The 221,193-nt window shown below is 33.1% G+C and overlaps 1 protein-coding gene across 6 annotated transcripts; it reads right to left on the bottom strand.

The window, feature by feature from the left end:
* Positions 1–7,245: 7,245 nt before the first annotated feature.
* Positions 7,246–191,267, bottom strand: LOC130444607 (zinc finger protein 208-like). Of its 6 annotated transcripts, none has more exons than XM_056779837.1 (5): positions 190,977–191,267; positions 88,583–89,493; positions 37,614–39,367; positions 21,769–22,084; positions 7,246–9,976 (listed from the first exon to the last, which is right to left on the bottom strand). In XM_056779837.1, exons 2-5 carry the CDS (start codon positions 89,471–89,473, stop codon positions 7,613–7,615), a joined length of 5,325 nt encoding a protein of 1,774 aa, XP_056635815.1. In that variant the 5' UTR covers positions 89,474–89,493; positions 190,977–191,267; the 3' UTR covers positions 7,246–7,612. The 6 variants fall into 6 exon arrangements, with proteins under 6 accessions (XP_056635815.1, XP_056635817.1, XP_056635814.1 ...); XM_056779839.1 differs by having other exon boundaries at positions 21,871–22,084; XM_056779836.1 differs by lacking the exon at positions 190,977–191,267 and adding an exon at positions 143,817–144,006.
* Positions 191,268–221,193: the final 29,926 nt, after the last annotated feature.

Raw genomic sequence — 221,193 nt, 5'->3', positions numbered from 1 at the left:
AGTTCAAAAAACCATAGACTGAAGAAATAACCTGTCAGCTAATCGCGTTTACCCACCGGTCTACCAGACAGAGAAGACCCTGTTAGTTTTGTTTTTGTTTGTACTACCGGGAAAAATACTAATAAATAATTTGCAGCCCTCCAAAAAAAGGAAGAACATAAGAAAAAAACGTGCTCTTGGAAAACGTATACTTCTGACAGAAAAATAAAAGCTTTTGATTAAATCAAGAACTGAATTACTTTGAATTTGTAAAAAATCATACATGATTCGTTTTGTTATCATTTGTATTACCTATTAATTATCATTAACTGATTTACACCCTCAGGTAAAGAGGAGAAAACAAAGTAACGAACTTCTATGCAATAATCCTTACAAAAAAATTATATTGTCTACCAGGATAAAAAGGATCATATCATATGACTACGAACAACAATGAACGTGATTTAGGTTAGTTTTCGACCATTTAGATCGATCATAGTTTCCGAAAAGTCCCAAATTAATCTATTAGATTAGATAGATTGTGACCTGACAATGAAAAGAGCTTTAAAAACCCTTTTCTAGGTCTTTTCAAATAATCAAGAACATGACTATATATACGAGGTACGATTAAAAATTGGCAAAAATCTCACGAAATGTTAAGATATGTCTACGGTGATATATAGTAAATTTGAAGACTGTTTATGAGTGATAAGAGGAATTTAAAGGTGGATAGTACGCAAAATCGATTTAAACAGAACAGGTACACTAAAAACAAGGACAACGCAACGCAGACGATATAGTAATCCTTTCAACATAAGAAAACGAGCTTAAGGAAATCTGCAGAGACTTCATAGAAATGGCAGAGAAAGTGAATTTAATGGCCAACGAAGATAAATCGAAGTTCATGATAACGATAACACCACAATGGAAAAGGGCAATGATAAAGCTTCTCAGTACAACGGAACGAAGAGAAAGCAATGAGCTTGGGACAAGTTCAAAGTTATGTATGTAACTTGGGGTGGTTATCAAGGACGACGGTGACGAGGGAGTCTGGAGCGAGGTTGATGAAGGGAGTGCTGAATGCGATAAGTTCCAAAAAACTCTCCAGAAAAGCGAAGCGAAAAAAAAAAAATAAATAAGAACAACAGTGAGCTACGGAGGCGAAACGTGGATTCTTAATAAAGCAGACGAAGAGACGTTAGATATATGGGAAATAAAAATACTCAGAAGGGTACTAGGAGGTAAAAAAGAGGGAGATTTATGGTTTTTATCTATTTGGAGAAGCAGAACTAAGCAAAATAATAGGATCCAAAAGAATAGAGTGGCTGGGTCACATACAGAAAATGCCAGATTTTAGAGAAATAAAAAAATTGATGGACATAGAACAAGTAGGAACAAATTAATACTACTAACTAGTACTTTGAAGGAAATTAATGCGGAATTGATGTTATCTTTTAACTTTGTTCTTAATAAAATAATTCACCATATCGTTTGATCACTCTTCTTAAATTATAGGCCAATTATATTTTGCAATAATGTGATTAAAATATCGAATAGCTAGTTGTTTCAATATAAGTCTTAAATTAATGCGTTTCAGACCAGAATCGGCCCCGTTTGTTTTCCACTCTCTCATTATATCGTTTCTTGCAAGCATCTATGATCTGCTTGCAGGTACAGGGTGCGGCAGCATAACTTCCTTTTTTAAAAAGTTCGCCATTTAGTCGGTAGATGTCGTAACGGAGTGCTAGTGGTCTCGTTCGAGAGGGGGGACTATAAAGTTTTGTCCCGGCACAGTTCACACAGTTCAGTCGCCATCATGCGTTGGAACAGTGAGGAGCGTGCGTTTGCCGTTGAGGTTTACTTTTCGAGCGGATGTTCTGTGATCGCAACCCAGCGCGCCTTTCGGAATCGCTTTAATTTAGCCCCCTTGGCCCCTGTCCCGGACCGGAAATCAATTGTTACGTGGGTCACTACGTTCAGACAAACTGCAAGTGTGACAAGACGAAGAACTGGAGTCCCTCGGCCCATTAGATCACCGGAGAACATTGAGTTAGTTAGAACTTCAGTGTTGCGATCACCACGGCGTTCTGCGCGCAAACATGCGTCTGCCCTTGGACTTTCCGATTGTTCTGTGAGGAGAATACTTCATGATGATCTTCATTTTTATCCATACAAGATGGCAATTGTGCAGGAACTTTCTGAACGTGACTTCAATTCTTGGAGGAACGCGTGTGAGGTTTTTCTGGAAGTCGTTCCTGAGGACGCTATTGCTTTTTTTAGCGATGAAGCCCATTTTCATTTGTGTGGATCCGTAAACAAACAAAACATGCGCTACTGGGCTGATACCAATCCTCGACAATTGCATCAACGCCCTTTGCATTCACCTAAAGTCACAGTGTGGTGTGCAATTTACTCACGTGGAATTATTGGTCCCTGGTTCTTTGAGGAAAATGAAGTCACAGTGACAGTGAATTCGCACCGGTATGTAAAAATGTTACAGGAATTTTTTTTCCCACGGCTAGATGAGTTGGACTTAGGGGACACTTGGTTCCAACAAGACGGAGCAACGGCACACACTTCAAGAACATCGATGGCTGTTTTGAGGGAACACTTCCCAGAGCGCCTTATCTCAATTAGGGGCGATTTGGAGTAGCCAGCCCGCTCTCCCGATTTGACCCCTTGTGATTATTTCCTATGGGGTTTTTTGAAATCCCGTGTGTATGTGAACCGTTCAAGGACCCTACAAGATTTGAAGACGAACATCCAGGAAGAAATTGCCAACATAACGCCTGCTATGCTGGCAAGAGTCATGACAAACGCCAGAAATCGGTTTACTCAGTGTATGGAGAATGGGGGACGTCACCTAACTGATTTGATCTTCAAAACTCAGTAAAACAAAACTTTATGTATGTACCTGTATTATAAAAAACGAATAAAAATTTTCTGATTCATACAATAAGTTTTATTAACTTTTGAAAAAAGGAAGTTATGCTGCCGCACCCTTTCTCGTAACAAAGTTTGTACGATTTTCGGTACTAGAATTGGAGCGCCATTTGGTATATGCAGCATTTCTGTTTTTGACTGCTCTAATGATGTTTTTTTGCTCTCTGCAAAGCTCTTTATGAAGTAAGGAATATAGGCTTACTTACCTGCAAAGATTACTTTCGAAATCTCGTCACCTTACCTAAATATAAAAATTCAAAATAATAAAAAAATATACGAAATATAACTACTTTAAATTTTGCCCAGTACGACTTCTTTAGGCCGTGTAGTTTACTCTTATACTTGAAATGTACAACTACAATTATCGCAAATCCTGTAATGTTGTACGTACAGTTCAAAAGCTGAAGCTTGAAGCAGCTGGACGTCGAAGAGACGAATAGTCCAACTGATTATAGTCGGAGAGCTGGTCGCCACTTCGACTAAGATACTTTTACAAGGCTGAAACTTTTTTTATATGTTATTTAATATATTTAAAGTAAAAAAATCAACTTCTGGCAAGGTTAATGCGGTTGCAACAATATCCAATGTTTTCTGAATATTGCAAATTTTTTATTTAAAAAAATGTATCTTCACAAATCTGGCTTTTGATTATATTTTTAATTAGACAAAAACTGCCAGATGATTTGCTCGGTTGCAAGTATCTGTAAGATGGTTCGAAAGTTGCTAAGACGGGTAGTACAATATTTTCACAAAACTCTACGGACCCTGTCGACCCTCCAGATAAAGAATTTCTACCTGAATAAAGCCAGATTGTGAAAGTACCTTAGCCGAAGTGGCGACCAGCTTTTTTAGACTATTATACATGGTTTTGCTTCTGTTAATCATCAGTTGTAGCTGATGTTAGGTAGTAGAATCAATAACAAATGAAACTGTATTTGTATAAGACCAATTTTTAATGCAACAATGTTGGATCTAAATTTTTAAATGATTGCGCATGTCGTTGAATAAATTTTGCATTTTACCGCTCTCATAATAGCGCTGATATAGATTTTTAAAAGCGTAATATTTTTACTCCGCCATCATTTATTCTTGTAACGCACCAATCGCTTGCTTACGTCACTAGCGCCGATCGAGTTTCGCCCGATAAGCTACAGCGGCATCCACATCCCGTTGTTTTGTTCTACTATCCTAGCGCGTCTTGTCGTATGTCCTACAAGTAATCGGTTTTGTCGTGAAGATTATTTCATTTTTTTAATAGCATTTTTAAAACTTACGATACAGAGTAGCTTGACCTAATTTTGTAACACTAATGTAGTAGTTGTGAGACGTTACTTGTGATTTGATTTTTTTTTTGTTTTTTTGGCGTGGGGTCCAGATGGGATCTAATCTGAATGTTTTACCGGTTTTTTCAGATCTGTTTTATTTTTATGGCGAAATTTTTAAATGCGGTACGGACATATTCTTTTTACATAAAACTATTAAGGTACGTGGTTAATTAAATAAATCACTCGTAATAAAAAAACTACTTTTTATATATAAGTTGGTTTGCTAAAACGTTTAGAAAACAATAGTATTTCCCTATTAATTATTTTGTGATGACAATCAGACACTTTTTTACTCAAACACCATAAGTGCAACAAAATCAAATTTGCTCCTAATTGAATATTATATATTTGTTTAAGTTTTAACACTTGGTATCTCGAAATTAAGAGATTCCATAAACATGAAATCTTCTTGTTTTGCTCCATAAATCTGTCAATCTTCTATCGATCTGTTTGGTCATCTGGTACATCCCGCGGATTTTACGTCATAAAATCGTTATTTGAGGTAAGTTGTCCACGAAAAAAACCCCTGTTCCATTTTTATCAATAAATTAACTTTTTGTCGTCAAAATAGCACTTTAGCTAGCAGCATTTTGTCAAACAGGCCGGGCGTTTTCCTACACAACGGCGCTGATGACGTAGAAACTATTTGAAACAGATCTTGGGAGATATAAAATATATCCAGATTTCTAAACTCCATTATTCCTATAACACACCTCCGATTTCCATGTAATTTTTGTTCTAGGGGTGAGTTCCACCCCAATTAGGGTAAAATTTTTTATGTGGAAAATAACCGCGGAAATCTATAGAGGACTAAATTTCTAGCAAAAATTGTTCTTGTCTTTTTTTAAAACAATAGTTTTTGATTTAAGCGCGATTGAAAATTTAATTTTTCTAGAAAAAAGCCACGTTTATTATCGATTTTTCATGAGTAACTCAAAAACTTTTGATTTTATCAGAAAAAGTGTAAGATTAATGCTTTTTAATTGGTGTAGGCCTAATACAAACCGAGTTATGATTTATTGAAGATTGAATATTTTTATCGAACGAAAATTTTTTAAAATTCAACGTTGAATAACGGAGCAACGATAATTTTTTCGAGCAAATTGGAGAAAATCTTTTTCAAAGTACTTGTGAAAAACTTTAAAACGAAAGTTAGTAGAAATCTCTAGCATAAAAACTAAGAAAGTTATGACCGAAATAAAATCGATTTGTATTTTTTTTCGTAGAAAAATCCTCAATTTCACCAAGCAATAGTACCCAAATTGTAATATAAATCTAATCCAGTAACTTACGTACTAATAATGATATCTGGAAGTTTGAACGATTTATAATTCATAATTTCGAAAAAAATTAGGTTTAAAATCGAAATTTTTTTTCTCCAAAATTTCTGGAAAACTATAGGATATAAATAAAAATTGATAGGGAAAAAAGTTGGTATTTTTATTAACAAATAACTTAAATTTTTTTGTAACTTCTAAAATAAATGAGATATGTCATTAGAAATCGTACCCTATCGTATAATTAATACCATTTTCGAACCCTTCAAACGTGGCCCTTTAAAAAATAAAGGACTAAAGAAATTTAAAACGCTTATAAACTTTTAGGTTATGAAATTCCCTATAAATCTACGTTTTGAACGACTAGTTTGATTGAAAATTAACCTAGACATGGGCAAAAAAATAAATACACTTTTTTTTTAATTTTAGAGTAGATTTTGGAATATAAGTGAAAGTATGGATCGGAGATATGAGACAAAAAATCGTGCAGAGGTTAAAAATTTCAAGTGCATAATATTGAAGTTAAAAGGGAATGAAAATGTCAATTTGAAATAAATAAAACAAAAAATTGTCTATAAATATTTTTTCATTCTTTTTTAGAAATATGGGATGATTTATAAATGTTGAAAATCATAAATACAAAATATTAAAGTCAAAACAGTTAGAGCGATGTCCATTTAAAATAAATAAATCATCAAAAAGAATAAATACGTCTATAAATATTTTTTTTCAATTTCTTTCGAAATAAGGGATGATTTATAAAGTGGAACATTTGGGATGCAAAATATTTGAGTTAAATACAAACAAAAGGAATCATTTTAATATAAGCTAGCTACCACAGGAGTAATTAAATATAAATATTAAATTAATATAAAAATTAAATTAATTAAATAAAAAATATTTTTTTTTTAATTTTATATTAACCAGGGCTGCTTTATAAGGGATTAAATACATAAAGCGGGGTTGAAAAATTATAAATACTATATTGAAGCATTGAAATACTTTTATTCAAACCTTAAAAGTATTTTTCTACTCATTGAATATTTTTACTTATATTTTTATTGATTTTTTGTAATAAGAGATAGTTTTCACCACTAAGAGTACTAAGAAAATATCGGCGTGAGGTAGATTTTCAAGATAAGGGTAAGTCAAGCTTAATTCCAAACTTTCATGCAAATCGATGCGGGTTCTTGGGAATCGGAGGTGATACCTCATTTTTATCTTGGTTGCCTGGACTATAAGTTGAGTATTTAATAAAATTTAAAAAGGAATATGCTTTTTCCAAGCCATGATGGACATAAATCATCGTAATAAACCTCTATTCTATTTTTGATTTGTGTTGGTTTTATTCCAACGTTAGTCAAAAATGTTGTAACAGCGCGAAACTCAATTTGAAACTATAATAAAATAGATCGAAGCACGAAATCGAAACTTTATGTAAAACTTGTCAAACGCACTCTATTTATTATAATACTATACGAGATCCAAAATTAATGCACGCAAATTTCGAATCCAATCCCGATAAGTGAACATGTATTCGTTCCAATCGTCTGAGTATTGCACCGATAACTGCGAATGTCGAGTCGTGTCGGCAGATTTTTGTAAGCTCGACGATAGTGATTCTTTTTGTCTTGTTAATATTCGGTGGTGAAAATTTGATTGGAAAATTCTGATATAAAGATATAAAGAAAGGAAATAGTGAAAAGGGAATTGAAAATCGGTTTACATTTCAATTAATATATTTCTCTCTCATCTTCTGTAAAACAAAAAACAACAATAAAGTTATGGCAAATTTTGGCATTGAATGCTTTGGCATTAAATCCCATGAACATAAAATTAATACTTTCTAACAGAACAAGTTATATACATATATAGAAATAAAATAAGTATGAAAATTGGTGATAATACTATAGTATTATTAAACTCCTTTTCTAACATCGTGTGAAAATACTTTTGTAAAAATACTCTATGACTAAAAGGCAATGTTAACACGATAAAAATGTATTAATCAGTATTAAGTAAGTTTTCCGATAGATTAATGTAATTATCACTAGAAGTCGGACTAATTTACTTCCATTTTGTAACCCTTTAAGACTGATTATCACTAAATTCCCTTCCTTCGACTAATTCACCAGTTTGTACATTGTAAAATTGTTTTTCACCTTCGTTATTATTAAACTTGTCGGCTACTTCGGTTTTTAACGGTGGCGAAAATTTCCGTTCCTCCGAGCCGTGTTCTTCGAAAACAATCCTATTTTCGGTACCGTCTTGTTCGGTGAGTTTCATATTATCACAACTCATGAATCCTTCGACTTGATGCCGTTTACTTGGTAAAAAATGTAATTTCGTATGCTCACGTAACGTATTAATTTGTGGCACGGTAAAATCACAATGTTCGCAAGTATAAGTACTCGAAGTACCAGAAACACAAGCGTGACAGTTTACATGATTGATAATTGTCTCTTTTTTAACATCGGAATACGGACAAAGAGAACAAAAAAAGGAATCTTTGTCTTCTATTATACGCTTTTGTAATTGTATAGTATCATCGATTTGTGTTTGTACTTTTTTGTCTTCTTCATCGTATTGTTTATCGTCGTCGTCGTCGTTATTAGCGGGTACTTCTTGATTGTTTGTTTCTTCGATACTTTCGTCGATTTCTAGATCGGCTTCGTCACTAGAACGCCTCGCCGCTTGAGCATCGGCGTTCATTTTGTGTTTTTTAATGTGTTGTACATAGTTAGCGTAATATTTGACGGAATAATCACAGTGTTCGCATTGGTAACGTTGATTCGATCCGTGGAGACCTAAATGTATTTTATACTGTTCCCTTTTTTCAAATGCCGTAGGGCACATATGGCACTTGTAACGTTTTTCTTTCAATCGTCCATTTTTCATAATTGGTTGGTATATAAATTCGGGGTTTCCCCTCATTAGTTCGGTAAGGTCGTAATCTGTTATTCTTGGAGGAGAAGAATCCTTCATCATTTGGGCGGCATGCATCTGTTCGGCTTCCGATTTTTGTAAGAATAGATCCGTTCCAGATAATGGCACATTTTGAGAAGATTTCACGGGTTTACTGAGAATACTACATAGAGTACTCATTTCTCTATTCGGTTTTTCCACCACTATCCAAACTTGTTCGCCGTTCTCGGTTTTTATCATCTTCGTATTTGGCCGAGGATAATTTGGACTGATGGCGTACATGCCTTGCAACACTTTGGTTCTATCTTGATATTCGCTAGTGTGGACTTTGGAATGAGACGTTAAGTGAGGTTTCTCTCTAGAAGTATAAGTGCAATGATCACATTTATAAAATAACCTGGATCCGTGGAATTTTTTATGTATTCCGAATTCGTTTTCCTTAAGGAATCTAGAAGGACATTCTTTGCAAAAATAAAGTGCCGTCCCCGTACCAGACGAACTATCTATTTCTTCTACGTCCATCAACTCCTCGAAATCGTCCTGAGAAAAGTTAGACGTTTCGTTTGTCGATGTTATTCCAATTGTTCGACTGAGTTCTCTGATTTGTTCTTCGTCGCTTCTCGATGGATCTACCAATCGATGAACCATACCGTACAACCCTTGATGTACTTTCGAATGTGATGATAAAACACCCGCATTGGCGCAAATGTAATTGCATTCCGTACACCTGTGTTCTACGTCACCACTTTTGGAGCTGTTGTGACTTTTTTCGCGGATACTATGCATCTTTTCGTGTTCTTGAATATTAACTTTTCTCAGATTAACGTGAGGACAATATCTGCATTTGAACATTTTGGAGAATTTTCCATTTTTCGATACCCAAACTAAAGGTATGTCGAGCAAATTTTGCAGATCCATTTTAAATGAATTGGATGATACTTCTTCGATATCGTCCGTTATATCATCCAAGTACATAGCTTCGCCGTTTTGCTTATGATTGGCTATATTGATACCGTGGACTTTGAGGTGTTGATGGAGTAGATGCCGTCTACTGACGTTGTAAGAACAGTGACTACAACTGTACTGTCCCCCTCTTGGTTTATGAAACTGTTTATGGTATTTATACTGCGATTTGGAGTTTGTAACGTAAGGGCATGTTACACATCTGAATTTTTTTCCCTCGCCTTCGATATTCGTTTTTTCGGTCATTTTAATTAAGAAATCGTCCGGTTCGGTTATACCGTGCAGTTGTAGATGATCATGCAAATCAGCCTTTCTATTAACGTAAAATTTGCAATAGAAACATTTGAAGATACTTTCTTCGGTGGGTTTGTGACCTAAAAGGTGTTGTTCAAACTCCATATTATCGTCATTGGAAAAGGGACACTCCGTACATTTGAAGAAACCGTTTTGAACAACGTCGACGTGATCGGGTTCGTCAGTTAATTCTTCCATTTCAATTTTTTCTTGTCCGTATTTGTTGCTTATGACTCGGATATCTCCATTGTGTTTTAATCTGCAATGTCTCTGTAAAGAAAAATAAAGTTAGAATTTTATCGGGTTCAAATCATTCGGACAAGCTTAATATTCAAGCGAACTAAAACAGAAGCAAGCTTTAAAGCTATTCCCAATTAACATGCGTCTTGCCTTTACATTTAATAAAACGGCATCTAACTTTCATCCCTTTATTTTCTTATCACGGTCGAAAGCTGGGAAGTATGAATTGAAGGGGACAAGCAATTGAACCCTATAAGAAAGCTTGGAGTATGGTCAACTTATGGTAAGATGTAACCGCGCTTATTAGTGTTCGTAGGGACCACATCTCGAAAATGAACATAAATTTAACGTTACATTTTCGGTTTAAAGAAGATATGTTAGAAAAACACATTTTTAAAATATAACATTGTCATCAATATACTGAGATAATTTGTATTCTAATGAAATCAATCTATTTTTTCATATCGATTGAGGATAATTTGATTAATCCCTCTGAAAGTGTTATTAAAATACCATTTGAATTCATGTGGATCTGAAATATCAAGGGACTCGTCAAATTCTATATCAGACTCTAAAAAAATTGGAGGTATTGATATTTTTTCTAGTATGCGATTTCAAAACACTGAAATTTGAGTTTATTTTTCTAAAACATTGAATATTATGAAACACATTTGAACCATTCTGAAAAATAAAACAATAAGTAAACAAAAAAATCGACTCAAGTCGCATGCTCGCGGTCACCTAACAAAATCCATTAGACTTAGGTTTATAATGAATGGTCTACGTTCTGAATACCATCACTACACCAACTCTCACAATGACACTGTTTGACGCGCGTTTTGATGACCAAGTTATCGTCTTCAGACGATTAAAACTTTTAGTTCAACTTCATTCTCTGGAGACGATAACTTGGTTATCGAAGCGCACGTCAGACAGTGTCGTTGTCAGCAGTAAACTTAAATGGTCCACGTTGTTGTTGACGTACGTTTTTCGTAAAGAAAAAATATCAAACGAAAACAATGAAAAAGCTTTATAATATAAACAGAACAGAAAATATAAGCGTAAATTCCAGTTATACTAAATACGCTACACAGATGAATGGAGGACATTCTAAAATGAGCCGAGTCGAGCTATTCGCTGTGATGGAATGTGGACGCGCGATACTTAATTGCAGGGTTCCCAAATTGGGGGTTTACCTCCAAAATTTAGGGGGAAAAGATGTGGGATGGGATGTTTTTAGAGATTTTTATAACTTCAGCTATCGATATATAACATTGTAAAGAATAAATTCCGTAAAGGTTGCTTAACATGACGCAAGACAACGTGCAATGCACTACAAGACGTAATATTTCTCGATGAAAAGTATATGTAGATGTGCGTGCAAATTGCAATACTCGGAAGAAATGAGTTTCTGATCTTCTGATATTACGTTTTTTGCCAAGGATTTTTTTAGTTATTTTATTTTTCTTGGGAGTGTGTTTCTTCATCCATTCTCAAATATAATTTTGTATGTATTTTCGACTAATTCTATTAGTTGAATTTATGTTTTCTCTTATTCTATCTGGCCAGAGCTTGGCCCATCATCGCCTAGTTGCTCTTTTTTACTCATCAGACTCCAAAAGCAAGGCATCAGCCTATAAACTGACCATAAAATATAAAATAAAATTTGAGGTTAGGAAATTGTTTAGTTTTTCTAATGGAATTTTCATTAACTGCAACCATGATGCAATGGGAAGAGACCTGCGTAATGTTAGCAGCGTGCAATATTCTTCTATGGAATATTTTGATCTTCCAAGAAATTACCTCATGCCTTGCCTCATGTCAAGCGGTCTTGACAGAATATCGATTGAAATGTTACAAAATATGATTATGGTTCGATCCACACTGCAACGGACTGGTGGATCATGCATCATTTCAACCAACCGCAAAAATGTTAGTTGACGATGGTTAAAATGTCATGGACTTCCTCAAGGTGGAAATAAGGCAGAATCAGGTTAAATAAGGTTAGAATCACAATTTTAATGACAAGTTGATGACAATTGTAATTTTTTTAGGATAAAGAACGCAATGCTCAACCGTGTCCCAGTAGATCCAAGTCTAGACAAAGGAAAGTGGTCGAAGCTAGAATAAGACAAGCAACGAAATCGTCAAGCAGTAAATAATAGTCCTTTGTTGAGTTTCCCAATTGTATGGCAAAAATTTCCATCTTGCATAGTAGAGAAAGAAAATTATAATTTTTGTGATGACGATGAAGAAAATGAGTCAAAAGTGTGAAAAATGAGTGAAAAGTCAAATAGCTACTTTGTCCAGGTTATGATAAATTCTGAAAGTCTTTATTTACATGATCAATCCTTTGGAACCGACCATCACCTCGACCACAACGCTTAACCCACAAATCACATTTACTACACTTGGAACAAGTGTTTAAATGATTTTTCACTGTTGTTTTAATACGTTTTTGACGGTATTCCAAACAATGTTTTGGGAAACTTACAAAAAAATATTGATTTTCTAAAAAGGATTTATTTCGTGTACAACAACAATGTTTTTTGCACCCTTTTTTATTGGTAACATTTTCTATTTCAATAAAAATACTTGTTAATTTTTTATTTATAAATATGCGTTCATTTTAATTTCGCTGTTTTAAACAGATAAGCAATTTTCTCTACTTTTTTTATTTTAAATTGTATATAAAACGTAGTGTGTATCGTATGTTTATTTGTAAAGTGCATGCGCAGAAAATATTTTTAACTATTAGAAAATCTTTGATATTTTGTTATTTCCATAACTTAATTATTTGTTTTATAAATAATTAATTTTTTAGGGGGGAATCCCTAGTAATTGTGAGGATTTCTTGGGGTTTTTGATTGGGGCTTTAGGAAGATAAAATATTGAAAGTTGGGAAAACAGTACTCTCAATCTACTCAAACAGTACAAGTCGCAACGGCTAAAACGATGTACTATAGGAGGCTTATACTGGATTGTAAGAAAGTTTAAAAGAGCGGTGAGTGATTGCTATAAGGTTTAGATCGTTTGGGTTCCCAGTCAAACGGATATCAAGGGAAACGACGGAGCGAATTCGCTCGCCAGATTGAGATCGGCAAATCTACCAATGGCCCCAGAATCCATCACCACACTATGGGTATCATCGTCAACGTCTGGAGTGCCGGTGGTGCATGGAGTCCCTAGCACTCCCAAAGGCATGTTTCAATTGATTGGCATTTTAATTATAATCAGAGGCTTAACGGTCCTTAGCCGTCACTATCCTACTTTTAAACTAATGAAAAGAGCTCGGTTTAAGTGGTTAAAATTTAAATTTGAATGAATATCCTTGTTTATATTTATACATATCGACATAAGTTCAATTATGAAGAATGAAACATTATTATTTTTTGATAAAATAAATTGTGAATTGCTTAGCAACAATTCGATTTATGTTCTGGGGTAATATAAAGACTCAATAATAGTCACGACTAGTGAAATTTTTTGTACTATTGTTATTGGTATTAATAAATTTATTACAGTATACGTCGTGTTATCTTTCTCTATAACCTTGTATGTTTTAAGTCCCATTAAAATTGAATGGCAGCATTGAATGGTACACTTGACAATTAAATCGCATTTTTTCGTTCTTATCGCCTCTTTTTGTTTCTTATCGTTCCTTTCCAGGTAATCCAATTTTGCAAGCAATCAAATTGAATTGAAAATTGTTATAGACAATGAATTTCGATAAGGTGACAGTGGCGTTCATCACTTCTTTTAGTTTTTGGGCTGCGACAATTTTCTTAAAATATTTCACATATACATATACATAATATTAAGTAATCAATCCTGTTTTATGGATTCTGTTTGCAACGGGTGATTCGTTTAGAAGTACATTTTGTGATGAATATTCAATTCAATTTTGTTTGAAATTTCATCATGTTAAGTCTACAAATAGTTCAGCTTTTCGAGGATTGCTACGTAAATTCTGAGATTTGGCAAAACTGATGTGAATATGCCATCATAAAGTTTGAAATTTCTAATGCTATTTGTGTTGTATACAGAAACGATTTTCCATGACTTTCGACGTGGATTAAACCAACAACAGTATGGCAACCAACTCGCTTTGACTTTTGGTGATAGAGCACTATCTTTGCCACCGTGTTTCGCTGGTTTTCCACCGTATAATTTGACAATCGCTCAAAAAAAGCTCGTACCGATTGGTTCTAAGAAATGCTGGAAAAAATCAAAATACGTCTATAAGATCTTGACAGGCGACTAATAAATGAATATGAACCCGAAACTAAACAAAAATCAACTGTATGAGACAAATCCAACAAAAGTTGTTCGCACACGAAGTACTTCGAAGCAAATGGTCACCTATCGCCATCTTTCCATTAGAGCATCGTAGAACTGTAAATTCTGGATGGTACACCAACATTTGTTTGCAGAAGAGTTTGAAGAAATCAGGGAAACCAATTGTAGAAGACGAACCTTTCTCTAACACGACAATGCGAGTTCTCACACATCAGTTTGAACAGACAAAATATCGAATTGATTGATCATCCGCCGTACAGTCCTTGTTTGCCACCCAATGGTTTCTTCTTTTATCCATAGATCCAAAATAAATTACGAGGTCAACGTTTTTTTACACCTGAAGCAGCGGTTGATGCGTTCAATCAAATGTTTTGGAGATACTTCAATCGGAATGGATAAAATGCTTCGACAATTGGTCTTAATGGAAAATATTTTGAAAAACAATAAAGCCATATACAATAATAATTTTTTTTTTCATTTATCTATCTCAAAACTTAAGTAGCATCCCTCATATATAACGATGAAGCCCATCTTTGGCTTAATGGATTCGTATTTAGGATAACGAACAACCTAAGGAAGTTCAAGAGCTACCATTAAATCCACCCATTTCTTCAAAACAGACGACTACCGGAATGTTACTATAGATGGTGATCATTATCGCACCATGATAACAGACTAATTGCCTAAATGCCTAAAATTAAAGCTCGTGGTTTCGACGAAATTTCGTTCCAAAGGGATGGCGTCACTTGCTACACAGCCAGTGAAACTGTGGATTTAGTGCCAGAGCAAATCGACGAACAAATCATTACACGCTTTGGACCAGTTTATTAACAGTTTTATTGGAGAGATATCTAGGTTTAATCAACCAAAAGCGGGTTCTCTTACAACAAGACATTAATAAACTTTATACTGCAAAAGTTACGCGGAATAAGATCAAAGAACTTGGTGGTATGAAGCTCCTATCATATCCACCATTTAGTCCGGACCTTGCATCGTCAGATTACTATTTATTAGTTTAATATAGAAGAGATGTTGGAAATGCAGAATGGTTGTACTTCGAATATTGAGACTTTCTTTTTGTACGATTCTTCAACAAACAAAGTTAACTTTAGAAACCGACACTGTTTATGTACGTCGAAATTTTTTCATTTTGTAATCGACTGAAATATCTAATGTGTTGATAAAATTTTGTATGACGACCTGTAGTTAAATTTTCTATATATGTACGATATTTCGAAGAACTTGTTTATAAATATTAGTAATTGTTCTAAAAAGACATGCACAGTCACATAAACACTTCATTAGTCTATATTTAACCGTAGGTTATATAAATGGACGTATTGTTATTGGTAGTACCAAGGACTTTTTGCATTAGTTTGTTAATTAAATTTTTTTTCCACCGCCAGCTCCGTTCTAAGAAATATATAAACAATTAAATAATGTCAATAATAAATAATGTTAATTTTTATTATTGTTTACACGGCAAGACCAAATTTTATTAGTTCGCCAAATATTTTGTATACTATATTTTCGAAAATTGACGAGTCCAAGTCCAAGAGAAAGACCAATTGAAGTAATCTAGTTCATTTCATAATGAGAATAGTATATACGAGATGTGGCTATTAAAAAACGAGACTAGCGCTGCTACAAAAAAACTACGCATGCGCCAAAGGTTAACGGCTGTTCAGTCTGAAGACAAACCAGTGTAGCCGTTGTCTTTGTTTGTATAGACTTAAAAACGGAGCAACGGATTGTTATTAAATTTAACATGAAAAAGTTAAACTGAAATTTATGATTTATTGAAACAAGGGTATGGTAAAGAACGTTTGTCGCGTCCATGGAGTTGTTGAGTTGTTTAAGTGGTTTCAAGATGGCCGAGAAGATGTTGAAGATGATTCACGTTCTGGTCGGGAAAAGTCTTGTTCGATCTGCCCGTCGGCTAAGTCTTACCGAACTACGTGAAAAAATGAGAAAAAAACGTCATGGGTTCTTCATCATCAATACAATGAGTCAGCTCATTCCACAATGTCCGTCAAGAGGTTTCTAATCAAGCCCAATATCTCAGTGCTAAACCTTTTTCGCCGGTACCTGCACCGTGCGACTTCTACCTCCTTCCTAGCTTCAAATCTGCTTTAAAATGATAATGATTTGAGTCTGCTGAAGTTGTGAAAGAAAAAGCGGCGCACATCATAAAGAAACTGACAGAAAAAGACTTCTTAACCTGTTTCGATCAATGGAAGATTCGCAGGAAACGGTGTAGAGATAGAGGAGGGGTATATATTGAAGGTGATAATAAAAAAAGAGACCTAATATCAGAATAAAATGTTTCATATCACCAGTTTCGTTATTTAATAGCCACACCTCGTATGTGATTACCACTACATTGAATCTACATGTCAATTAAGATTTATAATGAACGACAACTTTCATGTTGATTTTAGGAATTAGATGAATTAGAATCTCCACAGAATCTAGATTCGTCAGTGGCAGCTAGATGTGATTACATCCCTGAAATTTTTGAATTTATCGGAACCAAATTTTTAAAGGAACTTTTTGGAGTGATCTTTTCTGGAAGTATAGTCCTTCTAAATTACTTCTAGGAGTATTCCTCTATGGTGTGAAGCCAATAAATGATCGCGATCCTTTCCTTGTAAGTTTATTAGTCTCTCCATTTTCTTCGTGTGCCTTAAGATGATGATGTGGAGCTTTGTGTTTTGATACCAGGTTCATTCCGATGTGTATTACTTTATAAATATTTCTGCCAGAACTTGCATACCATTTAATATTATTTTTTCGAAGGCTATGATATTTTATGTCTCTCATCAAGACCGGTAGCTTTTCCTTTTTAGCTGTTTATCGTCTAAAACTTCTTATGAAAGATGGAAACATGAAGTCTTTAGTAAAACATCGATCGATAAAAGCTGGGTCTAATAAATTTATACGTTTTATACATCGATAGATCATAAGTAACGCAAAACTTTCCTAAGGTTTCTATGCCATTTTATAAATCGATTTCTCTTATGCTTCTGTTTCATTCATATTTTTTTCCTTGAAGCTTTTTATCTGGTTTGTAAATAATCAGTAGTCTCTGGGAACCAGATCTGAAGATTTGTTTCTTTGGCTCTTACAATCCGATATTGAATGAGGGTTGTCTGAAAAGTTTCCAACCTAACGAAGAATCAATACATTTCTTTCTATAATCATTATTTTTCCATATAAATTCCTTTTAAGTCTATACCACTTTTTCTAATCTCAAAATAGATGTTTCTCTTTTACAAGTGAAACTTTATGTTGCAACGCTCTGGTGAACGGCTGATAGTCAACTGATTTGAAGTGTATGGGAATCACCCAAGTATGAGAAGATGGAAAAGCACTTTATTTCATTTTATGGGCGATTGTTTGCAGTTTCTCGTTTAGTTTATATTCTCCTGTTACTGTAGTTGAACTTTCCCGGTCGATGAAACCGTTTTTTCTTTTTCGGGGCAGGTTTCCTTCCCCTCTGCAATCCATTATCATCGTTTCAGAACTGTAGTGGTGGATCCAGATTTCATCTGAAGTTATGAATTGACGCAAAATATTCAACCCGTTTTTCTTAAACCGTACCAATAAGGCCTGGGAAAGCGCTGTTGGTCCAAAATGAGCAAACCTAATGTGCATATTTTTTCATAATTTACCGATGGATTCTTCTATCTCTCTAACCTTAATCTAACGATCGTCCAGTACCATTTGGTGAACTTTTTCGATGATACCGCCGATTGCCACAGTTTTTGGCCATCTCCAACGCTCGTCGATAGTTAAACTGATAAGGTCAGATTTGAATTCATCTGTCCCAAAGTTTACGGTCGTAGATCATGGTGCAGAGTCTCCGTACACGTTGTATAACTCCTCTTTCATTTGAATTTCAAAAACGAATATTCAATGATAGTCGACATTTAATTTGTTCCATCTTCAAAGGAATCTTCACATCGATTTACATATACGATAGTCAAACAAATATTAAGCGTCGAAAATGGTTGATATCTTCAGGTTGAAGTCGGAAATTTTCGTATTTGTGAAATTATTAACTTATATTTGTTGATGTTTCAACAACTCGTCAATTAATTTTTGTCTTGGACTTTTCAATTATACACACAGTGGACTTTCTTCTCATTTTTCAAATAATAATTGTAGTGCAATTAAAATAAATTACTTTTTGTCATTAGCGTATGTTGCTATCTGTAATTTAAGGACGACTCCTTTTTTTTAACAAGAAATGCAGAAAATGTAAAATTTTTTTACGTCACGTAACTATTATAGATAATGGTTAGTAAATGCTATTTAACACGTTTTATAATTTGCAAAGTGTCCTTGTAAACTGAATTTAAAAAAAAAGACTAATGAAGTACCAAGATGATAACAAGCATTGGCGTAGCGAGGTTGGTCATATCGATGAAAATACTTTGGATGTTTCAAAAATTATCCTTGTCAGGATTCACTGTATCGCCTAAACACTCTCTTCAGGTGCAAGTCCTCAACATTCAAATTGGAATTAAATTTTTGGGTTAAAGTAAACTTCGGCTTTGTCAATATATTCTTTTATTTCCACACATTTTTCAGAATTAAAGCTTCTATGCCTCTACAAAAATATTATGCATCTAGAGTCTTGTACCCAAACCCGGCCTTTAGCTTTGGAACAAAAAATAGTCGGAGAGAGCCAGATCAGAGCTATATGGTGGGTGTTCGATCTCACCGCCTACAATGGCATTGGAAAGAGAAGCATTGTCATGAAGCAAGCGCCATACTTTGGTTAATTTGGTGCGCTTTTTTTGATAATTTCTTGACGTAATTGGCTTAGAGAAATATCCCACGTTCATGGTTGAATTTGATTCCTTAAAGTCAATCAAAAGGATAGCGATCACTTTTTTGTGCTTGTCGTGACCTTTGTTTTTATTGGCACGGGTTCTCTTTTCCCTTTTGAATGTCGGATCATAGAAAAGATTATATTTTCATCACCTTTTATAATTGATCGGATCACATTTTCTTGATCCTCGCGGCAAAGCTCTAAAAATGGCTCACAATATTCTAAACGACGCTGTTTTTGCATCCACCTTTCACTAGTTTTTGTAATATTTAAATGATCATGTGGGATTCTTGGTACACTTTTTGTTCTATAGAGGAATATTACTTTTTTCAATAATGTTTTCTGGAGTAGTCCCTCATGTCCCTCATCTCTAGCGAAACTTTTTTTAATTAACTTCCATTCTGTTTTTGATTTGTGTCGCTGTTAATCCTTCTTTAATAAAAAATTTTATAACAGCGCGAAAAGCATTTTGAGACTATGATAGAATGGATCGCAAGTTGAAGCTTCATGTAAAGCTTGTTGAGACTTTCACTGACGCGTGCATGTCTGCGAACGCATTCTATTTACTATACGAGACCAACAACTCATGGACCACACTACGTAGTTGATGGAATGTAGAACCAAAGCAACCTTGTAAATGAAGTACCACATGCCCTAACTTCCGATTTAAAGATGTAGCGGTCGCGGCTGAAGGGGCTGAATGTGTTTGGGATTTATATATATTTCTATTCAATATTAAAAACGAATTTATAATCCGATCAAATGAGGATTCGAATTGGTTAAGCATACGTTCTCATTAAACATTGATTTTAGCATGAAGGATTGATTTTGTGGTAGAGAATAATCAGAAACCACCCCATTAAAACCTGTTTGGAATATATCTATAAAACGTGAAAAGATTTAGGGATATTTTGACATATTTGTAGTAGAAACCGTAACATTTGTAATAAACTATAAAGATTTATCGTTCAAAAGCAGCAGAAAGCATGAAATATTTACAAAAAATTTAATCGAATTCATTTTTGTTACCTACGAAGTCTAATAAATGTTCTACGGGACGATTTTTTTCGGGGCAATCAAAAATTATAATTATTTCAAAGTTTTAAACGTTATTTTCTACTTATAACAAAAAAAAATAAACTATCAAGTTGTCGCACAATCGACACTCCATTTTCTCTATTTAGGGGTGTTTTAATTTAAAATAGAAAACCAAACCTCATTATACATAAACATAAACACGGTTTGAATATTTTTCATTCATTGAATTTCAAATTTGATAATTTCCAAATTACACACGTGAAAAATAAAAATAGTAAACAAGGTACGGGAATATAATGTGATAAAATAAATTAAAACTACATATGTGGCATGTATTTCTTTGAAGTATGCGTACCTACAAAGAGCAATTGACAAGGTGTAATTGCATGCAATTTCTTGCAAAATTGAAATATTGCACGTCGCTTGTCTCTTATTATCGCATCATGGCTGCCACTAATAAAAATTCAATAAGTGAATTAAACAAATACCTTGCGTAAAATTTGATTCATTATTTTGTGATCGGTTTAACAATGATGATAACAAAACTAAGTAAGTAACTAACGAAATGAAAAAGTGGTCAGTAGATCACTGGAAATAATTATATCTACTGCTGCCCTGGTTTTGGAGCCTAATGGACGGGTTGGTTGTTAAGCCAAAAGTAACTTGTATTGCAGGTTGCAAGTGCCAGATCTTGCATGAAACAATCAGCTGAACTTCATCTGCGTATGCTTTTTATCAAGAAATATTGCGCCTTGCATTGCATTGCACGGTGTATTGTATCACGTCAAGCGGCCTTTACTTAGTTTTGGTATCATTTTCAAAACGGTCACAAAATATATGCAATATTTTGATTTTGCAAAGAATTACGTGCAATTTCTTGCACGTTGTCTTGCACCATGTCAAGCGGATTTAAGATATCCAGCATTTTTTTTACAAATTTCTCCGTATAAGTTTTTCAAAAAAATGATTTTTAGATTAGTTTTTGATTATCCTCTTCCCCCCGAAAGAAACATTTTTTTAATCATGAACCTTCTAAATTCTGACGACAATAATAACATTTTGGAATCTTAGAAGATAATTTCAAATAACAATAAAAAAATCATAATTTTATGTTCTTAGTTCAACGTAAGAGCAAAATATAAGAAAATTCAACATAAAAAGATCAGAATTAAATTTTTATATAAACGTTTCCTTCAACTTCCTAACTTTCAGATATTAAATGAAACATTATTCCATATCGCTAATAAAAAGGGCTACAATTTGTATTCTCCTTCTACTCTAGAGAACTGACTTTACATGTCTCTAAAAATATATAAATGAGAAGGTCTTAGGTCTGTCTTAATGAAAATTGAGGTGCAGTTTCATCTCGAAAATTACTGGTACTATTTTGCAAACGAAAAGGATAAAAACCTTCATTTAAATTGGGAAGTAAAACATTTGGTCCAAGTTGTTGGTCTTGGTTTGAGTTAAATTTAAACATATAATAAACTGAACCACACTTTCAATGCATTCATCTAGTAGGTCAAGCGATTTAACCTAATGTGTATACGGTATTCTAGTATCTTAAGAACCTTCCTTACTACGCCAAAATGATGATCCACATAACAATGAAAAGTTATTGTTGTTAGTAAAAGTGTTAGTATACCTGGATGACATGCTTCCAGTTAGATACCTGGTTGCAATGACCGCAACGGAAGGGGGCAGTACCGCCGCTTCCCTTCCCACCAGTTATGTTATTTACACTTGCCTCATCTCTATCAGGACTCGTACCCCTTAAACTCAAATCCTGTGCTACGCTATTGAGGTCACCGGCGACTATACTGGTCGATGCCTGCTCCTGCGATGCCAAAGTCGACGTCGTTATTGAAGCTGACGACGCTCCTACTTGGTGTGAGGAAGACAAAGAGTGTTGCTGGTAGTGTCCTTTCACATGCTGCAGCAAAATATCCCTCGAAGCGTCCCTGCGAAAGTATTCAAAATTAGGACAAAATAAATCATATTAGGGTGTGGACAAAATGTTAATTGGTAGGCCAACCATAATGTTTGATGTTTATTGTGAGTCGCACTATATCATTAAGTTGTGATATTGAGATTAAATCAACCACGGAGAGGGGTAACGGTATTGAGTAGCGAATTATGATTGTCGCCTTAGATGAAATTATGTATAAATTGGAGCAAACTGGATCTGTAGGAGATGTGAAAACACCTCTGCATGCTGGCCTTCTGGCTTTGTTCTTTCTGCAAAAAAATTACTGTTGTTTGGGATTGACACACACTTACACAAGGTTAAATTAACTCAAGAGCTAAACACTACACATCATTTGAAGCAAATGGTTGGTTGAGCAGACCGACATTATCAGGACAAATTCAGTGGATTCGTTGATATGTAAAATTGGCCGCATTTGAGTTAATGAAAATCCACTAGTGAACTTTGAAAACTCGAGGCATTCACATAGAATGACTGTGGATGTAGTTTATGGATTGGCTACATCATCTTTATAATCGAAATCGTCCAAGCTATTACTGTTGTGTTGACTATCGCTAGAAGATAACAGACGTTTTGTAGCTAAAAATTATGGTTATGGAACTAGAAGAAATATGGTTCCAAGAGAACAGTTCCACTTGTTACAACACCAACTATACCTACGTCGGCGTTATATCAATTGGCCGTCATGATCGAGTGATTTGACACCTTTGGGTTCTATTTGATATTCTTTATTCAACAATAGGTCCTTCGCCTATCCCTTTTGCAGGATATTCCAATTGAAAATTTATCCCGTGCTGTTTGTTGATTTCTTACACATGATACTAATTCATTCTGTGGTCTCCGAGAGTTGTTTCGTTTTTGATATTCCTGGCTTTGTTTCTGTTATTTAGGCCATTACAGGTCTGATTGTTGTTTTGTAAATACGTACCTTTGATTCTTGTATTCTTGTTCTGAAGACATTTCGCGATCTTATTCGCTCTGACTACTTGTCTTTTTACCTTGTCTTCTATGTCTTCACAACTGACAATGTCAATTCAAAGGTACTTTTGATGTTTATTCAAGAACTGAAGGCTTTTGCTTTAGGAACAACGGATTGAGGTAAACCTCCAAAGCCGTGGCGGGTTTTAGTATATTTCTTTCCAAGTAATTGTAATAAATTTTCTTATCATAATAAACAAAAATCGAAATAGTATGTAGAAACTTGTTTTATTTACAATTAACATCGTGCATCATGGTTTGACCAGATTTTTGCAGTCTGCATTCCTTCTATTTACCAATATAACAGTCAGTAGATCACAATGAAGGGCAGATACTAGGGAGTAGCCCACCCTTAAACAACGGATGATCACAACTATACACGAATATCCTTCAAAAACGTCGTGTTAACTTATGCTTTGTGTCAATTTGTTCATCTGCATCGACCAATGGAAATTTTGACCCAAATATGGGAAAAGAGGTTTCGAGCTGCGAATACGTATTACAATTATTTTTATTTATAATAATGAGGACTATGCTTTCTAATGGAAACCTAAATTATCTTCAGATTGTTCCTCAATTACAGTATAAATGGTTCTCAAAATATTAAATCATCCAATAACGAAGCTGTGAAAGTATCTATATATTCTTATAAATGATCGAAGCAAGTTTAAGTAGACATGAAAACAACCTGACCCTGAATTATGTATTTATCTAGGGCACTGTCCCTTCAATGGACACCTGAAGACGTTAGAAGATAATGCAGCCAGCAGATTATATTGCGAAAAGGATGAAACCTCTATCCACATTCTCTCAAAGTGTGTGAGACACTAACAGCTCTATGCCTGGGAGCGTATGAAATAGAATACGAAGATATCTAGTAGCTACAACCATACCACATTCTAAGAGGAGTGATTCAGTAGATCCCCAATATCTCAGCAATAAAAGGGATTCCAATAGATTATTAAGACCAACTTTTGTTCCAGATTTGGAATATTTGACCAAAAGTCGAAAGGAATGTTGTTGTTTCCATTTACTTTCAGTACTGCTAATGAGCCAAAAGATGGCGTTGAATCGGGAACTTGAGTTGGCTATCTGAAGTATGTGGTTGATCTATGGAGAAGATAACATTCTCTGTCTTTAAGAAAACGCCCAAATCAATTTCGATTTTTTTGTAGAATAGATTGTCGTCGGAATGTAGCAATACTTAATATAATTTATTATCACAAGACTGGGAACCATATATACATACATAAAACGTTTATTGCAGATATTCTTATTGTTTGTTGACTATTCAAATATAATTACGCCTCATAATGTACAATCAAATTCGGATCTTTGTGTTTTAGCAGACGATTTCGTCAAATATTTTTGCGTTCTTTATCTGCGCTGTATAAATAAAATGTTGTCGAGACCGATTTTCTTCAAGTGTTTGAATTCACTGAAAAATATTCTCTTTCTATATATATCTAAATCTTTTTTTGTTAGATTAGAGTAAAAATTTTGTTCCGAACAAACAACTACAAATCTCATGATCTGATAGATACGGTCACAAGTTAAATATTATCAAGAAAAGATATTTTATTATCTGTTTGTGTATTGTATATTTTAAGTTGTTTATTACTAAATGTGTCTGCAGAAATAATCAAATTAACGGTTATGATGGTTTTTAAAATAACCAACAAGTCCAAATTATTGGACATTGTAGTTTAAAGGTCGGACCCCTTTATTTTTTAACTAGGAATCGATTTCTGATTTTTATTTTGATGTTCAACTTAATTGGAATCCTACTATTTGAGGTCGCAAAAAGGATTACGTGGTTTTTCGGCAAACCAAAACTCCTTCTTAACATATAAGAGAAGTAGTCAATTCACAATAAATTTTTCACGCATCCAGAACAAATTTTTCTTAGGAATATTTTCGAGTTCAAGATCGTGAATCCATTGTTCATATGCCCGGTTAGAATCTTTGAAACCCATATGGTTTGTTCTGAAAAAATTTAAAATGTCCCGATTTTTGTTCACATTGATATTAAGCTATCCCGATATAGAATTTTATTTCTTTATTTACTTTTTTATTGATGTTTTTACAATTAACGAGGAATAAAGATAATAATATTTGAAAAGAAAGCGGTAGAAAAAAAAATTTTTCACGTGAACCCGCACGAACCCGCAAGTAATTACTCGTATTATGGAAAGTAAACTATAAATCTTCTAGTTAATTTCTGTGGAGGTAGATTTCTGAGCGATTTTGAGCGATATTCTTTATGAATATTTTAAAATTTTCTTATGTTCTCATTAAAAAACTATGAAAGTTCCATCTACCTAAATTTAAATTATCGTGATAAAGATTATTCATTAATTTTGGGTCAACAAAATAGTTGTGGCACTTTTTTTGAAAAAAGGACTGTCGTTGAATGAGATATCTTAAATGTAAATTTTTAATCAACAAAAAGAGGCGATGGACTATGATAATAGGAACTAAGAACAGCTTAACCAAAAAAATATGGGGAAATTTCAGATATTGGTCCTATGTCCACTAAATGCATAGTGCGTTGTGTTAAACTAAATCTTATACAGTGGAAATGAAATTTGAAGATTATGTGACCATTGATGAAGGGCTAGCTACTGCTGGAACACTAACTAAGGCACATACAAGGATGTATTGATATCTTGTTCGATCAGTGCTCGATTTGAAAACGGTCTAGACTTCTTAAATCGAATTGTTACTATGGATAAGACTTGGATACATTTCTACCATCCAAAAACAAAGCAACATTAGATGGAATGGAGACACTCTGGTTCTCGAAGAGCTAAGAAATTTCGTGTCCAAAAATCTGCTGGAAAAGTTCTTGCTTCAGTTTTTTGGGATTGCCATTGAGTAATCATGATTGATTTTTTGGATAATGGATAACTGGAGATTACTATTCGACACTACTGACCACTGTACGGGAAAAATTAAAGAGAAAAGACGCGGAAAGCTATCCAAAGGTGTTTTGTTTTAGCAGGACAACGCCCCTGCACACAAATCTCATGTTGCCATGCAAAAAATTCGTGATTTAGGTTTAAATTATACACCCCCCTTATTAACCAGATTTGGCTTCGTCCGACTATCATCTCCTCAACTGAAAAAAAGTTTAAAAGGTCGTAAATTTTCCTCCAACGAGGAGGTAATAAAAGCTGTGGAAGTCTGGTTTGCAGATCAAGAAAAAACATTTTTTTTTTGAAGGGTTCGCTGTAATTAAATATATCCAATTAAGAGGAGAATATGTTGAGTATTAAAATATTTTGACATTGAATTTTTGTTTGGTTCTATAGTAGGCTAAGAATTTTTCAATATATACTCGTAATAATCAGAAAATGTCTTAGATCATACTGAACCACCAATGACAAATAAAGAAGCCAGAGCTGCAATTAACACACGGACTTTTGGGTTGAAAGACGAGATGATATCGAGGATCATGTATTCAGTTCTTTGTTTGAGCTTGAAAAAATGCAAATTGTTTCAATGAAAAGATATTAACGGATTTTTTACTTCACTAATATGTAATTTGTTTTAATATGTAAAAAATATATATACGAGTAAGCATATTATGACAATAACGTTGAACCCAATCTAACCTAACTAAACTTGACTCCACAAATCGAAAAATATACTTAGAAACCATTGTATGTCAAAATTTCAGCAGTTAAATCATAAATATTTCGTTAAGTCGAAAACTCGTTAACTCGTTTTTTTTTGCGTTTCCCTTGACATTCGAGTTTTAGAGATTCCACTGTATTATGAGTGGCCGTATTTCGATATCCATATAACACATAGAGAACAAAATTTTCATAATATACGTATGCCAAAAGACGCTCTATTAAACTTTATTTTCCGATTTTTTATAATTACATTGTTAGTGTCGAAATGACATGCTTTATTTTGAATACTATGATGAAAAAAAATTTATTTTAAAAGTTTTCTAAAATTAAATTGTTTGAAATTGGAAACTGGTTGTTCATACATGAATTTTCAGTTTCTTGTGCTCCTTCTCAAGTCTAACTTAGTGCAGTACATCAGTTCTCAACATAACAAAAACTGTGATCATTTTTTAATATATTCTCCCTTTATAAATCTTTTACCCCTCATCTCGGACATCAGCTTTGCGAACAAAAAATAGTCATATGGAGCTGAATCAGCCACATTCGTTAGAGTAGCCTTGGAAAACGTAGCACTGTGGATTGGAGCATTACTATGAGGCGAGCCCACACATCGGATGAATTTACCGCGCCTTTTTTGATTTTTTTAACTGTATTTCTTTCGTCGGTGTTTATGATTGTAATTTAGTCCCAATTAGCAAGAACGTACTGTGATTCATAATTATTGGACCAAGACATCTTCTTGTGAAGTTCGTATACGAATTGTTTTCGTTCTCGAAAATCCAAACTTGCAAGTTTTGAAATGTGTTAAACGAAGTAACTATCGGTTGAAACTTGTGCTTCAATTGCAGGTCTTCATAGTCTAGGCAAAAGTGACCGAATCAAAAATACCTCGTGTACTACATCCACCAGGAATAGACGACGTTCAGGGAGGACTCGAAAAACCACAAACGCTGAAGATAAACGTATTGTATTGATCAATAAACGTGATCGACGACTCACAGATCCAAAGATAGCAGCTAAGATCAATGAATCTAGGAATCTGCTTTTGATTACTTCTACAGTAAAAATGAGGAGAGGCTTATTTCGAAGGGCGGCATAGAAGAATCTCCTTTTAAGAGGTTACATTGGGCTACACGACATAAAAATGGTCGCACGAAGAGTGGGGGGGAGCTTTATGTAGTGACGGGTCAAAGTTTGAGGTTTTTGGGTCTAAGAGAAAAGTTTTTGCACGCAGGTCAAATGAAGGACGGATGCTAGATCCATGTGTAATCCCGAATGTTTGGGAGGAAAAGCAACTGGAGACCTGGTGAAAATTTTGGAGAGCGAAAGCAATAAAAATATTAAAGGAGGATGTAGTACGTTCTGATCAGCGTCTGATCGGTAGAAAATTTATCTTTCAGCATGACAACGATCACAAGCATTTGTCGAAGTTGTGCAAAGAGTATTTGAAAGAATTAGGAAGAAGGAATGAACTGAAAGTAATGATTGACTTGTTAGGGAAGTCGAAAAGCAGTGTCCTTTCAAAGAATATCCTACAAAGCAAATCTATATAAGTTTTTTAAAATATAAATAACAAAATTGATCGTATTGCTTTTATTTGTTGGAAATTATAGGGTGGGCAAAAACTTTTCATTGGCAGTGTATATCAGTCAGTATTTTAACCTGTCATGCTCTACTAATCCTAAAATCCCTGCTAGAGCCGTTCTATATTAAGGACACCGATACGCGGTCATTTAATTGATGAAAAAATTGATAGTAAGGATTAACGGAATAAATTTTTTACTGTTCAAACAAAAAATCGAATGATATGCGAGGTACTTTCGAAAAAATCGGAATTCTGCAAATTTTCAATAAGGGAGTGGTACGATTCGAGAAAGCGTATAAAGATAAATGTTTCCAAAAGATTAGATTCCATTGACGCTAAGTATTTCGTAAATTATAAGTACGACGATAACGTTATTCAAACAGTCTTTCATAAGTGATGAAGACTTTATCTAGGTATTAAGTCGCGCGTGATCGTAGCTCAGTACAACCAACCTTGGTTACATATTACCTACACACGCGATAAGAAACTCTTTGTTTCTAGAAAAAAACAGTCGTAAAAACGTATTTTACCTGGTAATAAAAAAAATTATCGACATTTGTATGTAATACCCGATCAATATTTAGCAACAATTCGTTGCAAAAACAAAACTTTGTCGTTATAATAAGCGATAAGATTTAAAAAAAGTAACCTTGAGAGAGCATGCATAATAAATGGAAACTGCATAGAAACACAAGAGGTATTTAATTAGGGAAATTTCAGTACGTGGTCTTTTGTCCGATAAGTTATTTATTAGTCGTATTTTACCAATAATTACTTCGAAAAATATGGTACATTATAAACAGAGTGTAGTAGAAATAGTTATAGAAAAAAATATATTATTGCTAAAACGAGGAACTTGAAAACATAAAAAAACAAAAACCAAATAACACTTGATGGGATCAGGAAGCAAGACTTAGATATAAACAAGACATTAAAGAAAGAAAAAGCAAAGATACTGTATAGAAAAAAAGGAGTAGGAGTAAGGGCTTAGGACGTCGCCAAAGCCACAATTTTGCAAATTTAGGACGATAAATAACAAATTTACAGCCTAGATCAAGGAAGAATTTAAACATAATTTTGTCAAAAAATTTCGACGTTACATAAATTTTAGATAGTCTTTAATAAACACCATATGATTCTGATAAGTAAATCATCTGTTAGTCCAGTCAATCATGAGTTTTTCCAAAGATTTTTGGTCCCAGCAACCAATTGGTATCAACGTGTAACATTAAGTCTATGGGGTTGAAGCCAACTCTTCTAGGAGGTGGAAAATATAATCTTAAAAATAAGTTCCGGAATGGATATAAAAAGGAATTCCATTGAAAAATGTTCTATGAAAATATTTATTTAAGCGATTATTTCTCAAGTTATGTGAAGCTGAAAATATTTAATTTTCATGTAAAAAAGAGCCTTCGTGGATGGTTTTTTCAAAATAACCTTGAAAATGTACAGCTTATAAAAAAATGTAAGTGATAAAGTTGGAGCCTGTCAAAAAAAAAAATAAAATTAAATTCATTATAGTTATCTAAGTACAAAAATAACTAAGATATGGCTTGTTAATGATAATTTTGTCCCAAAACTGTGAAAATAATAACTATTTACGATCTCAAAACTAATCGAATATCATGAAAAAATGTATTGAGCATTTTTTGAGGGAAATTAAAAAAAAATTCAATGAATAATAAGTTATCGCCAGACACCTAAAGCTATCTCGTCGCAACGTTTTTGGAGTATATAAATTAATAAAGCCCGGAGGTTGTATATGCGTATAGGTAGCTAACTAGCTTCTTCCGGGCGGTCGAAACGTTACGCAGGTAGGTATATCTGTCAGAATAAACATACTTTCTAATTGTAGTTGTCGAAAACTTGGTCTTCTTTTGCAATTCGACATGTGGAACATGCTCTGGTGACAGCTGTCCAAATTTCCCCCTATCACAGTTGAAGATGACGAAGAAGAGGAAGAAAAGAATAATGATGAAATAAAAAATTTATTATATACATTATTTTAATTTTTCCTTTCAATCATTGATAAATACAGAGTGAGTTTTATGTATGGAACGCCTCAATTATCTCGGAAACGGCTTGTACGATATTTCCGAAAACACAATGAACTTTGTTATTTCAAATGGATCACCCTTTATATTTTTTAGAAATTCTTAGGAAACACTGGTCATTTTTCATGTGATATTCTCTATACTTAAATGTTATAGCTACATTACACAAAATTTAAAAAAATCGTACAAGATTTCCGAGGCGTTCCATACATAACTCACTCTGTATAGTAAACAACAAAACAGGGGCTTACATTTTTTTCATGAATTTCATGATAAAAGGTTTGTTTTTAAGGGTGAATATATTATTATGAATTAATGTTTGGACCACTAAGTATTACAATGATTATTAATTATTATGTAGCATTGAAAAAACGTCTTAAAGCTGGAAAAAATATTTTTATTTATAATGTTACCACTAAGGGTAGTTTATACGAGTTGAAGTATGATAAATATTATAAGAATTATATTTCGCGATATGTAACAAAAGTTTTTTGTTCGATTTTGATTCATGCAAGGTAGTTTTTCAACTTTTTAATTATCCTTCATAAGGGGTGGTCTTCACTCATTCAGACTAAAAAATCCGGTGCTAAAAACTTTTTCAAAATGATCTACACGGTGAATTAAACTTAATTCCAAATTTTACATTACTGATGGTCCGCGAACTACATATAGTTACAACCAAGATTTTGAATCATTCTTAAACAATTCACAGCCACCTTTTATTTCATTATTTTTTTAGCTAACGGCCGGTTTCATAATCCCAATTTAACTAAAGGTTGCTTCAAATTAAAAGGCGTTTTAACTAACCGATTTGTGAAGTGAAGACTTCAACAGAAAGTTAGCAAGCCTGGTATTTTTTTTTGACAGGTACTACGGATGATAGTTTGTTCTTTTTAAATATGTGTCGTTAGAAAAAGAAGCAAAATGAAACGTGGAAGTCTGTGTTGATAATTGTTTTAGTTCTTCAGTAACAATACTTTAGGATTAATCTTTTGATTATACTATCTATGAAAGGGTTCATTAAGTAGTAACTGCCCAAACTGATGGCCTATGTGGTTATCGTTATCTTAGCCACGTTTTCGGCAATACTATCATCATTATACTCAATCCATTCCTCTGGTATGTCTCCGTTAATATCCGTTGCAATAATGTGCAGTACGGTAATAGCAAATATGACCGGTTAGGTTAAGCATTCAAATTTAAATGAATTCCTCTTAATAAAACGGGAAAACGCCTTTTTTCACGTTTCCTAATTTTGTCATGAATGCGTTTTCCACTAAAATACCTTCCTCAAATTTCCTTCTCAAACCATTGTTTTTGAATATTGTCTAGTCGTGAACGGAACTTGGCCAACAAGCTACATTGTTACGAATTCGAAGCCCAGCATCGGATACAATTTGTACGTTTAATGCCAAAAAGCCTTATCGGTTCCAAAAAATTTCTGCCTTTTCACCGCCTGGTGAAAAATTTTCAACGGAAAATTGGCTATTTGATAAAATACCAAAGACATTTCTTCCATTCCACGTATATGTTGAGGCATTTTGAAATACGTTGGGCTGAATCGTGCTACTTCTTGGGACACTATTCGACTTCGACGAAGATTTTGCGACACTTACAAAATCTCAAAACTTGCTGTCCTTGCTGTTAAAAATTGAACGAGTGATTGAATACAGCCTCCCCTAAAATTATATAGTGAAATAAGATAACAATTTATTAATTAATAGTTTTATCTATGTCGATATATTCTTCGTCTTCGTACAATAATATTTTCCTCTTCAGATAAGCTTAAGTTCGAATTTAATGTAGTACGATATCTGGTCATTGTGTCGTAAACCTTTCATTTTTTAAAAATTATTAAAAAGACACTTAGATTTCAAACATAACATATGTTTGCATATAACGGTTCCTGCTAAATTCTAATATGCTGGAAGGGTTGCTAATTAAATTTTGAGATAGACTATTAATTGTGGCTTTATTTTTTTTATTCTCCATTAATATCAATACATTTTTGCATACGTTTGAACCAATTGTCGAAGCATTTTTCCATTCCGATTGAAGTATCTCCACACATAATTTGAACGCATCAACCTCTTCTTCAGGTGTAGAAAAACGTTGACCTCGCAATTTATTTTTGATCTGCAGAAATAAGAGGAAATCATTGGGTGGCAAACAAGGACTGTACGGCGGATGATGAATCAATTCGATGTTTTGACTGTTCAAAAATGTTTTTGTTCGAACTGATGTGTGAGAGTTCGCATTGTGGATCGTCTCCTGGGATTGGTTTTCCTGATTTTTTCTTCTGGCAAACAAATGCTGGTGTACCATTCAGGCGACCATTTGCATCGAAGTGATTTTGTTGGATTTGGTCCAGTCTTGAAAGACCCATACAGCCGATTGTTTAAATTTGAGTTCATATGCATAGATGCATGATTCGTCGCCTATTATGACCTTATAGACGTTTTCTAAGCACCGCGATTTTATTCTTTCAGTATTTCTTTGCACCAAACGACAAGAGTTTTTTTGAGCGTTTGTCAAATTATTATTAGAACAATTATTTTTGACAGTCAAATGCTCATGTGATATTAAAGTTCACGGTATGTCACATGACAATCTTGCGTACAGCATCGATTTTTTCCGGCACAACAGCAGATTTTAAACGACCTTCAAGAAATTCATCCTGTAGCGAACTGCGGCCACGATTGAATTCGGAAAACCAGCGAAACACGGTAACTCGAGGTGGTGCTTCATCACCAAAAGTCGATATTGGTTTAATTTACGTAGAAAATCAAAGAAAATCATTGCATGAAAATGTTCGCGATTTTATTCAACATCAGTGTTGCTAAACTTTACCTAAACGTGAATTATGAAACGCGCGACTTAATTTAATGGGATTTTCAAATTTAAAGTTTCCTTTGAATTTATTAGGAAACCGGTATAAGAACAGTAAAGTAGAAGAAGGATCGAAGCAAACTATTGGACGATAGTATACACACGTGTATGTATGTACTAAAATATTTTATATTCGATTTTGTAACTGCTTTTTGTTGTATAATCTTAGTTTTATCAACTTTCGTCATCTTTAAAAATGATTATCTATCATCTATCCAATTGCTAAATGCAAACTTTCTAATTTTCCATATCTTAACGATTCTGTTTACACTAATTTATTTTCAAGATTACACGACGAAGACCTTGTATCACAAGAATATACTTAATGTGTATACGATTTTAAGCATAATTTCACAACATAAAATACTATGGGACTTATCATTCAAATCGAAACATGGATATGTTTGTTATAAATTAAAAAGTTTGTTCATTTCTACGAGATGTGATGGTATAAATTATATAAAAAAACACTATTAAGCAATAATTAAACTTAAAAGTAAAATACAAGTCTTGGGATAGGAATAAAATTGAGAAATTGGGTTTTGTAATCAATAGATCTAAATCTGATTCCGAGTCGGGATAATTTCATCCATACCTAAAATTGTCTTAGTAGAATACACCCCAAGTTTTTATAATAGTCATATTAATTTTCTAATCTGTAATTTTATTCTTTTGCCAACAATTACTTTACTACTTTTTGGTTTATTATTATTTATACTCCATTCGGAAAGTGTGTAGAGTAATAAATCAATCCCTATCCTGGCCGCCATAGTTTAAGAACAATTTATTATTTTATTTTATTAAACCTTAGCAAATAAATTCAACATTTATTTTCTAAGAAAATCATTGCATCAAGTTCAAATTCCCAACTATGTTTACTTATCGGCCAAAGCCTTTGGGGTATTTTAAGAAAGGAATGATGTTGACGGGAAAATATTTCACGCCCTTTATATTATATACTTATACCAGACAGGTTAATTGGAAAAAGATTTGTAAAATGTTTTCTGGGAAAAATGATAACTAGGTACATTTTGCAAGAGGGTAATAAAAATATGAAGTATACTTAAATGGTTATCGACAAATTTCAATTTAAGAAAAAGTCCTACAAAAGAAAATTCCCAATATACAACTGCATTTCTAGCGCAGTGTTTGTCACTGAAACGTTTACAAAATTTTAGTGAATATTCAATACGAAGAAAGCCATGGCTTTAAATGTACATGGTGCATTAAAATATCAGTACCCTTCAGTGAGTGTGGATGATCTAACAGGTATGTGTTCGGTGTTCGAAGATGACAGGTCTAGGAAAATCAACGGTCTACAAACGTCTTAAGGAAAGGAAAACAAATGGATGTTTAAGTGGTCCAAAGTACAGAGAAATAGTGAATGTAAATGAAGAAGAATCATGGAATTACTTGTAAAATATTATATTGCAAAATAAATATGTGGTAAAATCATCATCAGAGAAATAAAATAAAAAGAGTAAATAAAAAAATGGCATGGAAAAATTACATGCGAAATAGAAAAGAGAAACAATGTAATATATACAAAGAAAAAAATCGAAGAACTAATTGAAGCATCAAAGAATGAAGTAGAAGTAAAAAAATAGAAGACGATTTTAAAGAAAATCAAAAACTGTTCAACAAAACGAAACTCGTCGCATCTTCGATATGCCCTTCCCTTCTGGGGTACGTGTGGAGCAACTCAATTTAATCGAACCTTCAAACTACAAAAGAGAGCAGGGCTCACTGCAGGGACTTCTTTAAAAGATTAAAAATTCTGACTTTTCCTTACTTATTCATCTTTGAATTCGTTTGCTTAATTCGTAAGCACGGTTGTCCAATTTTGGAAAGATCTTTACACGGCTATCCACTTAGGAACGCGGAGCACGACCTTTACCTACCTACTCTACGTTCAGAATTAGTTGACGGCTCAATATTTTACAATGTAAAAAAATGCACAATCACTTGCCAATTTAAACTCTAATAATAATATTCAATTCCGGAAATGTATTGCATACTGGTTTAATTTTCCTATGGACTTATATACTAATTATTTTCTATAATTTTGTTACTCATTGTGGTTTTATTCCGTATATTTAAATTTTATTTTATTTGTATCTTTATTTGGTTATTTTTATGTTTGGTTTTTAGTTTCGACACGCTTTTGTCTACAAATTGTAACAATTTTTTGACAATAAAACATTTCTCTCTCATTAAAAAATATGAGTACAGAACAACCGCAAGACATATTTTGTTAAAAAACAAGAATGGGCGAATATTCGAGAAGAAAGAGGAAATCATACGAAGTTGAAAAGAATATTACCAGGAATTACTCAATACTGAATCGGAACATAAAGAAGAAGTTCTACAAATTGACATAACGGAAAAATTAAAAATAGACATTAGTAAAGAAGAGATAGAACATGCAATCACTGATACTAAATAATGGAGAAGCGCCTGGGTATGACAAATTAACTCTAGAAATTATGACAAATTTGGATGAAACAGGGAAAGGTATGTTGTTTTATATTTTCAATAAAGCTATAGAAGATGAGACATTCCCAACAGACTAGCAGTAGCCAATTTACAAAAAAGACTGCAACAATTACCGAGGAATAACATTAATTAGTACGGCGATGAAAATGATTAAAAAAGAATATAATCAGATTAACTGTAGAAGATAGATACACTTGAAGAATCCGAGTGGATTTCGAATGGGAAGGAACATCGAAAATCGTGTATTTACTATAAAACAGATGACAGAAAAAGAAAACAATACAAGGAAATTAGAAACTATGCGTGAACTTCTTACATTTATAAAAAACTTAGAGGGAAAATTGGAAGATACTAGGAAATTAACGTAAAAATATGATAATACTAAATATTTATGAAAACAGCCAAAAGAAATGACAAAATATCAGAAAGCTTCACTACAAATAAAGGATAAAGACAAAGAGGAAGCTTAAGTACATTACTATTCATAATAATCATCAAGAGATGGACTGTTTTATGTGTGGGGCATTCGCAACTATAAAAAATTACAATTAGTGTAGACGACGTTATACTAATAGCAGAAGACTTACAAGAAAACATTGAAATGTGGAACGAAGTAGTAATAGGTATGAGAATTTGTTATTAATCATTCAGGATGTTCGATAGCTCTATCATCAAAATAATAACCACTGATCCCTTTTGTGGCATGTGAATTCAAATACCTTGAACACCAAGTTGGTTTTGTAAAATATTTTGTTTTTATGTTATTGTCAATTTTATATAACGTGTCATCAACAAGTTTTTTTATGATAAGAAGTGAAAAGTTGAAGAAATTTACTTGTAGTAGCAATTTTTTTAATGTGAAATAATTGATTTTGAATTTTTTCAACTTTTTTCTTCTTAGACTTTTTATGTTTTTTTCATAGATCGCCTTGATTTTAGGTCTCTTTTGATAAAAAATTGGTTAAAATAAAATAGGTAAAAATCGACGTTTCGATCTATTTCCATCTTAATCAAAATATGACATTGATAATTTGTATATTTATAAATAGATCACCTACAACATAAACATCAAAATAAAAATCTGTTTTAACCACAGAAAATATATTTTGTTATCCATTTTAAGTGACGCTGTTTACATAGGACAGACATCCAAGTATTTAGAAAATCGATTAAAAGGCCATCGAAACGATAAAAAAAGCTGCATTAAAAAAACATACATTCAACTATAAGAATTTGAAAATTCTTGAAACGAAAGCAAATACAGAAAAATAATTTTTAGAAATGTTTCACATACACAGACACGAAAAATTGATGAAAAAAAAATTAAGTTTAAGTTACAATTCTATTCTCAACTACGATTAATTCAATTGATGGCTGTTACATATTTTTGGAATGTAACAAATAAGGAAAAATGTTTTACTTTATAGTTAAAACAGATTTTTATTTTGAAAGTCATGCGGTAAGTAATCTATTGATTGATATAATTACACAAATTGTCAATGTCAAGTATTATTGAAATAGAACGGAACGTCAGTGATTTTTTTTTAAAATTTTCTATCAAAAGATACCTCATATCAAGAAAAAAATTGATTTTATTTATCATTAATTACGTAAAGCGTCGGTATCGACGGTTCCAGTTTTCAAATTTTTCGATATTCACAAAATGAACAACTGATAAAGAAAATACCCCAAAAAATTATATCTAGACTCCTCGTAATCTACAACGGGATAAAAAAAGTTCTTGTTTGATTAGAGAACTGACCTTATCAACCGAATAAACAATGTATAGGTATAGGTATTTAATTTCAATTTTCGGCGTTTCCATTTTTTAAATCGAATAAAATGATGTTAAACACTTACTTGAAGTTGCACTTCTTGCACTTGAACAGGGTACGTTTTCCTTCACTGGTGCTCCTTTTCTTATCGACTATCTCGGTGAGAAACGATCCATCGGCAACTTTCAATGGAGGCGGAGGTCTCAAAGGTGAAGCAGTTTTCATTAAAGGACTGAAATCGTTGTTGTTCGGAGTTTTTTGTAATTTTGGTAGAATGTATTTATTTGCAGTAGGCGAAGAATTCCTATCGTGATGCTTTGGTCTTGTTCCACAGCCTCCGCTAGTGTCCATGCATTGTTCGCTAGTCACGGGAATCTCCGTCAGGTACTTATTGTATTTAGTGTAATTTCTTCTTCCAGTTTCGTCAGTCATCAGGACTTTAGCTTGTTCGTGAGCTTGATCCCTAACAGATTTCAATTTGATGTGTTTAGTTATATCCCATCGCCAATTGGATCGGTATGCGCATAAAGAACATTCGAAAGGTTTCTTGTTCAAATGACCCACGATATGTACGTGGAAGCGAGACGCCGTGGAAGCCCAAAAAGTACAATGTGGACATTTGAAGACACGTTTATGTTGCGCTACGGAGATGTCGTTACCGTGCGTCGGAATTTTTTCAGTACTAGGTGGAGGAGAATGGTGTACACTATTTGGAGTAATAGATTCATGACCTAACCCGCTATTTTCACTGTCCAACGGCGATTGTGTTCGAATCGATAGATCTAATGAAACATTGTCGTCAATTTTTTCTTCTGTATATTCATAATTTGAATCGTCAACCTCAATATCCATCGGTACAACGATGTCATTCCAGACAAACACTTTATTTTCCATCGGATGAGGTTTTATTTCTGTTTCATCTCGGCTTTCATCTATCCTCAATTCACCTTCAGTATCGGATTCCTCTTCTATTTTAGGTTCTAGTGAATCTTGAGCCTTCCTGGCTTCGGGACATTTTTGCATGTGATGGAATAAATCTGTGCTAGATTTGCATCGCTGTCTGCAAAATTGGCACCTCGATGAGCTGATATTATGAAGAGGAATAATGGCGTGATTTTTATTGATTTCTTTACCACAGCTTTGCTGATGTTTCACGTGTTCGGTAAGGCACTTACTTTCATGATTACAAATGCTACATACTAAATTACCGGTTCCCTGTGTGCCCAATTCCAATTTTTCTCTAAGGCTGTCAAAAAACGAGGCATTTTTCTGTTTAAATACATCGGTCATCTTATTTTTAGGTGAGGTATAATTGTTATTGTACACAGCAGTAGGTATGAGATCAGGTACTTTAGGAGTAGACGCTTTAAAGACGTCTTCGGACCCGAAAAGAGAGGCGAAGTCCTTAAGAACACTATTGGAACTCTTGGCGCATATATCGTTAATGTCCTTTTGACTCATGACCGGTTCTCCTGGATCTGAAAATTCGATTTTGGGTTTTTTCAGTAAATAATTTTGTGACGGTATCGGTATAAGATTGGGCACCGGTCTATATGGTTTCTTGATCATCGGTTTGCTGTCTTCTCTTCGGTCGATATTATGTACTTTCTTTTCGTGCTTGGCCATTTCACCGTCCCAAGCTGTTTTGAAATTGCAGTACTTACATTTATTTTTAAAGTAAATCTTGCCATTGGCGTGATGAATTATATCTTCTGGATTAATGAAATCTGATTTTTTGCTATCGGTGTTAGGTTCGAGTTTAATTTTCTTCGAAGGCGTTTTCGGTGGAATTTTTCTGTCTTCAATATCCTCTGTACGCTGCACTTTGTCACTGTTGACCTGTAACACAAAGAAAACGCGACGTTAATACTGCACAACACATTTCCTACTGACCGATCAGCAGAGTTCTTATAAAGAAAACAAAAATGTTCCGCCCAACGTTCGGTTTCGTATGCTATCGCATCGTGATAGAAGTACTGCACTAATGATAAGAGATATCAGCAGGTAAGGCGCACCTATGCCAAAGTTTTAACGATGGTGCTTACGTATTTGCTTGCAGGACCGAATTCAAAATATTGTTAAACAAACAATCGTCCCAGATTAGGGAAAATTTATGCAATTCTAATATTTACTCTTCAATTACTGTGAAAAAAATTCAACAATTTTTATTATTATATATTTAGTACGAGAACTTGTTAATACTTATGTCAATTGTATACAAACCCAAGACTCTTGTTACCATCAAGTGTTTGTTTTATTTTTGTTTTTAAGGTTTTTTAATTGGTTGCTTCCATAAAGTCGAAAACCAATCAATTATTTGAAAAAACAGGCATTTTTAAGATTTTATTTTGATTTTAATAGAAAAAAAAAAACGATAAGGTTTATACAGACTATAATAATTTTTTTATTTTTTTTAGTTTTTAACCGATTTTAATCTGATGATTTTAGTTTTAAACCTGATTCATATTGCGACGTGACAGGGCAGTTCCGCGATCAACACTTTTTGGGGTTATTTCTATTTATATGAATGACTTCTGTTTAAATTACAAAGTTTCTAAAGACGTCAAAATACAAAATAGCATTACGTCGATGATGATCATCGCTTTGAAGGTGGTACATTAAATAGAGCCAGTGGAATCACGTGCCACTACGGTACTGTCACATCACATGTTTAACCTTGAGAAAACAGTTTTAAATATAGTCTTCTCTTTCTGTTAAAAAGTTTATGAACATTGTTAGAATTATTTTGAAATTAAATTTGATTGGTAAATCTTTAGAAGCCTAAACTGACTCCAAAATTCTAAAAACCCTTCTGTAGGGTTCAATAAGATACTTTCAGGCAGGTGAAGTACTAATAATTAAATTCTTATATAGTATTTTTTTGTTTTTGTTTTATACATACAGCAGTTTAAATCAATGATGGAATCTAAAAAAAGGATATAATTTATAGTGAATGAAAAAAAAAATGTTGGCCCAACAAAAGGAGAACGCAAAAATTTTGGAAAAAAATATATTTATTTTTCAACGTAATCTCCTATTAGCTCCCAACAATGTTCATCAAATTCGATACTCTTTTTATTATAAGTATCGTCAAGCTCCTCAAAATAGACATTAACTGCCGACATCACCTCTTCATTCTCAGAAAATCTTTGAGCACCGTTGAGCCAGTTTTTCGAGTCAAGGAACAGAAAAGAATCCCAGGGAACAAAATCTAGTAAATAAGGTGTGTGAGGTAGCAATTCAAACTTCAATTCATTAATTTTGGCAACGGCAATAACGGATGTGTGAGTTGGTGCATTGTCTTGATGAAACGACAGCCAAATGCGGTCGTTTTTGCTTGATTTCCTCACTCAAACATTATAATAAGATCGTATAATACTCGACAGTTGATATTTTTTCCTTTTTTAAGATAGTAAATGAAAATTATACCACGCTTATCCCAAAAAAACCGACGCCATGACTTTTGTCTTCTTTAGAGCCGGTTCTCCCTTTTCATCCATCATTATTGTTTTTTCGTTTCGGATGTGAAACGATAAACTCCGATAAAATCCGATTTTATTTCTATGAAACATTGCAAACACTCGCGAAACATCTTCACGACGCTTTTTTCGGTTTCATTGTGAGCAAACGCGGTACCCATCTTGCGCAAAAAGTATTGTATCATATGAAAATGACCAATTTTTCTCATATTTACAACATATAGTTTATAGATTGTGTACTTTCTAAGACAGTGGTATTTTTCAAGCAGCTACCGCCATCTCTAGGTCAGGCCAGGTACTTACACGCCACATTCGCCCCACCAAATATTTACATAATTTTTTCTAGTATATAGTAGAACTTTTCAGAATCTACGATTGGGTTGACCAGATGACAATTTGATTGTTTCCAAACTAACCCGGATTACGTTCATTGTTGTTCAGAAACTGATCGAGTGAATCGGATCGTAGTCATATGATAGGATCCTTTCTACCCTGGTGAGTACCAATAGATAAATACGATCAGCTGATGGGTTGCTTCATTTAAATGGGGTTTTGAATATCATTAGAAGAGAGTTTCATAATATGACGTATTCTACAATGATTGGTCGGATTCCGCGGACGTAGAACTAAAAGTGATATCAGACGGTTCACTTTTTATTCATTTCAGTCTTTCATTCAGCATCTTTCATTAATAATGAAACGTCTAGGCATTAAATGAATAAAAAGTGATAGAATGGATTATTAGTGAACCAAATCAGCGATGTTGGATTCGCACTCCGAATGAACGAGAAATGAAACGTATGAACGTTCACTCGAGTTCGTCTGACGACATATTCGAGGAAATGAGCGGCTAAAGTTCATTTTTTTTTGTCATTTTGTGTGTGTCTTGTGAGCGTGGAATAAAAAAAAAACATTCACTTGAGTGATCATTCATCCGAATGAACCGATAAATTAACCGTGTGATATCACCTTAAGCGCTACTGCTACTTACCTGTAGCTGTCGTGATGGGCAAGCCGTTTTTGATTTCTGTCAATTGTTAAGTGTATATTCTTTGCATCGAGGCTGTTTTTAGTTTAGTTTATTCAAACGAAATTATTTTTATTAAAATTAACGAGTGTTTTATATTATGTGGTGGTAATTTGTCTAGTTTTTTACTTCTTGAATTACGATGTGTATCCAGCAATCACTCACTTTTATATAAATGTAAAAACGGATATTTTAATTCAAAATGAAATTAAGCGAATAATTCATGGAGCCCCAATTCATTTTCCTCATCCTCATGACCGAATTCAATTATTTTCTTCTCCTTACTAAGAAGGCTACAGCTTAACGTTTGATCACAGAACACAGTTGATTTAGCAAAATTTTGGACTGGTTATGCCTCAGTTTTTGTTCACTTTTCATATCCGCTACCAAGCACAAACTAAAAGCGCTCCGAAACAGGGCGTTCGCTCCAAAACGTGTTGATTTTGTCTTAGCTAACGATTCCGCTAGGGTTTTACAACAGTTACAGAACGGTTTCATTTGCTAAAGGTGACCATTTTTCATTATTTATAATGTTGTGATTCAGTAAGTGATATAAACGTATCTGTTTCCTTTTATTATAATGTAATTGTCAAAGTTGAATGAATTAAAAGTTCACCAAGCATTATAAAATAATTGATTGACTTCCAGAAGTTACAAATATAGCTAATTGCACAAATCAACGCTTGAAAAGTTTTGAAGCGTATACAAACAAACATAGACCAATTACGAAAGTTGATGGTACAAGTCTTTGCCTTTGAAAAACAATCAATAACGAAAAAGTTTTTTATTACTAGATGCTACAAAGATTGTAATATATTGTCATTACTTAATTGTCAGGTCTCTTAAGTGGAGCACACACAATTAAAAATTTAAAAATAAATAACTAGGACAATTTCGATGCCTCAAATTGTAATGATGGTAGTATTTGGGTTTCATCGTTAAACTTTGATGTTACAGGTTTTCTCAATGACACCGACGGGTGATTCCATTAGTGCTAACTGCCCTCCATAAACTGTTAGACGTTTTATGTGCATATAACAAATCAGTTGAAGATAGAACTATGTCAGGTTATATTAGTGGTACTTAAATGTTTTGATGTTAGAATGTTACAATATTTCTTAATTTTGAGGTTAGAGCTGAATTTGTTTTGTGGCGTTTGTATAAAAATGAAGAATATGGGTGATTATTTATACAATGATATCGTTTTAGTACCGAAGCTGTTGATTTAAAAAATTTATTTGAAATGTGTACCCGAACAGTAGTGTATGACCGCCTATAATTATGTATTAATCCGGTACATCTTTATACATGAAAGCCGAATTCACACGTGGCGGTATCAGCTTGACTAACGAAGAACGTTTGGCTCGGCCAAAAACAGCGACAATCAGCGATATTATAAAAAAATTTCACCAAAAGGTACTAGACGATGGTGTAAAGTTAAAGAGGCCATACATTTCTATATTTCTTTCATGAATAATCTAGATTTGTTTATATTGAGAAATAACATATTTTTTTGGGAAAAATATTAATGACGTTCGATTAAATAGGTCTTTATCAAAATTTACCATTAGACCATTGAAATTTTAATATACGAAAAAGAAACACATTGGAATTTATAAAATAAAATTTGTCTTTTATGTAAACTTTTTAATTTAATTAAATTTTTTAAATCAAATTTGGTTTTATTATACTATATTAGGTTTGTTAAAGGAAGATCAGAGTTGGTGGAATCATGGACGAAATTACGTTTTTTGAGATCCGTTTTCTAGGAATCTACAATTTTATAAGTTATGGTAGACAGTTTTTATTCATGAGATTATCTTTTGATTTTAGAGTATGGGAAAAGTTTTCAGAAATTTCGCATTTCCAGCTATTTTTTTTCCAGTAACTAATTAAAATTTTTCAAAAAGGTCTGCCATATATAATCGTATCGTTATAACCCATTATTTGAAAATATTTCATAATCGATTGTCGAGTATTTTTTCGTTATGTTATTATTGAATACAAATTTTTTTCAAAAGGTTTTATGTAAACATTCTACATCATAGTTTTGAATATTATTAATTATTATTATTTGCAAGCTAATATGGGGTCTAACAATTAAATAACGAGACTTCGCGCCTAGAGGGAGCCTTAGACAGTTGTGGTGAAAAACGAGTAGTGCATTGGGTATCTAGATATCTTTTTTATGCACGTCTCGAAACACGTTTCCGTCATTGTTATAATATTTGTGCAGTAGCGTTTTGAAACCGAGAGAGCACTGAAGATGACCAACACCCAGGTCACCCTGTAAAATCAACCAAATTGTGACCAAAATTTCTTGCGTCAACGAGTCTGCTCAGATTTCCTTGAAAGGTTAGAAAAAGATCTGCTTTGAAATGGACCCGATGGAAGCGGTAAAGCAAAAAACAGCAGAACTCCTAAAGGCACCCACCAAAGAAGACTTCCAGCTGCTTCGATCGTTGGACGAAACGTATGGAAAGGCGAGGGGATAGGTATATATTGAAGGGGAGCATTCGAATGCAGAATAGTTTTTATAATAAAACCGTTTTTCGTAATTAGTCTCGTTATTTAATAGCCAGACCTCGTATGCATCATGCTAAATCCACCATCAGTTTGGAAATGAATTTTAGAAGATTCAAAGAATTATTCCAACCAATAAAAAAATTTGATTGATTCAAAAAATTTCACTCGTTTTCCGTTAATGCAAATTTATTAATGATTCCTTAATATCTGTCTCTAACATCGCAATGTCTGTCCTATGTATACAACAACATCACAGTTATCACAGGGTAGCTCATGTATAAATGTTTTTCATTATTAAGATTGTTTGTTTGAGGGTAATAATAAATATTAATCAATTTTATTTATCTTTTTTTCTCTTAATGCAATGCGGAAGGCATGAATTTTAAATATATTGAGGACCACCAAGTTGGTTTTGCTGTTTGTTCAATCTCGATTGTGTGTGTAGTTAATCAGTCATACAGATAATGGGTCAAGAAGCTGATATTGAGGTTAAGGCATATTTTTATCACTAATTGTACTATAACATTAAATCTTAATGCCTTCATAGTACTCAGTCTAATGAAGTTAGATATTAAAAATAAAATCTATAATAAGGTCATTAGAAAACATCGAAATGGAAAGTATATTATGCTCCTCTTTCTCCTAATATTCGAATTTGAGGAAAATATATAGTACAGGTAATTAATTTAATTAAAATATTGTTTACCTGAGGCAAAGCATCTTGAATCTAGAAAAGTATATTCATTTCAATGTTACGTTTCAAATTACTACGCTACTCAGATAATGAAACCTTTAAAATACCTGAAAATACCTGAATTTATCAAGGAAAAGTTGATAATTAGATTTATACCGACGATCATTTTTCGGGGTCAGAAGAAACTCAATTTTAGTTGATCTAAAATCGTTTTCAAACACAATTCTTATTATGACAACTTTTGTCTTTGCATTACAACAGATTTTCTATTGTGAGGAAGCACAAACTTATTCAACAAAATTCAGCAAAAACAAGAAAAATTCTAGCAAAAGCGAATAATCTAAATGGACAAAGCATTAATAAAAAAATAGATACTGAGGGTGTGGACACAAAAAACTCGTACATTTTTAGAAATCTTAGCAAGTAAAGTGAGTGTTGACTGAGAATGTTTTGTTGGCATTTGTCAAATAAACAAAAAAAATACCAAAGCTTTAGTTAAAGCGGCCCACGGAAAACTTGGAGTTTGTAGTTTGCGAAAATTGTGTAGAAAATTGAAAATCGATAATAAATATGTGAGAAACATTTTAAAGGAACAGAATGTCAATGTCAAGAAATCGGATCCCAAATGTTGTGAGAACGGATGGAACAAAAATCAAAACTTCTCAATGGCAAGTTTTCGTTCACTAAAAGTTCTATCTCTGGCAAATGCCAGATTGAGTATTTCATGATTTAAAGTCACAATTAAAAACAAAAACTAGGAAAGCAAGCCGACTTGGTACTGATTTAGTTATATAAAATGTGTGTAATTATAGTGTAGTAACCATTGTGTCATAAAGTGCAAATAATTAAATTAAAACAAACAGTTTATACGGATTTTTTGCCCCCACACCCTACTCTAAAATATACAACGCAAAAAAATTGATTAATGTAATTACTAATTTATCTAGAGAATTATGAAACGACTCGTGATTAAATCATGTTCTCTTCAGATTTGACCTCCAATCTCTCCAAACCAAACAAGAGAGCATCCACCCAATGAAACGAAACACGTTCTGAAATTCCTTTCGATTCAAAAGCAAAAGTCGACAATAATATTGAAATCTTCAAAAGGTTCAATGCTTAAAGTCATGAGGATTATAGTTTTTCCTTAGAAAATAAGGTTTTAGAAATATTTATTTTTATATACAGAGGTTAACAGTGGAACATTGGAAATCATCAACGATATCTGATTCCAGAAGAAAGAAGTCCTAAATTCACATTAATTATTAATAAACAAATGCGTCTTGAGATAAAAAAATATGGTGAATTAAGCTAAGGACACATTTTTAACACGTGTCGTGTTAACACGCTTTAACAGGTTTTATATAAATATCTATTACGTTATTTTAAATAGATCTATGCATATTATTGTGATGTGTCGTCAGAGACCGACAACACGCTTTAACACGTCATAGCGCGTGTTTTCAATATCTACTTTGGTCAGATTTTCATAGTCACCATGAAAGGCATAACATGGTCTTCTAGCACCTCCGTAATGTACCTGTTAGAGGATAGGGAGCCGTTTTCTATGAAGACCAGCTCTGTATGAGCTTGTGCAGTGATTTCCGCCCAAACCATAACTGACCCACCGCCAATGGAAGACGCTCGTCAATGCAAACTTCAGCATATGTTTCCCTAGGTCTTCTCCACACTCGTCGCGGTTCATCTGACCCAGTGAAACAAAAACGCGACTCATCTGAGAACAATACCCAGCTTCAGTCATTATCATTCCAACGGACGTGATCTCTGGCAAATGACTATCTTGCAGTCCGATGCTGGCGTTGCAACGGGGGACCTGTAGCCATTCTTCTGCATGACAGTCCAGCAGTATGAATGACTTCTCTCCTAGCTTTGTCAGAAAGTTGATCAATTTTTTTTGTTAATATAATTTTTCAATATAATCTGTTGAAGAAAAGGTGGGGGCTCAAATCTCTTCGAAGACTGCTAATTGCATCAGGCAAAATCTTTCCGGAAAAGTCCTATGCAGAAATTGACGATCTATAAGTTTAATTTGAAACTTTTTTAAAACGTTTTTTCGAGATAAACGGGCGAAACGAAATATTTTAGTTTTCCATAACTTTCCCAAACCGTTCCAAGTTGATAAAACCGAAATACACTTAAAAGTACGATTGGCAGTCTTCGGTGTGATTTTTCGATTTCTATGCTATTGCTCTTTATGTTATTTATCAATCAATCAATACTTCCAGGTCTATGTAAAATAATTGGAACTAAAAATTTAAATAAAAACGAAGGCGCATACACTAGTGGGATAATATTCACATTTTAAGTTGGCAGCAAATTAGGTAAATCAGACTCTGTAATATTAACTTACTATTTTATACGTGTCCTTGTTAAATTAGAACAACACTAAACTTCCTAAGCTCGCGTTGGAGATTACTATAAACGATGATTGGATGTAGGAATACACAGAGTAGGTCGAAAATAGTCAGTAGGTAACGACAATAAATTATGGCAAAAATATTTACCTTTTACATTTATGTATTTTACATGGTGAATATATTTATTGCATCTAGATATACAGCGTGTTCCAAAGAAAGGTGATCCCGTCTCTAGGATAGATAGAAAACTGTTTTCCCTGATTCTGATCATAGAAGGCGCTAGTTACACGATTCGTACCAAGTATTTATCAAGTATATAAATCTAATATTTCTCAAGATTAGATTTATTGAGCAATATTTCTTCAAGTAAACTTGAACATCATTAAATTTCACACCAAGAAAGTACTAGTGATAAATCTCTATACTGTGTACCGTTTTCGGAATATTTTGATTTGAAAATTTATTCGTATAAAATTTCAATACAATGTTGCCAGTAGTTTCAGCAAAATCATGAAAAATGTGTATAATTTTTCTGTCTTCAACGCCCTTTATTTTGAATACGGCATTACGAAATTTTGTTACCGAGCAAAACCCGAAATATTTTTCAGTTTTCTATCTATCCTAAAGACGGGATCAACTTTTTTAAAACACCCTGTAAATATATTATAATAACCATTATTATAATACTAGTCATGTGCATTAGGCCTCAATGGAGTAATACAAAATATTAAATTGTCATGAAAATATCGGCATTTATTTCTTATAGCGTTCGAGTAAAAATAATCTCATCCAAAAATAGTATATGGATAAGGACAGAAACTTTCCAAACTTGGAATAGTTTACCAAAAGCACTATATCAGTTATGGAAGTTGATGTCACCAGAAAAATATTGAGGATCTATATACAAAAAAGTGATATTAGCTTGAACTCTATAGACAACAGGTCTAATACTGAACCAGCGATACATATTTTATACAACAACAAGTCATCTTCATGTATTACAGCATTCCTATGACCTCTTACTACCTTTCCCGCACCACGATGTGTTTTCCAAAATAGACTTCAACCTCGACAATTACTTCATCATTAAAGATAAATATGAGGGTTGCAACACAGATGTGAATATGTCCGACATCCCATCATAAAGTTTGACATTTTTAATAGTGAACGAGCTCAGAAAGTGTTGCCTCATAAGAATGCTATTTGACTTGTTTACAGATACTTGAAATTAAATCTTAAATTTTCTATGACTCGACGTGGTTTAAACCAACAGCAATGTACTGATGAACTCGCTTCGACTTTTTGTGATGTTTCGCTGCTTTTTCGAATTCAATCGTGGTCGCACAGGATGAATTTCGTTCAAAATCGGTTGTTGCGCCAGAAAACATCGATGCTGTGCGTAAACTGATATTGCAAGATCGTCATGTGACATACCGTGAGATTGAAGCATACTTGGGCATTAGTTCCATTAGCTGTAAAAGAGATTTCGCTCGCGTTAGATATCGCATAATTTGACAATCTCTCAATAACGCTCGTATCGATTGGTGGAGAGAAACAATTCAATTGAGGTGCTTCAAAATACGTCTATGAGATCGTGACAGGCGACAAATCATGGATATATCCATATGTACCCGAAACTATACAACAATCGACTGAATAGGTCTTTTAAGACGAGACATATCCAACAAAAGTTGCTCGCGCACGAAGCACTTTGATCGCCAGTTTTTTCGGAATAACTGTATGTGTTGCCACGGTTTCATTAGAACAAAGTAGAATAGTAAATTCTGATTGGTACACCGGTATTTGTTTGTCAAAAATTTGCGAAAAAAACCATGAAAACCAATCGCAAAAGACGAATCAGTCTTCACCACGACAATGCCAGCTCTCACAAATTAGTTCAAAGACATTTTTGAAGAGTTGAAACATCGAATTGCTGATTCATCCGCCGTACAGTACTTGTTTGGCATCAAATGATTGCAAATTAAAAATAAGTTGCAAAGTCAATGTTTTTCTTCACCTGAAGAAGAAAAAGTATCTGAAGTAGCTGCCCTCGCATAATAATAAGTGAAGCAGGTTTTATGTATGAGCAGGTCTTAATCAAATTACCAAAACTAGTGAGGAGTAAGTATTGTCAAAAATTTTAAAGCAAGTGGATTCAAATAAAAAAAGACAATTAAAGACCATTCGAAGAAAGTCCCTTTTGAAATTTTGTGAAAACTTAACGCGAAAGAAATAAATAGTCTTTTCTGGAATCAAACGTTGAATGTTTAGTTCTGTAAAGTTGTTCATATTATATGTGCGCTTTATCAAATTATTTTGATAAAATCTAAAAGTAGTCGAAACATGAAATTTTTATCTATCTTTGAAATATAATTAAAAAAAGTAATTTTATAACAGAAGAGACCTAAAATCAAGACGATTTAAAAACATATATATATATTTAGATCCCGTTTGCGTTATTTTTGTGCCGACACTGGCTGTTTAGTTTGAATTTGTTTGTTTTAAGTTACTAGGTCATGTAACGTCATAACAACCTTTAGTCGAATAGTATTAGTCTGAAATATTAAAGCGAAAATCAACGAACTCAAGCTGAGGTATCCGACAATTTCCCGGCTTATTAATGATAAAGTTTTGGTAACGTCGCGTCAGTTTGGGTTCGATACGATTTACAATTCATTTTGATGAGGTTAGTTGGGTCGTAATATAAACTGCCGCAACCTCTAAAAATATTCCGTAGGGATAAAAAATACAAAAAAAAAATGGTAATATACAAGGTGAAATGAATAAATAGAATATATTTTTTCGTGAGGATTTGTCCTGAAGATCGAAGTAGGTCGAAACGTCAAAATCAGCAAAAAAAACATATATAAAGATTTACACACCAAAGTGTACTCTTTCTAACATATTTTTCCGAGCTTTCGAATACTTATGAAATCATCGTCGGGGAATTAATTAGTTGAGAATTGTGGCGTGTTGAATTTTATTATCGTTAAACAAAATCATCAAATTGAAAAGTTACAAAAATCAATAGTGACATAAATATTACAACTGTTGAATAAATACGAGGATATAATGAAAAATTCTTAGCCTACTATAGAACCAAACAAAATTTCAATGTCAAAATATTTTATTACTCAACATATTCTCTTCTTGATTGGATACATTTATTACAGCGAACCTGCAACGTCCTTGACCTTAAAAAAAATGTGTTAAACTTTTTTTCAGTTGAGAAAGAGATAATAGTCGGACGGAGCCAAATCTGGTGAATAAGGGGGGTGTTCTAGTAATTGAAATGGGAACATGAGATTTGTGTACAGGGGCGTTGTCCTGTAAAAACAAAACACCTTTGGATAGCTTTCCAAGTCTTTTTTCTTTAATTTTTTCCCGTAAAATGGTCAGTAATGTCGAATAGTGTTGAATTTCTCTGAGCAAAATTGAATCCTATTTTACAAATTATTTTTTATTTTGGTATTTTAACATTATGCTTAGATTTTATGTTTAAGGAAACTTAACATTTAGTTGAAAGATATTTTAGAAAAGGAAAAGTAAGTCCTACCTCTGTTTTATGACCCCGGACACATGGGTCACACAAAGGACTCTTTTACTTTTCGAAGTAATGTATATATTTTAGTAAAACATCTGCAATTTTACGATACTTAAGGAGAGGCTTAGATCTCATTGTAAATATTTTATTATTAGTTTTTAGTTAGTACAAACCGACTCTTTCAAGCGTGAGGACGCTTCTCGAAAACGTAGTCTTATAAAATAAAGACTTAATATATGAATGTTAAACACTGTGTATTTCATTTATAAATAATAATCACGATTACCTATCCATAACTTTCAACAAATAGTAATCTTATGATTATTATGAATCATGATTACTCCATGACAATCATAAAAAACTGAAGCAAGAACTTTTCCAGCAGATTTTTGGACACGAAACTTCTTAGCTCTTGAAGTATCATCCATAGTAACAATTCGATTTAAAAAGTCCACATCGTTTTCAAATCGAGCACAGATCGAACGCGATGATTCTACCCTTGCACGCTTTTGGTCAACATTCAAATATTTGGGAATCCATTTTGCAGCAATTTTTGTCCAATTGTCCAAATTGACGTGAACTATATGATGAACGCGTTCGTATGAAATATTCAGTGCTTCAGATATCCGTTTTAGCCCAATTCGACGGTCTGATATAATCATGTAATGAACTGTATCGATATTTTCGGGGACTGACACAGAAACTGGCCTTCCCGATCTGTCATCATCTTCAATGGAAAATTTACCTCTTTTGAAGCTTGCAGTCCAATTTTTTACGGTCGCATACGAATGACATTGATCACCAAGGGTATTAAGCATATCTACGTAAATCTGCTTACCTCTTAACCCTTTCAAATGCAGGTACTTGATGATGACTCGATACTCCAATTTTTCAATGTTCATGATTTCGGTGGACATCTTTTTTCTTTTAATTTATTGCGTAACTCTGGTTTACTTTTTTGACGTCAAACTTTACACCAACACTTCTAATAAGTTATTGTTCGTTGATATGATACCGAAATATTTTGTTTATGCATGGAACTGGTCTAGGCTAACTAGATATCAATACATCCTCGTAGTTTCAAAGATAGGACAAGATTTTGTAGAGGGTTGCATACTAATGGCTGATCCATATGATACCCACAACTGCTCAGCAAAGTTTTTAAACTGTTCCAAGTTCTAACATGTTTTAGTTTCAATAAACATTTTTCCATAACTCCTTCTGAGAAGAGAACCAAATTGTTCGTGATTGCGAATAAACCTTGGAAGTGATATGTAGCTTTATGAAGTATGGGTTCAAATGCAAGGTGATGGTTGTAGAGTAGGGGGTATTTTTCTATAAATTTGACATCTATTTCGTAATCAGCGACCCCAAAAATCCCCGAGGACGGGGAATTTCAATAACTTGAATTCATTAGTTTTGGCTAGCTTTTTGAGAGTTATAAATTCAGTCATTCCGATTAGACTGAAATTGAAAGAAGTAGATTTAATTCAGAGGTTTCTTTATACAAAGTGCTAATATTTCTGAGGCTAAAACAATACGTTTCTTTAGTTATTGTTTTAAAAAAACCTATTATAATACTAACCAACAATGAATCATGTTGTTTGCGTAACCTAATCGAAGATCAAAGGGATTCGAAATATTATACATTTTTTTATATCTGTGTATATGTATTAAGATGTAAACGTAATCAAGCAGATTATGTTCTAACAAATCCGGCTCCACCAGCACCGAGATAAGAAGATTGAATATAAGGAGATAGCATACCAGGTAATACAATATTATCATAACAGAACTGGCTTGGAAAGATTGAGCGTTTTAATAAACATTTTCAATCAACGGGAAATGCGATTTAAAATTCAACAGGTGAATTGAATTTTTCGAGTTCCTAGTTCGAGAATTAAATTTTCCATCCAGAGAATATTCATTTTAAAGATAAATACATGTTATTAACATTGGAAAATGTCTGTGTTTTGATGAAGCGCATTCTCCATCTACAAATTTATTTATTCATTAATGCTAGTTAGTATGTTACAGAAACGAACAACGTTGATACTAGTTTATAAGGATAAACTAATTAATTTATAAAACCTTATAGGAAATAATCGAGAGGTATCAATCTTTAAGAGAAATTCTAGAATGGTCACAATTAGTTTACCTCACAACGAAAGATTCGTAGAGCTGACTTTCTTATCTTAGTCACTACTATATCAATTTCCGCTGGAAATTGTTAAGTTTGAATTTTGGGAATCGTTGGTGATATTCATACTGAACATACTGTTAATACTTCGACTATACCAACAATTACACGCGTTTCAATCACCAAGATATCGTCTTCAGAGACTGAACGTAAACTAGAACCTATTACCTTGATTCTGTTTTATTCTAAATTTTCCCACCAATGAATCTTCTCCCCTTTAAAATTAGTTCCAGCTGGAAAACCGATGAAGACTCGCCATCTTATGTTGGATACAACTTTATCCATTTCCTGGTACATCGTTTAATTCACTTTCCACTTAACATCGAGAGATATAATAAGGAAAAATTGTGAATAAGTAAATTAATCGTCATAGGTTTATGAAATCTCTATGTAAAACCAAGAAAAATAAAAAAAATTTGATCTAGTACCTTTCAATCCTGTTTATATAAAGAGATTGGAAGGAATTTTCCTTTTTAAATTGATTTACACATCGAACAATACATATTAAGACAATTTTTTGGTGAAGGTAAAGGATAAAATACCAAATTTGGAAAAAATATATTGGGCAGACTAAAAGATCCGTTATTGACAGGTTAAAAGAGCACATAGCTCATTTAAAATATGGGCGTACCGAAAAATCGAGTAATATTGCCAGTCATACTCATGACAAATATTAATAATGTAAAATTTATAAAAAATGTATCCAATAATAAATTGTTGGATGAATTTGAAAGTATTGAAATCGCTAAATGGAATAACATATTAAATAGGGACAAAGGCTCAATTCCTTACAGCCCACTTAATAGTGTAGTAATTAAAGAATAAATGTGAAGATTCCCGCCAAGTTTTCCCGCTGTAATTAATTTTAGCGGGAGAAGGTACATTGGTGAGAAAATTTTGTATTAAACAGGTAGGTCAAGTAAACAGGTTTTAGTTTACCTTAATTCTCTGTAGTCGAGTTATGGAAATGCGCGTCAGACATTGTATTGGTGAGTGTTGGTGTAGTAGTATTCTAAACTTTGTGGTCAGTACTGGAGATTGTGATAACTCTTAAAGTAGGCATATTGAACCAAATCAAAACACGTGAGCGTTAATCCATCAAATCCTAGTATATAGCTAAATTTGAATTGAATAAAACTGAATAAAAAAAATAAATAAAATTGTTTCAAATAACTAAAAGTTATAATAGTGCACTACACAGGGTCTGATTTTTTCCTTAGCTAACGTGCGGACAAGAGACGGTCTGCGCATGCACGATTGGAGTAGAAACATATTGGGAATGCAGTAAAAAATTAGCAACCAACTCGCTGCCGTTGAAAAGAGCAGATCGCTTATACTGTAAACCCTTTGTCGAATCGCCTTTCCACGGAGAATCATGTAGCATTTACTGGAGCATCGATAAGTGATTTTAAGTAAAGCAAAGGGATTCACGATATGGTTAAGAAGACCGACGGGGCTACTGCCATGGCTCAAGTGAGTGGTAAAGCCGTTTCGAGAAGGTAGAAAAAGATTGGAAGATGACCGCTTTGGAAGCCTTTCGACTTGCAAGATCAACGAAAATGTGTCAAAAATTTATTGGACGGAAATCGTAGAACTAGAATAATTGCTGATGAATGGGCCAAAGCCAAATTTTTGGAAAAACTAAGCCTCGAGAAAAGATTACGCGAAGTCGGTGTCGCGAATGTTGTCAAAGGAGCAAAAGGCCAACCGAAAAGCTATCTACCAGAATCTTCTTGACCCCATCAGACTTTTTTCTATTCCCGAGTATATAATCGATGCAGAAGGGGAAGCATCACGGCTCGGTAGAGGTTGGCCAACGTCCGTGACCCAGGAACTGAACACCGTTCCTTTCCATGAATTTCTGGAACGTACGATAACTGGAACACTCGTTGGAGCAGTGTGTAAATGCAAAATAGTGTTATTTTGAAAAATTCAAATCGTTTTTACTATTTTTATAAATAAATATTTTAAAAAAATGAGACTTACTAATTTCAGAACAGAACAGGAACAGGAAAGTTAGAGATAACAAAGACTATTATACATTCAAAGATGATACAAAAATTATCGTGGCCGGTACACAGCCGCACGGCATTTGTCGTCGCTGTTCATAACTTGCCGATCTAACTATAATGTGACAGGTAGACAGACTGACGGCGTCGGTCATAAAATAAAGTAGCGGAAACTAATGTTCTAGATGTTTCTGGAAGAGATTAACTGTAACTAGACAGAAGTTTCTGCTAAGGTCTATATTATATGCAAGACCAGTACCCAAAAAACATTACATTATTCAATCCATTTTCATCTTGATTCTATGTATGGGCTCATAGCTCTTTAATTTACAAATTGTATGTAATAGACGTACAAGAAATATTATTCATGAGGATGGTTTTTACACCTCACAAAATGGTAAGGAAGAAAAAGGAAAGGCAACAATTGGTACAAAATCTCTAGTTATTTGTGAGAATTCACAATTAAAAATAATGTTGGTACAACATCCGGTAAATATAATTCAAATTTCAAGATATCAATTAATCAACAGAATGACGATCTCGTGACTAGACAGATATATAAGAACAAATAAAATAAATCTGTGGAATTTTCTGCATCCTTTTAACGTTACGTAAATGGTTAATTGCCGTTAAAACGGGTTATTAAAACCATTGTTTTCGATGAAAAAATTAATTATAAACATTATTTGGTGCAGTCAGTCGTTTATTTGTTAATTTTCAAGATCCTTAGAGTAGAGTTATTAAAGATTAACCAGGTATAGTTAATAATATAATATGGTTTAGAGAGACCGTGTTTGTAGTGAATAATTTCAATATTTATCTTGGGTATTCAATGAAATAATTTATTTACGAAACGTTTCCACTTCAGTCATTTTACTTGGCTTGTCGGTTTTTTTGTGTGATTCAACTTCTGCCATTAGAAAATCGGTTCTGATTGGAATTTTATCTGTACTTTTTTCATTTTAACTCGTTTTGAAATCAGATTTTGTTTTCTCTTTTAAAAAAATCCTAATCATTCAAAAGATTATACCAATTCCTTCAAATGTGCAGACGATATTCACAGCTTGTTGTTTTTCTGTTCAGTTTGCAGTTGTCTTTCTTCGGGAAATTTGCTATTAGCCAGACTTTCTTCGTAAAAATTTTGGCAAAAAATTTACAACAAATAACTCAACTAATTTTCATTACTAATTCCATTTTTTCTACACATACATACAGGCTTGCGATGAATCGAATATTTTCCCAAAAGTGCTAGAATATAATTAAACATAAACAAGATAATATATGAGGGTTGTCTGAAAAGTTCCCAATCTACGAAAGAAACAAAACATTTTTTTTTCATTATCATTTTTATTTTCGAATATAATTTATACAATTAGTCAAGCGACATTTTTAGGCCTTCTGAATAATAGCGATAATTTCTATCCCCAAAATAGACGATTACGTATGTGATGACGTCCTCTTTATCACATACTCAAGGAATTATTTCTACGAACACTATTCCCAGCGCATTCGCCAGATTTTTTACCAAAGCACCGTGTTTCTCATCGTGAGGGCCCACGCTCCACAGAGGGGCAATTTGATTGTAAATGGGGGCCATTCGAAAATGATTCAACACGAGTTTAACCTTTATTCTTTGGGCTATTCAAATTCATTGCTAGATTTCGATGGCCAATTGGATGAAAAAAGCAAATTCGTAAATCATATATTCGTTTGACTTGGGGTTTTTATCGTCATCAAGTTAACCTCCCTGTAGCAAACGTCAGGTTCCGCGTGGGCCTTCCGACGCTACAAATTCTCGCTAAACAACGCAGTTGTTTGCATCTGAATCAAAGAACTTCAATTAATGAAGAAAATAAGCGACTAGTAAAGTATCTGAAGAAGCTCACAGGGGCACCACCCGAATCGAAATCAATTGAGTCAAACAAGTGGCACTGTAAGCCCTTCGGGGGGTCTGTAGTGTAGCATTTGATATTAAAATCAGATTCTAGGAATATAGGTTTTATAATAATAGGAATTATTCGTTTTTTTTTTATAAAAAATTAATATATTTTTTGGCTCAAGGGGGTCCAGTCACGCTCGCCAACTCGCCCCCCTCCGGCACGTCAATACGTATTAATTTAGACTTTTTTTAATTAATTTTTTGGGCAGTTAAAGCGGTAAAGGAAGATTTTTCTTCAATTTAAAATCTTTATTAAATATATTTCGAATTTGATTTTTAGTTTTTCATCATATTTACTGTTGTGTGATTAATAACGCCACTTAATGTGGTTTATAGTAGTTTATAATAAAGAATAATATAAAAACCAACAAAAGAAACCAGCCTACTTGCTCTTATTTTTCACATTATGTCTCAACATAGACAATCAAAAAATTAAATCCTCTTATTACGACATTTACTTACTGTGTTTCGTTAACAATTTCGTAGTGATTTGTTTCTAAAACCTATCACTTAAGTTTATCTATTGAAAAATTAAATATTTTAATATTAAAAATTATGTATATGTTACATAAGGGGGCATAAGAATTTTAGAAGGGGTTAGGCACAAAAAGGTGGGAAAACACAATTAATGTAATTATTTATGTAGCGTCTTCTTAAATTCGTCAATAGTCTTCATAATTTCACGTGTTTATCAAAGAAGTTTTGTCTTTTAATGTTTATATAAAAACATATGAATTATCCCATCAAATGGAAAAAATATGTAGACGAAAATAAACCACGACCATTACTATATTTATAGAGCGATATTTATTTTTAGATTAAAATTCAATTTGCGAGGAAGTAAACATTATATAATTATTCAAAAATTTCCTAATGCTGATTTGTGAAAAGCTTATTTTTCATTACACCCAAGTCGTAAGAAAACAATGGGCTGATGTATTCAATTTTGAGTTTTTTCGTTATCGTTTTTCATTTCTCTTCGAGCGAAGAAGGGTTAATAATAAATACTTTATTCACTAGTAAAATCAAACGAGAATTTCACTTTAACTAGGACCTTCGTCGTGTCTATTTTACTTATCTGTTAATGAAAGGAAAAATGATTAAATGATCAAAATCTGGGTCCCCCGACACAGGTCTGGAGGGTCATGGCTTATCAGCGCCCACTTCATGAAAGTTACTCAACAGAATACTCCAATGGTTAGACCAAAACTTCAAGATACAAAAAAAAATAATACAATTTCACAAAGCAATCAGTGAAATATAGATTTTGACATAGCACGGACTGAGTTGAAGTTATGCCGAAACGGAAAGAAAGTTTTATGTTGTTCAATGAGACAAGGTATCAAATAATTCTTTAACACGCGTGTAATCGTCAAAGACCGAAGATTAAACGAGTTTATTAAATAGAACTTATAAAACAACAGGTGCATGTGACGCGTAGGTATATTGAAAGTTATAAAGGGGCCGGATCCAATTGGCTAATAGAGAAGTATGAGGAAGATATTTGCTTGAACGCGAATATGACTTGAAATAAGATCGGTTGTTGTGGAGGTTTCTATTACGTACATGTATGAACGAAAATGTATCCATAATTAATGATATAAAATTTAAAATGATTCTTTGGTGTTTAAACATCATATATGTTTATTTTTTTGCTAAGTGAGTAGTGTATGATATTCACTTTCCATTTGTTTTCCTGGCACAAGGTTGCGAGAAATATAATACTTTTATTCGGCCTTAGCCCAACCAATATTAAAGCTAAACTAGATTCTACTCTGTGTGAAACTGCTCCTTCGTTATCAACAGTAAAATATTGGGTAGAGAAGTTTAATTGAAGACGTACGACCTGCAAAGAACAGCATCGCAGTGGTCGACCAAATGAGGTGACGACTCCAAAAATGTTGAAGAAAATCTACAAAGCGGTACTGGATGATCGTCCACTGAAAATGTTCGAGCTAGCAGACCTAGTAGGCATTTCAAAAAGTGCGATACATCGCATATCAACCAAAAATTCGGACTTGAGAAAGCTATGCGCAATATGGGTGTCGTGTTTGCTCACAATGGAAAAAAACAGTGTCTTGAAGATGTTTCCACCGAGTGTTTGGCAACGTGTCTTAGAAATGTTTTCGCCGTTTTATAACTATGGATTAAATGTGGGTCCATCTCTTCACACCCGAAACAAAAGAACAATGGACTGAAAAGGGAGAAGTGGATCCAAAGAAGGCAAAGACCGTTCCATCTGCAGGTAAGGTCATAGCGTCGGTTTTTACGGATGCGCGTGAGATAATTGCAACTATTGCAACGTTTGAGTTAAGGAATCAAGCAAAACGGCCGCATTTAGCTAAGAAGAAAGTGTATTTTCATCAAGACAATGCACCAGCTCACACATACGTTATTGCCATGGCCAAAATTAATGAATTGAAGTTTGAACTGATAACTCATACACCCAAATCGCCAGATTTAGCAGCCTTGGATTATTTTCTGTTCTCAGAGAAAAAAATGGATGGGTGGTTTAAGATTTTCCAACAATGAAGAGGTGATGTCGGCAGTTAATGTCTAAAGTGTATCGAACTTTGAACATCGCTGGGAAAAATGTATGGAGGTAAAAAGGGATTGAATTTAAAAATAGATATTTTTTTTTCTAGAATTTTTGTTTTTCGTATAATTTTACGGTCAATGCATACTGAAGGTTGGCAACACAGATTTATATTTATGTTATATATAAACGAATGGTACCATCTATGATAGTTTTAAACTAACTTTTATTTCGAAATGAAACTAGTAAAAAATTACAACGAGTGACTTCGAGTCTTTAATTTCGATATCACCATTTTGAGAGAATTAGTTGAATTTGAAAATTGAGAATAAAGAAAAAGGAAGACCTATTTAGTCAGAAAGTTCCCGGACTGGGAATCAAAATCAGATCTGTTAGTATCTGTTGGTTAAAAAACATCGTAGAAAGCATTTTTTCATCAGTCTTTTACTAAAAGCTTGTTATTAGTTTAACTATAATGGTGTAATAACAACATTTACTATGTCTTCAGTTGAAATTATACCTAAATTGCAAAGTGAAGTTTTGGTAATTCTCAATATCACTAAGAAGTAAATAAAATTCAGACAGAGATCAATTTGGAGAAGAAAAAATACAAGTACGAGATTGAGAAATAGAAAACAGAAACGGTAAAAATAGTAACAACATTTGTCCAATTACTACCGCAGTGCTAATATCACATTTTCATCATCACGCGAATTATATATTTGAAAATTCTGTATTTTTAGCACGCCCGATAAAAATAAAGTATTTTTAAAACTATAAATTACGTATAACATTTCAAAAACAAAACTCACCATTCAAAATATTTAAATTCTCCAATATATAATCCTTTAGAAAAGATGTCACATATATGCACTTTTCCACCATAATCGTTGCATAATATTTACTTCCTCGCGGATAAAATTTTTCCAGAAATACACTTTAAAATAACAGCACGCTATAAATACGCCCGCGATATATTTTCAAACACAGAACGCGCGATAGCGCTCGGTTAACGATTTTTACGTTCTGTGCCACTTTTAAATTTGATATAAGCGGTTTTGATCAGTAAAGCCCAGCGTATAATGCGTTACGATACGTATGTCGTAATGCAATTTTAGACCTTGACCGACGAGCAAAATGATTCATATTAATAATTCACTTGATGCCGTGTATAAATATCGTATAGGAAATACTGACATAGGATAATGAATAACATTATTATTTATTTGTGACAGAGGTATCTCGTGCGTGCTATGGTAGGGGGAATTTTAATGAGAATTATTATACAATCGCTTAAACAATAGACCGAGGCTACTACATTAAAAATTCCACTTGTTTAAATACTAAAAAATACGAAAATAATAAAATAATTTTACTTAAACAGTTAAAAAAACAAATGTTGAAGATGTAAATTTTTTTATATTCAACCGAAATTAAATTAATATACAGTCTATAGATACAATACACCCCCTTCTAAGTATATTTTCTAAATTATTCATTCCAACATTATGAATGTTTAATGGATGATTACGTATGTCGTGTGTTTGGCGGAATAAATTATTCTACAATACTATCTGAAAGACAGGGGCGGGTCTTGCTCCATGGTTATCAATACGTAACTCTTACAGGGACAACCTGTACAATCTAAAAATAGCAAAAATGAATTTTTCAAACGATTTGTGGTTTAGGAGATATGTAGATTTTTAGATCGTTGTACATTCCAAGGAAATCGTTCGAAATAAAGAGACATTCTGAAAAAAATTATCATAAATTGTACGCGTTAGTAAGATTGTTTACTGATGAAGCTGGTTTCACACGAGGCGGTCTTAATAATTCTCATAATTTATATTTATTAGCAGATGAAATTCCTTACGGTACAATTCAAATAAAGAATCAACATCGATTTTATGTTAATATGTGGATGAACAGTGGGTAATAATTTAGTGGATCCATATTTTTTTTTGATAATTATGTGATATTCTTCTAAACATTCGCAGAGTCATGTGGTCATACACGTTGGAGCCTCTTCCCATTTCCTAAGTAAAAAATCATCTCAACATTTTCGTAATAGGTGGAGGTCCATTTGCATGGCCACCACGCTCCCCTGGATTAAATAAAATCTATTCATTTTTTGGAGGATATTTTAAAAGCTTGGTATATGAAACAACAGTAAACACAAGAAACGAAATGATCGTAGAATAAACTTCCACTGTGAATCTCTAAGGCAGAATCTTGGAAAGGCTTTCCAAGTTCGAAGAAATATCCTCCGTAGACTCCGGAAGTGTGTAGAAGTGGAAGATGTCTACATCGTTAATTTATTATAGTTTTTTGTTTTTATTTGATAAGTTGTAGACTAACCAACAGAATTTTTTTTTCATTCCAATTATTTCCTTATGTAAGTAACACGATATTCATTGCAGTTCTATTAGAAATGTTTGTTTGTGTCTTAATAGTAAGTATTTTCAATAAATAATTACAATTTATGATAATTTGCTTCAGATTGTCTCTTTATGGCGGACGGTTTCCTTGGCATGTACAATGATCTAAAAATCTACATAACTCCATAACCATAAGTTTTACCGAGTACAATTTTGTTGAAAAATCGATTGAAAAATTCAATTTTGCTATCTTTAGATTGTACAGGTTGTCCCTGCAAAAGTTGCGGATTGATAAGCATAGAGTATGAGCCGCCCTTGGCCTTCAGATAGTAGTGTGGAATCATTTATTATTGGTATGCAGGGAACACCCTGCATTAAAGTATAAGTGGATATTAAAGTCTTTAAAACACGCGCGATTTTTAAAGATCAGTTATTCACGAATACTGAACAGAATTCTTTTGATTGGTAGAAATTGCAATGAAATAAATACTAATTCAAAAATATCAAAAATAGCGAATATAAAGTAATGATTTAGTTCGTGACGTTATAATTCTATCTTTCTCTTGTCTGAGAAAAATAAAAGGACGATTGAGGCAAGGAAAGGAAATCAACAAAATTACTGAGAACAAAGAGAGAAAATTACACGAGGTATTTCCATAAATAAGGATTAAAAGAGTAAAAGAATGAATAAATTCTGAATATATTCTGACATTTTCAAATTCGTACGCCTTGTTAAGAATATGTTCTGAGCAAGCTTCCATCCAAGAACGATTTTTAATTTTCCAGTCTGGCTAAAAGCACATAGTATTTTTGACATAGAAGTTTATCGGAAAATTCAATGCTACAGGCGTGACATGGTACTATCGGTACTATGGAGGATGAAGTGGACGTCTTTAAGTAGAATCACACAAATACATTGATTTGTACCAACAATTTCGGAAGCAGGTTGATTCTTTCATAATAATAAATTTAAAGAAAATGTTTCAGCTGATAGAATAAGAATTTAGAAAATGATTAATAGAACTCTATCAAATTGAGAGAATCTTTGAAAGCATTTGAAGATAATGTACATTAATAAAAAAATATGGCATATGAAAAATAGATTTAGAGTACGAATTAAAAAACATTTTAGACAACAATTTTTGAATTATTTCATCTTCATCTAATTCTGCTTTAATAAATTTACGCCAAATTCTGAGTGAACAAAACTTGTAACGGTTTTTATCCAATTTTCTGATCAGTTGTATACAAAAATAGTCATTAAAGAGTTTGAACTATATGAGAAATCACTCAAATCAAATTATCAAGTTTTGCTCTCATAAAGTTTTTTACAGATTCGCCTTTTGTATTTCACATTTTTTTTAGTTTCAAAAGTGTAGTGGTCGATCCAAATTCCATCTACAGTTATGAATCGAATCATTTTGCTCAAACCGAGTCTATAATACCTGAAAAACGTTCATTTGAATGCGATTTTGGTCCAAAATAGGCAAACGCAGTACCCAACGCGCTGGTAGCCAATGCCTGCATAATTCTTCAGTTAGTATGTAGCAAATGCGTTCTTTGACATTCTGATACCCTCTCCTGTCTCTCTAGCCTTAATTTTGCGGTCGACCAGTACCATTTGGTGAACTTTTCGATGATATTGCTGGTTGTCGCAGTTTTTGGCCATTCCGAACGCTCTTCGTCTGTCAGACACGTTCGAATTTAGCTGACCAAAATTTTAAAATCGCGAATTATGATGTGCAGCTTCTCTTTTATTTGTGTAAGCGTATTGATTTTAATGATATTTCGATACTCAGTTTTTTCCATTTTCGATTGTCAGGCGTCTAAAATGGCTAAAATTTCAATGAAAACCTCTCAACGCACGCTTAAATATATTTCCCAACTATTGTCAAATTCTGACATCTTCAGGTTGAGGTCGCTAACTTTTTAGACAACTTTCGTATTTGAAAAAATTAAATGAAATTTTCATTATTTTTAGTGGGTTGTTGAAAATACAAGCTCATGAATAAAATTTTTATTGATTCGTGTCAATACGAATCCATTTAAAAAAATTTACAATGTAGAACAATGTCTCGTTACAATAAAAATATTCAACATGAAGAGTTTTGACTGATTCAATAAAGTATTATGTGTAATTAGGTATTGAGCTTTATGTATATAACATTATAAATAGTATGTATAAAATTTTTTTCTTCAAATTTCAATGTAAAGTTTCATAAAAATCGCTCTAATCTACCAGTGTGAATTTCAATAGAAAGTCACGATAAATTGGGATGAATACTAATTGAAAACGAAATCTATGAGTATCAAAACAAGAGAGGACGGGTTAAAATATTTCGAAACGCAATGTTATCGTTGTTTTAAAAATTTTTGGGTATAATATATTATGTGACAACTTGAGACGGAAACAAAAAAAATTTGGCCCTTGGAAAATATACATGTAAACCTCTTGTAAGGACTCAATATCTGGAAAAATTCATTGTTTGGATGGAAATTCAAAGGGACTCCTCCAATTGTTTTCGAAAATAATTGTTTTAAAGTGCCGTGAACTTGACTTTTTGATCTACCTCATTCCGAAAATGTACGGTCCAGCGATTCTATAAAAAGGCGGGAAAAAAGAAGATTGTAGTTGCACGATCAATGTTGCCAATTCTGATCGCCGAAGCAATTGACTACACGAACTGTATCCCATGCGGCAGTGTCTTGTTGAAATCATATCAATATCATCATTTGTTTTGGAAATTATTGTTTTAACGTGTCGTGAGGTCGAGTTTCTGACCCATTTCATTTCAAAAAATGTAGTGTCCAACGATTCTCCAAATATTGGGTGATGAACGAAACCTTGAAGATGAAAATGTAATTTAAAACATCATGCACTGTTCAAATCTCGTTGTGGTGCATGGCTATTTGGCTTCAGTGCGAATTGAATTTTTAAGCATACATTTGAGCATATTTTTTATGGGAAAACTTCTTGAAATTTGTTATTCTTGTTTACGACAACGAAACCATTGACATCTTCACAAAGTACGAATCATCGGTTGTCGGCAAAATTTAATTTAATAACAACCATATATCAAAAATTCATTAAATAGTTAACGCATATTTTACACGTTGTTAAGATTAGTTGGACCATATATAGTCAGTCAATCGTCGATATGAATAATATTTTTTTGATCAATAAAGACTTACTAAACTGACTTAAAGTCATTCACCAAATATGTTATCTCCGAATGTCTGAAAGATGAGTGTACTAGATGCATAAATGAATATATTTACAATGTGAATCATTCGTTATCGATGAATTCGTTGATAACGATCTCACCGTAGGTGTTTTGCAACTCGATCAATCCGTGGTGGATCAAACCACATTTTGCTTTTGTCCTCTTCCACACATGCCTTCCATTCGGGATTTTGAGTTTCTCTATCTCTATTATTCGCAAAATTAACAAGGGGGTTAGTTATTGTTCATAGGGCGTGATCGGAACTGATGTACAAGTATTTCAAAATTCATTCATATTTTTAGACGTGCTCAAGTATGAAAATACGAGTCGTGTCTATAAAATAACGATATTGGCGGTATAAAATATTTTCCATTTTTCGAAACATTGGAATCTTTTTCCTTCAGGACGCGCATCTTCAAGACAGCTTCAATAAACTTATATATTGTCCTTTTAATGCAGATTTGATTCGTCACACGTTATTATCTTTCCTAATGAGTTTGAGTCACTTTCAATTGCATTCAAGTGTCAATACAAATATTTTTGCGAGCTATTTGTTGCTCTTTACCTATAACTCAATAAAAAATATATATTCTGTCAAAAAAGTATCGGTTTTGTCAATTTCCACGTCCATTATTTGTTTTCTTAGAGTTTGACGGTTACTTTATACAGATTTTAGGTTATAATATCGATAAAAGTCTTGGAAAAAGTTAAAAAATCGTTCTATAGGTATTGTATCGTACCGGAATGTGAAAAGAAAGCCGATACGAGATCAAAGACATGTGAAAATTTTTTGTGTTGTTGCAAAGATTATTTCAATGTTTTCACTTTAACCTCAACCAATGTAAAATCTTGATTAAATACAAAATGTGCAGTCATCATGAATGACAGAATGCTAGAAGAATAATCAGAATGTAAAAACGATTCAGGAGCACAATAATAAACAGGATTTTTTTCCAAAACACAATCAACACCCTGTTTGGACCTCAATAAATCCAGGACTTCTCATTTGACGTCATGACCAATGATTAGGCGGTTATTAAATTTGAATTTCTTAGCTAAAAATCATTTTATGATAATATTAGGACTATAATCAAGTGAATTTAAATTACATCTACTTTAATCTCTAGTTTTGCACATATTTTTTGCATATTGAAATTTTCATCTAAAATTTGCCGTACACATAAAAAACTAATAGTAGGATAAAACCCGCTGGAAAAGTAGGAGTATATAATGAAAATGAATAGAAAAATAATTTTCCTACAACCATTTATGCAAATCATAGATTGCACACTCATTTTTACCTGAGAAAGTAGCTTATTTCATACATGTACTAAAAAATAACAAAACATACATGTATTGAAATACATTTATCAACACATGTGTGATATTGTTTAATTGACTTTCTTATTTAAAAAATACGTTTTTTGAAGAATTTTTTAAGTGGGCGCACGAAAAATAGTGTACACAACTCGTTGGACAGTGTATTTTGCACTCGTTACGTTTCAGCACTCGCCGCTACGCGGCTCGTGTAAAACAGTAACTATTGCCAGATGTATCACTTTCCAAATTCGTTACGTAATACACTATTACGGGTAATCTGATGTGGAAAAGGGGAAGGGGGTGAGTTTTCAAGGGTAAAAAAACGATTTATTTCGATTTCTAGCAAAACTCCAAGTTCTATAGCAAAGTTATAGATAATGAAAAGATCTACCACTTTTGTCTTTACACTTTCACATAACCTCAAAATTTATGGAAAATATTTTAAAAAACAGGTTTTTGGTTATTTATTTTTATCTTTTACAAAAAAACATTCTCTTTCACGAAATTTGGTGAAAAATTACTTTTTTACGTCTGAAATACACTGAACTTATTTGATTTGAAATATTTTTGACTTAGTATCGAAAAAGCATCCTAATTTTCAATAATAAAATTCTCCCGTCAAAACTTTTTTTGAAAAAAGAACGTTGAGATTTATTCGTTGAAATTTCCGTATAAAAAAATAGTATCATTATCATGGTAAATATTTAGGCAGAAAAAAAAACAGAAAAAAGTCGTATCCTAAACTTTTTTAAACAAAAAAATTTCGTATGCAACTTTTTTTTATCTTATTTGAGAAAATTTACCATGGTGATGGTTTTTAACACTATAAGAAAGTGGAGATTTCAACGAACAAAAGTCTCACCATTTTCCTAAAAAAACTGAGATTTTGACGGGAGAATTTTCGATTGAAAATTGGTAACTTTCACGATATCAAAATACCGTCAAAAAATAAAGATTTCAAATTAAATAAATTACAGTGTATTTGGGACATAAAAAGGTAAGTTTTCACCAAAATTTTATGAAAAAAACATGTTTTTTGTGAAAGATGAAAATAAAAAACCAAAAACTTATATTTAACAGTCACACCTCGTACATGTAAGATAGATAGTACATATAGATCCTTTGTGTGTATTATGTTTCACCCTCACTCATTATTATATTTCGAGTCTGTTTTTTGACTTTCAATTTTGATTATATAACGTTGCACGTCACATAATAACCAAGGTTCATTTCTATGCGTAATTATCAACAATTTCATGTAAAAATGTTACCAATTGTTGAAAGGATAACGTGCACACATATAAAAAGATATATGTACAGATAAACTATAATATCCATTACTATTACGTTCATTGAATTGTTAATAAAAGAGATGTGATCAAGAAATAAGGTGATTCCATTTTTATTATGGCAATTACTTAATCGTAATAGCTGTGTCTGTCGTGAAACATAAACAATTAAGAAAAAGTACCGAAGAAGTGATTTAAAAATTAATCAGTTGGAGAAAACGAATGGCCGGGACGTCCTTTAACCTCAAAAACAGATAAAAATGCATATATGAGGATAACTTTGTTAGTCCAAAAAGACAATCAAGGTACTAAACCATGGTTCATTATCTAGTTCACTACATCAGACTATAAAGTACAGAAAATCATTAATAATGTATTAACAGAGACAAAAACATATTTTACATACATATTATTGGTATAGAAATTGAACCTCTCATTGTTCTGACTCCAAAGACTATTTATCTGGAGATTTCCGTCTCACTTCCCAAGGTTTTACCCTCCTTCGAGGATAGCGTAAAAGTCTTGGGACAGATTTTTGCAATTTTTTAGCTGTGTAATTTACTTGACTTTTGTTGCATGTTCACCAATATTAAGTTATCGTGTAAGTATTTACAAAACCATCGCTTCCTCACTCCGTCTACGGTACTCGCATTAAGACTTAAATTAATTGCCAGTCTTCAAATAGACCAGCCATCTTCCAATTTGAAAATAATGGCAGCTTTCTTAATTTTAGTTAACTAGGGAGTTACTGCCAAAGACAATGACATTGGGAAAGAGCCTAATTTACGCAGGCAAAATGTGAATGTATGAAATTCGCAAAATAGATCGTCTGTTGTCTCGCATTAGGCTGCAGTGTGCCTTTGATCCAAAACACGGAGTCCATTCCCTTTTTTCGGTAAAGTTTTCTGCTTACTTATTGTCTGGTATACCTTGGAGGCCACATTATGGTTACTTCGGGACCTATACAAGAATAAACAAGATTGAAAAGACATGGTGGACATAAATTTACAACGACAGATGAATCCCTCAAAATTGCATCTTCCCGCAATTATCATCATGTATTGATGTGGATATGGAGTCAATTTTTAATATAAATCCAGCGAACTGTATCAATCCTATCGCAATTAATATTTGAAAAATATTACCTAGGCAATGCTTAGAAAAGAAGTCTTCAGAGATAGGCGGATTCTTCCCTCAGAAAGTGATTAAAAATGGGGCATGTCTCAAGACGATGTACCGAAAACCTTGAGCTTTTAGAAAAATTTACCTCTTAACGAACAAATTGTAAATCAACAGACATGGCATGAAATGGCTCTAAAACTATAAGCAGAATTGAAATGGGAGTGTATGAACCCAAAACGAACTCCCTAAAAGTTTGTGTGATACAAAAAGTATTTTTTTAAGCAAAAATATTTGCAGTTTGTAGACATATTTTGAACCAGACAATTTTAAAAAGAAAGTAAAACTATGATCCAGTGTTTAACAATAAAAAATTAACATTTTCTCAGCAACTACGATGTATTCTAAGTCAAAATCATACCTTACTGAACAAAAACCAACAAAATGATGACAGATTTGTGAAACTAATCAAAAATACAAGGTGTCCAAAGAGAGTATCTGGTATTTGTTTTCGCGCCATATTCGAAACGGAGCGACGAAAGGAAGCGGCGAGGGGTTCGTGGCGTCCGCCATTTTGTGGAGTTTTATTCACGATGGAACAGTACTCGGAGACGCATCGCGCATTTTGCGTATTATCGTAACGATGATTCAATAGTGACTGCTCAACGTCTGTATCGTGCGGAATATCGTACACGCCACGCCACGCCAAATGACGATAGCATTAGGAAATAGATCAAGATATTCGAGAAAACAGTTGCGACAGTTAAAATTCAAAACTCTGGTGGCCCTCGTTCAGTTCGCGATGAAGAAACAATTGAAGAAGTTGAAGCGTCGGTTCGTCGAAATCAATCTTTATCCATCCGAAAGCGAAGACAAGCCTTAAACATCAAAAAATCGTCCTTACATTTGATTTTAAACGAAGATTTGCATTTAAAAGTCTATAAAATTCAATTGGTTCAAGAATTGAAGGATACGGACTATGCTAATCGGCTGAATTTTGCGAACGAAATGATGCTGCGATTTAACAACTTTGAAAACATACTGTTCAGCGACGAAGGCAGTCGAGAATCCGAGACGAAAGCATGAACGATCCTTCACAGTCCAAGGGTCGTTGTTTGGGCCTCTATGTCTGCTAAAGGAATTATTGGTCCTTATTTTCATGAAGATCAACGAGGCCGAGCAATCAATGTGAATAGTGACCGTTACTGCGATATGTTGCGAAATTTTTTGGTCCCAGAGTTGCAGGTTTCAACTCAAGAACGTGGTTCCAGCAAGATGGGGCCACTTGCCATACCTCGAATGACTTGATGGCCATATTTTGGAATAAAGTAAGACTATGATCCAGTGTTTAACAGTAAAAAACTAACATTTTCTTAGCAGCATGATGTATAGTAAGTCAAAATCACATCTTACTGGTCGAAAACCAACAAAATGATGACAGGTTTTTGAAAATAATCAAAAATACCTTTCTAGGATCACATTTTGAAACGGAAAATTCTAATATAAAGTATAATTCAATATTTAACAGCAAAAAATATGAAATAATGTCAGCAAATATGATCTATAGTAAGTAAGAATTACATTTTAGTGTCCAGAATCCAATAGAATGGTAACAGATTTATCTAAATTGTGACACTTTTGTAGTAATATATTGAAACAGACAATCTTAAAAATGAAGTGAGACTATGGTGCAGTGTTTAACAGTGAAAAAATTAACATTTTTTCAGCAACTATGAGGTGTACTATAAAGGTTAAAGTACATTTTACCTACGGCTGGTGCTGTAAATTTTATCTGTGAGATTCATGACCTACATTACCCCTCATTGAATAATATTCTACCCGTATTAATAACTCAAAATAATAAAAATCAAATTTTTTTATTATAAAATTGGGTATCATCAGGATTCATTTATTTCTTTCCTGTCAAGGAAACACCCGTTTTTTTTTTGTTGTAGCTTCCGTTCATTTTTTCCTTGGTGACGTACTTAATAATACGTTTCAAGGTTACTATCAAGTAAAATATTTGTATAAAATTACATAAGAAATAATTAAATACCAAGCCGTTTCATAATTTATCACCACAATTTAAGAAAAATGTTTTTATCGACTGGAAATGTAGAAATAGTCAATATATGTCACTAAAAATGAAATTAGTAAGCTACATTTATAGGTTCATAAAAACATTCGTATCAAACGTCCAGTCCATGATGTAGGTATTTGAATTATTTATAATATAGATAATAGAATAGTCACTATCGTTGATTATAACATGAATAATGGGTGATTTAACAGAGAATCTAATTACCACGTGGGGTTTTCCGATTTTAATTTCCGATTATCTATGCTAACTTCATCTATTGCATTATATGGTGAAAGCTCTACGTTACGTTTAGACTTGAAAAATTTGATACAGTTTGATAACTGTCATCAAATCTGCATTGATTCAAGTATCATTATATTTGATTGATCCCTTTCTAAACATACAATACTATTAAAATGACTTGGACAAAGCGAAGTGACTATTATTAATATTTTTTCCCATTTTTAATCACGTAAACGATTTATTGAAATTATTTCTTTGCTTTATACTATTTTTTGTATGGAATGTCTTCCCTTGACATCCATAACATAGTTGTGTTCTATTTTTTCATACAAAAATATCTGGAAAGAAGTTTATTTAGTAATTTAATTATATACGAGAGTTTTCTGAACAGGTTCAAACCTCATCCTGAAGATGAGTATTTTCCCACTAAAATTTATTTGAACCATTTCGGATGCTTCAAGAATTGCACTTTTAATTAATTGATCACTATAACCTCAAAATTCCACTTATCGGAGAGAGATTTTCATCAAACGTGGACGTTATACACTACAAGTCAAAAGTTTTTGTCCATCCCATAATCCATACATTGATTTAAAAATAATACACTTTAATAAATTTCTCTTTTATGTAAGCGAGCGAAGATCGAAACTTTGTGTCTAAACTAAAAATAATAATGTCCCTTATTTGTTTACCTTATACGAAGGCATGTTTATGATTGTAGTTTAGTCCCACTTTGCGTTATGAGACACAAAAGAATGTTAGGATTTATACTTTTTGGGACTAGGCATCTTTTTGTTTACGAAATGTTGTCGTTCTCGCAAATTCAGACTTGAAAGTTTTGGAATGGGTAAAACCTACGAACTATCGGTGGAAAATATCTTACAGAGAATGTCAAAATTGTGTACTGAAATAATGAAAACAAAAGGGGGTCACATCCACGAATAAAAAAAATAAATATTTAATAATTACAGACTTTGGTTATAACTGTATTCTTATGAATATAAATTTCAAAATCGATCGTGTTGTTTTTTCACGTGTATCACGCAAACTATTAGTGTGGGCAGAAGCTTTTGACCGGTAGTATAAGTCATACGTAGACGCTTAGAGGAAAAAACATTATTTACAAGGGTTAAAAAGGTTAAAACATCGATGTACTGAGAGTATATTGAAAAATTGAAATAATTATAGAAAAAATTAGTTGTTTGTTCTTTTTAAACGCATTTGTATATCCATACAAAGTCCCAGTAAGAAAAAAACGAAAATAGAGTAGAGTAACCCAATTAAGGAAAGTCCAAAATCGAACTATAAACCCTTATACGATTCAAATCGAAATTAATTATTGATGGAAACAAGATTAACGAGAATAAATAATTTTGCAGACGTTATGTAACTTAATAAGCGACCCACGAATAAATTAAAATATGAAACTATGTTATTAAAAAAATTTCCCGGCATTAATTATGAACTTTTCGCAATTAATTGATAGAAGAATGATAAGTCAGATTTAAAAATGCATAAATAAATCAGTGGCGCGTTGTAACTCTTAATGGACCACTCACTCGTTAATTTCTTGTCTAAATTGTAATTATTTTTGTACTGCAAATAGAAAAAAATTAAAGGAATTGAAAAAAAGGTAGTAAAAAACATTTCCCCACGACTATATATTATGTAATAATATATCCAATTCACTCCACTCTATTTTTGATATTGAAAGGAGTGATGTCACTTAAAATTTTCGAATTTAGCTAATACGTAATTATATCACGAGGGTTTCTACTAAGTTTTGAGATAAGACAACACTGTTTAATAGAGAACGTACTCAGAACATTCATCTTTGTCAAAAAATTAAATTATATCGCGGACATATTCGTGAGAAGACTTTCGACATAGTTTAATCCCTCAGCAGTGTGTCGATCAAGTCCCTTCGACTTTTGGCGGGCCACCATGTTTCGCTGGTTTTTCGTCAATCGTGGTCGCACTTCGTTACAGAATGAATTTCATGTGACTGTTTTGTCAGAAAACATCGCATACATCTAATATTGCACGAAAATTTGACTGACAAAAAGAATTTTTCGCGTTGGATACCCTCAAATACGCTCTTGTTGATTGGCGCAAAGAAAAAATTCAATCGAGGTGCTTCAAAATACGTCCATGACACTGCATGGGTCTTTCAAGGCGAGTCAAATTCTATAAAAGTTGTTCGCGCACGAAGCACTCCGAAGCAAATGGTCTAAATGGTATACCGATTGCATTCTCCACCTCGGCAATGCGAGCTCCCACACATCAGTTTAAACAAAAACATTTGTTTAACAACCAATGATTTCTTCTTATTTCCGTAGATCAAAAATAATCTAAAGATGCGATTGATGCGTTCAAATTATATGTTTTGATGGTACCTCAGTCGGAATGGACAAAATGCTTCGAAAATTGGATGCAAGAGTGTATTGATCTTAATGGAGAATATTTACAAAAATAATAATGAATGAATCCAATTATATTTGTCTAAACTTATTAGGTAACTTAATTATTTACATCTCATAAAATAAGACAAGTAGATACAGAATTATCACTTACAGAAAATGTAGTTTCGTCTCCATCCAATTTGAAAAAATTCTAGAGAAGTATGCGGTGTAAGTTTTGTTTATATTGCTGATTTATATTTGGAACAAATTAGAAATGTCATTAGTTCTTACTAAACTAAATAGAAATTCGTCAAATTCTTCAAGTTATAATATCAACATCTAATGTTTCATAATATCACAAATAGCTGGAAAAAAAAAATAATTAAGTTTATTTTCCCCCTTCCAGTATGATAGAAGCTGAAACGTGTTCTAGCAGGATCTGGAAATGTAGTTTAGATGGACTTACTTGGATTCGGTTCACTGAATTGGTCGGAAATCTTTGCTTTCTTTTATCTGACGGAAAAAGAAAATACGGGCTTACGTATCGCGTAGCTCCTTATAAAATTTTCAGAGCAGTGCTTCTAGAATTGTCTACTTTTCAGACTGTTACCCTTAACAACCATTTTTACTCTAATTTGTATATGTATATTAATGGTTTAAAAAAATTACGAGTTTTCGAATGAAGTATTAGTTCAAAATTTAAGATATAAAAGCATTCCAGGAAATCTATTTCAATAAAAACAAGTGTGGACAAGTTACCAAAGAATAATAAGATATGATAAACCAAAGGAATAGGTTTTATAGACCACGGTAGTTCAGACAGTGTTGTTAAAGATGACTTTTGAATCTTCTCATACGGTAATGATGATGTCTTAAAAAATGGTTCCAGCAACGAATAAATCTTCTTTCGCAGATCCGTAAAATAGTAATGGATAATGAAAGTTATCACGTAGAGGTGTGTGGTTCAAAATAGGGCTGCAAGAAAGTCATTTGTCAATGCCACCCGTATTCAAACGTTGAACTTTAAACAGAAGAAGATACCAACTTCAACAATCAAACATATGATGCTACAATAATTTACATCTGTTCGAGGATATAGAGGAAAAACATAATTATGGAAGAAAAAATGAAGAAGAAGTTCAATAAGATTTGATTTACAACTAAAATAAAATCGATCATGAAGTATGCCTTTTGCGAAAAACAAGCCTCGTAAACTACCTCTAACATGGCGTTGAAAAGTGTGCCTTTTATGGAGAATACAGCTCCAGCTAGAGGATATAGAGGAAAAACATAATCATGGAAGAAAAAATGAGGAAGAGGTTCAATAAAATCTGATTTACCACTAAAACCGATCATGAAGTATGCCTTCTGGAAAAACACGAAAAACACGCCTCGGAAACTACTTCTAACATGGGGAGAAAAGTGTGCTTTTTATGGAGAATACAGCTCCAGCTAGAGGATATAGAGGAAAAACATAATTATGAAAGAAAAAATGAGGAAGATGTTCAATAAAATCTGATTTACCACTAAAACCGATCATGAAGTATGCCTTCTGGGAAAAACACGAAAAACACGCCTCGGAAACTACCTCTAACATGGCGTAGAAAAGTGTGCCTTTTATGGAGAATACAGCTCCAGCTAGAGGATATAGAGGAAAAACATAATTATGGGAGAAAAAATCGGGAAGAGGTTCAATAAAATCTGATTTACCACTAAAACCGATCATGAAGTATGCCTTCTGGAAAAACACGAAAAACACGCCTCGGAAACTACTTCTAACATGGGGAGAAAAGTGTGCTTTTTATGGAGAATACAGCTCCAGCTAGAGGATATAGAGGAAAAACATAATTATGAAAGAAAAAATGAGGAAGATGTTCAATAAAATCTGATTTACCACTAAAACCGATCATGAAGTATGCCTTCTGGGAAAAACACGAAAAACACGCCTAGAAACTACCTCTAACATGGCGTGGGAAAGTGTGCTTTTTATGGAGAATACAGCTCCAGCTAGAGGATATAGAGGAAAAACATAATTATAGAAGAAAAAATAAGGAAGAGGTTCAATAAAATCTGATTTACCACTAAAACCGATCATGAAATATGCCTTCTGGAAAAACACGAAAAACACGCCTCGGAAACTACTTCTAACATGGGGAGAAAAGTGTGCTTTTTATGGAGAATACAGCTCCAGCTAGAGGATATAGAGGAAAAACATAATTATGGAAGAAAAAATGAGGAAGAGGTTCAATAAAATCTGATTTACCACTAAAACCGATCATGAAGTATGCCTTCTGGAAAAACACGAAAAACACGCCTCGGAAACTACCTCTAACATGGCGTGGAAAAGTGTGCTTTTTATGGAGAATACAGCTCCAGCTAGAGGATATAGAGGAAAAATATAATTATGGAAGAAATAATCAAGAAGTTCAATAAGATTTGATTTACAACTAAAATAAAATCGATCATGAAGTATGCCTTTTGCGACAAACCAGCCTCGTAAACTACTTCTAACATGGGGAGAAAAGTGTGCTGTTTATGGAGAATACAGCTCCAGCTAGAGGATATAGAGGAAAAACATAATTATGGGAGAAAAAATCGGGAAGAGGTTCAATAAAATCTGATTTACCACTAAAACCGATCATGAAGTATGCCTTCTGGGAAAAACACGAAAAACACGCCTCGGAAACTACCTCTAACATGGCGTGGGAAAGTGTGCTTTTTATGGAGAATACAGCTCCAGCTAGAGGATATAGAGGAAAAACATAATTATGGAAGAAATAATCAAGAAGTTCAATAAGATTTGATTTACAACTAAAATAAAATCGATCATGAAGTATGCCTTTTGCGAAAAACACGCCACGTAAACTACCTGTTACATGGCGTGGAAATGTTTGCATTTGATAGAGAATACAACTCCAGCTAACTTTTGAATGACTTTTTCTCAGAAATGATAAATCTTAGTGGAAAAGGTATAAGAAATTATTTACTTGATCTACAGTTTTCGTCTGAGCTATTTTTATCACAAAGCTAATCGTTTGGCAAGAATATCCAAAAATCCCAATTTACAAACTTTTCACCTTGAATGAAAATTTTAACACACACGGGATCCATAGGGACTTACCATTATAATGGTATCCTTTACGTGCTTATGAATTTACCAGTAAGCAAGGATAGTCCTATTTTTTGGGTTAATTTGACCTGGCTAATAAGAATGTTGACAAATATAATGTAAAACTGGTAACGATTATGAATGACTTTGCGATAAACGTTATTTCCTGAATTATCTTTGAACATATGTTCTACATTAATACCCCGATGTCTGCTTCTCAAATCCCACAATATTCTTATGTAAATTCTAAAAATAAGGATTATACCATTGTTCTATCATGTGGTTTGCACATTTTTTAGATTGTTCATATATTTTGTTAAAGTATTAACATATCCAAAGAACAACAAAATATAAGCCGATTTGAATCTGTGGGACGCAACATTAAACAGTATTCACAATACGATTTAATACTGACTGTCTAAAGACTGTTTAAAATTAGAATAAATTACCTTGATGTAATAGAAATCCAGAGGTGTGAATTGAGAAAAAATAAAAATAAAAACATAAGAAGATAATTTTTTCATTAAAATGCGCTTACAAAGAAAGTTTTGTATAACCTACATGAGACTTGTAAACTTTAGGCTTCTTCTGCATACTTTCTGTCACAAAATATTGATCTTATTGGTGTCCTTATCTCTAAAAAGCAAACTAATTCTTTGCGGCGATCTCAATATTGATTATTCCAGTGTGTGTGCTGGTCAAGAATGTCTTCAGTCAATTTTTTATTCTTTTGGTATGGTCCTGCATGTAACGGCACCAGAACCAGAATAACTAAGATCTAATACTATAGACTCTGGCATGTCATCATATTATCCAGACAACATCGACTGTACAGTCTGTACTTTACTCTAAACTAGAGGGCTTATTGCCGGCATTTCTTTAAAAGATTCAAAATTCTGACTCTTCCTGCCTTATTCATCTTTGAATCCGTTCCTATTCCACGTTCAGAATTAATTAAGGGCTCAATATTTTACAATGCAAAAAAATGCACAATCACTTGCCAATTTAAACTCTTTAAACGGCTTCTATTCTAATAATAATATTCAATTCCGGGTATGCTGCATACTGGTTTAATTTTACTTTGGATGTATATACTAATTACTTATTACTTCTACGTATAATTTTGTTACTCATTGTGATTTTCTTCTGTATATTGAAATTTTTTTACAAGCTTTTGTCTACAAATTGTAACAATTTTTTGACAATAAAGCATTTCTCTATCTCTTCTTTCACTGCCTTATCCGTTGCGGCTATTAACAAAGTTATTCTTATCTGGTTTATTGCGTTTCTAAACAGATCAACAGATGAAACTCCAAATTACTGGAGTAGGTTGTGAAATCATGATTACTGTCTACTCTCCGGTCTCCTCGTACTATCCACTTTGCCTTGGACAATCAACTACAACGGAGCGTCGATTGTAGTCCAAGCTTCTACATCATAGAAAAAAAAAAAGAGAAAATATGTAGCATCTGACTAGTCTTAATTTTAATTGGAAAGAAATATCTTTGCTGGTATATAGTATCTTCATGTTAAATGCATCTCGAGGTCTTTCTATCCGTGATCTTATTTCTTATACCTGGTCCTATTTCGCGTTTACTGTGATTCCGAGATATGTGTACGTTTCTCCCCGATCTATGTCTTTACCGTTTATTGTAAGACCTGGTTATGTGCTACAGGTTCACCAGCCAAATTGTCAACCATAGGGAATAATGCAGCCGCAGCTGTACCCGCCCGTCCCCCATTTAAATTAAAAATAAATAGACAATTTAAAAAAAAAATAGATATACAAAAAAAACCTAAACTAAAGGGAACCGTTTTTTACTTAGACTACTCTTTTCGTCTTTTTCTGGCCATTTCAGAACTCCAGCTCTGCAGAGGAGCAGCTCCTATATCAGGGCCAACTCCAACAAACCTTCCTATATAAAAAATGTCCCTTATCCCGCTTAAAAATTTATTTTGATTTATTTATTTTGACGTTTCAAATATTTAATATTTGAAAATTTCACGATCTGGTTGTAATGTTGACGAAAATATTGATGAAATTATTGAAAAATGTGTGTGGAAAGCATTTATGAGTTTTCGCAATGGTAGAAAGTATGAATTAAATGGAAATCGGATGCCGGAAGACTTGGTGTTGTTATTAAATAATTGAACTGTGAACATGAGAAAAAAAGATGGTAGTTTAAAGAAACTAATGTTAAAACCTAGCAAGCTGTTACTAGAAAAATATAATAAAGAAATGAAAGTTACTATTGTTGTATTTCAACAAAGTGTCCGTGATTCTATACGACGAAAACTGCAATCATATCCATACAAAAGGAAACAAAATTCGACAGTATTAAGTTCCGTAGAAATGATAAATTTATAATATAAAACCACCCCTGAAGGGCTGCAATATTAATTCCATCACATAGACGCGGTAGAATTAGCTTGGCGAGGTGGGGAAGCTGTTGCTTGCTTGAGAGACTTTTTTTGTATAGAATGGAAAAAAAGGTTCTGTAACAAATCGAGTTGAAGTAACCTTGTATTCAGCAAGACTTACCAAAGTGGTTAAAGAATGTGTACCGAAACCAAATTTTTAATATAAAACAACGGCAGCATTATTATTTAAAAGCTTGATATCAAAAAGTGGCCCAAATATTAAAATCAACAGATTATTTCATCACTAGCAATCCGAAAATGATCACTGTATGGATTTTGGGGTATCGTGTACATTGCGACTAAAAGGATCTATTGTATTCGAAAAATGACCAATGGTATGATAATATACCCATCTTATATATTAAAAACATTCTCTCCATTCAGAGTCCGTTCAGGCGTTCTACTCAACCGATTTGCTTAATTTTTTTTTTTCAATGAAAGGTATTGATGCACAGATCAGCCATCAACCATCGGATTTCATCTAATTTTCACCATTCTCAAGTTATACTCAAATGCGATTTCCCACTGTACATTACTTATGGGAGTTTTTCACATACACACGATCTATCCTCAATATATCAGGTTCTATTCAAGATAGAGACTTCGTTTTGGTTTAAGAACACTCGCTGAAACGCCTTCTTTCTTTTGAGTTTTTGTATACTTAAATCGGTTGAGTTGGAGAGGAGCTAGGCGCGGACATTCAATGTGGAGTTATGGATTTTTGTAAGTTTTTGGCAATTTTTCTACATTCAAAGATCTATATCTCAGGTTCTAATATAGCTACAGAGTTGTATGTAGCCCTATCACGTGGGAAATCATTCAAAAATGTCAAGGTAGAGATTAAACCAAAGGGTCGACGCACAGCCAATGTTGTTTGGAAGGAAGTATTGTGAAATTACATAGTCTATTGTATTATGAACAATGTAGAAATGATGGTTGATTTTTTGACCGTGCCCCGATACTTTTTGTATACCTTTGATAACATAAGTATTGATTGATTTTATGACGAAGCTATAATTATCCATTGTTGGATGCTGCGGAGCAGCACGGGTCTGGACTAGTTGGATTTAAAATTGGACAAATTCGTCTGCCGAACGATTGGCTTGTATACCAAGAAAAAAAATTCTAACCACTCCAAAAGAGCGACAGCGGTTAGTCGATTGGCCAAAAGTGATGTACAAAAGCAAGAGCTTATAAAAATTTCGGGGCACATCAATGCCCACTCAATAAAACCCTACTTGAATATTGACATCATAATCAAATTAACAACAGCATACGTATTGGAAATACATCTTCGACAGTTATAGAAACTAATACGTCTGGATCTAATTGATCTTTTGTTAATTGCGTCTTCAAATAAATTGTTTTTGCTCCGTATTTTCCCAATAATTAGCAAAAAATTCTCTAATAACCCTCGAACTTGATGCTCAAAAATTTTATAACAACTTTTTCAAGCCTATTGCTTATAGCGATAGTTATTACTACTGAAAATAATCGTGCATAATTAAAAATTGTTTTCGACCTAGTTCTTACGAGAGGTGGCTGTGTTATTGAACTTAAGTTTATAAACTAAAATCTAAATGTAACTATAATAAAATTTTGAACTGTACAATATATTAAAGAACCCAAAGGCGTCATGCTATTCTTAAATTAGCGAAATAGATACCCGACAGCAGACAATTTTTCTTAGGTTCATTGTTTAGAGGAAGCGTTTTAGAAAAATAAATTGAAGTCTGTAGGTACGTGGGAAGGCCAGTATTTGTAAATTAGGCATTGCTCCAAAAACAAGATCAAATGTTAAGGAAAAACAGAGATGTTTTAAAATTTAGAACACGAAAGTTGGAAGTTTGTTTTTTATTCTTTTTTTAACGGTGGATAATTAATGCAAAAATAAAATAAAAAATCTACGAATTTATACCAGGTATTCACAGATAATGATATTATTTGACAAAATTAAGACAAATAATATATAAAAGCAGTGACGGATCTATGAAGAGGGCTAATGGGACTATAGCCCCACCTATTGGGTCTAAACTTTAATTTAATAGAACAGGAAAATTTCTAGAATTGTCAAAAATGTATCATAAAATTTATAGGAAATTTGAATAATTTAACAGTATGTAGATAAACAGAAGATTATATAAAATAAAATGGTTTTATTTTCAATTTATTGTAGTTCCAAAAACTCCGTTATTTAATAAAATCCGTGCCTTTGTACTGGAGCATTGTTACATTTTAAATATTCGAGAAATTCTATAAAACCTCGGAATTTATTCGAAATCTTCCTCTACCCATCTCAAGTTTAGAAGAAAGTAAATTTTAGTAAATTTGTAGTGATATTTTTCTTTTAATTCGCTATTAAGTTTTTCTTTGCTTTATTTATCGCGCTCACAAAACGTCCGGTTATAACTTTGCTTTAAGCAAATTTTATATGATAGTTTCCATATAAATTCAGTTTTTGTATATGTTAAAGTACTTTTTATTCAAATCTTTTCTTTCTACTCGTTCCTTCTTCAGTAATTTCCATCTATATTCCCGTTTCCTTCCTCGTTTTATCTTTTTATCGAAAGTTTTGCGGCAGGTTGGAGTTTAAACCATCACAAGTAACAAAAAATACAACTCGAACATCTGGGAATCCAGTTGAGGGTTATCCAGAATTTCCATAGATAAATCCCAGTCTTATCTTTAATATATAATATATGATATATATGATTCGTTTTCAATTTATAACTGCTTTTTATTCGTTGTGCTCTTTGGAATATGCAGTTAGTGCGAATTAAGTATTTTTTTCAATAAATTTATTTGTTGCTAAAACTTTTTATATTTTTCACAACAATAAATATTAATATGGATAATCGTGTCCAGGGATAGTTTTAGTTTGATCATTTTCATTATTAATTCATAAGGTATTTCCAGTTTTTCCACCTTTTTTATTAATTTTTAACGTAGTTCGTTAAAAAGCTGGTGGCGTCTTATACAAAATTAAGAAATGAAAAATAATGTTTACTCGCCGTATAAAATTCTACAAATCGTGAGTCCACGTGGACTCATCATCTCCATTATTTACCAATGAAAACATCGAATCGTAAACATAAATGCATTTCTATTGGCCAAAGACGTATATACACAATTTCTTCGAAAGCAGCAGACCGCCATGAGCTTTGGAAAAACTGTGTTGACCATGTTATCAAAAGACAAGATGAGTATGTGGTATTACCCTCTTCTGAACCCTTCATAATTCAATCAAATAATGACTCTACTTCAGACGATTCTAAAGAATTATTTATAAAGATACTTTGGTCTTGAAATGTTTTTTTCTTTTGTTTTATTTGCAAAAAAATTATTTTCCTTCGTGGCTTTTGGTTTGAAATTTTGTTTACCAGAAAAAAACGAATAGGGTACAAAAAGGGCTCGGTTCACGTCTTGTACCCTGTTTAAACTAAACTCCCTTACAGGCAGGTACATTTTACTTGGCTACTTATGTTTTATAATTTAATATTCAGTTGTAGCAAGTTAACGAGGTATAACAATTATTTTTTTTTCAAATTCCAAGTAGGAGCATCTACCTAAATTATGGGGCGTATAATGCCGTCCAATTTATAATGATTCGATTGCCTTTTAATGAATACTTTCTCGCATTAGATATACATAATTTTAAAAGTATTTATAAAATGAGATATCTACACCTATGATAGATCAAACAAAATTGTCGACAAGGGTTTTTATCTAGTTTTTATAATCTGCAATTGATATTGTAAGAACTATAACGCTATAGTACTTAATAATCATTGAAAAATTGCTATAAATATATGGTTGAAAACATCTTAGGAGGGCACTTTTGATTTTGATATCGGGCAGCTTCAGCTATAGTCGTTACAGGGGAATGTGATAAATTTACTACTATAAAGTAACAACTAATGACTTGAAATATTACAATTCCGCCCATATAATACAATTATTAAATACTGAAACCCCAAAGTACAATGTACGCTCGGGAGAAATATACAATTTTTCTCACTTGTATAATTATGTACAATTACTGGCTAGAAATAACAATTATTATCTATAAACTAAAAGTATTCAACCTCAATACTAAAAGTTTAACTGATTGAAGATGTCTATATTAATACTAACATTTTTAAAAGTAGATATATAAACAACAAACATTTATCGGCTATCCGAACCCAGATTTTAAGCAAAATATATTTTGAAATGAAACGGTAACAGCACGAAATGGAATATACATTTCTCAATAGGTAAAAGTTATCCAAGAGATATATTTATATGCCCACCTATTTTGCGAGATTCTTTCGCTTTCGTCATTACGTGGGCGATCACTCAAGATATTTCGGGTTAAGAATGAATTTTTCAAAGATAGAATCGCCAAGGCGTAGACGGGTTACTATCTAACTTATTTCTATTAAATTTTCCGTACAAATCGAATGATTTAGAAAAATAGTTTCGCTCTTGTGTATCTTTAATATGTCTCCGGATGAGTGGAACAGCTCTTGTTAAAGATAAAAAAAGTTCAACCATATTTCGTTAAAGATAGTATTGATCAATTAAGCATTTGGAAATTATCACAAAACTTTTTTTTCTCTATAGTAAAGTGCCTTTCATATTATGTCAAATTCAACTAATAGTTATGCCAAACTTTTAAGTCATCGGTCAACTAAAATTTTCCCATTATCTCACAAATCAAAGACTAATGGTTTATAATAAAGACTATCATGACAATATTAATCTGTTGGAATGATCTTTATTAAACTTTTCTGTTTTTAAATATAATGTTAACATTACAAGAAACCTTTATTTAATTGTCAAAAAATCGATACACAAGGTCATTGATTTTTTCAGGTAAATGTATCCAAAGTGTACGATTAGCAAATGTGCTAATTGGCATTTAATCAAGAAATTTATTACAACAACAGGAAGTATTCATTATAAGATATAAAATTTCATTATGAAACTGATGCAAGAGCTTTAGATGCAAATTTCAAAATATCACTTAGAAATTACAAAGATAGGTAAAAGTTAAATTTTATTTATCACATTTCATAAGAAGATAACGTAGCAAGGCTTGTCTTTAGGGAAGCTAATTTTAGAAGACAGAAATTTTCATAATAATTTTTTCTTCTACATCTAGTACTTCTACCAAAAGTGATGTTTCGTCTCCCAAAACTATCGATATTGGAGCCAAGACAATCCCCTTTCTAGGAGCCCCCAGACTTGAACGACGGAGCTTGCTTGGGCCAAAGCTGAAAAACCCGGCCTTGGCCAACCAATAATGGCCCTAACCTGGGTAACCCGACCTTTGCCATCCTATAGTCAGTTCTTAGTGATACTATAAAACTATATTTTATTAACAATATAAAAAAAATCTATTTTTACAAGCAACCAGGCCTGGTTCAAGCTTGTAAACCACGCGAGGGGCATTGTTATCATCCCAGAGTCCCATCAAGACTGGGTCAATAACGGCTTCTAAGCTAGGGTCAGAGTTGTACATACTTAGCCCAAATCTGTACTTATACTGGGCTCATCGTAAAGTCCTATATAGGTTTACGGAATTGAAGCAAAAGGTATTATTTCAAAAGAGTCAATGTTTGGTGTGAATCGAAAAGTTGTAGATCTTCTTTTATGTTTCGTACAGTTGGGCCAAGAGGAGCAGGTAGTTTCAAATTAATAACAAACATATAATTGGACCCTTGCGGCAATTAAATATGATAATTACCGCAATCCCATGAAACATTGGCTTTAGTCGCAAATCACGTAACCCCAATTTTTTCCTATATCAACATTTCGATACGATTAGATAGATAATTTATGAACGCTTCTATCAGAAAAACTCGCGAAGACTCAAAAAATCCGATACAATTTAAAAGTCTAAACAGACAACCTCCCCATTTTGTTTAAAGCTAACCTCACTTTATGTTAATTTACTTGAGCTGTTTTTCTTCAATTATCTCTCAACATTTGATATCTGGCCAATATTTCACTCTTTTATTGAAAAAACAAAAGGTTTTGTGTCCACTAAAATTTGGTGCTATGGAGTTTTCTAACTTTGCTGGAAACAGTTCATATGGATAGGACGTTTAATTTTAGTTCAATAAATAACAGATAATTTTGGTTTAAGTATTGCCCGATTAATAGACTTTATTATTATTATTCTCTCCTCTAGTATCCTAGCAGTTCGGCCCAATTATGCGCTGCCCCTTTTTTTTGCCTACAACTTTTTCCACGGGACTTGCAGTTTTGCAAGATAAAGCATTTTTTCAGCCTTAAAAACTCGCTCACTTCGACTTACCGCTCTCAGCTCGACCGTAAATTATTTTTCATTCCATTTTGGTTATCTTTTCTACCTTTCCCAATGATATTATTTTTTGGTTTCAAATATCGACCTTGGTCAGGGGACACCATATATTTTTAATGTTGTAACCAAAATATGCAAATAGAAAACCCAAAAAATGCGCATAAATCATGCAAGTCATTCAGTCAAAACATGAACAAAAATGTTATAAATATGCAACAAAATTCTCATACATCAATTAATTGATCTAGAAACAAAGCTTTAATTGGTTTCTATAAACGAAAGTTGTCGGTTTACGAATGAGTAAGGAATTTGGTTAGATTCGTCAGACAATTCTGAAATAAAAAAAAGCGGCTTCCAAACAAATACCCCGTTTTGGAAGAGGAGTTTTCGGTAATTTTGTTCCATAGAATTGAACACTTATAGGGGCTTTAAAATATTTTTCTTATCCGCAATTAAATTACATTCTTCAACAACTCTATTTAAAGTATGGACAAGACACGTTACATGTTTGAAGTTGGGGTGTAAGATTTCCAAATTTTTCATAGTTCTTTTCATGTACGGTGCTGCATCTGACAAAATGACCTCCAGGAACAGGTGCAGGAAGAGAAAATGTTGAAAGTCTCTCGTGCAAATGTGGCCAATGTCAGTGATTTTTTTATTTCAACACTTTAGCAGCAATGAGTTAAGATTTTGGAAAAATATCGTCGGTAATTATAATTAATGGTTTCGTTAATACAATCGCCGTTCCGGCGAAACAAAGACACAAATATATTTTTTTTAGAATTTAACTTTATTGTAGAAAACTACTTGTAAACACATATTATTTTCGAAGGAACAACGACGTAAATGTATCTCGAAAGTTAGCCGCTAGATAGCAGTTGCGAATGTTCAACCGCCAGCTCGAAGAAATCTGTAGAATACCGACGCAACGTTTGTCCTGTACTGAATTTTTATATACTATGTATTTTCTCAATTACCTCCGACTATAAGGAAGTAAGGTATTTTTACGGTAGTGTTGATTCAACTGGTACATTGAAGTTTTCATTACGCAGCTTTGAAATACTTGGTGTCATCATGGGTTTCGGTTTAATATGTCTTGTACGTTTAGATTTTTGAACATTGGTTGGAAACATTGCGTTAATGTGGGTTGTGACACGTTCCCAGATTTTATCTTACTTAATTTAGTAATATAAGGAAAAGTTTTCACGCGTCGGTCTTCTTATAGCTTAATCAGTACTGACGCTAAACTAACTTTAAGACATTTTACTAAGAATTAGCGCTTATTGTGGACAATTCCTTGAAATGGGAGTTACATATTGTCTCCTCATCTAAAAAATTAAGTTCCTCCTGTTTTGCGCTGAGATCAGTTTCCAAAGAACTGAACTTAACAGTTTATTATGCACTTATTGAGTCGCATCTCCGATATGCCCTTCCCTTCTGGGATACGTGTGGTGTGACTCAATTTGAGCGAATATTTAAACTACAAAAGAGAGCTGTTAGATATTTACTCGTACTACATGGCAGGGCTAGCTGTAGGGACTTCTTTAAAAGATTAAAAATTCTGACTTTTCCTTCCTTATTCATCTTTGAATCCATTTGCTTAAGGCTATCCACTTGGGAACGCTGAACACGACCTTTACCTATTTGCTCTACGTTCAGAATTAGTTAGGGGGAGCTCAATATTTTACAATGCAAAAAAATGCACAATCACTTGCCAATTGAAATCAAATCGATATCATCTTTTCTCACATTTCGCAATATTTACTGGAAAGTGCCTTCTACTCTGTAAACGACTTCTGTTCTAATAATGATAATTAATTCCGGACTTATTTATTACTATTATTTACTGATTATTACCTATTACTACTACTTATTAACCATTGTGGTTTTATTCTGTATATTGAAATTTTATTTTATTTGTATCTTTATTTATTTATTTATTTTTTGTTTGTTTTTTAGTTTTTACAAGCTTTTGTCTACAAATTATAACAATTTTTTGACAATAAAGCATTTCTCTCTCTGTTTGATATTGCTTTAATATTAGTTTCTTAAGAACTACAATAAAAGTAATTGCTTCGGAATAAGAGATTTATAAAACCGTTAAGTTTTGAAACGCCTGCCAGAGCTTTGCATCTTTCAAAATTTGTTCAATTACGAACAATATGTTAATTGGTAAAAATATAAGTAAATATTTGAAAAAATTCATATAATATGTGGAATATGCGCTTTAAATATTTGAGTTTCCTCAGTTATGACTCAAAATTTTCGATTTGCGAGTAGAATAATGCTTTTATTATTTTTTAAGCTTTAGATTCTTGTTCCAGTCACCGCAAATGAAACGTTTAAGAAAAGCTGCCAAGAAACTAAATACATGCCAAAAATTTAATAAACAGAAAATTGGAAACGACGGTTAGCTTCTTTAAAATAATATTTTTATTCGCTCATTGTTTTCAAGTATTTTTCCAAAAATAATATCAGTTCATGTACCGCGGTTAATTCAATATATATATAAGAAGATTAGAAATTTCTAACCTCACTTATTCTATTACGAATTATATATATAGACGAGTCCTTAGAACTGATACAAAATACGCGAAGAAAACTTTATTTAGGAGATGACGTTACTTTTCAGTTTGTCACGCGACAAATGTTTTAAGAAGTTGACTAAGACGCAAAAATCTTCTTTCAAAAGTTGTTTATGAAATTTCAGTTTGTTAAAAATAGAATCTCGTTATAAAAATATATATTTATACTTTATATTGGAATTTATAAAAAAATATTTCAAGCGTACAACGTCGCGTCGAAAATGATTAAATTATGGACTCACCTGAGTTTGCGCTTGCCGTTCTTGTCCGATTTCTTCGGCGAGGGTAGTATCGCTGGCACCGACTTTATTGCGCCGTCTCCCAACTCCTAAGCCCGCCGCTTGACCCACGGGCGGCACGTGGTGATTCATCTCGTGCACTGTCAAACTCTGTTTGATATCGGCTGTAAAATTGCACGCCGAACACTTGAAGGCACCGTGTCCGTTGTGGTTCTTGCAATGCCTGTCCAGGTTCCATTTGTACGGCGTTCTGAAATCGCACATCTCGCACTTAATCATCGGCATGGAATGGTACTTGACGTGTTTCGTGTAACGCGCTTTGATGTGGGTTACATAAGTGCATTTCGAGCAACGGAAAAATTTCGTTTTGATATGTTCTTCACGCTCGTGTTTGGCGAGCATCGCGGGAGTTTTTCCGGTAAACGTGCACACCGAACACTTAAACACAGCCGCATGCGGCTCCTCTTCCGCGGGTCCTTCGCTGGAGATTTTTTTAGAGGGGGCATCATCGTGCACCATCTTCGTGTGACGTAGCAATTTCTGGAAATGCTTAGAGGCGTACAAACAATTCGGGCACTCGTAAATTTTTACTTTTTCATTATGAACGTCGCGTAAATGATAGAGATATACGCGCGGATTTTGAGTGAAAAAGTCACAGCCGACGCACAAATAGTTTCTTTTCACTTTACAATCAGGCAATTCTTTGTTGAGATGTTCGCCGCCGGCGTCGGGGGAATCTTCGTGATTTCCCGGTGTTGAGTCGTCGGCTTCGACGTCGTCTCCGTCGTCGAGGATGTTTTCTACGTCGTCACGATTGTAGAGAGCGTCTCCGCTTACTATGCTGCGCACTATCAGCGAACCCCCTGATCGATGTACCATCGAAGGCACTGACATACTAATTGTACCACGGCGAGCTGCAACAAATAACGTTTTATAATAAAAGAAATAATTCTTCAATATCAAATATATCTATTTCATCAAAGAAAAAATTAAAGCATTTTTATCAATAATTTTCACCAACTCAAAAAGATAAGGAAATAGAAACATTTTCTATGCGTTATAAACTCAAATAAAAATTAAATTTGAACGATTTTTTTCTTTCAATAAGTCAATTAAATAAATTAAATTCACATAAAAGTTTTAACCTTTATAATTAATTAACGACTGTATCAAGTTTCCTTGGAGTTTTATTCACAGGAGAGACGAGGATGTTATCACATACCTAAACGCCTATTTTGAGGAGATCGGGGCTCTCGAGATAACCTCGTATTTAAGTGTTAAATGTCGTAAACTCAATATAAAGCTCCAAGTGATTATTTTAATAATTTATTCTGACAAGAGTGAACTTTTAAAATCACAATAAAACACTAAAAATACTTCCATTTTGAGTAAATGTTTTGAGTTTGAAAAAGATTTATGGTATTGCAATACTTCAAAATTCAAAATAAAACAGTGGCGGGAGATTGCGGATTCAATCACGAACAAACAACGAAGCAAAGTAAAGAAAAGAATGTAAGAAGTGTCAAAATTGACTCATAATTCTTGTTGTTCATGAAAAATTTTTGGTTTCTTGTGCTTCACTATTATAATTAAAAATTTGAACAAGAGGAATATCAATTCTCATCTTCCTCCATACAACATTTCTTGTCCTCAAAAATATCTAATTGTGAAATTACTACTGCGAGGAAGAATATGAAGGATGCGCAAGAAAAACTTTTTTTTATTGAAATATATTTGTTTAGTAATTTGCAACTTTTGTTAACAGAAGAGAAGAAGAAATAACTGTTTGGTATAGGATTGAAAAGCACCAATAGCTTACGAACTTTTACTGCAGGACCTCTCAACATCACTTAGGAGTGTAGCAGCCGCACGAATCAAGCAGGAAAGCTCATCATTTGGAAAATTGAGCACGTTCAAAATGAAAATTCTTAATCTTAAGTGTTACATGTAAAAATATCAATCAAAACTATGTACGGGAATATATTGAAAAATTGTTAGCCTGCTATAGAACCAAACAAAAATTCAATGTCAAAATATTTTATTACTCAACATATTCTCCTCTTAATTGGATACATTGGATACGTCTCTAGACCTTTAAAAAAATTGTTTCTTCTCTTCTTGCTCTGCAAACCAGACATCCACAGCTTTTATTATCTCCTTGTTGGAAGAAAATTTACGACCTTTAAAAATTTTTTCAGTTGAAAAAAGAGATGATAGTCGGACGGAGCCAAATCTGGTGAATAAGGGGGGTGTTCTAGTAATTCAAACCCTAATTAATAAATTTTTTTGCCGTAGAGGGGTCGGTGATGTCGAATAGTAATCTCCAGTTATTGTTCTACCCTTATCCAAAAAATCAATCATGATTACTCCATGGCAATCCCAAAAAACTGGAGCAAGAACTTTTCCAGCAGATTTTTGGACCCGAAATTTCTTAGGTCTTGGAGAACCAGAGTGTCTCCTCCATTCTACCCAATGTTGCTTTGTTTTTAGTTAGTAGAAATGTACCCAAGTCTTATCCATAGTAACAATTCGGTTTAAGAAGTCTTCATCGTTTTCAAATCGAGCACAAATCGAGAGCTTCTACCCTTACACGCTTTTGGTTAACATTCAAACATTTGGGGATCCATTTTGCAGCAATTTTTCTCATGTCCAAATTGACGTGAACTATATGATGAACGCATTAGGCAGATCCGTTTTAGCCCAATTCGACGGTCTGATAAAATCATGTCACAGAAACTGGTCTTCCCGTTCGGTCATCATCTTCAATCTCTTTTGAAGCTTGCAGTCCAATTTTTTACGGTTGCATACGAAGGACATTGATCACCAAGGATATTAAGCATATCTTCGTAAATCTGTTTACGACCTCTTAACCCTTTTAAATACAGGTACTTGATGATGGCTCGATACTCCAATTTTTCGGTTTTCACAATTTCTTTTAATTTATTGCGTAACTCTGGTTTACTTTTTTGACGTCAAACTTTACACTGACACTTCTAATAAGTTATTGTTCGTTTCTATGGTAACGCAATATTTTGTTTATGCATGGAACTGGTCTAGGCTAACTAGATATCAATACATCCTCGTATTTTTGCAAAAAATATCCCCAAAATTGCGGATTTACTTACGATTAAACAACGAAGCAAAATTAAAAAAGAATACCACTAAACCAATACTCACAATTACACTGTTTACCTACAGTCTCTGAAGACGATAGCTTGGTTATTGAAACGCGCGTCGGACAGTGTAACAGTGAATGTTTTGGTAGTAGTAAATAGTGCGTTCAATATAAATATCTAACATATACAGAAGAAAAGAATGTAAAAAATATTTAATGTATTGATCATTTCCTGAAAATATAACAAATGATTCGTCTTACAAAAATTTTCATCAAAACACGTTTCTTGGTCACTCGAAAGAAAATGTTATAAACAATGATAAGATATTTTAGAATATTGCTCAATATGATGATGAGCCACTCGAGTAAAGATCCGTAGTTAATGCTTTCGGTATGTTTTAGATATTAGTCAATATAAAATATTTTTAATATTAATAATTAGTTTGTAGAAAATAGGTACATTTCACTGACATATAACGATGTATCAGGATAAATAGTTTTATTAATATGAAAAATAACAATCTGCGGAAAAAAGGAGACTTAGAAACAATTATTTACGTACAAAAAAACTTAAAGCTCTCCAATATTTGCCAGTATAACTGCATATAACTGTGTATAGAGAGTTAAACAAGCTATTGAGAAATGGTATGATGAAATAAAAAGTTATTAACAAATATTTCAGGTAGCGAAAATATGACGATTTTCATATGCTTGTGTGAAAAAACAAACAACCGTTTTTTTACAAGTATAATGCAACACACTGTATATTTCCTGATATAGGGTATTTAAACACATATGGCTCTTCTTGAATCGAAATTACTAAGAAAATTACTCTGTATAATTTAAAGAAGCGTCCATAAATTACGTGAGGTATTCAAGAGGGTGAGGGGGTCAAGTTGAATCTTTCCAAATCTCACTTGGGGGAGAGGGGGTTTTTAATAAATATTACGTAATTTTTTTCAATAGAAAACCATGTAAAATTGTGTGAAAGTAAAGTTGAATTAAAGTAAGAAATTTTTCTGGAATAAAAATATGTACTTGGCCCAACAAAGAACACACAAAAATTATGGAAAAAAAATGTATATATTATTATTAAACTCAATTTATATTTATACACCTTTCCCAGCGATGTTCAATAAGTTCGATACCATTTTCATAATAAGAATCGTCGAGCTCCTAAAAAAATCTTTGACCAACGAGTCATTTTTTCAAGTCTGAGAACAAAAAATAATCCGAAGAGACTAAATCTGGCGAACAGAGTGTATGAGGTAGCAATTCAAACTTTATTTCAGTAATTTTGGTCATTACAATAACGGATGTGTAAGCTGATGAAACAACACTTTCTTATTAACCCAATGCGGCCATTTTGCTCGATATCTTCGCTGAAACGTTGCAAAAAGTTCACATAATACTCGACAGTTGATAGTTTTATCCTTCTTCAAGATAGTCAATGAGAATTATCCCACGCGCATCCTAAAAATCCCACGCCATGCCCTTATCTGCAGATGGAACAGTCTTTGCCTTCTTTGGAGCCGTTTCTCTCTTTTCAGACCATTGTTTTGATTGTTATTTTGTTTCTCATGTGAACTAATAGAACCAGGTTTCATCCATCTATTCTGAAACATTGCCAAGCACTCGACGGAAACATCTTGACGATTCTGTTTTTGTTCTATCGTGAGCAAACGCGGCACCCAACTTGCACACAGCTTTCTCGTGTCCAAATTCTCAGTTGATATGCGATGCTCCGCACTTTTGTACATACCTAGTATGTCTGCAAGTTCGCGCACTCTCAGTCGACGATCATCTAGTACCACTTTGTGGATTTTCCTCAACATTTCTGGAGTCGTCACCTCATTTGATCGACCACTGCGATGCTGGTCTTCGCAGGTCGTACGGCCACGTTTAAACTCTGCTACTCAATATTAAATTGTAAATTCATTAAAGACGTTCACTATTTATGGCTGACAAACTCTCCAAACTTCAAAAATATGCTGCATAGATTGTGTACTTTCTAATACAGTGGTATTTTTCAAGCAATTGCCGCCAGCTGTAGTTCAGACCATGTACTTCTTGAACCATCCTCGTATGGAAGATAACTGCGTACCCAACTTTTTTCACGCTATTCTTTGTGTTGTATGAAATTCCTGAATCTACATACAGCTTTCTTGTTTTAGAGAAAATAAGTTTGTCCACCATTATGTAATATTTCTAAAGTTTCCTACGCTGTTATAACTCGTTCTGCTCTTTGGAATAAAGCGTTTTGGTATTCCAGCGTACATCCTGAATTAGACATTGTTAAAATCTATCGATTCACCTACAACTTCCATCGAAAGTTTACAAATTCTTTTTTCCGTTCTACTTATAAGGAAAAGAAGAATTTATATTCCAGCTATTGCATAAAATCGATGTGCTTTCAGTAGGTTGGTACACAAAGGTCTAGTCTGAAAAAAATGGATCGAACATTTCTTGTCTTTTATAACATCCAGCGGCAAATTATTACAAACTTGAATTATTTATCGGAGCGCAGTTGTGTGCAGGACCGTCTTATTGACAAATATCGAGATTTTTCGCAGATATAGTGTAAACTTAAAATAGTCTCAACCATTAAATTTAAACACTAATAATGATAACAGTAGACAACAAAAAAATTATTAATTTCCATCGTGATTATGAGAATCAAGGTGAAACAAAAATTAAGTCACGTCATTTTTGTTAGAAATAAACTCATTGTTTTGAAAAATCTCAAGTTTTATTATCACCACTAAAAAACATGTTTTCTTAGACCGTTTCACATGTATCCCATATTCGGAATACGGATTGTGGAGTATGTAATCTTGGCGAAAACTTCAGAGGAAGAGCAAAGGTGTCATCAACCTTTGTAAGTACGCTTATAAAATTTTATCAATTGAATCGATGGATTTATGAATAAACTTATGAAAAGCGTATAAAACAAATTTGAATATTGTAACAAAGTGAAATACTAAAAGATTCTAGAATATTCATGAGATATCTACCATATTATGTTTGACCATTGACCCCCTTCTATTGTGACATCGACTTTCTAAACTGTGAGTAGATTCTTGTAATTTAAATATATATATTTTCAAAAATTGAACAATTATTCGATAAATCGCATATTAATGTTTGGAATTGTTTGGGGAAATGGAGTGTCCATTGTCTAGTTTAATAATTCAATACAGATCATGAAATGTAAATATAGGACAAAAAGAAAATGGGATTCAATAAAGTACTTATTATAATAATCTTATATTCTTTATTGATGAATAATATAAAGATTATATCACCGATCGATGGTCTCAATCACGCAATATGGATAACCATTCAAGAATAATGTCTATAGATACTCAGTTGTTTCAGATTTTATGTTCCGCTATTAATTATGGGTTTCATTAGCTATAAAATATTTTTTGTGTAGCCGTCTAGAAGATAAAGTTTTTTTTATGTATTTATTAAAAAAAGTACATCTTTACAGAATGGGAATAATTTGGACACGGAGACATGGAGAAAGTTAAATAGTTTGCCTACAGTAGCAGGCAATTTGAACAGCCTTGGGATCCCCAACTGAAGTCCTACTTTCAGAGGTATCAGAAAAAAGATTATTTCATAGAATAGTGTGTCTGAATGCAATATTCTTTCTAAATTATGATCATTAAAAAATGATCAGATAGGAAGATCGTTTTATCAACGAGGAACCGACTTTTTGGAGACAATTGTTTCCTCCTCCTTTAGTCAAATATCTAACACGAAATGACTTAAGACTTTAAGTAGAAAGTAAGCGTTTAAATTCGACTTTAAGATGCATTGCTTAGCTTACAACAATTGTAGAAAGTATTTTAATTTTCATATGATTCAGTTTCTAAGCTTGCCTTTTTTTCTTCCAGGAAAAAAAAATTCTTTCGTTGTCCTATGCACCACGCTTTGTAGTCACAGAATAGTACTCTTAAAGGGCATGAAGCTGGTCTTCAGACGTACCTCACGGCACACTCTTAAAGCAAACACAGATCTTGGCTGTCTGATGTTGACAAAAGGCCAATCGAACAAAAATAAAGCCAATAAAATTACATGTGAAGGAATAAGTAGTTCGATTCATGAGTTCTTGACCTTAAATAGATGACCTTCCAGGTCAATTTTGCATACTCCCTGAGGATGTATAATCGGTTTGGGGCGATTCGGAACATCACCAGCAGCAAACATAACCTAGACAAAATGAAAAAATATGTCGATCCCGATTAATTTGGTAGTAGTAGTAGTAGCCCCAAAATTAATACTTATGTACCTCCAAAATAATCTAGTAAATGGAGTGTGTTCGCAAAAATCTAAATGCACGCGTCAGTGACAAGTCTCATTAAGTTTTACACACAGTTTCGTCCATTTTATTACAGTCGAGTTCGAAGGACCAATCAGTCATTTTGATAAACGTCTTGAATTGGATTTCGCGTTGTTATACAATTTTTGACTGAAGATCGATTGCCTCCAACACAAATCAGAAGCAGAATGGAAGCTGTTTACGTTGACTTGTGTTTATCAATTTTAACAAATTATTAAAAATTGGTTTTAGTAATTTCATAGGGGACAAAAATCATTAAAAGATGGCCCATGTGCAGAAGGTCTAGTGACAAAAAAAATTTCCAAAGCAAATGTTCTAAGGATCCTACAATATGACAAAAATGAGCGCAATATAGATGCTTTCAACTCTCAGCGCAGTGAAAAACAGCATCTGAAAGTAGAATCTGTGCTAAAAAAGGCAAAGGTCACGAGAAGCACCAAAAAAGTGACAGCTACAACATTTTGCGACTGAGATCTTTTTGAATCAATTTAAAAAGTAAATACTGCCGTGGACGTGACATTTTACGTTGACTTACTAAGGCCGTTTGGTAAAAAAATGATCGAAAAAAGACGCTGTAAAAACAGCAGTGGTGTATGCTTGCTTCATGACAATTTTTTCGGTCTACACTGCATCGCTTTCCAAGACTAGTGTACACCATATAGCCTTGATCTGGTCTCGCGTTTTGTTTTCAAATCTAAAGGCCTGATTAATGAGCAAAAGATTTAACAGCGACGTTCAAATTTACGTGGTGGTTTACCAACATATATTTATAATGGCATAGAAGTTTTAGACAAACGTCTGAAAAATTCGTGCTAATAAAGGAATAATATATAAAAAAATCATCTCAAATTTTTATTTACGACCTTTTCTTCTATGCTAAGAGCTCATACAACCGCACTACCTATATAAGTCACTGAATAAGTGAAACGACGAGAAAGTTTGACAAAAATCTATTTCCTTAAAAATTTATATAAATAGAGTAATGGAAAATAAAAGAGGAAGAACTACTTACTGAAAAAGGATTCGAATGACTGGGAAGAAGAATCGTACCCAGATCGCGGTAGAAACTTCACCAGTTAAGTTAATCTAGAGGCCTGTACGACATTTATATTTCAGTCACCTGCACAAGAGACTCACTGAATAAAATCCCCAGACTGGGAACCAAATTCAGATCTATTGATTACAAAAATATCATAGAAAGCACCCCACAGTAATTTTATGGCAATAATGTTCTGAATTATTCCGAAATTTGGTGAATGTACACAGAGAAAGCGACCTGAATTTATTTGACTCTATTCCGTTTTGTTGTGACGTTCTTCCATTTTAAGTTATAGTAGATTTATAGAAGTTATAGTCTTTTCTTGAACGATTAGTCAACACAATCAAACAAGATGATATTTTAATTTTATTATAGAAACCTCTTACTGAGTACGTACGTCAAATTTTGTTAATAAACAAGGGCATTTGACATTATTCACACAACATCTGTAAAGTAACAATGTTAGTAATAAACATTATTTTGTATCAAGACTATGAATATAATCGACAAATTTCAGTTCTACTGCTTATTCGGATCAACAATTGTATGTTAATTCCAATGATTGACTCTTGGCCCCCGGCCATTTCCTTGACCCCTTTTTTTATTTTAGAATTATTAATGCACAAGAACAAACGATGTCGATAATGTTATGGTATATTGAGACAAATTGATAACAATTTTTATTTCGACAATTAATAATTGTTAAATCTTCATGTTTGTAAGGTAAGAATTGCGTTCAAAGGTTCTTTCTATTTACCAAGAAACATGTATTACCAGTTAATATTACACGACTAATGACAGTGACCCTGTACCACGGCGACACTATTAAATGAGTATTTAGTATTCAAATCCATTATAATTAAGTTTTTATCATTAATTTTTTCAATAATAATATTTTCATTGTTAACAATATTGCTTACAAGAAAAAACACTAGAATTAATTGACTCCGTATAAAAAAATATACAAAAATTTTGTCACTTCTATAATTCAATGACTATTTAAGGTTAACTGTATAAATCAGTAATCAGTAAAATTTTTTCAGGGGGGAGGTTTGATTAGATTTTAGCGTTTAAACTGCACGCGTCAATCGAATCGTATACATTTTTTTCTCCTCCGTATTTTGACATTTACATGGCGTAAGTAACAATTACGAAAAAAGTATCGATTGCTCTTGATGACGGATTGCATGTTAATATACCACCCTCGGGTGCAAATAATTTATGCCATTATATCTTATTTATTTCTTGGACCTTTTGATATATTGATGCATCTAAATGTACTTAATTTTAGGTCTCTTCTGTTTTAAAATTTGCCGTTTCGACTTTTTTTAAGTCTTTTCAAAATATGATATTGACACTGACAATTTGCGTATTTATATTTATCAATAAATAGATTACCTACATCACGAACATCAAAATAAGAATATTATCAAAATAGAAAATGTTCTAATAAGAATAGGAATAAAGTCCTTACATTTAGGTCTTATTTATCATTCATCATAGATTTTTCGTTTTTATGATTGTGAACCATTTCTAAAAATTTTCTGTTTCATATACTAGATTCCGACCCAATTGAATTCATATTTTTTTGATATTTCATTATTTCTTTAACGCAATTTTATTTTTTTTTTATCACATTGATGACTTTTTAGTCTATTTTCTAAATATCGAGAAATCTGCCCCATGTAAACTGCGTCACCATTAGTACAAGTCACTTGATATATAATATTACTTCTTTTGTTTTTTGGTGTTTTAGATTTCAATTTAGTGAAATATTTGGATAACGTATTATGCCCTTTATGACTTATACTAAAAAAAGCCGTGAGCAACAGAGCTCCATCGCGAAAGTCGAATTTTTCGTCCAATGAAGACGGGCGTTTGGTGCTAGAAGAACTGAAGAAGAAAACTTTGAACTTGAGAAAGACAATTCTTCAACATCACCCCTACTTGCATGCGAAGTTCGAACCTTCTAGTTAAACTTTTTGTGACCAAAAAATAAGAAAATCTAACAAAAATGATCATAAAATGGAGAGGGATGGAGATGGAAATCATCTCGCAACTAATTGAACCTACATGTGAAATTTCATTTTTCAGTAGCTTTTCGTTTGACCTGCAGAGGTGAGCAAAGGTCAAAAACCACTTTTTTTGCACTGCGACCCCTCGAAGTATTCATTTGTTTTCAACCAAACTCTAATAACGTCAATCCGCCGCCAAAAAAGTCATGTATGCTAATTTTGAACCAAATCGGACCCATAGCAATTGCTCGAGAGACGAAAATAAGAATTGTAGCTTAAACAGATATATATATATATAAACTACAGACATTCGAAAAACCATCATAATCATGTTCAGGAGGTCTCAAAACATGGGAAAAATGATGTGCCCCCCATTTTTCTTCTAGTCATGCCTACCCTACCGTAATGGTCTAATTTTTTCTTGAAAAATTCGACTAATAACAAAGTTATTGAAATAATTTGATAGTCGTTGGGAAATTCCTTTTAAAACAAAAGAGACCTAAAATCAAGAACATTTAGAAGCATTAATTTCTTATTTATTAGGTGAGTTGAAAAGTTCATAGGCTGACGAATAGATGGCGCTACTGGTATAAAATCCTTATGAGCTTCAAAGTACACGTGTATAAATTTGACATATGTGCCACTATAAGGTAGGCTGGAATTTTTTTTTTCTTCTTCGAGCCACGTTTAGTCGTCCGTATTGTTTCTTTCTTTTTTCCAACCTGAACCAGCGCAATCACAAACCTACCACCACAACTCCAACCATGCAGAGGAGCAAATCTTACATGAGGGACAATTCCAATGAACCTTCCTCTGTAAAAAAAATTTGCTCATCCCACCCAAAATATACTCAACGAATCTTTTTTTTTAATATTAGATTGCGAGTTATACCATTTTGAGTGAGCAAATTTTTTAGTCTAAAAAAATGGATAACAAAGAATTTCATGCGTTAATAAAGCATCGCTTTTTGGCCAAAAAATACTATTGAAGCCAAGACTTGTTAACATTATTATTGTCCCAGGAAAATCAAACGTCGAGAAATTGTTTGCTGAGTTTAAACGAGGCGAAATGAGGAGCAGAGGCTATCATTGATAAAAACACCAAGAAAATCCACAAAATAATTTCATATAATTGTAAAGTGGAGCAGAATGAAATATATAAGACCCAATAAAACACTTTGTTTCGAACTTGTTTCACTTTCTGTAACACGTCGTATTCGGCTTCTTCGGCTTGTAAAATTTACAGCGATTGACTCACAAGATTTTAAAAGTGAAAGTAGGCACGTATCAGAGAGAACGAAGAGTTTCAACAAGTTTTTAATCAAATAAGGTCTAAAGACTTTGACAAAAATAACATATTTGCGGTGCTTGTAAAAATTTTTTTCAAATAATATAGTTTTAAGTCTAATTTTGTAACTAGTGCCCGATTCGCATTATTTTTAAGAACGTATGGAGTAAATGACATAGACGAACCATTCAAGAAACAAAATAAGAGAGTTTTGATGCTTTCACTTTATCAGCTAGGCTGAATTGTGAACAACGAACAAAGAATTGTGTATGGCTAATATCCATAGACAAATATAAATTCAGCTGAAGTTATTGGAGATTGAATAGTTTATCATAAAATATATAAAATTCCTTTTTATTCCAATGTGTGGAAATCCTACTATATTTCAAACGATGATCCGAGAAAGATCCGATATATGAAAGCGAAAATGATTTTCCACATGAGTCAAATACTGTCAGCGAAATTGAGAAGCTTGTGTTATAACGTATTGGATTAATGAGGATATAATTTCAAATATATATAACATTGAGTGCAATGTGGGTGCTTTGAACTCTCAACGTAGTGCAAAAAGTAGTATCGGAAAGTAGAGTCCGTGCCAAAAAAGGCAAAGGTCACGAAATGCACCCAAAAAGTGATAGCTACAATATTTTGCGTACTCATATTAATTAATACATTACCTACATCAAAATGAGAATAAAATGATAAACAACATGTTCAAGAAAAGGATAAAAAAATACTGCAATCAATTAAAAAACAAAACAGAAACATTTTTCCTTACCAACAATTATCAAATTATTTTAATAACTTTGTTATTAGTATAAGATATAAAGGGCATAATACGTTATCCAAATATTTCACTAAATTGAAATCTAATACACCAAAAAACAAAAGAAGTAATATATTATATATCAAGTGCCTTGTGCTAATTGTAACGCCTACATAGGGCAGACATCTCGATATTTAGAAAACAGACTAAAAGGTCATCAATACGAAAAAAAACAAAACTGTATTAACCAACCATGAAACCATGAAAAATTCTTGGTTCACATTTATATAAATGATTTAAATGATAAAAAAGACCTAAATAATTTAAATAAAATTCATAGCTCTATTTTGAAAATTCTAATAAAACTACAAATAATTTAATGATCAAGTACTGCTACATATTTGAGATGTAAGGACTGAGGAAAAAACTGATATTTCTTATTAGAACAAAGTTCTAAGTTAATTTTATCCTTATTTTGATATTCATAATGAAGGTAATCTATTTATTGAAGAATATAAATACGCAAATTGTCAGTGTCAATATCATATTTTGAAAAGACTTAAAAAAAGTCGAAACGGCAAATTTTATCTTCCAAAAATTATTAAAAAACTAATTTTAAAACAGAAAAGACCTAAAATCAATAACATTTAGAAGCATTGTTCTTTTAATGTTTACATAATAAAATAAAACAGTTTTTGTTAACTTTTACACCCCTTTGGCGCGATCTGGTGGCACTTTAGTAACTAGCAACCTGTTGTTCTAGTTCCTTTAATACAAACATAAGCTTTTTTCGTAATTAGATTATGTGTTTAATAGAAATGAATCGGTGTATCAAATACAAGTCTTTTTATGCAGCAAATGGTTCTCGACTAGTAAATGTTACTTATATCCCAACACGAGGATTTCTATTTGGATTTGAGATACTAGATAGATAGATACTAGATAGATTGAGATAGATACTAGAAACATTCATCTTGGTCAAAAAATGGTATTAAATCATGAACAACTTCGTGCGATCATTTTTTACGACTTTCGACGCAGATAAAACCAACAGCATTGCGCCGATTAACTCGCTTCGACTTTTGATGATAACGCGCCATGTTTCGCTGGATTTCCGAATTCCATCGTGGTCGCACTCTACAGGATGCTTTGTGTAAACTGATATTGCAAGATCGTCTTGTGTGAGACTGAGGCATTCTTGGGCATTAGTTCCACTCGCCTACATTCAATATTGCATGAACAGTTGGCTGTCAAAAAGATTTGTCGCCTTGAAAATCGCATAATTCAATCACGGTGCTTCAAAAGAATTCTATCGTAACAGACAGCGATTCGGGGATCTATGCATATGAATCCGAAGCTAAACAACTGTATGAACCTTTCAAGAAGAAATCCAACCAGCATTTGTTTGCCAGAAGTGTTCGCATGAGACGAATCATTCTACACCACGACAATGCGAGTTCTCGCACATCAGTTCAAGCAAAGACATTTGTTTGGCATCCATTGATTTCTTTTTATGCCCGCGGATCAAAAATAAATTGCGAGGTCAATCTAAAGCGGTTGATGCGTTCAAATTACATGTTTTGATGGTACTTCAGTCGGAATGGAAAAAATGCTTCGACAATTGGTTCAAACGCATGCAAAAATGTATTGATCGTGAGGGAGAATATTTTGAAAAACAATAAAAACAATTCCGATCACTAATATTTTTTTCAAAACTTAAGTATCAACTCTCGTATATAATAAGTATTTTTCCTAAATACCAACTTATTTATGATAATGTTCCTTTATGAAAAATTAAACTTTATAAGCAAATTTTCATGTAAATTATGTTATTTTACATGAAATTAGGAATTTTATTGGTCATCGTTTAAATCTAATTTATGTCTTCAATATGGCTTCTGCCATGTTACGCTTTAACTAAACAATGTGCTGTTAATTTGAAGCTCTAAGTGTGTAGTTGTCGGAATTAAAATAAAGATGAACAATTTATTGAACTTCTTTTCGATAGCAGCCCACACACTATCACGATGATTAAACATTAGTTCAGTTTACAAAAGATATTTCAATAATTCTACGTAATAATGGGTGTCGCTACAACACAGTTCGCTTCTATAATAAGAAATGATCGTATTTTGTTTAATATTTTTCAAATATATACAAAGTAGGACAAAAAAATTTTATCATAAGTTACACGTTGTAAGAGAATTGAATAATAACACTACCACAACACTACACTATCGAAAAAAATTATCAATTTCTTCAATTTCTTATTTCTTAGATCTTTTGGTGTATTAATGCACCTTCATTTTCTTGATTTTAGGTCTGTTCTGTTTTAAAATTAGTTTTTTTAATAATTTTTGGAAGATGAAATTTGAAGATGCGACTTTAAGTCTTAAGTCAAAATATTTTGATGAAGAAAAATCGAAACGTTAAATTTTATCTTCTAAAATTTATTAAAAAACTTACTTTAAAACAGAAGAGACCTAAAATCACGAACATTGAGATGCATTAAAAAATTATCACAAAACTGACGTTTGGATTTAAAGAAAAATGTAATGAAATGCATTTTGGTAAATTTGCAATATAACTCGAAATAAAAGAATTATATTGCCAAACAGATTTCAAATAACAGCGAAGATAATTATGAAGAAGGACATAAAGAAGATAGATAGGAGCTCAATGATCTATTCAGTGATGTAAAGATAAATACGGAATATTAAATTCAAGATTGAAAATATGGAAAGTCCTTTAATCGAATTTTAACCATCGTTCATATATTATCGATAGGCGACAAAATAATTTCGGTTTTTTAGTATAAAACACTTTTTTTAACAAAGAATAATTTTTAATCAATTATATTTTTCTCAAATACAACGTCATTTGTGAAAGTTTGACCAATCAAAGAATTCTGCAAACTTCGAAATAAATGGTAATCAGATGGTGCCAGATGAGGGCTGTATGAGGGATGTGGTCCAAGCTCCAATAGTTTCCCAAGAGTTGCCAAAGATTTTTGTGGCCTTGCATTATCATGGTGGAACCTAAACCATTCCGATTTGACAATTCTGGCCGTTTTCCTTTGATTGATTCATCCAGTTTAAACGTTGACAATAAACATCAAAATTTATCATTTTGGTTCTTTGAAAGCAGCTCAAAAAACACAATATTTCTGTAATCCCACCAAACTGACAGCATGAGATTTTTATGTTGTTTTCCAGCTTTCGATGTGGTTTGTGCTAGTTCATCGTGTTTGCTCCATGATCCTTTTCGAACTATGTTACTGTACAGGGCATCCCCAGTAACGATTCTCATTTCGTTTAAAGTGCATATCGCAAATGTTAATTCTTGGTGTTAAATGAATTTCTTTAAATTCGTGGGGTATTCAAATATCAAGCTTCTTAACTAGTCCACGCACGACATTTTAAGTGCTTTGAAATGACGATCTTCAATTATGACTTTGATTTGGTTCAACATTAGTAGGCCGACCAAAACGATGCTCATCTTTAAGGAAAATATCTCCAGAAAGGAATCTTTGATACCAATTTTGTCACGTGCGCTCTGTTGAGCAATCAGTACCATAAGCTTCACATATTTCTATGTGAGGAGCCGCAGTAACTTTCTTTGCTTTATGGAAATAAAAAAGTAAAATATGTCGAAAATGTTCCATTTAAAATTAACCCACCACTAATAGCTTTAGTAAAAATGCTTGCTTCTAAAGTTGCGTCAATGTGATCAGTATCACGTGTCAAATGATAAAGTACAGCACAAGCATGAGTTATTCAAAAAATAGAGAAAGGCTCTCTTTGATTAAGAAGCGAAAGTACTTATATTTTCATTCAACTAAAATGACAAGTCAAGAGCATTATTTTTAGACTAAATTAGAAAGCTGTTTTTTTGAACATTAAAATAAATTTCCATTATTTCTAATAACTTATGGTGTCAATTTTAGAGAAATCTACCATGTACTAAAACATATCTTGTAGTAAAGCAAAAGGAATACACAAAAGGGTTAATTTGTGATTATTTAAAAGTAGACAGTCTGCTTTTGGAGCTATAGATTAGCTACGATTGGTATTTTTTATGCAAATGAGACATGTGTGCAAACAATCAGCATTATATTCGAAAAATGTGGCCTAAAACGTCCAGGTATAAAAGAATGCGAAATTCAATACTATAATTTTGTGAAAACTAAAGGTGTGGAGAAAAAAATCCGTACATTTTAAGACAGCTTAGCAAGTAAAGCAGGCGTTGACTGAGGATGTTATTGTTTTATGTAATTTGGCAGTTGCCAATGTATAAACACCACGTCTCTGTAAGAAGTTTCAAGTATAAAAAATCTGGAAAGAGAACGACATAAAATAATTGCCAATTTTATGAACAAAATCATGACCTGAAGAAACCTGAAGATTGGAATTAGCCAGACAAATAATTTATCATATCTGATGGCGTGTTAAGACAGGCATTTCCATTGAAAAAAAGAAAAGAGAAGCCTTGGTTAAAACGGCTCATGGAACACTGAGAGTCACTTTGCAAAAGTTAAGCAGAAAATTCAAAATTGATAAGAAATATGTGAACAACCTAAACGAATAAAATGTAGTTAAAAAATCAAGTAAATCGACACGCATATAAAACAAAAAACCAAACTTGGAAGTCGTTATTTACGAAGAGTCATATTTTACTTTTGACTGGAGTGAAACTGCGAATAATAAGATTTATTATTTCTAGTGGAAGTACCTAAATTGAGAGGTGTTTTTCAAAAGACTCAAAAGTGTTGGTATGGTTGGCGATATCTTTCGTGGCCGTTCTTCGGCATACTTTTGTCCTTCTGGAAATTATGTAATTACCAAAGCAATATGAAAAAGAGTTTGTTAGATCTAAATTAACGCTTTTCATAAAGATAAAGCATCCTGAAGGAAATTTTGTATTTTGACCAGATTGGGCAACTGCTCATTATGCAAAGACGTTTAGAAAGCTTTTGCAGAGTTGGATGTTCCGTTTATTAAAAGTCTAGGAATGTTCCTGATTCTACTAAAACCAATTGAACGTTTTTGGCGACTTTTGAAACGAAACGTATATTCTGAAGGTTGGGAAGCAAATACTTGATTAAAAAAAATTGAGCAAACTTCGGAAAACGGCAGATTCAGTATTTCACAATTTAATGCAACATTAAAAAACAAAAATTAGTTAAGCGAGCCGACTGGGCGCTGATTTAGATGTGTGTAATTATAGTGTAGCAACCATTTTTCCATAGAGTAAAGTGCAAATAATTAAATTAAAACAACTAATTTTGTATGGAGTTTTGACCCCGCACCCTTATGAATAAAGATGGTACAGTTTTTGGATTTAAAGTTTCCAAATTTAGAGCTAAGTAAATTTGAAAAAAAACTAATTGAATATCATAATTTAAGCAATTTTTAAAGACCAATAAAAGATTTTTAGGTTAGGTTAGGTTAGGTTAGAATCTTCATTCTCCATTTCAAAGAGATTGAAGAAAAACCCATTTTTCACGATTTTACTGCAACTACTGGCAATTTTGTATCGAAATTTTATACAAATATGTTTTTGAAGCTGATACATCCAATGAATTTGTTTTTATGTCTCACCCTTATAGAAGGCGATAGTTACAGGGTTCCTACCAAGTAGTATTGCACAAAAATTTTTTAATATTAGATTTATTAGGCAAAATTTCAAGTAAACTTAAACATTATTTAATTTTACACCAAAAAGATGATATTGATAAAACTCGATATTGTGTACCATTTTCGGAATATTTGGTATAAACTATTGGTAAAGTTATTAATCATCATTATTATTAATTAGTAAGCATTATGTGAATAGAAAATTTTTTGTCGCGTAAATGAAACCCCATCTATAAAACGGATACTTGTAAAAACATTGGGACCGAGTTCTTTCGTTTTACAAAAATCCAGTCTAATCAGTTAAGGTTAAATACATATGAGCACCTATTTGAGGCCTTAGTATGAAACAAACAAGAATTTGATGATTGTGTATTGCGGTTCTGGGACTCAAATCATACTAAGGTCCCCGATAGCTGAGTACCCATAATAATTATTTAAATTTGAATTTTACACGGTAATTGCATCTTCTCTGAGTTTGCCATGGAAAATTGTCATTCATTGATAGTTATCACGTTCAATACTTCTTGGTACGAACCGTGTAACTAGCGCCCTCTATGAGAGTCAGATATAAAAACAAATTCATTGGATGTATCAGCTTCTTGAATACGTATGAGGTTTTTACTGAGCAAAACCCAAATATTTTTCAGTTTTCTATCTATCCTAGAGTCTGGATCACCTTTTTTTTTAAACACCCTATATAAACATTAATTTTATAAACTGCTCTTTCCGTATAGAGTATTTAACAGTCGAAATGTAGAATTACGTAACTAAAAGTTTTATCACAATAGCCTTGAGTGACTGTTAAATACGTGTGTGGTTACTATACATTATTGACTTCTTTCAGTGACACACGATTCTGCAGCGTTAGAAACAAGCGTCATCAAGAAGTAAAATACACATCATTGTACAGTTCGTGTCATGCCAACGCTTAATTAGAACGAGGACACAGCTCAGTAAACCGTAAAAATGAATAGTATTGCTGGGAAATATAGAAAGACGTTTTTATTCTAAGGCTTCTTAAATTAGTGTTTTGGAAGCCAATTTGAAATATTTACCTAATGAAAAAATATCGATTCCATCCTAGTTGAATTATAAACTTTATGTAGCGGAAATGTCAATATTCTAGGTAATATTATTCACAATTTTCTTTCGACTTACAGCAGGAGCGGATCCAGGTCGAATTTTGGGAGGAAAACTTTTAAATCTTTAAAAGATATTTTAGGAAATGGAGAATAGAGTATTTATTTATAGATATTCAACATAACGATAAGCTTACGAGGTCTGGCGATTAAATAACCACCACACACCTTTCCATACGTTTTTTCTAGTGATCAAAGCAGTGCTGGAAGTCTTCTTTGGTGAGTGCCTTTAGGAGCTCTGCCGTTTTTTACTTTATCCCTTCCATCGACTCAAATCGGGCCCCTTTCAAAGCAGATTTTATCTTCGGAAACAAAAAAAAGTCGTACGGTGCCAAATCTGGTGAATACGGCGGGTGTTCGAGCACTTAGCGCTTAATGGCCAAATACTGCTTCACAGATAGCGCGTTATGGGCAGGTACGTTGTCCTGGTGCAAAATCCATGAGTTATTCTTCCGCAACTCGGGCCGTTGTGTTGCCAAAACTGACAAATAGTAAGTCTGGTTGACAACCTGAACCTCTGGAACCCATTCAGTCATCACGATACCGTTAATGTCGAAAAAAAAAATGATCAAAATTGCCTCAAATTTCGATTTGCTCTCTCATAGGACTCTTGAAACAATTTATAGTACTCAGTCGGAGTTTTTTTCAATTTAACGAGAACTTTGAGATTGATACGTTGCTCCTTGTTATCGTCACCCGTCAAGGGCCACCCTCTAGGTGCGCAGTCTTGTTGTTTAATAGCCAGAACTCGTACATAGCTTTAGTTTGACTTCTGATTTTAAAAACATGAAATATGAATTACCAAATTTGATAAAAGAACGAGAACTTTCTAAATAAGGAAATGTCGTAACGTAACTTGAATTGTCAAGCCAAGTCGAGCAAAAAAAAAACGGCCGTCCCATCCTTTTCTCGAAGCAGTTCAGGCTATTTTCGACCCCCTATAACTTTCGTTGAGGATTAAACTAGAAGCGTGTATTTCAAGCGATGGCCAAGTCAATTTATTTTGTTTAAACATAAAAGATTTTTAATATTAATGTGGTCACTATAAGATTTTGTTAGTTTAGCTAATTACGTAATAACTTAAGACAGAAGGTCCTTTAAGTAGGGACTGAATAAATCAACCGACTTGGTATTCCATAGATTTCACAACAGTAGAACCGAGTTGCGAGACTTGGTTTCATTTTTGACGTTAAGAATCTTCACGATGTAAATTAGAAAACAAAGTTTTTTGTGGTTCTCTTTATGAAATAGTCGAAGCAGAATAGGTGAACAAAATAGTCAATAAATCAAAGTTAACCAATAAAAAAATGATATTTGAAAGTTTCCTACCATATTTGAACAAGTAATATTAGAGGCATAGACGATAGGTTTTGATTTTGCAAAACGATTAACAATATTTATGGGGTCAACTATGTTTCCACACAGCTTTAAGGCTACAGACAGTTCAAATATTTTTGTAGCTATACATCGTGTATTTTCGTATGAAATAACATTTGCAAATATAATATATATATCGGATGTATACTTATATTTTCACCTAATTAATCTGCTTATAACTTTCAAACAGCTGAAGGTAAAAAAGTTTTTCATTTCTCCAGATATGAAGAACATTATGACATACTAATCGTATAGATATAAGGGTTCAAACTTTGATTTTTAAACATCCTCATGTTCATAAATTCTAGCCAGTATAATTAGAGCTTCTTCTCACAAATCAAAATCAAAATCGGACTCAGAAGTTGAACTGTTGCAACAATGAGTGGCTCGTCTGACTTTTTTTTCTTCTTTAATCGTATGATCAATTGTATTTTCCCAATTTTCAGGCTTCGCATTATTCGCAGCCTCCAAAAGCATCACTCATTTCAGAAGAATTATGTTTTCTTGAAACGTCTGCCTTTCCCTGTACCCATACCAGATCAAACAGGTTTAGTTCGCGATCATATGGTGGAGATCTAACCTCTGTAGATCCACGATTTTCTGCAATTTCATATTTCTCTTCTTCTTAACCACTTGTTTGACTTATTTATAGTGAGTTTTTAGTACGTTGCCCAATAGAAAGATCCACACCCCACTTGATTATGATAATATATCTTTTAAATTTTAATTGTAGGTTTTAATTATGATGCAGCTGATAGAAGACATTGGAAACAACTCGATGTTAGTAAAAGTTAGCCAATTTCGAATACATAGTGACAAAAGTGAATTCCATAAATGGTACTACATTATTAAAACCAAGCAGAACATTTTTCAATATAATATAAATAATAGCAAATCATACAAACCGCTGATAATTAAAATTTTCTAAACCACATTTAATAAACACACTCACTACTTTGTACTATTACTGTGATGAACAGAATCGATTTCTTCTTATTTGTTTTCAAATTCTTCCACGTTTCCAAAATTTAAATTAAATTATATCAAGTTAAATTTTATGGTAAACACCAACAAAAAATTTTCGAAAGGATTTTTGAACAGGAAACATAAAACTATAATACAAAAGGTTTCTTCCTGTTCACCTCACAACCCATTTAAAATAAAAGTCAAGAAACATTTGAACGGGAAATGACAAAGACGGAAGTGGTCTGCAGACCAACTGTAATGTCTTATTTGATAACAAATACGAGTTAAGATTATACCTAGATTTGGAGATTGAAAACGAAATTTTTAGTGATATTTGAACGGTCAATGCAATAACTGCAAATCGAAATATATCATGATAAACTGGATACTGTATTATAAATTAGAGAAACAATTTTTTTTTAAATGGTACGAGGATATATTGAAAAATTCTTAGTCTACTATAGAATCAAACAAAATTTCAATGTCAAAATACTTTATCACTCAACATATTCTCCTCTTAATTGGATACATTTATTACAGCGAACCTGCGTTTAAAAAAATGTTTTAAAGTTTTTTTCAGTTGAGGAAAGAGATAATAGTCGGACGGAGCCAAATCTGGTGAATAAGGGAAATGTTCTAGTAATTCAAACCCTAAATCACGAATTTTTTGCATGGCAACATGAGATTTATGTGCAGGGGCGTTGTCCTTCAAAAACAAAACAACTTTGGATAGCTTTCCGCGTCTTGGAGAACCAGAGTTCTGGGTCGTTCGACGGTCTGATAAAATCTTGTCCTGAACTGCGTCGGGGACTGACCCAGAAACTGGTCTTCCCGATCGGTCATTATCTTCAATCTCTTTTGAAGCTTGCAGTCCAATTTTTCACGGTCGCATACGAAGGACATTGATCACCAAGGTTATTAAGCATATCTTCGTAAATCTGCTTACTTCTTAACCCTTTTAAATTCAGGTTCTTAATGATGGCTCGATACTCCAATTTTTCGATTTTCACATTTTTTTCTTTTAATTTATTGGGTAGCTCTGGTTTATTTTTTTGACGTCAAATTTTACACTGACACTTCTAATAAGTTATTGTTAGTTGCTATGGTAACACAACTAACTAAATATCAATGCATCCTCGTAAAACTTAATATTCAAATTGTAATACTTGATAAATTGATATCAATATTTTATTTAAGCACAGGAAAAAAAATTTTTTCGGAAAGAACCAGCCTACAGTGTAAAATTTATTTGAAAAATTGCTTTTCAGGAGAAAACCCGTCGAAAGATTTCTCTATATACGATTAACAAGGTTATGGTCACGAAATACACTGGCTAATTAGCAGAAACTCTCTACTAAGCATTTATAATAAACTGCTCCTCCATAAGGTGATTTTAAAACCCATATGGACCTATAATATTCAACTCTGGGGTACTGGAAATAACTCCAACATTAAAATTTTTTCAAGGTTTCAGAACAAAGCTCTTAGAACTATGGTGGACACCCAATTCTATCAGCGAAAGACACCTTCTGGTGCCTTCGGTTAGAGATGACGCCAAGAACAAAAACTTGAGTTACAGTGCAAAAATAAGCGTCCACCCTAAGGTACTCGTAAGAAAACTAACCGAAGAATACGTAGAGGTACGTCGCCTTGAAAGATTCAAACCAAACGAACTTGTACATAGATATAACTTATTTAATTAGCGTGAAAAGAAGATCCTTATTGGAGGATACTTCTCCATTGTCATCTTTAATTAATATAGCGAGTACTTAGTATCCTATCCAGACAGATAGAAAAAAAAGAAGTAATAAATGAGAAGATTTTGGATTTTATTAAGTTCAACTTATTACTTGGATAATGAACATAAATCAAGTATTTTGAATACTCTTTTTTGGCCCGGTATTTTGGTGCATAGGTTGCACTCTTCGCCCCACACGTATCCCAGAAGGAAAGGGCATAATAAACTGTTAAGGAGATGAATAAGTTCAGTTCTTTGTAAGCTGATCTCAGCGCAAAACAGGAGGAACTTAATTTTTTAGATATGTAACTCATTTCAAAGAATTGTCCACAACAAGCCCTAAAACTTTTATAGATTCAACGACGTCAATTGTGGTGTTAATTAAAATAAAATGCAGCAATGCATTTTTATATGATAAAACTTTGGTTTTAGAAACGTCGAGACAGATATGATCCTCCAAGATAAACTAGTGTCGTCTACAAATAGACATATTTTACCACTGATGTCTAGACAGGCGATGTCTTAAACAGAAAAAGCAAAATAGGGCCTAATACTGAGCCTTGGGGCACTCCACATTCTATTGGCTTGCAAGAAGACTTCGTTGTAACAACCGTTACAAGCTGACTTCTGTTGGTAAGGTATGACTTAAACCATGCTAGAGGTGTTCCCCCGAAACCGTAGTACTGCAATTTGTTGATTAAAATATTATGATTAACACAATCGAGAGCCTTAGAAAAATCACAAAAAGTTGTTGCAGTGGAGTGATGGCTGTTTAGGCTAGAGTAGACATTATTTAGGAGGGCGATAATTCGTGCTTGATTTTTATTTCCTCCTTTGTGCAGAGGTATAATTATAGCCATCTTAAGGCAATTGGAGGAAGTAGCATTTTGAAAAGAAGCGTGAATTAAAGTAACAAGGTGATTTAATGTGCAATCGGGCGGCATTCATTATATAATTTTCACATCTCATATCTTTTTTATTGTGGACAGAAATTTTAATAGAATGTTACAATATTTGATGGAACAAAGTTCCAGCTTTAAATTAGAAGATGTTTTACATCGTACATTAGACTACAATCAGTGGACCATCAAAGTGAAATGTGTTAATAGATTGATTGTTGGCTCTTCAACCGAAAAAATAAATAAATAAAAAAGCAAGTTGGAAAACTTTTTTTACTTATTTTTTGGAGAATGTTCAATCTTAATTGCTCTCATGATGATTCTTTTCATACTAAAATATGACCATTATTCAGTAGCAGTTCCATTCATATCCATGTAGCATATTAAAATAACGTCTTGGCTGTCAATCGACTGGGTACTTCAAGACGAGCAAAATCCAATAAAAGTTGTTCGCACATAAAGCACTTCGAAGCAAATGGTCGACTCTTTTTTCAGAATAACTGGACATGTCGGGACCGTTCCATTAGAGCAACGTAGAACGATCAATTATGAATAGTACACCAGTACTTTTTGCCACAATGCGAGTTCTCAAACATCAGTTCAAACAAAAAAGTTTTTGAACAGTCAAAATATCGAATTGATCGATCATCCGCCGTACAGTCTTTGTTTAGCACCCAATGATTTTTTATTATTTCGCAGATCAAAAATAAATTGCGAGTTCAACGTTTTTCTACACCTGAGGAAGTGAATAATGTGTAGAAATCACTTGTTTTGGAGGTACCTCAAATAGTAAAGTAGAATTTGCAAAGCCTTATGAATTTATAAATATCTGTTTGTATTTGTCTCTCAAGAAGTTTGAGTAGCAATCCTGGTAGTTAATTTTTTGATCGGTTATCATGAACGTAACTCGAGGCGTGTGTCACTTTATGTATATATATATAAATAAGCATCTATAACATGGTAATGAAACCGTAGAAGAAGAACACACACACATGCAATTTTCAGGGACGAATTCCATTCGCAATTATCTTTAGCAATAAACAGATGCTCTAACAATTTATAAGCCGAATATATACACACATAAATGCTATTTTAGTGCTTTGTGTAGTTACATAAGTCGCACACACTGACTATGTATTATATACACACTCACACACAAGCAGGCGGTATATATCGAAAGAAATAGGCCACAAACGAAATAGTTGCGCTAATAGACCTCTAGCCGATGAGTTACAGAAACTAGAATTAGAAATTACGACTTCAAACGAAGGATAAAAAATATATTAAGAACTCTTCGACCTTGATATATAACGCTGCGTAGAGCGTCTATTCGCCGGTTTTACATATTTAAATGATTGAATTTTATCTAACTGCAAATAGTTTTCCTCGTGTTTTCTTTTTAAATTTCAAATGGTTCAGTAAATACATTTATATAAATATCTTCTACCTCAGCATATGACGATAACGAAATAATTATTAAAATTTGATCTTAACAAATTTCTTAACTAATTTGTAGTTGATGTGAAATAAATTATAGTTTGAAAAAAAACTAAAACACGCTTTTAGCAATAAAACTAAAAAGTAATAAATAATTGTCATATACGAGGTTTCGCTATTAAGTAACGGGTCCGCGCGTCTAGAGGGCGCCCTAGACGCATTGGGTAAAAAACGAGTAGTGCGTTGGGTATCTTGTCTATGCACGTCCCAAAACACGTTTCCGTCACTTTATAGTATTTGTGCAGTAGCGGTTTGAAACGAGCGTGTTTTTCTCGTGTGACGAAAAACAGAAGCAACGTATTAATTTCAAATTTCCCGTTAAATTAAAAAAAAAACCGACTGAGTGCTATGCATTGATGCAAGAGGCCTTTGGGGACTATTACCTATCTCGTGCGCGTGTTTTTGAGTGGTGTAAGCGCTTTAGTGAAGGCCGAGAGAGCATTAAAGATGACCAGCACCCAGGTCGCCCTGTGACTGTTGCAACTCTGGAAACAGTGACCAAAATCAACCAAATTGTGCGTGGCAGATCGTCGATTGAGCATATGGATGAATGCCCAAGCTGTAAACGCCGATAAAGAAACAGTTAGAAAAATTTTACACATCACAAAAGTCTGTGCCAATTTGGTGTCGAAAAATCTGACTCTTGGCCAAAAGTTCCTGCGCCAACGGATCTGCTCAGATTTTCTTGAAAGGTTAGAAAGATTAGAAAAAGATCTGCTTTTAAAGGGATCCGATTTGAGTCGATGGAAGCGGTAAAGCAAAAACGACAGAGCTCGTAAGGGCGTATGGACGTATGGAAAGATGTGTGACGTGGGGAGGGGAGTATATTGAAAGGGGGCATTCGAATGTAGAATATTTTTTATAATAAAACTGTTTTTCGTAACCAGTCTTGTTATTTAATAGCCAGACCTCGTACATGAAATTACTGATGAAAAAATTAATGTCACTGTTATAAAAGCGTGGGGTGCTTTGTATATTTTCAAACTAACTTTTTTATTTCACTATTTTCTCAATAAGTTTGAAATGGTGGTAATTCTAACAAAATTTACAGCTCGGTGTTATTCAGTACCTGTTACTAGTTTCATTCCGAAATACTGTGAGTAAAAATGCCATGTCAGTAATTTTATTCTTATGCCAATAAAAAAAAACTTTTCCTAATTTAATTTGCTATTTTACTTTAATAAGTACAGATGTGTTGATGGTTGGATTTCGATTTTGGGACTGCGCGCTTACATACGAGTATGGTCTCGGAAGTACCTGGTCTGACCTAGAGATGGAGATAGCTTGAAAAATTTCACTGTATACAAGAAGGTATACAATCTATAAACACGATTGAAGACGTTACGTTGTTTAGTATGTGTTTGGAAGTCATCAATAGTGAACGTTTTCAGTGAATTTGACATTTTCAGTGAATTTGTAAATATGGAAAAAATTAGTTATCGCAATTCGATACAAAAGTTTTATTTGAAAGGCATTAGCCAAACCAATATCAAAGCTGAACTAGATTCTACTCTAAGTGAGATTGCTCCATCGTTATCAACCGTAAAAGTTTTGGTAGCTGAGTTTAAACGAGGCAGTACGACCTGCGAAGACCATCATCGCAGTGGTCGACCAAATGAGGTGACGACTCCAGAAATGTTAAAGACAATGCATTTCAAAAAGTACGGTATATCGCATATTAACTGAAAATTTGGACATGAGAAAGTTATGCACTGGATGGGTGTAGCGCGTTCTAATAATGGAACAAAAACAGCGTCGTGAAGATGTTTCCATCGAGTGTTTGGCAATATTTCACAAAAATGAACTATGGATGGAACGTTGGTTCATCAGTTCACACCCGAAACAAGAGAAGAATCAAAACAATGGATTGAAAAGGAAGAACCTGCTCCAAAGAAAGCAAAGTTGGGATGCGAGTGGGATAATTTTCATTTATTATCTTGAAAAAGGAAAAACTATCAACGGCGAGTATTATACGAATTTATTGCAATGTTTGAGCGAAGAAATCCAGCAAAACTGCCGCATTTGGTTAAGAAGAAAGTGTTGTTTTAACAAGACAATGCACCGGCTAACACATCCGTTATTGCAATGGTCAAAATCAGTTAATTAAAGTTTGAATTGCTACCTCATGCACTCTATTCACCAGACTTAGCCTCCTCGGATTATTTTCTGTTTTCGGACTGTTCTATTTTGAGGAGCTGACGATTCTTATTATAAAAAGAGTATCGAACTTATTGAACATAAAAAGAATTTACGTTGAAAAATATATATAATTATGACATTATCACATTATCATCAGTTTTTGTCATGTGTGCAAATTTTAAATTAAATGTGATCGCTCAAAATAGGACAAAATCGAGTCTAAAAAGTCCGTTACAAACATACAGGAAAAACTAATTAAAGGGTGTTAAAAAATTGAGGTTAGGCTAGAAGAATTTGAACAAAATCAAAGCAATCGTCGTTAAAAAAATTAGTGAGGTTGCTAATGAAGTAAATATTTCAACCGAAAGCGTATGCAGTTTTGCATGAAAAAGCCATCTGCAAAGTAGGTTCCGCGATTATTTAATGCTAATCAAAAAATCGATTGCAGCAGAAAATCGAATAAATGTATCAATATTTCACAGTAGATGAAAGTTGGGGTAACCATTATACGACAATAACACAAATACAGTTAAAACAATTGACTTCATCCCAGAACGTACTTGTAAGGGAGCAAAAACCGTTATATCGTCCAATAAAGCCATTTAAAAAGGGGACAAAGATAACTGGACTATATTATGCTAACTTGCCAATACATTCTGATGACGAACTCAATGCGCTTTGTTTCAGAAAAACTCTATATTCACTTGATCTGTTTCCCTCTAGAGTCTATTTTTATGTAATAAAAGAGTAATAAAACCTACTTACTAATCCACAAATTAGTATAGTCGTATTAAATATTATTAGAGAATAATCTAAATATTTCCTAAAATTTTCGGTCTTCTATAATCATAAGCTGTACAGAACAATATATAAAGGTTTCGAATGGTCAAAATCGCTGTGTATTACATACCATATCATTAGTCTATAACAGCCGGTTTCATGATACATTTAAAGGAAGTTTTAAATTTAAAGTTCCCATTAAATTCAGTCGTGCGTTTCATAATTGTCATTTAGCCTAAATTTTCTTTGAATTCGAACTTGGAGGTAAAGTCAGAAATGTTTCACTTTAGCACATTAAAGTCTCCTTTAGCGACAAACGTCAAATGCAAACTATGCTTGAATTGTAAGCTAGCCCAGTCTACCCCTAGTCTTTTTGATAAGTTTAAAAAAAGAAAAAAGATTCATGGCATAATGGCTAGATATCATGCTACATAAAGTTCGAGTTCAACTCATCCGAAGACAAAAAATATATCTACTATTTGGGAATATATAACAACTTGTATTTTTCCGAACGATTTCGAATTACTAAGCCCACATTTACGACATTATTGTATCAAAATCGGAATGAATCCAATAGGCAATTTCCTGTTAACAATAGGTGCAATCGATTGCATTTTAATTTTGATGTAATAACCTAGCGGCGAAGACGCAGAAATTTTTAGAAGCAGAAAAGGCTTTCTTGTATTAAACGTACAAATTGTATGCGATGCTGGGCTTCGGATTCTTAACATTAGCTAGGCTCCGTTCACGACCAATATTCAATAAGTGCTTTTAAAAGGCAGTTGGAGGAAGGATATTTAAGAAGATATCTTCTAGTGATTGACAGCAGGTATCGCATACAAAAATAATTATTGAATTGAATCATTGGAATGAAAAATATAAAACAAACAGCACGCCACCATAGATGAAGTCTGAAAAAATGTTAAGGGCGCTTGACATGATGCAAGATAACGTGCAATGCAAGACGCAATATTTCTTGATCAAAAGCTTGCGAAAATGAGTTTCTAATATGGTGATATCACGTTTTATTTTCCTCGGGAGTTTTTTAAATGTTTCTTCATCCATTCTCAACCAATTTTTCTATGTTTTCTCGACTAATTCTCTAGCTAATCTGTCCATCAGACTCCAAAAGCAAGGCAGAGGCAGATATAGAGTAAGATCCCAGGGCGATCAGCAAGAGGGTTTTTGTAATGGATGAAACCTTAGGTTCTTAGTAGTGTCTCATGTACTTAAAATACCTGTGTATTTATGGAGTTTGCCGAGTGACACATGGGCAGGTACAAGGTGGGAAAGGTAACTAAAAATTAGAGTTATTTGACGTAAATTTTAATGGCTGATATTTATAAATATTTTGTAGAATATTATTCTGAACTAATATCATGAAGTCCGAGACACTTTTCATGGACCAGAACTTTTGTCAGACGCTTCAAAGCTCCACAAAAAATAAATGAACTTTATTTTTTAATGTCTGACTTTTATGTATGTTACTAAAGTAACTACTACAAAGTTATATTTCATCAGTCAGACAAATTTAAATGACCAAAAATATTATTCAACCGGGAGTTGAAAATATAATTATGATGCACTGGTCACTGTTTCTTGTTTACTTTAATTAGCTTTGTTATTTTCAATTTTAAACTGCTCACAAAATATTAAACAAAGTTTGAGGTTAGGAATTGTTTATTTTTCTTTTGGAATTTTGATTAGTGGCAACCATGATGCAGTGGTAAGAGATTGATATAATATCAAACGAGATGAAATATTAATCTATGAAATATTTTGATCTTGCAAGGAATTGCATGCAACATCTTGCATGTTGTCTTGCATCATGTCAAGCGGCCTTTAGCCAAAAAGTAGCACTACGTTTTATTTTGTTTTTAATTCTTTTAAAGTCTTAAAGGAGCCCCCACTTCACTTTAACAACTAAGTTAAAGGACCTTTTAATCTAAAGGAACCTTAACTTAAAGTGTCAGTTAGGGTGGGATTACGAAACTGGCCTAAAGACATATTTTCCAATAAAAGTAAATAATTTTGTTTTATTTTAATTTCATATCTCTTCCCGAAAAATTACAGCGGAAATACGATTGCTAATATTTTTAGAAAATTATTTGCACAAATGTATAATAGTAATGGAGAATGTAAGTTATCACACGAGACTTTTAGAAAAATTGCCCACAACCAAGTGGCTGAAAAAAGTTTTTCAGAATTGGCCAAATTCAAAGAATATCAAGTCCCATCCCGGTTCTGTGAGAAAAGAACTGTGTTTTTCTGTGTTCCTTTCAAAAAATATGAAATTGAAGAAAATCGTGGAGTGGCGATGATTAGATCTCCACCATATCATTGGGAACTAAACCCGATTGAAATGGTGATGATGAACAGTTGTTTTTGGAGGTTGTAAATAATCTGAAGGTTGAAACTGGTAAAAGGCAGTTAATCATTACGATTGAAGGAGAAAAAAACGTGGAAGATGGACAATATTACTGATGAAATGATCGAGACACTCATTGCAAATATTAGTTGCAACAAATTTAGATTTGTAAGTAGTAGTTCTACTTATACTGGTAAGTTTTTATATTAAAATGAGTCTTTGTGAATGTAATCAAAGTTCAAACCCTTATATCTATACCCAGGCTGCTCAACCCCGGGCCACAGTGTGGCCCGCGTAGGAATTTCAAGTGGCCCGCGCAAATGTGGTTTAAAAATACGCACCAAATTCAAAAATCCCGCGGCGCACATTATGGATCCAGTAGTACGCTGCATAAATTACATACGTACGAAAGCTCTTAACAGACGTCAATTCGGGCTTTTATTTGAAGAAGAAATCAGAGAATATCGAGAGATACAATTGTATTGTGGCTGTGCAATGGCTTTAAAGAGGCAGCATGTTGAAACATTTCTTCAAATTGTGAGAACAGGTGTCACAATTTTAGAGCAGAAAGGGGTTTTACCATTCGAAGTTGATTTACTGAAGAATACATCTTGCATTTCTTGTTGACATTACGAATTACCTCAATATTTTGAATCTCAAATTATAGGGTAAAGATTGTTCACTTCCGACTATATTTAATTTGATAACCGGATTAAAAGCAAAATTGAATCTCTTTTCAATTAGCTCTCTTCCCCACACTTAAACATTACAAAGAGGAGCTCAATATTGTTTTTGTTAATTACTCTAAATACCAATCTAAAATTAAATGCTTATCACAGTCATTTGAGAGGAGGTTTCAAGATTTCGAGAGTAAAAAACAATATGTAAAATTTTTTATAAATCCTTTCGTAATAAGTTTGGCTGAAATAGTTACTTCTCCTGCCAATATTCAATTAGAACTTTTTGAACTGCAAAATCATGATATATTGAAAAAAACCTTTTTGCTAATAAATTGTCTTCGAAAGCACAAAATTCTTCAGAAGATTTTGCAGATTTTTGGAAATTGGTACCAAAAGGAGAATTTCCAGCAATAACTGACCTGGCGTTACAGTTTTTAAGTAGTTTTGGGTCAACATATATATGCAAAAAGGTTTTTTCAGATCTTAATTATGTAAAAAATAAATACCTTAACTGAGCAACATATTTCTGACTTGTTGTTACTGTCAACGTCGGATTTGTCGCAAAACATAAGTAAATTATAAAAAGACAAACAATGGCAGAAATCACATTGATTGTATAAACAAATTACCCTAGATTTCAATTTTCAATTTTGTTTCTTTACTTAGATTTTAGAATAAGATACAATTTGTTCCTAATAAACAATAATTCAACTTTATTTTTTTAATAATTAAGTTCAGCCTATACAACCAGCATGAGATACGACTATGGGCTACGAATGCTTCATAATTTTATTATTCTCTCATTCATAAACATAGACTATAAGTACTTTCTCTTCCCAAACGTAAAAAAATGGCTAGGAGGAAACTGATTTAGAAAAATGAAGAGGTTGGAGCAGAGTTAAATGCATATTCTATTGAATGTCTAAGATTATTTTGAACAGATTACGTTGAAAGAAACATCATAAACCAAAATAAACAATGATATTACTCCCTCTAGTGAAAAGCTTGTGTATCATAATAAAAACTTAATTTGTTCAAAGTACAAATGTTTAATGTTCAATAAGTTCTAAGGTAAAGCAAAGCTCAAATCCTGCTCTTGTAATCTGAGTTCTTTTTTTGTTTGGATTACTTAGAATGAAATTATACAATAAGAACTCAATTTATAAGGTAAGAAATTGATCAAATCAACAGATAGATGTTATGCTAGAAAATTATAATTTGTGAATGAATATTTCTACATTTTATAACATCTTCAAGTATTTTACGAATTACAACTATAAATAAAATTAAAATCAAAATTATTGTGATAAATACCAAAATAGATCGAAACGTGAATGTTTTAACATTTTCAAAAACTAATTGTCAATCATAAAAGTCTTAAAGCCATTTTCTTATTCACCAATGTCCAAAAATCAACCAAACGTCATTTAACTCACGTCCGACTTATTTTAAGCTTAGAGCTTGAAGAGATAATTAGGTATGAAAGAATTTAAACATTACTTTAGGTCTTTACTGTATAACAAAATATTCGAATTCTAAAAGAAGAGTACGAAAAAATAGTCCAACCAGGAAACAGGTGCATGCCTACGAAGAACTTCCAAAAAACAAGCTGTCAGAGAGACGAAATTAGAAAGCACAATAAAATTAAAGAATTAGGAAAAGCAACAAGTATTCAGAAAAGCATCGATGACAATATGGCCCTTTTCAGTAGTTTACTTCCTTACTATTACGTCAGCGATTTTTCTAGGTGCTGACTAGAACCACCGACAGCGCCCTCTACCTTTAATGTTCTCAATATGTTCTCTGGTTTGATAGAAAATATTTTCTTAACATGTTTTTGTAGTTTTTTTTATTCTTCTTGTTATTTTTATCAAAATATTACCGAAAAACGTTGAACAGTGAAAAATAATGATTTTATCAACGTTTTCGGCTCAGCTTGATGAACGATTATAGCGAGGCAAATCTTACCCCAATTTGAACAAAGTATTCAAAAGGAAAATGAAATCGATGTTCTTGGACAATGGTTTTTGTCAAGTTATTACAGAAAATAGTAACAAGCAATGGGAAACTAGCAACGTGGACTAGTTTATTTTAATCACAGTACTAGAACCTAGTAGCATAAGAAAAGGCACAAGAACGAATAAGTTTTTGAAATAGTGAGAGAATGTATAATTTCAAACGAAATAAAGTTATAAGAGAAAACAGGCAAGAATCAATATACTGATCGTGAGTTTATTATTTTAATGTCAGACTTCGTAGTATTGAAAAACGATAAATAAAATAGGAGTTTGAGAAAACTGATAACAAAAATCTCATCCCACACCTAAAGCTGTGTCAACACTAACACATCACTCAATAAATCGTGTGACTAAATAAGACAAATCCATTTTTTGCCAAAAATCGATTTTATTCGTTAATGCAATCTGCTTCAACAGCGACATAATCATTTCAACGCTTCTGTAACTTCTGGATGCCGTGCTTGTAGAAGAATTTGTGTTTTTCCTCAAAATAGGCTTTAATTTTAGCAATTGCTTCTTCATTTGAGCTGAAATTTTTTGATTTTTTGAAATCAGCGAATGCCAGTAGTCACTGGGGGTCAAATCTAAACCGTACGTAGGGTAATTCGTTCAATTTAACCATCGTTGCCATCGACTTGTCAGTTGGTGCATTGTTTTGTTGGAACAGTGGTTTTTTATTCAACATTTGAGGCCGTTTCACTTGATTTTTGGATTCAAACGATTCAAAAATTCTATGTAGTATTTGCCATTGATTATCTCTCCCTTTTGGAGATAGTCGATGAACGATATACCATGCGCATCCCAAAATACTGTAGACATAACCTTCCCAACTGCCGTCCACTTAGATGATGATCGTTTTGATTCCGGAGTGAAGTGATGGATCCATGTTTCATCTATTGTCACATATCGATACAAAAAATCTGATTTATTACGTGTGAATCATCAACAAGTTGTTGTTTTTGATGAACTGTGAGTAAACGGTTAGATATAACCAATTTGTGAACTTTTTTGATGTTTTCTGGAGTAATCACCTCATTTGGACAATTACAACGTTCACCATCCTCGGTGTCTGTACAAACCCGTTTAAATTCAGCCAACCAATAACAAATGGTTTCTTTCTATGGAGCAGAGTCCGGATAACACTTTTAAATCCATTGCTGAGCTTGTACAATATTTATTCTCATGAAGAAGCAATGATAAATTAACACACGAAATTGTTTTGAAAATAACAGTAACAGTTGTTTCACTTAAATGGCTTAAATTGTACACATAGTAATTTGGTGCTTCATAAACGTCATATGCATTTGAAAATGGTAGTGCCATCTGTGTGTCAGTCACACAACTTATGGAGTGATGTTATAGATCGATCGACACCATTCGATTTTGTCGAACAATTGTGAACGTGTCGCCCGACTTTGTCGAACCATGTCGTGTCGAGTCGAACCGAACCCGAATCAGGTCGGTCGAATCGGAAGCAGCAGTATGGACCTCAGTTCCTGACCCAAAATAAATTTTAATGACGAAGAAGTTCATTCATATATATCGTGATCGGAGTTACCTATAAAACGACAGTGATCCGAATTATAAAAATAAACGATATGACCAATTGTAGCGATGATTGTTTCAGTAGCAGCCGCCAATGTATTTCCTTCATCACTAATTTTTTTAATTATAAATCACTTAAAAGCACTTCACTAAAGTATGAAATGAATATCGGTCAACACGTCCACATATACTGGCCAAAGTTGACAGGACGAAAGTCGAACGTGTCGATCAACATAGTGTGAACACAGCTTAAGGATGCAGAAAATTAAATAAATGCTACAATTAATTGAAAACATATCATTTTATCATTAAAGATTCAACAAATTTGACATAAAAACCGGACTATTAATTAGTATTCTAGATTCGCAAATAAAGATATTAGAACAATAATAAAACACAAAACGTTCGAGTGATTTTAGCAAGAATTAAACACGCATCATTAACGAAATCATTTCAAATAAAATATTGATTTTTTATCCAGTAAGAATATGCAAATTATCCTTCGCTTTTTAATATTTATAACACCTTCAAATATTGTTGCAATTGTATCAATTTTGGAATGTACCGGAAATTGTTAGCACGTGATATTAAGATTAAAAGACACGATTCACAACAATGTCATTGTTTTTGATCAGTAATAATGATGCCGTCTATCTTAATATTATAATGATTCTTAAAATTTAGTTTTAAAAATAAAAATTATACAAGGTGTTTCAAAAATAGGTGACACCGTAGAAAACTGAAAATAATTGGGTTGGTTTACTGGTTTATTGGTTTGTTGGTTTATTTTTCGATATCTCGCTTCATTTTCGAGATATCGATACTTGAAGTTGGAAAAATAAATTTTTATTTAATATTTGTATGCATCAACCTAACCTAACCTAACCTTCTCGTGGTGAACTTTGTGTGTAAAAAGTCCAAAAATCGTGAATTTTTTACAGCTAAAATTGTCTAAAAAAATTTTTTCTTCGCGTGAGTTTAGTTTTATTTTTTTGCGTACCCCACCCACGGGGGCTACACCCTGGATCCTGGTCTGCCCAAAAGCCACAGGCCGCGAGGAACGGTTGAGATTGGAGAGGGAAAATTGGGGGCAGATAAATTCGAAGCGGGTAGATTTGGAACGATTTTTTATAGTCATTTTTCTTATTCGGTTGATTTTGTCGTTAAAAATAGGATAAACGATGCAAAAATAATTGCTAGAGAACTTTTCCAGGATAATTGTGAAATACTACAGTAGTCTGGCTTTTCAATTATAAAACAAACGAATATAAAAAACTTTTGAAAGCATTTAGAACGTACTTTTTGCTAGAAAGAGGATATGTTTACATTAAATTACTAATTAAATCTCCAAACTATCACCAAATATTTTTTTTATTTTATAAATAATGAAAAACAACCGACTTTATGAAAAACATCAAATTATTTATATATTTATCGTATGTTAATTTTGGCTCATTTTGCTATAAAAATCTGTTTTTTTTTTCAATATAATTTTGGAGTACCATGGTAAATAAGGTTAAAATTGAATAAAAAATCTTTTTATTAAATTACAAGCTTCATATTGAATTTGAAGTGATAAAATATTCATTTGAAACGATGTATCGATATCTCGAAAACGAAGCGAGACATCAAAAAATTTCATTCCTTATTTTCGATTTATTTTGGCCTAATTAAGCTATTAAATCGCCACGGAAATCAAAATCGCAAATAATGAGCAGCTTCAAGGCACTGTTGCATTTTTTTTATCGTTCAGTTGGCATAATTGATCTTTATACTCATACAAAATTTAATCGTCTTCCGCTCCCGGTGTCATATTTTGAATATTATTCACGTTGCAAATTTATTTGTCATTTACCAACAATCAACCATACAATTTTAAAGATTTTTTAGGCACCCAAATTTCTCAAAAACAAAATTTAGGCTTTACTTCCGAATTTGTCCGATTTAGAATCATAATAATGTCATGTTAGTTTAGTGTTTTCGAGGTCGTGTTGTCCTTTTATCGAAATTCCAGATATCCGAAATTAGTATTTCTAGTTTTATAAATAATTGGATTGCTTGACTTCCGGGTCGGCTTTCTGAACTACGAGAATATATTGAAAAATTCTTAGTCTACTATAGAACCAAAATATTTTATTACTCAACATATTCTCCTCTTAATTGGATACATTTATTACAGCGAACCTGCAGCGTTTAAAAAAATGTTTTAAACTTTTTTTCAGTTGAGGAAAGAAATGATAGTCGGACGGAACCAAATCTGGTGAATAAGGGGAATGTTCTAGTAATTCAAACCCCCAATCACGAATTTTTTGCATGGCAACTTGAGATTTGTGTGCAGGGGCGTTGTCCTTCAGAATCAGAGTTCTGGGTCTGATAAAATTTTGTCCTGAACTGCGTTGATATTTTCGGGGACTGACATAGTAACTGGCCTTCCCGATCGGTCATCATCTTCAATGGAAAATTTACCTCTTTTGAAACTTGCAGTCCAATTTTTCACGGTCGCATACGAAGGACATTGATCACCAAGGGTATTAAGCATATCTTCGTAAATCTGCTTACTTCTTAACCCTTTTAAATACAGGTTCTTAATGATGGCTCGATACTCCAATTTTTCTATTTTCACAATTTTTTCTTTTAATTTATTGCGTAACTCTGGTTTACTTTTTTGACGTCAAACTTTACACTTACACTTCTAATAAGTTATTATTCCTTGCTATGGTAACGCAAAATTTTGTTTATACATGGAACTAGGCAAACTAGGTATCAATTCATCCCCGTACATTTATGAATTGAACTAGTGGTTTTATTTCGGGGAGGCTTTATTAGGAAATAGGGGCTTGACTAAAGAAGAAAAAGACTTAAAGTTAGAAGAAAAAACTGGGAACTGTAGCTTGATGTTAAGCAGACCAAGGTACGGAACCATTTTTTAATCAGGTTAGTTTACTTTAGCTTCTAAACCAAGGTTAGTTTATCTTTATTAGTCCAGAAAATGAAACCAATCAATGAAATGTGACATGTTATTATAATCAAAAAGAACCGCAGTTCCGCGTTAATAATAAATCAATAGATCAATATAATTATTGACATTACTAATTTCCCGACATCTGAAAACTCGATAAATGGATGCTAAGACCTCGAAAACGTTAAATCAGCGTGTTTTTATCATGATTTTAAGCCGGGCAGATACTACTAAAACTTTTTCAAATATACTTTGTCACGATTGAAACTAAAATTTTGATGTCTCCATAATTTGGAGTCACTTATTTTCAGTCGATAGGGAGATATTAGTCGTTGTTTTGTTTATTGTATTCTTTGCCTTGAGTGAACTGAATGAAATACACATTTTAATGCGATTTATGTACAACTGATGGTCTTTGTAATTCAAGCTAATTATACAGAATGAATCAATTTTCTTTAAGCGAAAATAATAAAAATCAATTTTTAAAATTACGTAATTTCTCTAAATTTGTATTCTTAAAATTGTTTTTTTTATTGTCGACAATACCGAAGTAGTTAAAAATTAAAATAAATAAACAATACACAATTAATATTATGATTTCGACCTTCAAGAATAATGTGTACCCAATGTATTGTCTCCGTAACCGCATAAGCGTTGCTAAGGGCTATTTTTCAAGATATTGTTACAATTAGAGGGTCACACGATATGGGAAAAAAGTTGGAATCAAAACATATATAACAGGTGTTCAAAATGAGTATCGGGTATTTGTTATTTCAATAAAATAGCATCGATATTGCTGCCGTTATTAACATGATGTTTCCTCGGATTACTCTCCTGAACCTCACTTATAAGGTATCCCAAGGTCGAGGCTTCTGAGATGCGAGTTGATGTTGTTTCTACGTGAAATGGTTTTATAGGAAATAATTCCATGTATGACAAGTAGTCCTGTCGTGTTGAAACCACGTTGAATGGATAGAGGTAGATTTCGAAAAAACACGCTTTCAGTTCTTCCATTGTTTCCTAGTCGCGGACAGGAGCGTCGGTGTTTTGTATTTTTAGCATCTGTATTTTCGAAAATCCTGATGCTTTTTCTGATGCTATATTCATTTGGTTCATACGATAATACGCTCGTACGCAAAAAGCGTGATTACGACTAAAACTTCACAATATCACAAACTTCCACTTCTCCGAATCAAATCCAGTGTTAAAATATAGAGGTTGCCTCATGAATTATACAAAAAGAAAGTAATAATATCCAAAGTATTGATCATCGTATTGTATGGTTTTAACCAAACGTTCAGCAAACTTCGTAAAACCATTCTTTTGGATTAGATGCATTTTCAACGTCTTCTTTGCATTCAAAAGTTTTTCCACGAAAAAATTTCGCCATGGATCTGAATAAATAGTATTCTGATAGTGCAAGGACCTAATGCTGGAAGTGATTTGGTACCAATTCACATTTAAAAAATAATACACTAATACACACAAAATATCATCTCATTTCTCAACCTCAACATATTATCCGAGGAGGAGCCGCGATGTAGCGGCCGCTTCTAATTAAAATTTCAAGAAATAGAGCCTCTAGTTTCAACAAGTTAAGTTTAAATAGAGGTGTACGAATTTTCACATATAAAAACCGACACCCTCTGTAAATACCCGATACTTGTTTGGGACACATTGAACAAAAAGACGTTACACTATAGATTACTGCTAGGAGAGTAAAACAGAAAACAAAGTTAAAGGGCAGCAGCTGCAAGCCATTTTAAAACCTGAAAAAAATGATCCAATGATAGAAATATCATTAGAATGGAGAAATCATCGATGAAACAAAAGACTATTCGGATACCAGAGAGAAATCGTTGTGTAAACATGTTGAGAGGTTGGAAGGAAACATGATTTTAATGAATTAAATAACATTTGACCAAAAATATTGTTTTTATATTTATATTTAATTAAAAAAAACGTAAGTTTAAAGGGGTATGGGTATAGGGATAGGTTGAAGGTTTTATTCTTTTCAATAATATCTAATAACTTGGATTTTACTGGAACTAGGGAGATTGGTCTATACAATCATACTTCATTAGGTGATTTCCCTGATTTAGGAATCATAATTATTTCAGCTAGTTCCCATATCCTAGCAACGTACTTCAACCTGAATGAAGCATTAATAAGATATTGCTTTTTTCAGGAGTTGTTTTAGGACCTCTCCAATTATCAAATCATACCCTGGTGCTTTCTTGGAATCTATATTCTCTTTAATTTCAATAGCTATCTCTTTCGGAGTGGTGGCACTGATGTCGACGTCTTCTTGATTAATGTTTTCTCCTTCGTTTGGCTCAACCAAGCTCCCATCTGCGTTTTCTATTGGTGGTTTAGAAAAATTGGTCTTTTTAATCTCCCGGTAGCCTTCCAAAGTGAGTTGTTAAGGTGAAATAGTTTTATCCATCCATTATCACAACTTTGTTCTCTGTGAAGTGACATCTTCTTAATGCACAGCAGCATATCGGAATTCTTCGCTACTGGTTTTTAATATATTTTGGATATTTCTTCCTTTTTCGATGTTTCGGCACCCTTTCTTTTCAGTTCTCGACTAAATGTCGCGTGGGAAACCCGAACTCGGCGAGCCAACCTTCGAATTGATGTTCCTAGTTTGTTTTTTGCCGATTCTACCAATCTATATGAGAGGACAAATTTAGGCCGGTAATTTTTTGGAAGTTTAATAAATGGACGAAAGTGCAATATTCTGTTCTCGAAATATATTCACAATGTAGTTTTTGACGACTCAACTGTATGTACTTTTGCGGATATCTAATTGCCATATCAAATTTAAATTTTTTTTCCGAAAACTTTTGTTAATTACGTTTCTTTAAAATTTAACGCCACATTTGTACGACTACCAACAACAACAGCTGGAGTAGGGGAGAAAGAAGTGGATAAGTGGGAAATGGAAATAACGCGGATGATAAACTGAAAACAAATGACTATGGATGAGCAGAGAGAGAGAGGAGATGACAAACAAGCTGAAAGTGTAAGACGACAAGGGCTGAGTCTCTCACATTGCAAATTAATTAGTTTTAAAAACGGGTAAAACATTTTCGACCTTTCGACCTATTTTGGTCTTTATCAAAATATATTAAATTAGTACGTACACTGTATAACGTATATATTGAAAAAAGAATAGATAAACTTATGTATCAACTGAGAAATTGTTATCTTTACAAAATACACAAACTATAGGAATCGTACTAAAACTGAAGACCTTGGATTCTTCATCCGCGGTCTATTTTCTCTCGTGTTTGTTAGTAAAATATTACGCAAGCTCCCGAAATTACGTAACTAAATAGATCGGATGTTCCAATATCCATAAGCACATTAATGTACTTACTTACGTTACACATTTTTTTTTCTTCAACATATACATACATCGTTTATGAAGGAGACCTTACTAAAATTTTGTTGGCAAATATTTACTAAACCTATCGCAATCTTATGATCAGTAGCTCGTGAACGGGGTCTACCTCGATTTAATATTAATTTATTAATCAGTGGATAGTTTTTCGTCTTCCACAGGTGCGGATGAATTGTACGATGGCAGTACAACTTAACAATAAAATTACTAAATCTGAAATGATTTCTAACAAAAGGGAATGTGATGAAATTTTATATGGACTTTGTCTTAAACTAAAAATCCTTTAGAACATTGGTTAGCGAACCTTTTTGTTTCATAGACCACTTTCAAAATTTTTCTGGATCCGGTAGGCAGCTACATTACTACCAATTACCAAATCTCGAAAAAAAGTGATGATTAGATCTATCTATAAAAATTTGCGTTGAGGATGAGTTTAAACGACGAATTAACAGTTTTCAAAAAAAAACAAAGATTAGAATTGATTATAATTAGATTTGATTAGAATTGATTATAAACAAATTTTAAATTAAATTTTAAGTTGATTGTCCTATGAGTGAATATCGAGAAAGCAAAGTTGGCCATTCATACTTTTTTCAAATCTACAGTAACTCACAGCAAGAGAATCAATTTTCACAAATTTTATTAAGAAAGTTTTGTGGACCCCCATTTTTTGTTCCGAATGTGCCGAATTTCGCTATCTAAAAACTGGCAACCCCCATTTTTCTCTTCACCATTGGATTCTAAGCTTTGAATTAAAGGGACTTCGTTAGTAAATTCATATATTTCAAATTAACGGTTTTTGTAGAAACTTGAAAAAACTGAAATTTTCATGGTTTTTAATTGTCGGTTGTCTAAATAGAACAAAAAAAGGTAACATATCAACAAACAATGAAAACAGATTCATTAATAAATCCTCAACGGGACATGATGAACATTTTTGCAACGTTTTATCGTTAAGCTGTTTAAAACAACGAAGTTTGGGTCCACTTTTGGTATTACCGGAAGTTTCAGAAAACAGAAATTATTTTAGCTGAAACAAGCTGTTCGGAAAACCCATGCAAGCAGTTTTCCAAAATACTAGTCGCAATAATTTCCCATTTATATATCTCTATAACTCTAAAATTGAATTCATTCCATACGAATGGACCGCATTGTATACTGACATTAGAAGTGACACAACCAGAGAAAATAAATCCTTGACATTAATTTTTTATTATATGACCAGATCAGCATTATCAATATTTACAATGACATTTCGTTAATTAATACATATAGTGTTAGTCATTGCAAGTTCGTTCGGATAACGTTCTCTTCTTCCATGATATGTTTTATTCTAATTTATTCTAATAACTTTGATTTTACTGAAAGTAGGGAGTTTGGTCTATACAATCATACTTTATTCGGTGATTTCCCTGGTTTAGGAATCATAATTATTTCAGCTAGTTCCTATATCCTAGGTACGTACTTCAATCTGAATGAAGCATTTTTTCAGGAGTTGTTTTAGGACCTTTCCAGTTATCAAATCATACCCTGGTGCTTTCTTGGAATCTATATTCTCTTTAATTTCAATAGCTATCTCTTTCGGAGTAGTGACTCTGATGTCGACGTCTTCTTGGTTAATGTTTTCTCCTTCGTTTTGCTGAAAAACCATCTCGAGATGCTCAACCTAACGTCCATCTGCGTTTTATATTGGTGGTTTAGAAATATTGGTCTTTTTAATCTCCTGGTAGCCTTCCAAAGTGAGTTGTTAAGGTGAAATAGTTTTATCCATCCATTATCACAACTTTGTTCTCTGTGAAGTGACATCTTCTTAATGCATATCGGAATTCTTCGCAACTGATTTTTAGTATATTTTGGATATTTCTTCGTTTACTTGTGTTGAACATAACAAAAAACCCCAAATTAAAACGTGTCAAAACAATCCCATATAAGCAATTTTAACATGGGCAGAATAGTAGCCTATCGAGATATGTATCAATAGTAAACAAATACGAAGAAGATCAAGGCGTACAACTGAGCGTCGAGATAGGCGCTAGTCTATTGCTACTACACATAAATTCACTGAAATCTATTACCCAAACGAGACTTTGAATACTAGCTGCCAGTACTTTCTTTGACTGCGGATCATAACATTGAGCTAGTGCAGACAACTGCATTACTGATATACAGAATGGCCTGATGTCATATTTTGCGATAAATCGCGATTATGTAGAGCAAGCGACGTGGTATTGGATTTGCTGTTGAAAGGCATGTCCACGGAATAACTGGAGTAATGGATTAGGAGCTTTTCCTCGTAATAGCCGATCACCAAGTCTCTTCTAAGCATCCACATATTGCTATTAATATTTTTCCGAGGTCTTTTTCTCTCACCAGATTTAAATCCCATCGAATATGTGTGGGATGTGATGTGTATGAAATGGGAAATTTGTACAATCTGCACTACCCTTTCTGGTATAGTTAATCTGCGATATTAATTTTGATGCAACGTAGTATCAGAAGTAGACGTCGCATCGCCCAAAAGACTCAACATTTTAAATATTAATAAAAAGTTTGAAGTACGTTCTTAAAACTTAAGAACGAACTTCAACTTTATAAAGAAAACTCAAAGTTATAAGTGAGATCGTAATCAAATCATCTCTTGACCAAACTAGAATGTTTTATTGAGGGAACATACGAGGGTAATTCGAATATTAACCGGAATTTTGCTATAAAAAATTTTATTTTCAAGTTACAGTACCTACAGCATCCTACACAGTTTCTCCCTCTACCTGGAATCTTTTGGATGCCTTTGCCTTTTTCATAAAAATATCCTCACAAGCTTGTCAGGTAACTATTCGCAGAATTCTACCTCTTTAAGAGGACCACATAAATAATAGTCGCATAGCGACAAATCGGGACTATAAGGATGGTGTTCCACTGTTTCCTAACGCAACTCGCGGAGACGCCTACTTGAAATTTAGAAGACTTTGGTTGAAATTTTGCTAACCTAAGCAAGAGAAGAATACTTAGAGGAGTCCTATTAGTGCCTTGTCACCTCAATAAACACCTGCTAGGTTTAGCAGATAATGCAACGCGCGGAGGAAAAAACCTCTATCCACATTCGAAGTGTGCGACCATGGAGCTCCAGAGCACTACACCTGGGGACGTATGAAACACAAAACAAAGATCTCGAGTTGCTACATTCATCCAATATTCTGAATTTTCTAAGAATAGTGAGATTCATAAATGTAAACACAGGGAATCCCCAGAGTCACAACAATAGAGCTCAATAGATCCTTTAAGACTTGGTGTACATGGTACCCTAATCTGTACAAACAAACAAAAACCAGAAAGATTTGGGATAAAAAAGGTTTTTCGAGTATATTGTCGAATATTGGTGGATATTTACAATATGAGGAATCGGGAGATATGTAAAAGAAATTATTAAATTCTTATTGGTAACAATATGAATAAGATACTCTTCTAAATCAATATCGATTTAAATTTTTTCTTTAAACATCAAAAGACCGGAAAGAGGTTGAGAAAGATTGTTTTTCTATTCATTAATTCAAATAATTCATTTTAAGACGAACTTAAGCCAAATTTTGGCAACGGCGCCTTCCAAAATACAACCCTAGGCTCATTATTCTTCTAGGTTTTATGCCTCATTTGTTTTTCGTAGAGTAAATACGAAAACCAACAATTTGATTAAAAAAATCACTGAATATTATCTTTATATATAAAAATTCAGTTTCTACGAGTCAATTAATGGTCTCAATAATTAATAGTCATCAACGTTGATTGTTGTTATTAATCGTAGTTTCCATAAGTCTGGAACAGATGGCGACTTAAGCGAATTTCTTTACAGAAAATCTTGTCCTTTGCACATCCTAGATGGCTCCACACTTTAAAGTGATATATTTTCTTAGACTACACACTATACATGTCTTATTTTGCCTATACCACTTAACGTCGCTTCTTTCAAATCATTCTTCATTTTGTCTTCGTTGCGTTGTCAGACAACAGCGATATTCATTCACATTTAAAATTCAATTAGTATATTTAGTAAAATGCCAACCAAAAAAATCCAACCTTAATAACCATAGTAAGAAGACTCGATGTGCACGTGTTGAAAGACCCCATGAATCAGTCGAAAAGAGAGAAGAAAGAAATGCAGCTCATAGAATTGGCACAGCTGAAATTCGTGCACGAGAACAGCGTGATAATCAGAGAAAATGCATTGAAAAACAGGATGGCACGTCAAAAACACATAGATTCATATAGATCGTCGAACCAATTGCGCAGTAACGCGTGGATTATTTGTTCGTCTTGCATTTAATTATGAACCAGATATCAATTACTCGATACGTGTTGCGCATCAGGAAAATTTGCATTGTCACCACTCCCTACTCCACAGGAACCTTTGAAATCCCTTCTTTCTGGCATTTCGAATGAATCAAAATTATTTTTCCGTAAGACACGAAAATTTAATTCTTGCTTCCAAATGACGTCGTTTGGAGCATCCAGAGTTTGTGATTTGTCATCTGATGGTCGTAATTTTGAGACAACTTGCCAGGTATATCATAAAATTGGATCATTGACGCCAATGCCAAATGAAGATCCAAAATTTCTACAGATCTATTTTATGGGCAATTGTGAACAACGTGTAACAACTCGATGCCAAGATAATTTCATTGAACAAGCAGAAGAGAGAGCAATTGTATTGTCATTAGAATTATTTGAAATCAAATCACTCAGCTACAACAACGCGTGGCCGGGTCTGCTAGTAATTTAAACAATTTTTACAAGTTATCAAAAAATTTGAGAAAGTTAAAGTTTTTGTCGAATTTAGCATGAAGAATCCTAACCTAGCCTAAAAAAGCCGTGAGCAGCAGAGCTCCATCACGAAAGTCGAATTTTTCGTCGAATGAAGAATTTAACTAATACACAAACAAATCTTTCCATAAAGTGAATTTCTTGGAAATGATATCAATTCTCAATCTTATTTCTTTATATGGAAAATTTGCTATTCCTCAATAATTTTTCATTTCACAAGTTAACTCTCTCTCTCTCGAATGAAAATTCATAATTTCAATAGACCCGGTGGTCTCGAGCCCTCTTGTTCAATTCCAATTGACAACAAAGAAAAAATTGTCATAATGACAAGAAATTTCGGAAATTGGAAGTAAAAAAATCACCCTAGCAACGATCATACTCGTATTATTAATTAAATAGGAGGCGGTCCAGTTCAACAATTACAACGATCAAAATGATTTCAGGCGTTTTGTGCTAGAAGAACTGAAGAAGAAAACTTTGAACTTGAGAAAGACAATTCTTCAACATCACCCCTACTTGCATGCGAAGTTCGAACCCTCTAGTTAAACTTTTTCTGGCCAAAAAATAAGAAAATATAACAAAAATGTCCATAAAATGGAGAGAGGTGGAGATGGAAAGTTTCGACCTTAGACAGGAAATCATCTCGCAACTAATTGAACCTACATGTGAAATTTCATTTTTCAGTCGCTTTTCGTTTGACCTGCAGAGGTGAGCAAAGGTCAAAAACCACTTTTTTTGCACTGCGATCCCTCGAAGTATTCATTTGTTTTCAACCAAACTCTAATAACGTCAATCCGCCGCCAAAAAAGCCATGTATGCTAATTTTGAACCAAATCGGACCCATAGCAATTGCTCGAGAGACGCAAATAAGAATTGTAGCTTAAACAGATATATAGATGTATATATAAACTACAGACATTCGAAAAACCATCATAATCATGTACAGGAGGTCTCAAAACATGGGAAAAATGATGTACCCCCCATTTTTCTTCTAGCCATACCTACCGTAATAGTCTAATTTTTCTTTGGAAAATTCGACTAAAAATATCAATTTTTCTATTTTATATTATCAAAAATGGAATGTTGCCACTTCCAAATAATCACCAGATATTATTATAATCAACAATTCCCATTTAGCAGTTATGCAAAACCGATCATCGTTTCGTCGTCGTAATTTTCATAAAAGGATACGCCTGCCTTCCCAAGCTTATTTGTTCCGCTACTGGTTTACACCTAGTTTTACGACACGTATATTTTTTAATGATACGTTCTTATGACCTTCAAAGAACTCATGTATTTATATACAAATAAGAGAAATGCTAATCGATGTTAATCAATTCTTCCTTGTCTTTTTAATGTCAAATTATCGAGCCATTGATGCCCGTGTTTACTGGTGCAGGAGGCGAGAAGGACCTTGTTCATTTCTTCGAAATCGTATCGGAATTTGAAGACGATTCTAATGAGTTAATATGATGTTTGTCGATATGTTTATGTTACTCGTATTTTCGACGATTGATAAGTAAATAAATAATATTTTTTCGAGGATGCTAATCGGGTTTTCCAAACAAAGAAAATTGTGATGTACGTAAACTTGAGTTGACGATCTTATTGCAGACGAAATGGTAAAAGATCACAAGTGCAGAAGCGTTTTATTTTCCTTTTTCTTTATATTAGACAATCTTGTTTGTTTTTCTTTAATGAAATGAGTGTCTTGTACTTGGGAGGCCTACACTTCTTCAGCCTATTCTCACCCCTGCACCAATATATTAACAACACTAATCGAGACCGTTATGGGGGCATGTTAGCAAAGTCTGGAATCTGGGATCCGGATTCGTCGTACCGGTACTGATTCTAAATCTACAAACTCTCCTTTCTGGTATTTTCTTGGCGGTGTAAGGTCTTTTTACATTTTACTGTATTCCTAAATTGTTTTCATTGATTCCTAGACACTTAAAATGTGTTTCCTCCTAACATTGCCGTAAAACTTGAAATTATAGTCTATTTTTATGTGCGAGAGAGTAATTAAAACTAATTTATAATGCAATTCTTAGTACGGTCATTTTGTACATTATTACAAAATAATCTAAATATTTCCTCAAATTTTCTTAAATGTACCTAAGCTATTAAGTTTTTGGTCTTTTATAACGGTACAGGGTGTCAAACGAAAGGTGACAGGATATACTTTTCGCAACCTAACCTGTAACAGTTATCAAAATACTTTAATTACAAAAGTTCTTTGTATTTGAAGGAATTTTTAGATTATTGACTTTTTGATTATACAATATGTTACCTTGACCTTGACAGAACAATACTTGACACTCTGTACAGAACAATACAAAAAGGTTTGGTCAGGACAAAAGCTCTGTCCATTACATAACCGTATCATTTCAAAAGTATCTATTTGTCAATATTATTTTTATGCCAAGAAATTTCACCGAAAATACGATTTTAGGTGTTTTCATTTACTACTGAGACCCAATGTTGAGTATTCTTAACAGTTTATGTTAGTTGCAAGGTGCAGTGTGCATTCCAATGTCGTAATGGAAAATTTGGACGCGCAGCTGAACTAACAAGTCCGCTATGCAAACTCTTTTGGAAAGAAAAAGGAAAAAAGACAGTTAGCAGAAACTATCATCCGATTGATTTAGTCCCAGCCATTGCCAAAGTCATGAAAAAAGTCGTTAACCAACAAATCTGCTAACATCATCAACGACCATCAGTACGACTTCCGTAAACATAAATAGATAACATATATGGAATCCAGAGCAATCGCAGTGGACATATAGATGGCTTTTGACCGGGTTAGGCTTGTCAAACAAATTTCTAAATGAATTTAAATCGTACAATTTGTCGTCCTCACTTATCGACTGGCTTAGTAACTCAAAGACCGATCCATCCAAGTCGCTATCGATGGACACACCTCAGAAAGGTTTGAGGTCAACGCTGATGTTCCTCAGGGAAGTATCTTGGCACCTACTCTTTTTCTCCTGTACATTAACTGCCAATTGCAAATCCCGATCTATATCAATATAGCTTCAATCAACCGCCCCCCCCCCCCAATAAACTCACCTAACACCCAAATCCGTAGGCAACAACAGATCACGACTATCAATATCAATATGAAAAAATTCTGAATTGGGTGAAAGCAAGTGATTGAGTTTGAGGCAGCAAAGACTCAGGCTGCTATTTTTACAAAGAAGGCTGGTACTGCAGCTCAGGATTTGGTCCTGTCTGGACCGAAAATTAGCTTGTTGGATATTGAGGTTGGAAGCAATATGTCCTGGTCGATCTAACCAAGGCAGTTTCACAAAAACTTGCAATAACAGCTTCTAATCCTCTACAAGGCCCAGATTTGTCCATATTTGGATTATTGCTCGCAGATTTGGAACCCGGCATTAATAATATTCATTAGTTTTAAATAATTTACAAAAAAACATGGTAATTTTATACTTTCGCGGTCACCTCGTTTTTTGCCTCTAGAAAATCGAAAAATCATCCGATTTATTAAATCTTCGTTTTTACGGTGGATTTATTAAAAAAATTTGGGAAAGCATCCTTTTCATATATTTTATTTATCTACACAAAAAGATGAACATTTTGGAAAAAACAAATTGGAAAATGTTTGTTTATTCATTTTTTATCTCATTCTATTTCATATGGTTTTTTGACTTTAAATGTTATCATTAACGCTCTAGAAAATCGAAAAATCGTCCGATTTCGATTAATTTTTTTTAAAAATCTTCATTTTTACGGCGAATTTATGTGAAAAAATATAGGAAATATCTCACTTGAAGATTTTATATGATTTTACAGCTTTGATAAATAAATGCACTTTTTGAATATTTTGAAAAATGATAAATAAAAGGTGCAAACGATGATATGTGAGAAAAGGTCAATTTTAAGAGAAATTGTTATTATTTTCAATTGTAAAAACATGATAAATCAACACTTTTGTATATTTTTTTTTCAATTTGTTCGTTTTTTTTTATAGATTATGAAAAAAAAATATAACAACTTCATTTGATTATTTGGAAAAAAGTTTTCATGAACAATTTAATGCACTGAAACCAATATAAACTTTAATTTATTTTTATATCCATATTTTTTTCCGTAAATCCGCCGAAAAGACGAAGATTTTAAAAAAATTCATCGAGATGGGATGATTTTTCGATTTTCTAGAGCCAAAAAACGAGGGAATCGCCAAAGTATGAAATTACCAAAAACATTTATGTAAAAGTACAGTTATTAGTAAACTTGATATGTAACCAATGGATTCCGATTGCTTTATTATTTTAATTAATAAAAATTGATTAAATTATCAGCATTTCAAGTAAATTCACTCCATAAATCTCTAAATAATAATGTGAGATAGAGTTTCCAACGTATATATAAATTTATAAATCGAAACAACTTATACATTATAAAAGATTGGATTATTTCTGTCAAGAAATAATATCACGTAAAAAATTAAAAGTAGGACATCCCGTATATCGAATATAAAAACAGCATCCTGTATGGCGTATTCAAAAAACAAAATCTCACCATAAAATTTTGTAATAAGTAATTTTAACAAAAGTATTATGAAATGTTTCATACAAGAAGTATGTGAAGACGTTGAAATAAAATTTGTTTTCTCTGTTAATATCGTGACAAAAATAAGTCAGATTAGATTTTTAAACGGTGTACTAGGATAAGCAGCATGACCTACATAGATAACCGAGCACTTGTTCTTCTATGATGATATAATATCTAAAAAATGCCTTTATTTATATTCATCCCATATACACGATAACTCAACAAACACATTAACTAATAATCCAAAATAAATGAATGTATACAAATGAATCACTAGAGGACTAACCCAGAAATGATTAATAATTTATAAAAATTCCGTGAAATCTGCATCGGAAAATCGTGTATGATTTCCGCTGAATAAAATTGTCCCATTGAAAACGTGCAGAATGTATTTTGCAGTTGGAGTCAGATGATTTTCAAGGAAGCTATAAGCGCATTTGCCAGCCAACATTTACGTCGCTGTCGTTGATAATAATATAATCAACTTGGCTACGATCGCAACAGTGTTGTCACGTTGAGTAAATTATTAGTAAATCTGAATCAATCATATAAATCGAACTTTCAAATAAAGAAGACACGAAATAAACGCGAACGTTTATAGGTTTTAAAAAATATAAATGGAGCCACATAATCTTTATTCGAATACAGGTTCTCGCAAAAGAACGCAAGACTTTCAGTAGCCTAATATTAGAGGAGATGACCACTTAGCGATGACATTTTATTGAAAATTGAAAACAACACTCTTAAAAGTAACTTGACATGGTACAGGCCAACGTGCAAGAAATTGCATTGTTTTCAAAGTAAAAATATTTCATAGATTGCACGTCGTTTGACATTATGCAAGTCTCTTAACACCGCAACATGGCTATCCCCGTCAAAAATTAAACAATTTCCAAACGTCAAATTTTATTTTTGTAACCGGTTTAAAAATGAAAATAACGAAGTTAATTGAAATGAACAAGAAAAAAGTGATAATTGAATAAGTGGCAATAATATCTGCTGCTGCCTCGCTTTTGGAGACTGATGGACAGATTGCTATTGCGTCTTGCATTGCATTGCACTTTGTATTCAGGGCCGGATTAAGATTTATAAGGCCCGGGGCTAAAATAATGACGGGGCCCCCTTAAGGAATTCGAAAACCCGGAAAAATTCACAAAATAATATCAATACGTTAGATTTGTGGTATCAACACATCAAAAAATACAGAATGATTTCCAAATGATGGAGACCTCTTGGACCTGGGGCCCGGGGCTATAGCCCCCCCAAGCCCCTAGCTTAATCCGGCCCTGTTTGTATTGCATCATCAATGCGTCAAGCGGCCTTAAGGCAATGCAATTTCTTCGAAGGTCAAAATATTGCATAGATGAATATCGCACGTCGCGTGTCTATGGTTGCATCGTGGCTACCACTAATAAAAATTCAATTAATGAGTTATACAAATACCTTGCCTAAAATTTGAATCATTATTTTTTGATCGGTTTAACAATGATGATAACAAAACTAAGTAAGTAAGTAACGAAGTGAAAAAGTGGTCAGTGGACCACTGTCAATAATTGTATCTACTGCTGCCTTAGTTTTTGGAGCCTGATGGAAAGGTTGGTTGTTAAGCCTAAAGTAACTAGATTTCTCCCTAGAATTGCAACTTGCATGCAATAAAAATGGCACCGAACCGATGATGTTGCAAGTGCCAGATCTTGCATGGAACAGCTGAGCTTCATGCTTTTTTATCAAGAAATATTACTCCTTGCATTGCATTGCATGTTGTATTACATCACGTCTAGCGGCCTTTAAGCAACTAACAAGCCATAAAAATTGCAAGTTATGGTGTTCTATGTACACATTCTTAAAGCTTAGGGAATATACACGTTAAAAATAAGTAACCACAGTCCACAAAAGTAATGAAAGTTTAAAAATCGTTAGAGAAATGTTTCCTGATCACGTATTTTCACGATTTGGAAGTTTCCATTTAACAACACACCCGCTACATTTAGTTTATTGCCGCAAACTAAACGTTTTTTTAACGTAGAAGAATATCATTTATCAAAATTTGAATCAGGAATTTGAAAATTTTTGCGGTTGATACCCGATAGAATGAGTAGCATTTTGATGTCAGTCTAAATCTGTAATCTGTAGTGATGAACTTCATATGTTGAAAAACTTGATTATCAAGAAATTGGAGTAATTATTATGTACGTATATTGATAATATTGCATAAAAAACTTTTATCATATACAGTCATGTCTATTTTATGATGTGCAACTTAACTAAACCCAACTTTTTGTTTTATTAAAAACTTGGCGGGTTAATTATCAGCTTATTTGTGGTCCTCCAGGTAGTCTCTTGTAGATTTCCTTTCTCAAGCTAGAAACCTCTCACAAGCACCTTCAATTGTACTTCTTTTTGCCCACCCATACTTGTCCATCCCATGGTCTTATATCTCTATATCTCATTTTAGCGCTTCTGATTTTCTAATAACGTATATTCATGTGCAAAATAAACGATAATGAAAGAAATCAAGATTTCTCTCTCTCGGAAAAGCCTATCAGCTATTTTGTTTTCCTCCACTACAATGTGTCCCGAAATCAATTGCAGGGTAACTTTAGCTCGCACAGTTATTCCCAAACTAGTTTGCTGCTGTTTGCGATAATTCCTTTTTAGGAATTTTCTACTGCACATATTTCTGCTGGAAAAATGCTTGGTGCTGCTGTTTTAGAGCCATCTATGTACCATTTTATGGCTTTTCTGATCATTTCTCGTATGGTGTTTTGATCCGATTTGCTTTTACAACTTGTATTGAGGGTAATTTTTTCTCAAAACTAAACTTTTTTGTTAATGCGTCCTGAGGCATATACTAGGTTTGGTCATACGATTTCTGAGTGACGTCTTCTACACCATGACCACGCTTTTCAATACGATATGGAGAGGTGGGAGAGAATAATTTCTAGTACATGTGATTCAGCATGATATATCCCATGAATCAGTCAAGGAAACCAAACATCGGTTTAGTACGAAGTACAGTAACCGAATGATAATGTACCCTAAGATATTGCCCATCAATTGAAACAACTATTGCCATTGAACCTGTATAGAACTCACGACAATGGAAGGCTAAGTTCATTCAGACTGAGAAGCAGATTTAACATAACTAATAGGATATCAATCACGTGACTGATAGCCTACAAGTTTTCTATTTCAGTCATAACAAACGGTTATTATCAGCTAGGCAGAGTGCGGTTTTTACAAGGAGCTATAACAAAATATATATTCTTGCGAATCCAAAATATTTGTTTATGGACCCTTCTCGTCTCTCTATATTTGTGTTTTTTTTAAATCAAGTTTTACTTTTGATCTGTTGAGTTAAAGAGAATTTGGTTTAACTTCTTCCAAAGCTCATTTGTCATTTTTCGAATACAGGAATTGCGTGATTTCATGTTAATTTTCGACAATTTTTAATTCGGGGATCTTGTATTTTACTATATCAGGCCTCGCGTATTATTAAGTCGAATTAATAACTTGTTTACTGTCAATATGTATGAAAAATGTTTCCTTTCAAATTTTTACTTTAATGTAATAAGTAGCTTCGTAATAAAACACTATAATACGCATTCCATATGAAGTAAAACATCAACTACCTCTAACTTCCATAGTAATAATAAAATCAGGAAAAAAACTTAATTGAACATTATCATGGTATTCTATATATATAAATCTGGCAACAATGTATTATATTTAAATAGTAGAGTATGCTTCGTCACGTTCTAAACCAACTAAACACATATGTTCTCCTAATAGTGAGAGGAACATGTGTCCAGTCTTTTACGAACGTCTTCTTCAGAGAATGTGATCTATATATATATAAAGAAAGTACTACGACGAATTCAGTACGTCTATTTGTTGTTTTAAGTTACGAACGTAATATATACATGAATATAATATAGTTTATTTTTAGATTAGTACTTGAAGCATAAAGATCAAGAAAATGCGCAATTTTCACAAATATTTATCATAAATAGTCTTGCAAAGAGACGCGTCTGTCTATACTTGACACTAATGTCATTTCTACTTAAATATATTTTATAAAAGAAATGATTAAGTTTATATATAAAATTTAAAAAAAATATATTTACCTCCAGGCAAAGACATTTTCGTTTTTTTATCTATCGTATTTTCTCTTTCATTGGAAACTGTGTCACAGAAGAATGTCCTTCACGTTTGGCAGCTCATGTTTTTACACTGTTATGCAATCAATATGACATTCTTTGTTTTAGAGGTCATCAGGCTTGAAGTAACGTCTAGCTTGCTGCGATGAAACGTCACAGTTAAATTTATTAAAAGAAAATATTAACACATGACAGAGAGTTGATAGCAGAGGCGTGCTCAATGGAGTTATCTTAGGGCGGAACAAGAATGTCAGAAATAAACAGAAGTTGTCATAATTATGACATGGAACACATCTTTACGAATTTTATAATAAAATAGAAATTATTAATAGATAAATAATTCGAAAATTTTAAATATTCTTATACTCCTAAAAAGAATTTTAGTCTGAATTAAGTATTAATTAACTTAATTAATTAATTAATTAAATAATAATTTGCTGTCAAAAATAGTTTCTTTCTCTTTCTACCTTCCTTTGGTCTTGATAGTGATATTTATTTATTTCAGGTTACATTATAACCTTTTTATTCTATCGTCCCGTTTTATAACTATTATCTAAATTAATTGCAGACTTATTAGTTGTTATCAAAACGTAATATACCGGGTGCCCCAATGTAAATGGAACTGTTTATACCTATTTCATTATAACAAATGCTATTTATATAAAAATATGAATATTATTTTACAGTTTATATGCGTATCGCTAGAGGGCAGAATTGAATCAACAAATCTAAAATTCCTGTATTAGAAAGTCGAGCTAAGAAATTAATGGCGGCTCCAATAAGAGAAGCGCACATAACAGTGATCTGTATAACCGGATAATGTTATTGACTATTGGGTTATATATTCAAATTATAGAAGTTTTATGAATGAATTAAATAATAGACTCAAATAATGGAATTACAAAAAGAGATAAGTCTGATTTGTTTACATTCGCGAGACCACAAGACAAAAGATATCGATGCCGCGCGCAAGCGCGGGCGCCATTAATTACTTGAAAGGAGAAAATAGAAAAGGACACAGAGTTCTCTCTCTAACACATAAGCGTTATAGCTCGTGTCCAGACTTTTCCGTAGAGGAAAACAACCTAATTTAAAGAATTAGCAGAAAGAATCATGATATTTTTTAAAAAAATTTGCTTCTATTTATTCAGGTAGGGGAGAGTGGAACTTTGTTATCGTATAGTTCTCACAACTGCGCTTCTAAATGACCAATTTTTCTATACGTGGTCTTCTTAGAAACAGTTTTTTTTTTTCGTGTATATAATAGTGATAATTTCTCACAATTACACTGTCTGTTACGCGTTTCGATAATCTAGTTATCATCTTCAGAGACTAAAAAGGGAACTAAAACCTATAAACTTGACGTACCTATTTTATACAAAATTTCACATTGGCAGCATTTGGTAATCTTCTTATTTCGTCACATTCTAAAGGACAGATCTTGAATAACCTTGTACGGAAAGTTTGACGCTCAGCGATACGATCCGTAACCTGCCAATCAGAAGACGTACGGAGGTCACAGATCCCATAAAACGTATATCTAAGTTGAAATAGCATTGGGTAAGTCATGTTGGAAACCAAGACAAAAAAATGGACTATAATTACCACAACATGACGACCAAGAGAGACCAAAAGAAAATTAGGAAGACCCCAGAAACGCTGACTTGAGGATCATAACGCAGAAATAAGATTTCCATGATATTTATTCACTTGTACAATACATTCTAAATGTTTAATAATGGTTATTGAATAGTTATCAACGTTTTATCTACTACTTATGCTGATGTGCCGAAAAGTTTGAAAACCGCAAGTCTCAGTATTCTATCAATGACGCTGCTCGTGAAAAGTAATAGTAGACAGCTATTTAAGGGGAATAAGTAAGTTTTAAAGTTAAAAAAAAATCATAGACAAATGAAACAACCCGTCTACGAGCCGATTAACTCGATCAGCACCCGAACAACAATGAACGTGATCCGGGTTAGTTTCTGAACATTAAGATCGTAATCGGGTTAATTCGATCATAATTTCCGAAAAGTAGTTTGATGATATTAAGAGAGTAGCAGGCCGACACTGGATGCAAACGACATAAATCCTAATAATGTGTGAACCATTACGAAGAATAGCATTGGTAATTGATATATTCGATTAATGACTACCGATAAAAATTACAAGCTGTATATTAAAGCTCCACGTCACATATCAACTCATTTATTTAAACAACGCATGGTTAATGGATTATCTTTTATCTAACTAAATGATTTTCCACTGAAATTTTTACATTCAAATTATTACAAGGACGATATTAGAGATTACTTAAGGCATCTCAACGTAAATTAAGACAATATTTCTCATTTACGTACATTACTTTCCATAGCCAGTGACAATGTAAGTACATTGTCTATTTTTGATTAGAATTATTGTATTGTTTTTATGAGATGGTTTGAACGTTGCACCTGAAAGAAGTCTGTTGGACCATTAGGTAGAATCGTAATTAGCGAGTAATAGCAGCTACTTTTGTTGTATCAATTCTTCAATGTCAAATTAATTATTTTTAAAGCGTGCAAAGGTCACCTGATGAAGTTGCACAGCAGCGACAATAAATTATACAGGGACACTTCAAATAATACAAAACCAGATAACATTTTTTTAAAAGAATCTAACGTTATATAATAATTACATACAGAATACAAAAATCCAACGAATTCAATTTATTATTTGGGTTACTGTACATGTTCAAACCATTTTGATAAACATGTTCAACCTACGATTTCTGAATAGAACTACCAACTTTTGATTTATAGTTTAAAAAGTCTCTTTTGTTCAAAAATGTAATCGTTAACAAGTTTGGTACAGAAATTAATTGATAACCACTTATTGCATGTCATTAAAACTGAAAGTAAAAAGAAGGATTTCTCTATTAGCTTTACTTCAATCTTTGAAGCAGAATTCAGTTTCTCTTTAGAAGTGTGCTATAATATCACAGTAGATAAGAAGTTCAACTGGAGTAGTCATATTGATCAGCAGGTCTGACATTTTTTGAGCTTACAGAAGAATGGTTCCGTAAAAAATCGACGCATCATCCATGTGGTACTTGTCCAAAGTCCTTGATAAGTTCTATCGACTAGCTTGTTGATATTACGAATCTTTATGAAGAAAATCTAACGTTAAAACCTTCGAGGTAGCAATCATTAGCACTTTGGAGAGTAGAGGAGAATGTGCATAATCATAAGAACTTCGAAGAGGTTTCAACATTACGATGTGATCATCGTCCCAACTTCTACAACTTAACAACCAAATTTAAAGTCAAGGTTGCTACTTAAGTTTTGAGATAGGTCAATATGAATATGACAAATCTGATATTGCCATAAGAACGTGTGCTATTTGATTTGTTTACAGATACATAAACAATCATCTTGATAAAAAAATCGAATTAGATCGCGAACATATTCATGGGATGATTTTCTATGACATTCGGCGTAGATTAAACTAACAGCAGTGTGCCAGTAAACTCGCTTCGACTTCGGCACCATCTGGAGCCACCGTGTTTCCGAATTCACTTGAGGTCGCACTTCGCTACATGATGAGTTTCAGCACTTGTTCAAACAAAAACGTTTTTGAACAGCAAAAACATCGAATTGATGGATCATCCGTTCTTGTTTGGTACCCAATGGTTTCTTCTTATTTCCGCAGATGCTAGGTCAATATTTTTCTACAACTAAAGAAGCGGTACCTCAATCGGAATGGAGAAAATGCTAATGGAAGTATTTTGACAAACAACAAAGCCATACCCAATTGACAACCCTCATATATAGAGTAAAAGACCGAACTGAAAGTAGGACTTTATTATTTTAGCGACAACAAAGAAGACTCTAAAGCTCGTCCCGTTATCTACAATATTTCAAGCAGAGATATATGCAATTTGGGCCATATTATCAACCAAAATAAAATCAGCAAATACATATGTTATTGCTGTGACATACATAACAGTTACAGAAGCTTCAATAGTCAAGTTTACGTGTATCTCTGGACATTCTGGTGTACGAGGAAATGAGAAAGTAGACAGAATTCCGAAAGGTGCTGTCACAAATTCCTTACATCAAAAGTTTAACAAACAGAAGATATGAAAAGAGCTTTCTGAACAGGTGGAGGGAAGAGGTTAACCATCGTACTTACATGTTTCTTCCTAGTAGTTTATGAAGCCAAAATGTAATTAAATAACATTATCAAAGAAGATAATAAATATCAACAATCGCCAAATACAAGAATTGACAATTTAAGAAATATTATAGATGTTTAATAACCAAACAAAAGAATATTTAGTACAAATATACAATTTAATAATGATAAAAGAAAAGCTCCCATGGACAACCTCTATCATAATTCTCTCCCAGTAAAATCAGACCCAGAAACATATAGACCAATATCATTTACATGGGTAAAGTTCTTGCGAAGATAATCAACAACAAACTTGTATGGAATCAGAAAAATTAATAATACTCTGGCTTCCTTAAACACTTTATCTACGTTAGATAATCTTATAGATCTAGAATCGGACTTCCATGAGGCTTTTGCTATAAAATACGAGGCAACATATTGAAATATATCTCGAACTTTCTAGAACATCGCCAGTATCAAGTGCGAGTGGATGGAGTATACTCCCAGTTGAAGACTCAAGAAAATGGTATACCACAAGGGTCGAATTTCAATACAATCTTATTTCTCATAGCGATAAATTCGATTATTAATCACCAGCAAAATGCAGATTACACGAAAATGACTTTCTCAATAAGAACTCAACTCCAGCCCAAAACTTTATATCTATGGAAATTATAGTTGATCAAAAATTAGCATTCTGATATTGAAGAAAAAATGCCAACCTGTTCAGGACACTAGCTTTCAAAAACTGGGGTGCAGACTACTCAAATACAAATAATTGATAATATCTAAATTTGACTAAGGAACGATCGTCTACAACTCTGCTAGAAAAATTATTCTACAGTCACTGGAAGTTATTTAGAACACAGCATTACGCATCTGTTTGGTGCCCATCGTACAAAGAAATCCGTAACGTCGTATCGGAACGCTTTAAAAAGAAATTTTCAACCAACACAACTAATCATAGAGTCTATCCAGTATGAATCTGCAATTTCCAAATATCTATGATATATCATCAATAGATGCTATCCCCCAATGGACAATACCCCTCTCTACTATAGACCTAGAGCTTGCCCACCTCAATACACCAACAAACGTTGTAAAACAAGAATTCCTAAGAGCTTTAAGTAAAACGACAACTTTTATAAAGTATACACAGATGCTTCAAAAAATTAAGATGAAACTGGAGCTTCCTTCTACTCAGAAAACCTGTCGAAATCCTTTGTACTCCCTCCTATTACATCTATCCACTCTGATGAACTGTTTGCCATTCTAGAAGAAGAGGGAACTTCAGATTCAAGAATATCGGATTCCCAAAGATCACTAACGGCAATCTGCCAACAATATCCCAACCATCCCATTGCCATTCATATTAAGAAGGAAATACTCACTTGCAGAAACAACGTTTTCATTTGGGTTCCATCCCCCACTGGAATAGAGGGAAATGAAAGAGTAGATGGAATAGCAAAAATTCAAACAACAACGAGCAATCAGTAACTAGTACATACCGATTTCAAAACATTTTTTAAGAAGAAAATGTCAAGGAAAAGCAGAACCAACCAGAACCTCACTAAACTGTTAAAAATGACTACATGACTACCTATTAGCGGGAAATCATAAACCAACGTGCGGGATGTGCAATAGTGAATTAACAGTGAAATTGACTGTTTAAAATATGACAATGAACGAAAAATTAATCAATTACCACAATCGCTGGAGGAGCTATTTCAAGAAGACCCAAAGAAACTCATGAATTACCTGAAAGACTGCAAACTAAGTAGTAAAATCTAGATTTAACGATCGAATGTATCAAACCTTAACAACTCGCTAATAACCCTGCGTGGTTGATGCGTAAAAAAAATGAGAAAACAAGTCAATATAATGTGATTCTCCGCTCATAAATCAATAATACATTCATTTATGATGTACAAGGTTATATTATTATAAGGGTCATTGTCAAATGTTACATAGGTAAACTTGTCCCGCAACTGTTTCACTTAATTGTGAACAACTACTAAAAAATATTACATCAATAATTACCCCGAAAAGTGTAAGATACAAATTTCAAAATACATATTTAAAAACAGGCCGTTATACAAACGTATTTAAATGAAAATCAAAACATGTCACATATAATAGTCTGTTTTTCATCCTTTCGCCATTGAATTCGACCTCTAATTTCTTAATGACCACCATGGGTTTATCAGCTGGTGGCGTGAAATTGAGTCAAAAATCTCTAGTGTTACCGAGAGACTTTTGGTGGCCCGGAGCAAAGTTTGGACAAAATCAGGCATACAGGACTAAATGTTTAATAAAACTACTTATCTTAATTGCTTGGACACATCATTGTTTACGTAGCTATGTTCAAAATTTTGGTACATCAAAAAATTTAATCTAAACATTTTGGTGCGTGAAATTTTCAATTGAACTATTAATTTTTGGTTTCAATTGACTATTACTTATAGTACTTGTTTACAAAATATTCGAACTACTTTGAAACTAATTGATAAAAAATACGAAGCTGAGGGATAATTAATCATTTAAAATTTTTTTATTTGCGTTTTTCATTTTTTAACTTAAACACAACCATATTTTGTTTAGAAATAACATATTAGATTCCTGAAAGTTTCGTAAACAGTCATTCAAAAAATAAGATAAAATAATTCTTAGTAATTACGCAGTTTAACCCCCTAACCTCCGATCACTTTGAAAGTTTCTCACACTGTATCTATACTTCACGAATGTCTGATGCAAAGGGAAGTTGTGATAATGATTATTTGACTAGTTTTTTAACAGCCCACCCCATCCCTATTCGCAACTTCTTTCTGCATTTCTTGCACTGGAAAATAAAATAGAGGCATTGAGTTAATTATAAGTTGAGGTTAAGTTAGGTTAGGTTGTTTACCTTATAATTAACTCAATGTCTTTATTTTATTTTCCAATGCAAGAAATGCAGAAGGAGTAGGGGCGTAATATAAAGCTTTTCCATCAAAAGTTTCAAATTAAAATCGAGAATTTTTCTTTCTAGACTCCAATCTAGTAAAATCGTCAATAACGTTTTCAAATGATAATTTTTCAGCTGTTTCATGTTCGATGCTGAGTAATAACATGATTCATTCACCAGTAGTCGGACGTAACCTATTGTTAAACCGATTTTAGTCCTTTCTTATAAAGGTTAGGCATATCAAAGGCAGATAAAATATGCCAACTAACAAAAAGTTTTGATTGCTTACGAATCTTAAAAAAACTCCTATCTCTTCCATCAAATCCTCCTAGCTAAGATCTGACTGTTATGTGAATGCAGCTAGTTTATTGTTTGGTTCGTACGAGTAGACTCAGTTGGTGTGGACACTCTAAAACTGTCAAGACAGAAGCACCTGTACGTGGATTTGTGGAAGCTCGTACTGCAGTTTTGAATTTCTCATATCTGTGGAACTCAATATGATCTGAGGAAATGTATGAATAAAATAATGAGGTCGCCTCGTGATGCCCCTCTTACCAATCAGCTCTTAATTTACGAAAAAGATTCTAGCATATCCTTCTCCCCTCGTAAATCAATAATATCCATTATTGATGTCCAAGGTTACTTTACTATAAATTGCACTATCAGACAAGTTTAATATATGCATCTATCAAAGAAATCGAGTAACATTGTAGAAATAGTGAGATGAATCCGTCACATTCCAGATCAGATACAAAATCTGAGTCATGGAAGCGAAAATGACGTGTTAATATTTATTCTCTCTTACGCTAATTTTTATTGAGTTCGCAATAATGTTGTTTACAATGTAAACTTGAGAGATAAAAGCGTTCTGTTTTGTTAAATTGCATACATTTTATAATACTAATTAAATTTTAGCAGTTACAAGCAGTAATTGAAAATAAATTCATAGTTTTTACATTACTCTCTCAAAATATTTTCAAGTTTAACCCATTAACGCCTGGTTTCTTTTTTGCAAGAGTAATTTGTTTTTCTGTACTTTTCTGTATCCTGTTTAAACCAAACGCCCTTACAGGTAGGTTCATTTTACTCGTCTGTTTACCTTTCATAATTTAATATTCTGTTTTAGCAGGTGTAATAATCATTTTCCAAGTAAGACCACAACTAAGTGCATTTGTTTAAATAACGGCTCTCCATTTTATAATGATTCGATTGCCTTTTATTTAAAGTGTACTATCTCGCATAAGATATACATATTTTTAAAATAATAAATTTATAAAATGAGGTATCTACGCCTATGGTAGATGAAACAAAATTGTCGACAAGGGTTTTTATAATCTGCAATTGATTTTGGAAGAACTATAACGCTAAGAGATGATATTTTTCCAAACATACATATTAATAATTCTTGGATATTGTCCTCTGATTTTAGACCAGAAAATAAAAATAAATGCAGTTAAGTGAATGAACAAATCTTATTTTGTATGAAAAATAGAAAAACATTAATGTATTTGTATTCAATTGAAAAAAAAACGTAACTAACTCTGAAGACGATAGCTTGGTTATCGAAACGCGAAACTTATTTAATTGTGAAAAGAAAATCCTTATTGAAATATATTTCTCGGTTGAAGTCTTTAATTAATAAACCATTAATGTCCTATTAAAACAGATTGTATGTTACATCGCGTTAAAGAAAAAAAATCCTGGTCCAGAAAACAAATTCCAGTTAATTCAGAAAGATGGAGCTTCACCATATTACCAACGCAATGTCCGGCAGTATGTGTGCGAAGTTGGTGCCACTGACCAAAAGCTCTTGCGTCAACGGGTCTGCTCAGATTTCCTTGAAAGGTTAGAAAAAGATTTGCTTTGATAGGGACCCGATTTGATTCGATGGAAGCGGTAAAGCAAAATACGGCAGAGCTTCTAAATGCCATCACCAAAGAAGACTTCTAGCACTGCTTCGATCAATAGAAAAAACATATGGAAAGGTGGGAGCATTCGAATGTGGAATAGTCAGACCTTGTATGTTGAGGGAATTGTGTACAAAACTAAATCTTTGAATTGAAAGAACTAACAACGCTTGCCATTAGGTTTATCACGCCTGATACGTTGAATAAGTTTAGAAAGTTTGATTTTAGATTAAGATGTTGCAAGACATTTTATAGAAATTACTTCATTTTATTATTCAACATTTTATTTTAGTTTATAATTTATTGTATTTAGGGGAATTTCTGTTATCATATGATTTCATTTTAATCTATCTCATGATATTTATTCTATATAGTTTTTACATAGTACCTACCATATATATGCTTCAATGAGAGGGTTGCTAGTTAATGTGTGAGATTTGGCAACACTGATGTGAATATGTCAAATTGACATTGCTGTCATAAAGTTTGACATTTTTAATAGTGAACTAACTCAGAACGTGTTGTCATACGAGTGCTATTTGAATTGTTTACAGATACTCGTTTGAAACATTCATCTTGGACAAAAAATGAAATTGATTCGCAATGATTTTCTATAACAATCGACGTAGATTGAACCAACAGTAGAGTGTCGATCAATTCGATTCGACTTTCGGTGATAAAGCATCATCTCGAACCATTTTGTTTCGCTGGTTTCCCGATTGAACTTTGCTACAGAATGAATTTCGTGAAGGTCGTCCAAAATCGGCTGTTGTGCCAGAAAACATCGTTGCTGTGAGTAAACTGATAGTGCAAGATCGTCAGTGACATACCGTGAGATTGAGGCATACTTGAGGAAGAAATGGTGAAAAAATTCGTAGCCGACAATCGACTGTATGGATCTTTCAAGACAAGTCAAATGACTTCGCCTGTTTTTTCGGGATAACTGGACATGAAGCCACTTCATTAGAGCAACGTAGATCGGTCAATTCTGAATGGTACACCAGCATTTTTTTGCCAGAAGTGTACGAAAAAATCATTGAAACCAATCCCAGAAAACGAATCAATCTCCACCACGATAATGCGAGCCTTTACACATCAGTTCAAACAAAATCGTTTTAGATCAGTCAAAACATCGAATTGATGGTTCATTTGCCGTATTTGGCACCCAATTATTTCTTGTTATCCTCGCAGATCAAATTAAATTGCGAGATTAACGTCAATCTCAATCGAAATGGAAAAAATGCTTCGACAATAGGTTCAAACGCATTTTAAAGTGTATAGAACTTAATGTAGACTATTTTGAAAAACAAAGAAAACAACAAAGTCATATCAAATTATTAATATTAGTTTTTATTTGTCTCAAAACTTCAGTAACAACTCTAGTATAATTGTGATTAGTTATCCACACCTCCTGTATACGTGCAATGATGTAAAACAGTTTTTATGTTCAAATTCACTAAATATCACGTTTCAAAAGAATACAATAATGTTTAAGTAGTAAATTTCCTGCCTATTCTTTACCAAGAAATTATAAATAAAGACGAAATATAGCCTCAAGCACTAAAATTTCTAACTACAACACTGCTTTTCAAAGATCCGTATATTATAAACGTGGTTTTTCAATAATTTACAGCAATTCAATGAAGAACATGGAATATTTATCTAGCAATTTAAACACGGTCGACATATCACAAGAAAACGTTGATAGCAATGTGAAAAAATGAAAACTGATAAGTATTATCAGCTATTTACTATAATTATTATTTTAATAGGAAATAGTCTTACATAACCATTGAAATACTCTTTAGGAAAATGTGTTTAAAAACAAGAATTTATAAATTATAGAAGTAAGGGTGTGAGGACAAAAATTCGTATGTTCTTATACAGCTTAGCAAGCAAAGTAGACGTGGACTGTGAAAGTCATTGTTTCTAGTAATTTGACAGCTGTCAAATGTCCCATACTTCATCTGTCTAAACAAACAGATATAGAGTAGAATAGTAGCAGCAGCGATGAAACAACAGCAAGGTAAACGAGAATGGATAGGATAAGAGGTAATTATAGAAAAGATCAAACAAGGACCAATAGGAAACAGGATAATTAAACTGGTAAGAACACATCAAGAGAGGAACACAACAAAGCCTAATAAGAAAAGTGACAGAAACAAATAGATATAATAGAAGAAGGAAACGAAGAACTAGGAAAACTTGGCAACAACAAATAGTACAGGAAGGGGAAAGACAAGGGAAAAGAATACAGCAGATGAATGAAGTATCAGAAGATCGGAGAGAGTGGAAAAAATGGATGAAACGCGAATGACAGCTAAAATCCTAATACTTCGAGGCTCGAAAGGACATAGAGAGCTCTAGAGAAGAAATAGAAGAAGAAAAAGAAAGAGAAGAATAAACTTGTTTATAAATGTCTAAAATAAGCAAAAATTGTAGGAGTTTTTACCATTTTACATATCTTCACATAGCCAGATTCTCTTTCTGCATATCAATAGTTTAATTATACGTTATTTATACTGTTTGTTTAAAAATTTAAAAGTAAATTAATTTGGAAATCCAATGGTTTAATTTCCGAGTGTGTCTACAATAAATGAAACAGCACATTTACCTAACACTATTTCTAAAGAAAACGTGAAAAACCTCTCTGAAATCTCGTAATTGTTATCATTAGCTTTGTTCGCGGGTCTGATCCCGAAGCTCGGAATCAGACCTGCGAACAAAGCTATTATTTTGCATTATCCATAAAGGCCGCTTGACATGGTGCAACAAATTGCATGCAAGGTCAAAATATTGCATAGATGAATATTGCACGTCCAGTGCTTCATGTCTGCCACTAACAAAAATTCAATAAGTGAATTAAACAAATACCTTATCCAAAATTTGAATCAATATTTTGTGACCGGTTTGAAAATGATGAAAATAACTAGACTTGACACTAGAATTGCAGCTTGCATGCAATAAAAATGGCACCAAACCGATGATGTTGCAAATGCGAAGTCTTGCAAGAAATCTTTGTAAACTAATTCTAGTTTAAAGATTCAACAGTTAAAAAGTGATCTTTCGAACCTCGTATATTAAACATATTTTTCAAAACTAACCTTGCAATAAAAACCCAAAAAATTTAAATATTCAAGACAGTAAATAATATCTCCAAGGTCATAATGGTAATAGGATGAAGAAGTGTGGTCAATTATCTCCTTATGTAATACTTAATACCCATTCTTTGCCTTTGCATGTCCAAAGGAGGATTTATGACCGGAAATTAGAGATCTTCTGCTACGTTTCATTTTTTTAACAACTTGATTTATTAGTTATTGTTTTTTTTGTGATTCATTATGTGAAAATTAAATCACAATTTTATGTATTATGAACTTGATATTATATTAAACAAATATAGGGGTAACTCAGTCGAAATACAACTCATAGGTGATATTTTGGTTAGCAATGAATTTCGAATATTGAACGCCAATGTCCATCATTGTATCAAAATTCCCGCCTATTCACGAACAAGTGCACTGATTTCATGTGCACACGCATCAGTATAAACTGCGGCAATGCGAGAGGCAGCGAATTGACCAATAACCAATCAGATCTGATTGGCCTAATAAAGCTACTGGCTGTATTTTCGAGTTTTCGTTGATTATTAGAGTGTTTTTTTTTTAAGAAAATAATTATGAAAATTTTGATTTTATCTTTTTTGCTAGTGAAGAACTGAAACTATCAGTTTTTGGAAAATAATCAATGGGTGAAAAAGATGGAGATCATTTGCAGAAAATAACTATCAACCAATCAATCCTTCAACTAACGTATGTTGCAATGTTTTTGGCACAAACTTTAGTAGCTTAAAACAATTTTTTATTTTCTTGACATTAGTTACACATGTACTTTTTTATGTCAGTTGCATTAGAATGTCTTTAAGTTGGATATAAGAAAAGGTATTTATAATTTGGTTGGATAAACCCCTACACCTGACATTTTTCTAAACCTAAATATTCCACGCAAAAGCATTTACTATGCTATAGAAAGAAGGAATACAATGCCTTCTTTCAAAAAGAGAAAAACCTACAATTTTCACCTGAAAAAGAGCTGATAGAGTGGTACTAATAGCAGGTTTTTCGTATGAAAATTCACGCGTGTATAACATACTTCAAAGAGTACCGTATGGAATTGAGAAAAAAGATCAAAAATACGAAAGTGTCCTGAATATACCTCAAAGCAATTAGCAAGGATACCAAAATGCTGTCGTCAACTAAGAAGTAATATAGAAGAATGCCCTAACAATATAAAATATAGGAAAAGCAAAATCAGCTGATAGTTCTAGACTGGTAAGTGATTTCAACAGAAGAAAAAGGCAACTCAAAATTGGCTACATCAAAATAACATACCTTTTGTACCAAATCAAATAACACTCCCTAAATTACTTTGAGAATGTCGAATTCAAGACTTTTGGGCACTTTTATCTCGCAAAGTATATAATGGAGGATGGGACGACGTAGAATTTCTATAGAAATAGCACGGGAAATAGATTTTCAAGTCTTCCAATTTACAATTAAATTAAATGTTCAAAATGACCACCATTATTCACTTCTTGGCAATAACCGAGGCGATTTTGGAATTCTCGTACAACATATTGTATGATCTTAGGGGTTATTTTGTTAATTTCTTCCCTTATCATAACTTTTGAATCAACATTGTCTGGTCTATGAAAATATACTTAAGTACACCAACGCTGCAGACGCAGTTTCAGACATATAACTGGTGACAGAAGGCATTTAAAATTAATTCCTGGTGCAGTTTCAAATACTTTTTAAATCGATGATGCATAAAATTTCAATTTCAGGTAATAATTTTTTGTTCACTGAGATCAAGTATTTCTTCCTTTTCAATATACTCAGAAAAAGGATCTTCAACTCACATGTTATTAAAAGAAAAATGCGGAGAGCGGAAATTCAATTCATTGAATGTAGCAAATATGTGACAAATTATCTCGCCACTCCTGATGAGAACCATTAAGATCTGTTAACCATATATTAAGTTATAAAATATGTCTCTTATTTTATCCTCCATTAACGTATCAACTGGGATTACCTAATTTCTGTCTTATATTAATGTGAAGAATCATAAATCTACCTATTTAACTTCTACTTACTATTGTCTTCGCTAAGATTTAATGTAAACTGACCGTCCCCTGACGGAACCAACGTCTTACTTAAGCGATTCCATATGTCCCTTAGACACTTGAAGTTCCATTAACTTATCAAATTACTTACCCTTCATTTTTGTATTGATGTGACTCTAACGACTATAAATATAATTAATTATAGCTTTTGTATACAATAGGATTAGTATTTAAGAGAACATAAACACGCATATTGTGTTCTTATATATTATGCAGGATGTCCCAAAATTATCTTTACAGCTTCAAAAACACCACAACAGAAAGCTCAATGCGTGTCATAGTTCATAGAACGGAAATTCAGGACAAAATTCCAAAGAGACCCGCCATCCAGACTCTCCATCCGTGCATGACAACACAAGCTTCATGAGCACCGGATCAGTATTGCATAAACTTGGAGCCGGACGACCCAGCACAAGTCCAGAAAAGGTGGAGCGAATACTGCAAACATTCCAGCACAATCCGAACACTTCAATTCGTCAGGCTTCAAGGCAACTCCAAATGCCTACAACCACAATCCACAGGGTTCTTCATTAACAGTTAACATATTTTTAGAAAACGGTGTATTTCAGCGATGAGGCCACGTTCCATTTGATTGGTGCAATAAACCGCCACAACTTACGAATTTGGGGTTCTGAAACTCCACATACACTAGTCGAGCTTCAACGAGACAGCCCAAAGGTTAATATGTGGTATGGGTTTATTCATAACAATATCATTGGTCCTTTCTTCTTCATAGAAACCACAGTTAATGGCTGCGTGTACCTGGATATGCTTCAAAACTTCTGCTCTTGCTCAGTTGGAAGAATTACAGCCGATTGTTTACTTCTAACAGGATGGTGCACCAACACACTGGTTGACTTTTCCCAACCGATGGATTGGACGGGATGGCCTAATTCTATGGCCATTTAAAGGACATTGTTTAACGGACACTGGTTAATGACATTGATGACTAGAAACGCCGCTACACAAGCTTGTAATACAATCACAAGCGACATATTACAGCGTACCTAGCTTGAAATTGATTACAGACTGGAAAGTGCTTAGGGTCACCAATGGTGCACATGTTGAATTGTATTAAAAAAATTTATTAGTTACAGAAGACAGAATATAAATATTTTGTTTATTTTCGAGTTTATGAATTATTGAAGTTGTAAAGATAAATTTGGTTAGTGTTATAAGTATATTATAGTCTTAACAGTAGTCAAACTATTGAAACCACTTTATTTATTTATATTTTTTGTTAATAAATAGTTTTATCAAAGTTGAGTTATTTAACTGGCAGACTTTATCCATAAATGGAAATCTAGTTATTAGATGGCGGGTGTTCATTCAGAAATACCAGGCTCAATGTTTTAGTTTAAACAAATGTTTTTTTTGTGATTTTTCTGCGGCCTGGTGCCAAGTCGCGACCCATACTTTGAGGAAAACTTAAAATACACTAAATACCAACAACTTGTATACCACCGAACCACCGAACAGGTTTGCGTGGTACGGTAAAAAAAATCTTTTTTTTTTTAAATTTCCTAAAAAGTTGAAAATTTTTCATTTGATATTGATAAATAAACGATTTCTTTGAAATTTTAGTATGTTATACAGTTTTTTATGCTGAAAAAGAAGGTACATACGAGAGGGTAACCAAAAGTAACCAGAATAGCATTGCCATGGGTGGAGCTTTTGTAGTACTGATTTTTGTCGCCAGTTCAGTGCCGCGCGGGCCGTTGACCTACCACGTTTTGCTAGTGCTGTTTCACTGCTGCTTCGTTTTTTTATGATGGCAAATTTAAGTGACAACACGACGTTTTTTTTACAAAGATGATGCTATGGGGAAAACTCAAGTGTATAAGTGGTTTTCTCGATATTTAAAAATGGCGAAATGTCGATTGATGACAAACCTCGCTCTGTACGTCCATCAACTGCTCGAATCGATGAAAATGTTGAAAGAATTTGAGAGTTTCTGCGCACAGACCGTCGAAAGACAATTGATCAACTGTCTGAAATCAGTGGAATATCTTGGAGCTCAGTTCGGCAAACAGGTGATTGGTTCTTTCACCATGACAACGCACCTGCACACTCAGCCATCACTGTTAACCAGTTTTTGATTCCGCGGCCCCACGCACCTTACTCGCCTGACCTGGTTCCGTGCGACTCTTTCTTGTTTCCACGCATGAAAAGGGGCATGAAACGACGGCGATTTGAAAAGACATCAAAAAAAGAACGAGACAGGAGCTTGCAGCCGTCTCTAAAGATGAGTTTGTAATGGAAAGTATTTTGAAGGGGATAAGGTTGTTTTGTAAATATTTGTAAATATATAGCATTTAAAAAATAATTCCGGTTATTTTAGGATACCCCCTCGTATATGTTGGGCACGGAAAACATTCCTACTCATAGTTTTTATGGTTTGAACATTGGAAAATGTAAACTATCTTGAATAGTTGATATTTTGCAAATACTTGATGTTGGCGATGATTACGGGCGGGCGGGAGGAGTGGTTCTGTTAAAAATTTAGACTATCTTTCAACACCCCTTCCAACCCGCCCACAATCCTCTCAAACATTAAATATAATTAGTTACGACTAATGCAATGACACAAATCAATTTCTAACAATAATCATTTATTTACACGTACAAATAATCATCGATTTCTATTGGATACATTCGTGACATTTCTTCAATAAATGCTTAAATTCTATTTGAATATGAATAATTTATTTTAAATAGAAATTCCCCAAAATACTGACGATAATGAGATCTAGTTCTTCCATAACGAATATCTCGCTCAATATCTTGAGGATGAGCCTAACCTAACCTAACCTAACCTAACCTAACCTAATCTAAATTTTCAACTTCGGAAAAGTATGTGAAGGAATAATTTCCACGCCCAACATATATATACTGAATTCTAAAAAATGGGTGTAATGCGCGTAAAAATAATGCTGTGAAAATGTATAATATTTCACAGCAGACTCAAATCTTGTTCCTTTTAATGCAGATTTGAACCTAGGAAGGAGGTACAAGCTGCACGGTGCGATTCGATTGCATTATTTGTCAATACAAATATTTTTGCGAGCTTCTTGTTGTTCAAATCTGAATATTTTAGACACAAGTTTTGAATACATTTTCATACAAAATGTACTGCACTCATTCATTATTTATTCCTTTAGATTCAGCAATCGCACGAAAAAAATTCCCGACTTTTCCCATATTATCATCAGTTTTTGACGTGAAAGAGCCACCTGAACGTGAATCATCTTCAATATCTTCTAGGCCATCTTGAAAACGCTTAAACACGTGGACACCAGAAACATTCATTGCCACACACTTATTTCAATAAATTGTAAGTTTTAGATGCAGTTTTTCAAAGGCTCATGTGAAATTTCACAACAATCCGTTGCTCTAAATTTAGGTCGATTTTGATGGCAAACAAAAAAAACAGCAAATATAAAAACGAAGGCAACGGCTACACTGGTTTGTCTACAGATACGGTAGACGTCCCCATAAAGTGTAGAAATCGAATTTATCTCTTCAATCATAATGTAAAGACTACAAGGTGTGTGCTATAGCGCACCAGCTGGGAAGCAGCCAATGAGAATTCGCTCCCAAAACGACGCGCCAATTTGAGAGATGCGCAAAACGGGTCAAAATGACCCCTCGGGAAGAACACACCTTGTAGTCTTTACATCATGCTCTTCAATTACATTTTTTTTATATGAAAAGTTTATGCAGAACTTACCGGAGTCGATGTGTTAGGGTCTTATGATTCTAAAAAATAAATAACAGATTATGAACAAGTGCCTTTATGGATATGAGGGTTGTTTGAAAAGTTCCGACCTAATAAAGAAACAAAAATCTTCTTTTTGAAGATAGTCAATAAAAGCTCCCAAAATAAGTTCGTCATCACTTTTCCGAACGATGAAACTGTATTTTTCGTTTTCGGAACAGGTTCGCTCTTTATAATTCACTGTCTTCACTGTTTTTTCGTCTCGGGAGTCTAGTGGTGGATCAATATTTCACATAAAGTCATTAATTGACGTAATAAATCCGATTCAATTTGCTTAAAAGGTTTTATTAAGGTCTGATAAATGTTCATTTGAATGCGCTTTTGATCCAAAGTGAGCAAATGCGGCGCCCAATGCGGGAATATCCTATTCATGCATAATTCTTCAGTCAGTATATGACAAATACATTATTTAGACTTTCTAGCCTTGATCCGACGGTGATCCAGTAGCACTCGATGAACAATTTTTTACCATTCCGAACGTCTACATATTCAGATTGAGATATAAAACTTTTCAGACAGCCCTCGTATAAATATCATAAATTTTATATGTTTTTGTAGATGAATCGTCTCGATTTTAGGTCTCTTTCAATTGAAAATCAGTTTTAAAACAGATAAAAATCTATATATTTATGAAAAATTTATAAATTAATTTCTAGAATTACCAGAACTTTTATAGTGACTTTATAGTAAAAAGGAGTATTTTTTTTTATTTTTTACAGACAGATAAAAATTTGGCGTTGCGACCTGTTGCATCATTATCAAAATATTTTGACACAAAAGTGTACTAACTCTAATATATTACTCACATTAATTAGTTTTAGTCTCAGACGATGAATACGTAAGTATTCGAAAGCTAGGAAATATATTAAAGTTAGTATACTTTGCTATTTACTTTTGTCACAATCCCACTACGAAAACTTGTTTTAAATATCATAAAATTTGGCTTCTAAATTCGTTTATTTAATTACGTCTTCCAGTTTTACACGTACACAGTTGTACTATGAACAGATATTTATCCAAGAGATATTCTTATTCATATCACCATGAAAATGGAAATAATTACTCATCATTTTCTAGTCATTTCGAACTCAAAAACAGTGTATGAATCAATTTCTTTTGACGTTTGTCGATGAAGCACGGTCCAAGGTCACTATATCTTGCTGATACACTGAATTTAAACATGACTGTGGTTCGCTTGAGGACAAAATTATAGAAGGTCGTCAAAGCTAATATTATTTAAAAATTTTTTCAGTACATCCATCACAGAAGACGAAGAAATGAAAAAAAAAATGAAAAATATGAAAGAAACTATTGGAAAGAAGAAAAGATAAAGGAATAAAATTTGAAAATAATTATAAAAATACGAGGTATATCTGCAAAGTAAGTTCTGTTTGGTCCTATAAAACATGTACAGGTACAGAAAAAAATATTCAAACTAATTGTCTACTTAGCTTCGGAAATGTTGTCATAATATGATATAATTTTTTGTATGTCTTCTTAATAGAAGTTAAACACGTTATCATCGTTGAAGAGTTGACCACCAAGAAAAGATGTTAGGGGTAAGAGATAAAAGTTGCTAGGAGCGAGGTGCGAGCTGTACGGAGGATGATCAAACACGTCCCAGCCAAATTCCTGTTGCAGTTTTTTTTTTGTAATGTTTGTAGTATGAAGTCAGACATTATCGTGATAAAAAACAACACCCTTTGACACAAATCCTCTGGGTACATAAGTGTTCGAGGTGTTGAAGTTTGCTAAGACTAACTTGGGGACGAAATGTGCCTCAATTCCATTGATTTTCGTTTGGTTTCTGGAATTTCGTTACGTACCAAGTAACTATATGAGAAAAAAGATGATCACCGTCTCCATTGCAGCATGTCAAAACCTGTGCACTGCACATCTGTTATTTTTCCTTTTATTCAGTAAGAATTTTGGGTACCCAACATGGTAAAAGCTAAATTCCAGTTCGTGATATTTGCGGAAATTCCATAGTAAAAGCACTAATTGTAATAGAAGTGTCCTTCAGGGGTAGGTGATTGGCACTCTCCTTTTAACCTTTTACATAGAGATAAAATTATAATTTTTCACCTTCCTCTGTTGGGAAGTTACAAACAGATTAATTAGGTGAAAATATAAGTGTACAAAAATAATCGATGTATAACTTGATTAATTATATTTACTGTCTACTAAAAGTATTAGTACGCCAATGGATTACGAATGCTTCATCATTTTATTATTCTCTAACTCATAAAAATAAAGTATAGCAGATTACGACAAACCCAGTGCAACGTTTCTGTTTTTGGGAAGATGATTTATTCTTAGAAATAAATTTAAATTGAATCGAATGTCCAAAATATGATTTCTTTTCAATGATAAAAAACTGAATAGTTCACGAAAACTACATATATGTACAAATATTCTTATGGAGCGATGGTTCAGGAACAAAAATTTACCTGTAAGCAAATCAAAATTATATTCAGATACCACAACTTTTTGGCACAATTTTAATTAAAAATATAATTTTCTGTTTATAGAAGTCGTCAGTGAAATTGTTTTTCACACTGAGGCACTGGAGAAACAAAACTGTCATTCGCTTCATATTCGACAGAAAGAATAAGACTTTAAAAAATAGCACTGGTCGACAAAAAAACACAAGAATGAATAGCATATTGTGATAAAACACGTGATATTGTAACACGTAAGATTTTTAAGTTACATTTATAGAACCATATTCATTGGTAAAATATTTAATATACACCCCACAAAAATTCTCGCATCACTAGTATTTTAGGATATTTTGAATACTTAATTTCTAGTTTTTTGGGACAATCTGTATATGTATCAACTTAATAGATATTTCTGGTTTCTTATCATGGGCAAAAAAATATCACAATTTCTTAGAAATTTCTTTGGAAGCAAAAATGATCGAGTAAATCGTTTCTGTCTTGGAGAATGCATTGAGATCGAGAACTTTTTAAGCAAATTGTGTTATTGTATAGTGGAAATTTAATTTTTTTTTGTTAATAATGGATGTGCCTCAACGTTTAACAAGACATGTGACGAATGAAGAAGCCACTAGAATCATCGCGCTCATACAAGATGGCCGCAGTCAAAGATACGTCGCCGGGGTAATTGGAATTCAACAAAGCATCATATCCAGAGTTGTTATTCGCTACCAAGAAAAAGGACAGCTACTCAGAAGACGCGGACAAGTCCGCGGAAGGGTAAATTCGGTAGTAGATGATCGTTATTTGAGGTTAACGGCGTTAAGAATCAGGCATACCACCGCTCGAAGACTGCAAACAGATCTGTTGGCTGCTCGTCCGAATAAGTCTACAGACAGTTCGAAATAGTTTGAGAGAAGCAGATATAAGAGCCAGAGTGCCAGCAAGAGGTCCACGTCTTATCAGAGAACATCGAGTAGCAAGATTGGAATTTGCTCGAGAACACGCAAATTGGAATATCTGTATTCATCAGATAAGCGTGTACTAGTATATAGGCGACGTGGTGAACGGCACGATTAGGTTAATTTTTGTCAAACTGAAAGCTTTGGTGGTGGTTCTATCATGGTTTGGGGAGGAATTTCTTTAGAGGGTCGCACGGAGTTAGTACCAGTGAATGATGGGAGACTTAATGCTGTCAGGTACAAAACCAATATCCTAGAACCCCATGTACTGCCCTATTTGCCTCATATCGGTGACAAGTCTGTTATTGCACGATAATGCTCGTCCACACGCTACTAGAGTGGTTCGACAGTACTCAGAAGAGGTCGAGATACCCACCCTGAATTGGCCTGCACGTAGCCCGGACATTAACCCAATAGAGCATGTCTGGGACCATCTAGTATGGCAAATTCAGCAACAATCGGCACCAATAAGAACACTAGATGATCTTCAAAATGTTCTTTTTAACTTCTGGGAAAACATGCCGCAAAGGTACGTCCAGAACCTGTTTAGAAGCTTCCCAAGACAAATAGGAGCTATAATTAGAGCTAGGGGCTGCAGCACACACTATTAGAAATTAGCTGGTTTTAGTTCAAGCACTGTTATAGATGTTTTGTACAATTTTTTGGATATTTTTTATGTTTTGGTAAATCAAACTTTTTTCCTCTGTAGATTAAACTGATATAAAATAAATGTTGCAAAAGGCGTATCTATTGGTGTTTTAATTCGTAATAATAATAAAATTCGAAAAACAGGCAACACATTTATAATATTTAAAAAGTATTGAGTGATGCGATAATTTTTGTGGGGTGTATATTTATTAAAAAAATAGTTTACGTTTTTTAAATCATATATATTGACAATATTTATAGTTTACATCTAATAAACATGGCCCACATTTGTTAAAAATAAAAAAAATCACTTTAAATATCAATTAGCTCTACTTTTTCCTTTTATGAGGGGTTGTACTTTCTTTTTTTAAAAACCATCATGGCAGAATATAAATCAACAACATAAACAAAATAGTTATTTATGTAACAAGTGTGAAGTAGCCTTTTTTTTCGACGAATGTGAATATTGATGACAATCACAAAGTCGAGAAAAGGTCTTTACACACGAATTGCATGCAATATTTTTTTTATTTGCGAAAATTTCAGCAAAATACAGAAATCTCTACGCACTAGGGTATATTTCTCATTTCTCATCAAATATATTATATATTTATTGATATTTTTCATTAATTTATTGATATTTTGAACATTTTAATAAAAATAAGAACAAATTAAGAAAACAACAGACGAATTCAATCAGTAATAAAACTAATATTAAATGTGCACTTGGTGCAGCTATGGAATTTGTCAACTATTCTCTCCGGTATGCATAGATACCACCTAAAAATAATAATTACTACATATAAATCGGAATGAGGGTGACTTGAACCTGGGACCTCGCGCATATGAGCCTTGTACTCTAGCCGCTACGTCTCAGAGGTAATAATAATAATTTTCTTTACGCACTACTGCTTAAAATATGTTTTACGCACGGTAGTAGAAAAACAAACTTTTAATTTGTATCAATAATCTGCAGTGATGCTATAGTGTGAACACAGTTTAACATAAAACATAAACATTTTATTAAATCTATTTTAAGTTCAATAAACCATATCTAATGGTCACGTAGAAACCAGGTCTAACCAGATAACTAGGAAATATATTTCGAAATCAGATAATATGTACGTATATTTGGTGAACAAGTATGATAAGATAAAAAGTTATTTTGTACAAGTCAAACATATTTTGTGGCTGATAATATTTAATGAAAATAGTAGAGACAATGATGGAAGAATTGAATACATTTTTATCCTTTGCTTTAATAAATAAAAAATAAGTTATTTATATTCAAAATAATTTCAATCAAATATACACTCCACGAAAATTATAGCATCACTAGTGATTTTATAAATATTTTAAATGTGTTGCCTGTTTTCCGAATTTTATTATTATTACGAATTAAAACCCCTTTGACAACATTTATTTTATATCAGTCTAATCTACAATTGTACAAAACATCTATACAAAAAAATGAACAATGCTTAAACTGAAACCGGCCAATGAATTTCTAATAGCATGTGTTGCCGCCCCTCGCTCTAATTACAGCTTCCATTCGTCTTGGAAGGCTTCTAAACAGGTTGTAGACGTATCTTTTCGGCATGTTTTCCCAAGAGTGAAAAAGAACATTTTGATTATCATCCAGTGTTCTTATTGGTGCCAGATGTTGCTGAATTTGCCATCCTAGATGGTCCCAGACATGCTCTATTGGGTTAAGGTCAGGGCTACGTGCAGTCCAATTCAGGGTGGGTATCTCGACCTCTTCTAAGTACTGCCGAACCACTCTAGCAGCGTGTGGACGAGCATTTTCGTGCATTAGCACAGAGTTGTCACCGATATGAGGCATATAGGACACTACATGGGTTTCTAGGATATTGGTTATGTACCTGACAGCGTTTAGTCTTCCATCATTCACTCCCCAAACCAGTTTGACAAAAATTAACCTGATCGTGGCGTTCACCACGTCCCCTATATACTGGTACACGCCTATCTGATGAATACAAACAAAATCTTGATTCATCCGTATTGGACAAATCTTGAATATTCCAATTTGCGTGTTCTCTTGCAAATTCCAATCTTGCTACTCGATGTTCTCTGGTAAGATGTGGATTTCTAGCTGGCTAGCTAAAATACTAGTGATGCGATAATTTTTGTGGGGTGTATATTTAAAATGATAAAATTCGCTAAATTTGTCTGATGAGAGAAAGAAAGAAATGTTGAAAAAATTGTTTACAATTTGTAGACAAAAGCTTGTGAAAAACTAAGAAAAAAAATAACCTAACCTAAAAGTATACACAAGAAAACTACAATGAATAAGAAAATTATACGGCAATCCTAAAATATGTAAAAATTTGTATTACAAATTAATAACAACATTAAACCATTGCGTAGCATGCTCTGGATTAAATATTAGTTTATATAGTAGGAGGCACTTTCCAATAAATATGCCTTCAAATTATTGCAAAATTCGGAAAACGATGTTATAGATTTGATGTCAATTGGCAAATGATTGTGCATTTTTTTATTTGTAAAGTATTGAGTCATTAACTAGTTTTGAACGTGGAATAGGTGGATAAAGTTCGTGCTCAGCGATACTAAGTGGATAGCCGTGCAATGATATTTCTGAAATTGGAGAAGCGTGTTTACGAATTAGGCAAAGGGATTCAAAGATAAATAAGGAAGCAAGAGTCAGAATTTTTAATCTTTGAAAGAGGTCCTTGTAGTGAGCCCGTGTAAATATCATAAAATCAAAGAACTTTTTCATCTGTCACTTACAAAAAAGTCGAGAGTTGGTTATAAATTTATACTTCAAATTTAACAATTTGGAATTTAGTTTTTCTAGTAATTGAATTGTTATTAATAGTTTTTTTTTCGAAATTTTGGGCTCAAATTTGAAGCACTATATCTCCTCAGGTATAAAGATAAATTTTTCACAAACTCCATATTTTGAGCTCCTCTATATGCCGGGACAACCTGTATATCTACATGATAATCAGTTAAATTCTGTGTATTCTTTCAAATCTTTCTAATTGCTTAAAATTTGTAAATGCAATGATCTATCTGAAGCTGATTCAATTCAGTGATTCCCAAAGTGGCCAGGGGGCACTCCCAGGGGTCCACAGGAAGCTCTACAACAAGGGTGTACTTGAATTTCTATTGCTAGAACTGATTTTTTGACGTGCAGAAGTATTAACTAAAACTATCAATGAATATTTTGAAATTGGTATGAGAGGCAAAAAAGTTTGGGACTTCTGATTTAGTTAATGTGTTTCAAGAGACCAAAGAACCATTCCGATAAAGAATAATAACAAAAAGTTATAATTAATTCTCTCAATATCAATTGCAGAAGACAGTTAGGCGAGGAACAATCAATATTTCATAAATACCCAAGGCACTCATATCAAATTAAGAAATGAATTTACATCTAACAAACCGTCAGTCCAAGGGGACTCATCATCTCCACTGTTTACCAATGAAAACATCGAATTTTAATCATAAATGCATTTCTATTGGCCGAAGCTGTCGGAAGGCGTATGTATACGATATCTTCGAAATATTCCTGCCAAACAGTCTGTGATAAACAGTGGCGTGGTTTAAATAAGGAAAATATTGAGCAATCTCATAATACAATCATTATAAGAATTGCTGAGTTAAATAGAGTAAATAAATTTTCCATTTATCGAGTAGTCACGAATGGGGTTGCTGTGGATCATTCACAGAACCGAAAAACATGTAAAGAAAAACTGAAAGAAGTCAGTTGACAAAGCTACTCAAGATTTTATACGCAGGACAATTTATAGTTTATATAAGGAGAACAGATTATCCAGAATACAATTATACCAGTTTAGAAACATTGCGTCAGTTTTGGTAAAACTCAAAAAACTGAATAAACAGATGGCAATAACCGAATCGTCAAGGATAGTTCGATGGCGACAAGATTATTTACATCAGATAAAAGACTGCCGAAGTTCTAATTGACGAATGGGGTACAAAAAGGGCTCAGTTCACGTCTTGTACCCTGTTTAAACCAAACTCCCTTACAAGCAGGTACGTTTTACTCGTCTATTCACGTTTTATGATTCAATAGTCAGTTGTGGCAAGTTCCAAGTTGGACTACAACTAAGTGCATTTGTTTAAATAACGGCGTATAATGCTATCCATTTTATAATGATTCGGGTTTTTATAATCTGCAATTGATATTGGAAGAACTATACGTTCACTGCGAAAAGCATCGGCGTGGGGCTTGCGTTGAAAAAAAATTGGTTAATCATTTTCTACAACGAAAGAAAATATTTAAATAGATTTTAATAGATCAAATCATATAGTATCTGATTTAGAATTCTGTTGAAGTATCACATCAGCACAAATTGTTCTCGCACACGCCTTGTGTGTTTACATAATTCATCATGTCCGATCATCTAACGTAAAGTGTCGTTATGATTCAATTTCTAGCTTTAGTTTGTTGGCATTGACGCTTCCCTGATATGGTTTAAATTTCAGAATCTCAAAGATACACTCTGAAAAAGTGACTCTTGAATAGAGTTGCCACCTTTTTTGTTTGCAATTTTAAGTACAGTTTGTTATAAGAAATTTACATAGTATATAGTTTCACTTCCATCATTTTGCATAACTTTCTTTCAACACAAATATGAATCAATCAACAAATTCTATCGAAAACACAAACACATCTAAAAATTGTATCGAAATCGCCAACACATCTACAGAGATTCCATCAACATTTAATAGAGACTAGCTTTTACCCGCGGCTTCGCCCGCATCGAATACATTGAATAAATATCAGAAATCATTATAATAGAAAAAAACGAACTCTGTAGCTATATTAGAACCTGATCTTTGAATGTAGAAAAATTGCCAAAAACCTACAAAAATCCACAACTCCACATTGAATGTCCGCGCCTAGCTCCTCTCCAACTCAACCGATTTAAGTGTTCAAAAACTCAAAAGAAAAAGAATGTTTCAGCGAGTGTTCTTAAACCAAAACGAACTCTGTAGCTATATTAGAACCTGCTATATAGATCTTTAAATGTAGAAAAATTGCCAAAAACATTTACAAAAATCCATAACTCCACATTGAATGTCCGCGACTAGCTCCTCTCCAACTCAACCGATTTAAGTGTTCAAAAACTCAAAAGAAAAAGGATGTTTCAGCAAGTGTTCTTAAACCAAAACGAACTCTGTAGCTATATTAGAACCTGCTATATAGATCTTTGAATGTAGAAAAATTGCCAAAAACATTTACAAAAATCCATAACTCCACATTGAATGTCCGCGCCTAGCTCCTCTCCAACTCAACCGATTTAAGTGTTCAAAAACTCAAAAGAAAGAAGGTGTTTCAGCAAGTGTTCTTAAATCAAAACGAAGTCTCTATCTTGAATAAAACCTGAGATATTGAGGATAGAACGTGTGTATGTGAAAAACTCTCAAATCGGTTGGGTAGAACGCCTGAACGGACTCGGAATGGAAATTTTTTTAATATATGAGATATACATACTCCATCTGCATTCAATCCAATAAATATTAATAATTGTCCAGGAGGTACAATCAACATTTCTTTTTGCAAATAATTAATAAATTAATAATGACATTGCAAATATCATTAAGTACATTATATTGTTCGATAAATAAAATGTTTATAATTCTCTATTATTCATTTTCTTTCCTCAGGGTAATTGAAAATGTTTTGGATCTTATGCGTCGTCTAAAAAATGATGTGTACGCCTCGTCTGAACGACTTGTCTGTTGCTGTTTCAGACTCGTCCAACAAAGTAGCACTTTCAGTCCTTGGCATACAAATAACTATTTATGAATGTATAATGTAAATAGAACACTTCAATAAGCTTTACTAAAGTCTATTTATAGAAGAAAAATTGTAAATCAAAACATGTTCAGTCATAGTGCACGTGATTAGGGTTGATACAGGACCGCACTCCGCACTTAAGAGAAATAATTTGCGGTTTCTACAACAGATTAATAATATTAATTATGCACAATTATTATTACAAAAATATACAATGTACATACATTTTCTACCCCATTCTCTTATTCCCCATCAAATGACATTGAGCTCCCACTGACATTAACATTTATAATAAAGGGCACAACTTGTACATCAATGACAATTTCCATATTCCACGTTTTATTTTTTAACTATCAAGAGTAATTCTTCATTAGATCCATGAAAAACATTTTTAACGTCACTAAATTCAATTTCGGTAGACCCTTGAAGAAGAATTATTTGCTGTTTTGTAAATAACGTCATCAGTACGATAATACGATGCCGACCCTGCACTACACCTAATCTAGTGGCTTCTTGGTTCTTCTTTATTGGTGGTATATTATGATGCCACTGATTTGGAATAATAACGATGCCGCGCCGCGCTTCGCCCGGGATGTTCACGTGCTGATCACGCAATGATCATTGTTTTGATTTGCGGAAATAAACAAAAATATGCCAGTAAGTATGCCCTCAAATTATTGCGGATTACGGGAAAAGATAATATCGATTTGATTTCAATTGGCAAGTGATTGTGCATTTTTTGCATTGTAAATTTTTGAGCCCTTAACAAATTCTGAGCGTGGAGTAGGTGGGTACAGTTCGTGCAACGATATTTCTGAAATTGGAGAAGCGTGCTTACGAATTAGGCAAACGGATTCAAAGATGATTAAGGAAGCAAGTTTCAGAATTTTTAATCTTTTAACAATTTGGAATTTAGTTTTTCTAGTAATTGAATTGTTATATTATAATCTTTTTTTTTTTAAATTTTGGGGCTCAACTTTGAAACTCTATAACTCCTCAGGCATTCAAATTGGTATAAAGGTAAATTGCTCCCAATCTCCATATTTTGAGCTCCTCTATACGCCGGGACAACCTATATATCTACAGGATAATCAGTTAAAACTTTTTACGTTGACAAATGTACTTGTAAAATACTTTGCATTGTACAGTTAATTGCTTGTTGTTATCATCGATTTAACTTTCGGTAATATAGAATTTTTTGGAAACAACATAATACATTTTTGTAATTTGTTCCATTATTTATTGTTCGAAATAGAGTTTAACATTTTAAATATCTATTCAAAGTCCTTTATTTTCTAATTGTATACCATCTACTTGAATAAACGTTTATTCTTTTCAGTGTAGTTTTCTTTTACCAAAGCCTACGCCCTAATATATTACGCTACTATCCTATTTCCGCTTTGAAAGACAGGCCACGCCGTGCCAGAACTTGACGAAGTAACGAACACGTCATCCCGTGACTCACTGGTCTTGAATATCTGGTAATCTGGTTCAAATCGGGGGCCTCTCTCGAGGATGCTTCTTTTAAAAAGATGTTTCATGAACATTGACCACGCGATTGAATTCGAAAACATTGGTGACGGATGACATATTTAAAATGGGGCGTATGAACTGCTAATATCGCTTTATCTAAAAACTTTTCGAAAGAAGGAACCAAATGCAGTTTCTGTTGAGCGGAAATTTCACTATTCTTAAACTATAAAATAAATTAGAAATTAAAGTTTTGAATTATATTAAATTTGGATCTTTATTATAAAAAACACTAGTGGTAGGTATAATCTAACAAACAACACATGAAATTAATCAGCAAAATATTCAGTTGGTAATAAACTTCGAATTCCAGCACCCATAGCGAAGATTTGCATAATTCTTGGAAATCGAGCTCCAACGGTACCTTTTAGAGGATAAGAAGCTGTTGCGGAGTATATTGCTTTCAGGTATTCAAGTTTTTGTGATGCTATCTTAGCTAACTCGGTCATGGGACTATGCTAGGACATGTTGCGCCAAACCTCAACCCCCTACAAGCGGATTTGCGACGATGGTGATAGTTTATATCTAAACAAGACCGAATCCTGAGCTGCAACGCCATCCTTCTTTGTAAAACAGCAGCCAGGGTCTTTGCTGCATTCAACTCAATCAGATCACTTCCACCCTACTCCAGAATGTTTTTAAGATCGGTATTGATCGTTGCTGTACAGGAGAAAAAGGGTAGGTGACATGATACACCAGCGTTGACCCCATCCTCTCTAAGGTGTGTCCATCGATAGCTACCTGGATGGATCGGTCTTTGGGAAATGTTCTCAATTCATTTAGAAGGTTGACATACCAAACTCTGTCAAATGCTTTCGATATGCCCACTGCGATTGCTCTGGATTCCATATATGTCTCTATCTATGTTTACGAAAGCTGTATTGATCGTCGTTGATGATGTTGGTAGATATGTTGGTTACCGACTTTCTTCATGACATTGGCAATGGGTGGGACTTGAGCAATGATTGATGGGAACTGTCTTTTTTGTTTTTTTTTGTATGATGCTTTGCGGACAAGGACGAGCTGCAAGTCATTATGCGTGTAACTTGAGGCAATACTATTTGCTGTGGGGTTACTTAAAAAACATAGTTCTCAAAAGAGAAACTCCTAGAATAATTCAGTACTCTGGGATGTTACAAGATATATTTGAAAATTTTGAAAATATAGTTTCGATAAGTACTAACTTCCTTCTTAATCTGTTATTTCAATTTCGCATATCATGTAGCTTTGATTTCGAATTTATGGAATTTAGATAAATAATTTTGACATTTTTAATGATTTCAAAATCGAAAAAATACCTAAAACACGTGTGTATGTAGACAATTGAAGAAGGTCACAAGTTCAAGTCTACGATTTGGACTTTTCCATTATGAATTTCTAGGCCGTCTCTACGTAATTTATAAAATAGGTTATAAGAATGCGTAGTAAAATAAAAAAACCTCATTTTCATTAAAATCATTATAGACCTTATTGCGTTTCGAAACAGTAACAAATCACCATAGTCTTTAACAATCGACACATCTGAAATTCCAATTTTGACCTTATTCTGATTGACATGAGTGTGAGGCACAGGCGATGAAAGAACTGCTTTTGAAATGAACCAGACACACAATTTTAATGATAACGTTAATGGTCATTATATGAAAATGAAGAACACTGCTTTGTTGGAGTTCACAATAATGAATATTTAATAGCTACAAGGTGTTTAAAGAAAGATTTAATTCCTAAAATTATAAAAACTTTTGATCTACTTTCGGAAATCTGACATTGAAATATTATAGAAACGGATTTATTCCCATGAAGTTTATTTGTACAAATACGAATTTTAAATTAAATTGAACAAATATTTTGGAAAATAGTTCGATTATTATCGATAAATCCCATATATAATTATATACAGAAGTCGGCATAAGTCAATGCAACAAATTTGCATTAAGAGAAAAAAAGCAGCGTCAAAATTAATTTATTAAAAGAAATTACAGAAGGATTCGAAAAAGGGTTACTGTAATTGTTCAAATTGAAGCCCATCTTGATTAATGCATTTACGGCAAAGTTTCTCAACGGAGAGGCAAGTCGGGCAAAGCATATCCACGAAGAGTTTCAAATTCTTCTTCAATTGCAGTTCGGAGATCGGGAAAAGTATTCTTACGAAAACGCGGTCCTTGTGAAGGCCCCACGGAAAGAAATCAGAGGGTATCCAGGTCACATGACCGTGTGAGCCACTCAACGAATCCTCATCTAGCTATCCATTCTCCAAAATGAACATTAAGGTACTTCCGCCCACATAACGTGTAATGCGACGTTCATGAAATGACGGATGTTCGAGAATTTTGGAACGTTGTCCATTTGGCCACGTAAATCTTCGAGAATTTCCATATAACTTTGACCCGTCAAAAAAGTACGAAGCTACGAGACTTTCTGCATGGATACCTGTGAAGTGAGGATTCGGATTCTGGTTGTTCCAGTATGCCGATTGAAGCTGGAAGTTGCTTCATCCGACCACAAAATGGAATACTGGAACTGCGGATAATCCTGACTGCACCAGAGGTACAAAATTCCAATATGCAACCGAAGTCATCCTCGTGAAGTGCGTGGAGACGCCAACCATTAACTCGATTTGAAGTTCTCCCGATAGCCCCACTGCAGATTGTTTCGGCTGCTCAACTAACGCCAGTGCCACTGTTTTCATATATTCGTTAGTTGTTACAGATACCGGTCGTTCAGAGCTCTGCGCGTCGGCAACAGAGCCCGTTTTTAAGAATTTCTGAAACGTCTGTTAAACGATTTGGTAGCGGGGGGTTTTGAAATTGTTGTTGACATTCATAATCCGTGTTCAAAACTCTTTTTTGAAACTAAAACTGGTACCGGTTTTGAATTCTGAAAACGCGTCTACTCGACTTGTTGTCATGACACAGACACTGTCTGAGCCACGAACATGCATCTTTTTCGACAGTGGTGACAAACTTATGAGCGTTTCTGGACTTATGCCGACCTCTGTATAAGATACACCACCAAGGTGTTTATTTTTGAACTTGCTTGAACTTTCTGATCAAAAAGTTGAAATTATTATCAACAATGTCCACTAATGCTTCAAAGGGTGTGGTTTTTATGGCAAGTAATGGCTTATTAAAGGGGCCAACTTTCTTTAACTAAGGATGATTTGCTTAGAAAATTGAGCGACCACTTGTTGATGCTCAATAACCCATTCAACAAACTCCCTTAGCTGTGCATGGTCATTAAGCTTCAGTTGTTGGACGACCAGTGTGATGACGTCTCCAACGGGTCTTGTCTTCCGGAATGTTTTAATTAAACTGCTTACAATTAACGAATTTGCCGAATAGACAAATTTGAATCTTGCGTTTATTTTGGGACACCCTTTAAAAACATAATCCATATACCATTATAAACAAATTTGTTTTATATTTTTTTTTTGTATTTGAGAAGGTACTGCTTTTATTTTCAATGGATATGCAGTGAAATTAAATAAAATTTATTTGATTGAAGTTATTTTGGAGAAACTCGTTATCATTATCTCCCCGCAACTTGTTTTGCATCACGTGACGTCATTCGACATGTAATAATCTTGCTGAAAAAATACAAGTTCTTTCACAAATTGTTATTGTGTTAATTAATCAGTATGGCTTCAACAATATTTATCTTAACAGTCAATTTGTTTTTAGGACAAAATTAGTGTCTAGGATATCACGAAAAACTTTATATTTAACAAAATTGATAAGGGGCTTAGATCCTTTTACTTTCAAAATACATCTTCTGAAATTTCATAGCAAAATTCGAAATAATAATATAATAAATTGTACGAACGCGTTTTCGGTGCTCTACAAGCTGTTTGGAGCTCGCAAAATGGGTCCTTAGACCGGCCCTGTCCACGTACAATGGAATTTTAAAATTCGGCGAATTCGCGCGGCGCCTTTAATTTGTTTTATATAAATATCGGGAACGCTTTTGATGAACTTTTTATTATAGAAGGTTTATTGCAGTATTTCTTTTAAATAATTTCTAGGAAAGTCTATTTATTTATTTTTTGTGTTTCTTTTTGTTCTAGAGCTTTGTAGAATTTTATTTATGGTATATAAATAAGTTTATGTAGCGCAGTAAGTTCAGTTTTAAATAAATGGTCATAGCGAAAAGAACAAATTAGTAACAGTGATCGTAAAAAATGTTTAAGTGATATTTATAAGTAAATTATTATAAATTGGGGGAACGTAAGAGACAGTGTTTATTAATTCACCCCACGAATAGAAAGAGTGTAAATAAATACGAAAAACGTTACAAGAGCGATTAACAGCTACTCTTTAAACTTTAAATGAAATGTATTTTCTTCGAAATAGCATTTACCAGAAAATTGTGAAAAAATTGAAAAAAGGTGGTGGTGGTAAATTGTAATATAGGCTACCTTCGTCTTTAAGAACCTCATCGAATTTTTTGTTTTAGATTTACCAAATATCAGCACCGTGGGTTGATATCATTTTCGCAGTCTCAGCTTTGGCGCCCTCTATAAAATGATGTTGAAGAAAAAAATGTTTAATAAAAAAAATAAAACAAAAAGTTTTATATGGAATTATAATAAAGAAAACAAGGGAAAAATATTTAATTATGCGTCATTTTTAACCCTTATAACCGAAACTAGTCCCATAGAAACAGCGTTAAATGTCAAAGTGTTTTGTACCAAAATAAATGAATCCCAAGACCACGAAACGATCGCGTGTTCAGGATCTTCTTCATACAGTATATTGAAATTAATTTATAGATTTTTGTTGTTTTTTTGTCCCGAAAATGTTCCTTTAGTCAAGGTCATAGGAAGCAAGTAATTAATTTCTATGAAAATTTCGGTTGCTAGCTTGAACGTTCGCGTTTCTTGGGTTTTATCCAAAATTCTATGAAAAGAAGATTATTGCCAATAAATACACCGTAATTGCATAGTATATTAAGTATGTTTTATACTTACATTCAATACTCACTGGTAAAAATAGGCACAAGTTAAATTTAGTTTCAGCTAAGTAAATAAATACAAAAATTACATCGAGCTTCGCGGAACAAAAGAAACAAAACAGAAGGTTTTGTTATTTATTTACCGTTAAGCAATACAAGAAGAATTTTAGAGATAATCGACAAACGATTCGGAAAAATAGGGGTACTTTGACAAAAAATCCCTACATTTTCAAAAAACAGTTTTGGCAATTGTCAATCGTCACCAGTATTAACTTTTAATTTCAAATACTGAAATACTAAAAGAAAAAGATCGACGTAACGTATTGCCAAGTTTTATGAGCAATATCAAGATCTGAAAAAAATATTTGCGTTTAATCACACAAGAACGGGAATAGCCAGACAAACAATTTAAGATTTGTGTCAGCGTGTTTTTCGATTAAAAAAAGTCAGGATTAGACACAAAAGCAAAAAAAATGCCCGAAAAAGAAGAGAGAAACTTTGATTGGAACAACTCACGGAAAACTGGCTGTCAGTTTGCGAAAGTTGGGCTGAAAATTGAAAACCGATAAGAAACCTGTAAGCAACTTCTAAAGGAACAGAATGTAGTTCAAAAATCCAGAAAAAGGGTACCCAAATATTCTGAGAAGCAATAAATGGAACAAAAAACAAAACTCGGAGGTCTCGGTGACAATAATACTCATTAATGCCAAAAAGGCGAGGAAGTTAATTCAGAAGTGTTTTTCAAAAGACACAAAAAGTTCAACTCGAAAGTGTTGGTATGATTGACGATATCTTCCCATAGTCGATCTTTAAGCAAACATTTCGTATGCTTGGGGGTAAAAGTCACTAAGTGCATTTTTTCACAAATTCGAGAAAAAGTCATTGTGAGTTGATCATTTCCCATAAGTATAAAATCTTAATAAAAGAATATAACTGTTATAAATGCACATCAGAGAATGGTAAATTTCATTATTCAACTATTTGAGAAATTTCATCAAAGTTAAAATTTATCTTAGTCACTTGATGACAGCTTGATCAACTTTATGTTTATTCATTTATTATTTATTTATTCAGATGAGTTCAAGTATCTCCCATATCAAATGTTTCAAATATTTAACAAAACAGAACCAGTTAAAATATAAGTACCACCACAAAGACAATTACAACAGATATTAGAGATTCGTCCATTCAAGGAACAATGCTCGCACATTTGGAGCTCAGTTCTCAAGTATACTCTGAAGATGCTCGACTCAATACAGAAGAGAGCGACTCGATTCGATAAGCGATTCAGAATTGACCAGAAACTTGGACAGCTTAGAATATAGAAGAAAGTTCACTGACCTGATTCTGTTTTACCGGCAGATGCTTTATTCAACATAATCCCGCCTAGAGCAGTTTTTGTCTACTACCTACTCGTCATGCAGACGTCTGCAGACGCTCAGAACTTCAATTCATCGGGACTTATTTCTTTTGAGAAGTGCAGCTCTGTGGAATCAGGCACGTCTTTAACGAGCACTACAGCCTGGAGAAGTTCAAGATCAATATCCACAGGCATCTCCACACGGTAGGCACTCGAATTACTCGAGGGTAATAGGGTTTACCATCTTGTGCTAGCTTTTTACAAAAAAAGAGTGATAGCTCATCAAATCGTGGAAGATCTTCAAGCTAAGACAATTGTTACAATTACAGTTAAATAAAGAAAAAGACTTGATTCAACTACAGATGAAAGAGCTCCAAAGCCTTGTAGAGATTATACCAATTTTTTTCTTATTACAAAATTGTGTAAAACATTTTTCTCTTTTAATACAAGGATTATAATTTAAGTCCACTATGAGTAAAATGTCAATTACAGAAAAGGTAAGATGATACACAATTAGTTTAAAAGAAGGAATTGTGTGGAAAATCTTTTTTCTTATCCCGAAAAAAATTGATTTTGTTTCTTTATTACTTTCAACTACGAGCTGCCGATGTGTTTTTCTAGAAATTCTATAACCGCCAAAATATATCTATATTGATGCAGTTCATAAAGAAAAAGCATTCTGAAGGAAATTTTGTGTTTTTACCGGATATTTATTCAGACCAGTGCCTTGGAAAATTGTGAAAAATGAAAGAAAATAGAAGTAGAACGAAGCTCATTAGAAAAGGAAGAGGATTCAATAAAAATAGAAGAAGAAATGTTAAAACTTTTGTATTAAAAATTTTTTCACGTCACCTAAAAATGTAAGTCAAAGTTTTTGGTTTATGTTTATCTTGATAAATTCGATAAGAGCTTTTTGTGTTCCAAGCGCACAATTATTTTTCAGTCTTTTATTTATTGATTTTTTTCACCTATTATTGACTCAACATCGAAAAAACACTATAATTTTCAAATGAATATGCTCAGGTCAAAATATCGAGTTATTTAAAAAAAAGGCGGTGGGCTATTTGTTCATTGAAATCCCTACTTTGTGATGGTGTAAAAATATGTATTACTGAGGTGGATTTTCTCAAAAAATTTTTTTTCAATCATAGTATGTAGCTATTCATTAAAATTTTACACTTTAATCAATTGAAAAACGTGAGATTCCATGTTACATTTATAAACATAAGTAATCGAAGTGCAAAATTCTAATAAATAGTAAAAAATTATATATAGTGATTTAAGATTTTTTTGCATATTATGAGAAAACTTACCATGATAATTCATATTTTTCACGCCATTAGAAAGTAGATATATCAAAAACCCACTGACTTTGACGTGCGAATTTTCGATTGAAAGCTAGGTTGCTTCTCCGATCAAAATAAGGTGAAAAATATATATTTTAAGTCTAAAAAACAGCAGTTTTTTCCAAAATAATTTTTTATTAAGTTTAAATTTTGAGGTTATTTGGAAAAAGTGTGAACACAAACTTGATAGAATTTCTGTAGCTCTACAGCATGAATCGATATAAACCGTTTTTTACTCTTAAAAGCTCACCCCCTTTCACGTCCCGACCTCTTTTTATTTTTGAAATCATTTTCCCAAAAGCTTTTGTTCAATTAAATCTACACAAAATCTGATATTAATACTATGAAGTTGTGTTAATAGTTTTAATATAGGTAATAAAGAATACGAGAAATCTTTTAATTTAGAAAAGGAATCCTTTAATTTACCTACTGGAGATTCAATAAATAATTCTTTTAAGAGGATGGTCCCAGAAGTACCTGGCCCAATAAAGAAAACAAAAAAATTTCAGAAATCTTAGCTCCATACACTTTTCCCACCAATGTTAAATTAGTTTTTTCTAACGAAGTTCAATAAGTTAGAATAACCATTAACTGCCGACATCATCTCTTCATTGTTGAAAATCTTTGACCAACGAGCCATTTTTTCAGGGGATAAAAAATAATCCAAGGGAGTTAGATCTGACATTGAGGCAGCAAATCAAACTCTAAATCAATAATTTTAGTCATCGCAGTAACGGATATGTGAGCTGTTGCATTGTATTGATGAAACAACAATTTCTTCTTAGCCAAATGCAGCCATTTTTGCTTGATTACTTCACCCAAACACTACAATAAATTCGCATAATACTCGCCGTTGATAGTTCTTCCTTTCTCAAGATAGTAAATCCCAAAAAACCGATGCCATGACCTTGACTGCAGATGGAATGGCCTTTCCCTTTTTTGGAGCTGGTTCTCCCTTTTCAATCCAATGTTTTATTTGTTGTTTTGTTTTGGATGTGAAGTGATAGACTTATCATCATACATAGTTAAGAAACGCCGCAAAAAATCGGCTTCATTTATGTGAAACATTACCAAAGACTCGATGGAAACATCCTCAAGATGCTTGTCAACACACGGGCAGCTTCTCATGTCCAAATTTTCACTTTTTGAAATGTGTACTGTTTGCTAGCTCGCGCACTTTCAGTCGACAACCATCCAGTACCGCTTTGTGGATTTTCTTCATTATTTCTGGGGTCCTCACATCATTCGGTCGACCACTGCGATGATGGTCTTCATAGGTAGTACGGCTTCGTTTAAACTCTGCCATCCAATATTTTGCTGTTGATAAAGAAGGAACAGTATCACTCAGAGTAGAAAATAATTCAACTTTTATGTTGGTTGAGCTAGGGCCTTTCAAATAAAGTATTGTTTTACATAACGATTACCACATTCAATATTGATGGTTGCTAAACAAATACCAAACAACGTTGCGTCTTTAAACTTCAAACATATGCTGTATAGATTGTACTAAAACAGTACAGGTATTTTCCAAGCAACTACCGCTATCTCTAGGTCAAGCCAGGTACTTCTGGAACTATCCTCGTATATGGAATCCAAGTGATATAAGTAATTTGACAACAGCAATTTCGAAATTCAATACTAAACATCTAGCTATTAGTAGAAGATTCGATATGAATCCTTTAGAACTATCCTCATTAATAGATTGTTAATCTTGTTAATCTGCTAATCTTGTTAATTCTGCTAGTTTTAAAAATATGAGAATTTATTCGAAATTGGTAGGTCATGCAAAATATGTGTATGTATCGATAAAAGCTGGAAATCTGTTTACGAAGCATTAGTTGCACTTTCTGGTGTACAATGTAACGAAAATGGTTTACTTTTTGATTTTGATCAGTTGAGAGAAGGCAACCTGTACATTTTATACCAGGGTTATGTCAAATTTAAGTTCGTTTCGTTCGATTCACCCTACAACTATTCCTTTTTTTGTTTCAAAAATTATCGATCGTGATCTTTTCTATTCCTATTTTATTAATTTATTCATGAAATTTCGGATTTGTAACAATAGATATTTTTCATTTTGATAGGATTTTTTATTATTTTTCTATTCTTCTTAATGCTCTTTCAAATACTACGAATCCAATTTTTTTTATTTATTTATTTCAGACCTCAAATCAATTACAAATAACTGGCATCAAGGCCTTAAAAGGAGCAAACAAGAAAGTATTTAGGTACTGCATCATAAGCTTTTTTTGTTTAAGATCAACCCCTGTTTTTAATAAATTATTTTGTATTCTATATATTAGTTTTATTTTCTCCAAGTTTTTCATTTCAGTTAGTTTTAGAATTGGATGTGATATTTGGATAACTCAGTCAGCCAAACTATTGAAACTTATTTTTGTTAAAAGACAGTATAGTATGAAATGAGGTTTTCTTGAAAATAATGAAGGTAATTGCTTGACCATCTAGATGAAATGGAACTGGAAGGTGTAGAAAAAATATTCTCAATTCGATCCATACAAAGACGTGAGCATAAAAAAGAAGAATATTTTTCTTAATCTCCATGGCAAAGTAAATTTTGTTGGAGTAGCAGAATTGTAGTGGGATATTTATACTAAGTCTGCTCAAGAAAATTTCCACAATAAGTTCAACTATTCATTCTGCTATAAAAATTGATTTGGATACTCCAATAGCAACTAACATCATTTTATATAAAAAGGAAGACCGAAAACTAGTTTTTATTTTCAATTAATAAATCAACACCAACATAGATTTCAGCGGTAGTTTCCCTTAAGTGTCACTAAAGTCTTCTGGTTCATAGGTTGATATAAGGAAGCAAAAACGTTTATAGCCTGGCGGTGCCTTTACAGCTTTTGAATCTACTGTTTTGTAATTGAGATCAGACTCATCTCAATTAGAAATCTAATCATATGATAAGCTTATTATGAATCGTCTCACAAGTATTAGGTTGTAGAATTCTATACCTTGTTTGCCATATATCAAGCCAGCGTTCACTAGCTGTAGAATCCCCTTCATTCAGCTCATTTCTAACCTTCAAGGCTTTGACTTGCAGATGTGGTTCCGATATAGGTAGACCTTTATCTTTATGTTGAGTAAACCATAAGAGGAAAGCTTCAATTACTTTTTCATATACAAATTTTTCCGATCTTCGGAATGAGTTAATGTTATCGATCCTCTTGCAGTTCATTTAGCAAAGTTATAATCGTGTGCCACTTTCTGTACAGTTTTGAGCTTTAATAATAATAATGGAAGCATCCATATCAAGTTATCCTTTTCTGAGCAATAAAATAAATATATGTTTCTTTTTATATTGACCGATTTGTTTGATTATGATTTTTAAATTAAATATGAAGTAAATCCACCTATACGGAATCAAATAATTGATTTAATAGTTTTTTCCTTGTAAACTATATTATTATGAAATTTAATCAACTTCGATGTGTGTCTTCAATCTTGTCATATCATCATCTTGTGTTAATTTCCAATTAATTCACTATTACATTTGACATAATCGGAAAATCGTTAAGAAAATTATACATCACCAACCCATTGCTATATATTTACGAAAAAATTTTATAAACATCTAAAAATTATCAATTTCCTTTCATGTGTGTGCTATAAAAACCTTGACAATATCCTCCAAGAATAATGAAATGTTTCATGAATATACATACTTTGAGAATTCTGTAACAATGGGTTTAATGTAGAAAGTCAACAAAAACAACTCTTTATTAAAAGCATTTGAATAGAATTTTTACAAAAAAAAATAAGGCACTCAACAAACGAAGGTCTGAACGATGAACATGTTGGATTAAAATCAAGTGAATAATTTTGAAGATCAGGCAATTTTATTATTCAAACGATTTGCTATACAGAATTACAAAACTTTCGTTTTTTATTTTATAAAGTACAAAAAAAGCTCACTAGTAGTTTAGTTCTACCAATATCAACTGCAGAAGACAGTTATACGAGGAACAATCAATATTTCATAAATACGCACGGCACTCATACCAAATTAAGAAATTAAAAATAATGTTTACACCCGTATAACATTTGGTAAACATCTAACAAACCGTCAGTCCACGTGGACTCATCATCACCAGTTTAGAAACATTGCGTAAAGTTTTGTCAGCATGTGGTTTAAAAAACAAAAAAATTGAATAAACGGAAGGTAATAACCGAATCGTCAAGGATAGTTCGATGGCGACAAGATTATTTGCGTCAGATAAAAGACTACCCAAGTTCTAATAGACGAATGGGGTACAAAAAGGGCTCAGTTCACGTCTGGTACCCTGTTTAAACCAAACAACCTTACAAGCAGGTACATTTTACTCGTCTATTTGCTTTTTATAATTTAATATTCAGTTGTGGCAAGTTAACGGGGTATAATAATGATTTTTTGACAGTTCCAAGTAGGACTACAATTAAGTGCATCTGTTTAAATAACGCCGTATAATGCTATCCATTTTATAATGATTCGATTGCCTTTTAAAGTGTACTATCTCGAATAAGATATTTTTAAAAGTATTCATAAAAATAATAAATTTATAAAATGAGGTATTTACGCCTATAGTAGATCAAACAAAATTGTCGGCAAGGGTTTTTATATAAGTTTTGATAATCTGCAATTGATATTGGAAGAACTATAAAACAAACTGGATAAATGGACGAGAGCTGTTTCTTTTTAAAAACTTAAGAATAAGATTCGGTGCTTTATTTTTATGGAATAAATTCACTTTATTGAAATTGTGGTGGTTTTTAAGAAGGGTTTCTTTTGGTACGGTATAACTTCATTGCGTGCATGTAGCTTGAGGAATATAAAAATCTGAAAGTGCTGGAAGGAAAAAAGTTACTTAATGCATAAAACAGCTTTTTGGAGATAGTAATAGAAATTTTTCCATTCAACTAAATGCGGGTACAGCTGCAGCTGCATTGGTACCAGTCGTCAGCTATTTGGGTTCACCAGAATACAAGAAAACCGCAGAAAACCTACAACACCGAAGAGAACACGGTAAGAACTGAAGATCGCTGGTGCAAAAATTTGTTAGAAACATCTATAGTGGAAAATGGAAGTCGGTAAAAGTGTGAAATCAAAAAGTAGCTTGTCTTCGAAATTAAGTCGCTAAGGAGCGATTCTTGAGAGCGAATTGTGCGTTATACGCACGTGAGTTTTACAAAAAGCAAAAAAATTCTGTAATAATCGCAATGGTGGTCACTTCAATGATGTCTCATGCGCTCAAATGATTAAAAAATGGATCGAGAAATTTGAAGAGACCATATTAACATTAAATAAACCCATCCGGACGTCCAAGTTCTTCACACTTAGACGGTGTTACTCGGTTTGCTCCTTAAGAGCCTGATTTGTCAATCAATGTATCGAATTTTATACAAATAATTGGTGTTGCACTGAAAAAAATTTAATTGGTGCAAGAATTGAAGCCTCATGATGCTGGTCAGAGGCTTGACTTGACGTAAACCAGATAATTGAGTGTTTTCCAGTGTTTATCAACAATTTGTTTTCAGATGTAGCTCATTTTCATTTAATGGATAAGTCAACAAGCAAAACTGCAGCTTCTGGAGTTGGACCAGTAGCGGCGACTAGAATCCTCCACGGAAGAATTATAGACCAGTTCTTTTCTGACTTTGAAAGGGGATGCACAGTTACAGTGAATTCAGAACGTAGATGCTTAGACCGAAGAACATAATTCCTGCAGGACAGAAGAACTTCACACACGTCCAATAGATCTCTGCCACGAGTTCGTGTAATTTTTCCTGGTAAATTGATCTCCAGGAGAGGTGACATTAGTTGGCTCCAGGTAATCTCGATTTAACACCTAAAGACTATCATGTGAGGTTATGTTAAAGTTTACGCTAACAAACCGTCTCCACTGGCACAATTTTGAAAAAAAAATCGTTACGAAATGGTAGCCGTCTCGGAGAGAGCCTGCCGAGTCGTCAAAGTGTTAAATGTATGCCGTGAACACAACGATTTACATTTGGACGATGTTATTTTCAAAAAATAAATTCCCAAGTAATGAATTTTAATATGTAACAAACATTTTTCAATAAAGTCTTTACTTTTGTTTGTTTTTTGTTATTGTTTTTCAAATGTGAGCTTTCTTTTCAGACACTTTCACGAATACATCATAAGGAAAAATAAAAAATAAAACAAAGAAGATGAGAAGGAATAAAAAACTGGATAGTGTAGAAAAATAAAAGAACTCTAAACCTTTTAAAAATCATTCAAAAACGATAAGAGAGGGAATAGACTATGAAAATTATGAAAAAAAAAACAAATTGAAAACGATGAAAGATTAAAAGAACCTAAGAAAAACAATAGAGTAATACAACTAGATATATTGAAATATATCGGGTTACGATGACTTGATCTTAGGATCAGAAAATTCTCAATATTTTCTTTACAGCAAACGAGAACATAATGAAATCTTGTGAGGAGTTGAAGTAAATTATTTCTAACAATATTGCCAGAAATAACACCATATAAAAATGAATTCTTTTCTTTCGATACATCAGTTAAATAAATCACATTAACCTTTCATATTGATAATTCCGTATTATTAAAATTGCACAAATTTTCATTAATTTTCCCTACAATTACATTTAATTGTAGAGTAAGGTAATTAATAAAACTGAAAAATGGAAAAAGGTGAAAGTTGGACAATATTACTGATAAAATGATGACCAGAAGTGATACGCCCATGGATTACTAATATTTCATCTTTTTATTACTCTCTCATCCATATACAGAGATTTTCTTCATTCAATTGTTGATGTATGTATTTCGAAAAAACAACACTACATGCAGACATACCTCAGTACATCGTTTGACTCATATTCTGCTCAATATAAAAATATTCAACAAGGAAAATAGTTTGAGAGACTATCCGCTACCAAAATCGGGAGTACCTGATTATACCAAAAAAGGAATCAGATTTGTAATTTATTTAGAATTACAACAATACTACTAAACAACTGTAGACTGCCAATGCTAAAATAATGGATTTGGAAAAGAGTAAATTTAGGAAATTAGTTGTAACGATTAAGACGAGAGATATGTTGGACAAACTAGAAGATCTGTTAATTTCCGCTTTGAGGAGCACCTAGCTTATTTAATATATGTTCACGCAATGAATATAAATAATGTAAAAATGAATCCAATTGATTGTTAGATGAATTTGAAAGTAGTGAGATTATTCCATGTAAGAATACTTCAAATATAAGACCTATTCATTACAGTCCACTACAAATGATTTAAGTGTGTCTACTAAAAAGTGACTGTTTATAGATATGTGTTAAATTTGGAAATCACTAAAAAGAGTTTCGATTAGCTTTACTTTTCAATGATAAAAGTTTAATTCTATCATCTTTTGTGTTAGCTCACTTATTAAATTTTAAAATAAAAATAATTCCAGCTGTTTTAAAGATATTATACACGACACAATCAATTTCAAAGTATTTTTATTGTGATTGATATGGAATATCTAATTCTGAAGTGGTTTCATGATAAACTATATTATCAATATAACACGAAAATGTGTACAAAAATTTTGGTTTTTTTGCGGAGGAATGAAATTTGACCGTCCGTAGAAACTTCCTACCACTTTTAGGACCAGGACCAGGATAAGTAATTGGTTCTACTTACTTTGTAATATAAGATCTATAACTTTTGATGCCTATAAGAGAAAGATTAATAAAAAATAGTGAATTGGCCACATCTATATGCTACTCGACCGATTTCACATTCAGATATTTTACCAGTTGTGGCTAGACATCCGTACCAAGCCGGTGACGGGTCGTGCGTTTTGATATGTAAGATGGGGTGAGGGTGGAAACTCTAAATATTGATTAGGGAGTTAGAATTGCACAAAAAGACGAAGAAGAAGAACCCAATATGCTATCAATATCCACTGATCATTTTTTATAAAAAAGGAATGGTCTGTATTTGTCATATGAAACATCAGAGCTTCTAGTTCCAATAGAATCGTCTGCACATTATATTAGACTTTTCATGTACAGAAAACGTCGACGGAATCATCTTTTTTAAGGAGAAAACGATTTAGTTTTCTGTTGTAAAACCAATGATATAATCAAAATTCTCAATGGAGATTTCTCAATGTTTAGTTCAAAAGCTGTGTTGCAGCACGTCTAGTTCCCATTCCCTTGTGGCAGCACTACACAGGTAAGTTAATATTTAGGAGAAAAATTTACAATATCAACTAATGAAGAAAAGAAAAATCCCTTGGGAAATTCTTGGAAGTTTTGGGGAACATAAGACTTGAACTGGGATGTTACATGCCCCTTAAAATCCATTTTCTTTACATCAATATCAATTCTGTTTGAAGATTTTTTTGTATTCTTATAAATAAATGTACATTTATCGTATTGATGATGTTTTAATCTTTTCTCTAAGACTGAGATGTCTGTCCTATGTAAACAACATCACAATAAATACGGAGGATATAATATTATTTTTGATCATTTATTGTCTCATTAATACATGTCATTAATTATGATCTATGTTCTATGATTTTTTAGATGGAAAAACGTTTTTGGTGAAATGTTAATGAGGCAATACTATAATAATTAAATGAATACAGCCTGAAGGATTTAAAAGTAGAATTCTACCAAGTGAAACATCCAATGTATCTTCAATATTAGTCTTCCTTATACACATTTTTTATCTATCCAAATTCAGAAATTGCTCCGGCAAGTCCTTTCATTTAGTTTTAGTTTTTAAAGGTTGTCTATCTATGACATGACATGATGGCGTTACCTTGTGTCTTTTTCCTCCTCTTTTTCGTATACATAGTTTTATTACTGTATATACAAAATTGATAAACACCAACTGACTGTTTATTTTATCTTTACGTCAGATACTGATGTGTAATGAAAGAAGTTTGTGTAGAAATTCTCTCAATGGATATCTAAAAAAGATCTGTTTGTGGAAGGCTCCAAAATGCTTGCCGTGGTTTGTCAAAAACACGTGTATTCAAGTGCGTTGCAACTGAATTCAACATCGTTAAAGTTAAAAAATTATAACTGAAAATAGTCTAAGAATAAAAGAGATAAATGTCAAAATGTATCTCATCAAACAATTTTGAAATAATTGATCATATTTGTGCCTAAAACTAATGAAAACTTGATAACCTCATTTGTTTTCTTGTATATGACTCCGGATAAAGTTTTTTTTATTGCTAGAATTCAAATATTCACTTCGAAGCACACAATTCTTGTAGACACGTTATCACATCATATGGACATAGATTATTGAATTGTAGAGACCCAATAATCAACAATTAATATATAATTTTCATTATAAATTACCAATGAATTAATTGGCTTTAAAAAATTGTCTTAATAATTTGTTTTTTTATTTGAAAACATAAAAAACAAACAACCAAAAAAATTAAATCTTTATGAGAAAAACAATAAACAAAAAGTATAAAGCTGTTAAAAATGTTTATAAATGTTAATGTCTTCCTTTTCCTTAGCACTTTTCGAATATTTTGGACGTAGAACAATTTTCAACAAATAATTTGTAATTGTGGATTATTTTGAGGGTATATATATTTATATACTGTCAAGATTATTTGCTTAATTAATTAATCTATTAAGTTGAACAGTCAATTTTAACAATAGTTATAAGATACTTCTCGTACATTCTCTGTCTTCTAAAATTGTTTTCAAACAATAACATTTAATAAAAAAGAAGTTGTAATAATACCAATTCAATATAATTATTAATTAAATTAATATAAAAAGGTGATTAATTTGAAATAAACAAGTTTTTAATTTACATTTCAAAAACATTTTGTTATTACCCTCGTATATATTGCAACAGTCCACACGGTTGGTATGCGCCGCTGGAAAAATATCTTTTATCGTCTCAAACCGATCGTATTAACCGAAAAATGAAGAAAAACACATGACGAAGTGGTTCGTTTTTAAAATGGGCCATCTACAAGAAACATAACCTTTGTTTGACCTTATAATGTAACAAATTTAAAATAATATGTACCCGTGGGCGTTGAAGAAACCCAAACTTACAGAACTAGTGATAATAATACCTCGTGGTGTGTGAGTGTGTCTCGATGATGTCGCAACAAGCAAAAACCTCGTCGGCAGGGACGTCCAAGTATATCGCCGATGCGCGTCTGTGTCTTGGCGCAGACCAGGAGGAACTCGATGAGAGAAAACTAGTGAACACAACACACGTTTCACTGGCCCAAAGGCCTCGGGTATACTGCAGAGTGCAGAAATCGCTGGCTGGCTGGCTGGCTGCCTCCTCTGCCTCGCCAGTGGTGGCCGCCGCCTGTGGCTTATGCCATCTTCGGCTGCGTCAGCAGTCCTAGCCCCAAGTCGATCGGGACGGTATCGCGTTGCTAACGCGAACGGATCCAAAAAAAATACCAAGCGTGACTGTTAATCGATGGATGACAACGAGGGTAACTTCGGCGGATCAACAACGATTCTTACCATCGACAATAGTGCTTCGGAGGCGATTTATTCGTTTCTCTATCTGATCGATAGGCTTAAAACAACGTATTCATGATATATTGAAAACTAAAATACTATCACCATTTTTTTTAATTGTTAAAAACAAATTAATACAAGAAGTTGATAAACTACACTTATTTATATTTCGGAAAAATTCATTTATTGATGAGAAAAAATTTATTTAACGATGTTATAAACAGATGGATTTGTTATGCTTGTATTTGACGTTCATTTAGTATATACGAGAGGTTTCAAAAATGAAAGATTTGATGCTCATTTCGTAAAAACGATGGGTTTTCAAATTAAAAGATGATTTTATGAACATATTATCATTGTTGAGTACGTATTTTTTGAGAAATGGAAAGAAGTAAACCTGTTTACAACAAATATGTACAAAGAAATCATGAAAAATCTTTTGATTTTATCTCTGTACACACTATAAAGTCTGAGTAAAAAAATTTACGCAAACAAATTACGGTGGGTCCGCACGACACAGACTTTTGTTATACAATATATTACATTAAATACAATTAAAGTTAAGTTACAAGTAAGTAGTTACAAAGTAAAGTTACAATTACAGATAAATACAATTTAGCTACGATAAATACGCAGAATTACATGTATAATCCGACTTTTGGATCGTACCGATAATTGTCTGTACTGTCTAGTTTGCAAAGACAAAATTCTATGGAATAGAATAGTCGCACTCTGCGTATTTATTGTAATTAAAAAATTTAAATTGTATTTTCGAACGAAAATCCGCAATTCTTTGATACGATTTTTGCAACTGCAATATTTTTAAGACCCAGATAACTATTTGATAAATTAATATATTAATTAAATAAAAATATTTTATTTTACTATTGTCCAAGATTTTGTCACCAAATAGAGATCCATAACTCTATGATTTAATTAAATATACATATCCACATAGATCTATTGGAATTGGAGTAACTTTCTGCAACTGTGATTGTTATTAGACCCAAATAATTATTTAATAATCAATTAATTATTGGAAAATATTTTATGTGACTATTGTTTACCACAATTCTCTGATTTAATTTAATGAACATGTACACAGATATTTCTTGGAGTTGACGTATTTACGAAGAATAATTATGTAATAGCTGAATTTATTAATGCAGGCAAAATACGTTCTGTTTTAATAAAGTTCTCGATTTCTTTAGCGATTCTATATAAATGTTAATTTACAACTCGTCATGTTGACGAAAAATTATCAAATTTTTTTCATGATAATAAACTAGAACCAATATATATGTGAAGATGATTGTGATGTCAATTTTATTGGAAATATGCGAATACCTAGATCGCTGCAATAACTACTTGTTGCACCATACAGATCTAATTTTTTTCAATTCTTTTTCTTCTTCTTCAACAATAATGCAAGCTGCGGTTGCTAATAATAACTGACGTCTTCTTTGCAATAAAATGTTATCCATATTTAAGCACAACTGTTTCCACTGAAGTTCTCGACTCTTCCAATACTGGAAATTTTTAGAAGAGTGAAACTTTGGGAAAATGAAAGTCTGAAGTAATGAAAAGTGTGTACAGACATTCTATCCAAATGTTTGGGTAAATTTTTTTAATCCGACTTCATAGTCTGCACAGATATCTGTACGAACAAAAGTCTGTATCGTGTGGACCCACCATTAGAATATCTAACACATATTTTTCACAGTTCTCTAAGAATATATAGACTCGTGGTCAAAAATAACGCACCACCGCGATTTCTGAAAATATTTTTTTGTTTAATAAATTTAAATTAATATTGTTATTGTTTAACTTCTTTTCAATCATTTTTAATGAGTTAAAAAAATAAAAATATTGCAATAAAACCAAATTTTCTTAGAAATTAAACTTGAATTCTAAACAATAATTTTTTAATTGTTGCTAACATTCTCCTGGGCATGTTTTCAATTAGGTACTGTATCACTTCTTGAGGTATTTTCTCCCATTCCATTTGAATTGTTCGATAGGGTTCATATCTGGACTTCTTGGTGGCCAGTCTAGGGTATGAATTCCTACTTCGTTTAGGTAATTCAGAACATCTGCCACAACGTGTGGTCTAGCATTATCATGCAATTAACGAAAATCATCCCCAATAAATGGTCCAAACGGAACGGCGCGATTTACAAGAGCGTCAGTTATGTATCTTGCTACGTTGAGGGCGGGTAAAGGAAGAGACACTAATTCTGGGTGGTTATCAAAACAAATTCCTCCCCAAATCATGTTGGACTCTCCTTGGAACGACTCCCTGGAAATGAAACAAGACTACGCAAATCTTTCTCTTCGCCGCCTTCGAATTTGATTACGTCCATCTGGACCTCTTAGACTGATTCTTGTCTCATCAGTAAATAAAACTCTTCTACTGCGTAGACCAGCAGGTGTCGTCTTATTGATCTATCAGAGATATTTACATCTCGGACTTCTCGTAAAAGACTGTTGAGCTCGACACTTGTCATTGACCGATTTCTTAATGAATTTAATTGCAAAAAACGGTCATCTCGAGTTTACAGCAAATTTTGAAGTTGGATCTTAAGCTGCATCCTCATAAGCTTCAGTTAACACAGGATTAAAAGATACCGACTTTAGAGCAAGGCTGGAATTTGTTGAAAAAATGCTTAGTCTATTTTCCATTTTCATTTAAATGGGTTAGTAAACCGCCAAAACTATTTTTGGCAGCAATCTCAAGCAAAGGAATTATTGGCCCTTTCTTCTTTGAAGATTCACGAGGACGAAACATCACCAACACCGACCGCAATGTTGCGATGTTAGAGGGATATTTCACTCCAGATCTTGCGAAGTCAAGAATATCGAATACAAGAACTTGGTTCCAACAAGACACGTCACACATCAAATAACTCTATGATTCCTGAAAAAGGAAGTGATATCCCTTGGCCCCTACGTAGCCTTGACTTGACGAATCTTGTTTTTTTTTGTGGAGACACCTCAAACATAAAGTCTACACATGAATAATCCGAGAGACATCAGTCAGCAAAGAGGAAATATCCGCCAAGAAAGTGCAGCAATCACTCCAGATTTATTGACAAGAGTTTTCACAAAACTGCGTTCGCGTTTAGAGGAGTGCTGTCTTTGAGAGGGTCAGAGGTTATTTTTAAAAAATAAAATTCATTCAATTACCTAATAATCATATCTTTTAGTAAATATTTAGAAGTGGGGCTCCACTCCAAACTTACTCCAAAAATGCTGCACTTCAGATCCTTTTAGGAGATAAAATAATTTATGTTAAGGTGGGGGTAATATTATTTTCAACATAATTTCAGTTTACTGTTTCATGACTTGTTTATACAGTTCGCCTGCAGACGCACAGAACTTGAATTTATCAGAGCTCATTTCTTTGGATAAATGCAAGCCTGTGGAATCACGTTTTTCCCGAACACTACAGACTACAGAAGTTGAAGATCAATATTCACAAGAATCTCCACACGGTAGGCAACACGCCAAAGATTTAATTCTTCAGTATCGAAACCAAATAAACTTTCATGGACCCCACTTATGATTCGGGATATCCATTTTTTGACACGCCTAGCGTAACCGCCCGTCGAGTCGTCCGTGGACCCCTGGTTTTCCACTTGGACCACTTTGGGATTTACGAGGTTAGAACATTGAAGAAAAGTCTCTAACCTAACTTTGTTTTATCGATACTACCCAGGTAGATGTTCTTGTGAAGTGTCTGACATGATCCCACCTATAACAGTATTTGCAAGATCTACTCGACAGGCAGACGTGGCTCATAAATACCAAGTTCGCCTGCAGACGCACAGAACTTGAATTTATCAGGACTCATTTCTTTGGATAAGTGCAAGCCTGTGGAATCAGCTACCACGGCACGTCTTTCGAGAACACTACAGACTACAGAAGTTGAAGATCAATATTCACAGGAATCTCCACATGGTAGGCAACACGTCAACAATTTAGTTTTTCAGCATCGAAACCAAATAACTTACCATGGACCCCAGCTTGTGGACCACCATTTTTTGTCACGTCACGTGTAGACACCCGTGAACCCCTGGTGATGGTAAATCATAGAGTCGTGGATTTCTGTTTGAAAATGCAAATTAATATTCCAGCTCCGAAAAATCTTATTGGATGGCACTAATATATTTGTCTGCATTCTCTAATTGGCACTGACAAAATTTTATAGAAGTCTGTATCTTGCAGACTGACTAATACAGTAAAAATAAGCAAACGGTTGACTTTAGACATAAATAACAGTAAAAATAAGAAACAAAAGCTATAATTTAGAAGGATTTGAAGAAGTTGTAGAAGAAATAAGCAAATTTAAAAACAGGCAAAATAAACATTGAAATTTAATCGAATATGTACTAGATATTTTATAAAATAAAACCAAATAACATTAGATTAGTTTGAAACTACGAGTATTATAGATTTCGGTGATATGGACTCGTGACTATGAATCGAACAAATCTATAACTGCATTTCATTCAAAATATAAAGTGTACTTTTTCTTATAAAAAAATTAATTCAATAAAACACAGATTTACCATGGAGCAATCGGTAGAAAATGTTTTTAAAGAAGTCAGTAAATCGTCAAATTAGCAGAAAATTGAAATGATCTCAGCATGCATTCTTTAAAGTAGCAGATGTGCTCTGGAAAACAATTTGAGAGAAAGAAGCCCGTTGAGATTTTTTTGTGGGGGAGATTGGGATATATTTATGAGTGACATCTTTTTTAGGATATAAAAAAATTTCCCCTTCAGGGTTGAGATTTGGGTAATTTTTCTTGTCGAGAAAATTTCTTTTTTATGAAGGTCATGCAATTGAATTTTGGAAATTGGATAATATGAGGTGTGGCCATTAGATAACAAGACTGATGATATATTTTATTTTGTTATTATGTATATTTATTTATTATCACCTACAAAATATACCCTTTCTCTATCCCTATATCGCTTCATACGAATCTTTCTTTGATCTAAAGAGTGCAGGAAGTCTTTTTCTGTTAGTTCCTTTAGGACGCGCACCGTTTTTTCTCACAACTAAAACTGACTCAAATCTTGTTCTTTTTGACGCAGCTTTGATCTTAGGAAATAGGAAGAAGTCGCACGGTACAAGATCCTGAAAATAGGGTGGGATACTTGGTTAAAAACCTCTTGTCGGATAGTGCGAAAGGAGGTGTCAGTTTTTAAATTAACTCCTGTCCACTCAAAAACACGTGGACGCAAAAACATTCATTGCCATTCACTAATTTCAATAGATTATAAGTTTCAGTTGCAGGTTTTCCCAGTTTCAGTTTCAAATTTGACAACAATCCGTTGCTCTATTACAAAACAAAAAAAACAGCCCCTACAAAAACGAAGGCAACAGCTACTCTGGTTTGTCTACTGACACCGTTGACATCGAAGACCGTTTGTGGTGTGTATTGACGGAACGTGGAATGGCGGGAACAATAGTGACTGTATTCTTCGCTTTTGTGGGCTGTTTAACTGACGAACCCGTTCAACAGGTTACAAGAAAACCTAAAGCTCCAGGGAGTGTTAGAATTGCACTAACTGCTAAGAAATTTCGGATCTTAATTAATGTTTCTCAATTATTTCTTGGTTTTCTGGAAATTTATTTAGCAAATACACTATAAACTAATATGATAACACGAGGGTTGCTAATACAGAAACAAGATATTTTTTGCATAATCGTCTTTACTTTTCAGCATAGTCTCCTTAAAAGTCTATTAACTTAGAACTTTTTTGGCTCTTCCAAATGATAATTGACGTCTTTCTCTTACAAATAGCCATTTGCATATGCCATAATGTCCTTGTCTTATGAAAATGAAGCTTTGAGGCTAGGGAATAGGAAAGAGTCACTGGAGTTCGGATCTGGTGTATATGGGGAATGGTTAAACAATTCGAAGTGCAATTCGTGCACTGCAGTGTGAGGAAGCTCGTTGTAATCATAGAAAAGCATATTGTTTTTCTTCAAATTATGGTCTAGATTCTCTGTACAATGTCTAACTCCTCTTTCAACTGCCTAGGCGTCTTTCCAAAACAAGCCCGATACTCAATTTTTTCCATTTTCAGAAAAATCTTCACGACTCATTTATAGGATTATCAAATATAAACTAAGTGTCGAAAATAGTGACAATATCTCAACGCATGCGCATATATATTTCTACTTATAATCATTCATGAAGATTCAAATTTTTTGAACAAAAAATAATCTTTATAAAATGAAGCATGTACTCCAAAACGAATAGGTCCTGAAATTTTAAAAGAAATAAAGATTTATCACTGCTAAGGGATTAGAATAGAAAGACCCAAGACCCAAGAAGCGTTTACTTGTTGGGATAACCCCTGTAATTCAGAAACAAAACACCGTTAATCAAAAAGAATACATTCCTCCACGAATGAATTATGTATATGTATAATTAACTGGTCGAATGTTTATTCTTGATATTTCTTCTTCTTCTTCTTTTACTTGTTCTTCTTCTTCTGTGTATTAGTCGAGTCACCTGTTTTATCTTCGACATGTCTGCCTCCTATCCTGCTTGTGCTTGTCCTGCTCATGCTTGTGGCTCCATCTTTTTCTGGGTCGGCCGGTACTCCTTCGGCCCAATGGGGATTTATCGCGCGCTATTTTGACCAGTCCGTTGTTATCCATATGACTTATGTGCTCATCCTTGTGCCTGCATGCCCATTCGGTGGATTGAGTAGCTGCAAAGAGCATTTTGCCGGTCCTAAGCCCGGATAAAGAAGGAGGGTTCTTGGGTTAGGTTAGCTCCCTGCCTAAGGTAAAAGCAGACATTGCTCAAAGAACCGATACTTTGCCTTGGAACAGGACGGATTCTTGACATTAGTTAGTATAAAGTCAATTACCCCGTTATTTAAATAAAATTACGTAGAAAAAACCATAGGTTAGAGGTTATTTCGTGGTAAATACCATAAAAAGGATGAATACACATGCACCAGATTAAAAGTCCTTGCTTATATCCGAGGATACATTGGACGTATTCAGAACACGTTGGGAAATTAAATATCTGTGCTCCACAAATACAGGATTTAAAATCCTGAATATGTTTTATTAGCCCCGCGAACGCTCAAGTTCAAACTGCGAATGAATCTGGTGACAAAACATGTTCAAGATATATACAACGAACAAACATAATATTGTTTTTTACAAGGTTTCTTCAAAGTATCCGGTATCAGACAATTGATGTCTAGTTTTCTAGATTCATATACCTCAAGGAAATTTAGTAAAATACAAACAACCCTTCACAATTTTTTACAACGATAAGTCAATCTTCGAGTAAGAACTAGTGAATAACTGGTAAGAAGCCGGGTAAGCAAAATTCGTTAGGGCTCATTTGTTTTGAATTAATTCTTACCTCAACCTCCAAATTTTAAGTTTTTCGAAAAAATTTCAAATAAATGATGACACGACGGCGGCTACTCAAGTTTTAAGATAATGGCAGCACTGACATTTCCATCTAAAAGTTTGACATTCAAACGAGTGCTATTTGAGTTGTTTGCAGTTATTTGAAACATTCATCTTGGTCAAAAAATTGACTTAAATCGCAAACATTGTCCTACGATAATTTTCTACAACTTTCGACGTGGATTAAACCAACAGCTGTGCGCCGACCAGCTCGCTTCGACTTTTGGTGATGAAGCACCATTTCGAGTCACAATGTTTTGTTGGTTTTCCGAATTCAAACGAGGTCGCATTCCGCTACAGGATGAATTTCGTCTAAAATTGGCTGTTGTGCATTTGGCCGTCAAAAAGATTTGTTCGCGTTTAATACCGCATAATTTGACGCTCGTGTCAATAGGTGCAAAGAATTGTTGCAAAATTCAACCGCGGTGCTATCAATCATCCATCTATGGATATGATCTCAATACTAAACAAAAATCGAAGAAAAAATGTTCGCGCACAAAGTACCTCCAAGCAAATGGTCGCCTTTTTTTTCGGAATAACTGGAGATGTCGCCACCGTTCCATTAGAGCAACCTAGAACGGTTAATTCTGAATGGTACACCAGCATTTGTTTGCCAGAAGTGTTTAAAGAAATCAGGGAGATCAATCGCAGAAGACCAATCATTCTTCACCACGACAATGCGAGCTCTCACACATCAGTTCAAACAAAAACGTTTTTGAACAGTCAAAATGTCGAATTAATGGTTCATCCGCCGTACAGTACTTGTTTGGCATCCAATGAATTCTTCTTATTTCCGCAGATCAAAAATAAATTACGAGATCAACCTAACCTAACCAATTATAAATATCTGTTTTTATTTGTCTATCTCAAAACTTAAGTAGCAACCCTCGTAAAGGAAGGTACAAATAATTATTACGAAATTTGTTATATATTGAAAATAGAAAAATACAAAATTTTGACATTTACATTCTCATAAGTAAATTATTACTATTCATATACGTCTAATTTAAGTTGTAGAAGTATATTCAATGTACTTTAAAAGATATACAAGCTATTGACCCCGCTACTGAAAACGAAAGTCCCCGTAGAAAGAGAATCTCATTGAAACACAACAAAATAACAGTACAACCAAATGGCGCGGTATCGTGCGTACGCGTAATCTTGATATATGATACAAAACGGCCTACCCTGAGGCACTGTGTCAGAGTAATCGAGAAGAACAGACCGGTTGTTTTGTTTTGCTATATTCGAGTTCGATGCAGATGGCCACAACCTAATACGTTTCGACGGAATCGTCGTCTTGATTCTTGGTATGATCGATCTCGAAGAATTATTTATAAAATAACGAAGGACATCTTCGGAGTAACATACCTTAATAAGTTTCGACGGAATCGGCGTCTTAATTCTTGGATTAATCGATCTTGAGGAATTAATTATAAAAGAACGAAGGACATCTTCGGGATTAAAACAGAATAAGGAATATTGAATAACTGCGCATAATAGTGATTTTTTGATCATAGCATTACGTCTATTGTTGGTTAAATTATTCATTTAAATAATTTTAGTAAATCGGTAGATATGATAAAGTTAGTTCAAAGTTAGTTGAAAAAAAAAATGGTTTGCTGCCGAATCGCCCAGTGACGTACGCGAAAGTGCAAATATAGATTGATTTGTAGTCAATTCAGTTTGTTATTCATTTTTCCAGGAATAAAGCTAAAGTATGAGAGAGTAATTCTAACATAACTTGATAAATTTCGACGGAATCGTCGTCTTAATTCTTGGATTAATCGATCTTGAGGAATTATTTATAAAAGAACGAAGGACATCTTCGGGATGAAAACAGAATAAGGAATATTGAATAACTTCTCATAATAGTGATTTTTTGTTCATAGCATTACGTCTATTGTTGGTTAAATTATTCATTTAAATAATTTTAGTAAATCGGTAGATATGATAAGGTTAGTTCAAAGTTAGTTAAAAAAAAATGGTTTGCTGCCGAATCGCCCAGTGACGTACGCGAAAGTACAAATATAGATTGAATTGTAGTCAATTCAGTTTGTTATTCATTTTTCCAGGAATAAAGCTAAAGTATGAGAGAGTAATTTTAACATAACTTGATAAATTTCGACGGAATCGTCGTCTTAATTCTTGGATTAATCGATCTTGAGGAATTATTTATAAAAGAACGAAGGACATCTTCGGGATGAAAACAGAATAAGGAATATTGAATAACTTCTCATAATAGTGATTTTTTGTTCATAGCATTACGTCTATTGTTGGTTAAATTATTCATTTAAATAATTTTTGTAAATCGGTAGATATGATAAGGTTAGTTCAAAGTTAGTTAAAAAAAAATGGTTTGCTGCCGAATCGCCCAGTGACGTACGCGAAAGTACAAATATAGATTGAATTGTAGTCAATTCAGTTTGTTATTCATTTTTCCAGGAATAAAGCTAAAGTATGAGAGAGTAATTCTAACATAACTTGATAAATTTCGACGGAATCGTCGTCTTAATTCTTGGATTAATCGATCTTGAGGAATTATTTATAAAAGAACGAAGGACATCTTCGGGATTAAAACAGAATAAGGAATATTGAATAACTTCTCATAATAGTGATTTTTTGTTCATAGCATTACGTCTATTGTTGGTTAAATTATTCATTTAAATAATTTTAGTAAATCGGTAGATATGATAAAGTTAGTTCAAAGTTAGTTGAAAAAAAAAATGGTTTGCTGCCGAATCGCCCAGTGACGTACGCGAAAGTACAAATATAGATTGAATTGTAGTCAATTCAGTTTGTTATTCATTTTTCCAGGAATAAAGCTAAAGTATGAGAGAGTAATTTTAACATAACTTGATAAATTTCGACGGAATCGTCGTCTTAATTCTTGGATTAATCGATCTTGAGGAATTATTTATAAAAGAACGAAGGACATCTTCGGGATGAAAACAGAATAAGGAATATTGAATAACTTCTCATAATAGTGATTTTTTGTTCATAGCATTACGTCTATTGTTGGTTAAATTATTCATTTAAATAATTTTTGTAAATCGGTAGATATGATAAGGTTAGTTCAAAGTTAGTTAAAAAAAAATGGTTTGCTGCCGAATCGCCCAGTGACGTACGCGAAAGTACAAATATAGATTGAATTGTAGTCAATTCAGTTTGTTATTCATTTTTCCAGGAATAAAGCTAAAGTATGAGAGAGTAATTCTAACATAACTTGATAAATTTCGACGGAATCGTCGTCTTAATTCTTGGATTAATCGATCTTGAGGAATTATTTATAAAAGAACGAAGGACATCTTCGGGATTAAAACAGAATAAGGAATATTGAATAACTTCTCATAATAGTGATTTTTTGTTCATAGCATTACGTCTATTGTTGGTTAAATTATTCATTTAAATAATTTTAGTAAATCGGTAGATATGATAAAGTTAGTTCAAAGTTAGTTGAAAAAAAAAATGGTTTGCTGCCGAATCGCCCAGTGACGTACGCGAAAGTACAAATATAGATTGAATTGTAGTCAATTCAGTTTGTTATTCATTTTTCCAGGAATAAAGCTAAAGTATGAGAGAGTAATTTTAACATAACTTGATAAATTTCGACGGAATCGTCGTCTTAATTCTTGGATTAATCGATCTTGAGGAATTATTTATAAAAGAACGAAGGACATCTTCGGGATGAAAACAGAATAAGGAATATTGAATAACTTCTCATAATAGTGATTTTTTGTTCATAGCATTACGTCTATTGTTGGTTAAATTATTCATTTAAATAATTTTTGTAAATCGGTAGATATGATAAGGTTAGTTCAAAGTTAGTTAAAAAAAAATGGTTTGCTGCCGAATCGCCCAGTGACGTACGCGAAAGTACAAATATAGATTGAATTGTAGTCAATTCAGTTTGTTATTCATTTTTCCAGGAATAAAGCTAAAGTATGAGAGAGTAATTCTAACATAACTTGATAAATTTCGACGGAATCGTCGTCTTAATTCTTGGATTAATCGATCTTGAGGAATTATTTATAAAAGAACGAAGGACATCTTCGGGATTAAAACAGAATAAGGAATATTGAATAACTTCTCATAATAGTGATTTTTTGTTCATAGCATTACGTCTATTGTTGGTTAAATTATTCATTTAAATAATTTTAGTAAATCGGTAGATATGATAAAGTTAGTTCAAAGTTAGTTGAAAAAAAAAATGGTTTGCTGCCGAATCGCCCAGTGACGTACGCGAAAGTACAAATATAGATTGAATTGTAGTCAATTCAGTTTGTTATTCATTTTTCCAGGAATAAAGCTAAAGTATGAGAGAGTAATTTTAACATAACTTGATAAATTTCGACGGAATCGTCGTCTTAATTCTTGGATTAATCGATCTTGAGGAATTATTTATAAAAGAACGAAGGACATCTTCGGGATGAAAACAGAATAAGGAATATTGAATAACTTCTCATAATAGTGATTTTTTGTTCATAGCATTACGTCTATTGTTGGTTAAATTATTCATTTAAATAATTTTAGTAAATCGGTAGATATGATAAAGTTAGTTCAAAGTTAGTTGAAAAAAAAATGGTTTGCTGCCGAATCGCCCAGTGACGTACGCGAAAGTACAAATATAGATTGAATTGTAGTCAATTCAGTTTGTTATTCATTTTTCCAGGAATAAAGCTAAAGTATGAGAGAGTAATTTTAACATAACTTGATAAATTTCGACGGAATCGTCGTCTTAATTCTTGGATTAATCGATCTTGAGGAATTATTTATAAAAGAACGAAGGACATCTTCGGGATGAAAACAGAATAAGGAATATTGAATAACTGCGCATAATAGTGATTTTTTGATCATAGCATTACGTCTATTGTTGGTTAAATTATTCATTTAAATAATTTTAGTAAATCGGTAGATATGATAAAGTTAGTTCAAAGTTAGTTGAAAAAAAAAATGGTTTGCTGCCGAATCGCCCAGTGACGTACGCGAAAGTGCAAATATAGATTGATTTGTAGTCAATTCAGTTTGTTATTCATTTTTCCAGGAATAAAGCTAAAGTATGAGAGAGTAATTCTAACATAACTTGATAAATTTCGACGGAATCGTCGTCTTAATTCTTGGATTAATCGATCTTGAGGAATTATTTATAAAAGAACGAAGGACATCTTCGGGATGAAAACAGAATAAGGAATATTGAATAACTTCTCATAATAGTGATTTTTTGTTCATAGCATTACGTCTATTGTTGGTTAAATTATTCATTTAAATAATTTTAGTAAATCGGTAGATATGATAAGGTTAGTTCAAAGTTAGTTAAAAAAAAATGGTTTGCTGCCGAATCGCCCAGTGACGTACGCGAAAGTACAAATATAGATTGAATTGTAGTCAATTCAGTTTGTTATTCATTTTTCCAGGAATAAAGCTAAAGTATGAGAGAGTAATTCTAACATAACTTGATAAATTTCGACGGAATCGTCGTCTTAATTCTTGGATTAATCGATCTTGAGGAATTATTTATAAAAGAACGAAGGACATCTTCGGGATTAAAACAGAATAAGGAATATTGAATAACTTCTCATAATAGTGATTTTTTGTTCATAGCATTACGTCTATTGTTGGTTAAATTATTCATTTAAATAATTTTAGTAAATCGGTAGATATGATAAAGTTAGTTCAAAGTTAGTTGAAAAAAAAAATGGTTTGCTGCCGAATCGCCCAGTGACGTACGCGAAAGTACAAATATAGATTGATTTGTAGTCAATTCAGTTTGTTATTCATTTTTCCAGGAATAAAGCTAAAGTATGAGAGAGTAATTCTAACATAACTTGATAAATTTCGACGGAATCGTCGTCTTAATTCTTGGATTAATCGATCTTGAGGAATTATTTATAAAAGAACGAAGGACATCTTCGGGATGAAAACAGAATAAGGAATATTGAATAACTTCTCATAATAGTGATTTTTTGTTCATAGCATTACGTCTATTGTTGGTTAAATTATTCATTTAAATAATTTTTGTAAATCGGTAGATATGATAAAGTTAGTTCAAAGTTAGTTAAAAAAAAATGGTTTGCTGCCGAATCGCCCAGTGACGTACGCGAAAGTACAAATATAGATTGAATTGTAGTCAATTCAGTTTGTTATTCATTTTTCCAGGAATAAAGCTAAAGTATGAGAGAGTAATTCTAACATAACTTGATAAATTTCGACGGAATCGTCGTCTTAATTCTTGGATTAATCGATCTTGAGGAATTATTTATAAAAGAACGAAGGACATCTTCGGGATTAAAACAGAATAAGGAATATTGAATAACTTCTCATAATAGTGATTTTTTGTTCATAGCATTACGTCTATTGTTGGTTAAATTATTCATTTAAATAATTTTAGTAAATCGGTAGATATGATAAAGTTAGTTCAAAGTTAGTTGAAAAAAAAAATGGTTTGCTGCCGAATCGCCCAGTGACGTACGCGAAAGTGCAAATATAGATTGATTTGTAGTCAATTCAGTTTGTTATTCATTTTTCCAGGAATAAAGCTAAAGTATGAGAGAGTAATTCTAACATAACTTGATAAATTTCGACGGAATCGTCGTCTTAATTCTTGGATTAATCGATCTTGAGGAATTATTTATAAAAGAACGAAGGACATCTTCGGGATGAAAACAGAATAAGGAATATTGAATAACTTCTCATAATAGTGATTTTTTGTTCATAGCATTACGTCTATTGTTGGTTAAATTATTCATTTAAATAATTTTAGTAAATCGGTAGATATGATAAGGTTAGTTCAAAGTTAGTTAAAAAAAAATGGTTTGCTGCCGAATCGCCCAGTGACGTACGCGAAAGTACAAATATAGATTGAATTGTAGTCAATTCAGTTTGTTATTCATTTTTCCAGGAATAAAGCTAAAGTATGAGAGAGTAATTTTAACATAACTTGATAAATTTCGACGGAATCGTCGTCTTAATTCTTGGATTAATCGATCTTGAGGAATTATTTATAAAAGAACGAAGGACATCTTCGGGATGAAAACAGAATAAGGAATATTGAATAACTTCTCATAATAGTGATTTTTTGTTCATAGCATTACGTCTATTGTTGGTTAAATTATTCATTTAAATAATTTTAGTAAATCGGTAGATATGATAAAGTTAGTTCAAAGTTAGTTGAAAAAAAAAATGGTTTGCTGCCGAATCGCCCAGTGACGTACGCGAAAGTACAAATATAGATTGAATTGTAGTCAATTCAGTTTGTTATTCATTTTTCCAGGAATAAAGCTAAAGTATGAGAGAGTAATTTTAACATAACTTGATAAATTTCGACGGAATCGTCGTCTTAATTCTTGGATTTATCGATCTTGAGGAATTATTTATAAAAGAACGAAGGACATCTTCGGGATTAAAACAGAATAAGGAATATTGAATAACTGCTCATAATAGTGATTTTTTGTTCATAGCATTACGTCTATTGTTAGTTAAATTATTCATTTAAATAATTTTAGTAAATCGATTGATATGATACGGTCAGTTCAAAGTTAGTTGAAAAAAAAATTTTGGTATGATCGATCTTGAAGAATTATTTATAAAAGAACGAAGGACATCTTTCGGGTGATTTTTTGTTCAAAGTATTACGTATATTGTTGATTTAAGTATTAAGTAATTTTATTAAATCGGTAGATATGATTAACGTGTCAATTGAAATGTATAGACCAGGAATTAGCAGTAAAAAACTGGAATGGTTGTTAATCAACGTCGATATTTATGAAAATTTGGATTTAAGCTCTACTTACCCCTTTATTAAAAATCTACCCTGTGCTGAAATGTGTTTTTGATTTTATAGGATTAAAAACAACTAGTTATCGTAAAAAATTTGAAAATCTTCGATTTTAGCATGTATTTGAGTAAAATACAGTTCAAATGAATTATTCGTAGATCTGTTGATATTCTCAAACAAGAAAATGGACTTATGCAACCCTTCAAAATACCATCCTCTGATGGTAATATTATTAATTTTTTTTTGAAACCCTCACTATAATCTCGATTTTCATAAAAATTTTAATACAAACTCTACTTACCCTCTTCTACGAACCGCACCTGTGCCGAACCGGTCTTTTTATATTTTGGGTGGTGTAAACTACCCCTTATTGTAAAAAAATTTTAAATCTGATATTTAAGGTATGTTTCGGGTAAAATAAAGTTTAAATGTATTATTCGTGAATCTGTTGGCATTCTCAAACACGTTTATGACCAATCAGATTCATGCAGCCCCTCCAAATCATCCCCTAATCATATGAAAAGTAAAAAAAACAATCTCAACAATTCCCTTATAATTAAAAATTATTCAAAAGTGTATTTATATTGAATTGAGAATATTTTTCTGTATTTTAAAGAAGTGTTGCTTTTTAAATATTTCAACACTTATGAAACCCACCTTCAATTACCAAAATGTCTTCTTCTTCTCGTTCGCGACAGCTGTTGCTCGATTGTACGCTCCACGTTTTCTTTTTCCAATTTGTTCTTCGAAATTTTTTAAATAAAAGAAGTTGGTTTTTCGACAATAACTCGCTCAATTTTCAATCTAGAAACTGTTTTAAAAAAGCATTTTGTAGGGGATTTTAAGTACTTCAACGTCATGTCAATTAAAACTTTTTCAGCCCCCGGTTTCGAAAAGGATGTAGCTCAAATGTATGTCCTCCAAATTTTATGATACATAGATTTAAAACAGTTCAAAATTATTAGCAAGAAAAACCCTACAATTTATATTTGAAACATTTTCTCACAATATGAATAGTTTTTGATTTATTCAAGAAAAATTTTTTTTCAAGATTACGGAAATACAGTGTTCAATTAAATCAATTATTTTTTCTAATATAAGCATTCAAAACCGGTCAAACCACATAACTCATATCAATAATAAATAAATAAAGTTAATTGCAAATAGATTACGATTAATTTCAATTAGGGTGGTAAAATAATAAAAAGACGGAAACCTTATTTTTTTATAAATCCGTTTTCTTCAAAAATTTCATCAATTTCAAGTTTTTCAATTTTGGTGTTCCCCAAAAATAGCCACCCTTCAACGGGCAATAACTCAGTTATTATTGAATTTACAGAGGTCATTTAAAAACGAATCTCTTTGTTTTTTTATTTGCTACATTTTCATTCTCAATGTTTTTGTAGATAAAATTAAAACTTATTCATGCAGAACGGTAAAAATATATGCGTTTTTTTTTCAAAAAGAAATGAGCAGTTTCAATCGTTAATACCTTTAAAAGTACCAACGTTAGAAAAAAACTTTGTAGAGTAAGAGCTGCTTAGAATTAGTCAATCTATTGACCTAAGAGATTATTTTGATGAAATAAATTCACATATTCCCCAGGTCAAAAGCCCCCTTGGGCACAGGGTATATTTTGAAGAAGGTTATCAATACTGCCTTTCTACCAATTTTATAGAAAATCGACTTTGGTTATCAAAATTTCACGGGAAATCGGCTGGTACTTGGCCTAGTACTGTAAGCTACTTTTAGATTTATAATTATTGTCATGAAACATATATGCAATGTAAATGAATCGACTAAAAGTATGCTTTTACTTAAACTTTTATTTAAGGCCGCTTGACATAATGCAATATACCGTGCAATGTAATGCAAGGCGCAATATTTCTTGATGAAAAGCATGCGCAGATGAAGTTCAGCTGATTGTTTCATGCAAGATCTCTAACTTGCAACATCATCGGTTCGATGCCATTTTTATTGCGTGCAAGCTGCAATTCTAGGGAGAAATCGAGTTACTTTTGACAACCAACCTGTTCATTAGGCTCCAAAACCAAGGCAGCAGTAGTTATAATTATTTCCAGTGATCTACTGTGACCACTTTTTCACTTAAACCGATCACAAAATATTGAATCAAATTTTAGGTAAGATATTTGTTTAATTCACTTATGGAATGCAAGAGAGTTGCATGATATGCATCAAGTCAAGCGGCCTTTAGAACTAGGGATGAGTTAATTCTCGATACCAATTCTCTATACTGATTCTCGATACCACCAATTCTTGGACATTGGTATACCATGTGTTTCCCTCTGATTGGTCCAATTTCATTTCAGAATTATCCCTGTATAGACACAGATATTTTAAAATTGGTTTCTAGGCTGTACAAACAAATTATGAATATGCTTATAGAAAGCGAATATTTTTACAAGAGGCCATTATACATCGATGGTATCAGTATCGAGAATCGAAAAATTTTGGTATCGACACATCTCTATTTAGAAACAATAAATATTCAATACAATTTTGTTGTTGACATCAACGAATAATATTTTAAAACAAATAAAAATCGAGGGATGTCCCACTTAACCCAACCTAAACTGAAGCAAAATTAACACAAACAAGGAATGTCATCAGCATTTTCGGTTTTTGAATCATATTTTATTAATTTGATATACACTTTTCCTTTCCTTGGGCATAATAGCAATAGACACATCAAGTATTTGTATTTATTATCACTTATGGGCAAAAAGTCTTCATGTTGAAAATCGGGGAGTTGTAACTCATTGCTAGTTATACATATTATAACTTAAAAGCTTAGTTTCCTATCAAATTTCACGAAAATTTTCACTTTGCAGTATTTACACGATCATTTTATTTCGAAGCCATAACTTCTCTTTATTTCTAAAGATATTTTAATGAATTTTCCGGTTAGAAATTTTATATATTCTCTTGAAACAATTTCACTAACTTTAAAACGTCTTCTTCTTTAATTTCTAAGTGATAAAAACCAATGAAACGGTAATTTAATTTTAGTTTTCAAGTAAATCAACCTCATATATTTATCACATTCAAGATAGTTGTGTCCTCTTATAGGATACATTATTTTTATTGAGTCCAGTAAATTCACTTCATGAATAGTGGTGGTTATAATCATCAGCGTAGTACAATTTTTATTTTGTTCTCCAGAAGAATCTGTCTTGAGGCCGCTTGACATGATGCAAGACAACGTGCAATGCAATGCAATGCGCAATATTTCTTGATCAAAAGATGAGTTTCTAATCTGATGGTATTATATTTCATTTTCCTCGGGAGTTTTTTAAATGTTTCTTTATCCATTCCCAACTAATTTTTCTATATTTTCTCGACTAATTCTCTAGCATCAGATTTCAAAAGCAAGGCAGAGGCAGATATAATAATGGCCAGTGTTTGAGGTTAGGAAATTGCTTACTTTTACTTTTGGAATTTTGGAATTAGCAGCAACCATGATGCAAGGAATTGCATGCGATTTTGTCTTACATCATATCAAGCGGCCTTTATTTACTCATCAAATTTGGGGCGTAATTTTGAATTTTCACAAGTGAAAATAAAATAAAGAACAAATGAAAAGCAGTCTAATTTCTAACGATTCCTTACTGTCTTTTTTTATTATGAATTTTGTTTTGACAATTTTATTTGTTGCTTTATTTTCTTCTACTTTCGAGCTTTTCGGCGCCTCGACGTTGTAGTGCCCCAGACAACTTTGCCCTCATGTACGAAGATGGTTCCAGAAGTACCTGGTCTGTATTTGTTAGGGAGCCATCAATAGTGAACGTTTTCAGTGAATATATAGACATGGAAATATCATTATGTGATAATATACTTTTATTTGAAAGGCGTTAGCCCAACCAATATAAAAGCTGAATTAAAGTCTACTATGGGTGAGACTGCTTCTTCGTTATCAACAGTAAAATGTTTGGTAGCTGCAGGTGCGACCTGCGAAAACTAGCATCGCAGTGGTCTACTAAATGAGATGGAAACTCCAGACATGTCGAAGAAAATCCACAAAGCGGTACTGGATGATCGTCGACTGAAAGTGCGCGAGCTAGCAAACAGTAGACATTCCAAAAAGTGCTTTACATCGATTATTAACTGAGAATTTGGACATGAGAAAGCTGTGCGTAAGTTGGGTGCCGCGTTTGCCCACACTTGAACAAAAAGAGGTTTACATCGAGTGTTTGGCAAATTTTCACAGAAATAAAGTCGAATTTTTGCGTCGTTTCATAACCATGGAAGAAATAAAAGAACAATCAAAACAATAGACTGAAAAGGACGATACGGCTCCAAAGAAGGCAAAGACAATTCCATCTGCAAGCGTCGGTTATGTGCGTGGGATAATTTTAATTGACTTGAAAAAGGAAAAACTATCAACGGCAAGTATTATGCGAACTTAATGCAAATAAAGCAAAATCTGCAACATTTGGCTAAGAGTAAAGTTTGAATTGCTACCTCATGTTTTCTAGTCGCCAGATTTAGACCTCTCGGATTCTTTTCTGTCACAAAGACTAAAAAAATGGTTCGGTGGTCAAGGATTTTCCAAAAATAAAGAAGTGATGTCGGCAGTTAATGGCTATTTTGAGGGGCTTGACGATTCTTATTATAAAAAGAGTATCGAACATTGATGGAAAAAGTGTCTATGGCTAAAAGGAGATTACTTTGAAAAATGAGTGTTTTTTTCCAAAATTTTTGTTGTGCTCGTTACTTCTGGGACTATCCTCGTATACGAGCTCTTGTGAATATTTTGTCGGTGAGTACGACAAAGTAAAACTTTCAAATCCGGGCCTATCCGAATTACGTTTTGGTACTTCGGACAGTTTTGTGATTAACGACTAGTAAATATCAGTTTCAATTAACTGCCAAGAGAATCCATAGAGTTGATTAAAGAGATTAAAAGTTGTATGCAAGCGGAATTGTACTGTTGAAATTGAGAGATAGAGCATTGGTTTACCACTTCCTATCTTTCTTTACTCGATTTTGATTCCTTTGCAGTTTCCACCACTCGAAACTTCAACGTCATGACGTTTCTATCAAAATAGATTAAAGAGAGATAAAGAATGGTTCACCGATATTTTTGTCTATCATCAGATCGTGTCTACTTAAATGAGCTTCCACATATCGCTTTCTCTCTTTTAGTATATTATAGTATATTGTATTAGAATTGTTGAAAATGGAAGATTTCACAGCAGTTTGCATAAAGGAAAACGAATTTACAACAGATGTTGTACATACTTTCCCACAACCATAGAAAAACGCAGTTAATTTTTTAACTTAGGAAAAATACTATAATTCTTTCAATTTCGCTCTGTCACTTGCCAACGGTCAAAAGTCAAATTCAAAATGTCATTCAGCTAAGCACTCTAATGGCGCACAAAAAATTATGCCATTGTGTGAAAATGTTGACATGTTACAACTTGACAACTTATATGGACAGTTTCTATTAGTGCAAGTTGTTCCGACTGAGTGAAACAAATAGTGTATCGTTCTCTCTCTCCTCCGAGCGCTCAACTTAGTTCTGCGCATCTGTTGCGCGAATGGAATATGCGCAGTTCAGATAATCTGTCTTGGACGAAAGAGAAAATGAATACTGTCGGCACCGTAACATAGGGATGTTTTTTTCCCATAAGAACTGTCCATATAGGAGTATTACATATATGATAGACATCGGTAATCATCGACCTGTGTGCAAAATGAAAAAACACAGCTGTCGGCCAATAGATTTCTCAATTTTTTTCTTTCACACGAATATGGCGTTCGTTAGGTTCGTATTGAAATTGTTTAATATTTAAAAATTTTCAAGAAGGGCAAACTGTATGAAAGATAATAGAAAAAAATACGAACTCATCTTTTTAAACATGTAGTAGGAATATCTCAGATAAATTTAATCCCTTTTTCGGCTTAGATGCGATTATTTGTGTTTCGTTTTCACGCCCTTAATCGCCTTAATTGATATTACGTGTATTTATATATCGGAAATGTTTTCAGTTACGTCAGTTGACTAAGCAGAATCGATTTGTAACGCTATTTTTCATTTGAAAACATATAACTTAGAATATAACTCTGACCTAGGGTCCGATAGTAAAGTTACATCATCAATAAACTTCAGTAGAACTCAATTCTGAGAATATCCGTGTGATTAACATGTTTCCAAATTATGTTAAACTCTTTTTAATTTTTCAAATATTTCTACTACATTCACAACCTTTATTATAACTTAATACAATGACAGTGGTAGAAAATTAATTGATTTTTATTCATTGTTAATAGTCTCAAAATTCGAAACATTTATCTAATTATTTGTTAAGACAATAATTTTAATAAACGAAATTCGTTAAATTTAAAATTGGAGGACTAGCACTGGTTAACGAAATTATAACTTTGTTTGTCACATTAAATCTTTTGAAAATACTAGACCATCAATAATATCCATATGGAAAAAGTTGATACGTCAAGTTTCCTTGTGACATTGCAACATATAATATCGTAAAAACTACAAATATCAGCTATATTTAGAGATGTTATTATTGATTATTGAGTGAATACTTATTATTTTAGTGAATATTTTTCCCTAACAACAATCTGCTAGCATTCCTGGACTCAATTTCCTTTGATAGCACTTCTCCATTAAGAAAATTTCCTGATGAAACCTGTCGTCTTGTTTATTATTCACAACACTTTAATTTGCCGGAAAGAAGTCCAAATTGAGCATATGTATTTTTGAGAACATATATACATCCCAAAGTTTTATAGGACTAGCCGGACCACATTTGGCTAAGAAGGAAGGCAAAACTTTTACCAAAATTTTCATCAGATTGAGCTTTATGTGCAAAGGGGTAAAAGGATGTCGTCCGTACTGACTAAAGGATCATTTTTAACATTTTTGTTGCTTGGAGTGAGTGATTTACGCTTGGGCAACACTTTTTTTCTGTTCCTCATGTCCCATTCGCAATTGAAACAGCAAATTTTAGTGTAACCAAGCTATAGCCCAAACAATGACTTTAAAATCGCCTCAAATTTTCCAAGCGTCGTTGCAGGTTTTTTGCGGTTTTACTGTAACCTGATCAACCGTTTCACCAGCCAAATAGCTGACGATAAGATATAATGCAGTCGCTGCTGTAACCACCCAATAATTACCCGTTTACCTAATAAATAATAAACAAAAAAACAATTACTTTTGATGTAGATTAATCCCTGTAGAGTGATTATCACTATGAAATAAATTTGAAAGTGATAATAACTGAATTCAAGTTCATATCAGTTCTTTCGAATTGCAAAAAAATAACAGTATTTGTCACAAGTCAACAAGTGACGTAAATAACAAGTTACCAAAAAAGTGACTAAAACTTTATTCAGTGCCACTTCATCCTCAAAATCAGTTTTCAGATATAATCCAGTGGCACATTCTGAGGATCGCTACAATCATTTTCTACTTGAAAGTTAAAGGCACTTACAAGTGATTGGATCAAGTCAAAATAACTTTTTGATCACTCTAATTTTCTCTTGAATGTTTTGAAACCGTGAAGTAACTTTTCAAAATTAATAAAACGTGATTCCTACGGTTTATCAATATTATAAAGTTGACTCCACAAAAAGTTGTAAAATTGGTGGTATTTACGTAACAACCCTTGGGAAATAACCCATTCTAAATCGACCCACGAACAAAACTGTGTAGTCTATAATTTTTTTTATATTAACTATTTTCCAGGGCGTCATCATCAACCCAAAAAATGTGATCGTTTCGATTGGTCGCAGTCGAGTTGTATTTTATTTTTCGATCTAATTTGACCGGTCTATTTGTTGATTTGAGAGGATGAAACAAAGATTTATTATGAGTTGAGTAAATAATTTAAAATTATCATGATGTTGCCTCGTGTATCGGAAACGCGGAAAATCGTCGACTTAACTCCGTCCCACATCATCAACAAGTTGCCAATAATTTGAACATCACGGTCGACGAAAATTGGAAACGTATGTTCATTATAGAAATTAATACGTCCCAAGTTATACCTCAAGTCATGAATTTAATATAATAAACTTAATTATCAGCAATTTAATGAGTCGATTGATTTCAGTCGTCCGTTTTTTCTTGTTTTAAGACTTTTAATTACTTATCTTAAATACAAACATACCTAAAGACTTGTACATACAAATGCTAACATTTCATTAATTATGTAAAAGATCAAGGTCATTCTGGATGAAATACATTTTCCATTATTCTAGTATTCAGCCACAACGTTCTATCGCCCTTAATCGGCGAGACTTCCATCTTGGAACGTTAGTACAGACATGGACCACCTCCTTTTGGATATACCTAAAGACTTGTACATACAAATGCTATCATTTCATTAATTATGTAAAAGATCAAGGTCATTCTGGATGAAATACATTTTCCATTATTCTAGTATTCAGCCACAACGTTCTATCGCCCTTAATCGGCGAGACTTCCATCTTGGAACGTTAGTACAGACATGGACCACCTCCTTTTGGATATACCTAAAGACTTGTACATACAAATGCTATCATTTCATTAATTATGTAAAAGATCAAGGTCATTCTGGATGAAATACATTTTCCATTATTCTAGTATTCAGCCACAACGTTCTATCGCCCTTAATCGGCGAGACTTCAATCTTGGAACGTTAGTACAGACATGGAGCACCTCCTTTTGGACATACCTAAAGACTTGTACATACAAATACTATCATTTCATTAATTATGTAAAAGATCAAGGTCATTCTGGATGAAATACATTTTCCATTATTCTTGTATTCAGTCACAACGTTCTATCGCCCTTAATCGGCGAGACTTCCATCTTGGAACGTTAGTACAGACATGGACCCCCTCCTTTTGGATATACCTAAAGACTTGTACATACAAATGCTATCATTTCATTAATTATGTAAAAGATCAAGGTCATTCTGGATGAAATACATTTTCCATTATTCTAGTATTCAGCCACAACGTTCTATCGCCCTTAATCGGCGAGACTTCCATCTTGGAACGTTAGTACAGACATGGACCACCTCCTTTTGGATATACCTAAAGACTTGTACATACAAATGCTATCATTTCATTAATTATGTAAAAGATCAAGGTCATTCTGGATGAAATAAATTTTCCATTATTCTAGTATTCAGCCACAACGTTCTATCGCCCTTAATCGGCGAGACTTCAATCTTGGAACGTTAGTACAGACATGGACCACCTCCTTTTGGACATACCTAAAGACTTGTACATACAAATACTATCATTTCATTAATTATGTAAAAGATCAAGGTCATTCTGGATGAAATACATTTTCCATTATTCTTGTATTCAGTCACAACGTTCTATCGCCCTTAATCGGCGAGACTTCCATCTTGGAACGTTAGTACAGACATGGACCCCCTCCTTTTGGATATACCTAAAGACTTGTACATACAAATGCTATCATTTCATTAATTATGTAAAAGATCAAGGTCATTCTGGATGAAATACATTTTCCATTATTCTAGTATTCAGCCACAACGTTCTATCGCCCTTAATCGGCGAGACTTCCATCTTGGAACGTTAGTACAGACATGGACCACCTCCTTTTGGATATACCTAAAGACTTGTACATACAAATGCTATCATTTCATTAATTATGTAAAAGATCAAGGTCATTCTGGATGAAATACATTTTCCATTATTCTAGTATTCAGCCACAACGTTCTATCGCCCTTAATCGGCGAGACTTCCATCTTGGAACGTTAGTACAGACATGGACCCCCTCCTTTTGGATATACCTAAAGACTTGTACATACAAATGCTATCATTTCATTAATTATGTAAAAGATCAAGGTCATTCTGGATGAAATACATTTTCCATTATTCTAGTATTCAGCCACAACGTTCTATCGCCCTTAATCGGCGAGACTTCCATCTTGGAACGTTAGTACAGACATGGACCACCTCCTTTTGGATATACCTAAAGACTTGTACATACAAATGCTATCATTTCATTAATTATGTAAAAGATCAAGGTCATTCTGGATGAAATACATTTTCCATTATTCTAGTATTCAGCCACAACGTTCTATCGCCCTTAATCGGCGAGACTTCCATCTTGGAACGTTAGTACAGACATGGACCCCCTCCTTTTGGATATACCTAAAGACTTGTACATACAAATGCTATCATTTCATTAATTATGTAAAAGATCAAGGTCATTCTGGATGAAATACATTTTCCATTATTCTAGTATTCAGCCACAACGTTCTATCGCCCTTAATCGGCGAGACTTCCATCTTGGAACGTTAGTACAGACATGGACCACCTCCTTTTGGATATACCTAAAGACTTGTACATACAAATGCTATCATTTCATTAATTATGTAAAACATCAAGGTCATTCTGGATGAAATAAATTTTCCATTATTCTAGTATTCAGCCACAACGTTCTATCGCCCTTAATCGGCGAGACTTCAATCTTGGAACGTTAGTACAGACATGGACCACCTCCTTTTGGACATACCTAAAGACTTGTACATACAAATACTATCATTTCATTAATTATGTAAAAGATCAAGGTCATTCTGGATGAAATACATTTTCCATTATTCTTGTATTCAGTCACAACGTTCTATCGCCCTTAATCGGCGAGACTTCCATCTTGGAACGTTAGTACAGACATGGACCACCTCCTTTTGGATATACCTAAAGACTTGTACATACAAATGCTATCATTTCATTAATTATGTAAAAGATCAAGGTCATTCTGGATGAAATACATTTTCCATTATTCTTGTATTCAGCCACAACGTTCTATCGCCCTTAATCGGCGAGACTTCCATCTTGGAACGTTAGTACAGACATGGACCACCTCCTTTTGGATATACCTAAAGACTTGTACATACAAATGCTATCATTTCATTAATTATGTAAAAGATCAAGGTCATTCTGGATGAAATACATTTTCCATTATTCTAGTATTCAGCCACAACGTTCTATCGCCCTTAATCGACGAGACTTCAATCTTGGAACGTTAGTACAGACATGGACCACCTCCTTTTGGATATACCTAAAGACTTGTACATACAAATGCTATCATTTCATTAATTATGTAAAAGATCAAGGTCATTCTGGATGAAATACATTTTCCATTATTCTAATATTCAGCCACAACGTTCTATCGCCCTTAATCGGCGAGACTTCCATCTTGGAACGTTAGTACAGACATGGACCACCTCCTTTTGGATATACCTAAAGACTTGTACATACAAATGCTATCATTTCATTAATTATGTAAAAGATCAAGGTCATTCTGGATGAAATACATTTTCCATTATTCTAGTATTCAGCCACAACGTTCTATCGCCCTTAATCGACGAGACTTCAATCTTGGAACGTTAGTACAGACATGGACCACCTCCTTTTGGATATACCTAAAGACTTGTACATACAAATGCTATCATTTCATTAATTATGTAAAAGATCAAGGTCATTCTGGATGAAATAAATTTTCCATTATTCTAGTATTCAGCCACAACGTTCTATCGCCCTTAATCGACGAGACTTCAATCTTGGAACGTTAGTACAGACATGGACCACCTCCTTTTGGATATACCTAAAGACTTGTACATACAAATGCTATCATTTCATTAATTATGTAAAAGATCAAGGTCATTCTGGATGAAATACATTTTCCATTATTCTAGTATTCAGCCACAACGTTCTATCGCCCTTAATCGACGAGACTTCAATCTTGGAACGTTAGTACAGACATGGACCACCTCCTTTTGGATATACCTAAAGACTTGTACATACAAATGCTATCATTTCATTAATTATGTAAAAGATCAAGGTCATTCTGGATGAAATAAATTTTCCATTATTCTAGTATTCAGCCACAACGTTCTATCGCCCTTAATCGACGAGACTTCAATCTTGGAACGTTAGTACAGACATGGACCACCTCCTTTTGGATATACCTAAAGACTTGTACATACAAATGCTATCATTTCATTAATTATGTAAAAGATCAAGGTCATTCTGGATGAAATACATTTTCCATTATTTTAGTATTCAGCCACAACGTTCTATCGCCCTCAATCGGCGAGATTTTCATCTTGGAACGTTAGTACAGACATGGACCACCTCCTTTTGGATATACCTAAAGACTTGTACATACAAATGCTATCATTTCATTAATTATGTAAAAGATCAAGGTCATTCTGGATGAAATACATTTTCCATTATTCTAGTATTCAGCCACAACGTTCTATCGCCCTTAATCGGCGAGACTTCAATCTTGGAACGTTAGAACAGACATGGATCACCTCCTTTTGGATATACCTAAAGACTTGTACAAACAAATGCTATCATTTCATTAATTATGTAAAAGATCAAGGTCATTCTGGATGAAATACATTTTCCATTATTCTAGTATTCAGCCACAACGTTCTATCGCCCTTAATCGGCGAGACTTCCATCTTGGAACGTTAGTACAGACACGGACCACCTCCTTTTGGATATACCTAAAGACTTGTACATACAAATGCTATCATTTCATTAATTATGTAAAAGATCAAGGTCATTCTGGATGAAATACATTTTCCATTATTCTAGTATTCAGCCACAACGTTCTATCGCCCTTAATCGGCGAGACTTCCATCTTGGAACGTTAGTACAGACATGGACCACCTCCTTTTGGATATACCTAAAGACTTGTACATACAAATGCTATCATTTCATTAATTATGTAAAAGATCAAGGTCATTCTGGATGAAATACATTTTCCATTATTCTAGTATTCAGCCACAACGTTATATCGCCCTTAATCGGCGAGATTTCCATCTTGGAACGTTAGTACAGACATGGACCACCTCCTTTTGGATATACCTAAAGACTTGTACATACAAATGCTATCATTTCATTAATTATGTAAAAGATCAAGGTCATTCTGGATGAAATACATTTTCCATTATTCTAGTATTCAGCCACAACGTTCTATCGCCCTTAATCGGCGAAATTTCCCTCTTGGAACGTTAGTAGTAAGTTTTTTGAAGATAAGTATTTCAATTTATACAATGTTGTGGTGTATTTTTGATTTATTGTTCTAATATGTATTTTTTGTAGATATTACACTTATAATTTTCAACATAATGTCTAATTAAATATTTGGAAAAGAATAAACTTGATTAACTCATCTTTAATAGCTTTGTTAACCGTCACTAATGTTACATTCAATGTATTTTTATTGCAGAACTACGTAATATTACATTCGGTTCTTTTTTTTCTCAACACAATAAACTGGCGTTCTTCCTTTAAATAAAAATGAGCTACTGGTTGCGGATGACCTTATATTCTATTTAGAAAGATCATTCTAAACACTAAACAGTTGCTTGGCGGGATGCCCGAAATGTTACGAAGCAAAATATTAACGAAAATGCCAGATTCACTTTGCTACCCACCTTCACTTCTGTAATTGCCAACAGTCTGCTTGTTGGATTAGAGACGGGGCCCGTTTCTAACATTATAGACTAACAGCAAGATTTTTTCGAGTTTCGAGTTATATAACTTTTTCCTGGATTCGAAATTTGAAAAATACGAATTATTTTATGAAAAATGAAGTAAAAATGTAACAAAATAGTGCCATTAGCTGGTAGTAGCATTTTTACAGGTGATGTGGTATTTGTAGAATGAAAAATTGTAGAAAAAATGTTTTTCTATAGACTACGTATTAATGGACAAAAGACCAAATATTTGTAGATGAATAACTTCAACTCATTAAAAGTTAGTAGAAAAGTAACAGGTAATATAGATTTGATAAAGTCCAGGCTTTCGAATACCTGGGAGTGACAGTTAACACGTTGAGCCCCGTGGCGGTCCATAGGCCCGCAACTGAACTTTCCCCACAGCCCGGAGCTTTTCTATGGACCGCGCACGACGTATTTTATTTCAATCCTACTCTAAAGCCCAAGGTACCGTATTATGTGTTTTACAATTTGGTTGGACCATTTGGGGTCCTTGAAACATTACCCTACACTTGGTCCTTTTGATTTTTTTCATGATCTTTTTCACGATGACCTCCATTGTAGAACAAAAAACCACGCTTTTCATATTTTTGTTTATTTTCTTCAACATAATTCAAATATTTGATGAAATTTTTTGATTTATGCTAACTTTTATCTAATATAACATTTTTCAAAAAACATTTTTGTACACTTCACATGAAAGCATAAATCATTGTTCAAAGGATAGATAAACAAACATAATTTTGTTTCTCTATACTGCACCTGCAATAACGGATGTGTGAGATGGTGCATTGTCTTGATAAAACAACACTTTCTACTTAGCCTAATTGAGTTTTTCCTTTGTCAAGACAGTAAATGAAAATTATCCCACGAGCATCCCAAAAAACCGATGCCATGAACTTGCTATTAGAAGGAACGGTCTTTGCCTTCTTTGGGGCCGGTTCTCTCTTTTCAGTCCATTGTTTTGATTGCTCTTTTGCCTCGGGGGTGGAGTGAAGGACTCAATTTTCATCCATGTGCAAAAATTTGGCTCTATTTCTGTAAAAGACTCGATGG

This window comes from Diorhabda sublineata, chromosome 5 (genome assembly GCF_026230105.1).
Source record: "Diorhabda sublineata isolate icDioSubl1.1 chromosome 5, icDioSubl1.1, whole genome shotgun sequence".
Classification (NCBI taxonomy): Eukaryota; Metazoa; Arthropoda; class Insecta; order Coleoptera; family Chrysomelidae; genus Diorhabda; species Diorhabda sublineata.
Note: the sequence above shows the minus strand (reverse complement) of the source record. Positions and strands in the feature narration are given on the sequence as shown.

Coding starts and splice junctions, on each gene's coding strand:
- LOC130444607 (XM_056779836.1), bottom strand. Junction 39,368..88,582: donor AACGGCAAGCGCAAACTCAG/GTGAGTCCATAA, acceptor TTTGTGTTACAG/GTCAACAGTGACAAAGTGCA. Junction 9,977..21,768: donor ACTGGAAGCATGTCATCCAG/GTATACTAACAC, acceptor TTTTCTTTACAG/AGACATTGCAGATTAAAACA.